This window comes from Euleptes europaea, chromosome 8, assembly GCF_029931775.1.
Source record: "Euleptes europaea isolate rEulEur1 chromosome 8, rEulEur1.hap1, whole genome shotgun sequence".
NCBI classification, from domain to species: domain Eukaryota; kingdom Metazoa; phylum Chordata; class Lepidosauria; order Squamata; family Sphaerodactylidae; genus Euleptes; species Euleptes europaea.
The window spans coordinates 51,962,469-52,250,826 of record NC_079319.1 but is presented as its reverse complement, the minus strand read 5'-3'; the positions used below and the strand labels follow the sequence as shown (position 1 = coordinate 52,250,826).

Below are 288,358 nucleotides of genomic sequence, written 5' to 3'. Positions count from 1 at the left end.
TTATTTGCAGATGGATGTAAAAACAAAAAAAAAGATTGTAAAATGGCATAATTGGGAGTGGGAATCTGCGCAATATCTCATGTGTAAATTTTCAGGATGGGGCAGGCTATAAAACTAAGCAGGTAAATAAAATGTTTCTGGTAAAATGCCTTTCTTTTACCCCAGGTAGTTGAAACTATTACAATTTGGAATTCTCTGTGCAATTTGGTTGCCTGAGCGTTACAGCATATATTGAAGAGAGCATATGGATGGCTAATGATAAGTGACACAGCTTTCTACACACACAGAGAGAGAGAGAGAGAGAGACTTTGCAACCTTTTACATTCTTCCAATATCTATTTGCAAACCCCATTTCAGCATGCAGATAGCTCTGTGTATTGGGAGAAGTTTCACTTAGGCAACTCAAATGACCCAGAAAGAAGTGGGGGGAGTGCTTATTTGAGGGAAGACATTTGGGTAACATATAACAAACAACAATTATGGTGCATTGGTTGCTCAATAAATTGATAATCTGAAAGAATCCCATAAATAATGGAAGCAGCAGAGTGATCTTGGGATCACTGAAAATCATGTTGCCATTTTTTAAAATTCTGATTGTATAGGGTAATGAGGACATAGCACTTAGTTTGGAACAAGATCCCTACTTGCAGTCAGAATTACAGGGGATTTCCGTACGGATTATTGCTAATATCATAATCATAAAAGTGTAACTGCTGACAATACACTATATCAAACTGCAAGGTAGAGAGAACGTTTTACCAGTGTATTGTAATGTTTCAAAAGTTTTTGCTACTTTGTATGCATGCACCAACATATATCTCTCTTACTTGCCTCTGCAGCATAAACCTTCTGTACCAACCTAGATAATTAATTCTGAGCACAGCTCCAACCTGCATCTTCTCTACGCAATACAAAGACTTCTTTAGCACCGCTTCTCAGAGCATTCTTTACCCACAGCTGGGGAAAAACAGTTCAGCACTGAGCTTCAAGTATTGTCTGTAACATTTTAATAAACCTTTAAGTGTCCTTTCATCATAACTTTTTCTGGTTGTTTCGAAGGGCATGCTTCCATGCCAATCTGTTTATTAATGAAATGTTATCACTTGCTCCATCTAGATATGTAATAATGAAGTCTTTGGAACAATAGGATATAGCTGTGTTTGATATGGATACAACCCCTTGGTAAATAATTTTGCCGGAGGCTACAACATTTGATGCTGGGAGTTGGTGGAGGCGTGAATAACTCACCACTCTGCGAAGCTTCAGAGCCGAGCTGAGCCACAGCATGTTGAGCTACCCTTTGATGCAGACTGGTTGAGCAGGTTCCTGATCTACTGAGGAACCGGTTTGACGGGCCTGTTGTGCCAACAAATTCTGGTATGATTCCATGTTCCAGAGAATGCAGAAACCTGCCCAGCCAGTTAAATGAAAGACATATTAGGTTATCCATTGCGCATTGTATATATCTGAGGTGCAGCAGAGCTCTTCTGAGCATTCTCTGGTGTGATCCACAGAGCCTTCCTCATTCTATATGTGCTTGTTGTTTATAGGATTGGGGGTAGATGGAAAAATCAACAATAACTAATCACCACTGCCGATCAAGGGCAGGCTAACCTTTCACACTTAAGACAACAAGGTAAGACTCTGACCTTTCCCTTCATATATGATTTATTTTAAGATCTTATCCCAAAACTTGTATGCTATCATGCATGCAGCTGCCCCCTTTCTGTATTTACTGATGTATTATCACTGCGGTATCCTATCCTACTAGTGACATCATTTGGCAGTTTCTTTGACTAACTGTTCATCAAGCGCATGGCTAGAAATACAGCCCAGTGCGTGAAGCTGGAGTGCCTGATTTTTAGCCTTGAGTTTTAATATTGACTCGCTCTGTGAATTTTGGAGAGTCACTTCATTTTACTAACTCAACTTGTGTGTGTGGAATAGCTGCTAAAGACACTGGCATTCTGACAAAAGAAAAAGCTGTGCATAAGGAAAATTATTATTATTATTTTTGCATTGTAACCCAGGTTTATAAGTAATGTTGCAATATGCACATTATTTAAGAGTAAATTTCATTCACAAGTTTTGATACAGTACGTCCATTCTTAACCTATAAGATGTTAAAAGCTCAATCCATCATTTGCATTAAGTAATAAAGCAGTTGTACTAATGCAGCATCCGAAAGTTGGAAGAATTCAGCAAAACTATAACCCCATCTTAATTATGTGTTAAAAGTTACTCCTTGGGTTATGGATCTTGGTACATTTGCAAGTACAATGTCAACTAAGGATTAGAAAACAAAGCCTGTGGAATCTGGTAACTGATTAACTACTGAAGCTAAGTAGTGTACTGGCTGAGCTGAATAGAAAGGAATGAAGACAGGTTTTGTCATGCCTGTTAGGACAAAATAACTTTTGTTTAAAGCAAATGTGGCTCTTCCTATCCTTTATTTAACTAAATTAAAAATATACATAATATAGTGCTTTCTCTTCCTTATGAAGCTAATTTTAGCAGAATTTTAGACAACACATGATGGAGGTTTTTTTTTTCTAATCATGACTAAATAAAGTATTGGTACCTAGTGAGCTGTGTTTTGAAACTGTTCAAGAACTGAGTATGTTATGTGATATCTTCATATAATCTGAAATACATGTCCTCTTAGTATAGATATCCAGGCTGGAGAAAATGTTTGAAAAATGAGGCAGGTAAACTTTTTTAAAATGTGTAATGTGTCATTATGCAAAAGTAATAAGGTAATTTTACTTTAGTGTTACGCATATTATGTTGGAAGCAAATCCCATTTGAATTCAATATTATTTATTCCCCCCCCAAGTAAGAGATTGCCGTCCTGTTACCTAATTAATTTTCAATTAATTAGTTGAAACATTGGAAAAAGAAAAGCTGCAGACTTTTGGAAGATAGTTCATTAAATTTCTTTGTCACATATACTATGTATGTATAGACATGGAAAGTAACACATGCATGTATGTGCTTAAAAGTTGTAATATTCAGTTCTGTACACGCAAGTGTTCTACTGCTTACAAGAAAAAGCAGTAAGAGGCAAGAATTCCAAGCTAAGATGTCCCTGTTGTTGCACTGGTCTACAGTGCTGCCTAGATGCAAGTCATTCAGCATGCCATGCTATGATTCACAGTGCTCAAAGCACTATATATTTTATTTGTGACTCTGAATGCCGTTAACCTGAACTATATAGCCTTGTCCGTTATCTGCAATCCAAACTCCCTATGTTTAAAATGATGACAAATGGTGCTATCCTAACAAGTTACTCCAATCTAAGCCCATAACTCTGCATAGGATTGCACTGAAAGTAATGGACTTTTGATGCAACGTTTTAACATTCATTAATACATGGCCTGAAAGGACCAGCTTTCTTTGAAATTGACAGTGAACCAGTCCTTTCAGGAGGCAAATTTGGGATATTATTAAAGGGCAGGGAATTTGCATTAGTCTAGTTTATTATATAGTTCACCGCTGAGTTTTTAACATAATAAAACAGGAACAGTGATTTACCAGAGACAGGTACTCCAAACCAGAGACTAAGCAGAGTTACACCCTTCTAAGTTCATTGAAGTCAAGGGGCTTACATGGCTTTAACTCCACTTGGGATTGTACTGTTAATGCTTTTGATTTTAGAGGCTGGCTTAAGCAGTATTTCTGAGCACAGCCCAATGCAAGTGGCAATTGCATAACTCCTCTGGTAGTTACAAAGAACATTTCCTCCTAATATTGTGGAGCAGAGCTATGGTTACCACTGGCTGGTACTCTAATCTCGCACACACTGTTCAACTCCCAATGAGATTTATCCAGTCAGACTACATGCAGGATCACAGAACAAGTGCCTGGCAAAGCTAACCTACAAGAACAAAAAAGCCCATACCCTGCCAGAAATTTTGTTAAGTCTTTAAGGTGCTACTGGACTCCTACTCTTTTGTACTGCTAGTGACAGACTAACACAGCTACCCATCATGATCTACCTACAAAAAAAGTATATTATATGCTCAGAGATTCTGTATTGAATTGTTAGCTAGCCATCCTTTGGGATGAAAGCACTTGACAGGAATGAGCCTGTGGATATTGTGTATTTGGATTTCCAAAAAGCTTTTGACAAAGTCCCCCACCAAAGACTGCTAAGCAAACTTCATAGTCATGGGATAAGAGGACAAGTGCTCTTATGGATTGAGAGCTGGCTGAAAAATAGGAAGCAGAGAGTAGAACTCAATGGTCAGTTCTCCCAATGGCGGGATGTGAGCAGTGGGGTGCCTCAGGGATCTGTGGTGGGACCAGTGCTTTTCAACCTGTTCCTCAATGACCTGGAGTTGGGGTTAAACAGTGAAGTAGCCAAGTTTGCAGATGACACCAAATTATTTAGGGTGGTTAAAACAAAATCGGACTGTGAAGAGCTCCAGAAGGATCTCTGCGTACTGCAAGAATGGGCATTAAAATGGCAAATGAGATTCAATGTGAGCAAGTGTAAAGTGATGCATATTGGGGCAAAAAATCCCAACTTCACATATACACTGATGGGATCTGTGCTGGCAGTGACAGACCAAGAAAGGGATCTTGGGGTGGTAGTGGATAGCTCAATGAAGATGTCAACCCAGTGTGCGGCTGCTGTAAAAAAGGCAAATTCCATGCTGGCCATAATTAGACGAGGAATAGAGAATAAAACTGCTGATATCATACTGCCCTTGTACAAATCTATGGTGAGACCACACTTGGAATACTGTGTACAGTTCTGGTCACCACACCTAAAAAAGGATATTACAGAGCTTGAGAAAGTGCAGAAAAGAGCAACCAAAATGATTAAGGGACTATGCCTATTACTTTGGGGGCGGTGGAACACAGGCAGGATGGTGCTGCTGCAGTCGTCTTGTTTGTGTCTTCCTAAAGGCACCTGGTTGGCCACTGTGTGAACAGACTGCTGGACTTGATGGGCCTTGGTCTGATCCAGCAGGGCCTCTCTTATGTTCTTATGACCCCTTAGGGTTTGAGACAGAAACAGGTACAGATGTATTGTTCATAAGAATGAGGTTTCATTAAGAGCTGCCATTGTCAGGAAGAGGAACTGGGGAATGCAAAATTCTAAACTGATCATATGTATCCTCTGGCAAAGAGCCACTGTTCTGTTCAGCACGTGCCCAAGCACGTGTCTCTTTCACAGTGCATGTCTCATGGGCATCTCTTTCCGCTTAGAAGTGAATCTCCTCCAAAAACAGCAGTGCTTTATAATGGCCATCCATGTAACACAAACCTATGTATGCAACTCATAACAAAATGAAGTTTTTGTGTATGTGTTGTAAAAGTGATTGTTCAGTTTTACGGAATCATTCATTCAAGGGCTTTGCTGCAGCCTTTGTAAACTATGGAAGACCTTTTTAGTTATACTATCTTGGTATTTAAAATAGCAATAGGCCATCCTATAATACATACCACAGTTTTTCAATCTTACTTCAAGTGAGCATTTGTGTGATGCAAAGATGGTCTATACTGGATCTTGTTACTAACATACACTGAGTGGCTCCATTCAAAATTATTTAGAAATTTAAGTAATTTTTCCATTGTTCTCGAAATCATGTTAAAGTGACTATTGAATTTCTTACACAGTAGTATATTTCAGTGCAATTCAATAGTTAGTTTGATGCAGTAATTAGTACTGAAATAAATATATTCAAACTCCATAATGGCTTCAGTTTTTGTAATAATTGTAAGGATTACAAGAAAAGGTATAAGAAGCAGTACCTTAGTATTATTAAGTAGCTAGACAACTGAATCCCCTATTCATTATTCAACACTGTCATACATTACATACTGCCTTAAAATTGGGTCATGAGTTCATAATTCTAGACTACCTTCAAGTGCAATAATGCAATATCCTTTCCCACAGGTTTATTGTCTAGGTGTGGATGTTTACTGCTTCTGGAAAAGTGACATATGCTGCAGTAAGGTTAACTGTCAACACTGAACACATTCAGACCTCTCTTTTCAATAGTTTTCACTATCTCCAATTAGGTAAGTGTAATATTGGTTTGTTGTGGCCAAACTAACATGTGACTTTTTCACATAAGATAATAAGTGATTCCTTAGCACAATGATTCTTAATGAGAGCAATCTACAAATTGGGGAGATTCAGAACTTTGGGTAGGGTTACTTGGTCCAACTCAGGAAATACCTGAAAATTTGGGGTGGTGCTTAGAAAGGATGTAATGTCACTTTGTGATGTCATGTCCTGTGATGTCACTTTCAAGGCAAAGGTTGTGATGTGTATAATAATGTTAATTCCGGGTCTTACACCCCAAGTTGGCCCTTCTTATTATTCACATGAAGTCTTAGCTCCTCACCATCTGTTTTGTTCCCCATAAGATTTCCCGGCATGATTTTTCCACTCCCTTGAGAGCTCTTATCCAGCCCGCAACCCAGCCAAGGCAGCCACCCACCCACTCTCGATCTGGGCTGGAGAGACATGTTACCAACCAGGTGACATTTATGTCATATCCAGCCCATGTAACAACTGAGTTCGACACCCCTGTTGTAGAGTCCCCACTATGTTGTCCACCTTCTGTAAAAAACTTAAGGCCATTCTTTTGAAGGGAGCATTTTGTTGTCAATTTCATAATGTAGACATCAAGCCCTCTTAGAACCTGACAACTGAAAACTTCCAAAATGACTTCACATTAATACATTTGAACTAGAAAGCATTTTTGTGGATTGGTGGTAGTTGTGAATTTGTTTGAAACATTTTAGAAAACAAGAGGCTGAAGTTGGTTCCCAGTTCCCTATTTACATTTCCTAGTTCCTGAATGATATTGAGGACAATTTAAAAGCTCTGCACCCCAATTTATGCACACCTTATCATTTGTGCATAAATTTAAAAAAAAAAACATATGTTAATCTCATGGCTCTTCAATAGACGCGGTAATTCATTAAGATTCATAGATTTGGAAATTCTGGAGAGTTATGGGGCTCTCCCCTTTTAAAGGTCAATTCATAAACACATTTGATTCAAACTGCACCCTTTTCTCCAGCCCGCAGACCTTATGTTTGACACCCCTGCTCTACACCTCTAAGGGGGAGGGTATTACATAGTATTGGAGCTGCACCCAAAAAAGTGTGATCCCTTGCTGTGGCCATATGTGAATGCTGTGGTGGGGACTCATAGATGCCTGAAACTTTTATATTCTGATCTGGAATATAAACACCTTAACAGACACTTTCCCTCTGTTTTAAGAAAAGGACACTCTACCTGTGCTGTTTAGGGTTGCCAGGTCCTCCTTCGCCACTAGTGGGATATTTTGGGGGCGGAGCCTGAGGAGGGCGGGGTTTGGGGAGGGAAGGGACTTCAATGCCATAGAGTCCAATTGCCAAAGCGGCCATTTTCTCTAGCTGAACTGATGTCTATTGGCTGGAGATCAGTTGTAATAGCAGGAGATCTCCAGCTAGTACCTGGTGGTTGGCAACCCTATGGACTAATAAACACATAAACACATGAAGCTGACTTATACTGAATCAGACCCTTGGGCCATCAAAGTCAGTATTGTCTATTCAGACTGGCAGCGGCTCTCCAGGGTCTCGCGTGGAGGTCTTTCACATCACCTACTTGCCTAGTGCCCTGACCTGGATGGCCCAGGCTAGCCTGATCTGGTCAGATCTCAGAAGCTAAGCAGGGTCAGCCCTGGATGGGAGACCACCAAGGAAGTCCAGGGTTGCCGTTCAGAGGAAGGCCCTGGCAAACCACCTGTTAGTCTCTTGCCATGAAAACCCCAAAAGGGGTCGCCATAAGTCGGCTGCGACTTGAAGGCACTTTACACACACACACACTTGCCTAGTCCCTTTAACTGGAGATGCCAGGGATTGAACCTGGGACCTTCTGCATGCCAAGCAGATGCTCTGCCCCTGAGCCACGGCCCCTCCCCAGCTACTGCCTCTAAACCCAGGCTCCCATTAACCTCTGCCAGCAAGAAAGGAAGCTGAAAGGGAAGGGGAAAGCGCAGAAACTAATCTTTTCCCGTAAGAAAGAAAAAAGAAAAGAAATATTCCCACTCTCAGAGGCGGAGTCGTCACAGCCTCCGGCCACCGGGGGCCGCTCTTCGACCAAGCTGTTGTTTCTCCGGGCAGCTTGGGAAAAGCGGGCGGGAGAAAATTAAAAAAAGCACTCTCGCTTTCCCTTTGCCGCCGGATAAAGGGAGCCGGCCGGCCCACGCGGGTCCTCCATCATCAGGTAGCAAACGCGCCCCGCCTTTTCGTGCGTCCCCTCCCCCCACCCCATCCCACCTCACCTCAGGCAGGCTCTGGCGGCAGGGCCGAATCTGTGTCCCCCGGTCTCCCTCCGCCCTCTTCAGCCCCCCGCTTCCCGCAGTGCTCGCCCGCCCGCCAGCCCGCCCTTCTGCGTGGCCTCCGACAACGCCGCCCTTCCCCCCCCCCCACGGGCCCTCGTTCAGCGATAAGGCGAAGGAAAGAGCTGCGCCGGTTTGTTTTTTGGGACTGGCCGTTGTTGCCGTTTCGCGGGAGGCAAGAAGCAGGGAAAGCCCCGCCCATCGCGCCTCAGGAGACGCAGTTGGACTGTTCTTCCTTCCTTCCTTCGCTTGTTTTTTTTTTTAAAAGCCGCCCGTTTCAAACTGTCTGAGGGAGGGTCCTTTGCGTCGGGAGGTGTGTTCGCATCATGGGCCAGTGGTGCGCGGGAGGTGGTGCCTTGGGTTTGCTGCTCTCTGGACGCACGTTTTCCCCCATCCAAATGCTCAAAACTCAACAATAAGCCCCCCCCCCATGCGGAGTTTTGAGAATTTGGGGGGGAAATGTGTATCTGTAGAGAAAATGTGCATCTTGTAGCGGAAACCGGGGTTCGTGGGGTGGGGGTGGGGGAAGAGACCCAGAGATCGTTATCAAGAAAAACAGTTTTATTCCAGCTGGACACCCAGTCGCTCTAGCAAGCAAAATAACTGGGCCCCGATTATACTGGGGCGAGAACTTTTATTACATTTCCATGCTTTGACCGGACGTGTCAACACTACACGCCTATCTGGCTGTTTAACATTGTCTGGAGCCTCAAGAGCTCCAACAGCTTTTTCCCAGTTTCCGCTCTTGTTTGTCGTTCAACATGACTTTCCATGACTTTTCCCCTACTTACACACACACTCTGCTAGCTAGTATCCAGGCAGACATTTTCCCCCTAGTACCTCAACACACACACACACACACAGTTATCCTGACCAGCAACAAGCTAATCCCTTGCTGTCCTAATACATTGTCAATACATTTACAGAAAGGAAAAGAGGTTATTACAAACTTATTAAATCAGACTGCTTCAATGGATCTTCCATATTCAGGGGAAATCTATCTGGCTGTCACAATCTAGAGACTGGCAAATTCAACGCAAAGCCTCCCATGCATGAATGGCCATCTAGGCGCTCTCTGCCCTTTCTCGGGCGGCTCCCAGGTCTTTGCCAGCTGCATTACCAGGCAAGATTCAGCAACTTTCCCTTGCAGGAGGTTTTGTGTACCTAGAAAGGCCCTGTTGAATTTCTGCTTCCTGGGAAGTTATTGGAAGATTCAAGAACGCTGCCAGTTAAAAAGGGCCAGTTAGTTACAAACGCTGTAATACTTTTTAATCACCCTAAAGGAGGGGGTTGAAAAAATGAGTTAAGAGGGAGCTGGCTCTGTTTTTCTCGGGAGTGTAAATCCTTAAACAGGGAAGAAAACTTCTGCTGAAGGTGCGAAGCCCAAGCACACAAATCAATACCCAGAGAGCAGTAGCTACGTAATATAGAAAGGCTCTTAAAGCTTTAGATGTGTGGAGAGTGTGATGGAGCCTTTGAGTATACTGGCATCTGTTGCCTCAGAAAGTTGGTCCAGAATTGAATGGATTGAAATTAAATCTAAATAGTTTTTGGGCTAAACATTATGAAGAACTTCCTAACAGAGTGGTTCCTCAGTGGATCAGTCTTCCTTGGGAGGTGGTGAGCGCTCCTTTGCAGGTTTTTAAGCAGAGGCTGGAGGGCTATCTTACAGCAATGCTGATTCTGTGAATTTAGGCAAATCAATGAAATGGAGGACAGGAAGGGATGAGCCAGTGCTCGGCTCTCGTGGGCCTTTCTTATATATGCCCAGGGTTATGCTGATTGCCATTTTGGGGTCACAAAGGAATTTTCCTGCAGGCCAGATTGACCCAGGGATCCTGGAGGGTTTTTTGCCTTCCTCTGGGCATCGAGCGGGGGTTACTGGGAGGGAGAAGCTGTAAATTTCCTACATTGTGCAGGGGGTCAGACTAGATGGCCCTTGGGATCCCTTCCAGCTCTGTTTCTGTAGAAGTGTGGACTGATCTCTGCCTTAGCCACTGAACAATATACTACCGTGTTTCCCTGAAAATAAGACATACCCATAAAATAAGCCGTAGCAGGATTTCCAAGCATTTGCACAATATAAGCCATACCCCGAAAATAAGACATGGTGATAGGCGTGGCTAGAGAGAGACTAAACTCCCCTGAGCCCCGCCCTCCGTGGGCCGTTGGGCTCAGTCTTCCCCTGTTCCTGCGCTCGGGCCCCGACCTCCCAGGGGGTGATCACTCCCGTTCCCCGTCTTCTCCCCACTCCCCTCTCCCACCGACGGCTCCCCCCACGATCTGCCGCCACTCGCGGTGGACTCCTGCTCCCCCGCTGGAACACGGGGCCGAGCTTTGGCCTCTGTCGGGTCCCCCGGGTTGTCCCCCCACCCCCAGGACCCGTGCCGTCTGCCTCGGGCCGGCCCACTTCCCCCTAGGTGCAAGGTCGGCGCTCTGCCTCCCCCCGTTTCCCCTTCCGGCTCTGCATCTGGCGGGCTCGGCCGCCCTCACCTCCTCTTCCCCCTGGCCTGGTAAGTGCCTCCCCAGGCATTGGGGTTCTCCCGGAGGGTCCCCCGGTGTGGCAGTGTGGCAGTGGGGGCGAGGCGCAGTCCCGAGGGTCCGCCCCAGGTCGCGGACTCGGGACACATACCGTACTGAGGAAAAATAAATATAAGACAGTGTCTTATTTTCGGGGAAACACGGTATATAAAGTAAGTATACTGTATAAAGAAACTATAAAGGTAATTGCATATCATGTACTAGAGACAATGTTTCAGCTGTCTTGAAAATGTATGTGTATCTAAAGCCGTATGTTCTGGCAAGCTGGTGCCAGAAAAAAAATGTAAGTATGTGCAGGGCTACTTAGATTAGGCTCATTTGTTTTGAAAAGAATAACAGCTAGTGGGGGAAAGGATAAGCCCCTCTGTTGTTGACTGCGTCCTCTAAGAGCTACTTTTCGTCAAATAAGCAAAAACGGCATTGGGAGAAAATTGCCCAGAACTTTGTATAATGTGTACATTTGAGCTGTAAATCTTGACAACAGCATGGAAAGAACTACTGTATTTTTCGTTCCATAACACACACTTTTTTCCTTCTCAAAAGTGAGGGGAAATGTCTGTGCGTGTTATGGAGCGAATGTGCGCACAGAGCCGGCTGTGCGCGCTGGAACGACGCGAGCCGGCTCTGTGCGCCCCGTTCCAGCCGCTCAGCCCGCTCTGTGCGCCCCGCCCGCCTTCCAGCTGGGAGGTGGGCAGGGCGCACAGAGCCGGCTCGTGTCATTCCAGCGCGCCCAGCCGGCTCTGTGCGCCCCGGGACGCACAGAGCTGGCTGGGCACGCTGGAACGACGCGAGCTGGCTTTCCCGCCAGGGGCGGGGCGCACAGAGAGGGGTCTGGTGTCGTTCCAGCGCGAGCCGGCTTTCCCCGCCCCGACTGCCAGCTGGGGTGTGTGTGTTATGGTCAGGTTCGTGCTATGGAGAGAAAAATACGGTATGTTATTTCCTCAGTGGCTGTACGTCATACTTCGATAAACTGTAAACCTTGTGAACCTGTCATTGCAGGAATCTAGTCGTCTAGCAAAACAGCCTGATAACTATGTGATATAAATTGAAAAGGGGGTCAAACAGCGAGTAGCACAGACAAGTGCAAGACACGATGAATACTTCTGGAGGTAGCTGTGGGAGTCCCAGCTCTGCAGAACCTGCTGCAGACTGCTTCAAGGAATTGTGGTCCAAACTGAAAGAGTGCCATGATAAAGAAGTGAAAGGTAATACTAGGATTGTTTATCTGTACATATTTCAAGTGACAGAACCATGGATCATTCTTGAATCAGCACTTTTAGAGGCTATACATATTTTTATGCTATAATCCTATAATGGAAGCAGGAGTGCTCAAATGTGGCTGCACCATAGATCTTTGCAAGGGTGTCAGGAGCAGGCCATGAGGATGGTATGCGGTAGTGCGATTGTGCTGCTTCCAGGTGCTATTGTGCTATTCTGTCCAAGGCTAGTCTATGCCCCGTGTTTAGTCTTCATAGATTCCCATACTGTGGGAATCGCCAAGTACTCCTTCCTGCCTCCTGGGGGGGGGGGTTGCCTGGGTAACCGGTTATCTCCTTTTGCTCTTCCATATATGCTGTGTACCTTGCCTTTGATCCCTACTAGTGTCCTTTTGAATATGGCTTCTGAAACCTGTCGATTCTACCCAATAAAACTGCTTTTGTGGATTGGTTGTCTGCTGAAGTCTGTTTAATGGGGCCGCAGGACTAGAGCTTACATTAGGACACTAGTCCTATCCTTACTTGCTGACCTTGGCTGGAGCCCTGGAGGGTTCGCCTGGACACTCGTCTCTTCGGCTTGGGGCGCAGGACGAGCTCCTCGAGGACCCTGACTTTCTGCGCACTGTCTTGGAGAAGGCACAGTGGACTTATGCGGAGTCCACCTGGCTGGTTGGGCTGGTGATTGATCAGTGGCGTCGCCTGGCAGCAGCAACCCCCTGAAGGACTCAGGACGCTGATCTGGGTGCCCACAACAACCTTTTGGGACTGGATACTTTGCTGGAGGAGTCCCGGTTAGCGCAGGAGGACTTTGCTCTGTTAACTTGGTTATTGGCTGAGCTTACACTCTGCGGAACGCAACAGGAGTCGGTGGCCCCAATCCAGGGGCTCGAGTTCTGTTTCCCAATGGCGGGGGCTCGGGAGGGAGACGTTCCGCAAACTGTTCCGGATCCCACCCTATGCCGCTGGGAAGCACAGTGCGCTGCCGCCAGAACAATCCTGGTCCTCGTGGACTTACCGCCAACCACGGCAATGGTGGCCGATGTCGAGAAGGTATTAAAACCTAAGTTCGGTCCTTCCTCTGCGGATCTCGCTCAACAGGTCCAACCGCTGTTGGGCCAACACAAGGAGATCCAAATGCTCTTGGAACAAGCGGCCGAACCAATTGTGACGGCCGCCGCAGTCGCCAAACTCGAGGCAGACCGAGCGCTTGCTGACCAGAGGTGGGCGGAGGAGCAACTGTTGGTGGATGCGGCTGCCGCTCGAGCGCGAGCAACAGCAGGAACTGGAGCGCGGTCGAAAGTTAGCGGGGGACTGGACTGGTCTTTCCCCTCGTTTTCTTCGGGCTCCATGGAACCTGGCCTGCCCGGGAGGTAGTGTGCAGGCAACGACTCACCTTTGCTCCTGATGTGCAAGAATATTCGGAGGAGGTGGACTTGTATGCAGAGGAGGGCGACTGGAATACGAACTACCGAGTCAGCCAAGCCTGACGGACTGGGGGGGCTGAGGAGGAGATCAATGCCTTGAGATTTCAAAAACGAGAGCTGTTGGATCGTATGGCCCGTATGCAGGACCAAATAGACGTGTTGATGAATGAGTACGGTCGCCTACAGCGAGCTCAAGCGGCGCCTGCGCCGGCACCAGTCCCAGGCCAACAACCCCCTGGCAAGCAGCCTCCGCTACAGCCGGCCCCAGGGCAACCTCCTGTGCAACCGCCTCCGGGGCAGCTGGCCCTGGTACAACCGGCTCCCGGGCAGCCGGCCCTGGGACACCCCATCCCTGGACAACCGCCAGCTAGGCCGCCAGTGGGACCGGTCCAGCCTGTGGTCCCGGTCGTGCAGTGGAAGCAACCCCGTTTGCGAATGACATGGCTCCGCGGACGCGTTGCCCTGTTTTCTGCATCAAGTGGACAGTTACATGAGAGAACAAGGGCATACCTTTCCCACGGCAGAACAGCCGAGTGAGATTCGTTTCCTTGCTCTTGGCTGGAAAGGGTGCAGAATGGATGGTCCTCCAGTTTGATACCCGGGCTCGCTCCATACGGTCGCTTAATGAATTCATGCGAGCGTTAAGGAGAAGTTTCGAGGATCCGTTTCAAGGGGAGAAGGCTAAAGCGGCCCTCCTACAACTCCGTCAAGGATCCTCCTCAGTCCGAGAGTTTGCGGATGAGTTCCAAAGACTCGCTAATAAAATAGTAGATTGGACTGAAGCTACCTGGGTGCATTACTTCAGAGCAGCGTTGCATCCTGAGATTCTTTTTTTTTTTATATAAATTTTTTTATTATTTTCATAATAAACACACAAAAAGAAAAAAAACAAAAAACAAAAAATAAAATAAAAATTACATGTACATAAAAATAAAAACAAAAGTTACATAATCAGGACACAATTTATCCATTATTACAATATTCAAATCATTTTATAAAACATGTGCCCCGAATACAAAACCCCTCCGCCCACCAGTGCCCTCCACCATTGGACTTCCGATGAAGTGTTATGGCATATAAAAAGAAAAAGCTATTATTATATCATATTAAAAATCATCTTATACTATAATTCGTTAACTATACTTTTAAAATCCGTTTTTGCCACTTTATCCCAATATGCGGTGGCCTTTGCCCACGTAGATTTAAATTCCTCCATATCTTTATCATATAGAAATGCTGTAATTTTGGCCATCCGCATATACATCCATAATTTTTCTCGCCACTCTTTAATTGAAGGTTTATTTAACTGCTTCCATTTTTTAGCAATTATAATTCTTGCTGCAGCAAAACTATATTGGCATATGACTCTGTCACCTTTATCCAAATCTTTTTTTGGTATTCCCAATAGACAAAAAGCGGGGTCTTTCTTAATTTTTAATTTAATCAAATCATTCGTTTCGTTCAAAACTAATCTCCAAAACCTCCTTATTTTTTTGCAAAACCACCAAACATGCATAAATGTACCTATTTCTGTACCACATTTCCAACATATATTTTCCTCATCTTTCTTCATTTTACTTAATAATACAGGAGTTATATGCCATCTGTAAAACATTTTATACAAATTCTCTTATTTCATTTGAAATTGTAAACTTAAATTCTTTTTTCCATAACTTTTCCCAAATTTCCAAATCTATATTATAACCTAAATCTCTCATCCATTTCAGCATCACTAACTTAATCCTTTCTTGTTCTAAATTTGTCTCTATAAGTAATTTATAAATCCTACCTATCAATCCTTTATTACCCTTAAATAGTATAACCTCAAATTTTGATTTGGTTTGATTAAAACCTAACCTATTATCTTTATTAAAAACATCTCTTAATTTATAATACATAAACCAATCTTTAATCAAAATTTCTTCTTTTGATTTCAGTTCCCATATACCATCTTTATATTTTATTATTTCTCTATAATTATCACAATCCAAATTTAAATGTGCACCTCTTCTCATAAATGCTTCTATAGGGTTAATCCAACCAGGTGTTTTACTTTCAAAAACTTCTTTATATTTATTCCAGATTTGCAGTAAATTTTTCCTAATAATATGAGAATTAAATTCTTTATTTACTTTCTCTTTATCATACCACAAGTAAGCATGCCACCCGAATCTCAATTTAAAACCTTCTAATTCTAATAATTTCGGATTCTCTAAGAGAATCCAGTTTCTAATCCAGGTGAAACATGCTGCTTGATAATACAATTTCAAATCTGGTAATCCAAATCCACCCATATCTTTTTGCTTTTAGGTTATTGTATGCAATTCTATGTCTTTCTTTACTCCAGAGAAAACTCATAATATCTTTTTTCCAAACATCAAATATCTGTACACCCTTAATTATTGGGAGATTTTGAAACAAGAAGAGCATTTTAGGTAATAGCATCATTTTTACTACTGAAATTCTTCCCCATAACGATAATGGCAGTTTTTCCCAACTTATCAAATCCTTTTTTATCTGTTGCCATTGGTTCACATAATTATCTTGAAATAAGTTAAGGTTATTATTTGATAACCATATACCTAAATATTTAACTTTATTTTCAATATTAAACCCCGTCTTTTTTACTAATATTTGTTGTTGTGAAAGAGTCATATTCTTAGTTATAATCTTAGTTTTAATTTTGTTAACTTTAAACCCTGAAAGCTTTCCATAAACCTCCAAAATTTTATTCCATCTGTCAATTTGTTCAATCGGATCAGTCAAAAAACATACTACATCGTCCGCATATGCTTTAAACATATAATGATTTCTACCTATTCGTACACCAACTACATCACTATTTCTAAAATTATGCAATAATAATTCTAATACTAAAATAAACAGTAAAGGGGAAAGAGGACATCCCTGTCTCGTTCCCCTTTGAATTTCTATTTTGGGTGATAATGACCCATTTATAATCAGATTAGCAGATTGTTGTGTATATATACCTTTTATAGCTGTTTTAAAATTCTCACCAAAATCCATAGAATCTAATACCTTAAACATAAACTGCCAATTAACATTATCAAAGGCTTTTTCAGCGTCCAAAAATATCAAAGCTAATGGTGTTGTATCCTGCTCTGCATATTCTAAAAGATCAATTACTACCCTCACATTCTGACTCATCAACCTTCCTGGTAAAAAACCAGCTTGATCCTCATGTATTACTTGATTTAATACTCTTTTTAATCTTGTAGCTAAGACTGTTACAAATAGTTTATAATCAGTATTTAATAATGATATTGGTCTAAAATTTTTAACTTCCGATATATCCGAATTTGCCTTTGGTATTAATACTATATTTGCCTGTTTCCAAGTTTGAGGGATAATCCCTTCTATCAATCCTAGATTCATTACTTCCAACAGATAAGGGGTTAATTGGTCTTTAAATATTTTGTAATAGGATGCATTAAATCCGTCTGGCCCGGGAGATTTGTTTAATTTACTTTTCTTTATTGCCTCTTCCAACTCTTCTTTAGTTATTGGCAAATCCAGAAAATCTTTATTTTCTTGTGTTATTTTCCCCCAGTCTCCTTTAGTAAAATACATCTCCATTTCTACCTCTGAAGGTGTCTTTTTGCTATATAAATTTGTATAAAATTCTACAAATGTTTCAAGTATCTCCTCTTTTATTCTTGTGATTTTACCCTTCCTTTTAATTTGAGTTATTGGTATTTTTTTCTCCTTCTGCTTAAGTTGCCATGCTAACATTTTTCCCGGTTTATTTGCATGTTCAAAAAATCTTTGTTTATTAAACATAAGTTTTCTTTCAATTTCTTCTGCAATTAAAAACTCATATTGCTGTTGCAAATTTCTAATCTTCACCTGTTGTTCATATCTACTTGCTTTATCTTGCAACCTACTTAAATATCTTTCTCCTTGTTTTATTTCATCTAAAATATGTTTTCTCTTATTCTCTCTTTCCCTATACCATCTTGTATTTTGTTGAATTAATAATCCTCTAATTACTGCCTTACCGGCATCCCAAACTATATCTTGGCGAGTACCCTTATCTATATTTTCTTTAAAATAATTCTGTATTTCTATCTTCAATTTAGCAACTATTTTAGAATTTTTTAAAAGTAAATCATTAATTCTCCAGGGTTTATACCCTCTATTTCCCACTTGAATTTTAACTGAGACAGCATTGTGATCGGACAGAACTCTGGGTAAAATTTCTGGGTTTTCTGATTTCTCTGTTAGGCCTTGCGAAAGCCACAACATGTCTATTCTGGAACATGTTAGGTGTCTTTGTGAAAAGAAAGTATAACCTTTTTTATTTCCATGTGCCATCTCCAAACATCAAACATGTTCCATTGATCAATAAGAGTGTCAAAAACCCCTGGTAACTTTCCTTCATTAAGCGCTTTTTTCTTTTTCCCAGATCTATCTACCTTAGGTAATATAACACCATTAAAATCCCCCATCCAAATCATCTTTTCTGTGGCATATTCAGCTAATAAAATTGCTAATTTATCATAAAACATTTTTTGATTTATATTAGGAGCATATATTCCCACAAGCAATATCTTCTGAAATCCAGATGTTATTTCAATCATCAAAACTCTTCCCTCCATATCTTGATAAACAACTCTTGGTTCGAATGAGACAGGTATATACATAGCTATTCCATTAGTCTTTTTAACCCTATTACAAGCCGTGAAGAGTGTACCTAATCTTACATGTTCCAGTCTGAATATATCCTTTGGGAGTATATGCGTTTCCTGTAAACAAATAATGTTAGCATTACTTTTGAGTAGATGGTGAAATATTTTTCTTCTTTTATTAGGAGAATTCAGTCCGTTAATATTCCAAGATAGGACCTGTAACATATCAAAGATCAATTAGTTCCCATAATTTTCCCCATTCAACATAAACAACCATGTCAGTTATTGCCCCCCCTCCCCCAATTCTGCAGTCTTCAGTCGTCAGTTATGGAGTCCTCAGAGGAGTCTATTGGTAAATCTCCACCTCCAGCTGCTTCAGATGCCTTTTCTTCTTCTGTAGATTCTCTAGTTGGAACTTGCTTGGCTGATTTAGTAGGTTTTACCAGGTCTGCCTCATATCTTCTCAGAAACTGCTCCGCCTTATCCACTTCTGTATACTTGAACCTTTTTGCCTTGAAAGTAAAGGAAATACCCTGTGGGAATTCCCATCTGAATTGGATTCCACTAAGTCTTAAACATTGAACAATCTCCATAAAATCTTTCCTTTTCTTCAATAGTCTTGCCGGTATTTCTTTCATCAATCTCAAAGGTTCATCTTCAATTTTTAATGGAGTCTTGTAGTGTGTATTTAGTATCAAATCCCGATGGCTCCTTGAAAATAGTTGAAGCAGGCAATCCCTAGGTACCTTATTTCTGGTTGCATATGCAGAGTTGATTCTATAAGCTGTCACAATCATCCCAGCAGTTACTTCTTCAGTTTCCTGTAAAAAATCAGCCAGCAGGGTTGATAGGTATCCACGTAAATCCTTATTTTCCACTTTTTCTTTCAAACCACGTATGCGCAGCGAAGATTCTTTTATCTTAAGTTCAATCATAGCCATCTGGTCTTGTTGTCTGTCGTCCCTTTCAGATGAGGATGCTATTGCCATCTCAAGAGTGTCCACCTTCTTCTTAGTTTCTTTAATTTCCTGTGTATTTTTCTTAAGCTTGGTTTCCACTCTATCTTGCCTGATAGTCAGGGATGAAATTGTGTCTTGCAAGGTAGCTATTGCAGCAGAATTTTGAGATGTTGTTACTGTATTCTGGGATAACTCCTGCTTCATTTCTATAACATCCTGATGGGTCTTAGTTAAAAGTTCAAAGACAGAAGTCAGTGTTACTTCAGGTTTCACTTTAGGAGGCATCTTGGCACTGACAGATGTTGAAGTAACTGGAGATGTTGTCTGTTTGGCTGGAATTTGAGTTATTGAAGGTCTTCTCGGAGGCAGTGGTACAGCCAACTTTACATCTTTAAGAATGTCTTTAGTATGTTTCTCTTTTTCTCCCATTGGTAGACTGTAAAGGCTGAAGGCTGAAGACAAAACAGCTGGTATTTGTAATCCAAAGGAATAGAGGAGGATGGGGGGGGGAGAAATTTTCTTTTATCTCATTGCAGAAAAATTATTTCAGATGGAAGAATCCATATTAGAGAAAACAATCACCATGACATCTCACTTGATATTATTCCATGTCACTTGATTGTTCTCCAACTCTTGGTTTTTACTTCCAAGTTCTTAGTTTGATGAGAAACTTTTTAAAGTACGTCACACAACTGGCAAAAAGCCAAAAGTCTCAAAGCCAAGCGTAACTGAACTATAGATTGTTCTAAATGAAGTCTTTGAAAAAAAATACTGCCACACACCCCAAATTAATTCTTTAAATGTGAAAATTTATTTTAAAAAAAATTTTAGAAGAAAGTCGGATCCCACCTCGCTTGCTTCTTGCTGCTCCTGAAGATGGCGCCGGCCATTCAGCAGAGCCCCGTCAGAGCGACTGCCGCCGATTTCAAGGCGGCTATCGCTCGAATGACGGGTCCGCCACCGGCACCCGAGTCTGCACCCCCTCTTACACCGAGGGGTGCCGTGCCGGATCTTTTAAGGGGCGATTACATGCCCCGCGGCAACGAGGCGGCAAGAGCGCGGCTTCGCGCTTGCGGCGGGGGGGCCGTCCGACCCGGAAGTTCCATCCTGAGATTCTAAACTGGGCATACATGCAGCGAGACCCAGCCACCTTGGAAGAGTGGATTTTACTGGCGGAGGAAGTGGAAAGCCGCCGCCAGTTCATTTCCCTTGCCCGACGGCAGGCCAGGGAGGGGGGAAGCCAGAAAAACCCTCCCAAGCCTGCCGCTCCTCAGGCCCTGCGGAGGCCGGCTCTACCCCCGCAAGACCAAGAGTTGAGGTTTCAAAGGGGAGCCTGCCTCGTTTGCGGTGCCATGGGTCACTTCGCTGCCACTTGTCCATCACGTCTGGGACTACCGAGTCCCATTCCCCAGCTAAAGGCGACTCCTCGCGGGAGAGGACGCGCTCAGGGGAGGGGTACCGCAGCCGAGCGGGGCATCGCTCCAAGATGAAAAGCGCCCCAAGCTCTGCACGCCGGAGAAGTGACGATGGACCTTTCGCCAGCGGACCCGTCGGGGTCCAGGATTACAGTTACTACTCCTGGGGAGAGTAGCTCCGTGTCTTCTGAGGAAGGAGACCACTGGAACTCCCCAGCCCTTAACTTGGAGTCTCCCCTCGAACAGCCAAAAAACGGACTGGGTCTGCGGTAGAGGGAGCGATACCGCAGACCTCCGCAGGTGTTCCTGCGAAACCCGAGGCTCCTGTCATGGTGAGTGAAGTAGAAGAGACTGTGTATGTAGATGTGATATTACGACATTATAGAAAAGGTCCTCAGTTACAAGTTAAAGCCTTAATAGACTCTGGATGTGCCCACTCGTTAATTAACGAAACCACCTTTAAGGTGCTCCAAGTGAAGTCAGTCCCTTTGCCGGCACCTGTTCAATTTGCTCAAATGGATGGCAGTGATTTCAGGGGGGGCCCAGTCGACCGTCGCACTGACGGAGTGGCAATGGGAATTGGCCACCATTGGGAACAAATCAACTTCACTATTGTGCCCAATGTTCGATATGCTGTGGTGTTAGGAGCAAATTGGCTCAAAGGACACAGCCCCACCATAGACTGGGAAGCTGAGACTTTAACGTTCAATAGCCCGCTATGTGAGTTACACCGATATGAAGTGGCCGTTAAAACCGTAATCAAACCAACTCCTGCCCTGGCCTCGGACACCTCCAGTCCGACCCGATTGCCACCCGACTATCAGGACTTTGCAGACGTATTTAATGTGCAGGAGTGTGATGTGTTACCCCCCCACTGACGGACAGACTGTGCTATTGAGGTGGTGGGGGATGGAAAACTGCCAAAGAGTAAGATCTACCCAATGAGTCCTACGGAACGGACGGTACTCCTTGAATTCTTAGACAAGAATTTGGCTTGCAGTTTCATCTGACCCTCCACCGCGCCCTATTCGGCACCGGCTTTCTTCGTGCGTAAGAAAACAAGAGATTTGCGTTTGTGTATTGACTTTCGAAAACTCAATGCTGTTACTCAAACGAATGCTTATCCCATCCCCTTCATTTCCGATCTCTTGGGACAATTGAAGGAAGGACACATTTTCACCAAATTGGACTTAGTCGAGGCTTATTACAGAGTCAGAATCCGGGAGGGGGGTGAATCTCTGACAGCCTTTTCCAGTTGCTTCGGGATGTTCAAATTTATGGTGATGCCTTTTGGATTAAAAGGGGCCCCAGGGGTCTTCATGCAACTCATTAATGAGATCCTCCATGATCTACTGTTCAAAGGAGTGGTGGTTTACTTAGATGACATTCTCATTTACTCTAAAACCATGGATGAGCATGTTGCCTTGGTTCGAGAGGTGTTGCAACGTCTCAGAGACAATCAGCTGTATGCTAAAGGGTCTAAATGCGAGTTCCATAAGAAGCAATTGACATTCCTAGGATATATTATCTCACACCAGAAACTGACTATGGATCCTGAAAAGGTGCAAGCGGTGCTCAGTTGGAAACCACCCTCTACTCATAAACAGGTCCAAAGATTTCTCGGGTTCGCAAATTTTTACAGGGTGTTCCTTCCACATTTCGCTCAGATTGGACTACCGATCACGAACCTCCTTAAGACTAAGGGAAAAGGGAATACCGCCACCTTACCCAACGCCCGGGTGGAGTGGACCCCCCAGTGTCAAGCCGCCTTCGATAGTCTTAACCAGCTTTTTACATCCGAGCCTGTTTTGCAGCACCCAGACTGCAATCAACCATTCATTGTGCACGTAGACGCTTCCGACATAGCGATGGGGGGTGCACTCCTGCAGCGGGGCGAGGATGGACACCTGCAACCGTGCGCTTATTTTTCTAAAAGGTTCACTCAATCCGTACTCAATTGGGCCATTTGGGAAAAGGAAGCCACCGCGGTAAAGCATGCCCTGACAGTGTGGAGGCAGTTTTTAGAAGGTTCCAAGGTGCCTTTTGAAGTGTGGTCCGATCACAAAAACCTAGAGACCCTAACGGGGGCTTGCAAGCTGTCCACGAAACACGTACGCTGGGCGGACTTCTTTGCCCAATTTCGATTCGTTCTAAAATATGTACCAGGGAAGCAAAACCTTCTGGCTGACGCTTTATCCAGACTTCCCCAATATCCCACCAAGGTTGATCAGCACACAGAGTCGCTCTTCACCCCTGCCCAATGAGGTCTATTGCCCACTTTGGCCGTATAAACCCGTTCTCAGACCCAATCCCCACCGCCGCCGCTTTCGGTGGGAGGGGAAGCCCCACACCCGGCTGAGCTGGCAGTGCCGCCCGCCTCGCTTCCTCCTCCCCCTGAGCGACTGACAGCCACGGTTCCTGAGGTGCGAGGACCCAAGCGCCCCGTTCAGTTGCTTCCTGCACCTGTGTCGGCTCCATCCCCGGTCAAGCTGCCTGCCGGCACAACTCCGGAGGAAGTGCAAGGACTGACTAATTCCTTTAAGGAGACCCTCCTCCGCAGTTATCAAGCGGAACTTTCCTCGCAGGCCCTTCCAGCTACTCTAATTAAACGTGGGGAGTTTTGGTACAAAGATTCTAAATTGTATGTTCCCGAAGTGTTGTGGGGGGAGGTTTTGGGTTTGGTTCATGGCGCCAAAACCGCCGGACATTTCGGTTTTCTCAAGACATTGCATTTGCTACGGAGACAGTTTTGGTGGGCGGGCATGCGGTTAGATGTGGACTCCTTCATCCGCAGCTGCCCCATATGTGCAGCAGCCAAACGATCTCAGGGCAAGCCGCCCGGACTTTTACAACCGTTAGAGACTCCCTCGAAACCATGGGAAGTAATTGCAATGGACTTCATGATGGACCTACCCCCTAGTGGGGGAAAGACAGTGCTTTGGGTGATTACTGATCTGTTTTCGAAACAGGTGCATCTTGTACCCTGTGCAGGTATCCCTTCCGGCCCGAAATTGGCCCACCTCTTTGTGTCACATGTCTTCCATCTCCATTCCTTTCCGCGCAAAATAGTCACGGACAGGGGTTCAAATTTCGTGGCTAAATTTTGGAAGGCTTTTCTCAGATTGGTCAGAGTAGAACAAGGACTGTCTAGTGCCTTCCATCCCCAAACGGATGGTCAAACCAAACGGGTGAATGCAGTGTTGGAATGCTATTTACGCTGTTACGTTAATTACCATCAAGATGATTGGGCAGACCTGTTGCATTTTGCTGAATATGCTTATAATAATGCGGTTCACTAATCCACAGGGTTCAGCCCTTTCCAGGTTGTCCATGGTAAAGAGTTTGGCCCCGCTGGTCATGTTGATGTTTCTGAGGAGGAGGGGGGAGCTGACGTGGCCGGATGGGTACGTTCTATTCAAACAACCTGGCCATGGCTGGTTAAAAATCTGGAGCGAGCCAAACGGCGTTACAAGGCTCAGGCTGACAAACATCGTTCCCCCGGTAAGGAATGCAAAGTGGGGGACCTTGTCTATCTGTCCACCAAGAACCTACGATCCACCCACCCATGCAATAAACTCAGTGCCAAGTATGTGGGTCCGTTCCCCATTTCCCGGATTATTAATCCAGTGGCTGTGGAACTCTCCTTGCCCAAGTCTCTACGAAGAATTCATCCTGTGTTCCATGTCAGTCTTTTAAAACCGTATGTTCCTTCCCAAAAATGGCATCCTGAGCCACAACCCGAAGTGCCTAAAATGGTGGTGTGGGGGGGAGCATTTTGAAGTAGCTAAAATACTGGATTCTCGCATTCGCTACGGTTCCCTTCAGTACCTGGTCTGCTGGAAACATTTTAGTCCTGCCCAGGATGAACGGGTGCGTGCCTGTGATGTCTCCGCCCCTAGTTAGTCCAAGAATTCCATGCCGCCTACCCTCACAAACCTACGGTGGGAGGGTGAAGGGGGGTCTTTAGGGGGGCAGAATGTCAGGAGCAGGCCATGAGGATGGTTTGCGGTAGTTCGATTGTGCTGATTCCAGGTGCTATTGTGCTATTCTGTGCTATTCTGTCCAAGGCCAGTCTATGCCCCGTGTTTAGTCTTCATAGATTCCCATACTGTGGGAATCGCCAAGTACTCCTTCCTGCCCCCTGGAGGGAGGGGTTGCCTGGGTAACTGGTTGTCTCCTTTTCTCTTCCATATATGCTGTGTACCTTGCCTTTGACCCCTACTAGTGTCCTTATGAATATGGCTTCTGAATATGTCCTTATGAATATGGCTTCTGAAACCTGTCGATTCTACCCAATAAAACTGCTTTTGTGGATTGGTTGTCTGCTGAAGTCTGTTTAATGGGGCCGCAGGACTAGAGCTTACAAAGGGCATTATGCTACTGGCTGGCTGTTTTCAACCTCTTTCCTAATAATTAGGGCAGAATTTGTCTTTTTTATCCACTGCCATACACTGAATCAACATTTTAAGAGTCCTTTCTTGCCCAGAATATTAATGCAGTGTAATAGGCCTGGCATGTGTTTACCAAACACATCAAAGTTGTTTTTTATATGCCGATTTTCTGTACCACTTAAGGGAGACTCAAACTGGCTTACAATCACCTTCCCCTCCTCACAACAGACACCCTGTGAGGTAGGTGGGGCTGAGAGAGCTCTAACAGAGCTGTGACTAGCCCAAGGTCACCCAGCTGGCTTCATGTGGAGGAGTGGGGAAACCAACCCAGTTCACCAGATTAGCGTCCCCAGCTCATGTGGAGAATCAAACCCAGTTCTCCAGATTAGAGTCCTCCGCTCCAAACCACCACTCTTAACCATTGCTCCACGCTGGCTCCACTTCTCCAAAGAAGAAGCTTTGCAATGTGTCTTTGGATTGTTCTGCACAGAACTCTGAAGTTCTCTGGAACTTTGAAGAATAAAAACTTGTAGGGACCTTTCAAGACGTATTAAGGCTTCAGTCATAAACATATGTATATTTTGAAGTAAATCCCATTGGAGTCAATGGAACTTCTAAGTAAACATGGTTTGGGTTGGCCATAGGTGTGTCGAAATAGAGTTGCCACAGGCAGATTTTTTCATGCCTAAACTTTTGTTACTATGACCCACAAAACTTGATAAAATTAGCTCACATATGATTACATCAAAGATGTGCCTTAAGGATAGTTAATTTTTGTTAAAGGTGGGGATCCTTTACTAGAATCTCATGTGATATTTAAGACACATCAAACGCCTACTTGCCCGAGCTTTGCTTGTTTCTGAAGTCTATAAATAAGAATTAAAACTGACTGATGAATGTTTAATTTTAGGAGTCAGCAAAATGTATCTTATATAAGGCAGTCATGAAGAAAATGAGGTGTCCAAAATTGTTTTTGGTTTCCCTGTGTATTTTTTTCTGTATCTGTACCCGTCATCCAAATGTTACCAGTGAAAACAATGATTACATGTTAGTAACTTTTTTTCAAAGGGTTTAACAGGATATGGCTGAGAGAAATATGTATAAAAAGTAGAGAACATTCTGGGTTCAGTGCTGACTGTCTTGAATTCAAATTGAAGTATCATTTTTTAGTTTCATAGCAGCACAATTTTTTGTGTCCCTACCTTCCTTAGAAGCCTGCTTGCGTTATAAAAAATACATTGAGAAGGAAAGAGCAAGAGTCCAGTAGCTCCTTAAAGACTTACAACATTTCTGGCAGGGAATCAGCTTTCGTGAGCCACTTCTCCAATCTGAAGTGGCTCACGAAAGCTCATACCCTGCCAGAAATGTTGTTAGTCTTTAAGGTGCCTCAGGACTCTTGCTGTTCTCTACTGCTATTGACAGACTAACACAGCTACCCATCATGATCTATCGACATTGAGAAGGATGAAGAAACAAGTCTGATAATTAAAACAACAGCATAATGTATTAAATACATTCCTGCTAGGAGAGGGTTGGTGCGAAGGAATGTTGTTGATTCTTTCCTGCCACCTTAAACCTTCCTTCTGAATATTTTCCCCTTGTTTCTCCCCTACATAGTGCTATGGCTGGAAAATGATTAGTCTGGGTGAAACAAAAGGCCAAGAGAAAGAGTTGTGGGAGAGAGCAAGGGGGGAATTCAGCAGTTTCTCTTTCCCAACCTCCTGTCCTCTCATTTCAAACTCTGAGCAAGAATGTATGTGGGAAAATATCTGGCTGCTGAAGTAACATGTAGTTCCATCCTTCATGGAGACAATCTTAGAGTGAACAAAGAAAATTTCCTTAACTGTATTGTTTAAACCTGTTGAAAACTGTTTGTACAGTGAACTTGCACAATGTATTAATGGTAATTATTGTCCTTATCTCATCATGTTTTTAATGGCTTTGTCCTCCAGAAAACTATTATCACTCCATTAGAACTAATTTAGGGTAAGGATAAATATATAATCGTTTGATGATTTATGAATAATTCAGATGTACTGGAGGAGAACCACAGAAGAAAGATGAAAGATTCTGTTCCTTTAAAGGTTTTTTTGTAACATCAGCAAACTTGCTTTCCAGAATTATACATAACAAACGATACCACCATTTTCATTTAATTCATGAGAGTTGCTCTACATATTTTTTTTTTTAGGCATTCTGATTAGTGCTTGAATTTAGGAGTTGTTACAACCTTGTAAGCACTGCCTCTTACTGTCAGTTTGCCTAGTGTTACTCGACCAAATACTTTGCCAAAACAGATGACTTCTTTTTACAGGAGCTTCTTTGTTGTGTAGCCTCATTCCTTCTGATGGGTGTGGAGTAGGATTAAAGTGGAGCACTTTATAGGGGTCTTAATTGTGCACGTCTAATTGACTTTTCAAATAGCAAACATTTTTAAAGAAAATTTATTTCTCAGCTGATCTGCATGACTGAGCATAATGCCTCTTCTATTGTTGAGTGCTTGTGAGGGAAGAATCATTCAGTGTCCCCAAAGCTTTCTTTTGAAGTAGTTTTCTTGTGTTTCTGTTTTATCTTGGTTTTCAAAGGCCCCTAACTTTAATCTTTGGGACTGTTGCTTTATAAATCAATGTGTTAATTAAAATGCATTTACTTAAAGATAAGCCAAGGGTCACCACCATATGCTCATGGATGACACTCATGGACCTATTTCAATCTGGCTTCTGGTAAGTCGGGACTGAACCTGACTTGGTCATTCTGGCTGAATACCTTACCAGGATATGAATGGGCAACTTTGACTTGGTTGGTTCTTCCAACTGTCCAGCTTCCAGTACTGAAGACCATGGCATCATGTACCAGAATAATTTGGCTCTTCCCATGTGCATTGTCCTGCAGGGATCTGTTTTATCACCCAACTACTTGAAACCTTGGTATGGAGAGATTTGGAATGCCATCAGTATGCTGATGATATCCCACTCTGTTTCTATTTTCATCTGAACCAAGTGTAGTCATTTCAGCCTTCAATGATTGCTTGGAGCTAGGCTGTATGAGGGTGAAGAAGCAAACTCAAAGCAGAGGTTATTCGTCTTTTGGTCTGGAAAAATGTCCTGGGTGGGGCAGCCAAATAAATATGTTCACATTTAGAAACAGGTATACTGCCACAACCCATAACATTCTCCTGGCTTCCTTGGCCCCTGGAATTTTGTATTCCTTGTCTCCTCTTCCCACCACCAGTATCCCTGTTCCTGCATACAATGGACAACTGTTGAAACCTTTGTGCAATCCCCTTAGGAGTTAAAATTAATCTCAAAGTAGATCTTTTCCTGGTGGTAGCTTCTCACCAGTAGAACTCTTTTTGTTCAAAATGCACCATCAGGTCTGTCTGTCTTCTTTTTACTAAGCTTTTGGTCTATTATTGAAATTGGGAAGTGTTGTGAGTTTGGGGGGGTTGTTTGTTGCAATCTCCGTATTTAATGTTTACATTTTATTATTCTAATTTTATTAATTATTTCATTATTTTTATGTTACTTGTTTTGAGAATGTAAAGAATTAAAAGTGAGCACCAGCTCTTAAACCTGAGAGTTGCTGTAGAAATTTTTTGAGGCATTCTGATTAGTTTTTCTGGAATTCAGGAGTTATTACTTATAGCACAGCCTTGTAAGAACTACCTCTTCATTAGTCTATTATTGAAATTGAGAAGCATTGTAAGTTTACGGGGGGGTGTTGTTTGTTGCAATCTCAGTATTTAACGTTTACATTTTATTCTAGTTTTATGAATTACTTCATTATTTTTATGTTGCTTGTTTTGAGAGTGTAAAGAATTAAAAGTGAGCACCAGCTCTTAAACAAATACAGGTATTATTCAGCACTAGAGATGTGTAAGGGCAAGGATTTATGGGAAGTCTAAATTTTCACATATCCATCCAAAGAAATACTTCATAAGCTTTAATTTGTCAAGGAAAGATAATTTTAAAAGACGCTTTGTTTTCTGTCTTTTTTCCATATAGGATTACAGTTAAAAATTTCTAAACTGAAAAAGGAAAGGTGTTTGTAAGTATCTAGTCATGTGCAGTAATATTTTTATTAGAAAGAAAAAGTTACATTTATTAATGCCATATATCTGCGTGTGTGTATCTCTGTGTTAGTGTTCAGACTCATGTGAGCATAATACTATACATGATAAATAAATAATAGTAGTCCTAAGCAGGTGCTGACTATATCTTCCTCATTACTGAGAAACTACTGAGCATTCCCACCAGTCAGGGAAGAGTAAGGGCGTCCAGATTGGTGGTGGAAAGTGCAGCCGAGTCACACCCGACTTCTGACGACCCTGTAGGGTTTTCAGGACAAGATGTGTTCAAAAGTGGTTTGCCATTGCCTGCTTCAACGTAGTGAACCTGGCCATCCTTGGTGGTCTACCATCCAAGAATGAACCAGGGCCGACCCTGCTTAGCTTCCAAGATCTGATGAGATCAGGTTAACCTGGACTATCCAGGTGAGGGCGTACCAGATTACATGGTTCTTTTCCAGACAGAGCACTAGCATCCTTTTCTAAAAATTAAGCACTGTGCTGTGGGTAATAGCAGGCCTTTACAACCTTTTAACATAAGGATCTTATAACATAAGGCTCTTATATAACATAAGGCTCTTATAATTTGAAGTGGTTTCTTGCTCTAGTTAAACTGCACGGTTAACTATACTTGCTTGGGAATTAGTGCCATTAAACTGAGAGGACTTTACTTTTAAGTAAACATGCATAGGATTGGCCTGCTAATGTTTGCTGGGGGGGAAATGTTCATTTCTGTCGAACAATTTTTTTCTTGCAAATTTCATTTAAACTTTTACGATTGTCTTGTACCGGTTATAATTTATTAGAAACAAGCAAGTGTATATTACAAGTCCATGTTTACAAAGCTTCCATCCTTAGTTAGCTCACAGTGGAAGATAGGTATTATTGATGACATTCTGTTGTGACTTAATACATACCAAGCTAAATGGCTTAATTATTATTTGCTGGAATCATCCTACAAGTACTGTATTGTAGATACAGTAGTCTTCTATAGGAGTTCTTGTTCTCCCTAACTCTTCTTGAATACCTGAGGTTTAATATTTCAGAGCTGATAACCAGCCAGACAATGAGCTCCTTATGCTGCACCCTAGTTCACTGCTGAAGCTAATGGCATTGTAAATGCAGGGTCAGGGACCATTCATTAGGAAGACTATTTTCATAGCCAAAAACGCAGCCAGTTTTATAAAGCAACATCGGGACACTAATAAATCCTTTCTCATTCCTTGTTCTGTTCTTAAAATGTGAGTGCACTTTCAGCATGTTTATAATGTCGTTTACTACCTCTTCCTAGTGTTTAAGATTGCAACCGTATGCACTCTGACATTCCTGCATGTTTACTCAGAAGTAAATTCCATTGAATTCAGTGGGATTTACTCCTAGAAAGCTTTGAATAAGGTTGCAGGCTTAGTTCTTTTCCATGTGGGTTTTTTTGGTCAGTTCTGGCCCCATACTGCTTCAGTTTATCTCCTGATTTCTGCATGCATTTCTGTGTCCTTAGTTTTCACTTCAGTTTTTTTCTCCCCCACCCCCCGGTTTTTTCTGGTTCTTTTGAGACCACTTTTACCCCATGTAATGTTTTTGTCAGTTTTCTTTGTTCCACCCACCTCCAGCCCACTTTTCTATTACTGGACTGTCATCATCATTAAACCACTCCCTCCCCCCTGCCCTGAAGATGACTGATTTCATTTTTTTAAAAAAACAACATCCCTAAAATATTGATCTATCACTGTAGTGTTGTAATGATAGTTTAAGCAGGTTCTCTGAATTCCCACCTTTAGTTGTTGTTTTTTTCAAAAAAGTTAGTCTCTAGTCTATTCCCTTGTGGAGATATAAGGGAAAAGGCATATTTCTGTGAGGCAAGGGGCTAGTGTCTTACTTTTAAAAAAATTAACACTGGGATTTCAGAGAACCTGCTTAATTTGTCATTACAACACTACTGTGGTATATCAATATTTTAGGGCTTTTTTAAAAAAATAAGGGGGAGCTGTGACACCACCAATAGCAACACCGATGGACAGCACCCTCCCTTGAAAATCCTCATTATTTAAGCTACATGCAGAAGAAAATAATCTGACTCCACAACTGTAAAAATGCACAGGAAGGGCAGATGTGCAGAAGAACCCTGCCCAGACCAATTCCAACGCTTGTGGATCAACTCCCAAGAAAATCAGGAGTAACTTGAGCATGAGGAAAAGGTCTCAGAGCCACATAGCTTTGATAGAAAGTTTTGAATGCTATGTATTTTTTTAAGAAATATATATGGAAGTTTCTCTTGTGTGATTGATGGTCACAAGTTATGCAAGACTGTAATTGCATAGGTGAAAGACAGCCCACCACTGTGATATGTCAAGAACTAGATACCCCCCACCCCGGTCACTTGCAGTTCTGAGTAGATAGCAGTAAGGAGACTTATTAGGCATCTGCTGTGCTATTATACAAGCTGATTCAGTTGAGTAAGTCACCAATTGAGCGTTCCTGACTTAATACTAGGGTGACCCCCTTCTGGCCTTGCTCCTGTGCCTCTAAAGGAAACCTGCGATACAGAGATTTGGCAGGTAACCTTCTCCAGCATAGTAGTAAAACTTTAAAATTCTGTTTGTCAGAAATTAAAGACAGCAATCCTGTTTCGTATTATGTAGCAAGTTAATTGTACGAAGCACTACCAGTACAACACCTCTGTAAGGTAACCAATATCATTATTCCATTATTATATGTAATTGGTGAAGGGAAGAACTCATAGCTTGCCTGAGGCCAAGGAATAATGGAAAGGGCACATAGATAAGGAGTACAGAACTCTATCCCCACCCATAAATTACCTTTCTCTGCCCAAGCATTTTTCTGTTTAGCAAGCGCTGATGCTTTTCACTTTAGCTAGGTAAAAAAATGAGGAGATCGTTTATAGCAATGTAAGCAGGGAGCACTGGAAAAACATTAGTTCTGCACCTGTGTCCTTTTTCCTATTAGAATTGGACTTTCCCGCTCTCCATTCTATTTTGTGATTAGAGTAGCTCTGTTTCTTAAATACACAGACCTTCTTCTGTCACATCTAGGCTGGCACTGACCATATTACATTTTTCCCCCTTCCGTTTTGTCCTCCATGCTCTACACAAGCCCTTCTCCTTTTCGGTTCCTTATTTTCTCTCTCTTACTTTTGCCAATGTTCTTGTGTGCCTTCCCATTCAAATTCATTAAGCTGACACTATTCTTATTAAATTCCCCCTGAAAACCCACTTCTAATGTAAAGTCTTGCTTGTCACACATAAGAATACTTTAGAAGCCACCTATTTATTAGTAGAAATAATAATCCATTTCCTGTGACATTAGAATTTTTTAAAAATACAGCTATTTTGTTAACTTTGACTTAACTTAAATTCAGTGTAATGAAAACAGATGTCACATGTAAAATTTCTGTTTGTAAAGAATTTCTTCTTATATTCAGGGATGCAGAGAGGCTTGAAGAGTTTTACACCAAAAACCAACAGCTTAGAGAGCAACAGAAATCTCTGTATGACACTATTACAGTTTTAGAAGATCGGTAAGTGGGAATAACCCTTTTTTGTTTGCAGACTGTAGCCACTATCTGTCTGTCATTTAAAACACTTATCTGCCACCTCTTCAGAGACCCATTCAAGCCAGCTCACAAATAAAACAAGATAAAATAATCTAAATGTTAAAAACCAGCGAGGAGAACTTACTCATGGAACTGGCATCGTTTAATGCCTTCCTGGAAACACCGGACACTGCAATTCCTAATTCTGTTGCTTCCTGGCAAAACAATGCTGGCATAGTGTACGTGTGTCTCTTATGGCTTCGCAAGTGTGGCAGTAGACAATTGTGCAACTAGTCCCAGCAGAGAGCATTTGAGTTGCCTTGTGCTTTTGCTCTCCCAGAGGAAAACCCGGAGGCAAATTTGGATTCGTACCTATCTATTGTGTCTAGTCCCAATAAAGCCTCCTGAAATCTGACCCTCCCATCCTAAGCTTGTGTGGTCCTACACTCTTTTGACATGGTGAGAGGCCATAACCCTCAGTGCTTGGTACTTCTCTCCCGTTTGTGGACTTTCCGGGACATCAGGCTGACTCCTGTGAGCTGGACTAGATGGACTGTTTGCTAGAAGGCCAGACACCCACCAGACACCACGGCCACCCACCATGATCACTGTGCACAGTGTGGTCTCAGTATCCAGCAGATCCTCCATCACCATCCATTTATAGAGGATGCTGTGGGCCAAGGCGGCATGCACACACCTCCAAGCCACCACAGTTGCTGGCCCCTCCCTCACCTGTGCAAGCAGTTGCACTGGCAGCACTCTAGTGGGCAGCCACAGCGGCACCATGCGTTGCTAGGGCACTGCTTGGAGATACTGTGGCACAGAGGCTAGGCACCACCCTAAACACTCCCCCCCCCCCGGATTCTATTGTAAATTGTAAAACTGTATATGACTTTTTGAGTATTCTCATCTGCATTGACTTGTGCAGCTTTTCTTTCAGCGCGGGGATCCAGCGTGGTGTAGTGGTTAAAGAGCGGTGGACTCTAATCTGGAGAACTGGGTTTGATTCCCCACTCTTCCACATGAGTGGCAGACTCTAATCTGGTGATCCAGGTTGGTTTCCCCACTCCAACACATGAAGCCTGCTGGGTAACCTTGGGCTAGTCACAGTTCTCTCAGCCTCACCTACCTCACAAGGTGTCTGTTGTGGGGAGAGGAAGGGAAGGAGATTGTAAGCCTGTTTGATTCTCCTTAAAAGGTAGAGAAAATCGGCATATAAAAACCAACTCTTCTTCTTCAAATGGGTATTAGTAATTTTTACTGGGAAAACTGAGGGTCCCTGAGGTAAAGACATATGTGAGAAGAAACACTGTCCTCCCACAAATGTAGTTTTAGTCAGTAATTGGAATTGGCTGAAATGTTTGACTAGCAAAGCAATTGGATATTAAATAACGGAAGGATAACAAATACTAATATGTTAAGTTTGTTATAAAGTCTTCTATGTTTGCTAGAATGTTTGGATAATTTACTATTTATTAAGCTGATCTAACTACAGATGGCAAATACATCTTTTGATTTCTCTAGTTTAAGAGCTGGATTATGCGATCGTTGTGCAGTAACAGAAGAGCATATGAAGAAGAAACAGCAGGAATTTGAAAATATCCGGCAACAGAATCTCAAACTGATCACTGAACTGAGTGAGTTTTCTCTTCCTCGTCCATAGGTCATGAAATCCTTGTATATGCTTTGTCATGACATTCTGTCGGGTCATTGGTAGCTCCTTAATCCCCTAAACAAATTTAGCCTGTTAAATTTCGAGGTAACTTGTGAATGTTGTTTTCAAAATTTTTAGTGATATAATTCAGTAAGATTTTTTTTCTATACCAATGAGCTGTCATACATTGACACAAATACAGTTAGCATTTGGGTGATGTCGAATTGTTTTCCAAAAACATTTCATTTGGATTGAATCGGAAGATAGGTTCAGTTCACTGAAACTCTGATAAGATTTTGTTGCACTCCAGCAAAGAGGTTCCTAACTTGAGATTTTTCCCCATATACTTTGCTCTCAACAATGAGGCAACAACACCCAAGTCAGTGGCCTTCAGAATGGAATAAAAAGTCCCAAATATTAACTTTTAGTTGGGTTCTTGAGAATGGAGTGCAGCTCAACAACCCCACCAGTAAAGATGGCATCCCACGTTTCACTCCAGTTTCACTGATCAGGAAGGAGTGAGAACCTCTCCTTGCATATATCATATGGGGCAATCCGTGGGAGAAGCACACTTTTTTTTCATGTTTTTTCTTTTATAGCAACTATTTTTATACTTTCTCTGAAAAGATATTCTCACGTGGTGCGCAGATAAATTAGTAAATTGTTTGTTATTGGATTTTATCATTCTGGTATAATTAAGGTACAAATTGCTTTATGAAACAGACCTATTAACTGACTGGAATACTTTCTTTAGATTGAAAACAAAAGATACGGGAATACAGGTTCATTCAAGTTTGATTATCATTTTATCTCTACGCCTGAATGGTGCCTGTGGATTTATGAAATTGTGTAATTTTTAGATTTTCCTAAAGTTTTAACAGATTGCTAAGTATTATTATGTTTGTGGGCTTCCTAGAGGCACCTGGTTGTCCTCTGTGGGAACAGACTGCTGCACTTGATGGGCCTTGGTCTGATCCAGCATGGCTTTTCTTATTCTCTTGTTGTTTTAAATTGAATGTCCTTTTATGATTGCTCTTGTGAAAGATGTGAGCCACCCCGAGCCTGGCCTTGGTCAGGGAGGGGTGGGGTACAAACCAAATAAATCAAATAAAATTTCATGTAAAAATAAAACACAACATTTACATTGTGTTACACATTTCAGTGAATGAAAGAAACAACTTACAAGATGAAAATAAAAAAATTTCTGAACAGCTTCATCAGATGCAGCAAAAGATAGAGTAAGTATTTTTCATATTCAGTGTACATATATAGAAAGTGATGTATATAGTTCTGTGCTGAAAGTGTTTGGTGATGGTACTGATGGTATTCCATAAATCCACTCACCAGGGCAGGGCCGGTGCCAGTCTTTTTTGCCCCCTAGGCAAGGCTACTTATGCACCCCCCGCACATTGCTAACCAATTTTCAAAAACAGATGTCTTGTAAAAAAGATAAAAGCCTGATGCATTCCTATAAAACTTTTAATAAGATGTTATAATTAATTATATTCCATAGCACTATTGTGGTACTTATCTTAAAATAAAGAATATAAATTGTCAGTTGCATTTTTTCAAGAAACTGATCTGTTTAAAACTGTGCCCCTCAGGCCAGTTCTGCGCCCCTCTGAGGTCTGCACCCTAGGCAACTGCCTAGTTCACCTAATGCCCTGCACCAGGGACAAATGTCAATTCCTCCTGGGCATCCCATGTCAAGTTGCATAGGACAGATGAAAGCATCTGTTGTGTGCCACCTGAGACCATGCATCCTCTCTCCCAAGTTGGGGAAGGGATTTTTCATGTTGCACTGGAGAGATTTGAAGCAGGTAGAAGAGCCACATGAGCTGCAGCAGGGGTCTGCAGTGAGACTTTCAGTGTTACAGATTTTCCATGTTCTTTAACATCTGCTCATTGGGGTAGAGAGAGAAATAAGAGGCAAATGCTTACTAGGCAACATTTATAGGTTCTTGATGGCAACTGAAAAATATTGAAACGTGCCCGTTGTTTCCCCTCATTATCCTTTCGTAGTCCCAGTGATTCCATAACTGCTTATTTCTCATGTGCGTCCCCACTACCATGTCTAACTTAGCCACATCCTGTGGTTCCCAACCTACTACCATGTTGGTCTTCATTTTATCAACCACTTCTGCCCAGGATCCCCAGACTTTTCTCATTCGCTCCAGATCCTTCCACCTTACTCGCTTTCCATTTCCAGCTCTGCTGCCATGTTTTCTAAGAACTTTCTCTTAAATCATTCCACATGTCATTATTCTAGCATTGTGCCTCTTTTCAAAATTTTCATTGTTCTTATCAAGTTGCTTTCTTATCCCTTCTTCTTGGCCATTTACTCAGGATTCCCTTTCCCTTCCTTTACTGACCATGTATATAGAGGAATGAACAAACAAATCTTGAGACGCCACATTTATTTTAATACAGGGCCCTTGAACCCCGTGGGATAAAATCTACTTGAATGGGAAAGAACTGCAAATTTCACATTAGTTTTTCCTTTTCTTTTTATAGACAGCAAGGTGAAGATCTGAAAGGGTTTATACCAGGCTCACCAGTTCAAACGCTTTCACTTTCAATGGTTAATCGAATGCGTCGAAAAAGAGAGAATAGGCATATACGATACACAGAACAGAAGTGTACGGAGATAGAACAGAAAGGACGAACTAATGGTAAGCTGTTCAAAAATCATTTTTCCTGAAATGACATGAAATGATTGTTTCAAGTAGGACTGGAAGTAATATTTAGTAGGTAAGCTATAGGCAATTCTAAATGTCCATATTTATATTTTTATATAAAAAGCATTGGCCAAGTTTTATTTCTGCTTGGTTAACAATCTGCATCCTTTTTTATGTTATGGAAACCCGCTCTTTGAGAATCTTCCTTTCCTTGTAGGAAATAGATTTGAAATTTTTGTAATGGTGCTTCCTTATGTGAATATTCTCATACCACCACCTAGTGGACAATGGAGGGATTTCAGCCCTGCCTAATCCACATTTGTAAAGCAAACAATATTAAAATTAACAGGAAGCAATGTGGATTATACATTAAATCTTTCACTCTTTGACTTTGAACAATGGCATTATGGCTGCTTTTCTTTCTCTTAATCTTAAAACAAGATATTGAATATTTCTTTGGAAAAGAGCATAGAAATACAAATGGATTTAAAAGAAAAATATATATTTAAAATAAGCTTTATTAAACTAATGAAGAAAGTTGCATCTAAAGCAACATAAATATTTGCAAATAAGCAACTGAGATATTTAAAAAAGAAAGCTTTTTAACAGTTGAGTAAAATTGGGTTGGATTTCAGAATTAGGGACCATGTGGTGGATCCTACTTTTGTCCACTGAGCAAAATTTGACGCCTTCCTCCAACTGAAGTGGCTCTTCCTTTGGAGGAAGACTTCCTAGGCTGGAGGAAGGTGGATCCACACCAGTATCCAATCCATGCCCCTCTCCTATATAGGACTTAGTGGCCTATGCTCCAGACAGCCGTATGCTCCAGACAGCCATAGCCAGAAAAGCCTGCGTACTGCTGCATGGCAGCCATTATCAACAATGAGAAATATATGCACATTCCCATGTGTAGATCCAGCTATCCCTCCCACCCCTGCCACCCCTCAGCAAAATACAAGTTACTCATTTGGAGCTCAAGGAACCTACCAGCGTGGTGTAGTGGTTAAGAGTGGTGGTTAAGAGCAATAGACTCTAATCTGGAGAACCTGGGTTGATTCCCCACTCCTCCACATGAGCAGCAGACCCTAATCTGGTGAACCGGGTTGGTTTCCCCACTCCTACACACGAAGCCATCTGGGTGACCTTGGACTAGTCACAGCTCTCTTAGAGCTCTCTCAGCCCCACCTACCTCACACAGTGTCTGTCGAGGGGAGGGGAAGGGAAGGTGACTGTAAGCTGGTTTGATTCTTCCTTAAGTGGTAGAGAAAGTTGGCATATAAAACCCAACTCTTCTTCTTCTACCTGGGGGAGGCAAGAGCAGGGGAAAGAAAAGCTAAGCTGCTGTATATAGAAGCTGCATAGTTAACAACAGTGTGGTGCATCCATCTCTGGCTAAGGGCTGGCAAGGAGGAAGGAAGAACACTCCATCACATGCTGATCCTTTTACAGAGATATAATTATGTCCTCAAAGATGGCATCTTCTATTAGCCATGGTGAGTAAAGGGAGCCTCCATATTCAGAGGCAATAAAGCTCTGAAAGCCACTGCTAGGATGCAACATCAGGGCTTGGCCTTTGTGCCCTGTTTGATGGTCCTCCAGGGCAGCTGATTGGTTGCTGTGTGAAACAGGATGCTGGACTAGATGGACCAGTGGTCTGATCCAGCATGGCTCTTTTTATGTACTTCAGTGGTTATTTTCATATCAGTACTTCTCACCCTCCCAAAAAATCCTAGGGCTAAATAAATAACCCTGTCCTAAAGCTTGAGAGCTGTCTCCAGCTTCTAAGTTTGTACTACACAAAATTAAATAAATATTAATGTGCTTCCAACTTACGATATTTTTTTAATTTATTTTTATTACCAACCCTCCCCGTTTGCTCTGTTTGGAGCAGATAACGTAGTATATTGAGGAGGGTAAAATGCCCAGTTAAAGCCTCCCTATTATCAGCAATCACAACAACTGTCTAGTGAGACAAACTGTAGAGAGAATCATGGCTTGTCTAAGGGCAACAGTAAGTTGGAAGCTAAGAGGAGGTTTGAACCAGTGGCTTTCTAGCTCATATAGGGATACTGCACTACACCATTTATCATATGGATCAACTTCCATAGAAGCAAACAGGAATTTGTGTGCATAAGGGCAGTAAATTCCATAGGATCAGAGCATCAGGTATTACAGAAGTACAAATCAAGGATGTAACCTGCATTAAAATATAGTTATAAATGAAGTGCCTGTTTTTCCTTTCTAGAGCTTGGGAAGGTTACATTATTATCAACTCAGAATGATGTTCATTCCGGTGAAGAAATGTTGGTGGCAGATACATGCAATCCACACTGTTCACCAATATCAAGTAAATACAATCTATTTTACCATGATACATTTAATTGATTAATCGTGGAAAGGAGCAGAGTGAATTGTGCCTAGCAGTCATTCTGTGGAGTGATTTCTGGGTGTGACTAGAAGAAAAAGTGATAATCCGTTGTTGAATTGCTTCTAGGATAATCAGAAGGAAACTATATGATTTTTAATGGAGTTTTCAACCTGAAAAATATGTGAAGTTTGTATATTCTTGCCCAGCTGTTTAGCTTTTGTTTTAAAGGAAATTGCCCGTCTCTCAATACTAAATTATAAAAATAGAACGAATGCTTTGAAGTTGTTTTGTACAGGCTAAATAACAAACATATAGGGGATATTTATTACAGTGTACATTGAAAATAACTAGAATCTCAAGTGAACTGAAAGATCTTGCCAATATCAGGATTCCCTGCCCTCTTGAAATCATGTGACTCTTGCCCATTTGACATCAAACTCCCTTCATAAAACTTGGAAACTTGTTATTTGCTAGGATGTTTCAAGAATTCTTACAGGAAGCTTGTAATCTTATAAGGTATCAAAAGGGGTCGCCATAAGTCGGCTGCGACTTGAAGGCACTTTACACACACACGGGCACTTTTATTTTTCATTGTAAACCTTTATTCAGCTACAGTGTGTGTGTCTAAAATGTTACCTGGCCTACACATTTTTTAAATTGGAAGTGAATAATCCAAAATTTGTTCTATGATATTTACCTATATTGTTTTCTATACCAGTTATGGTGCAGAAAATCTGAAGGATCAGTTTGATCAGATATGTTCTATATGTTCGTTTTAGAAGAGTCTATGCATGGAGATGGTGCGTGTAAATTAACCCATTCTTTCACAATTATAAGCAGGAATTCAAAATTAACTACTCCAAAATCATATATTTCAAAAGGAAATAATTCTTCCCAGTTGTCAATTAGATTCCCTTTCAGATTTAATTCAACCTTTAAAGTGAACCAACAAGATTGGCAGAAGTATTGCCATGCATGGGGTGTGACTTACTGACTTCTTTTTCAATCTGTGCAGATGAAAAAGGAACAGGAGACCCTGCCACAACATCGCCTTTTGACTTGGCTGCAGTGGTTGCAGAAACACTTGGACTTGATAATCCTGTAAGTGCAGAGTTTCCCTGTCTTGTCAGAAGGTCCATTCTGGTTCAGGGAGATAAATCCTTTTAGGGAAAGTAGCCTTTCATTTTTGTTTCATCTTACGTTACAGCATAAAAGTAATGCCAGCTGTTAATGACCACATGAAAAGAAGCTGGCTGTGTATAATGCACAATATAATAACTGCTTATATGAATTCTTTTCTCAGAAATTAAATGAGAATGTATATGCTGAAAGTGGAACATTCCAGTTGAGGTTATTCATTATCAGAAATAAATTCTGATTTAAAAAGCCAAACTGTGCCATACCTGCATAAAAATCATGTCTTTGGGGAAAAGAATCAGAACGGGGGTTTTGCTTGGCTTATTGGAGAACAAATTCCTATGAGTCCATGTAAAACTAGTGTACCATTGTCACAAATTTGGTCATAGAGTATAATGTTGAATTCATTAGTGTGATTTTATTAAAGTTGGACCTTTGGTTATAGGTTTAGTAAATAATACGTAGCGAGGATTTGGCTTCCTCAGGCATCAGATAGGAAAGGGCTAGCAAATTATGAGCAATGCTGGAAAACTCTCAATGTTTCTCTCTCTCTTTGTGTTCTAAATTCATCCATAACTTACCACCTACAACTACTTGAACCCTAATTGCTGACAGCCCATTCCTGACCTTCGGTGGCCGGGCCAGCGTGGCCGCCGCGCTGCCACAATGCCGCCAAAGCCATTTCCCAGCCACTGAAAGGCTTTCAAAAGCCTTTTGGAGGCTTTTTAATTTTTATATGGGGCATTTTGCCCCATTGAGAACAGCAAGGCTGTGCCAGCGAAAAACCAGGCACAGCAATGCTGTTCTTCCCACTGGCATACCGGGCCGAAAGGCAGCTCCACCCCCTGGCACGCCCCAGGAATGCCTGGGCGGTGCTGCCATGACAGTGCTGGAAGACTGGCGTCTGGGTCCCCCCTCCGGCGTCTGAGCCAAACAGACAGCGTAAGTAGGACAGCCACTGCTGGTCGTCCCACTTACGCCGGTGCAGCCCCTTTTTGGCCTCCAAAGGACTTTTGAATGGGCTGAAAGGCAGTAGTGACTGTAAGTGGGGGAAAGAATGTTTTTCTGCCTTGGTTTTTTTCTCCCCACACACTGCGTGTTGTTTAAGTACTATTCAAAGCACCAGGAACCCTGAGAAATGTAGTGTCCAAGGGAGCATGATTTGTGGGATCTTAGCTCGCTCTGTTGAACCAGAGTTGTGTATTTTGGGTGTGTAAAAGAAAATTTTAAGTGCCAAACCATGAATAAAATTATTCCTTTCTAATGTGATTTTTTTGTGCCATAGATTCTTCAGAATAAACATGGAGATTCGAGAAAGCAGATGGTTCATGGTTTACCAAGATGCAGTGGCGACACTATGGGGTGAGTCTTGGATCTTTTTTTAATAAATGAAGACTTTGAATAGGAAGATAAATGAACATACGTAGCATAAATTTAATTCAGTTTGGATAGAAATAAATTGCAGGTTGTAGCAGTCACAAATTTTCAGCTCAGATGGTTTCAGTCGGTCAGATATGGTGCAGTTCAAACTTCAGATAATGTAAAACCAAAAAAAAGTATACAGCCTGTAATATTTTTTTAAAGGCTTACAAGTGAAATGTTCCATCTTTAGTCAAAGTGAAATGCTCCCCAAGCCTAAAAAATCTTAAGAAAAGCTCCAGCTTTTTATAACCCAGGGAGCTCCTTTGCTATTGATAGTCCTCTCGTTTGCTGCCTCCCCTCTATGTACATGCACATACCTTTTTATAACAAACTGCAGAAGGTAGGAAAGGAAAAGAACATGTCAGCCTAGATGGTTTGGAAAAGCTGAGGGCTGCCTCTAAGGTTCCAGTTGTCTGTAACAGAGACTTCTGAGCATATTTGGACAAAGAGTTTGTAGTCCAGTGGCATTCACTGTATTTTGTTCCTTCTGATGAATGTCAGGAGTGATAAAAAGAGTTAGCAGTGCAGGCTCAGAAGAAGAGGAGTTGGTTTTTATATGCCGACTTTCTCTACCTCTTAAGGAAGAATCAAACCGGCTTACAATCACCTTCCCCTCCCCACAACAGACACCCTGTGAGGTAGGTGGGGCTGAGAGAGTTCTAAGAGAGCTGTGACTAACTCAAGGTCACCCAGCTTGGCTTCATGTGAAGGAGTGGGGAAATCAACCCAGTTCACCAGATTAGCCTCCGCCACTCATGTGGAGGAGTGGGGAATTAACCCGGTTCTCCAGATTAGAGTCCACCACTCCAAACCATTGCTCTTAACCACTACACCACGCTGTAGATGCAGAGTAAGGAGCTGAGAAACTGGTTTAACTCTTGGGATTAGATTATTCCCCTATTGGTCAGTGAGTCAGTAGAAAATCTTTGAAAACCTGCTCTTCTGCACTTTGTGTCAGCAGGAACAGCTGAGAACCAGCCTTGGGCTTTAGCCTTGCCTGCCACTGTCTCTCTCCCCTACCCCCAATCTGCTACTGATTAAAAAATTATAAATGTTGGGAAGAAATAGGGGAGGTAAGGGAGAAATTGGCACAGCCAGTGTCTTATGCTGAGCCACTACAGATAGAGATGGAATTTTGATATAGGGTTGGAGAAATGTTGGGATCTACTCATAGTGACTTGAGAATGTCAAAGCAGGGAGATTTCATTTCTGAATCTGTCCCCACTTCCAAAATTCTCCTCAATTGTTGTTGATAGGTGCATCCTCAGAGTAGAAACATTAATTAGTCATTTGCTTGATACTATCTTAAGGATCAGTTCTGAACTTGTTACTAGTCACACGTAGGGAAGACAAGAGAAAGTGGCCAGAGATAGGAGTCTGCCATATCTTACTGTAAGAATACATATAAAATTCCTATAGTGTGTGTATAATATATATAAAACTGCATGATGTATTTCATTGTTACTAAAATTAATTACTGTAACACACAAACAAACTCTTCATCAGGACTTATATTTTACATACTATTAAGAAATCAATGTAAGCACAGCAAAAATTATCAAACATGCTAGTGGCATCTGGTAAGGCCTAAGAAATTCATTCCTCGAAGATTCCCTGCATCTGGGTACAACAGAGCTCCTTCCTCATCAGCGCTGAAGTTAAGTGTTATCTCTGGAGGCCCACCTGACTACATTACCCTGACCCTACCTGTGGAATATGCCCAAACCACCTTCTATTGTAGTAGCTGACAGTGCATTCCTTAAGCTGATGATTGCCCAGTATTTAATTCTCCTTTTATATTCACAGATAGTGTGTGTGTGTGTGTGTGTGTGTGTGTGTGTGTGTAAAGTGCCTTCAAGTCGCAGCCGACTTATGGTGACCCCTTTTTGGAGTTTTCATGGCAAGAGACTAACAGAGGTGGTTTGCCAGTGCCTTCCTCTGCACAGCAACCCTGGTATTTCTTGGTGGTCTCCCATCCAAATACTAACCAGGGCTGACCCTGTTTAGCTTCTGAGATCTGACGAGATCAGATTAGCCTGGGCCATCCAGGTCAGGGCTCACAGATAGTACTTTATGCTTAATGTAGCTTCTCTCAGCAGAGTGATCCTTTGACATTTCCAATTTCTTTTGGCGTTCAGGTTTTCAGGTCCATCAGAGAACACTCCTCCGCCTACAGATTGGGATTCTAAGTCACTCTCTCCTGTTTCGGGGGCTTCTGCATCAGCTAACATGAAGAAGAGCCTGGGCCCGAGTGCGAGTCTTTCCCCTTCTGTGTTAGCAACAGGACAGAAGTCAAATCTGAAAGTCAGCTCTTTCAATAATTCTTCTTATTCTACATCTGAGAAAGTGAGGTCAAAATCTGAAGATGTTGCTTTTGTTGCGCCGCTTAACCTTGGAATTGAAATAGCCTCTGTTATCAGTCAGGCTCCAACCAGTCGCCAAGCTGTCCTGAAGCCAAATTCAGATGAGCCAATAACATGTGTCACTAACACACATTCACATAAAGATGAAAATGTCAAGAGTGATTTCATTCTTGCACCACAGAAACCATTAGTAAGCAGAAGCATTAAAAGAAAGAAATCTGAGGAGAAAAGTGGGCATGTAATTGGCTGTGGAAAAGAAAATGCCCTCCCAACCCAAACAGACGTTCCTTCTGCTGCCACGAGAGATAATGCAATTGACAAGCCCCTAGATCTTTCTGATCATTTTGCTTGTTTTCGGTCTCAGGAAAAAAACCACGCATCTGCTGAGCTCTCCAAAGCTAGGCTGAGGCAGGCAACTCTCCATGATGCTTTTCAGCCACCAGGGAAAGATACTTCGTCCTTTAAAAGCATCAGTGGTGACTACATAGCAAGCAAGGATTTGGAAGAGGATCCCTGTGTACAGGAAGCAATCCTGCAATCTCTGAGCAAAGCACCTCCAGAGATTAAACCTCAAGTACTAACAAAAAAAGAAATCCTTACCTTTTATAATGTACAGCCAAATGATGCCCTTGAGTCAGACCTGTCTGAAGACATGACAGTAAGTTAACTGGTCAGGGTGTTTCTCTCTCTCTCCCTCTCTCCCCCCCCCCTGTTGTTTTGGGGGAGGGCTAGCATTTCTTTCTTACGTGAAGACTATACAAGCATACCTTGGAGATACTGTGGGTTTGGTTCCAGACCACCGCAATAAAACGAGTCATGCGCCTTTTTTGGTTTCCCAGTGCATATAAAAGTTATATTCAACTATACTATAGTCTGGTAAGTGTGCTATATCTTTATGTCTATAAAACAATGTTAATAACAATGGGGAAAGTTTAAAATATTGCAAGAATTACTAAAATGTGACATAGGGACACAAAGTGAGCACATGCTGTTGGAAAAACGGCACAGATAGACTTGCTCGAAAGTGCAATATCTGCAAAGTCAATAAATTGAAGCACTACAGAACGAAATATGCATGTACACCATATGATTAAGGATCTTTCCTGTAGCTTATGAATATAGACTAGGAGGCCAAGCAACCCGTAGAAGTGTCTAAAGTGAACTTTAAACAGGTTAGAAATAAAATTTGACAGTCCTGAACTTGTTTAAAGCATAGTTGTGTTTTTAGGTCGCTCATGTCTGTGGACCAACTAGTAAGAAAATAAGGACAGGGCTTGGAGTGGGTGAACCAGCATCGGTGCTGCAGCCAAATCCTTGCCGAGTGACAAAAACTGCACAACAACACAATCAGCAAGGTATCTGTTGAAATCACTGCACTGCGTTATGTTTCCTGTCTTTAGCCTTTGATGCGTTGGTGGTGATGGGAAGTGCTGTCAAGTAACATCTGGCTTATGTCGACCCTGTAGGGTTTTCAAGGCAATAAGTTGTTTGCCATTGCCTGCCTCCTTGTAGCAACCCGGGACTTCCTTTCCTGGTCTCCCATCCAAGTACTCACCGGGGCTAACCCTGCTTCCTTCTTTCTAATTCCCTTTTAAAATTTCCCTGTATGTGACATCCACAATCTATAGTAGCCATTAGTATGTATGTGTGTTTAGAATGTTATGCTTGCTAAGACATAACATTAATTACTTTGACCAACACTTCTTTTTCTCTTGAAGATAAGCCATCCTTGGAAAGCGTGCAGTGGAGTATAGATCCAGGAGCAGACCTTTCCCAGTATAAAATGGACGTGACTCTAATAGACACAAAAGTAAGCAGTGCTCAAGTGTTTTGCTCAGAGGGCAAAATTTTTTTGTTGCTATTCACAAAATGGGCTTATTCAAGATAAAGCAGGTTGCTGCTTCTAAGCTGTATACCTAAATCATAGCTTAGAAAACAGAAGAGAATTTAAACTGGTTGTGCAGATCCATAGACCAATTCAAAGATGTGGTTGCTGACTTGTGAGAGATGACACCAAATTATTTAGGGTGGTTAAAACAAAATCAAACTGTGAAGAGCTCCAGAAGGATCTCTGCATACTGCAAGAATGGGCATTAAAATGGCAAATGAGATTCAATGTGAGCAAGTGTAAAGTGATGCATATTGGGACAAAAAATCCCAACTTCACATATACACTGATGGGATCTGTGCTGGCAGCGACAGATCAAGAAAGGGATCTTGGGGTGGTAGTGGATAGCTCAATGAAGATGTCAACCCAGTGTGCGGCTGCTGTAAAAAAGGCAAATTCCATGCTGGCCATAATTAGACAAGGAATAGAGAATAAAACTGCTGATATCATACTGCCCTTGTACAAATCGATGGTGAGACCACACTTGGAATACTGTGTACAGTTCTGGTCACCACACCTAAAAAAGGATATTACAGAGCTTGAGAAGGTGCAGAAAAGAGCAACCAAAATGATTAAGGGACTAGAGCAACTGTCCTATGGGGAGCGGTTAGGACGCTTAGGGCTGTTTAGCTTGGAAAGAAGGTGGCTAAGGGGAAACATGATAGAGGTCTATAAAATTATGCATGGTTTGGAGAGAGTGGACAGGGAGAAGTTTTTCTCTCTCTCCCATAATACTAGAACACGGGGTCATCTGCTAAAGCTGGAGAGTGAGAGATTCAAAACAGATAAAAGGAAATATTTTTTCACACAACGCATAGTTACATTGTGGAACTCCCTGCCCCAGGATGTAGTGATGGCTGCCAGCTTGGAGGGCTTTAAGAGGGGAGTGGACATATTCATGGAGGAGAGGGGTATTCATGGTTATTAGTTAGAAGGGTCATGCTGCATACCTATTCTCTCTAGTATCAGAGGAGCATGCCTATAATTTTGGGTGCGGTGGAACACAGGCAGGATGGTGCTCCTGCACTTGTCTTGCTTGTGGCTTCCTAAAGGCACCTGGTTGGCCACTGTGTGAACAGACTGCTGGACTTGATGGGCCTTGGTCTGATCCAGCAGAGCCTTTCTTATGTTCTTATGAGAGTTCTTGGGTATCCGTATAAATACTGAACTTTTGTGGGGAACTGGTTGTTTGAAAACACCACCACAAAATCTCTCCACCTGTGGAAAGTTAATGTTGCACTTTCTTGCCTTCTGTCCCAGGTTCAATCCCCGGCACCTCCAGTTAAAGGGACTAGGCAGTAGGTGATGAGAAAGATCCTTACCTCAGACCCTGGAGAGCCACTGCCAGTCTGAGTAGACAATACTGACTTTGATGGACCAGGGGTCTGATTCAGTATAAGGCAGCTTCATGTGTTGATGTGTTCCTCTGCTCTCACAGGAATGTTATATCTCATTGCATTGAAAGAAACTTAAAGATCAATCCTGAACAGATGTACTCAGAATCCTACTCCTGTTAAATTAGGCTTACTCTCAGGAAAATATTCTTAGGATTGTGTGATTGCTGAAGTTGTTTTTTAAAGTCCTGAATTGCTTGCTTGCCTTCCTTAAATGAAAGTTTTGTGTTGGCAAATTTTCCGTCAGTTTATCTGCTTGAAACATATATGTGAGCATCTTGTTTCTTTGTAAAAATTTCAAGGAATAATTTGAAATATGGTCTCGTGGTAGTTTGTCATAGCAGTGTAATATTTCAAACAAATCATAATTTTTCCAAAAAAAACTCAAGCAGTTTTATGGTTAAGGTCAGTTGCAAGCTTTTGCGCAATTGTCATGCTAAAAGAAAACATGGGCCTATTGGAGAGGGGAAATGTTTTTAAATGTTGTAGTATGGACCACAAGCACACAGTATCTTCTACCCTAATGGCTACATTGAAAGCCTATTATGTGTGAATGGACCAGACTAGAGGTCCTGTCTTTCTTTATTATTAAAAAATGCACACTCAAAATGAATAGGAACTGGGTCTGGTTGTTGTTTTTCTAGATTCAGGATTGGGAATTAATTTCCCATTCAGTATATTTTAAAATCCAAAGTGTTTTTAAAGCTAATGACAAAGGTATAATCCAGTTTTTACAGGTTCGTTTGAAGCTGAGATCTGAGAATTCCCATTGTTTATGTGAGTGAAGAAAGCAGCCAAACATAGTATATGAATCATCTGTGAAATGTTGAGGATTCTAATAGAACCCTATAGGTTTCATTGGGTGGATGCAACATGTAACCAACAGTTTTAACATTTTTAAGTGCTGGTACCGGTACATTATGAACATGATAGAAGTTAAGTAGTTGTGTACTGACTGTTCTCTTTTTAAAGTGTGGTTACTATTATTGCTTTGTAACTATTTGCCTACAAGGAAAGTACCCAATCAAGAACTGGAGCGGAAACAGTAGATATGGAACATACGTATGTCAGTGAAAGTATTCTATTGAGATTGAAAAATCAGGAACAGAAAACAACAATCAGTGCACGTAAGTTTTTTTAATTGAACAATAGAAATCCACAACAGTATGTAAAATTTAGTTTCATTGATAACCAATATCTTGCACGTATTCAGTCATATATCACTCTGCTGGTGGATTATCAAGTACTTAACGGGGTGAATGTGTGAACAGTCCACTGGGTTTGAAACTATCAGAACCAAGGGATCACTGAGTAGATATAATGAGAGAACTTAGCAGGGTACAATCAGTTTAGAGAATGAAGCACAAAGGAAATACCCTTGGAGCCTGTTGTTCAGTCAGTGCAAAATGGGTGAAAAGAAACAGCTATACATAAGAATTCATAAGATCCTTTATGAGAAGTAGGAGACCTAGGGAGCCAAAATACCTAAAGGAGGCCCTAAAATGGAATTGGGATATCTTCTGTTCTGGATGGGGTTGCACTCCCCCTAAGGGAGAAAAAGTATAGCTTGGGAGTGCTGCTGGACCCAAACCTCCTGTTGGATAAACAGTGGCAACATTACCTGGTGAGCCAGCTGTGACCCATCTGGGCAGAAAAGACCTTGCCGCTGTGGTGCGTGGTAACATCTGGATTAGATTACGCTACAGGGGCTGCACTTGAAAATTGAACAGAAGTATGTATAGAATGCTTCAGGCAGAATGTTGACTGGAGTTGGTAATAGGGACCATATCACTCCGGTGCTGTTTCATCTATACTAGCTCCCAATTTGCTTCTGGACCCAATTGAAGGTGATGGGATTGACCTTTAAAGCCCTATACAGCTTGGGGTTAGCATACTTTAAAGGCCGCCTACTCTCATATGAACCTACCCAACAACTCTGGTCATTTTCATAGGCCCTAGTTCAGGTGCCCTGGCCATCTGAGGCTAGACAGGGGGCAACCCAAGAAAGGGCCTTCTCAATCGTGGCCCTGAAACTTTGGAACTCCCTTGCCAGGAAGATTCATCTGTTTCCTTCTGTCATTGTCTTCTGCCAGTGTGTAAAGACTTTTTTGTTTTGTTTGGTGTTCCCATACTTACTTTTATTAGCCCTCCTCCCTGTTTGTGTTTATATGTTTTAATTGTTTAAAATATTTTATATACAGTTGATTTTGAACACTGTTTCAATGTTTGTAATATGTTAATGCTCACCATGTAGGGGTCCTGAGTTGGATGGAAAGGTGGCAATACAAGTGTTTTAAATAAGTAAGCAGATAAAATGGATTAGCTTATGAGCTTTGGGATCATGTCCTCACACAAGGAGCAGGCTCACAGTTACAGATGCTTTTGGGCCCAGCATTATTATCTAGGTGACAGCTGTAGCTGGCTTTTGTGTTTTACTTATTTTACCAACTGCGTGCATTTCTAGATAGGAATGATCTGACCCCACTACCTTGCATTCCCTTGTCACTTCTTGATTGGACAGCTATAGTCCATGAGAGGTTATCCCTGGATAGTACTTCAGCTGATCCAGAATAAGACGTCTCATCTTCTATCTAGAGCTAGTCACTGAACTCAAGTAACCCAATCAGAAATCTTTGTCTGGCTAACAGCTAATTCCTGGGCAGAACTCAAGCTGCTCGTCCTAAACTGTGGGGGTCTGTGATACCTTAGGGAGCACTTTTCCCCATATACACCTTCCCAGGAACTAGGATATCAATTATTTGGTTACCATCATTGTCAGCAGCAAAACACCTTCCGCTAGGTATGAGACTTTTCAGTGATGCCACCAACACTTTGGAATGCCCCCATGATCCAGTAAGCCTACTCAATTGGCTTATTGAAAACTTTCCCCTCCAGGCTTTTTATGCCAGTGGTTTAAGTCGCACTACTGTAGCCTTTAATTTTAAGAATTATAGAACTGTATTTGATATTTTATGTTTTGACTTTGTCCTTATATGCTTTATTGCAAGCAGGGGTGATGGCCTCTGGGATAAAAAAAAAAGTAGTGAAATTCTAAATTTAAATCTGTGGCATTTACGTAGCCTAAAGAAAGTTAACTTCTCCATGCCCCCCCCATGCATGCATACTAAATCTGCATATTGTGGTGCTGTTTCCAAACCTACTCTTCATCTTTACCTGATAGTTACTGTTTTATGTCCTTATTAAGGTTAAAGAAACATAATAGTAAAAGTTCTTCTCTTGACCCATGTTGAGCTGTCGACTTTATCACTATCCTGAATTGGTTACAAGAATAATCTGTATATTGGAACTCTTTCTATTAATGGATACATGCTATACAAGAAGATACTGCATGCTAACAGCAAATTGAGGAACAGACACAAGATTGTTCACAGATGAATAAAGCAGATACACTGCTTTATTAGCCTGAATTGTCAAGAATTATGCTAGTAATTCTTGTATGTTTGTTTGTAGAAAATGAAAGAAGAAAGAATGGTGACTTAACAGAAATATTTGATCGGACATCATATGAAGAATACAACTCCTATTTAGAAGATGATAATCGTCCAGAATATGACAATAAAGAGATGTCTCAGGAGCAAGGGGAAGAAAATAAGACAATATCAGCAGTAAAGGAAAACCAACAGAGTACTTATTTTTATTCTGTAACCTAACCTGTATAAATGAGATGAGGGTGCAACTTTATTTTGAATGCACAAAGATGATCTTTAACTTTTGTTTTTACATTTTAATGATGTAATTCAAGGAAAAGTTGATATATCTTGTGTGGATAAATGGATAGATAATGTTATCACAATATCTTATTGTAATTGTAAGCAATATTTCCATTTAAAGTATATTTTATGTATTTTCAGGGCATGAAGACAAAAAAGATAAAACCAAACAGAAGGCTTTTGTTGAGCCTTATTTTAAAAGTGATGAAAGGTAAATACATATTTTTATGTAGCCAGTTTCTGCACTATAAAAAATATTCACTTTTTTTTTCATCTGCAAGTTATTATATAGCAAAACTGGAAGTCTGTTGCTGGGAAAAATTTACAAAGAAAGTAAATAGTACAAAATATATGACTGGAATACTTGTCAGTTTAACAACAGGAAAATATTGTGTAGATGAAACCTGCTTCCAACATAAGGACTGCAAAAGATAAAAAGTAAAGAAATGCTTCTCTTGTAACCATCATTTGATTGACATTTGGGATGCTGATTACTTGCTCAAGCTTTGTTCGTTATAGCTGTTTAATAACCTATTAAGTGACAGGAGATGATGCAGTAGCAGCATTTATACTACCTTTGAACACCTGTTGTGATCAGGTCACCTTGAAGTCTATGCAGTGTGAATGATAATTAACAATGGACTTATACTCTTCTGCCTTATCAGTCCTATAAGATAACAATAAACAATGTTCAGAAGAATGGTAATAGAGCTACTGCCATGATGGTGACCTGATCCAGCTTTTTTCCCTTACGTGTATAATATAGCAATAGTTAAATCAAACTGCTGACGCTTCTGCTAGAATCCCTTTTAATGTTGTAACGTTAAGCAAGTAGAGTTTCAGAGTCTAAAAAATAATAGCAATTTTCAGTCCTTGCAATACCTCTGCTTACTTTTCAGGAAGAACTCTGTATTAGATTTTCCTCATGTTGAGGTTGTTCGTAAGAGAGATGAGAGAAGAAAATTACCTGGCCATACTTGTAAGGAATGTGACATAGTAAGTAAATTACTTGAACAATATACATATTGTTCAATAAATGTATGCAATAGATGATAATAATGAACACAGGGAGAAAGTCCTCTTTTATTGCTTTATGTCTCAAAAATTGGATCTCAAGATTTGTGTTAATTTTCCCAAGCATGTCTTTATTTGCACAGGTTTTTCTAATTGTAATTTTGAACACAGCTGCTCCAAAAAGGTCTACCAACTTTGGGGGGTCGCTGTTTGGGTGGCATGGGGGGGGTCTGTATTAGGAGGGAAGCTTCAGAAGCCTGGTGTGTGTGCGCTGATACAAACTGCATGATCCTTTTGGATCTTGCCCTCTCCAAGATTTCACTATTCTTGCATATTTAAACTGACATTGTATTTCATGGCAATACTTCATTTGGGAATTAACTTATATGAATAATTGTGGAACTCCCTGCCCCAGGATGTAGTATGGCTGCCAACTTGGAAAGCTTTAAGAGGGGAGTGGACATGTTCATGAAGGTTAGGGCAATTCATGGCTACTAGTAAAACTGGATACTAGTCATGGAGCATACCTATTCTCTCAAGGATCAGAGGAACATGCCTATTCTATTAGGTGCTGTGGAACACAGGCAGGATAACATTGCTGCAGTCGTCTTGCTTGTGGGCTTCCTAGAGGCATCTGGTTGGCCACTATATGAACAGACTGCCGGACTTGATGGACCTTGGTCTGATCCAGCATGGTTTTTCTTATGTTCTAATAAGGCATTAGCAAATACTTTCCTAGCTTTCGTAGAAAAGAGCAAGAGTCCAGTAGCACCTTAAGGACTAACAAAAATATTTTCTGGAAGGGTATGAGCTTTCGTGAACCACAGCTCACTAGCTGTGGCTCACGAAAGCTCATACCCTGCCAGAAAATATTTTTGTTAGTCTTTAAGGTGCTACTGGACTCTTGCTCTTTTCTACTACTGCAGACAGACTAACACGGCTACCCACTGTGAATTTCCTAGCTTTAGCATACTTTTTCTTGCCTCTGACTTAATGCACTGCTTCTGATAACCTGATATAAAATGCATCCAATAATCCTATGACAGCAATTTGTTTAGATCAGTCTTCTACCACGCTGTCTTTCAGCGAAGCATTAATACTTACTGTTTAATTTTCCATTTTTAGCCATTTTTGTCTTTTCAAGTTTCTTTATTTAAAATGAGCACATTAATGTATTTCTGCAATGAAACCTTTACAAGGAAAAACTTAATAAAATCTCAGCTAGACTTTTTTTATATTACACATAGCTTAATTTATAGCTCACTGTGGGACTAAATTATCTGTTCCAAAATATGTGAAATTTAGAAGCCTTGAAAGGAAGACAGGGCATAAAGGCAGCTCTGTGTCTTGTATGTGAACAATTTTAATTTCCTGTCTGTGTACAGTACAGGGCTTTTCCTCTCCAGGAACTTGGTTCTTGTTACATTTTGGCAGCTCTGAGGTCAGAAACATTATGAGGCTTTTTTCTAATAAAGAAAAGTTTCAATAAGGACAACACTTTTAAGCATTTATGAAAGTAACTTCTTGTATAAACTTTCCAAGAAGAATGTTTCACAAAAAAATATGGAATGTCAGTAAAGGCATTTTTACCAAAACATTCAGATGAGGCACAGAATACTTCTAAATCAGCGTCAGGCTAGATGGGAAAGTTAAATATTGGAATGAAAATATTTTGATTAACACTTGTGGCTCTGAATGTAGTCTACAAAGCATGAGGAAGCATCTGGGGAAGTCAATAGAAGCGATAAGCTGTATTGCATCATTAAAAATATCTTGCTGTGTCAGGCCAATGTCTATCTAGTTTAGCATCCTGTTTCAAACAGTGGCCACCCAGATGCCTCTGGGAAGCTTGCAAGCAGGGCATAAAACAGCCTTGTGGTCCCACGGGCAAAAAGGCTCCCTGGGAGAAGGTTAAACCAAATAAAACTCATACAACATACTCTTTGGGTAATTAAATGGCCACAGTTTTTTTTATTGATTACAGTAGATGGAGCATTGGCGGAACATGGGGGCAGATCCAGGGATTGGAAAACCACCCTGTTGTCCGATGATCGAAAGCATCGATAATCGGCCCAAACCCCTTGCTTGGGACAGCACCGGAGTATTGCTAAAGTGACTCCTTCCAGGACACAGATCTCTGTGTGAGGCCAATGCTACCTGGGACTGGAGCACCCAAAGCCAGCTCCTGAACTAGGCAACTCTGATGTGCTCCATCCCGGGATCCCCCCTAAACAGGAAGGAAAAACACCTTTTTCCATCTGGATCAGCCCCCATGCCAAACCTCCCACAGCTGTGACGGAAAGAATGGAAACACCGAAATTGAAGGGAAGGGCTGGCGGGTCACTTTGCCATCCTGCCACGAAAAGAGGCGGCGGTTGGGCAACGTCCCTTTAAATAGGCACGGGGAGGGGCTCTGAATGCCGGCGCCCTCCTGACGTCTCTCTCCCACGTCACTCCTGTGGCCACGGGAAAAACGGTGGAGCTCTCGCGAGGGGGCCAGACTGAGATCTCGCCCCTCCCGCAAGACCCAGCTTCCCCCTCAGGAGCCCGCCCGGGAGGCCACAAACACACAACTTGTTGATTCCCGTCGTGTCACTTCTCCTGTTTGACTTCAGCATCTGGTATTGAGAACTATACTGCCTCTATAAAGGTTCCAATTTACTTCTGAAGTTAAGTAGCCATTGGTAGACAGATGCATAGACTACAGGTCTTTTGAAATAACTTAATCCAGCAGTGGCCGTAATCCACTTGTGGTCATAAATTCTGTAAATTAGTTATACATTTTGTGAAAGATTATTTTTATTTGTCTGCCTGAACTCAGTACCCATCAAATTCATTGGTGACCTATTAAAAGAAGGTTTTTATATGCCGACTTTCTCTACCACTTAAGGGAGACTCAAACCAGCTTACAATCACCTTCCCTTCATCTCCCCACAACAGACACCGTGTGAGGTCGGTGAGGCTGAGAGAGCTCTTACAGAGCTGTAACTTGCCCAAGGTCACCCAGCTGGCTTCGTGTATAGGAGTGGGGAAACAAATCCAGTTCACCAGATTAGCCTCCACCACTCATGTGAAGGATTGGGGAATCAAACCGGTTCTCCGGATTAGAGTCCACCGCTCCAAACCACCGCTCTTAACCACTACACCACACTGGCTGTATGATCTCACATTTGATGAATGCCTATATCTTAGGGATGGGCATGTTGGATATTCTTATTGGAGAAGACAATTCTCCTTTCCCTTCATTCTCTTTTGTCAGCTGTTTTCTCTTAATGGCATCATAGTATTACAGAAAAGCACCAACTAAAGGCCAGTTCACACGAACATCTACACAAAGCAGATCATATGAGCTGGCTCCATTGAAAACGGCTTGGGAGGAGTGTGAAAGTTTTGTTTCTGGAGTGTTCTGTATGGAGTCATTTGCTTAGAGCAGGGGTGGGGAACCTTTTTCCTGCCAAGGGCCATTTGCTCATTTATACGGTAACATAATTCGGGGGCCATAACCAGGTGTAGATCTCCCTGCGCGGGAGGTGGGAGAGGCTAGGGTTGCCAGGTCACCAGCCACCACCGGGGAGGCCACGCAGAGAAGGCCTGGAAGGCATCCCCACTCCCCCCTCTCTCCCCCTTCCCAGGTGGGAGGACAGCCAGCAGTGGGCCCCGAGCAAACAAGGCGCCAGGGAGGCGCAGCCCGCAGCCAATCCTCAGGGAAGGAAGGGAGGAAGGAAAGAAAGCAGAGAAATGGAGGGGGAGAAAAGGACAGAAGGAGACAGACAAAGAAAGAGACGAGGGAGAGAGGGGGAGAAAGGAGAAAGAGTGACAGAAAAAGAGGAAGAGAGAACAGCCTCCCCCCCCCACACACACACACACACCCCGCACAATCCGGCCCCAGGCAACCGTGCCTCAGGGTCCCCACCTCCCCCAACACACACGGCCGCACACGCAGCCCCGCATGACCAGGCCCCAGCCTCCACGGCCACCCACCCCGAGTCCACAAAAGGCCCTCCAAGCCCGATCGGCTCTCATGCACATGTTCCGCCGCTGGGAGCCACCGGCCTCTTCCCCCCCCCCCTCGCCGCTTGACAGGCGGCGAGAGGGGCTTACAGTGTGCCGTGGCGTTCCTGCATGCCGCGACTGTAGGGGCAGACTTGGGGGAAGCGTCCCTCCCACTCCTCCCTCCTCTCACTGACCAACAGTCGAGGAGAGGAAATCCAAAGGGCGCTGCGGCCCCAGGAACACCCTCGGGGAGGGCCACGCTGTGCTGCGCCTCCGCGGCTGGGCCCTGGAGCTCCCGAGGGCCACTGAAAATGTCCTCAGGCCGGACGTTCCCCATCCCTGGCTTAGAGGATGACTGTCTTCTCCCATTGGGAGCCTGGCCATTTACTGAGTAGTCATCTGGGGTGATGCTCTGGGTCTATAAAATGATTTAATAGTACGTCTTTCACATTTAACTTTGTTTATGTGCCTACATATATGTCATTGTCAAACCTCTCAGGTGTTCAGTCATTGAGATATCTACAAATGAAAGCAAAATATCTCCCATCAAATGTACCTGTGGCAATCACCATGGCCTAGCTATAACTCAATACCTGCATGTTCCCAGTGCTGTGACACTCTGTATAACTAGAATTGACTTTGGTCGACCACACTCAAAAGGGAATAACTAAAGAAATGAATTCTACTGTATACACCTCTTTCTTAGAGCTCCAGCGTGGTGTAGTGGTTAAGAGCGGTGGTTTGGAGTGGTGGACTCTGATCTGGAGAGCCGGGTTTGATTCCCCGCTACTCCATATGAGCAGCGGAGGCTAATCTGGTGAACTTGGTTGGTTTCCCCACTCCTATACACAAAGCCAGCTGGGTGACCTTGGGCAAGTTTCAGCTCTGTTAGAGCTCTCTCAGCCCCACCGACCTCACAGGGTGTCTGTTGTGGGGAGGGGAAGGGAAGTTGATTGTAAGCTGGTTTGAGTCTCCCATAAGTGGTAGAGAAAGTCAGCATATAAAAACCATCTCTTCTTCTTCTTAGTGTAGCAAACCAGGGTTCAGATCAACTTGTTAATGTTTAAAGAGTTAGGAGTAAAAGAAGGACTATTCCTGTTGCTACAGCAGAAGATCAATGAAATAATCTGTTTCTGTGACTGTTACAGACATAATATTTTCATAACTGTGGCTTGGAGAGTTGGAATGTGGGGGCATGTCACACACTTGCTCCACTCCTAAATGTGAAAATCCACTCCTTTGGTTTTCAGAGCTGACTGAAAGGCACCAGTACATCTGCATGGATGCCAGCGCTAACAATTTTTAGCTTTAAAACTGGCTGTTTTTAAAATTTGAGGCAGTTTGCGGACACTGTATAGATCCAACACTGCCCTGTGATCTCTGGGGAGAGATTCACACATGATAAGAGGGGGAGAAGGTGCATGCAAGTTTTCGATATGCTCCAGATCCTTATCTTGGTTAAGAGATCACAAACAATATAAATGTGCTAACTCTATATGAATTTAATGTATTCAAAGCCATTCTCTTCTTAACTCTTTCAAAATATGTTTGAATGCAGACCCTGGAGCCATGCACAGGATTCATTCTGCACTGAAAAAAATATAACATACAAAGCAGCCATAGGGCAAAGACCTAAATGTTTGTGGGTGCAGGCCAGCACTTGTGGTGGATTTGTGCATTGTTACATGTTCTCGATTGAAGCCATTTTTATTGTATTTAACTGAATTGTACTTTGTATACACTTATTAATATGGAGATTCTGCAATGTCCCATAGTATTATGCAGACTTTCCTGAAGGAGAGAGAGAGAAGAAGTTAGCTGCCTGTTCAAGGCATCGATCTCGCTACATTCCTCCTGACACACCAGAGAACTTCTGGGAGGTTGGATTTCCTTCCACCCAAATGTGTGTCGAAAGAGGTAGGGGCATGTTTTTATTTATTTATTCATTCATTCATTCATTTATTTATTTAAAAGCCTAAAAGTGAAAATAGGGAACTAACAGATCCAGAGCTCTGTTTTGCCTGCTGTTAGTTAAGTTGTTTGACCCTGACTGATGTAGGAATCTGAAATACTAAACTATCTGTTACTAAATGGGGGAAAACCTATTGTTCTAGGAACGGAAAGTGTCATGTGGTTCAAAGATACAACAAAAGCTTCCCTGACTTAACTAATAGGAAATAGAATCAATGTGAGATTTGTGTATTGGCTTGTGTACAAGGGTAAAAAAGCATATGAGTATTCAAGGATCAACCTTTAACTCATTGTGAAAATTGTCCTGATAGTATCTGCCTCTTATTCTGTTTCCAATGGAAGGATTGTAATAAAGCAATATAGTTAACAATCTGCTTATTACATAAAGGCTCCTTATGGTGTCTTAAGCATTAGACTATGTTGATGTGCTAAAAAAAATCTGTTATTTAAAAATAAAGCACAGCATCCTAAAACTTTTATTGTATACAAGCCGTGTAATAAAAAAATTTCCCTCTTGTTTAATTTTTTTTAAGGTTACATAAAAGAAGACCTTGCTCCCTGCCCTCGTCCTAAAAGAAGACAGCCTTACAATGTGACATTTTCTCCGAAAGGCAAAGGGCAAAAAACATAATTGAGGTGTAAAACTAAAAAATACAAGTCTTCTGTGTCAGGCGGTATTTATAACCAGTGGAAAAATTGGATAAAAGTGAGGTTCATGGAGTATTTCTCCCTTCTCAAAAGACAAATAATTCTAGGAAATGAGCTATCATTTGACTATCTGGAGCTACAAATGCAACTATTTAATGTATATAGATATATTGTTTTATATGTATATTTCATTGTGCTTCATCCTGATTTTGCACCTTTCAATTAGGAGAGCCAGTAGCTGTTCCATGGGTACCTGCAGTTCAGCTTCCATGCTGGTTGTACTCAAACTTGGTGTAAGTTGGTGTTTTGGGTCCAGCAAAATTGCAGCTACTCAGTTCTACTTCAGGAGATTTCTGTGAGCCACAGACAGAATCTTAAGAGGGTGCTTCCATTTTGCACTGGATAACTTAAAAAAATTAACCACTTCTATTTTGTAATAAATTGTGTGTGGGGGAATAATAAACATTGATTTTCTTAATGACTTCACAGTGGTTCTTTCCAAAAAAGGTCTCTTGCCTAACATTTCTGAGCATTCATAATTTGTCTGCAAACTGGCACGGATGCTGGCGTAGGGCTACTTATGCTAGCCCCCCTGGACCACAGCCCCCCTGGACCACAGCAGCCTCCCTGTGCTGGCATCCTGGGAGTCGTTCCTGGGGGCGGATCTGCCTTTAGGCAGCTTCCTAACCCCTTTTGCCCCAGGAATGCCCCTCATGCTTTTTAAACTTGACTTCATAGGAATCTAGTTTTGGGGAGGGGCTGTGGCTCAGTGATAGAGCATCTGCTTGGCATGCAGAAGGTCCCAGGTTCAATCCCCGGAATCTCCAGCAGGTGGGAAAGACCTCTGCCTGAGACCCTGGAGAGCCGCTGCCGGTCTGAGTAGACAATACTGACTTTGATGGACCAAGGGTCTGATTCGGTATAAGGCAGCTTCATGTGTGTTCATGTGAGCACAGTAGAACCCTCGTAAAAAATATTCAGAACACTGAAAAAGATATTAAAGGGAAGGAAGCATACAACCTACCCAGCTTTCAGCTTCCTTCTTGACTTCAGGGAGAGTCGGATCAGGCCTCGTGCTTACTGTCACTATTACAAGTTTAACTTCCAAATATTGCATCTTGTTACTGTACCAAAAGCCAGTTTAAAAAGGATGTTGATGAGGCAAAGGCATAGTGCTTTCCCATGAAGCATCAGACCAAATGTTTCCCTGATGCAAACTGTGCTGCTGCCTGTGCAAAGCAGCTACATGCACTTAATCAACATGCCAGAGTCCAGGTTGTGCAGACGTGCTAACTGAGCACATGTTGCTGCAGCACATTTTAAACGAGATGCTTCGTCCATGCAAAGTTGCACCTTTAAATGGGCCCTCACTGTTATCAGATAAAGGATGGTGTTGCTGATAACATGTGTTCAAGAACTTTCCGGTATCCCTGTCCTGGAGGAGGCCAAGGAGTCAGTCATAAAAACTAACCGAAGAATTACTTTACACTTTGTCCTGAACCAGACTGCTAAATTATTTAAATCACTGCCCAAGTAATACGAAGCAGAGTACTGGCACTGGGGATTTCATTAAGGGGTAGAACTATTGTAACTCTGGAAAGAAAGATATCCAGTGGGCTGGCTGGAAGCGAAGCCTGGCCTGAAAGACTTTTTCAAGGTTTATAGGGAATTCACTGGTATTCTTGCCCAGGATGTTATGGGAAAAGGAGTTCTGTGCTAGTGCTAAGTTGTATCTACTTAATCCTCTTTCTGATAAGCAACTAGAGCTACAGTTGCCCCCTTTTTTAGGGGGAAAGGATTCTGTACCTTTAACTACTCCTTGTCAGGCAGAAATTACAGTATGAAACTTTCCATAAGGATAGGGAAAACTCGGTTTTGCGTTATGCAAGTCTTGGCAGCACTGCTAGGGGGAGGGAAAGGTAGAACATTGTGGCGCAGAAGAACTACAATGAACAAAATTATTTTCCTAATTATAGGCACAGAGAAGAGTTTGCAAAACTGAGTATGTCAAGCAACACCGGTCACAGTAGAGATATGGCTGACTGTGACAATTACAGGGACAACCAGTAAATCACCGGAGACTGTTAGCACACTGGGGATGACATCTTATTTGGAAGACTAAAGCCTTCAGGAAATAAAATTCGTACTGGTTTTGCCTGTTATGACATTTTTGAGCGCTTTACTCCGTTGCCAGATGACTGCATTTCATCACTCTCCCCATCAAAGACAGCTGTGCTGGCTGTGAGCTGAGAAATCTAGCAGAAACTGTGATGTCATATTAAAGCTATCTTATTAATTTGGCTGTAACACATGCAGCGTCAGTTCCTTTCGGTGCCATAAATTAGGTAGAACTCTAGTTACACAGTGCCTTTTTTGTCATTGAAGATGAGATATGTGCACAAAACACTGTTAAAAACTATTATCCTCTTTTTACAGCCGGTGTAGGGAGGCTGTTTTGTAATTGCTCATATTTAGTGAAAAAATTGAACGCTTATGAGCTTGGCAGCTCAGCCCTGCAGCCCTCCCATCTTTGCTGCTAACATCTTCTGTTGGACTTCAAGCCTGCTGGGCTGGCCAAGTTGCAGGCATTGTTCAGTACAACAGAGCCAACAAACAGATCACAAGACAAACACGCAGGGTTGCCAATCTCCAGGTAGTAGCTGGAGATCTCTCGCTATTACAACTGATCTCCAGCTAGGGATGCCAGGTCCCCCTTCACCACCGGTGGGAGGTTTTTGGGGTAAAGCCTGAGGAGGGCAGGGTTTGGGGAGGGGAGGGACTTCAATGCCATAGAGTCCAATTGCCAAAGCGGCCATTTTCTCCAGGTGAACTGATCTCTATCAGCTGGAGATCCATTGTAATAGCAGGCGATCTCCAGCTAATACCTGGAGATTGGCAACCCTGTCTCCAGCCAATAGAGATAATTTCCCCCTAGAGAAAATGACCAGTTTGGCAACTGGACTCTATTGGGGCTCTGCCCCAAAAATCTCCAGGTATTTCCCATCCTGGAGCTAGCAACCCTACAAACATGGCATGACCAACCTCATGCTTTCCTTACAATGCAAACGTGCATTGGAAAGAGCTGGTGTTTTATTTATAGGGGAACATTAACTGACTGGAAAAGGGTACTTGACTGTTGCTGTGCTTGTCAATTTTTTACTGCAATTACCCCCTTCCTCTGCCGTTTTCAAACTAAATCATTTGTCCCCCAACTGCTGGGCTCCAAGAACAAAAGTAAGCCCAGCTGGCTGGGTGGGGACCAATCTGGGAGACATTTGCAGGGTAAGGACTAAACACTCCAAGTGTTTTATTGTTTATAGAGTATGCAAAGTACCAGCTGCTGAGAACTGTCATATAAAAATATTTTTATTTTATTAAGATTTTTCACATTTAGTATATGCAGAGTAGCCAGATTTGCTGCACGAGCTCTGATACGAATTTATAGAGACCCATGTGATCAGCTGCCAAGTCGATGATCTGTAGAAAGTGTTCTTCCATATTGTATGTTATGTTATGTTTAAATGTCTTGTCTTGTTGCTGTTAAGTGAGTAAAACCTTTTTCGTTGATCACTGAACTAAACTATTTTATTAGCCAAGTGAAGTTACAGCTTGGGTTTAGCGTGCTCATTTATCATTCCATTTACTTGTACGTTTTTAATGTGGTAACTCCACTGAACACTGAGATGTTAGAATTAAGTTTAGTATGGAATGAAATTTGGGGCATATGTTTATTATCTCCCTCTGCAGTTCAGGGTTAAACCTCATTTTGACTGCTGTACCCATTATCATACAGACCCTGGAAAAGATGTAAAACACACTATAATGTCATAGCTATGAAGGTGAAATACTAAAGGGAAAGTTAGTGTTAATGTTGAAGAAACCAAGGGAGATGCAAAATATATTGTCTGTTGAAAGGTATATCAAAAAACTACTTTGCTTATTATCTCCTTTTTTCTTTTCTTTTTTCCCCCTTATTGGCAGACATCACACTTACTCAAGAAGCTTCCTAGTTTGGGTTTAATGTCAGAAATGAAAGGGTTTTTACACAGAAAACAACACACAGCAAATGTGTTATTCTTCAGTAAATCAAAGCCATGTGGGGTACCTTAAAGATCAACAAATTTTATTCCAGCATAAGCTGTTTTGGACTAGGGCCAACTTCTTCAGATGCATCTGCAGACATGGACTCTAGTTTTTGACAGCATGTGCTGGAATCAAATGTTGTTGGACTTTAATGTTCCAAAAGACTCCTGGTGTTTTTTGGGTTTTTTTTTTTTTTTTTTTTTTTGCTTTTTGCTTCTACAGATTAACACAGCAACCCTTCTAGAACTGTTTTAACTTATTTAGCTATCATTCCAGTACCAAAATAAGCCACAGGCGCTATACCTACTATCATCTTTCTGTATCCTTTGTATTTCTAGTGTGAAGTTTGGTCATTATCATCTGAGCAAAGGGAAGCTCTTCTTTAAATCTGTTTGTTCAGACATTTATTTATAATTTGGTTTTCCCCTTTATTTTGAAGATGGAAACAAGAAAGCAAGCATGCATGTTTAAGAATGAGACAATGGGGAGGATACAGATGGAAGCATGTATGTTTTAATTCCTCCTAATTTCAGCAGAAAACTTGTGTTAATGCTCTCCTACTTAAATCACTAGGCTAAACAGAAGGCAAATTTCAAGATCTCTTACAGTTCTGTAGGCACTTCACAACTTACAGGATGGCTTGGTCCAATGTTGAACTTCACCCAAGTGAAAAATCAACGTGACCTTTCTGAATTACTCTACACATACATTGTGGTTATTCTTCAAAGCAGTACAATGAGCTGTACTCTTGACTAAGCACTATTGAACATAACAGGTGAACCAGGCCCCAGTGATTAGGGATAATCTTCACCCAACCTCTTCTCTGCAGAACAGGCAACATGAGTATTTTTTATGGATCTGCAGGGACGGGTTAAGAAGGAACAATTAGGCAAGAGACATGAATTATCCAGTCTTTGGGAACCATGTCATCCATTTTGTTTGCTTTATAATACAAGGACAGACCTTAATTATGTCTGATGCTTTTAATCTAGCTTGTTTATGGGACCTTGTGACAGTCAGCAGTCCTCCAATAGAGATATGCTTGTAGAAGCCCAGTTCTCATACCAAGAATCTACACCCCCACACACCCCTATATGCACTATTATACATTGCGGAAGGGGGAGGTTTTAAATCTTCCACCAATTTAAAGCCAATAACTGTCTAGAAATTCACAATAAACATTAACAAGCCATCCTCCAAAAGCAAAAATTAGGGCAAAAATAGGAACAATAATGTACCAGAGACAAGTTCATGAAAGTGAAGCATGTCCCTGGTTCAGTGAGATGGCATATTGTAAGCAAGCTGGACTTGCAGCCCATGTGTAGCCAAGGAAGATTTTTCCTTGTTCTATCCTACAATAAATATATTTTTAAAATTAACTTCATTGTTAGCAACAACTTGTATTTAAAAACAGACAGGATGACTCTTACTATACACTGCAGGCTGAATTACATAGGTTTCCCCCCCTCTAGAATGACTTCCTATGAGACCCAGCGTGGTGTAGAGGTTAAGGTGTCAGACTAGGACCTCAGAAACCCAGGTTCAAATCCCCACTCATGCCATGGAAGCTTACTGATTGACCTTGGGCCAGTCAAAAATGCTCAGTCCTGATCCTGGCTAGTATTTATTTTATCATATTCTTATAACCTGCTCTACCCCTGCAAAGCGGGGCTCAGACCTCCAAGGAATACCAGGGTCGTGATGTGGAGGCAGGCAATGGCAAACCACCTCCAAATGTTTCTTGCCTTGAACACCCTATGGGGTCACCATAAGTCAGTTGTGACTTGATGTCAGAGAAAAAAAGAATGACTTCCTGCCAGGCAGCCTGCTCTAGTTTCTGAGTTTATTTCAATGGAGACAATCATAAGCTTGGGTTTTGTTCAAGCACTTTAAACTTGGCTATGATCATGAAAATTATATTGTCTACCGGAGGATTAATTCCACCTCAGAGCACCGTTGCGCAGCCTGCTAAGATGGTTTGACCACCGAGGCTGCAATCCTGTGTACTTGGCAATGTATCCCATTGAACTCAGCAGCACTTAGTGCACAGGATCAGGCTATGCCAGGTATGTTTCACAACAGCCAACAAAACTTGGGGAATGCCTTATATATTCACAGGCTCAAGCCTCTTGCCTGAAGTGCTGGATTTCTCCCTCCCAATGACCACCTATAACCCTAGTCCACAGCAAATCTTTCCTAGTTGTCAGATCTGGAGCTGAAGGAGCAACTCGTCATGCTTCTGGTCATTGACTCTCCCCCAGCTGAGCCAAGAAAACCTAAAACCAAGAATGGCACCTAGAGTGTCTGGGATGTTGGACCCTTGGGGTTTACATTGGATCATCCTGCGAGACTTAATCCCTTTTGTACAAAGGACAATCTGGTTCTGGCCAGACCCCATTTGTCATGGAAGTCATAAGCATTAACAGCTACTTAGTGGGATGGGTTTATCATTTTAGTGATTTTGTTATTTAGTAAGGCTAGACTTTGACATCAGAGATGGAACTTTGCATGGGATTGGTGAAATCAGCTCATCATAGAATGTTCAGATTTCAGTGACCATGAATTTCTGGACATTTGGGATTTTCCCTTGTCTTCAATCTTCAGCCGAAACTGGGGTCCACGGGAGGTTGGATAGGGGTTAAAGACTCCTCCAACATCTTGTTACTGCAAGGAACTCTGCACGTGCTGTGAGGAGCCTAGGTAACATGTACTTCACTGAATTAGATCAACTGTATTGCTTTTTATTTGAAATTCTGTGTACTGTGTTACCATGTACCTTTTCCTAGTATTTTTGTTTTGTGCTTTTCCCACCCCTTTAGAAACCAACCACCCTCCCCGGTCTTTCACAGTAAATCTTTTTATAAAAACTTTTTTGGCTTTGCTGAGTACAATCTATTTCTCTGGGATATTTCTCTTAATTTCTTCCCCACATGCTAGAGCTCATGGATGCTATATAGTTTGTTATAAGGTATTTTCCAGGGTTTAGACTGGTTACTTTGTTATTGGCCTACAACTGCACCAGAAGGATGCCTTATTTGCGGGTCAGCCTAGATGTTCTCAGGAGGTCCCTGAATGGTGGCAGCTGGTTACCAAGGTGCTTTCCAGGGAACCCTTCATCTAAGAGAGTTTCTCAACAAGAAAAGGCACCTTCCCCCTTCCTTCCATAACACTCTTGAACCTCTTCTATCCACACACAATATATTTGTATTGGTATCTGAAGCAAGGGTATATGTTTTTTGCAAAGGATAGGAGACAGTATTATAATCAACAATGCTTACTGTACTTGAACTTTCCAAATAGCTGGAAAATACATGACATCAATCTAAATCAATAGAAACTTCCTTAACTTCTCCAGCTTCTGTTGTTACTAAGCAAGTACTGAGGGCATCTGTTACATAAAGTTGCAGCTTACATGTGATGAGAAGGGTGTAGGCGATGGGATAAAACAAAAATCTACAATGAAGAAGAGTTGGTTTTTATACCCTGCTTTTCTCTACCTTTAAGGAGTCTCAAAGCTGCTTACAATCGCCTTCCCTTCCTCTCCCCACAACAGACACCTTGTGAGGCAGGTGGGGCTGAGAGAGTTCTGAGAGAACTGTGACTGGCCCAAGGTCACCCAGCAGGCTTTATGTGTAGGAGTGGAGAAACCAACCCAGTTCACCAGATCAGAGTCTGCCGCTCATGTGGAAGAGTGGGGAATCAAACCTAGTTCTCCAGATTAGAGTCCACCGCTCTTAACCACTATACCACACTGGCTCTCAGTGGCTATAATTTATAGACAGCGGTATAGACATTTTCACACAGTTTAATGAAGACAATGTGTGCATTTCTGGCACCAAAATCAGAGGCCAGGCAAGATCAGCATATCACCTGCTGTCTCAGGGTGGTTGTTCCTGCTAACTACTGTACACCTAGTTCCTTTTGCTGTTTTCATAGGAGAGATCTCCTGGGCTAAACAAGAGAAAGGATTTCCTATTAGAGCAGTTGAAAAGTTGAAAAACATAACTTGGGGATTTTGATTGTGTAAAACACTTCATTAAGGAACTGGCATTAATAAAGATTTCCAAGTGTTATTCTGCACATATCTTAAAACAGTCTTAACAATCTGCTTCACTAGAACACTGAACAGCAAGAGCCAATATAGAACGAACTTCAACAATCAGAGATGCAAGAAGAGTTGGTTTTTTTATATGCCGGCTTTCTCTGCCACTTAAGGAAGAATCAGACCAGCTTACAATCACCTTCCCTTCCCCTCCCCACAACAGACACCCTGTGAGGTAGGTGGGGCTGAGAGAGCTCTAAGAGAGCTGTGACTAGCCCAAGGTCACCCAGCTGGCTTCATGTGTAGGATTGGAGAAAACAACCCAGTTCACGAGATTAGCATCTGTCGCTCATGTGGATGAGAGGGGAATCAAACCTGGTTCTCCAGATTAGAGTCCACCACTCCAAACCACTACACAACACTGGCAACAACGTCACCCACTGGTGTGGTGGTTAAACAACCATTACATTTGCTATTAACAAGGCTGTTTCTCTGCGCAAGCCACTCAAGTGCCTGCTTGGACTGTCACAGTGAGGAGGGTATTGATAGAATGCAACTTGGCCGCAGCCATCAACTGGGCTCCGTTTGGACATGGCTGCTGGTGCCAGGGGCCAAGATTGCCAGCCTGGCCTGCCACCGAGTGGGAGAGTGGAAGGGGGAACATGGGGGCTGTTGGTAATGGTGTGAACATTAAACCTGGAAGTTCAAGCATGCTCTCTAAGAATTACCAGAAACTCTATTAAAAAGCCACCGAGTTTTCATTGATTCCTGAAGAGTGATTTCTGAAGAGGCCTGATGTCACTTTTGTGTTTTCCTGGAAGTGACATCAGACCTCTATAGGAATGGCCAATTTCTAGAGAGGTGTGATGTAACATCTGGGGTTTTCCCAGAAAGGGTGTCAGGCCGTTGGCCTTACGACCAATTTTTCTCCCGTGGGAAATAAAAGGCAGGGTGGAGGATGCCCTGCCTGGCAACTAGCAACCCTAGCATGGGCCCAGTAGGTGATGAGTATAACTTGTTTGGGGTGAGAAAATACCTGGAACTGACCATGTCTATTAAGGGTGTCTGTCCTTTCTCATGCCTACAGTAGATAGTCCAGGGATAGCTGACTGGCAACTTGTGAGTAATGTCTAAGCCCATTCTGATTATCTCCAGCTGCATCCACTTTTCTTATGCAAGTTGGAATGATGAAGATTCGCATCTGTGCTGGCAGCCTTCCCTTCTGATTTGGAAATGAAAGATTTCCCTAGAGAATTTAACTTCATGACAGAGGCCTCTGAGGCAAAGTTTCATTTCCTAGAGGAAGACGTGCCTGCCAGGTTCTTCATTTTAGCTTCAAGTGTAGCTCAATAACAGTCATTGACACATGCAGTTATAATGGGGGTTCCAGGTGACATGGTCATCAATCTGCGGTACTCCTGCTTTTTCCCGGTAATGTTCCCGTGTTCGTCTTGAAGATGTTTTGGTGTGCTGTGTGGAAAATATTTGTCTTGCTATTTTGCCCTGTTCTCAGAATGATGTGTTTTGGTGTTTCAGAAAATACATCCAGTTGTCGACTTCTGAACTGCTTGCTGTGACTGCTGTTAAATAAACACACATTTTAAACCGATATTTCATTCTGAGTTGCTGCTTTTTCTACTATTCCTCTTTAACCTCTGGTGGGGGTGGGGAGCACTGAGCAAGGCATGTCTTGGTTGCTCAAGGAGGTTTTGGATCTCTTTGACATTGGGGAGATGAGATGAGAAAACTGAGCAGTGAACTGCTGATATGCTGTCATTGTGTAATAGAATTAAATCTGCTCAAACAGAAAAAAGGAGGAAAATATACCTCCACGAACATTGGTGAACAACAAAAAACAAATGAATCAAATTCATGATCAATACACCCTATGTGGATGGGACAATATGGGAAGTTAATTATTTCAGTGGCACAATATCCAGATGTGTGGATCCTCCAGGAAGATCAGGTGATGCTCTGGACATCACAGTATGGTCCCCACAGAGCATGCGCTATTCCGTCCTATACTGCTATGTACTGTCTGCTCCTTTAGGCCTCACGATAGGAAGGAAGAGGTTTCAATCTCACCCAACCTTCAGCCTATCCTGGGAATGCTGGCTTGCTGCTTTATCTCTGTCTGGGCAACTGGCACAGCAGAGAGTGCCCAGTGCTTCCTCTTAATCCTGCAGCTGCTGGGGTTTAAATAGCTCAGGACTGCCTTCCTTGGCTCCTCCCTCCTTTCCAGCTATGGCCATTCATATGGTTTCCCAAGCTCCTCCCCTCATGCTGGCCCATGACAGCACCCTGGAGAGCCATCTCCTGGAGACTCGGGGCTCCTCCTGCCCTGTCCAGCCCTCCATTCAATGATGGGGACATGGCTGCCTCGTCCTGGCACTTGCAGTCTCAGCGCCATTGCTGCTGCTGCCAGCCTGATCTGGACTGCTCATGAGCCCTTCAGGGCACAGAGAGGAATGGGCCCTTCCCCCGACACACAGGTAAGTGGCGTGGTGCCCAGGCCGGAGGTGTAGGTTGTCCTGGCTTCTGGCCCTCCCTTCATCTGAGAACATCACTTCTGCTCAGCACTTCATGTTCAAGCAATAGGAGCTAGCCAGTTGTTACTTCTTTTGCTTAGCCCATTTTTAATTAAATGCAGACTGTAGTCAGTGAAGGTTTTTCAACAGAATTACAGGTGTAAAAAATGCAAAACAGACAAGTTAACCATCTCATGGAAGCAGCCTAGTTCAGCCTTAAGTAAAATTTACATAATGCTCCCTAGCCAGTTCCTTTCACTTTCTTTAAGGTAACACACTACCTGTGTGCACCAGACCTAATCTAGTTCTTCTAGTTGCTTCTGAACATCATACGATAAGACAAAAATGTTCCATTCCACTGAGCCAATTCAAATATACTGTACCGTAGTGATACTATGGTGATAATTACCACTCAAGATCAGTGGAGGCTGCTGTACTTGATAGTTCTCAAGGAGGAGTGTTGGTTTTTTGGTATATATATAACCTGTTCTGTGGCTGCATCATAATGGCTGCAAGCCTAGGAAAATTTCTGGGTGAATGAGAAGGAACCTTCTGCTTTCCTAAAGCTTCTGGTTCGACAGTCTTTATGGCCAGATTGTCGGCGGGAGGAGGAAGAGTGCATTTGCACAAGTTAAAATCCACACTGCCTATCATAATTGTGCATGTATTGTTAGCATTTATATTTTTTAACATTCATGACCACTCTGCCATTCACTAGAACAAATTAGCATACCACTGCTGTCTCATTTCCCAGCCTTCATACTAAGGTATTCATAATGAAGCTATCCTTTGAGTTTAATTCATAACAAAGGTTTAGATGTGTACATCTGTCTTCATTAGTCACCTGAGTTCCAAACTTCAAATTTTAATCCCATCAATGTATCTAATTCTCAACACGGCCCCATCTATGGATACATAAACCCAGAGATTGGAGCCATGGACAGACAAGACAGATGTTTCTACAATCTGAAATCTTTTTTAAAAGTACATTGAAGGCTAATGTATAACAGCACTTTTTTGTGAGTATATTGTATCAAATCTAATTATATTTTAATAGTCATAATCTTTATATATTTATATACTGATTGTATAATATTAATTTTAGGAAGGACTGAAGGAAGATTTCCACTTCTGTGGATCTGAAACGGCCGTATCCATTGATGATTGTGGCTTTATATGGACTTTATACACAAAGATTACAATACTAATACTTACCTGGTACTCTGTTGAGACCTTTGGAATCATTTCTGCTTTATGCAGATTGTACATATTGTATATATTTGTGCTTTGCATGTCATGTATATGGTCCTTGTTTCATCTCAGTAGCTTATAAAATTTGCACTTTGTGTATATATATCATCCTGTACTGTTTTCCTAACCTCGTGGTATTAGTACAGAGGTGCCTTTTTTCTCCCCACTACCTGGAGGTTGGCAACCCTATGGGCAGTAGTTTCAGGATGGACAAAAGGAAATACTTTACTCAATGAGTGATTAAAATGTGGAATTCGCTGCCAGAGGATGAAATGATGGCCACAGGCATAGATATCTTTAAGAGGGTATTAGGAAAGTTAGTGGAGGACAGGTCTATCAGTGGCTAGTGGCTGTGATGACTCAAGGGAACCTCCATGTTCAGAGGCCATCAACCTCTGAATCCCAGTGCCAGGAGGTAACATCAGGGACGGCCTCAGCCTCTACGCTCTGTTGTTGGACCTCCAGAGGAACTGGTCGGCCACTGTGTGAGACAGGATACTGGACTAGATGGACCACTGGCTTGATCCAGCCAGGCTCTTATGTTCTTAATGAGTAGAATTGATTAAGTATCATTAGGTGAGGGATGCTCTTCCATTCAGGAAGCATGAGCAGGCCTCACTTCACTTCCCATTGCCAAATCCCCCCGATGTCTGCATTTTGGGAGTCATCTGTTGCAGGAAATACACATATAATGTAGGGAGTTGCAGTTTCTGTTCGTTCCAATCATTGTGCTTTGCAAGGAAATATGAATCATGTGAGTTTCATCAGCAGGAGTGCTTGGGGCTCACTAACAGAGCTGACTGCTGCTCACTACCTTCACCATTTCCAAGCTCTCTACACTTAAGGGCAAAGGCCCATACCACATGTCTTGGTTGGAGCTGACCAGCATTGGCAGATTACGTGGCAATGGGCCCTGCTTCTGCGAACATTAATGGTTTCCTCCAAATCCTGTTTGTGTGGCAGCCATCATTTTCATCTGGTGAATAAGGACCAGTTGTTTGTCTAGTATCCCTAGTTTCCAAGCACACAAGTATTTCAGTGGGATTTAGAGTGCTTGTGTAACCCTGGTGTCAGAAGTGGGAGTATGTTTCCTTGCAGAAAAATTGTGGACTGGTGTGACTGAGATGGAGTGGAAAACAAGACCTCCATAGAATAACTGCTGTTACTGTTCCAGCAACAAAGCCAAGTGAAAGACAGTCTTGACAGCAAGATGCAGCAGCAGCAAAGGCCAGCTACAAAGCCAGATGATATAAAGTCTTAAAACTGAAGTTAAAGGCCGTTTTGAAGCAAAGTTCCAGCAGCAAAGTCTGCCATTTGAAGTCAAGTCATATCTAGATGCACAGAAAATTGAGACTTTGCAGCAGCACATAGGCTCTCAGCATGGGGGAAAGCTGCATAGAATTAAAAGAATGGAAGGTACAAGAAGTCACAACTGATCTGGAGGCCATGGAATACCCAGTCATGGCTTGCAAATAGGAGATAAAAAATAAGGCCGAGGCTGATGGTGCAAAATAGATAAAAATATTTTTTATTATTCAGTTAAAATTCCATACGTGTTTTGCCCAAAGACTTCCTCAGGGGAATCTGTTAGTCTTGCGGTGATTTTTCAAAGAAGAGAATAAGACCAGTGAGCTTATTTTTTATCTCCTGTGACTGGTGCAGCCCTTTTATTTCTCCTTGCAAACAGGATTCATGAGATGGATGGGCTCTAAAATCAGAATGCTCTTGGCTCAGATGGAGCCAGCTAGGCAGAAAAACAAAACAACAAGCTGCTCAAAGATCCACGCATGCTGGAGAGCCACAGGGGGAAAAGAACTCCAAGGGGTGAGGCAAGAACAAATGGCTTAGTGAGCGACCAACTGCAGCCATCAGACGAGGCTGAGTGCGGAAGCCCTTCTTTGCAGACGTTTCTACTCCATGTTCTTCTTTTGGTGTTTCCTTTTCCTTTTACCCCCTTTCCTTTCCTTTTATCCCTTAGAAGCTCCTTTATCCATTGATCTTAGCAGCATATATCTAATGTTTGAGGGATATAAGGACTGAAACAAATCTTGCCACTGACAATGTACTCTTGGGATCCCTGTCACTTAGTAAAAAAGGCATTATGTCAGACACAGAGGAATTAGATTTATATATTAAAAGGGGAGAGATATAATGTGATCAAAGTTCCTCATAAAAGCAGCATTCCAAGAGGGCATGAGCTAATGAATCGATAGAGCCAGAAGAGCAAGGACAGGTCCTGTCTGGATATGGTATATTCAAAATTCTGCCCTGCATAACCATAGAGGGGTTAGCAGTCAGTCTAGCTAAACAGAAGGCTCTAGAAAGACGAGTTGTCTTTTTGTGTTTACAGTACAGAGCCACAATGAATCAGAATCCGAGCCACAACCATGTGATTCTAAATTACTTCTACTCTACCCGGTTTTTGGACATGAGGTTGTTAGTAGCTCACCAGTGGTGGATTTTGGTGCAACAGCAGTGTTCTGTGAGAACAGGACATCTAAACTGTCACCGCTTCAGAGTGGCAGGCGTGCATCAGAGATAGAATTCTGCTGAGAATCATATACTCAGAATTGGCCCACTGTCTACCCAGAATAAACACACTTCAACGCGTGGAGCAAATTTCAACTGTATCATCAAATCACTGTAAACTACATTGCAGCAGGATGTCTAAATCCAAGTACCAAAGATATCCTTACCAAGGTGATAGACATCTTTCATACTTGGCCATAGACATAAAGATTTTAAGCAGGAATCATTCCAGTAAGAAGTTTGAATGCTTTAAGGCAGAGCCTTTTTAAAAAAAATGTGTGCCTAATGCAAGTGTTTTCTGATAGCTCCTCCCTGGGAAAAAGTAGCAATGTAAGCAGAGAATGGTTTTAGTGGAAACCCTTAGCTGTGTACATAAATATGTGGAAATAAGATATTATGCCATCTAATAGATTTTTAACAATTCTGTGCATGCTCCATACTTTTAAGGTACAGTTCTTACAAACCTCACAAAAATAATGTACGCATTCTAACACACATTCTAGTAGCATATTTTCATTCAGGATTTCATTAACCACTTATGTAAAATTTGGATGATGCAATGTGTTCATCATCGGTGCATTCTTTGAAAGGCAGATTATAAACCACGCAGGTGTAACTTGACAAGATTGCTTCCAGGATACACAGGCTCGATCATCGTGATGACATTTTTGTGCACTGAAGGTAAGATAGTATTTCCATTTAAATATTTTCCTCACTTGAAACATAAAACAAAATTCACCAGCAAGCAGTTATAGACTCCTGTAATAATGGAGACAATTAAGATCCCAGAAGATAGATCATTTTCTAGTGGGCCGCATAGAGCCTGCAGGTTTCTAGGAATGTTGCAAAGACTGCAGGATTTAGTAGACTTCTATAAAAGTACTTCTAATGTTCCTAATGAAAATTGCATACTCAGGACCACATGACACCGATCTGTTGGGCATAAATGTGTTATATCATCCAGATTATACAAATCTCAATGATGGAATTATTGCTTTATAAATGGAAAATGTATCAATTTCAGTTAAAAGGGGTATGTGTGGATCATTGCACTATTTGTATGTTCACAGAAATTGGTGCAACAGAAGGTACTTCCTCACTGGTATTCCACTGATCTAATAGAACAACTGCCCTGATCTGGATGGCCCAGGTTAGCCAGATCTCGTCAGATCTCAGAAGCCAAGTAGGGTCAGCCCTGCTAGTATTTGGATGGGAGACCACCAAGGAAGTCCAGGGTTGCTATGTAGAGGAAGGCAATCACAAACCACTTCGGTTAGTCTCTTGCCATGAAAACCCTATCTATGATGGTCTCCATAAATCAGCTGAGACTTGATGGCACTTTACACACACACAAGAAGAAGAGTTGGTTTTCATATGCCGACTTTCTCTACCTTTAAGGAGCTTCAAAGCCGCTTACAATCACCTTCCCTTCCCCTCCCCACAACAGACACATTGTGAGGTAGGCGGGGCTGAGAGAGCTCTAAGAGAGTTGTGACTAGTCCAAGGTCACCCAGCTGGCTTCATGTGTAGGAGTGGGGAAACCAACCTGGTTCACTAGATTAGCATCCACCACTCATGTGGAGGAGTGAGGAATCAAACCCGGTTCTCCAGATAAGAGTCCACCGCTCCCCAAACCACCGCTCTTAACCACTACACCACGCTGACACAAGATTACGAGTTATGTTTTTCATTCTCTGGAACAATGATGCATGTAGTTGTCATAGATCGAGTCACAGATAACAGAATTGTTTACTATGTTCAGGTAGCATGATCAATGATCGAACAATTAAGATTAACAGCAGATTGCACAGCTTGTCAATGAGAGAATTGTTCCCAGCACACACACACGTTTCATATATTTCTTTGCTGCCTCTCCAGGACAAGGCTAATCGAGTATAATTTAAGGAATGTTTTACAACTATAATTTAATCCTTCAAGGCATTTGCCTGGCAATTTTGAAAGGAAACTACCTACTAATCTAGGAACAGTGACTGATATTGCTTGAGACCATTGTCTTTGATGGGTGATTGTCCATGGAGTGAATGACCTTCAGGGCTCCTAAAACCTGGTGTGTAAGATGTTGTTTTTTTTTGGTAGGGTCATGGTTTGTTTGTTTTTTGCCATCAAGTCACATCTGACTTATGGTTACACCTGGTGGGGTTTTCAAGGCAAGACACATTAAGAGGTGATTTGCCATAGCATGCCTCTTTGTCATGACTTTGTTTCCTTGGAGGTCTCCCATCCAAATACTTGCCAGCCTTGACCCTGCTTAGCTTCTGAAATCTCACGAGATCAGGATAGCCTGGCCTATCCAGGTCAGGACAGGGTCATCATGCTGCATGTAATATTCAGCTGTTCTTTACAAATCCAACGGAAAGATTTTAGGAGAAAGCATATTAAAATTTTAGAAGAAAACTCAATGTTAATCAGTGCAGGAAGCATTCTTTTAAGCTTCTTAGACATTCAAGTAAACAAATAACACTAGCTTGCTAGCTGCCTCAGAGATTTTCTTGATCCCAACAGCAATAAAGTTAGGTAATTTTACACTCTGGAGAATGGTCTTATGGGGACCCCCTTTTAGATGATAATGTATTGTTCAAATATGAAGCTCCAATCTGCTTTTGGACAGTCCTGCTTAGTCTGTGAGCTCAGACCCTGGACTTCTACCCCAAAGTCCAACGGTGGCAGTACCACTGGTTCCTAAAACCAAGAGAATATTAAAGCTACAGCAGATTAAACATGCTGTTGACTGGTGTTTTATTGGCCAGGCTATAGCAACCATTGGAATATTAAATCATAGAAATGTTACAATTTGGCTAGAAATTGCAAAGTGTTCATGTTCATATTCACGAAGCATCACACCTTCATCCTGCCCAGGCTCAGTTTGGAAAAATTAAGGCCATACATTCTTTTGATAGCATCAGGAATGTTGTTGTTATAATGAAAGGCATGGGGTTGTGGTAATGGTGGTGGTAATGGTGGTATGTGGAAAAGATGAATAGACAAATTCCTGCATACGTCTTATGGGAAGTGAGAAATAATACAGACGACTTGAGGCAACGTAAGACCAGTCGCTACAACTCCCAGTTTCTTTTTGTTACCCTCTCATTTATTACATCTGCTCTATAATTTTTACCTCAGATAGCATAGACAGAACCTACCTGGAATACGGAGAAGCTTACTGATCACTTTCAATATAAGCTCATCTTGAAATCTGTACGTGAAGAATAAATTGACTTCGGCATGGTCTTGGAAGACCTCAGAACTGTCTTAAGCAATAAATACAAGATATTACCTTAGAAGAATGTAGTTAATCCACTGAAACATATAGTTAAAAGCTGCCTGCTAGAGTGTGGGAGGCTGCTGAGAAGTAAGCAGGAATGTGTAAAATACACAGTGAGTTACCAAACACTTGACAGCATGCCTGGGGTTCTCAACAGCCTCCTTCATAATGTGAGAATTTGGAATATGGTTAGTTTGCATATGAGATAAGAGAAATAGAGATCTTGTTCTTCTCATATGGTAAGAAGCAAAAAATCTCTCATAAGGAGATGATTAGGCATTGCAATTTGGGCAGCCTATTCCTAAAGCGGGGGGAGATTCACAGTGGCTGGGAGTGGCAGAGCTGCACCGTCTCCTCTGAGGCTTCCCGGCTGCCACGGGTGGGGGGGAGGTATTTAAAAATAAAAAATGGGAAAATAGGGGGAAACGCCCTACTGAAAACCGCAAGGCTGCACCACCCAAAAAGGTGGTGCAACCCCACCACCGCTTAAGGGGGCATTCCCAGGGTGAACTGGGTCAGGAAGCTGCCCAAAGGCAGCTCCGCCCTCAGGAACACCTCCCCTACACCGGCATGGAAGTTCTCTTCTGGGATTTAGTTCCTGGACTGGCTGTGCTGGCGCCGCAGGCCAGCAGAGCTCCATTGCTCCTGGACGCCGGTGTGTTTGCCACTTTATCCCATCTTTGGCAACTTGTTTCATTCCAGGGTTTGCTGTGTGGTTTACCCATCTTTTTTAAAGGCCTGATTTGAGTGTTGTTGTTTTTAACTTAAAATGCAGTTCAAGTTTCAGGTTGTCTTTTATGGATAGTCAAAGCCCTATTGGAGATTCTCAGATCTACCTGCCCTTTTACATTTCGGTCCTTTCTTCTCTTTCCAGTTTAATTAATTACTTCTTGGTTTGCTCTGTATACATAGCTCAACTGCAAATTATCATTATATTATTTTCATTATATAATTTGCTTTATTTTTATGATTGTTATTTTATATTATTACAATTAGAATAACATTAAAATATGAGAAGTGGAAAGCAGTACTTAAACCCTTCCTCTCCCATCTACGCAGGGAAGGACTGAGAACTGATTCATGAGTGTGTGAAGAACCTGCCAACTGTAAAACAACAGGTTTTAATTTAATTTAATTATTTAAATTCGTAATCAATTTTAATTGATAAAGTTTGTAGTTTATCTGGCTATTGCCGCAATAATAAAATCATTCAAACAACAGGATGTAATTAATTAGGCTGAAAAGAAAGAAACAAAAGGAAAGTTACAGGAAGAAGTAAATTCTTTGCTGAATGGGACTTGCTTCGGAATAGCCATATAGTGGGATCTTGCCCATGGTGACCTATATTTATGTGGAATATACCCTATATTAAGTGCCATATGAAACCACCACCTCAGTTCCACTAGCACCTGAAGTGGGAAAAGGTTCTTCAGCAGCAAAATAGAAGTCCTTGAAACAGCCCTCAAAAGTCTACAATCTATACATATCCCAAATACCCCAAATACATAAATAGGGAAATGAATCAGTCAAGAGTTAACGAAACAATCCTAGGATGGTTTCACACTAGTTGTTATTCCAAGATGTCCCCCTCCTTTTTTTTTTCACACTTCAAAACAATAAGAGCCCTTAAATTATATTCCGATTGTCAGCCCTTACTGACAGCAGGAGCAACCTTTCAGAAACAAGAAGAAATTGAGGCAGACTCTTCCTAAATGTTTCCATGGAGCTGTACGAATCTAAATATTGTCGAAGGCTTTCACGGTCAGAGTTCATTGGTTCTTGTAGGTTATCCGGGTTGTGTGACCGTGGTCTTGGTATTTTCTTTCCTGACGTTTTGCCAGCAGCTGTGGCCGGCATCTTCAGAGGAGTAACACTGAAGGACAGGCAGGCATCTTCAGAGACCCTGTCCTTCAGTGTTACTCCTCTGAAGATGCCTGCCACAGCTGCTGGCGAAACGTCAGGAAAGAAAATACCAAGACCACGGTCACACAGCCTGGATAACCTACAACCGTGTTGGCGAACCTATGGCACACGTGCCAAGTCCGGCACGCCGAGCCCTCTCTGTGGGCACGCGTGGGGGCAGCAGGGGCTTTGAAGGGAGCGCGGAGCCGTTCAAAGCCCCCCCTCCCTGCGCCCCCCCCCTTGCCAAGCTGGGAGGAAACCTCAGCATTCAGGTTAATTGCCGTGTTGGCACTTTGTGATAAATAAGTGGGTTTTGGGTTGCAGTTTGGGTACTCGGTCTCTAAAAGGTTCGCCATCACTGACCTACAAGAACCACTGTACGAATCGGATCGGAAGACACCCATGAAGCTCTAGAGTAGACAGAGTGATGATTAACTGGAAGGAAGATCTTCAAACGCGGAGTTCAAGCCAGCCCAGTCAGGGAAATGCTTTCGTGCGGCATGGCCAAGCGACTCAAGCGCTCCTTTGGCATGAAGGGATCAGAGGCCTGGAGGGAATCCCTGAGTTTGACATCCCATCACCTTCTAGGAGCCTGCCTGGTCTTACGTCACCTCCCCCGGGCCATGTGCTGCGTGCAACCGCACCACACAGGCAGGCTCCGCCTTCTTCTCTCCCCCTCCCACCGAACACGCGGAGGGGAGGGGGGGAAAGAAGTGGGGGGGGGGAGAGGTCGAAGGAGTTGATTTCGATAGACCCAGCCGCCGCCTCCTCCTGGCCGGAGCTTTTGTTTTCCTCCCAGCTCTCTTATTTTTTCCACACGTGATTGCCGTGTTGTCGCGCCGAGCGCTCGGGGCCACCTATAAAGGCTCATAACTTTGGCCAAGGAGAGAAGAAGGAGGGGGAAGAAAGGCGGGAGCGAGTGAGGAAGGAAGGAAGGAAGGAAGGAAGGAAGGAAGGAAGGAAGGAAGGAAGGAAGGAAGGAAGGAAGGAAGGAAGGGAGTGCAAAGTCGGGCGCGCTATCCGTGCAGGCGGCCGCGAGGAAAGGGGGGGGGGACATGCCATGCAAGCCCCAAGTGCCCCTCGCGCCGCCGGTGCTGCAGCTGCTCCCTCCCCTCACGGCCGGCTGCTGACCCTCCGCCTGCCCCCGAGCTCCTGCCCCCGGGGCTGTAATCCGTGCCTGCGCCAAGGGCCGGCGGGAGAGAGCGGCAGCGCGAGAGACAATGGCGGCCGCCGCCGCCGCCGCCACCACCAGCAGCGTCGGCGGCAGCCCCAGTAGCGCCCACAGCGGCGGCGCGTTCCAGCAGCAGCTGGAGCCCTGCCTGAGGAAGCCGCCGCCGCCGCCGCCGCCTCCGCGCATGGACCCCCGGCGCAGGCAGGCCGCGCTCTCTTTCCTCACCAACATCTCGCTGGACGGGCGGCCGGCGCTGCAGGACGACGAGGGCGGCGGGGAAGAGCCCGGCGGCGGCGGCGGCGCGGCCAGGGCGGCCTCGGCTTCGGCTGCAGCCTGCGGCGGCGCTCGGACCCGCCGAGGCAGCGCCAGCGCTTTCCCGCCGCCCGCCCCGCTGCAGCACGGCGGCTGCCCCGGCGCCTGTGGCGGCGGCAGCGCCAGGCTCGCGAGCCCCCTGGGGGGAGGGGCCGGCGAGCAGCGGCTGCCGGGCAACGCGGAGGACGAGGACGACGAGGAGGAGGACGAAGATGCCTTTGCTAGCGGGCAGGTGGCCGCCGCCGCCGCCGCCGCCGCCTTCCTGGGCTCGTCCGGGACCCCCGCGGCGAGTGGCGCCAGGGGTCGCCTCAGCTCTTCCTCTCAGGGGATCCTGCCCGTCGCCTTCGCCCGGGCGGGGGCCCCGCAGAACTACGGCTGCCTCGAGCAAGGCCAAGGGGGCGCCTTCGAGCTCCAGAGGTCTCGGTGAGTGGGGGGCAGGGGACCCTGTGGGGAGAGCCTTTAGTGTGTGTGTGTTTTTTAATCCCAGGGGCCTTCAGGGCGGGGTTGGTGGCCCTCTCCCTCCATGTTGTCCTCCCGACCACCCCGTGAGGTAGGTTGGTCTGAGGGGAAAAAACGGGTTTGCCCAAAGGCAGCGAGGGAAGCTTCGTGGGTGGCCGGCAGGGCCGGTGAACCAGGCAGTCGCCTAGGGGGCGCGCCTCAGAGGGGCGCGGCTTTCAACAGATTGGGTTCTTGGGGAAAAATGCAACTGACAATTTATATATTTTTATTTTAAGATAAGCACCACAGCAGTGCCCTGGATGGCCCAGGCTAGCCTGATCTTGTCAGATCTCAGAAGCTAAGCAGGGTCAGCCCTGGTTAGTATTTGGATGGGAGACCACCAAGGAAGACCAGGGTTGCTGTGCAGAGGAAGGCACTGGCAAAGAACCTCTGTTAGTCTCTTGCCATGAAAACCCCAAAAGGGGTCGCCATAAGTCAGCTGCGACTTGACGGCACTTTACACACACCACACTACGGAATATAATTAATTATAACGTCTTATAAAAAAGTGTTGTGCTTTTATTTTTTTCCTACAAGACATGTTTGTGAATATTGGTTCGCAAGTAGTTAGCCTTGCCTAGGGTGCAAAAATGACTGGACCGGCCCTGTCGGCGGGGCTCCTTCCCACTCGGCCGTAAAATCCGTTTAAGGCTTCCAAGGGGATTTAAAAGAGGGATCTCCAGGCTTTTGATCCCTGTGGAGTGGTTCTTCAGTAGTGGGGGGCAGCTGCTCTCCACATGCTTGGAGGCGCTGGCAGCTTATTAATGTTTCATCTGCTCCTGCGCTGAGAGTGGCACTGGAAACTCTTGGCTGAACCTGAGCATCGGCTCCGATTAACCTTTCCCTGTAGAAAGAAGTCCTTAATTTGTAAAGGAAGAGGTGCTCAGGTCCAGCAAGAGTTTCCGACATCACTCTCAGCGCTATAAGCAGATCTAGTCCTAATCCAACATGCATGTGGGTCAACTGGTTTAATTTAGCCCTTTGATTGAAAGGCACTAACCATGTGTTCATGGGCACTTTTCTTCTGTATTATTGCTTTAAGAGGTAGCAGGCCTGGCAGAAGCGCACACTGTAGTCAGCACTGGCTCTCATATTGCTTTGCTCTCTGGGGAAAGGGCCTCAGAGACCACAAACCTCAAGGAACCCATGGGAGTAACCCTTTAACATCCTTTAACGCTCCTGTACTGCCATCCTGGTGATTAAAGGGTTGATCTTTCTGCACCCCATCAATGTGTGCACATAGATTAGTGAAAAAAATAATCTAGTATGCAGATTGATTTTCAGAATTAGGCATAGTTAAATCAGTTGATTTCAGTAGTTTTAGGCACACCTCCCTTTTCAAAGGGTCAGGTTGTACATAATTTAATACAGAAGGGAGAATGCCTTTTCCAGATTGTAGATAAGTATGTGAAACATGGAGCATACAGAATGTATCACTCTGTGTACCACTTGCTGGAGTGTTGATTGTGTGAATTGTGACCCCTCACTAGGCTGGTGACTGTCATTTCTTTATTCTGTGCAGCACTTGCCATGCTATTGGCAATATATAAATGTTGGTTATAGTACTAAATTTGGATGTGATCGTGTGCCTGTTGGCTGGCGCTGCCAGTCTGATTTACTTGGAAATTTGGTTTGCTGAAACTCTGTCCAGGTGAACGCTTTTCCTTTTTTAATTGCAAATAATTGTTCCTATTTTTGAAAAATTAAACTCAGATTTAGATACTTTTATTATGACAAGGGTTGGAGCATCTACACCACCACTGTTTGTCTTCTCTGTTCATGTAAATTGTTGCACTTTATGCTCATGGTATTTAGAAAAGGAATGCATAGACTATCTATCATTAGGACAAGTTTAGTGGCCAGAACTTTGCGCTTGATCTGGAAAATCTAGTTTTTTACTATTTCCTCAGCATAATAGTTTGTGATAACAATATCCTAGCATGAGCTTAAAGATTACTAGGAAATACTCATTTCGCCAGTATTTTCTGTGTACCTGTTTTGAATTGCAAATTGAAGTACCATTACTTCAGAGCACTCTCCACCTGGTGGCTAGCCAAAGCGTGAGCCTGAACACTTTCCCCGGATGTTTTAAGCCTATATTCAATAGAAATGGCTTTAAGATGTGCCTGTTTGAGGATTGATCTGGGGATTTTCTTTTTGGGGAGGCGGGTGGGGAGGATGAATTGTTTGGGATATTTTATATTTCTACTTTAATATACTGATACTGGTCTGAAGCTTGTTAAAAATGAATAAATGAAGCCTAAGGCTATAGGAAGGACTAAGGCCCTAATGATATTTTCATGGGATTCAGTTAATATTGCAGCAATTTGAAACAAGTCACACCAACACTCCATTGCTCTGGGGATTTTATTTTTTCTCACTTCCTTTTCCGCTTTTGATAAACTGTGAAAATTATTTTTTGCTTGGCATGCAGTTTTTAGGGAAACTGTTCCAGAGGGCTAAAGCAAACATAATGAGAAGCGGGTGGGCATCTCTCCAGTAGCTGGGTAGCAGAACTGGCAGACTGAAATATAAAATGCAGGTGTAATTAATCACTGGATATTCTTTGACTAGGATCTATCGTACCTGTTCTTATGAATGGATGCACCACCCCATCAACTATATTCTGCTAAGCTCCAGCATTCATTTCTATTTGATATGTACTTAACAATCCTTCCCTCCACTCCTCCAAACACCATAGCATTTCTTCCCTCCCCTCCTCCAAACACCATAGCATTTAAACCATAATAGAAAGATCTGTTTCTTTACTGTACTCATGCAATAAAGAAAACTCAACGTCTGGAGTAAATCCTTCAGATATGAGTCCCTGCCCAAGGAACTGGAGCAAATGTGGCTGTAGCATAGTCTTTGGCTGTAGACCACTGTGGTATCCTTAGGGTGGTAACTGGAAGCATGTAGGCATGTGTCAAGTAGGCTTGCCAGCTCTGGGTTGGGAAATACCTGGAGATTTTGAGGGCGGGGTTTGGAGAGGGGAGGGACTTCAATGCCATAGAGTTTAATTGCCGAAGCGGCCATTTTCTCCAAGGGAACCGATTTCTATCACCTGGAGATCAGTTGTAATAGCAGGAGATCACCAGCCACCACCTGGAGGTTCAATAAAAAAAATTCACCAGTACTGTACAGTAAGTCAACAAAAATACCAGTATTGGGCTCAGGTATAATGTAAAGAACAATTCAAACACTGTAAGTGAAAATGTAACAAAGTGATTTACTATTTACATGACAATAAACCAACACTATATGTGAACCACGAAGACAACAATGTTCAACAACAATACAGTAAAACATACAAACAAAAAGAACCTTCTTCTGGAAGATGGTTTATTATCTGATAAGATCCCAAGGAGGGAGCAGCCATTGTGGCGTGTTGAGATTTTTGAAGGAGTTCTGAAGTATTGGCTGATGAAGCCACTTTTGTGGTGAAAGCATGATTATTAATCCAGAGAACATTTCCATATTGTTATGCCTTATTTGATGAAGATAAGGCTTTCCAGTATGATTTGATTCATGAAGAAACCTGTGAAAAGAATATAAACAAAGAACAGACATAAGTTAAGAAATAGTGGAAATATCTTCTGAAATGAACTTACCTTAGACTTACCTCTAAAGAAGGTTCTTTTTGTTTGTATGTTTTACGGTATTGTTGAACATTGTTGTCTTCGTGGTTCACATATAGTGTTGGTTTATTGTCATGTAAATAGTAAATCACTTTGTTACATTTTCACTTATAGTGTTTGAATTGTTCTTTAAATTATACCTGAGCCCAATACTGGTATTTTTGTTGACCACCTGGAGGTTGGCAACCGTAGTGTCATGATCAGTGGTTTTTTGGCATAAGGAGGTGCTGTGTAGTAAGGATTCAATCATTGCACTTGAAGAAGAGGGTTCTAGTCTAAATTCCGTTAATCCTTAAAGTGCCACAAAGCTTCTGTTTGTTGCAACAGACGAACACAGATATCCCTCTGCAGCTTTTTGGACTCTGTAATATTCTTGTAGTTTGAATTTACAATGGAGGGAATTGCTGACTGTTTCGGATCTGTGCCATCTGGTATGCGTGAAGTAATACAGTTGCTTTCTGTTACTACATCATACACATTATGTTACACATTTTTGATTTCACAAAGCTTTCTGAAGCTGCTGTGAACCTATAATCAGTCGGAGTTTCCTAGTTTTTTCTGTTTGTGTTAGCAGCTTAGATAATTACATACTAGATTATATTTAACAAGGTTCTCATTAATGTGGTTGGGTTTGGGTTATGCATGTATTCACAAGAAATAAACTGTACAAAAAAAACCCCAAGGAGCTGCTAGCTCCTGAGATGCAGATATATGATTATGTGAATGCAGGGGAAAAATAGGTTCTGACTGTCAATTCAGGGTACTTCTGGATAACTGAAACTGTAAATATTGGGTACTCTATTTCTGATCCTTGCTAGAGCTTAATTTGAACTCTTGTTCAATTTGGATCCTGTTGGCTCAAAACACATTTTCCACTTTGGGGCTCAACGTTGCAGCACGTGATATAATAATGAAGACAGGGGTGCCTTAGACTTTCCCTTCCTGTTGAGTAGCCGCAATTACTTGCACATGTAGGGTCATAGAATCATAGAGATGGAAGAGACCACCAGGGTCATCTAGTCCAACCCCCTGCACAATGCAGGAAATTCTCAACTACCTCCCCCCACAACCCCCAGTGACCCCTAGACCATGCCCAGAATATGTCAAAAAATCTCCAGGATCCCTGGCCTAACTGGCCTGGATGAAAATTGCATCCTGACCCCAAAGTGGCAATCATCATTTCCCTTTGCATGTAAGAGCCAAACACTGATGCAACTCTTCCTGCCCTCCCTCTCATGATCTGCTGAAGTCCACAGAATCAGCATTACTGTCAGATGACCATCTAGCCTCTGCTTAAAAACACCCAAAGAGAGAGAGCAACAGTAAACAACTCCACACCATCCTCTATATGACAGCCCTTCAAGTATTTGAAGATGGTTATCCTATCACCTCTCAGTCGTCTCCTCTCCAGGCTGAACATACGAAGCTCCTTCAGACTTTCCTCATACGACTCGGTCTCCAGACCCCTCACCATCTTCGTTGCCCTCCTCTGGACATGTTCCAGCTTGTCTACATCCTTCTTGAACACACTGAACAAGTACAAAACTGTACACAGTACTGTAGGTGAGATCTAACCAGAGCAGAATAAAGTGATGCCATCAGTTTGTTTGATCTGGACACAATGCTTCTGTTGATACAGCCCAGAATAACATTTGCCTATTTAGCTACCGCATCATATTTCTGACTCATGTTCTGTGTATGGTCTACTAAGACCCCTAGATCCTTTTTGCACATACTACTGCCAAGACAAGTCTCCCCCATCCTATAATTATGCATTTGATTTTTCCCACCTAAATGCAGAACTTCACATTTATCTCCTTTGAAATTCATTTTATTAGTTTTAGCCCAGTTTCCCAGCCTGTCAAGATCATCCTGTATCCTGGCTCTGTCTTCTACCGTATTTGCTGCCCCTCCCAATTTAGTACCATCTGCAAATTTAAGGATTATTAGGAACAGTTTCCAAACCAGACGTTACACCTTTCAGACAGTCTTGAACCAACGAAAATGAATAAAGCCTTTGTATGGATGCTTGATAAACAAGATTTCAAGCGTGCTTTCGCCACACCTGTTGTTGGCTATATTAATGGTTGTTGTTACCTGCCTTGTCTGGCAAAAAGGAAAGTCTATAAATATTTTAAGTAAACACTTGAGCTTTGGAGTTGCACAAACCTAGAGGAATATTACATATCAGCTATTTTCATGTTCATTTGTTTGTTTGCAGTGCAGAGACCATTTCCTTGAATTTTTGGAAGTGTTGGTTGGTTCCTCAGTCATTTAGAAAAGATTTTACACCAGGGAACATTTTGATAAACCAACTCGCATTCCGTGTGTATCATCTGACAAATTGTTTGTTTGTTTTTTACATTCTGGTTTTCAGACTATATTTCTGCTTGCCATCTACTTTTATTTGATCTTATGGATGTTCATATGTCTGAAATGAAAGCATCCAGCTGTGTGCTTCACTTTCCTATCTGTAAAAGCTGTTATCTCATGAATATTGTGAAGGTAACTTAATGATCAGGAGCCCCGTGGCGCAGAGTGGTAAACTGCAGTACTGTAGTCCAAGCTCTGCTCACGACCTGAGTTCGATCCCAACGGAAGTTGGCTTCAGGTAGCTGACTCAAGGCTGACTCAGCCTTCCATCCTTCCAAGGTCAGTAAAATGAGTACCCAGCTTGCTGGGGGTAAAGGGAAGATGACTGGGGAAGGCACTGGCAAACCACCCCATAAAACAAAAAGTCTGCCTAGAAAAAGTTGGGATGTGACATCACCCCATGGGTCAGGGGACCTTTACCTTTTTTAACTTAATGATCAGTCTGACCATTCATTATTTTAAATGCCTTCGAAGACCAGTTCTAAAATACAGTTGAGCAATAAGTCAAATAATAAAAAACAACATACAGCTATAGAGCAAACAGAAGTAGTAAAATCCTTGACCAAAGATCCAGGATAATAAAAATGTCTTAACTAACTAGATCTTAAAGCCGAAAGAATTGCTGCCATACATGTGTGTGTGTGTGTGTACATGTGTTGTATATTCCACAGTGGAGGCACTGTCAACAGAGAAGAGCTTAACCTGCTTACCAAGTTCCTCACTTGGGTGGTGGGTCCCTCGAGCAAAGTCTTGGATGATTATCTCAGATATTGGAAAGGTTAATATGGGAGCAGACACTCTTTCAGATTAGCATCTTCGTGATGTAGAAGTTGATAGGCACAGTGGCTCATGATTTCGAAAGCGTGCTTTTTTCACACACAGAACAGATTGTTATCTGGGTTACTTGCTGCATGTCTGGAATACTTCCATTCCAGTACAGCCATAAAATTTGGCCTGCTATATGGGATGTTTATTAAAATATCTAACATAGCAGGTCAGGGGTGGGTGACTGATGAGTTAGTTTGTTCTGTGGTGAGAATTTAATAGATAAAGAGCCTTGCATCATGGGAACTGGTGCTAGGTGACCTGTTTTACTTTTTCAACCCCATGGTTCCAAATTGTTAACTTTCTGCTATAGTAACATATCTGTCTATCATATTTTATTCTTTCTTACCTCCAAGGTGTTCTGGCTACATTGACCTCCAAGAAGGTCTGGATACATTTTATTCTAGCAAGATTTCTGTGAGGTAGGTTAGGCCAACAGATTGTTACTGGCCCAAATGTTCACATTGAACCCATGGTAGAGAGGTGACCTGAACTTTGGTCATCCCATTCTTATTTTTAAAAAATCCATATAACACCATTTATTAAGTGTATTAAGAATCAAAGAAGTTAAGAATATAAACATACGGGCTCAATATCTATGTTAAAAGTATAAATGTAATCAAATATAGGAAATGTTTGTTTGTTTATTACAATATTCCTTTAAAAAGCATATTTTGGCCCAAATAATAGCCTCACAAATGTATATAAAGGATCATTATTGACCCTGACAAGATGCATTTTGGCCCTGTGGCCTTCCTCAGGGGTCAAATAATATTAATCATACAGAATTACAGTAATACATTCATAATCTCAAAATTAGACCAAGGTGAAATGTAATAACAATAATACTCTGTAACCAAAGACAAAGATATCAATCCAAGGCCTCTTACTTAGTATCTTACGCCCAAGGTATGGTACACGTATTTTTGATGGTAATTCAGTTGTTTACCTTTATCTCCTGGTCAAAAGATGAAGTGATGTCTGGAGCCAATACTCATACTTTATAGATATAGAGCCCATATGTTTATGTCTTAACCTTTTTCACTTTATTTTGGGTTAAGTTATACTATTTATTAAGACCACCCAAAACAACATAACACACTAGGATTGCCTGGTCCCCTTGACAACTGGTGGGGGTGGGGGACTTACCAGCTGCGGAGATGGCCAACGCACCTGTGTAATTTCTGGAAGGGACATCATCACATTGCTGATGTCATGGAAGACTCTCTGGTAATTAGGCTAAACTCTATGGTAGAAGCCATTTTTACCATATTTTGCCCAAATACCAGAGCATCTCCCACAATGTCAGTGGTGTAATGATGTCACTTCCGGAAGCAACGTCCTCTTGTCGATGGCAAACATGCTGAGGCCTCAGTTTACTGCTGGCAAGCCTCTACCAGCTGGTTGAAAGGAATGGGCTTAGACTGGAGTAACTCTCCTTAGAATTGCATTGAAAGTATCTTTAGTGTAATGGCCTCAAAGATGTTATTCCCCCTCCTCCCACATTCAGTTTGGTGAAGAGTTATGGAGAATTTGAAAGCTTGTACAATGTTCTTTGTTTTGACTTGTCTTAGTAAAAGGCGTTACATATTGGGGAAAGTTCTGTGATATTATCATAGTAAAATGTATGTTTCTGGCTAATTTCATGCAGTTTTATTACATACATTTCAGGCTTTCTTTTGTCAGTCTAATTTAATCAAATGAAAATACAATTCTATGTCCACTTAGTCAGGAATCATCTTAAAGATGATAATGTCTCATTCACTGCATATTGTGAAAGCAGTAAAGTTGCCAGTTACGAATTATGAAACATAACAATGGAAATGGAATAGTATGATGGTTCTTTTGTAGCTCCAATCAAATAGGATGTGTGAATCTGCAGTGATTTCTCTAATCGCCACTTGTCCTTGAGAGCAACTGTATTTACATGCTCGCTTGTCTCTTAATGAACACTATAATCAAGTGCAATTGTTAGTTAAGTATGAACTCTTGATCTCCACTTCATTTTGAAGTTGCTGCTACGTCAGGGTTGTCACTGGATAGTGTAAACCAGCTCAATGCCGAAGCAAGCACTGGTGCTTCCAATTTCAAATTGGAATTATGTTTTGAGTAGTTTTGCAGATTAGCAGCCTCTTTTGGGGACCATGCTTTTTGGCTGATCTTCTGTTCTCTAGTTTATCAATATCAGTGCAATGGCGAATCCTAAATTTTAGGCTGAAATGCATATAAATGATACATTAATGAGTAGAAACACCTCTAAAAAGGGACTAGAAGAGTAAACAGCAATTGACAGATGGCTCTCCTGATTGTGTTTTTATGCTCTTCAAGAGCGTCCTGTGCACAACTGAGTAATGCCCGGGCAATTAAACAACACCAAGTTCATAAGGTCCTGAAAAAACACAGAGATCTTATTTATTGATAATTGGCAGAGAAACATCCTCTTCTTTTTCCCTTCGCCTCCTAATCCCAGGCAGAAGATACCAGAGTAAAGTGAGGTTGTAGAAGGTGAGCATATCATGGGCAGGAGTGCAGAAATCTTCCCCTCTAAAGGTTCATGATTAACTCTGTCTCCTGCTTTGGACATTGAGAACAATGTGGGGACAGCAGGTTTTGACATTTGCCTCTCCCTGCATACCTCTGAGCATGGAACCTCTGAGATGTGCTCCACTGTGTAACCCTCTCTCCTTTCATGTTTCTGAGGAAAGGATGACATAGCTCTGCTCCCCTTTCCTGCCTCTTCCCTTGATAATCATGGGGAAGTGGTGGCATTTTGCCTGTGTTTCAGCTTTGTTAAATATGAAACTTCAAACATTTGTTGCATACACAACCCCTGTACGTTTCAGAAACAGTAAACTGGCTTTGCTTTGTTAAGGCTGTATATTTTAATCAGGAAAGTCTGATTCCTATTAGTAGCAAACCTACTGAAGGCCACAGGATTACACAACTAATTTTTATAGAATAGTCTGAAAATAATAAAGAGGGATAGAAACATATGTACTTGCAACAAATAAATAGGAAAAAAGCAAATAGGGATGCCAGCCTCAGGGTGGGACCTGGGGATCCCTCAGAATTACAGCTCATCTCCTGACTACAGAGATCAGTTCCCCTAAATAAAATGACTGCTTGGGAGGGTGGACTCCATGGCATTTAAGTCCCTCCCCTCTAGGAGTATCCCAACCTGGATCTGGCAACCCTACCTCCCCCATCCCCCACCAGTGGCCAGGGGGAACCTGGCAACCCTATAAGCAAAGCATCGATACTCTCAACGACTGTAAAATTAATGTGACTTGTGTTGGCCAAGTGACCTAAAACCATAGTCATTTGACTGAAGTTTGTTCTCCACTGAGGCTTCAGGCGTCTTGAGCAGTGGGTTATTTTCCTTGTTCCATCCGGGGAAGGCAGGACTAAAATCGAACTTCCTGTCTTCCTGGCGGGAAAATAGCCTACAGAAGCCCAGTTTCCTCCTGCCTTCTGGACGGGGGAGCAGGATCTTGGCACAGCTCCGTGCTTCAGTTAGAGTAGGAAGAGTTTAATACCTTTATTGTTGTTAGTCTTTCTTCTTTTCACTATCTCTTCTTTCCAACCTTATTTTCTCCCAATCTAATCTCCCCAACCCCTCCTGGTGTGTTAAAACCTTTTCTTTGTGAGGGACTTTGATTAGACCCGGGACGATCCAAGATGGCGGACGCCATTACGACCCGGGAGGACGATTTATTGTCGGTAGAGGACTACCGACTAGGTTTAGTCCAGGCGACCCACCACGACCCCGAGTACCCCAACGGCCGCAATAGCGAGCCCTTAGGGGAGAGCGCGGTGGAAATTGAGCAGGGGAGCGCGGAGAGAGAGACGCGGCTCCCCTCACCAAAAAAGGCGCGAAAAGCCGCGACTGTTAAGAGCGGCGCGGGGAGAAAGAGGCGCGGCCCTAGAGCGACTGGACACAAATTGAGAGCCGGGAAGAAAGCTCCCGCCTACTCTGCAACCTCCGCGAGCGCAGCTACCAATGCCCTCCCGGCTTCTACACCCGATGTCTCCAGGCCTGGAGTTGGTAACGTACTTCCCCCCCTTCTGAATTGGCGGGACAGCGCGTTTTCTCCCAGCAGGAGGCAGATGACTTAGTGAACTATGCGCTTCAGAGACAGTGGCAAGCTTTCCAAGCTTTCCAACTTAGAATTCCCCCCCCCCTTTCCATGGACGGGGCCCACAGGGACGGGGACCATGGGATCTCCCTCTACCTCGCATTCTCATTCCCAGAGTACCAGGGATGGGGAGCCTGCCCTGAATCAGGCCATGGCTCCAACACTAGTTCAACCCCAGGCTTCTACTTCTTCTCAGTGGCCAACAAAGGCTGCACTGAAATCTAAGACATTGGATACTCAGACTTATCAATTGGATACCTCCACTTCCTTAGATTCAGATCAAGAGAGAGAGGAAGGAGAATTTGACTCAGGGGACGAGTCTTCTCAGTCAGATGATCAACCCACTAGATTGTTTAATGGGGAGGATTATCAGAGTTTGTTATCTAAAGCTATTCTGGCCTTAGAGTTAAATGAAGAGTCTGATTCCTCTGAGGAACCTAAATCCAAGCTAAAACAGGGGGTCAAGGAGTGTTTTCCAAGAAAGAAAGCTGCCAACAATTTGGTTCCTTTTCCTGATCTCTTTGCTAGAGCAGTCAGTGATGAGTGGGACAATCCTTCATCTAGCAAACAAGTGCCTCCTACTATTAAAAAACTGTATGCCTTGGCACCACATGCCATGTCCATGCTTAAAGTGCCCCTTGTAGATGCCCCAGTGGCAGATCTTCAAAATCCTGGTTTGGTTCCAGAAGATGGAGTGGGCACCCTACGTGACCAGCTAGACAGAAAATCTGACTCTCTGGCTAGAAAGGCGCATGAAGCCTCGGCACTTACAATCCAGGCCAATGCAACTATGTCCATCTTCGCTAGGGCATCATATTTGTGGACCAAAAAACTGATTCAGTTAGTTCCTGAGGAAAACCACAGGATTATTGGAGGATTGGAGAGGGTTTTAAGCGCGGTCAGTCTAATGGCCGACGCTTCATTGGATTCAATCTCATTCACAGCTCGATCCATGGCTTCCACCACGGCCTTAAGAAGAGGCCTGTGGCTCAGAGCCTGGCCAGCAGACTTCAGGGCCAAAACTACCCTTATGGCTTACCCCATACAAGGAGACAGATTGTTTGGGGGAAAATTAGACAGAATTCTTGTCGAAACCAAAGACAAAAAACATGTCATGCCCAAACAACTTCGCAAGGAACAGAGGTCATTTAGTTACACCCAGTCCTTTCGTTCCTTTCGACCCTCTTCCAAGTATAGGACTGATTACAAGAGAGGATCCTGGAATACCTCCCGGCCCTTTCGAAGGGGCGGTAGGTTCCAAAGACCTCAAAACAACACCAGAAGCCATGGATACAATGACAAGGGGGACAAGTTCACCAAATCCAATACCCAGTGACGCCCACCTCACAGGGATAGGAGGGAGGCTACAATTGTTTCTGCCCAGATGGTTAGCCTCCAACCCGGACAACTGGGTCTCCAGAATCATTTCAGAAGGGTACCTATTGGAGTTCACCTGCCAACCACGCGACAGATTCATCCTTTCCCCCACATCCCTCAAGAGGGAAAAGCGCACCAGAACACTCAGGGCCATTCAACATCTTCAAAACATCAAGGCCATAGAACAGGTTCCCATCCACGAAATACACCAGGGGGTTTACTCCATATTTTTCACCGTCCCAAAGAAAAATGGGGACTGGAGGGCCATCCTGGACCTCAAGTATGTAAACAAGAGAATGACAAAAAAGCATTTCAGGATGGAAACCTTACGCTCCATTGTGGAGTCACTACGCCCCAATACATTTATGACGGCGGTGGACTTATCCGAGGCCTATCTACATGTGCCCATCCACCCACGACACAAACGTTTCCTCCGATTTGCAATTGGTCCACATCATTTTCAGTTCAGGGCGCTTCCCTTTGGCCTGTCTTCCGCCCCGAGAGTCTTTACGAAGATCCTCGTGACGGTCATGGCAGCTCTCAGACAGGAAGGGATCCAGGTACATCCGTACCTGGACGACATCCTGATCTGCGCTCAATCCAGGGAACAATCCATCCAGCATACTACAACAGTAGTACATGTCCTTCAGGAACATGGCTATATAATCAATTTCAGAAAGAGTTCCCTAACCCCTTCTCGCTCCTTGGTACATCTGGGGGTTCGGATAGATTCTCAGAAAAATTCTCTTTCCTTACCCCCGGAGCGAATTTCCAAAATTATCACGCTAGCATCCTCCGTAATCAGGTCAAAGTCAGTACGTCTAATGAGATTAGCAAAGCTCTTAGGCCTCATGATTTCATGCATTGCAGTGGTACCCTGGGCTCGGTTCCACTCGAGACCTCTTCAGTGGCTCTTAAGACCTTTTCACAAGGACATAGCCAGGAAGAGAGACAGACCCATACGCATGACACAAAAGGCAAAACAAGGATTACGGTGGTGGACACACAAGACAAACCTTCAGAAGGCGAGTCAGTACTTACACGACGAGCCTCTTCAATTATTTACCGATGCCAGTTTGGAGGGTTGGGGAGCCACCCTCAACAGACACATGACTCAGGGTCGCTGGTCCCCAGCCGAGAAAAATCTACACATCAATCTATTAGAGATGAGAGCAATCAGGTTAGCCCTCCTCAAATTCTCGTCAGTCCTTCAGGGTCACCATGTACTCGTGAGGACGGACAACACAACTACGAAGGCGCACATAAACAAACAGGGAGGGACCAGATCATCCTCCCTCCACCTGGAGGCGGTAGCGATCTTCTCCTGGGCACAGATACACCTCAAATCAATACGGGCAGAACATATAAAAGGGGCTCTCAACACCCAGGCGGACTGGCTCAGCCGTCAGATCGTAGACGAGGGAGAGTGGTCTTTAGATCACGATGCCTTTCAACTAATTATTTCCAGATTTGGCACCCCTCAGGTAGATTTGTTCGCCTCAAACGCAAACACAAGGCTGCCCAGGTTTTTCTCAAGATATTTTCATCAAAATGCAGAAGGAACGGACGCTTTGACCAGTCCATGGCCCAAAGGCTTACTGTACGCCTTTCCTCCGTTGCCAATTCTACCCAAGGTACTAAGGAAGGTGTTCCAGGAGAAGGCCAATGTCATACTCATTGCCCCCTTTTGGCCCCGCAGACCGTGGTTTGCGACCCTTCAGCAGTTATCAGTCCAACAGCCATGGCGGATTCCAACTCATTGGGGAACACTGCGTCAGGGTCCTCTAATACACCCAGACCCCGCATGGTTTTGCTTAACCGCTTGGCACTTGAAAGGGGACTCCTGTTAGAAAAGGGTTACTCCCAAGAGGTCGCGGACACCATTATAGAGGCACGACGACCGGCCACACGGCGCATTTATAATGCTTCATGGAAGGCTTACGTACGTTGGACTAGAAGGAAAAAGGTCGATCCCATGAATCCTGGGATACAAAACATCTTAGAATTTTTGCAGGAAGGGGTAAGGATGCAACTATCAGCGTCTACACTAAGGAGACAAATAGCTGCGATTACTACAGTAATACCTACCTTAGAAGGTGTTCCCACATCTAGGCACAAACATATTGTGGCCTTCTTAAAAGGGGTGGCACAGACACAACCTCCAGTTGTCCATCGATTTCCCTCATGGAGTCTTAATTTAGTCTTGAATTCTCTTACCTCTTCCCCTTTTGAGCCTCTCGACTCAGTTCCTTTAAAATTCCTTCGCATTAAGGTTTTGTTTTTGGTGGCCATCACCTCGGCCAGGCGGGTATAGGAAATTAGGGCTTTATCCATCAGAGAAGGCCTCTGTGTATTTCATAAGGATAAAGTGGTCTTGAGACCAGACCCCACGTTCCGTCCCAAGGTAAACTCCCCATTCCATAAATCACAGGAAATCAATTTGCCTTCCTTTTGCCCAAGACCTTCCTGTTCTAGGGAGCGCGCCTGGCATTCCCTGGACCTTAGGAGGGCGATCCGGACCTTTATCCGTAGAACTGCTGAGTTCAGGAAGACTGACTATATGTTTATTGGCATTAATAATACCACCAGGGGCAAACAGATGTCAGTGGCAGCAATTAGTTACACTCTCAAACACTGCATTGTTGAGGCTTACAGGGCTAGTGGGAATCCGATACCGGTTGGCATCACAGCCCACTCATTACGCAGCCCACTCATTACGCAGCGCAGCCACTACGGCCGCCTTTAACAAACAGGCACCATTAGAAGAGATTTGCAAGGCCGCAACATGGTCTACAATCTCTACCTTCATCAAACACTACAAGATCAACTCCTGGTCTTCTGCGCAGGCGTCCTTCGGACGAAGGGTTTTGCAGCAGGTAGTGCAAGAAGGTTCGTAACCCACCCGGTAGGGAGCTCTTGAAGGTCCCACTGCTCAAGACGCCTGAAGCCTCAGTGGAGAACGGAGCCTTGATTACTTACCGTGAAGGCTCCTTCTCTCCTGAGGCGAAAGGCGTCTTGCCCTCCCTAATCATACACTGAGCAATAATATCGAACTTCTCTCTATGAGTTTTTCTAAACAATTACATATAGAAGTATTATATAACTGGAGCGAACTAGAACCTGTAGTTCCCTCTACTGTCTGTTGACATTATGTATGTTGTTCTTGCTGTTACCCGTTGGTAATGTTACCAGTTTTCAGTTGTAGTTCCTGTCTATTGAGCTAGGCAAGCCGGTAACTGGGCTTCTGTAGGCTATTTTCCCGCCAGGAAGACAGGAAGTTCGATTTTAGTCCTGCCTTCCCCGGATGGAACAAGGAAAATAACCCACTGCTCAAGACGCCTTTCGCCTCAGGAGAGAAGGAGCCTTCACGGTAAGTAATCAAGGCTCCGTTTCCTTTCACATGCATTTTTGGATTAATTTAACTTTGTGTTGGTTTTTGTTTGCTAAAACAAATAGAATGGTGGTCTCATTCTACAGTAGATACATACATTGAAGTATAAAAAATATTAACTGAAATAGCTATCGTCATTCTTGCCTACTTCAGAAAACAAAAAAATTTCTAATAATTTCCACAAATGGCCTCTCCCTCTCCCTCTCCCTCTCCCTCTCCCTCTCCCTCTCCCTCTCCCCCCTTAGATTTGTTCCTTAGTAGATTATCTGTCAATAAAATGGATTCATGGTAGGATAAATGGCTAGCCCCAGCATGGTTATAAATAGACCCACCATAACAGAACATTATTAATATTTGTTCATAGGAGTTGGTTTCCTCTGTTAAAAGAGGCTTGCTTTAGTTCAGCTGTAGGCAAAACCTTCCCCTTTCTACTAGGTGAAAGTGGGACCTCCAATGGGACTCTTAGCTATGTGGGATCAACAGTCAGGGCTACTCATACTCATACAGGAGCATTCAGTCCTGGCTAACACAAGTTATTAATCAACTAGTGTACTAGATTGGCAGATAGTTGCAGCTGTAATGTGGCTTGGAGCTGCAAGGATATCTATGCCTTGCTGGACAGGCAGACATTTGAGTACTAAAGCAAGGCCAGAGTATTCCACTATTAATGGTGATGTGCTGGATATGGATTTCAATGGGAAGAGGCTTCTTTTGGAATGAGCAACAAAGAAATTCCTGCTAAGAATTAGGGTTTAAATTGATTCCCTGAGAGTGTTGTTCGAAACAGGCTTGTAAAGAAATCTGCCATCAATGATCATTTGTAACCTACTAAAAGTCTAAAGATTTTTTAAAAATTAGTTTATAAGAGCTTCTTGCGTGGTTGAGTGACTTCTACTATGGGTGTTCAGACATTGGCTGTTTACAAGACTAATTCAAGATAAGACAAAACTGAGCCCCTGCTTTCAAAATGAAGAAGCACACACAGATGGGAAATTTGGCCAATGAGGGATAACTGAAAAACTAAAATTAATAAGTCAAGGGGAATTTTGTTCCCTCCAGTTAGTACAATTTAGGACAAAGTAGCTTGATTTATAAGGAAAACTCTATTTTTCGTAGGCCAGGATTCATTTGACTTATATACAATAAATTACTTAAAAGAAAACAGAAATCAATATTCATATCCTTTTGTCCCTTTCTAACAGAAGTCTTTTGTTTCATGTTGCAACTTGTTCTCACTTATATAGCCTAATTACAACACATGACTGATTTGAAATCACTTTTTCCCTGTTGACATTTCCCAATGTTTTTTCAATAAACTTCCTGAACAACTCTGCAACATGTCTGGGAGCATTTTGGCAGGGCTTGTGGTGTTACTGTGAAAATTTTCTGAAGGCCAGAACAGCACAGCATATTCATGTACTTGGTTGTGTAGAATAAACTGGAACATTTTAGAGTTTACCACAGCTGCCAAAGCACTAATAATCTGTATATCTAATAGTAAAGTTTGGCCCCCATCTGCGGATATCTAAATCTGTGGATTGGGACCACACTGGTTAGGTTGACAGAAGAGGGGAGGGGGTGGGAAAGGATGCATCCTTCCAGCAAGTTTCTTTGGGTCCTCACTTGTAGTTTCTTAATTTTGAAGCTGTATCGATATAATGTACTGATTCTATGTATTGCAATAAACCTTAGAATAATCTCTAGAACATTTTGTAGAAACAGTATGACTCATCCTGACAGGCAGGAAACTTAATTAGGAATTTCAAATATGAACATATTAGTCCTGTATCACTATTGTTAATGTTCATAACTTTTGTTTGGGTAATGTTAGCATGAAATGCTAGAGTTCTTAAATGCAATTGTAACTGCCATAGGGTTGGAGAATTTTTACATTATTACTAATGAGAGAATATTGTAAATTGCTCATGTGAGACAAAAAAGGAAAAACCTTTTAAATCAAGATTTGGGTCATTAAGGGGAAAGGGTGGGTAGAATATATGGTATATTAAGAAATAACAGCCGTAACAGTTTCCAAATGTTCTTTTTTAAAAAATGTAAATATGAAGCAGCAGCTTCTGTTTCATTGCAGCACTTCGTGGTCTCATTGATTTCTGTAGAACTTAGTGTTTGTGGTTACTGAATGACACTTTGCAAGCAAGATTCTTTAAGGGCATGATACTAATAAACAGAGCTGTTATTGTTTAAAAAGCCTTTCTTCATTGCTGCAAAGTTCTCATGCACATGATGCAAGGACCCTTTATTTGTATTTGTGACATTTGTTAATGAACCTCTTGCCCTATGAAATGGGTATTAGAGCATATTCCAAGGTCAATATTAAGTACTTCATTGGATTATGATTCTATCACTAAAATGCCCTTATTTTAATAACAAACAAAAAAACTCCCATCGATTTTGTTGCAAAATTCAGTCATTAAAAAAAAGTTGCTTCAGGGTCCCTCCGGGATTAGGGCCCCTAGAAGTTTAAGCTTCATTAGTTTCATAGTAGATCTGCCACTGATTCCACTGCATTTGAGTCCTGTGCTCCTTCTTTAGAGCTGTGGTAGAAGCACAGCCTTGTACTGGGGTGGATCATACCATTCCAGTGAACAACATTTGGAGCCTTCCCCCAACTTAAGTGGTTCTTCCATCGGAGGAAGAGCTACTCAGGTTGAAGTAAGGCTCCTTAGGAGGAGGAGGCAGGCTTCTTGTAGGATGGGTGTATCCACCCTACTACATCTACTATAAAGGCATTTGGCCCCAGCAGGTGGAGCAGAGCCATAAAGATGTACTAAAAACCCTTTAGCGTGATATTTCCACATCCTTCTAAAGTTACACATGTAGAACATCTACATGGAAGTGCAGATGAAGCGGTGCCTCATGTTGTCTGTACATAGTAAATGAGGACTGGCCATAGAGGCAGGCTAGCTAGATGGTCAAAATGTCTCCTTGCCAACAGTACTGAGGACTAAACTGTATGCCCTGATACCACTTAGTATGGATATGTTTTTTATTATGATGCCATTTTCTAACAAAGCTCTGCAGTTTCATGCAGAGTTGCTCCAGTCAAAGCCCACTTAAATCAATGAGTTTAGCTTGGAGTAACTTGCAAAGTATTGCACTGTTTAAAAACATTTTTTTACATGCTTGGTTCTTCTGTGTGCATTTTGTAAATCTGTTAAGATTGATTTGTATAAAACTGGGCATGGATCATGCAAACATGTTTAATTTTATTCACAAAAGTAGTGGTTTCTTTCACAGTAGCAAATTTTGTCATCTTCCCAATCTCGACACACATTCAACAGTGGGTTTCTAATAATTTGCTAAACTGAGCCCATATATTAAATTCTACATAACATAAACACATACTACAAATATGAGGCTCTTATCTCAATAGATGATATAGACACTGATCATATTTATCCATGTGACATTTAGGCTTCAGTAGATACTATAGATTTGGTCAGGATAATTTAGAGAGAAAACCTCAGTAGGTCAACTAAGAATCCTGCTTTGGTCTATTCAGTGGGTTTATTATTCCCAGGAAGGTGTTTCTGGATTACACTGTTATTCGCAGGGAGTTGGCTCATTTCGTGCTCTCTTGTTGTTGATATTTTGGGCTGAGCTTTATCTGTTGTTTGTTGATTTTTCTGTTTTCATGAAGGTTGTCTGTAATCTCACTTCATTTCACTTTTGTCTCTAATACTGCCATCCTAAACAGAGTTACACCCTTCCAAGCTTGGAAGTCAATGCACGCTGTAAATAACGCAGCTCAAAACAAAAGCTGTCTTTATTGAATTTGGGAACATGGCATGAGTTGCCATCCCTTATAGACATGGAAACTTCTGAGTTGCAGATAGGGCTCCCAACAGGCTTGAAAATGTCCCTTTAATAAAATCTTAATGTGTGGAAATAAGCAGCAAAAGCTATTTGTAGCATGGAGGTAAAATTGCATTCCTTTAAGCCTCTATTAAAGGGGCAAGCATCTTTTTCTTCTTCAGGCAGTTGACAGCCCTAATTTGCAGACAAGGAACGTTGAGGTTGACTTATTTAAAAAAAAAAAAAAACCTCCTTCAGAATACAAATGAAAAAATAATCCTGTCACATGAAGGATTTGGCTTTCTCATACTAATGCAGATGTTTATACTGCCATGTCAGAAGCTGATGCATAGTGGTGGACATAGATGACTGGCTAGTCACAAAGTGGGCATTGCCATGCACAGGATTTTCAAGGATGTTTTTTTAATGTACCATGCTCCTGTTTCCATTTGAATAAGTCATCCATGTCACAGTTTTGTCAGGCAGGTCAATATTAGATGTAAATACATGTATAAAACATAATAAAGATATGAAACTATGAAATTATGTAGTGCCTTATCCAAAATCCTCCAGTTCACTACTTGAATGGGATTTGACCAGTGGGCTCAAAAGATTATGTTGGCTGCTTGGATGGTTTCTATAAAGTGTATGTTTTATTTTGTGGTTGGTCAGAGTGCTAGCCTATTACATAAGGCAGGTTAGCATTACTACAATTATTCTGTCCCTTAAATCAAAGGCCAGACTTGCAAAAAGAACAAGAGTTGGTTTTTATACCCCACTTTTCTCTACCGTAAGGAGTCTCAAAGTGGCTTACAATTGCCTCCCCCCACTCATAACAGACACCTTGTGAGGTAGGTGGGGCTGAGAGGGTTCTGAGAGAACTGTGACTGGCCCAAGGTCACCCAGCTGGCTTCATGTGGAGGAGTGGGAAAACAAACCCAGTTCACCAGATTAGAGTGTGCCGCTCATGTGGAGTAGCAGGGAATCAAACCCGGTTCTCCAGATTAGGGTCCTCTGCTCGTAACCACTACACCATGCTGGCACATGCTGTGAGTAGTAAGATGGTAAAAGCAAGTTGTAAAACATGTTGTAAAAAGAAATGTAAGGCTTAATTTTTCATTTCTTCAGCAGCTCTCTCTGTCCAGTCACACTGACGGGGGAGGCTCATCATCTATTAAAAATATATGGCTAACATTAATGCATGTACATGAACAGCTGCCTCTCCCTGTATGAGCCCATGCACCCACTAGGTTCCTCACAATAGTTCCTCCTTTCTGTCTTTACCTTGCCACGCCCCATGTTACTTCTGTCCATTTCAGGGCTTTTTCAGTTGACTGCCTCTATAATTTGGAATGCCCTTCCTGAGGCAATCCAAAAGTCAACCACTGTTCAGCTCTTGTAAGAACATCCTAATGAAATATAATCAGATGGCAATCAGATATCACAAATTATTACAAAAACCAGTGGCAAAATGTAGGTACATAATCAACCACTGAACAAATTACCAACTTAACCAAAGCGGTGTGTGTGTGTGTGGGAGGGGGTTTCTCTGACAGCCAAAGCTCAGAAACTTTGGAGAAGGCAAACATGTGAGGGTTGGGGGGGGGGGGGCTTCCATAGCCTGGAAAGTGCAACAGGCAATGCCTAACTTCTAGTAATTCACCTATATAATTGAGAGTAGGGAATATAAAGCAGGGCTTTGGGTATCTAATCTTAGCTGCCTATAGCAAACCTCTTTAGGAAAAGCAGTATCAAAATACATTAAATACATCTTAACTGTCAGGCAGGTTTGTAAGGTCCTTTAATCACCCTGGTCTCTGATCATTTATTTATTTTGATATTTATACTAATTATTTTCTCCCCATGGGGAGAAGCAGCTTATAGCAACATTTTCTCCTCTTCCATTTTATCCTCATAATAAGAACCCCGTTAATTAGGTTAGACTGGGTATGTATGACTGGCCCAAGACCACCCAGCAGGATCCCATGGCAGAGTAGGAACTCACACCTGGGTTTTCCAGATCCTAGTGTGACCATTATCACATGTTGGCTTTAGAGGTAATAGCCAACACCTTTATTTCTGTCCAGATCCACATCAGCAGCAAGCACAGGTCTTTTAAAACTGGTAAAATGAATTCCCTATAAATCAAATCAACGAGTAAATTTTGCTGTAGTGTATTGCAGCAGTTGAAGCTGCTAAATAGTCTTCGAAGGCAGCCCCATATAGAGCTCCAACAACAACAACAACAACAAATGTTTCTGTAGTATAGAAGACTGAATTCTGTTTCAATCAGAGACAAAGTTAACAGTGGGGTAAAAATTATTGCATCTTCAACTGAAACCTTTCTTCTAATGGCAAACATGATATTCTAAGGCAGGGGTGGGGAACCTTTTTTCCGCCAAGGGCCATTTGGATATTTATAACATCATTCGCGGGCCATACAAAATTATCAACTTAAAAATTAGAGGTGAAATGAGGACACACTGGCTAAGAACCCCCCCCCCATCCATTCTGGCTCTGCCCCCTTTAACCCCTCCATTGTCACCACTTCTGCCCCCAGCCCTCTTGTAGTACAGAGGGAATACGTTCCTCCACTGCCCAGGTGGGAAAGGGTTAACACAGTTTCTTGAGCGGTCCTAGCAGCTCCATAGCTAATGACTCTTCTGCAAGGGGGAAAAAGGTTCCTTTTCACAGCAAAACAAACTCATATCCTCCTTGAATAGAGGCTATTCCTGTCCGCTGGAGCGGGCGGATCGCCAGCCTTAGATCCTTCTGAGATCTGCCAGGACCCACGAAGGGCCAGACCAAATGACTTCACGGGCCTTAAACGGCCCCCGGGCCTGACGTTCCCCACCCCTGTTCTAAGGGCTTATCAGTTCAGCAGTGAAACAGAGCTAGCCAAGACAGGGTAGAGATATCTGTACATTTGGAGGGCTCCTCAGATATGTCGGGGGAAAATGAGTCTTGCAAATGAAAGGTACACACACACAACTCCTGATGAGAAGTGAAAGTTCTCAAGTTAATTCAAGTGAAAGTTCTCAAGTTAATTCAAATTCAGTTACAAAAATCCATTAACATATTGTGTAATCTAATAAGTTCTATCTTGTCATTTAACAAAAGTATATATCTTTGACTTCCCCTCTCCCTTCCTCTGTCCATTTATTATCATTGTCACTCTCTTTGTATTTATTATCTAATTCTTTATAATAAATCACCTGTGTCTTTATCATATATATCTAGTTGACTATTGTCACTTCTTAATTATCTCAACCAATCTGAATTAGATCAAAACATATCCCTTGATATCACAAGTAAATTCATTCATACAATATATTGGATGGGGGGGTGCTCCTGGCAGGGCCAAGTGAGACGGCATGTGGGCGCCTTCCCTGAAGAAAGGCACGCTGAGAACAGAGCATGCTTCTCGGCAAGTAGCAGCAGCAGTGACAGTTGCAGCAACGGCAGGCTTTAGCTCCCACAAGTGTGCTTGCTGCAGTCACAAAGCGCCCCAGCCGGCCTTTGGTGGGCTCATGCAGGTGTCCTTGTGCCTCCACTCACAGCCAGCCAATGAGGGTGCCTGGCAATCACCTCCTCAGAGTCCAAGGAGTGATGCCAGCAGTAGGCTCCTCCGCTCCGCCCCTAGCTGGGTAGAAGGCAAAAGAAGCCAACCACAAGGCGCGCCTTCGCTGCTCCACCTTTGCCACTGCCACACTCCATTCCAGAGCGCACTGGGACCTGCCGCAGTCAACTCCTACGGCCTGTTCTTCTATGGCTGTGTTTTTTAGCCATTACTCCATTTTTTTCACGTACCCCTAAACGTCCTGGTGCCTACGCCTGGGGGTTCGCGTACCCCAGGTTGGGAATCACTGCTATAGGGCAGTTGAACTGCATTGATTCCCAGGTGATGGTCTTCCTCCATCCTGATTCCTGTACCCTTGATTATGTAACAACATTTTCAAGTTGGAGAGATACTTTGTAGCTCCTTACCTGACAAACATGGTAATTTGAAATATGAATAGCAATTACGTTGACAGTAGAATAAGTGAATAACAAAGTACTCCAAAAATTCTGGATTAGCTATGAATGAGAACACCGCAGTTGTTGACAGTGATGGTATTAACCACACACTGTTATAATTTATATCTGTAATTAACGTCTTGTTTATAGAAACCTGCTAGCAGGAAGCTGTTTGTTCTATCTGAACATTTGAGAATTCTTTGTATAAGAATGAGAAAGAATTGTGTCTCAGTTCAGTACCATTTTTATGCAAAATTCATTTCTGATAATTTGATCCTTCGGTCTGTTCCCTTTCTCTTGAACTGCTTCGATGGATGGTAATGATACCCAAAAGAAAGGGCGCTTAATAACATTGACATTTTCCCATGTGAAGTGCTCCCTCATCTTGCAACCAATAGATGCATAAGAAGAAAACATCAAGCCTGTTGACGTATGACTTCAGAGTCTTTGACATCAGCTTCCGCTTAACTAATTATCATCCGCTTCTCGTACTAGTTTGCATGATTACATCTCTGACACTAACAAGCAGCTGTTGTTCTTTCTATGCTGCTAATTTAAAAGTAGCCTGCTAACCTAATATAGATAATTTGATGCAAAGCTATGCTGTGGTACTAGGCCAGCTGTACCTTGTGCCCTGAACTGCTAATGCTCTATGCAGATTTATAGCTAGGGATGCTGCCAAATTTCACAAGCCCATTATTCTAATTCAAAAAATTCCGTTTTGATTTTGCTTCTCCCTTGTGCTAATCAAATCTATGGAACTTGCTTTTTGTGCCAGTTTCTATTTCCTTGCGCCATATTTTCCCATTGAACTTACATAATCTTAACATTATTTATGAGGCAATTGCATAAAAGTGGCATAAAAGAATTGGGAATATCAGCAATGAAAATAAGCGAAATGGGGAAAAAAGCTTGCAGTAATACAACTGCCACACCAATAAACAAACTATAATTGCAAGGAATTGTTTCCGATTGCTATTTTGAGAAGTCAAGGAAAGTAAAATTGGGGAACAAATAATCTGTTCTTGGAAGGGGGCTTTGGGCAAAGAACATTGATTGCCAAGTGTGACATATATTGAGAAATGAGGGCCATGCATACTGGATGGGGGATACACTTATGGGCAGCAGTGTGTGTGAACAAGATCTTGGGGTCTGGGTGGACCGTTAGTTAAATATAAGCAGCCAGTGTGATGCAGCGACAAAAACAGCTAATGCGATATTGGGGTGCATCAACAGAAGCATAACATCCAAATCGCAAGATTTCATAGTTCCACTGTACACAGCATTGGTCGTACCACACCTGGAGTATTGTGTGCAGTTCTGGAGGCCCCACTTCAAAAGGGATGTGGACAGAATGGAGCGGGTGCAGGGGAGAGCGACGAGGATGATCGGGCCTGGAGACCAAGCCCTATGAGGAAAGGCTGAGGGAGTTGGGAATGTTTAGTCTGGAGAAGAGGAGGTCGAGGGGGGACATGACTGCTCTCTTTAAGTATTTGAAGGGCTGTCACTTTGAGGAGGGCAGGGAGCTGCTCCTGTTGACAGCACAGGATAGGACTCGCATAATGGGTTTAAATTGCAGGTGGAAAGGTACTGGCTGGATATTAGGAATACAACAGCAAGAGTTGTTCAACAGCGGAATCAGCTACCTAGGGAGGTGGTGAGCTCCCCCTCTCCGGCAGTCTTTAAGCAGAGGCTGGACAGTCACTTGTCAGGGATGCTCTAGGATGATTCTGTATCGAGCAGGGGGTTGGACTAGACGGCCCCTTCCAGCTCTATGATTCTATGAGAAGAATGGCCAAGAATGAATGTGGCAAGCACAAGTAAACAGCAGCCAAGCACAGCTTCTCTGTAGTCACACAGCACAGTGAAAGTGCTATGAAAGCAGAAATACATTCTCCACAGCTTTGTCCATAATGGGATACCCTGAATTCTGCTCATTTTACAAGGATTTACTCATGGTAGCCCATTTCTGTATATGTTTCCACCATTTTAGTGGGCATTCTCACTTGTCTTTTGTGTAAATATAAAGACATTTAATTTCTAGGACAGTGGGTGTCTCAAAAAATTTTATGTTATGCAAATTAGGAAAATAGGTTGGCATCTGACCTGAGACAATTATGACAACAAAACTGCCTTCTGGCATAACATCATTTGTGGTTTATGGTTCTGATACTGGCATATCTCAGCTGAAACACGTATTTGCTATTTTCACAACTCATGAGATTAAGTCACTGGATGCAGTTCTAGCTCAGAAGAGATAATGTCATGAGAATTATTAGAAACTGCCAGAGGAGGGGAACAGAGGTTGGATGGCTTTGTGTAATAATAATAATTTATTGCAGTCGTAGACCAGTAAACATCATATTGTACTGCTATTCTACAAACCAGGCTTTGTATATAAGCCATATCTCTCTTAAAAAATAAACAATTGGTAGGTATAAAATTGTATGTGTGTGTGTGTATGTAAAGTGTCGTCAAGTCGCAGCCGACTTATGGAGACCCCTTTTGGGGTTTTCATGGCAAGAGACTAACAGAGGTGGTTTGCCAGTGCCTTCCTCTGCACAGCAACCCTGGTATTCCTTGGTGGTCTCCCATCCAAATACTAACCAGGGCTGACCCTGCTTAGCTTCTGAGATCTGACGAGATCAGGCTAGCCTGGGCCAGCTGATCCTTTATTATGCCAGTTGTAACATTACTGTAAACATTTAGTACAACCACTTAAAAAGAGAAAAAGATCGACATAAACAGCACCTAAACCAACAGAGTTCATGCTTGCTATGCTCCTGGGACCATAGCTAAAAAACTATTGCATAGTTGACTTGGTTATTTGGTCTCTGTTGGACATAATTAAATTAGTATCAGCAACATCCTGATTCTTCAGCACTACTAAGGAATGATTCATCTTGCCCTTTATGCATTCCAGTTACACTCAGATTTTCTGTGGAGCGTACTTCCAATAGTTCTTACATGCAGTCTTTTCTTTGACTCCGGCAAACCTTTAAAGCTGTCACTCCACAAGTGTTCCACTAAAGTTACTAAGCACATTAAAAGTAACTTTGAAATGTGTTCCTGCCAGAAGCAAGAATATTTATCTTTAGCTGTGATTTTCACAAGCCTGTTCCACCCATATTTCAGAAAGAATACAATTAAAACTCCTTTGAAAACATAAACTATTCAGTAAACCCGAATGAGACATTAGCACATGAATAATAGCAGTACATTATAATAAAATAGAAGATGTTATCACTATTTTAAAACTATAAGCAGTTCTAACTTCACATTAGAAAAAAAGTCTCAAGCTCATGTATTCATTTTTCTTGCACAAACATAGCAAAGATGCTTACTCAGCACGTAACTCTTGGATTAGAATTCTTCAAGAGCAGTGCATTGTTTTCTCATCTAAACTAAAATTTGTTCATGCTTTTTTGCGCTTGGAATGTCAAATAGAATTAGTTATGGCAAAAATTTCCAAAGAGAAGTAGCACAACATGATCCAGTTTCACAGAGTTAGAGCCCATGGAACAGCTCCACCCTAGGAATAGCTCTTGTGGAAGCGGAAGTACAAAGTCATCACAAGCGGCCCTTGTTCTAAGTCATCCTGACTGTATTCCATCTTGTGTTTCCATTTGAGCAAGACATAGTGCAAGGTATATTTCAGGAAACCTTCACCCCCCCACACACCCATATTGACCTTCTTTGACCAAATCATATCACACATCCAAATAGAACTGTGATGACTGTACCAGATAGCCTTTTGCCTCTTGATTTTTACATGTAGCAACACTGACTGTTGTGAAAAATCAGTACTTGATCTTACAATAGCTCTTTCAAATGGAACAGCATTTGGTAAAACTTCTCTGTCACATGCCAGGACCCAACCCATAATGCTCTCTTGAAAAGGAATAGTTTTAGGAGATATGAATGCATTTATACCTTATTGTTTTGAATTTTATTGACTTGACATTTCCTTTCATTTTCCCCCAGACACGTTTGTTGAGCTTTTTTAAAATTATGGGATGAATCCTACATCTCAAAGGCTTGCAGATACAGGTTTTGTTGTATTTGCTTTGGTTTGTGGCGGGAAGTGCTGTCCACACCAAACCAGACAACCTTTATTCTGTTGATTTGAGTAAACATAATTCAACAACTCACTTTGGTTCAATTAAATTAAAAAAATTCTGCGCTCCCTTAGGATAGTATCAGAGGGTAGCCATGTTAGTCTACAGTAGAACAGCTAGAATTGAGTCCCGTAGTATCTTAGAAACCAACAAGATTTTCAGGGTCAACGCTTTCAAGAGTCAACGCTCCCTTTGTTAAATTCTAGCTGAGCTCCCTTTGTTTTTCTGTTTTTTACATGAGATTTCAGTATTTAATTTTTTTCTCTACAGACGACGGTTGATTTCCCAGAGGTCTTCATTGGAGACTTTGGAAGACATCGAGGAAAATGCTCCCTTGAGGCGGTAATTGTGCATAGTGACCACATTTTTTTTCTGGAATGCACATATAGCATGTTACTGTTTTTGGTGCATCTGTTCAAGAGAAACTGAATTATGTTTGGAGCCACTGAATCAATCTACAATGACAATATTTTTGTGAACCAAATCTGGTACAGAATGCGTACAATTTTTCATTTACATGAGAATCTTAGAGCTAATTCATCTCACCAGATGAACCAGGTGGTACTTGTACTAGAATCTAAACACTAAAAGTAAAGTCGGAGAGGCAAGTTGTGGATGAGTATTGTGCAGTTTTGTGAGAAGTTGACTCATAGTATACAAGAAAGTTGGGGAGATTGGGGGCAGAGCTGAACAGAGAGGATGCAAGGAGGCCAGCAAAGCAGAATATGGAAATATGGAAAGTGGTGCTTAGGAACTCTGTGTGGAAGTTAAAGCAGAAGGCAAAGGTGCGGCTTGTGTGTCTGTGGCACAATAGAAGTCATAGGTGTGGTGTGATTTAGATAGAGCAGTTTTCTCTTAAAGAAGCTGTATTCTTTGCAGCACATGCTAAATAGTTCATTTTACACTTTTCCCTGTGATAGCCTCCATTCATAAGTTCCTAGTATGGAATATACTGCTTTGGAAAGCTAACTATGGATCTTTACAAATTAATTAGTCATCATCTGGCACCTAGCTAAGGAGTAGACAAAGCTTAAACAAAAACAATCACAAACACAAATCAGTTGACTTCTGAGTTACTTTCTTTACTTCATGAGCACATAAAGCTGCCTTATATTTAGTGAAACCACAGGTCTATTGAGATCAGTATTGTTTACTCTGATTGCCAGTGGCTCTCCAGGGTGTCATGCATAGGTCTTCCACATCACCCACTACAGGGTCCTTTAAAATGGTGATGCTGGGGATTGAACCTAAGACCCTATGTTTTCTAGCTGACTTATAAGCGGCCGGAGTCAGGATACAGCGTCTCTCAGGAACAGGGCTGGGGAAATTCAGAAGCGAAGTCAAACAGTCCGAGATCAGTAGGGAGCTAGAGGAGTTTCCAAAGCCAGTTATCAGTCCCAAGGTCAGGTAAGTTCAGGAACCAATCACAACGGGGTCAGCAGGTTACATGTGTGGCGAACAAGTTGCAACCACGCCCTGCAACTCCCTCCCGGGAGCTTTATAGCTGATGCCTGCCTCTAGGAATCATCCTGCCAACAGTCTTCATCTGAGCTTCCCCCATGTAGCTTATACCTGGCAGCCAATCTCGCACTGCGCCGGCATTCCTGCATCTCTGTGCGCAGTCTTCTGTGGCGCCCTTCCATGGGGGCTGGTGACCCTGGAGAGCTGGGGCCAGGGTCTGGGGCTGCTGCCTCTGGTGTAGGAGGTGCCTCTGGGCTGCCTAGTGGCTGCACTTCTGAGAGCGTCTGGTCTTCCTGCTGGCTTTCTGCTGACAGCCTTGGGCTGGCCACACAGGGCTCCTCTTCCTCCGAGGAGTCCTCACTATCGTGGAGCGCAGGCTGGATCCTGACACTATGCGTGCAAAGCACATGCTGTAAGCCATGGACACATTCCAGTCAGCATAAGAACAGTACAAATAGCAGAGCTCTTTGCAAAATAAAGCAGATCCTTTTGGTATAAAAATATTAGCTAGGGAATGTGTACAAGTCATTGGTTCTGAATCACCACCTGGTCACCTAAAGGCAATTTCTGATTACCAGCAGCAACGAGGTAAAACTGTTACAAACCATCTTCTTCTCTGTTGTGTCTACATCAACAATCTGTTTTTTAATTTTCAAGAGTATACTATGCTACTACTACCACTTCTGCTTCCATTTTCTGTCCTGAGCTCTTTCACTCCCAGGCTGGGACAAGTCCCTTTCTTGAACTTTCTGGAAGCTGCACTTGAATGACTTTGTGATATACATGGCTTTTGATTTGCAGTTTGAACACACTTGTATAAACACATATCCTAATGACCCTCATGCCCGTTCTTTAGCTTGATACCAGATGCTGCAAAGAAAAGTGTGTAATGAAGGCTAATTGGTTTGTAAAGATAATTAGTTAGCTCTCCACAGCAGTATATTCATTAGTGCTAGAGTAACCTGAGAATCTGAAATCTTCTTAAATAAGTAACATGTTCACCAGTTCAGAACAGCACTGGTGTTAGTGTTACCAAGTGATAGAGGCTTCTGAAGGAACCAAATGCAAGCTTATAATATAAAACAGTTTCTCTATTTGTAACTCCATTTGTTCTTATTTTAACCTGTCATTTTTAAAAGAAACTATAAATACCTTATGAAAGGGTTGCAAGATGAACACCTATAAGAATTTTTCAGACTTGGATTCTGCAATAAACAGAAAGTATTACCATAGTTTATTTTGTTCCTCAGTTTCCTACAGAAAAATACAAACTAACACTTCTCAGTATTTTCTCTGCCCTACATTCTCTGGTCTGTGTGTAGTTTATTGCTTGACTTTACCAGCAATGGGATTAATCCAATGAGTTATTAGTTGATTTCTTCCACTGTTAGCATTTTAATTTCACTTAAAATTTCACTTTTAAAATTTCACTTAAATTCAGCATTTCAAAGTTACTTGTCTTAAATAACTTCAGAAGGCCCTTACTGGATACAGATACCATATCCCGACATTTCTTTTATTCTGTGAATATTGTTTAAAAATCTATCTTCAACATACACAAGCAAGCAGGCATTTTAGAACATTAAATAAATATGAGGCAGGGTGGAGAGGTGGATAATGTTGGAGTTGAACCGGGCAGACCTAAATTCAAATCCCCACTCTGGCATGCAAGCTCAGTGGATAACTCAGTGGGATGTCCTTTGGTATATCATAAACACTCATCCTAATCTCCTAGGGTAGTTCTGAAGATGCTTTTGGGCTGCCCAAAAGTAAATGGATGAACAAAAACAAGATAATGTCAATCCTGTTCATCTATCAGTTTATAGCATTGAATTAACATAGCTTGATTTATTATTGTTTATATATGTGCCATGACCTGGATGGCCCAGGCCAGCCCAAACTCATCCTCAGAAGCTAAGTAGGATTGGCCCTAGTTTGTACTTAGATGGGAGACGACCAAGGAAGTCCAGGGTTGCTACACTGAGGCAAGCAATGGCAAACCACCTTTGTTCATCTCTTGCCTTCAAAATCCTACAGGGTTGCCAAGACTTGACTTAATGGCACTTTCCACCACCATATATATAATGCACATTTTAAAATTTGTTTTAATGGTTTAACTGCTGCTTTGAGGGCCCTAATCTGGGTGGAAAGGCAGCATTAAAATGTTTTAAATAAACATTAATAGTTAATTTCTAACTTTTTTGTGTTAAAGGATTGCTACCAGTTTAATAATGTGGCATTTATTAATAAACATGCTGAACACTTCCATTGATGACAAACTTGTGGGTTATTTGTTGACTTTGTTTTTAATATCAGTCTTTGATGAAAAGGCTCTATTACATATAAACCAATGTGTTTTTAATTTCTTATTTGTGTATTATGTTTTAAATGTAAAAGGGAGGGCAGAATCCTAGCAGATAGCTAGCATTAGAAAAGGTAATCCCTGCTGTGATTTTGTTTGCTAGAGTAGACAGAAACTTTAAGCTCTGTACAAGTCAGGCCACAGCAATTTAGCTTATTATTTACTACTGAAATTTCATCGTTAAATTGAATAGCAATAGTTGATTTCTCCTACCTGCTCCCTTTACTGAAAAAAAGACAGAATTTGCAGCACTTTCCCTATTCATAAGATTTTGTTGTTTTTATGGAGTATGCAACAAAGCATTCACGAGAGCATTATGAAATGCCCTGATAAATTATTCATATGAAGCTGTGGTTGCTAAAAGTAGTAAATAACATTTAATATTTCAGATTGTTTATTTTGGTTATTTTTCCAGTGGAGTTCCGTCCTCAGTGGGGTTTCTTTTAATTGTAACCCGTTTTTAAAGTTGTAGCATCTGGTAACAAAAAAAGAATAGGACTCCATGAGGGAAGAAAGATCCTGTGTAGTTCAGTGCTGTTCTTTATGGTCAGTTCCAGTGAAGTGGAAGGCTACTGTCTGTTTTGAGGCCATGTTATACACAGCTTTGTGTATCTTTCCATGTTTTACCCACAGAGCCTCCAAATCTGGTTTGCACATACAGATGAGGTAAGAATGGCAGAACGCTATGGTGGCACAATTTCAGACTGCAGATGGAGGACCCCATCTTTAAAAACTAGCATAGTAGCCAAAGAAAAGAGTGGCGGCAGCTCAGGGGCTGGGGATAAGAAACTGTTTCTGGCAGGCTAGAAGGCAAAGATGGAACTGTAAAGGTTGTGGCTGCAGCTCCGTGTAGGTATGCAGCTGCTGAGTGGTTAGTGGAACCTACTGATGTCATAAGCTCGTGCTGAGTTCTGCTGCATACCTGCAAGGTGCTGCATATGTGACCCTAGAAGCTGCTTTGCTACTTTTCATTGTAGTCACCTTCTCCTCCTTCAGCAGCACACAGTTGTGGCAGCTGGGATATTCCTTGCACCCCACCCTACCCCACAAGCTACTGCTTGGAGAGGAGGTAGAACTGTTGTGCTGTCTTTCTCTTTGTGGGGGAGACTTTTATGCAAAGTGGCATTGAAAACTGGAGTCTCCACCTACAGTCTGAAACGGTGCAATTCATTCTACCCCCTCAGTCTCCTGCATGAGAGGAGGAAAAGGAGGAAGCAGAAATTGTTTTAGAAAAGATCTTGCATTTTGTTAGCAAGAACACTTTTGTCTGTTCTTCAGTGTCTGCTAAACATGACACTTTTTTTCTCAAACTGCACTGATATAGAAAACACTTTTGATAGGGAAATGGATGCATCCTTTTAATAATACAATTTCTTTGTAAGATCTGTTACAGGGTATTCTTTTTTCCTTTCTGGTATGTGTTGTTTCTTGTTTTATGTATTTTATGTCTCCTTGCTTCTTTATTATTTTTATTATTGCTGCTGACTCCCTGAATCAGAAGAGGTGTAGAGTGATAATCTGTCTGGTCTTTCCTGCCTTTGTTGAGATTTTTCAGCTGCTGTAGAAATCCTAAATGTTCCTATTGCTCTGTTTTTCAGATGTCGGACACTGTCAGGCTCACCCAGACCAAAGAACTTTAAGAAGGTTCATTTCATCAAGAACATGCGGCAGAATGATACGAGGAGTGGCAGGTATCTCACAGGAAAAGAACACTCATTTGTTTAGAAGTAGAGGCAGAATGGCAATAAGAGGCTATGCCAGGGGAAATCTTCCAACTGTACCCAGACAGGTTTCATTTCAGTATGCAGAGCATGAGAAACAGTCAGCACCTTTACAACATGTACAGAGGAAAACAGGCCTATGAATGCTGGTGAACCACTTCCACCCCTTCCACATCTGGCAATACATGCAAGAAAATCCTTGTACATACAAGAATAACGATGCCCTAGTCAGAGAATCTCTGACCTTTCACTGTGGTGTAGTGGTTAAGAGCAGTGGACTCTAATCTGGAGAACTGGCTTTGATTCCCCACTTCTCCACATGAGTGGGTTGGTTTCCCCACTCCTATACATGAAGTCTGCTGGGTGACCTTGGGCTAGTCACAGTTCTCTTCAAATTCTCTCAGCCTCACCTACCTCACAAGGTTTCTATTGTTGGGAGAGGAAGGGAAGGAGATTGTAAGCCGGATTGATTCTCCTTAAAAGGTAGAGAAAATCGGCATATAAAAACCAACTCTTCTTCTTCTTCCATTTAGGCTTGAAGCCTGTGATATGTGAGCTTAAGGTGATTATGGCAGTCCATCTTTCATATCCCAACCACACCCTTGGCTTTATTTGCTTCATTTATATCCCACCTTTCTCCCCTATTGGGTCCCAAAGCAGCTTACATTGTTCTCCTCTCCTTCATTTTATCTTGGGACAGCTGTGGGTGGGGGGTTCAATTTCCCGGAGTCCAACCAGAAGATACAAGAGGGGTTTGTAAGCCCATACCGTCACAGGCACCATTAGCATGGAATGGGCTAGGGATATTCTCTATATGATGGCAGCCCATTAAATGATCAAAGCTTGTGCACCTTATGGGGGGTATGTTGGACATTTCATACAGGGATATGGATTCCCATGTCGTCTGTATCATGTAGCACAGATCTGTGTCACTTAATGGTGTACAACAAACTTTAGTTTATGGGCTTGATCATACTGGCTTGTGAAGTAGTTCTCTGTTGGCTTGTCCATCCATGCGTGGCTCCACATGAGCGGTATTTTTCCTTCTGCTTGAACATTCTGTATCCCAACCACTGAATGAAATAAAACAACCAAAATACTGGTTTGAAAGATCTTCCGTCTGGTACTGAATTAAAAAAAATCTGCTAAATAATGAGGGCCTGCTGTATACAAGCAAGTGGAAGGGGGTGAAATGTAAGTGATAATTAAACAGGCTCATTGATCACTACCAGACAGAGTCTTTCTCCTTACTTATAGAAGGAGGAAGCTAAAGAAGCTATCTTGCCACAGTGAATGCAGGTCATTGATAGTAATGGGAAGGGGGTTGAACCTGGAGAAGCATGGTTGGGCTTACCATTTGGCAGCTCATGACTTCCGCCTAACAAGACACATTTACAGCAGTGGCAAATGGCAGGGACTTTCCTTCCCAGTGCCACATTGATGCATATGCTTCATCTGATCTGAACCACCAGAAGGAGCGGGAAAGACGGAGAGAATAATATTTTAGGGAGATGACAAAAACATCAGCTGCAGTACAGAATAGTGGGCACCTTTCCCAGAGCAGGGGTGGGATTTAGGGGAGGAAGCAGCAGCAGTAGCTTGTTAGAAGTTAGAGAGCAGGTTCACACAAGATATGAAGAAAAGTTGCTGATAAACAAGTAAGATTGCCGTGACTGGCAGGGGAGTGGGAATAGCCTTTTTTTTAGTGCTGAGAAAGCTGTAGGAAGAGTGCAGTCAGGCCCAGGAGCTCCTGTAGCCAGCTGGAAGAGGTATAAATGGAGAGGAAAAACTGATGGCACCTTTCCTGACATCTGCCAGGTGTTTTTGAAAGAGGGCAAGGCCAGTTGGGGCTTTTAAGTTTTTGATGTTCGTGGTATAATGCAAACAGTGGCTTTATATAAAGTACTTTACCTATGCAAAGAGTGGAATAATAGTCTAAAAACACAGTGGGACTTGATTCTGACTAAACATGATTGGCTGCATGGCAAAAAGAGCCGGTGTGTATAGTGGTTAGATTGTTAGACTAGGATCTGGTAGACCCACGTTCAAATCCCCACTGGCTTGGGCCAGTCACGCACTCTCAGCCTAACCTACCTCATAGGGTTGTTGTGAGGATAAAAATGGAGGAGAGGAGAATGATGTAAGCTGCTTTGGGTCCCCTTTGGGGAGAAAAGTGGGGTGTAAATTATGTAAATCAAATAGATAATAAAAATTCTTAATGCATGTAACTGGAAGTTCAATAGAAGTCATCAGATCTTCCCCATTTTAATGTATTTTTATAAGGCAGGTAGAAGTTGATAACATGACTATATCAAATCTTGCTCACTTTTCAAATCATTTCACTTCCTGTCAAAACTTGGCCAGGATCACTCTTATTGCAAGGAGCTCTCTTCACCAGGCCCTCCGCACCAACTGTCATTGTTACCAGTAATAGTGCAGGTTAAGAATAGCTGGGCTCATGTAAAGGATAGTCTGAAGCAGAAGCATTTTTCCTTCTGCACAAGCGCTTTAGATATCTGCAATATAAAGAGAGATACTGCTAGATGAGAGTTTCTTAGCCAGCACAATATGTAAGCTTATTTTTTGTGTGTATGTGAGAAATATTTTAAACAATATGTTAATTTTCAAAGGCATCTCATTAAACAGAGTTGCTGCCTGAAATCTTGAAGAGCTGCTGTCAGTTTTATGGTGTAACTTTACTCCTTGATATTCTGTGATTGGCTCTGACTCTCGTGGCAGGCATTTTGTGGTGGCACCAACCGCCCTGTCAGAATTCCAAAGGTGCCCACAGGCTACAAAACGTTTGGACCAAAGGAACATTTATAATATATTAATACCTAACATAGAAGACATCCTGCATAGCCCACAACAGTTTCTGAATTTTAAGTTGAAAGCCTAGCACATCGTGTGTGTGTGTGTGTGTGTGCATGTGTGTGTGTGAAGTGCCGTCAAGTCGCAGCCGACTTATGACGACCCCTTTTGGGGGTTTTCATGGCATGAGACTAACAGAGGTGGTTTGCCAGTGCCTTCCTCTGCACAGCAACCCTGGTATTCCTTGGAGGTCTCCCATCCAAATACTAACTAGGGCCGACCCTGCTTAGCTTCTGAGATCTGATGAAATCAGGCTAGCCTGGGCCATCCAGGTCAGGGCAGCGCATCTTGTACCAACTTCATTATATATTGGGCTGTTAAATTGCATGCTTTGGAAAGACTCATGTCAGATGCTTTCGGAAACTTAATTATTGCTCTGAACTGTAGTAGTCAGTGTGATTTTTGTGTGAAAACACAACAGAGTGAAGCCATCTGTTTGATGCTAGATCTCGTTAGTGTATAAGTAGCCAGCAGGCACCAATTGTGGTTGCATTTATGAACTCTGGCCTAGAGGACCCATTTATTTCTCAACTATCTGTGGCTGAGTGCTCTACTAAATTCAAAGAACAGTGACATTAGCTGCCTGTTCCATTAGTCATTTCCCTTGAGCTGTCTTGTCAGAGATACTTAAAAATAATGAGAGACAAAAATACAATGAAGACTTTAAGGAATCATTAAGTCAGTACACAAAAATGACGAAAGGTTTAATTGTTTTCCTAAAAAGAGGAGTTTTCTCAAGCTAAATAATCGTTTTGCTTGATAAAAGTGGTGCATGTAAAATACTTGTTTTGAAAAATAGCCAGTTTACACTGATTGTCTTTATGTGGATACACTAAATATGAACTTTGGTTTCTTCTGCTTTTATTCAGTTCCATTAGTCAGATTTGTACCAGTTTTCATACTATGCTGCTACTTTTTCCTGTTGCTCAGTCACATCTAGAGAATCTATTTTTAGCAAGGTAATTGTGCATACGCATTGGCCCATATTCAGGGCTCATTGTACTGTCTGCACACTACTGTACACAGAAATCTTCCTCTTCTTGTATAGTGTACCATTGATGTGGTACTCTTTGGCCACGGAGCTTGAAACCAGGTGCTGTTGTGTCGTATGACTACATAATGGCCTGGGTTTACCATTAGATGTTGGGAAAAACAGTGTGTAGTGTGACTCGTGAGTAGGAATCAGTGAATTATGGCATTAAAAAACAGAAATAATTTTATGTCTATAACAGAAGAGGGGGGAAATCAGATTGTGGAAATCAGTACATTATTGAATGCTGTATCCTGTATATTCGTTTTTGTTATGTTTTCTAGAATAGTCCTCATTAGCGGCAGAAGATCCTTTTGTAGCATATTCTCAGTGCTGCCATATCGGGACTGTAGCAACGTTGGGTATGTATATATTTTTTCATACTGCTGAGTTTTGTGAATGTACAATGTGTGACACACACACAGTTCAGTTCCATAGCTGTTATTTTTACAGAAATATAGATCAAAAGTTATTAATCTGCAATAAATTATTTGCATTGGTATGTGCAGATCCCAAAGAATGTAATGAACACTTAGTTTGTCTTCTAGCATTTGAGAACTGCAATCTGCCTTATTGGACTGTGACTTACATGCAGCCAAGTGAAGTGCAGCCCTGCACTGTGGCTAGAAATGAATTACCTTTGCTATAATGAAAGCCCTGTTCTTATTCTCTAATCACAATAGTTTTTTGAGTAGAAGAAAATGCATGATGAAAATTCATATTATCTGGGTTGTCTTAACACACAATTGGATCCAAAGATTCTTTGCATTCAGCCTATCCAAGAGCTAGTATAAAACATGGTTCAGAACAAAAAGCTAGGTACTTACAACATGTGTGGACTTTGTATGGAACCCAAATTTTTTTTATTGTTTTTTGTTCCTTCTTTTTCAAATAATTCTTCTTCACATACTTATCCTATGGCCTACTTCCCTGCTGGAGCACCTGAGATCAATGCTTATGCAGTAGTACCACAACTCAAAAGTAGGACCAGCACAAGTATGTTTTTTGGTGGTGCAACACTCACAGTTCTTCTCTGTCACCAGGTTGGGGTGTATGCATGGGCACTCCCTCTGCACATTCAGTCCATGTAGACCAGTCAGTGATCATGCAGAGGCAGGAGGCGGGGCCAGCATGCTCATGCTGCTCTACCCTCCCTGTGCAGTGAGTGAACATGTGGATGGATCATTTGCATGAATGTTCACTGTAAGATGTGTACAGGCTTATATTAGTATCCTATGCTTTGTCATGGTTTGGTGGTGTGATGGGTGATGGGGAAGAGCTTATATGTTCACACTTCAGGTGTTCAGCAGTTTTAAAAACTAAGACAGTGTTGTCTTCAGCATTGCATTGTGCTGGGGCAGGATGCAGGCCAGGTAGGTTTAGGATGCCCTCTAAGTCCCACTTCACCCCCATTGCACCCCTGACACACCAGCTCTGGATTAGCAGCATGACTTGGCACATCCTCCATTTGCACCAGTGTAGGGTTGGGTCACCATTTTAAGCTGGTCAGAGACTGGCTTAAGATAGTGTAACATCAGAAGATTCCAAGCCTTCAAAAAGAACTGCCTTGAAGGGACAGCCATGCATATAAACTTCTCTAGTGCTGCCACTGGTCTTTTATTAATGGTTGTTTCACTCGTCATCACCTCTACGACAACATCAGGTCTTTGTATTGTTTATGCATGCTGTTTCCGACCATCAGAGGTCACCTCACTCTCCCCCTACGTTTCCCCACATTTTGCCCTTGTTTTCAGATTTGAGATAAAACAGGTCTCTGAAAATGCGGGGAAACCCAGGGGAAGAGCGAGGTGACCTCTGATAGTCAGAGACGGCATGCATAATCAACACAAAGACCCAAAGTTGTCAGAGAGGTGATGGTGAGTGACACAGCCATGCATAAAAGACCACTTTTTCAACACAGGGTAAGAAGAATTGTATCTTGGCTTTATCCTCCCCACATTCGACTCAAGAAAACAGCTTTGTGGAAGGGTATACAATCAGAGAGCCTTTCCTCCATAAGAATGTATTCATAAGCCTCATGCACGAATTCTGTGGCACTTTGGCTGTATTCAGTTCTTTTTGTGTGCAAAATTAAAGATGAACATTACATCCTTGGTTTTTCCATTCTCACATTTCAGGCAAAGCACTGACAAATTACATTAGTACTATATGCAAATCCTATATGGTATGCCACAGCTACATTATCAGACATTGGCATAATTTACTGACAATTTATTGAAATAAATTACTCTTTGTAAAATTATTATCCAGAGACATAATAAATCCAGATAATTGGAAGATGCCAATAACTAAGGTTTTGATAATAACAATTTTCTTGAACAGAGTGCTGAATATGTTTAATAAGAAGTAGTACAATGCAGATGTAAGGAACTATGTTGTTGTCAGAGAGATTTTAATCCTTGACTTTTGCCATCAAAATACCATTGTACAACAGTGTTTTCTTGCATAAATATAATTTAGCAGTGTTGTGCGCCCTCCTGTCCCGTATCAAAGCCTATCCTATCTGGAATGTATCCCATAATAAATATCCTAGGCCAAAAATTAACGTGTTGTATAGCAATTTTTTTTGCACAAGTGTTATTACTGGGAGGCCTTAAAAAAAAAACGTAACAAACATTTTAACGTAGTTTTGATATCAGAAGAAGCCAAACTTTGTATGAGGTTAAAAATAAAAGTTGAACTCAGTATTTTCCTAAATTGCCCAAAGATTATGAAACCAGATGCTTTGTCCTTATTAGTGTTTGATGACAAATGCATTAGCTAACATTCCCATTTTGGTAAGAGAAGGTGAATTGAAGCATGATTTGAGTGAAGGCATGTCTAGGGAAGAAACCATGCTCCAATTATAATAATTACACAAATGTTTCATGGCCTTTGGGTTGGCTTCTACCAGCTTTTCCGCTGGTAAAAGAGGGTGGAGGGCCCTGTTTTTGACCACTGAAAATGCTATGTGGGAGACTGTGGGACCGCATGGACAAAAGGCAAGTGGGATGGAGCTGCAGAGAAGGGAGGAGTCAAGTGAGATTACCGTATTTTTCGCTCCATAAGACGCACTTTTTTCCTCCTCAAAAGTGAGGGGAAATGTCTGTGCCTCTTATGGAGTGAGTGTGTGTGTTTGTATGTGTGTTAACCATAACTGGAGCCGAGTCGCCGAGAGCAGCGGTCTGCAAACTGCGGCTCCCGAGTGCGGCTCTGCCACAAATCCCCCCCCTGCTGCCTGACAAACAACTGATGGGCGGGTGGGAGGTTCAAACTGGATGCGCCGCTGGAGGTTTCCTGCCCTGCCCTCCCCCCCCCCATGGATCACCCAGCCTGCGCGCTGGATGCGCTGCCGGGGAGCCCCTGCCCTCCCCCCCGATCCCCCAGCCTCCGCACTGGACGCGCCACCAGAGGTTTCCTGCCCTGCCCTCCCCCCCATGGATCACCCGGCCTGCGCGCTGGACGCGCCGCTGGGGAGCCCCTGCCCTGCTCTCCCCCCAATCCCCCAGCCTCTGCGAAGACGCACCACCGGAGGTTTCCTGCCCTGCCCTCCCCCCATGGATCACCCGGCCTGTGCGCTGGACGCACCGCCGGGAAGCCCCTGCCCTGCCCTGCCCTCCCCCCTATCCCCCAGCCTCCTCGCTGGACGTGCCGCCAGAGGTTTCCTGCCCTGCCCTCCCCCCCATGGATCACCCAGCCTGCGTGCTGGACACGCCGCCGGAGGTTTCCTTCCCTGCCCTCCCCCCCATGGATCACCTGGCCTGCGCGCTGGACGTGCCGCCGGGGAGCCCCTGCCTTGCCCTCCCCCCATCCCCCAGCCTCCATGCTGGACGCGCCGCCGGAGAGCCCCTGGCCTTTCCTCCCCCCCCCAATCCCCCAGACTCCAAGCTGGACGCGCCGCCAGAGGTTTCCTGCCCTGCCCTCCCCCCCCCCCCATGGATCATCCAGCCTGCGCGCTGGACGTGATTATTATTACCGCCCACAGGAAAGCATTACTCAATGCGATTTTCGCATTGAGCATTGCGGAAGCGCCTCTAGTGGCTATCAGGGAGACAGCTACTAGAGGCTGGATTAACCCTGCAATGTAAACATAGCCGTTTCTCTGAAACTGCTGTTTACAGCTGCAGGGTTAAAACTAGGGGGACCTGGCACCCAGACCACTAGGTGCGTCTTATGGTCAGGTGCGTCTTATGGAGCGAAAAATACGGTAAGCAGAAAAGCCAGTATGGTAAAACCTATTGGAATTGACAGACATGTGTCATATGCAGCGAAAGCTCCATTATTGCATTAGTTAGGCAACTACTGCCTTGCAGGGTAGGCAGTGGCGGTGCCATCCTCAGTGGAATTAAACTATTTTAAACGGTCTTAAGTCATCGAGTTTGAAAGGGTATATCTTTAAGGTTGCACTGTAAAGAGGCTTTTTGTGTGAAAGACATCTTAATTTGAACATGAAATAAGGGGTACTTTCCTGATTAACCCTCATCAGTCTCTCATATGATGTCAGAGCACTGAATTTAAAGATAGCGTTGTGTTATCAGGCTTCTGACACTGTGAGGAGGTTTTGCTTTCTATTTTGTTTTAAAATCTGGTTAATATTTAATTGTCTCTTAAATTATTTACATGTCGAAGAGTTCAGCTGTTGCCATTTGAGGAGTGAATGCCCAGCAGGACTCACACATGAGTTTTCATTATAGATCTGCATCTGCATTTAAGAAATGGAACAAATGTGCTTCTTACTGAGACAATTATGAAAATCCATGCTTGAGTAAGGTGTTTTTTTTGTTTGTTTTTTGTTCTCTAAATTGCAGTACAGATCTGTATATTTTAGAGTTCACCAGTAAATTAAAAAGCTTTTGGTCTGTAAATTTTAACAGAACTGTAAATAGGAAACTTCTAAGAAAAACAAAATAACATAGTCATTTCAAGGAACATAGTCTACATACTGTATTACTTTATAGCCAGCATATTTCAAAAGCTCCCTCAAAATTATAGGATATTTTTGTAGGGTTGATCAGATTGTACATGCATACAACAAACAAGTAAGATTATTTCTAAAATCTTTGTATTTGCAACTTAAGCATGTTGAATTTTCTAAATTGTATTCTACTGACACCATTGAAAATTCCATATAAAGGACAGGGCTGGAACGTTAGTTTCTTCCAACCCAAACTTACAAGTTGTTGTATCACAACCGAGTCATAAGTTCCTGTCAAAGGGTAGCCCCACCATGCTTGCACTGAGACCTGCCCCCTCCATATCACTTCTGAGACCTACCAATAGTATTACTGTCCAAACTTTTACCTTGACTTCCCACCAGTTATGTCAGAGACATTGCTCACATGTCGCCGCTCTTCAGTAGGGTCAGGCTGCCTTTGCTGTTCATGTATCTTTTTGCTCAGTATGTTCTAATTGGAGCCCTGTGGCCCAGAGTGGTAAGCTGCAGTAATGCAGTCAAACTTCTGCTCATGACCTGAGTTTGATCCCAACAGAAGTCGGTTTTAAGTAGCCAACTCAAGGGTGACTCAGCCTTCCATCCTTCCAAGGTTGGTAAAATAAGTAGCTAGTTTGCTGGGGGTAAAGTGTAGACGACTGGAGAAAGCAATGGCAAACCACCCCTTAAACATAGTCTGCCTAGTCAATGTCGTGCTGTGCTGTCACCCCATGGGTCAGTATTGACTCGATGCTTGCACACCTTTACCTTTTTATGTTCAAATTACTGTGAGATATAGAATCAATGTTTTATTGTACCTAATGCTAGCATTTTTTATAAAGTAATAATCAAATACAAGTTTGGAGGACATAAGCTTGTTCTGTATTCAGTTTAGAAATACTCTGAACTAGGGTTGCCAGCTCTGGGTTGGGAAATTCCTGGAGATTTGGCAGCCCAGCCTGGAGAGGGCAGGGTTTGAAGAGGGAAAGGAACTCAGCAGGAATGTGGTACCATAGTGACCATCCTCCAAACCAGTCATTTTCTCCAGGGAATCTGATCTCTGTAGTCTGTAATTCCTGGAGATCTCCAGGCCAAGCCTGGAAGTTAGCTACCCACCTCTAAACATGTGCCTAAAACTGCTTCTCATGATGTGATGTTATACAACTGCAGTGTGGTGAGACAATTACAACCATTTGGTCAGGGAAAATAGCTTGCCGACGGTGATGGTTGGGCCTTGAGTGAAAGCATTTTCTGTGTAGATTTATGTGTATGCAGGGGTTCTTATGTGAAGGTGGTCTTAGAATGATTTGTTTTTTATATATATATATATATATATATATATATATATATAATGTTCAGAGATAACAATATAAAGCTATCAAGTAATTGTTTTCGCTGCCCTAATACACCATGATGTGCTGTTATGGGTATTTGCCTGAGAAATTATACATTACTGACAATAAATGTTTATTTTTCTTGTCAAGTAGTGGTTATTCATGCATTACAGTTCTCCTTTTTATCATGGTGTAAGAAAGAACATACTCATTTGTTGGAGCTTGTGTGTGTGTGTGTTAAGTGCCGTCAAGTCGCTTCCGACTCATGGTGACCCTATGAATGAAAGTTCTCCAAAATGTCCTATCTTTGACAGCCTTGCTCAGGTCTTGCAAATTGAGGGCTGTGGCTTCCTTTATTGAGTCAGTCCATCTCTTGTTAGGTCTTCCTCTTTTCCTGCTGCCCTCATCTTTTCCTAGCATGACTGTCTTTTCCAGTGACTCTTGTCGTCTCATGATGTGACCAAAATACGATAGTCTCAGTTTAGTCATTTTAGCTTCTAGGGTTAGTTCAGGCTTGATTTGATCTATAACCCACTGATTTGCTTTTTTGGCAGTCCACGGTATCCGTAACACTCTCCTCCAACGCCACATTTCAAAGGAATCTATTTTCTTCCTATCAGCTTTCTTCACTGTCCAGCTTTCACACCCATACATAGTAATAGGAAATACGATGGCATGAATTAATCTAGTCTTGGTGGCCAGTGACACATCCTTACACTTCAAAATCTTTTCTAGCTCCTTCATGGCTGCCCTTCCTAGTCTCAATCTCCTTCTGATTTCTTGGCGGCAGTCTCCCTTTTGGTTGATGGTGGAGCCAAGGAATAGAAAGTCTTCAACAATTTCAATTTCCTCATTGTCAGCCTTAAAGTTGTGTAATTCTCCTGTAGTCATTACTTTTGTTTTCTTGACGTTCAGCTGTAGTCCTGCTTTGGCACTTTCTCTTTTAACTTTCAGCAGTAGTCATTTCAAATCTTCACTATTTTCTGCCAGTAATGTAGTGTCACCAGCATATCTCAAATTATTAATGTTCCTCCCTCCAATTTCACTCCACCTTCATCTAAATCTAATCCAGCTTTCCTAATTATATGTTCTGGATATATATTGAAGAGATAGGGAGATAAAATACTTCCTTGTCTAACTCCTTTGTCAATTGGAAACCATTCTGTTTCTCCATATTTTGTTCTAACTGTGGCCTCTTGTCCAGAGTACAGGTTGCGTATCAAAACGAGGCATACCCATTTCCTTTAAAACCAGCCATAGCTTTTTGTGATCCACACAGTCAAAAGCTTTGCTGTAATCTATGAAACACAAGCTGATCTTCTTCTGAAATTGGAGCTTACTTCAGAAAATAATTATGTTCTTCCTGTTGAGGTGATGTTGAATTCCTTTCAAGATATGATAATTAATGAAGGAAAGCTTATTGTATCACTGATTCAAAGAGATGGTTCCTCAAGGGTGAACAAACATCCATTAATTAAAAAATCCTGAGAATTAAAAAATAAAATTGGCACATTTATAACAGCAGTATATGTTTGGAACAAGATTAAAATAAACATTATGCAACATTACTTCCCTGATCCCAATAGAGCAAAGCATTAAGTAAAATATAAATTTAAAATGCTGTAGGCACCAGCTGTTGTGTTAAAATCATGCCCTTTTTGTACCTATTCCACAGAATCAATTCGTGTTATTTTCTAGAAGCCATTTTTGAGGAAAATACATCTGTGGTAAAGCAAGTGCTTTCCAGCTCAGATGTTTTATTGTATTTTCACATGTCACCTTGACCTAGTTTACATTGACAGTGTCATTATTCTACGGTTCATTTAAAATCCAGCAGCATTTTACAAGATTTTGTAAAAAAACACCATGCGGTGTTCTAGGGATGTAAAGTCTGGAAAACCAGAAAAAATCAAGAGGAAAAAGCAGTTAAAAATCCAGTGTAAATACTGGAAATTTTGGGCAGCTCTGGGTGGGTGGGTGGGAAATCTATGAAATATTTTCTTTTGAAGGATGAGGGAAATGCTTATTATAATATTAGATTCTACTCACTCAATGTACAGTATAAAGATTTTTATGTAATCTTCAGTATTAAAGAGTGATAATTGTGTGTTCACTTGTAGAGATATACAATCTATTTTAAAGGATATTTTATTGTTTAAATGTAACTAATATTTAAAAATCTATATACCAATATGCATCTAAAAGAAGTAAATAAATAGTAAATATAGCTGATGATGGGAAGTAGGTAAAAGGTCGGTTGTTGAATGGGTGAGAAGGAAATAATGAGACAGGTAAAGGGGAGTGGATATGGGGGTTGCCAGGGGGAGGGAAAGAGGAAATAGTGTGGGGAGGGGGATACAGGGGAAAGTGAGGTACCATCCCCACCCCACAAGTTCTTGAGGGCTCCCTACCATGCAAGTGGTCCTAGCCCAGTGCCTAGCACCACACAACTGAGACACAGTTTTCCTAGGTAGAGGCTGCCGGGGGGTGGGGGGTGGGACTGAAGAAAGAGGGAAGGAGATAGGGTTGCCAACTCCAGGTTAGGAAATTCTAGAGGTTTGTGGGATGGAGACTGGGGAGGGAAGGCTTTGAGGAGGAGAGTGACTGCTGAATGGTATAATGCCTTAGACTCTACCCTCTAAAGCAGCCATTTCCTGCAGGGGAATTAGGATTGCTAACCTCCATCTGGGGGCTGGATATCACCTAGAATTACAACTCCTCTCCAGATGACAGAGATCAGTTCCCCTGGAGACAGTGGTAGCTTTTGAGGGTGGACTCTATACCATTATACCCTGCTGAGGTAATTTCCCTCCTCGAACCTTGCTCTCCCAAGACTCCACCCCCAAATCTGCAGGAATATCCTGACCTAGAGCTGGCAACCCTAAGGGAAACAGATCTCTGTAGTGGGAGATCCGTTGTGATTCCAAGAGATCTCCAGGCCCCACCTGGATGTTATTAACAAATACAGGCACTTCTGTGTACACAATAGTTGCAACCAAAAAACCACAGAAACATAATTCAATATTGCATAACCATTCTGTATTCATAAAATATACACCATCAAACACCAATCTATTTCCACTACAGTGGAACCAACACACCAACCATGGAGCATACAGTTACTCCATACCCTATGTAACCTTTTGTGTCATATAATTTAGCACAGAGGAAATCTGTCTAGCCCCTGTAAGGCAGAAGAAAATGTAAATGTTCTACCCATGGGGAGAGTGAAGAATTATATATATGTGGTAAATTATATGACACAAAAGAATAATACCAACTGGAGATAAAAGTGTCAGAGGAGGAACTGAAGAAGAACAAAAACAATCGTCTTCCTCTTTTACCTGACATCTGGAGAAGACAATGAACAGATTCAAATTAATATTTTTGTATACTAAATAGAACTTGTAATTACACTATTGTAATACTTACCTATGAATTGCTACTTACCTGTGAATTGTTACATGGGATATGGAGTAACTGTATGCTCCATGGTTGGTGTGTTGGTCCCACCTGGATGTTGGCAACCCTAGAAGGAGAGATGGAAGCAGGCTATGAGGGCTTTCAGGAAAGGGAAGGAGGAAATGGTGGGGGAGGGGAAGATGAGATCCCTCCTGCAAGTCCTTGCAGGTTCCCATTTGTAAGGTATCTATATGACAAATAGTGTAATACAAATGGGGGACCCACAAGAAACTTGCGGGGAGGGTGCATCCCATACCCCTGCCTTTGCTTCCTTCCCTCTCCCCCTTCTCAAATAATCTTCCACTCCCTCTTTCTCCCCCTCCCTTCCCTGACAATGTTACCTCCCTCTCTTTCTCTCCCCTTCCCCTTCTGAGTCAGTCTTTCCCCCTCTATTTTTCCCCTTCCATGACAATTTACCCCCCATTCTTGCCCCTCTAACCTTCTCTATCAATATCCCCCCATCTCTCTTTCTCCCCTTCTCCCTTCCTTAAGTTGACTTCTTCAGCTGCAGCATCAGTGGCAGGGCCCCCGGCATCTGGCAGGGCCCCCAGGAGTCGTCACACTGGTGGCAGGGCCCCTGGAAGCTGCTGTGGCACCTGTACAGGTGAATAATCTGTGCATGTGGAGGTGTTATTGTTTGGGGGGAGTTAACCCCCCCAATATAACTTTTTAAACGTTTTTTCCCTGAAAACCCAGGGGTCCCCCAAGTTTGGAGAAAAATCTTGTTTTTCACAGCGTTGGCCCAATCTACAGATTTAGATATCTGCAGATCCACAGATCTGCTCACACTTGAGAAATAGATATATAGATATGCTATAAATGATGCATTTTGTGTTGTGAAAGCCGTAAAGTAAGTTTAGGTTGATAAGATAGCAAGGCTTCCATCCTACCTAAAATTGCTACAGGTGCAGAGGGGAGGTGGTTTTCTCTGATTGCCCTCCTCCTGTGGTAGCCCAAAACAGAAACCCCAGTATATCAATTTAAATTGATATAGGTTTGAAGGTCATGAAAATTAGAACCGCCGGAAACTTTTATTAGCCTTAACACTCTAAAGGGGGATGCCCCTCCCCTTGGCAGGTGGGCTCTGTCTTCGCGCCGAAACTCCCGCGTGCTCCTGGGCATCCCCTCCCTCCTCAGTTCCTTCTTTGCCGCCGCCAAGAACGGAGCTTTTTGCCTTACCTCAGAATCGATTTTCTCTTCATACTGCTTTCGACTGTAAGTTTCTCTATCGGAGCTGCCGCTTAGGTCTGCCTAGTCAGCCCATTACAGTACTTCATTGACCGGGGTAGAAAAACCTGGGGAAGGTTCTCTCCGCGCCTCGGTCCCCTCGGCCGCGTGCTGAGGGCTGAGATGGCCCCCAAGACCCCATTCAAGCTCTGTCCCAAGTGCTCCACAAAGATACCGCACTCAAACCAACATGAACTGTGCCTAATTTGCTTGGGTGAGGGGCATAATGTATCGAAATGCTCAATCTGCCAAGGCTTCTCCACCCGGGCTCGCAATGCCCATGTCAACCGTCTAAATGCAGAGCTCTGGAAAAAGGCCCTGACGGCCCCCTCCCCGTCAGCCGGTTCCAGGACACCCGGAGGAGTGCAGTCTGTACACTCGGCACCGACCCCTGGATCTGGCTCGGATCCGAGATCGTCAGATCCGACCACTCTGTCGGATCCGACTCATGTCGTGAAAAAACACAAGCACAAGACTAAACATAAGGATAAACGCCCCGGATCTGGCCGCTCCAGCTCTAAGACGGCTACGCCGACTCTGAGATCTCCGGATCCGAGGATGCTTCAACAGGCACCTCTCCCGGTACCGAGGACCCCATCGTTCCATTCGGGCTCTCCTCTTCAAGTTTTCTCGGATGTCGAACTAGACCCTCTGGACGATCCGCTTTCACTCTCGGATCCGACCCCCTCAGTTCCGACCCCTCCGGATCCAAACCCCTTGGATCCGAGGAAGACTCCCCAGCCTGCCACAACTTCCACGGCACAACCTATCATCTCACCGGAGCTAGTAAAGGACTGGATCGAATTCTGTAGATTTCACCAGCTTACCATCCAGGGAAAACCTCTGGTATTGGAAACACCACAGCTCCCTTCGCCCTTTACTCCCCTAACTCAAAGGAGCCCGAGGGCTGATTCAGAACCTGAGGACTCCGAGACCAGAGGCTCAGTGGACAGCTCAGAAGGGGTCTCCTAACCATCCCCTGACGAACTAGTAGGGGACACGGAGGCGGTTTCCCCCTCAGAGGACCTGAAACTGAGGACGGAACAAATGATTAGGATGGCAGAGACCTTAGACATCAATATCTCTACCTCAGACAACAAACCCAAGGATAAGATCCTCAGCCGCCTGTACCCTGATTCTCCAGGGATTGCTGCGTTCCCCGTTCTGGAAGGCCTCAGAGGTTACAAGATCTGTCTGGAGGAAGCAGGCATCTACTCCCCCTTCCTCTAAGAAGATTGAAAACCTATACCATGTAAAACCTGACTCAGCAGAGTTTCTGATGGTGCACCCCCCCCCCATCATCCATAGTCACAGGGGAGATGCAAGCCAGACAAAGACAGGGGCAATACTCTACCCCTTCAGATAAGGAGAGCAGACGTTTAGACCAACTGGGCAGAAGAACCTACACTTCGTCAGCGCTGAGTTTTCGTATAGCTAATTATCAAACGATCATGGGGGGGGTACCAACTCTTCCTGTGGGAAAAGGCCACCCCCCATATTGATCTATTACCTGACGAGTCTAGAGCTGCCCTAAAACTTATTCAAGCGGAAGCCACCCGCTTGTCCAAGCAGGAAATCAATGCAGGAAAGCATGCTGCTGAAATTGCTGCTAGGACCATGGCATCGGCCATCACACTGAGACGCCATTCCTGGTTGCGCACCACTGCTCTCCCGATGGATACGAGGTCCCAGATTGAAGATCTCCCGTTTGAAGGCGATACATTATTCGCATCTAATACCACAGAATTCCTAATGAATATCAAAAAGGACCGCCAGACTGCCAGATCCTTGGGCATCACCCCGACTTTCCAGCCTCAACGAGACAGGTTTCAACACCGTCACCAGAGCTTTGGGTCTTCGTACCAGAGGAATCAACACTACCAAAGATTCCAACCGTATCCTCCTCAAGGAAAGTTCCAACATCCTACCCAACAGAGCCAATGCAAACACAATTTCAAGCAACATCCTGCCCCCGGCCCGCAACAAAAGGACCAGAGGCAACCTACCCAAAGGTTCTGACTACCAACACTAGCCAACCACGGAGAATTCCCCTTCCTGGATAGGTTGGCAAAGTTTACCGAGGCCTGGCGTTCTATTTCTTGACTCTTAGGTCCTCAAAGTTATTGCTGAAGGCAATCGCCTAGAATTTAAAGTTCTACCAGTTTGCTCCCCTGCTAGTTCTGCATGGGACAACCCGTTCCCAGATTTTGCACCTCAGCTAGAAGAACTTCTAAAGGGTGCTGTTCAAAGGGCACCACCACACTGTTCTGGCTTCTTCTCCAGAATATTTGTGGTGGACAAAAAGGATGGCGGCTCTAGGCCCATCATTGACCTTAGAATTCTCAATAAATGTTTAAGAGTTTCAAAGTTCCGGATGGTCTCCCTGACTTCTGTTATGGAGCTTATCACCCCTAATACCTGGTTTGCAGTGTTAGATCTAACAGATGCGTATTTTTACATCTCTATACACCCAGACCATAGAAAATTCTTGATGTTTCATTACACACTGTACTCCCATTTGGACTCGCTACAGCCCCTAGAGTCTTTACAAAATGCATGGCTGTGGTCATGTCGTTCCTCAGAGACCAGGAATGTAGTATTTACCCGTATCTTGACGACTGGCTGCTTATGGCAGACAGCCCTGATAGACTGTCCACCCACCTCGAACTGGTACTGTCAGTATGTGAAAGATTAGGTCTAATGGTCAATCTAAAGAAGTCTAAACTGACCCCCTCCCCACGGGCCCAGTTTATAGGAGCAGTGCTGGACTCCAGTAAGGGGAGAGCATTCTCACCACAGGAAAGAATTGCAGCGATAAAACGCTTACTACAACACTTCACAAGGTGCAAACACCAACCAGTAGTCTCCATTCAGAGGCTTCTAGGCCTCATGGCATCCACCACAGCCGTCACACCCTTTGCCAGATTACAAATGAGAAGTCTCCAAAATTGGTTCATTAGAGCATTTGATGTTTCCCGTCATTCCAAAATGCATAGACTCTCGATCCCGAGAAGGGTGCTGAGATCACTTCAGTGGTGGTTCTCTGTACCCAACCTACTGAAAGGCATGCCTTTTGGCTGCTGGAGTCCTGACTTTACCCTCACTATGGACACCTCCATGGAGGGTTGGGGAGGCCATTGTGGTGATCAGTCAGTCCAGGGAAGGTGGAACACCAGTGAAACATCCTTGCATATTAATATGCTAGAGTTACTGGCAGTACGTTATGCTCTTACCTCCTTTACAGATATCCTGCGAGGCTCCAGAACACTCCTTCAATCCAACAATACCTGCACAGTATTTTACATCAACGAACAGGGGGGCATGGGTTCCATTCCCCTTTGCACAGAGGCACAGAGAGTTTGGCAGGTGGCCCTCTCAAACGACATTCAATTACGAGCCATTCATATAGCAGGAGTGCACAACACCTGGGCAGACTCCCTCAGCAGGTAGTTCCTCACAAATCACGAATGGGAACTACAGTACTACTTCCTACAACCAATAATTCAGCAATGGGGGGTCCCTCAAGTCGACCTGTTCACGACCAGGAGCAACAGGAAAGCGGACATGTTCTGCTCCCTAGCAGGGTATGACCAGACATCCCTAGGAGATGCGTTTCAAATCACCTGGTCAGGCACCCTTTTCTATGCCTTTCCCCCATTCCCTCTTCTGTCCAGAGTGTTGGGGAAGATCCGATCAGACAACACTTCCTGCATTCTGATAGCACCCCGATGGCCACGCCAAAACTGGTTCACAGAACTGGTTCACCTGGCGGGAGGAATTCACAAACCTTTTCCCAGTCACCCGGGACTACTTCGTTGGGGGGACCTAGCCCATCACGATGTAGGCAGGTTACACCTCACAGCCTGGAGAATCCTGCCCAATCGACAGTAGACCTTTCCGCTCCAGTGAGAGACGTGATATTACAGGCCAGAAGACCCTCTACCCGGTATTCGTATGATAGGAAATGGGAGAGGTTTGAAGGATGGTCCAGACCCCAAGGTCTATCCCCGTTTCTATGTCCCCTCTCTAAAGTGTTAGACTACCTCCTAGACTTGACCAAGTTGGGTCTCACGGTGTCTTCTGTACGAGTACACCTCGCTGCGATTTCTGCCTTCCATTACAAGGTTGAGGGATACACTGTGTTTTCGCACCCACTCTCCAAACGCTTCCTAAAGGGACTCAGCAATTTGTTTCCCCCTGTACCCAGGTTAGTCCCTATCCCTGGTTTTTGCCAAGCTTATGCTTTCCCCATTCGAACCCTTGGCCCATGCCCACTTGTCAGTGCTGTTTGCTAAGGTGGCATTCCTAGTTGCAGTCACATCTACCAGGAGGGTAGGGGAGTTAGCAGCTCTCCGAAAAATGACCCTTTCCTCAGGATATATAATGAGAAAGTGGTGTTACATCCCAGCATTAAATTCAGACCTAAGATAATTTCTAGTTTTCATCTGAACCAAAACCTGGTCTTACCAGTTTTTTTCCCACGCCCGGTCTCTCGGGCTGAAAAGACCCTTCACTCATTAGATCTAAAGAGAGCCATACTGTATTACATTGATAGAACAAAACACTTTAGAAAGTCGAATTCACTTTTTATTGGTTACCAAGGCCCCAAGAAGGGTAAACCAGCCTCATCCCAGTCCATAGCAAGATGGGTAGTTTCTGCTATCAGGCTCGCTTATAAGCAAGCAGGTGTAACTAGTCCATTAGAAGTCCGAGCCCATTCCACCAGGGCCCAGGGCTCTTCCACTGCCCTCCACAGAAGAGTCCCGATAGGTGACATCTGCAAGGCAGCGACGTGGGCAAGTGAGGACTCGTTTGTCAGGCACTACGCGCTGGATCTGCAGGCCAGAAGGGATGCAGAAGTGGGCAGAGCGGTCCTCCAGACGTTGTTCTCCTAGATCGACACCCTGAAGGGTAAGCTTGCTAAAATCCCACATGTGGGGCTGCACCGAAGACAGAAAATGAAAACAGAGTTGCACTTACCTGTAACTGCTGTTCATTGAGGTCTTCAGTGCAGACACACATCCCTCCCTCCAACCCCACTGTCGACCTAAACAAAAAACAAAAAACAGTGATATAAGCGTAATAGTGAATTATGATAGAAAGAAAGGACCTACTGGTACCTTACTCTACACTCTCTTGACTTGTATAGGGCCTACAGCCTTACCTGTACTGGGCATGGCTGGCTCTTACACTGTTATTGGCTTTGGTTGGCGGCGGGCGAGGAACTGAGGAGATAGGGGATGCCCCGCCCAGGAGCACGTGGGAGTTTTGGCGCGAAGACCGAGCCCGCCTGCCAAGGGGAGGGGCCTCCCCCTTTAGAGTGTTAAAGCTAATAAAAGTTTCCGGCAGCAGGCCTGCGCGCAGGCGCAGTCCCACATGTGTGTGTGCACCGAAGACCCCAATGAACAGCAGTTACAGGTAAGTGCAACTCTGTTTAGTCCTAACTTCTAAACAGTTAGCCTGTGTTGGGTGGCTGCCTTGTTGCATTCTTCACCTTCCTCTGTGTGTGTGTGTGTGTGTGTGTGTGTGTGTGTGTGTGTGTGTGAAAAAAGAAAAATATTATATTGTACATTAAAATAATGTTATTTTAAGGCTTGCTGGAATGGAAACGATAGTAAATCTTCAGGTTTGTGTTTAACCTTCAGTATTTTTGAGAAGAGGCCCTCTTTATATAATGACATTATTTTCTTTTTCATGTTTGAGGGCAGGGACAGAACAATCAGTGTTGTTGCGTGGTCTAATCCAAAATGTATTAATCCTTGGCTTCTGCTTCTTAGGGAAATGAAAACAGAAGGGGGAAGACAGTGCCATTCTACTGCAGGAGTCTGTTTGAAAGATATAGTTGGCCTGGAAGGTGTGGAATTAGGAGCAAATGGGAAGGTAAGACCCTTATCCTACCAAAAATAAAACCTCCTCAGCCAAATTTAGCATGTTTATGTTAAGCTGGCAGCCCAGGGGAACTTTACTCTTATTATTGTTATGGTCATTGACCAGTAAAATGCATATTTGCATATATAAAACATTCAAGTGGAGAAGAAAACAATTTTCGATAGGGCAACACCAGAAGACTACTTCATGATTATAGTAATACTGTTTTACCACTTGTATAATTCCAATAACAATGGAGTCTATAAATAAATCTATAAAAGCTAAAATAAAAGTAAAATACAGTAAAAATATGAAAATAAAATTTGAGATTTAAATTCATTTAACATTTTTTCATTGTACTTGCGGCGAACTTTACATACAAAAGCACAGAACTTAGCAACATTACCTGTAACCTGTGGATTTTCATCAGAGAGGAGTTTTTCGAGTCGAGTTTTTTCAGAACGACCTGGGATTTTCTTTACTAGAGGGTACAGCCCAGGGGAAAATAGGAAGTCCATTAATATTCTCCAGATCTTTTAAGAAAAAATGGCTTTTAAACAATGAATACAAATTCAGAACACAACTCATAAAATGTGTTTACGTGACCCTTCTGAATAATGCTGCTGCTGTTGTTGTTCTTTCCTAGACTGTTTCTTACACCCAGTTTCTGTTTCCAACCAATGCCTTGGGAGCACGGAGAAACACAATAGATTCCACCTCATCTTTCTCACAGTTTCGCAATGCAAGCCATCGTAGCCTTTCATTGGGAAGGGCGAACAGCACTCAAGGAAGTATCGATGCAGGTAACACTTTAGAGTGTGCACTCACCAACCTTTGGAGTAACTGTTCCTTTGTGCGAGTAGCACAGTGAAGATGCCTTTGTGCACATTCCACAAACCTCCATTCATCTCTTCCCTAGCTAGGGTTGCCAATCTTCAGGTACTAGCTGGAGCTCTCCTGCTATTACAACTGATCTCCAGCCAATAGGGACCAGTTCACCTGGAGAAAATGGCCGCTTTGGCAATTGGACTCTATGGCATTGAAGTCCCTCCTCTCCCCAAACTCCGCCCTCCTCAGGCTCTGCCCCCAAAACCTCCCACCGGTGGCGAAGAGGGACCTAGCCTATGAGATCTAGCTAGACCCAACTGGCTTCCTTACTATCCCTGGTAATATTAGTGTGAGCTGTTGCAACACCCCTGGAATTGTTGCAACTGTACAAACTATGGCGAGCAATGCCGGCCCTTTTTGCATGACCTTTGGACTGTGTAGTAGCTCATTCATACCTGCACCTTGCTCAACAGATCTTGCCCATTTTGTTTTGTCTCCAGTAAAGCCACTTGCTATGTACTTGTTTTTTTAAAAATTACACCAGCTGCCATGTTATTTCTTGGTAGAGTGGCTTTAAAACCCATAAATTACTTTCTGATAAGTCATGTGGGTACCTTGCTGTCCTCTCCCATCGGCATCTTCTAGCTAGTTTGTTAAATTAAATATTTGCTGGGGGCTGTGGCGTTTACTTCAGTACTTGAAGCCACCTCACCCATTGCTAAGCTGCCACTGAATACCACATCACTATTCATACCCAGCCACCCTTTCTATCTCAAATATAGACTTCCAATGCAAAATGCAAAGGAAATGCCGTGTTAATTAAACTGTATTTGTGTCTGCTGTAACTGGGTCTCATATAGTACCATATATGTTTAATTGGTTGCTTTGGTCGTTATAGGCAGCGACCTTGGAGATTATATTGAATACGACCCTAATCTTTTAGATGATCCTCAGTGGCCATGTGGGAAACACAAGCGGGTATTGATATTCCCTTCATATATGGTAAGTGCTATTTGATTGTTGTATAAAAAGATTGAATTTTAGTCATAGGCTATTTATAACTTTGAAGTCATATTTGGTCGATCTTGTGTGTATTGGTGTTGAAAATGACAAATCAGAATTCTGTATTTTAAATTACAGGGTTTGCCTTTTGGAAATGCAAAAGTGTGGGTCTATGGAAGCATGAATATCTCTTTTAGCCTCAGCCTTCCATCTGCAATATGGGGATAATGATACTTATCTGCCTTATAGAGTTGTTGTAAAGATTACAATGTATGTGAACTGTTTTAAACAATGGAAGCGTATAAATGCTAAGTGTTATTAATGCATGGTTGTTTTCTCCTGGTTTCCCCACAGGAAATTAAAACATTTTTTAAAAAATTTTAAAGGTTTAATATTTTATTTTAAACTTAGTTTGATTTCCAAGAGCTCTGGCTTTAGAATAGAAAATCTGAAGTTGTAATCACCATAGATATAGGAAACTAACGTTATAAGAGTTAAACTAAGTTTAAAATAAAATATTCAACTTTCAGTTTTTAAAAAAGTTTAATGTTGCTTTAGTTTTATGAAAGCTTTAGAGATCTTTCATATTCAGAATCAAGGTATTTGGCCCTGCATCATGTGTGTAGTGATAACCAAGGATTCTTAGAGTTTTCCAGAATGGGGTGAAAAGGATATCTTTAACTATGGTGATACTAATGATTTTATAACAGTGATCCTGATTTTCTGCAAGTAAGCTATGTGGAAATTAATAGGACTTTATTCCAAGCAAAAGTGTTTAGGGTCAAAGTGACAGCAGTCTTGCCAATTATTGCCTTATATAATTATATCCCACCTTTCTCCCCAGTGGGGACTCAAAGCAGTTTATGTCATTCTCCTCTCCTTCATTTTATTCTCACAATAACCCTGTGATGTAGGCGACGCAGAGTATATTAGTGGCCCAAGGTCACCCAGCAAACTTCCATGACAGAGTGTGAATTTGAACCTGATTCTTCCAACACTCTACACACAGGATCTTTCTAGCACTGGCTTTCTATTGTAAATATAATTGCATTGAGACAGATTGATACGCCTGGAGACTCTGATTTTCACTATATCTTAGAGAGGCTTCAGATGTACTGTCCTCTAGCTTACTCACTTCTCTTCCTGCATGGCAAGTGTCATGTGTGATGAGAAGACTCATGGAAGACAGTTAACAGCAGCAGCTCCCGTGACCAGGAATTTCCTCATGCCCATCACGCTTCTCACATGGAAGTTCCACTGTGTCTTGTACATCTAATATGGAGGGCTGATTCAAATACCATCTCACTGGTGTGCTTGCTTCCAAGGAGCCAAATCATATAAGACTGTTGCTATAATTGTTTCCCCCCAACTGATAGAATAGAATCATAGAGTTGGAAGGAACCACCAGGGTCATCTAGCCCAACCCACAATGCAGGAAATTCACAACTACCTCCCCACACACACACACAGTGACCCCTACTCCATGCCCAGAAGATGGCCAAGATGCCCTCCCTCTCATGAACGGCCTAAGGTCATAGACTCAGCATTGCTGACAGATGGCCATCAAGCCTCTGCTTAAAAACCTCCAGGGAAGGAGCACTTACCGCATCCTGAGGAAGTCTGTTCCACTGAGGAACTGCTCTGTTAGAAAATTCTTCCTAATGATAAAATATTGTAAATACAATAATAATATAATGCTGTCCTTACTGGGATGGGAGAAATGCTGCTGGGGAATGCGGGAGATAAGGCCACGCTGCCACCATCCGTGTGGCTTTTTGATGTACAAATTAGACAGCGCCCACCTACGCAAGCACTTCATACTTCAAGAGGGCAGACATGTGAATATACGGAAGTGGCTGCTGCCGCTGCCGTAATGTCTAGTCTGACCCTTAAAGACACTGAATACAGTAGCAGATTGGACTGAACGGAATACAGCTTTAATTACCATATTTCACAAGTGGGCAGAGCTGAGAGTGGCCCTTGTGTCAGCATGGAACATTTTGTTCTCTGTGTGTTGAGCTCCGGCTTGTAATTAAACTTTCATTAGTTGGCAGGCTTTTGTCATTAGGGCTTGGCAGCTGCAGTCTTGTAGAAATTATTTTCCCTGATGGGTGTGGACAGAAATCAAGTGAGTGAGTGAAAAGGGCACCAGGGGTGGGCGGGGAGATAACACAAAGAAGGAATAAAATGTACACAGTAGTCAGGACAAATGGCTGTGTAAATCCATTTTTCTCCATTGTGTTCAAAACATAGCAGCAGTGAACCGTCGATTTTGTTCTGGCCTTTTGATTAGGACCTTGATGGCAGACTAGGGGCAAGATAAAACAAATGGGGACTGCAGGATTTGGTATGAGAGGAAAGAAGTACTTGTAAATTGGGCGTAGTTTTGTTGTTTTGTTGGTAATGGGTTAGCTTAAATATTTACATTTGGGTGATCATCTTCAAGAGCACCAAGAACATGCAGTTCCTACCTGCGAGTGGTTTTGGTGGGGAGTTGGCCTAGGGTTGGATGCTACCAACTGTTCAGCTGGTGAAAAAGAGAGGAGGGGTGATATTGCCCAATTTCCTTCCTTGCATCCTTTGTGGCCCATATGTTCACACATTTCACCAGCATCACCTTTTGGGGTGTTCGAGGGGGCCCTTTCTCCCTCTGCTACTCTTATAGGCATTTACAAAGAAAAAGGCAAAACAAGCCCCTCCATCCCTACTCTCCACTGTTTTGGTTGTGTACTTTGTTTCTTTTTTATTGTTATTTATTTATAAAATTTTGGGATACAGAAAAGAGAAAGGGATAAGGGGAAAGGAGTCTGATAGGGGGAAAAAAGTTTGCACTTCCGAGCCAATGTCAGAAATAAAATAATTAAACAGAATCGAGAACAAAGAAACAAAAATGGAAAGATTATATGTTGAACTAGAACAAATCTTAAAATAATATATATCTCTTAAAGTTCTTTTCAAATGGCTAAATCATATCATACTCGTAATAATCTTTCATTTTCTTGCAAGCATCTAATTACGCCTACATTTAAACTAAATGTTCCTTACTCTGATATTTCAAAAGTAATCTTACTTCAGATTTCATCTACTTTTCTAAAAAAATGCTTATTTACAGCATATCTGATAATCTTAAACTGAACAAACCATTACACACAGTAGTTTGTTAAATATAGTTTCTTCTTTTCGTCTGCTATTATGAAACTTTATCCTTTACTGTTTGCATAATAATCATATAAAGGTTGCCATTTCAGTTCAGATTCTTCTACAGGCTTTTGATTCACCAAATGCATTTGGCTGTGCACTTTGTTTTGATGGACCATTCTGTCTGTTTCAGTATTCTCCTCTTTCTGGTTGCTGACCAGTGTCCTAATGTTGTTATCTCTGTGCAAGGCTACTCATCGTATCTGCTTGTGACACAAGAGGTACAGTACGACAGTATACAATCTGGCCTTGATGTTGAACAAAGGAGAAGATACGTGATTGGACTGCACCAGGCAACAGCTTTTGAAAACCTGCATGCTCCTGGGTACTGTTGTAGCCAACAGCATACCAGTGTCAAAGAGCTTCTCTTCAGAGGCTGAAATGTTCTTTAGAAAGTGATGTTTAATTAATCCATTCATTTTGGCACAACTGTATTGAGGAATAGTGCATTGTATGGTGTGTGTGTGTGTGTAAAGTGCTGTCAAGTCACAGCCGACTTATGGCGACCCCTTTTTTTGGGGGGGGGGGGGTTTAGAGACTAACAGAGGTGGTTTGCCAGTGCCTTCCTCTGCACAGCAACCCTGGACTTCCTTGGTGGTCTCCCGTCCAAATACTAACCAGGGCTGACCCTGCTTAGCTTCTGAGATCTGACGAGATCAGGCTAGCCTGGGCCATCCAGGTCAGGGCATTGTATGGTATAGAATTATAAAAAAGGAGTGTAGAATTATTGTGATGCTGACTTTTCAAAACTTACCTGACTAGGCAAGTCAGATTAGTCTGTTCAAATATTTGCAGATTCTCCACCTTTTAACAAATATGCTTTAAAGAATGAGAACATTCATCCTGAGCTGCTCTTGACTTTAAGTTCAATAAACTAACCAGCAAATGCTTGCTTAAGTTCTCCCAACATATTTGTTGTTTCTGAGATTTATTTTTCCTTGTGCCCTCCATGGGTTTATAGGGTCTTATTCCACAAGATCCTGCTGTGCTCTTTCTCTCTCACACTTTTCACTTTGTCCCACCCCAAAAGCAGGTGCCACCAAACGAGTGTCTCTTTCTTTTTTCTGAATTGGGGAAGACCTAATACCACCTAATGCAACCTTATGGGAACCACGAGACCTAACCCAGAGAAGCAGGATTGTCAGTGTTTTGTCAGAGCTCCTTTCCTGCAGTTTAACTTCTGTATTACCACATTTACTTGAAAGGAAGGCAACCCTGAATGTAAGGCGACCTCGCTAAAAATGTTAATATACCCCCCAAGAAAAGGTTTATTGGACATAACTGTAACATGTATGCAATTATAAGAAGACCCCCCCCCCCATTTTTATGGCATGTGTGTGTGTTAAGTGCCATCAAGTCGCTTCTGACTCATGGCGACCCTATGAATCAATGTCCTCCAAAACATCCTATCTTTAACAGCCTTGCTCAGGTCTTGCAAATTATGGGCGGTGGCTTCCTTTATAGAGACAATCCATCTCTTGTTGTGTCTTCCTCTTTTCCTGCTGCCTTCAACTTTTCCCATCATGATTGTCTTTTCCAGTGACTCTTGTCTTCTCACAATGTGACCAAAGTACGACAGCCTCAGTTTAGTCATTTTAGCTTCTAGGGTCATACCAGGGGAAAAACCTAATCTTCCATTGGAGTAAGTACTGTACTAACTATGACAGCACAAAACAATTGTTCCCTGTATTCTTTTAAATATTTGCAGATTAGTACTATCCTTATATTTTTGGTGAGGCAAATCTGCCATTAAGGGTTAATAGTGCTGGGCTGTTATATCAGGTGAGCCCATTCAATTTTCATCTCCAGGCTAAATATAAATAAATTCCTTTAAATTCACAACTGATTTGATGTACCGCTATCAGTCTCTTGAAGTGAGCGGTTAGTTGAACTGTAAATACGTTAAACCGCTGCAATCTGGCTGCGCCAGTGTTCTCCTTCGGTGTTCCTGGCAGAATCTCTGTGCCTTTTAACACCTGCAGCATGAGGCAGAAATACAACAGGTTGCGGCTGCCAGTAAACATTCTTCTCAGATTAGGGCAGATGATCTGTCATGAGTCACAACAAAGCCTTCTGTTGCAGAGAGAAGCAACACACATTTTTAAAAATATATTTTCTGCCACTTCTGTCATGCTTACAAAATGGCAACGATTAGTGGGGATGATAAGCCGTTTCAGAATAATTAACAGCAACCTGTTCGATTTTTATGCATAGCTCCTTAACGATAATGCAGATTCTCAATGCCGTAAACAGAATGCAGTCATACAGAATTGATATATCGCAAATACTTAGAGGCTGGTGGATCGCTTTATTAATGATGGCACTTCTCTGCTTCCATGTGGTGGCACCAAATGTTTCTTTACTCCCGCAGTACAGCAAAGCATAAATTATTTAGGTTGCCTTTTACAGTGGTCTTTTTTTTTTCTGGTGGCAATAAAAGGAATCCCCAAGACTGTGTTTAAAATTCTGTCACAGACCTAGGCACATAAACTATTCATTACACCCGTGGAGCACAGATCCACAGTGGGGAAGCAGCTGTTCAAGAGAACCCGAGCCAAAAGACTCAGCACAGGTTTATTATGTTTCTTGAAAATAGATTTTCTTATGTATAGCTTGCTGCTTGCTTGTGGTGAGTAACAGCTGTCCTTGGTGAACACTTAGAGGGGCAAACAGCAGCTATTCCACACCATCGGGGCATTCTCTTTGAACACATGAAGCTGCCTTATACTGAATCAGACCCTTGGTCTGTCAAAGTCAGTATTGTCTACTCAGACCGGCAGCGGCTCTCCAGGGTCTCAGGCAGAGTGTCTTTCACATCACCTACTTGCTTAGTCCCTTTAACTGGAAATGCTGGTGATTAAACCTGGGACCTTCTGCATGCCAAGCAGATGCTCTACCACTGAGCCACGGCATCTCCCTCTTTGTTTCACCTGTGAGTACATGCAGGAATCACAGTACTGAATGGTAATAATAAAGTGTTATTGTAATTGCTTACATGTACATATTCTGTCTTCTAGTCTTGCAGAGCTAGTAGCAGGAAGGGTTAAGGATATATTTTGAAAATAAGGAAATGGTGATGACAGATAATCAAGTGTCCCAGCTCTAGAAGCTGTACAGACCGTGAAAGAATCATTGTACTGGGGAGGGGTTGTGGCTTAGTGGAAGAGCCTCTGCTTTGCATGCAGAAGCGTCTTCAGTTAAAAAGGACCTGGCAGCTGGTGATGTGAAAGACCTGAGACCCTGGAGAGCTGCTGCCAATCAAAGGAAACAATACTGATCTTGATCGACCAATGGTCTGATTCAGTATAAGGCAGCTTTATGTGCAGTCATACCAAACTGATCTTGTGCACTGAACATCAGATGCACACCAGAACACTCTTATGTTTTGTACTGCGGACGGGTGCAGTGTCTGATTGCGGTGTATTGGCACCTGTGCTGGTACAAAAAGTGCCACAGGGATTTCTGTACAGTCGCATTTCTGCTTGAAGTGTTACAGTGTTTTCCTTGGCCCTTGCTCCCACATCAGACAAGGGGAGAGAAGCATTGGAACATGCAGACACTACTTCTTTTAAAAAGTTTCATAGTTTGAATTGTACATTTTGCCTTTCCAACTTTACAGATTAAAAAAACAGATGGGAGTGAATTTTTGATGCTTGATTCTCTCTCCCCCTCACCAGCTTTCTGGTAACTTTTCCAGCAACCAACAAACTTGTAAGATGATTTAGAATTGCTTTGATTGTCTAGAGAGTCGCCTCAGTAACTGGTCTCAATGGTGAGCCCTGGCAAGAACTCATACTGGCTTAGCACCACAGGGAAGCAGCCTGGTGTTTAGTTGTCTGTTTTCACGGAAGGGTAGGGCAGGTCATTGCTGTGTCTGGCTGAACGTCTGCCAGAATAAATAGCTACCAGTTCCAGTGGACTCGTGCCAGGTTTTTCTCCAAGTCTGAGCACTAACAACATTATTTCATGTCCTCAGAGTAAACAGTCTGCCACTTTAATACATTGGACTTGCTTCAGGGACTTCAAATACTGTGTCAGCCTCTGGGTTACATTTTTACTGTCCATGTTCTAAATATGAATATTGTTCTCAGTTGTGGTTGAGTGATGGGAGGTAAGAGAAAATTAACTTCTCAGAACTTTCTTTGTTAAAAATATATACTTAAGAAGTTTATGAACAATAGCCCTATCTCTTCCCTTTGAATTGTTCCCGAGCCAACCTGTAAGCCAGTGTGGAGGTTCAGTGAAAGAGTCAGCAGACCATGGCTGAACACTTGTTCTATCAGTTATAAGCGTTGCAGTGTCATTCATTAATTCTGCTACCCAAAATTCCAATCTGTATTTTTAATGACAACCAGTGTAAATAATTTCATAGAAGACTGTAACAGGGTTAACAGCTTTGGTTGAAGCAACAGAGAGAGATGGACAAGAGAGGCATTGCCTGAAGACGAAAGAAAGATGACAGTCAATGGCATGTAAGCCTGGACATCTTTGTGCAGGTTTCTAGGTCTTCTACCCTGTCAGGATCTCACCATAGAATATGGTTCATGGTATCTGCTGTTGAAGAACTTTGTACTCTTATTATAGCGCAGAGATTTTCAGCTGTGAGGTTTCTGTTATAAGTGGGGGGAAAAAACAACAACCAACAAACCCATGAAAAACAATAAGAAAGGCTGATTGAGCTTTTGAGGCATAAGAAATTGGGCTTTTCATTTTTGTATAATATTCCTTCCTTCCTCCTCCCCATTGCTGTTTAAAATGATTGAGTACAAAAATGGTGCTAGAAGAATAAGTAGTAAACAATGCTATACTAATTTACTTCAGCAAAGGTATTCTACATATAGAAGCCAAGTGTGTAAAGAACATAAATGTCCCACTCAAACATGGATTTTGGATGTATTTTCTGCATTATATTTTCTCCTCCATTATATCATTCTTGATCTACAGCCCCATTCTGAACAGTGATCTCTCTTATAAGCTTTGAGTAGTAATTACAGATAATCTCCTAATCTAACATTCACACGCATCCATAGACTGTAACAGAAACCCAGCAAAAGAGAAATATAATTCAAGGTTTTCTGAATTGTAGTTTTCTGGGTAATTCTTCACTACTTTAAGAAGTGACTATTTTAAGAATCTGCATCTCTTTCAAAAGAGTACTTCAGAGGCAGAATTTTCTTTGGGATTCTTGGCCTTTTCAAGGTCAGACTTAGTGTCACTTGCAGATTTAGGACGGGGAAGTTGATTTTCAAGAGTGATAATTAGTCAAGACACAACAGGAAGGGAATGAATAAGTATATGTCGAGACGTAGAAAGCATTTGTTCAGTTGGACAGTTCCGAGGGCTAGGATGTGTACTGTGTTTGAAGACAACCTGCAAGAGCACAATGGGTATTTCCAGGGATGTGACTAATCCAGCATATTCTAATGGCAGCCATCAACTTTGTTTTTAAATCCTAGATATATTGGGTATCTAAAATGTATCTAAAATAACTTTCTCCATCATAACAATTCTGTACCATTTGCACTCAAGCAACACTATGAAGTACTTATAACATCAGCCTTATCAGGGCTTCTTTAACTGCTCATCATCCAACATATGTCTCGCTGCTCTCTACATAGAACAAACAGGTCAGTTTCTCCTTAAGAGACTAAATGGACAGATATCCAAAATGACAACTCTGAAAATCCAGTTGAGAACATTTCAGTGTACCAAGGACACTTAGCTTGAAAGCAACTATGCTGCAACAAAAACATTTCAAAGGGAGATTTTGATTAGAATGACATATAAATGTTTAATTTCCCCTAGAAATTTTTGGTTGGATCCTACCAGACTGTTCCACTGGTATTCCTGTAGCACAGGGATTCTCAACGTGGTGCCTCTTGGCACTGTGGTGCCTGCGGAATGTCTTGAGAAAGTGGGTGGGGCTTTTGTTCAGGAAGGCTTCTGAATGGTAATGCAGATTTATTTTTTTAAATGTTGCTTTGGCAGCAGCTATCACCATAACACAAGGATCTTTACTTTGTGACTGAAGGTAAGCTGCGGCTGCTATTTTGTGGCATGCTCCCCCTCCCATAGCAACCATTTTGTGGCCAGAATGCTGTAGTGGTTAAGAGTGGTGGTTTGGAGTGGTGGAGTCTGATCTGGAGAACTGGGTTTGATTCCCCACTCCTCCACATAAGCGGTGGACAGTAATCTGGTGAACCGGGTTGGTTTCCCCATTCTTACACATGAAGCCAGCTGGGTGACCGTGGGCTAGTCACAGCTCTCTTAGAGCTCTCTCAGCCTCACCTACCTCACAGGGTGTCTGTTGTGGGGAGGGGAAGGGAAGGCAATTGTAAGCCAATTTGATTCTTCCTTAAGTGATAGAGAAAATTGACATACAAAAACCAACTCTTCTTCTTCTACCCACCACATTGTGTCAAAATTCCAAAAGTGCCCACAGGCTCAAAAAAGTTGGGAACTGCTGCTCTAGCACAAGGAATGTTCTGCCTGCTGGCAGAAGAACCTCTTGCATCAGCAGAAGTCTTGCACCAGAGAAATATGCCAGTCCTAGAGAAGCATCTTGGTAGGCTCTGACCTGTGGTATTATAATTTGTGACTGCTGTTGTAAGATAAGAACATAATTACCCATTCTTGATTGGAAATATATATCGAAATGTCACAGAGTTTCTGCTGCCCCTTGCGTTGAGTAGCCTTTTGACCCTGTGGGTGTGAGAGACGGGGAGGAAATCTGTCTGCTAACTCACAGTTCATATAGTTTATGAAGTGGGTTCTAGTTCAGTAAAGCTTTCTCTGTTAGGGCACTTCCACACAGCCCAAATAATGCACTTTCAATCCACTTTCACTGCACCTTAATGATTATGTGCAAGTGGATTTTGCCAGTTCACACAGTAAAAACCACCTTCAAAGTGCATTGAAAGTGGATTGAAAGTGCATTATTTGGGCTGTATAAAAGTGCCCTTATAGTTTTTAAGATATCACAAAACTCTTTTTCTTTGGCTACAACAGAATAACATGTTATCCCTAGGAAGTCCTTGGATAGAATAATGACCTGACCATATCATTGGTGGTTATTATCAAGGTGTACAGGATCGTTTTTGTGTTTAAGAACATGCAAAATTTCCCTGCCAAGTAGATTTTTAAAAAATCACTCTTGAAGTTTTTCCTGATCTATTGCAGACAACAGTCATTGACTACGTAAAGCCATCGGACCTTAAGAAGAATATGAATGAAACCTTCAAGGAAAAATTCCCCTACATCAAGATGACTCTCAGTAAAATAAGAAGGTACTAATACCATACAAAACAGCCCTTTAGTAAATGTGGCACATGGACATAAAATATTAACAATAAACTTTCTGAAACAGCGACCTTCAAAAGCATAGAACAAACCAACTGTTTGCTTTGACTAGGAAGCTGAATAAATAAGATAGGAAGCATGTGGGGCACAGATATATTCCTGGCCTGCCGTGTTTTGAAATCATTATCTGAATGCACTAAAAGGCAAAGATATATGGACATAATTATTTTAATAAATGTAAAGTTATTTTGCAGGTGTTGTAATGAAGAATTTGTTACAAAGACCTTTGGCTGACTCTCATTTTGTGCTGTATATCTTACATTTCACAAGTGATATCAAATGTGCAACACGTGATGGGTAGTCATGCCAATACAAATTGTTTTTATGCCCTGAGTAGACAAACCAGAGGATATGGTGGCTTCTCAGCGCACACATGTGTAATGAAAAAGTTCTCTCTGCCCTTCATACGTTGTGGTACATGGATTTTTCTGGGTTTGGGCTTAATCTATTTTTTTTTAAAGAATGAAGTAACTTCTGCTGTTACCAGTCACTTAAAGGACTGCAGTCCCAAAGCTTGCTAACCTGCAAGATCCAACTGTAATAGCAACTGAATTGAGAAACTAAATCTCATCTCTAGCTCATTAGTTACTGTTTGCCAGTATTTAGAAGTTTAGAAGGCACTGTATGCTTGCATGCACCCAGGCTATAACAGGATGCAAGTATCCTTAAAAGAGGGACAGAAGCATTATTCGTTTATTTATATATTCGATTTATGTCCTGCCCCTTCCCGACAACGCCGAGCTCGGTGCGGTTCACAACACATTCAGACAGTTAAAACATAGCAGTTTACAGTGAAAATTCTCAGCCTTTATTAAAATAGTAATGGCGCCACTAATCATAAGTAACTGGGGTTAACCAAAGGGGAGGAATAAAGGAAAGGGAGCAATCTCAATAAAAGAAGGGATAAGAGATAAAAATAAGCATGTCTAAACATAATGAATTAAAGAGACGGGTGGGGTGGGGGGAGGCATGGAGGGGAGGCCAGCCCAGCCAAGATGGAAAGTGTTGCTGTCCTCTACCGTCACCATAGCTTCTGTCCTAGGAAGCCCAAGCCAGCATAGGCTGTCCCTTACACTAGCACAAATTGGAAAGCCAGCAAAAAGGAGCTGTAATGGATAGGGAGCACAAAGAATAGTGCTGCAAGAGCTGTCCTTGCACCAGAACCTTTGCCTGCTCTTAGAGGAGAGCAAGCCCTATTTCTGACTCCTTTTCTTCACTCCACTGTAAAATTTCCACCATAAAATTTCTTGGATATTGGGTCTTGTACAGTTCCTATCCTATGTGATGGTAACTGGAGTTTGAAGGTGCACGTGAAGTTTGTGCACAAAGCCTTTCTTTAAACCAGTGGTTCCCACCGCCTCCTTGGTTCCACAAACTTGACCCCAGTGCCCCCTACCCTATCCAACAACACAGTTGAAGGGGCCCACCTCTAGCGTCCCCCTGCTGCCCCCTTCCCTCTTAGTGCCCCCCTAGGTAATCCCACTACCCCCCAGGGGGTGGTACCACCCACTTTGGGAACCACTGCATTAAATAGAAATTATGTTCAGCAATTAAGCAGACTCTTTAAATCTAGGTACATTGAGAGCAACAGCCTAATAGATCACAGATGAGATGCATCAGTGAATTAGCTGGTGAGCATATCAGGTGCATTTTTTTTTCAGGCATCTCAATAATAGGCATTGTTGTCACAATCTGTGAGTTTCTTTGACAACACACTATTTTTTCCCTCCTTTTCAGCCTGAAGCGTGAGATGCGCAAAGTCGCTCAAGAAGAGTGTGGTTTTGAGGAACCCACAGCGGCCATGGCTTTTGTGTATTTTGAGAAGCTGGCTCTCAAGGGGAAGCTCAACAAGCAGAACAGAAAGCTCTGTGCCGGAGCATGCGTCCTGCTAGCTGCCAAAATTGGCAGCGACCTCAAGAAGCATGAAGTCAAACATTTAATAGATGTAAGTATGTCTAGGCCACCAAGCTTGTCTAGCCCACAGAAATGAACAGAGTTTTTAAGTAAAGTTGAAGGAGGGTGGGCAGGGCAACAATTGAAATGAAAGAATTGTTAACTTACCATGTTTTGCGGCAGCCTCGTTTCAACATGCAACTAATTCTTTGGAGAAATAATTCCAAGTACTGGCACATAAGACTGGTAACCTGCTGCACTAAGATTGTTTCTGTTTTGCTCTGTTTCAGAAGCTGGAAGAGAAGTTCCGGTTGAACAGACGAGAACTGATTGCCTTCGAGTTCCCCGTGTTAGTGGCCTTGGAATTTGCTCTCCATCTACCTGAACATGAAGTGATGCCACATTATAGACGTTTGATCCAGAATTCCTAGCATAGGCTACCCTTTTGGGGAAGGGTTTAAAAATGTTGTCTGAGTGCAGAAGAGCAGCAGTTACTACTGGAAATGCAAAAATGGGACAAAGCTGCCCCAGCACCCTGTTTTCCTCTCATTTTCAGTGCAGCAACCAGATAGTTGGAATAAAGCACTAAATTCCTTAGAACTCTCAGGCTAGATGAACTGTTAACTATTCAGAGCAAGTTGTGAATGAGTTGCGAGTGGACAGCAGATGAAACAGAGTCACACAACTGGGACCAAAAAAGAACTTTTGTGAGTTGCCCATATCATTCTGGTGAGAATTAACAGCAGCCTTCGCATCACGCTTTCTCTCATCTTCCCTTTATGAACCTCATCAGCTTTCCTGCAAGGGTTTTCCGGCTTACAGAAGGATTCCTCAAGCAATGACAGGTTGTAATAGATATCTTCACTGTGTCAGCAATGTGCCAATCTATTTTTATATTTGCTATTGAAAGTGCACTTTTTCCTTGTGGGTAGCTGGATTGTTTGGTTGCAGGTGAGATAGATTGAACCAGCTTGGAACCAGGTGGCTGTTTTGGATCATTGATTTAATATTGTTTACTAAAGATCAGAGGACAATTTTGCTCTCCTTGCTTAAACTTAACTACTGAAAACAGGCACATAGGTTCATTTGAATAACCTGGGATAGGAATTTGTAATCCCGGACGGTGGCTGCTTGTTTGCTTTTCTCTAGCTGCTTTTATTTTGCTAACGATTCCACTGCAAATATTATTACACTACAAATGAGAAACTGGCACCCGTCCTTAGGTCTTCACTCTTGTGTGTGGTCCCGTTCAAGTGTTCACTATGGAAGAGAGATGTTGTTTTGTAAGTGTCTTGTTCTTAAGCCACAAGCGTATTTCTAACCTCTGTGGAGATGGTTAGACTTGCACTCTGTAGTGTTTGTATTCTGTGCTCTATGTTAGAGTGCATTTTGAGCACATTGACTGTGCTGCACGTTAAACAGTGTTTTATAAAACCCAACTTGTACAGCCGAGCAGGGAAATCGGCAGCCAAGGGCCTTGGCAGCAGACACACACCCTCAACGCGGGCAATTTTTTGTTGTTGTTCAGTTGTTGTTGTTTTTTAAATCGAGTTGACAATATAAAATCAAATGGGAGGAGGGCACTGAAATTGCTGTTTTTATATCTCAGATATTTCACAGCTCTGGAGTCTTATAGTACCTTAACTGTGTTAGTAAATCAGAGTGAACTGGAAAAGCTCAAATCCAAACAATCTTCTGTGTATTCTATTTTGAAAACATTGTATATATAAATATATATAAGACTATGAGAAGATAATGACTGCTGGATGTGCTTGTTAATATGCTAGAGGACATGCATCAAAGAATTAAATTACTATTTTTATATATCACTAATGTATATGCCCCACTTTTTCCAGTGCTGATTCATTTGACGCGGTCCGTGCCTGGAACATTGATTTCAATAAAGTCATGTACTTTCCTGTTACAGTGTAATACAAATTGATTGAACAAAGTGTCTGCCAAGAAACTTCACTGCTCTTTTTTTTTTTTTTTTTGGCTGTACCAGTGAAACAATCACTAGTTATCACTTGGGAATAATGTAATAGTATCGAAACAAAAATACAAAGGCAAATCTATTCTCGGGTACCTATGGAATTTTGGAATGAATAGCCTTTTTAGTGCTGTAGCTAGGTTGCCTCTTTACCAGGTCCACACACTAATTTTTCCAGTATCAGACCTTTTATGTTGAAAAGAACCACCAGTTAGTTATTTGTGTACATCTTCCAATATGAATCTGTGAACTGCTTCATGCAATTTGGCATTTAGGAGGCTCTCATAAAGGGGAGAACCACAGTCAAGTGGGTACAGGTACCTGCCTATGAACCAGGGACCTATATCAATTTTGTTCTTTAAAAGGAAATGTTATTACATTTTAGCTTCATGTAATGACAGTACACACTTAAAACATAGTGAATAAAGTAGCCCTTGAAGGAAACAAGAAATAATCATACTGTATAAATTTATCAGTTCCAGTGCACTTTATTCGTGCCCCTCTGGTGTACTCCTGTAGACAATAGTTTGTAGTTTTCTATAGTCAGAAAGCCAGTCTGAATTGGCTTTATAAATTCCATTTTATGATGGTTTTGACTTAGGCTGAAACTCTGTTGGTTTATACTGGGTAGTAAGATCCATTCCGCAAAGTAAATAGGCATAGGATCAGGCTTCACATTACTTTTATGATTGTTTAGGGGAAGGTTTTTTTTTTAATTGCAAAATTCAGAGGAAAGAATAACAGCAACTTTTAGGCCAAAAGGTACCATTCTGCGTTCCTTCCCAGAAATGGCATCACTTCAGTAATATAGAAGAAGAGTTGGTTTTTATATGCCGACTTTCTCTACCACATAAGGGAGAATCAAACTGGCTTGCAATCACCTTCCCTCCCCCTCCCCACAACAGACACCCTGTGAGGTAGGTGAGGCTAAGAGCTCTAAGAGAGCTGAGACTAGCCCAAGGTCACCCAGCTGGCTTTGTATGTAGGAGTGGGGAAACAAATCCAGTTCTCCAGATTAGTGTCCACCACGCATGTGGAAGAGTGGGGAATCAAACCTGGTTCTCCAGATCAGACTCCACCACTCCAAACCACTGCTCTTAACCACTACACTATGCTGGGGAAAGAGGCTTCCTCAGTACCCTTCATTCCTTCAGGGGGCCTTTCACTCATTTCTCTCTTCTATAAAGTACTATTCCTGCTAATTGTAGCATGCTGTGAGGGTATTGGCTTAAAGCAGTGGTGGGCAAACTGCGGCTCATGGGCCGCATGCGACTCTTTGGCCCCTTGAGTGCAGCTCTGCCACAAATGACCTTTTATTTGGTCTCTATCTTCCCCCCCGGTCCGCACCAGCGTTTTCGCGGCAGCCGCATCCAGGTGACATTTCCTGGGGCTTGGCTCTTCCCTCCGGCGCTCGCTCCCCTCCTTGTTCCGCACGCTGCCTCTCGCGCGTGCGCCACCCCCATATTTTTCCCTTGCTGGAGGCGAGGGGTGTGTCCCTTTCTTTCCCCTTGGATGGCAAATCAGCGCCTTCTCTCGCCTTCATTTGCTGTTGCGGAGCAGGCGGCCAAGGGGTGGGGAGAGCAAGCCTGGCCGGGTGTCCAGGTGCGCCGCTGCCATGTTGCTCCTAGCAGCCGTCTTCATGCCCCGTCTTCGAAGAGCTCGGAAATCCTCCTCCTCTGCATGCGCCGCTCTCCTCCCTTCCAGCCTCCCCTCTGTCTTCATTCTTGCTTCTTAAGCATGGAGGCGGAGGGAGGGATTGAATGGACGGCTGGCGAATTGCAACCTGTGTTGATAACAAACCTGGGCCGTTTACACACAGGAGGGTTTGCCTTGGATTTGCCACTCCCTAGATTCACATTTCCCCCATCTGAATTCTCAAAACTCAGCATGGGAGCTGATTTTTAAGTTCTGAGAATTTTGATTGGAAAAATGTGCATTGAGAGAGTGGTAAAACTAAGGCAAAACCTCCCCTGCATAAATGGCCCTGGTGTTTCATTTTTTTAAACACTGTTTGCTCGATCCCGCAGCTGCCCCACCCAGAAAAAGAGATCGGGGGCGAATCGTACACATTCAGAACCCTGCTCACAATCTTTTATCTCGTAGTAGGGCGGAGTTGTAGGTGCAGGGTTGGATTGGGGGGGGAACCCAAGCCACGTATTGTGAAAGAGCCGGAGAAGGACTTGGCTCAGAAGATGTAGGTGTGTTAAACAGCCTCGGCCCGAGTGTTCCTAGTAATGTAAGAGTTTGTTGGGCTACTGAAGATCAAAACATATATAGACAAGTGGGGAATCGTGTGAAGGGGATAAGTATGATATCAAGTTTTATTCAGTGAACCTATAGTTTAATTAAGACTTAAAATTTTAATTAAAGTTTATTAAGTTAAGAAACAGTGTACCTACCTATATAGTTTAAGAAATTTGGCTCTCAAAAGAAATCTCAATCATTGTACTGTTGATATTTGGCTCTGTTGACTAATGAGTTTGCCGACCACTGGCTTAAAGTAACCAATGTACCACTGGGGCAGGAGAAAACCCCAACAAACATTTTCCTGTCTTGAGAATTTGTTGAACGAAATGTACAAGATCTCTTAGTCATATCTGCACTCTGTCTTGGATCAGCAGGCACAAGTGATTCCCATCCATACAGCATAATTTTCCCATCTCCTTCCTTCTGCAACAGCTCAAAATGCCCCCAACATCCTTTTCCAGGGGATCTCCTGTCCCCCAGAAACAGGATTGGGAAGGGGATATTTTGATCTTCAGAGAGTGGGGATAGCAAGAAATTAGGTGGAAATTGTTGCATCTGCAGAAGCTCTAGTTTGGATCCAAGCCTCTATTTTCCTACTATCTATCATGCAGTGCTGCACAAACATGAGACGGGCCTCTTTGCTTTATGAGGTGGTGGTGCAAACTGCACAATTGGTGCTGATATCTGGTAGCCCCAGAATGGAATTTTTCAGGAATAGAAATTGAATAAGTGCAATATTGGTACCTTTGTGTGGTACAAATGCCCATCTGAGCCTTTTCACTTCTTTCATACAAAAGGGTTCCAGAGATGGTAGTCTTTTAATTGTTTGTGATACTGTCCTACCTCTTCCCTAGTCTACAATTTGGAGAAGATTCTTGGAAGTCACTTTGATTGCTAGAAAGTTCATGTTTTGGTTTGCAGAAATGCTTGGCTGCTTCTTTTCTTTGTAGGTTTGTGTAAAAACGACTGAGCATAAGATGAAGCCATGCTGATTTACTGAAAGAGCCATAGCACAAAAACCTAGAACTTTCTGATGAGTCGAGGGCCACTCCCTTTCCTTTCCACCACTACATTAAAGTAGTAACAACTAAGTGGTAAACAATATTTTTAAATACGGTATGTATCTTTTGCCTAAACTGGCCAAGACAGTTGAGTTTTAAATAGTTCAGTTTTGAAACAGGTTTGGATAAAGTTCATTCCACTTTTCTTCATAGTCTTTTGAGATGATACTTGTATTTGTACTGTTCAGATTATTACTTGAAAAGCTGTTCTCCCCACACATAGCCCAGTCCATGTAAAACTGTTGAAATGTTCTGGTGGCAGTGTTGTATACTTTTATTTTTGTGCGTTTTTGTGGGCGGGGTGGGGGCGGTGATGGTTTTGTCAAAGATACTGCATTGGATAGGAGGTAAAAGAATTTCCTTACCCAACTAGATAGGGTAATACACAACCAAGTTATTTGGATGTGAGAGAGTTTATGCTGAGCTATGAGCTCTTTATCATGCCAATACTGCTATGAGTCCCCCCCCATTTGAATTGCAATAGAACTGTACCTGGTGCACATTACCTAGCCTTGAATCTTCAGAGGTCTCTCTTTTTTTATCACTGCTTGTCGAAGCAGCTGCAAAACTGTAAAGCTTCAGTACCACAGCATTTGTTCAAAAGCTAAAAATATCAGTAAGTACTAAATTTAATAAAGCTGATGGCAACAGACAGCTTCCGTGGTCAGCTAAGGCAGCTCTTGTGCATCCCATGTCTACAGATTAGTGACAATAAACTGAAAAGCCAAGCCAGAGCTATTCTAGCACAAACTGCCGTGAACTATCCACAGCCTCTTAAATGCCTATTTGTGGTGATTAAGAGACATTCATGCATGTGTCTGATAAAGTTCTTGCTTTGAAACGATTTAACGATGAAGATTTGACATGTTTCAATGTATTACTAATAATTAAGGCTAACAATAATATATTGTTAATATATATATATATTTAAGTGCATTAACCATCATCCTTTTAACAGAACTGGTGGAGACTGACACTGAAAGAGATATTGAGGTTGTTGTGGAAAGCTCAATGCGTGCAGCAGCAGTGAAAAAGGCAATCTCCAGGCTCGGCATTAGGAAAGGGAATGAAAACAAAGCAGCCAATCTTGCAATGCCCTTGTAAAGAACTATGGTGCAGCCTCATTTGAGATACTGAGTGCTGTAGCTCAAAAAAAAGTATTGCAGAGCTGGAAAAACTACAAAAGAGGGAAACCACGATACTTAAGGGGCTGAAGCATCTTTCCTACGTAGAATCTTCAGTCTAGAAGAAAAGATGGCTAATAGAGCCATGACAGAGCTTTAAAAACAATGGATGTGGTGGGCAAAGTTGACCGCTTTTTCTCCCTCTCCCATAATAGTAAAACTCATGGGTGCCCAATGAAGTGGATGAGCAACAAGTTTAGGACCCTCTAAGCAAATACCACTTTACTCAATAAGTGATCACGAGTGTAGATTCTGTAAGGGAGGGGTAGTAGCTAGATTCATGGACTGGTGCAGCAATGACTACTAGTCATGGTATGAGTAAAGGGAGCCTCCATATCCAGAGGCAGCAAATCTCTTAATACCAATGCTGGGAGGTAGCATCAAGAGAGGCCTTGGCCTTTGTGCCTTGTTTGTTGGCCCTCCTGGGAAACTGGTTGACTGCTGATGTGAAACAGGATTCTGGACTAGATGGACCACTAGTCTGCTCCAGCATGTTTTTCTTTTAAGACTAGAACTCACTACATTTCCAGACCCTAAGCCCGTCACCTCTAAAGCAAGACTTTTCAGTTAAACTGAGAATGTAGTACGTCACGCCAGGGTTCAGACAGTACAGCCCTAATTGAACCAACATCTGTATTTTCTCAGCGCTTCAGTGCTCCTTCAGAACTGTTTCTGGTATTGTGAGGTCCAGTGGAAGGCATTTAGGCTAATTTAACCCCTGTTCACCTCTTCAAAAATATATTAAAGCCCTGGCAGGTAGGAAGCAGAGAACGGCATGAACTGCTGCCTTGCTTTGCTCCCTGCTCTGAGGATTGCACTGTCCAGTGGCATTTACGATTTCTTAATACATTTGCTTCAACAGCTCTTGCTGTTCAAGATTGTATAAATGCTGGTATTATAATCACTGAACATAAGAAAATCAGTCACACAGATAAATGTAAATAAGATTTACTTGTGGCCTTTACATTGATTGCCACTTTGATATGCTAATCTTCTAATTATGCCAAAGGACTTTTCTCTTCCCCATGATTATAAATCAGCTTGTCATACGTCCCTTGGTGCACATCAAATGGTCCTCTGGTGAGGAAAAGGGTGAAGGCCAAGTTAATCAGATTAGACCCTGACATCTGGCAATTAATGTAAAAAGAACTGAATGTGTATTTCCATCTTACAAACGAGTAAATGAAACCTGTGCTTCTTTTTACTGCTCAATTGAATGAAATCGAGCACCCATTTTCACAGGGGGTGGTGGGGGTGGAAAGTGCCGTAAAGTCTTAGCTGACTTATGGCGACCCCGTAGGGTTTTCAAGGCAAGAGACATTTGGACATGGTTTGCCATTGCCAGCCCCTGCTTGGGCTGAGAGAGTTCTGAGAGAACTGCGACTGGCCCAAGGTCACCCAGCAGACTTCATGTGGAAGAGTGGGGGATCGAACCCAGTTCTCCAGATTACAGTCCGCCGCTCTTAACCACTACACCACGATGGCTTTAATAGTGGATACTGTCAATTAGTCCTTGATATCTTTTTTTTAAAAAGAAGACAAAGGTGTCCCACAAGGAACATAGCTTTTCTAATCCTCTGAAGTAATACAGGGTATGCAACTCCTTAAGTGACCATAGCAAGGCTGTAATGAGCAATGCAGTTTTGCAACGTATTTCAGAAGTAATAATTGTTCTTGTGCTTTCACACAGAGGCTTATAAATACCAGTCCTCGACGTGATTACTGTTAAGACCCTGGTATGCAACTGGAATTCCTTATAATCATGTATACATAGGCACAAAAGTTAACCATCTGAACTACTAAGCTTCTCCTTGCCAAAAATGAAGCCTATACTGAGCCGTCTATTGAGGCCCACATCTCTGTTCACCTGCCACAGACAAACAGCTGAGATGGTTTCTAAAGTGATATTGTCAAGTCAGAGTGGTTTTTTTGTCTGTGCGTGTGTGTGACCTTTTCTGACATGCTAGGTTACAAGTAAGTGATGAGAACATGGCTTGCCACCTCATGATTAATATCCGTACTTCAGAAAGAATTCCAGAATCCATATGCTATGAAAAGGCACCATGACTACCAAATTAGCCATTTACACAAATAGTCACCACACCACAGAGGGCCTCACCAGCTCTGTTTGAAAGCATGATCTGGCTGTTACCTGAGCAGAACTTACCCACTGATCCATTTCCTACTGGTCCCACAACATATGAAATAACAAAATCCTATGGGAAGAACAGAAGTTGTGAAATGTCAGCACAGCTAGCCCGCTGGGGACATACGGTACCGGCAGGGTGATATCTCATGTGATCCACAGTCACACATAATGTTGTTTCTTCATAAAAAAATCAGATTCTGTATGATAGTTTAAATGGATACTCAAACATGCAGTGCCTTAAACAAACAAGCAAAAACAAAGAACGGCCAATGGTCCACAATAATGGAGGAAAGGGGCAGAAGTGATGAAGAAACGAGCCTTGGTACTCACCGTGAAGGCTCCTTCTGCTCTGGGGTAAGGAGGTCATCTTATGTTGGGTGTTTCCGTCCTCTGCTACTCTGGGAGGCAGGTCAAAAGAACTTCCTGTCCATTGGAGGGAATGCCCCTCCTTTTCCAGTTCTATAACTTTCTGAGCTAAAAAACTCTTAACGCAAACTTCATAGAGACAAACAGACAGGAGAACTAACCAGTATAACAAGTGTAAAGGTAATAACTTGAGATCGTATCCTTCAAGAGGAGACAATGATAAAAACATTAGTTAGTAAGAGCAGACCAATTAATAAATGACCAGGGGAGTCACTGGCTCAATGGCTTGGATTTCTAGGAGGTGTTGAAGAGCAGCCACTGTTCTTAGCCATTTCTCCTTGTGGAAGAAATTTGGAGAGATTACAAAGCAGTCTGGAGGGGCTCTTTCGAATTCTATCTTGTATCCTATAGAGACTATTTGGTATACCCAGTGGTCTGGGCGGGAGGATTCCCACTGGTGAAGAAACGATGCTAGCCTGCCCCCCACAGGCGGAAACGGGGCATCACTGTTTTGTCTGTTGCGGCCCCTTGTCTCCCCTGTCAGACTGAAAGTTGGTGAAGCGGGCAGGTTTGGAGCCACGTCCTCCTCTACGAAAGGAATTCCGGTAATTCCATTGCTTTTTACGTTGGTCCAGCCTATACCTGGTCTGTGCCCCGTAGGGACGAAAGGAATTCTGTGGGACAAAACCCCTAGACCCTCTGCGAAGGCTCTTAGGGAGTGCCTTCTTATCTTTGGTTTCCACCAAAATCTCATCTAGCTTGTCCCCAAACAATTTATTACCCTGGTAGGGGAATCCCATTAGCATGGACTTAGATCAGTGCTCCACTGGCCAAGGACGTAGCCAAAGGGACCTTCTAGAGGCAATGATGGTAGACATGGCTCTGGCCGCAAAGGACATCGTGTCTAGGGTGGAGTCTGCCAAAAATGAAACTGCTTTGAGGATTCTAGAGGTGCCTTCCAGGGCGTTTCTGTCATCCGCTGGGATAAGTTGGGCTAGTTTCCTAGTCCAAAAAATGGCCACCCTGGAGATCAGGGCTGAGGTGATAGAATTGATAGCCCAGGAAGCCGCTTCATGGGTCTTCTTGCATGCAAAGTCGGCCTTCCTGTCTACTGGGTCCTTTATCATGCTAGACCCCTCTTCAGTGACTAAATCCGAAGAGTGGAGGACAGTAATGGGGCTTTCCACCGATGGGATTTTAAGTATTCCAGCTGCGTTGTTGGCAAGGCTGTAAAACCGTCTGGCTATGGCAGGGGCCTGGCGAAACGCCATGGGCTTGTCCCACTCTGCCTTGATCAAGGTTAAGAAATAATCAGGCACAGGTATAACCCTAGGTGACACATTATGCTTGTGGAAGAACTCCTTTGACCCAAAGGGGTTCTCTTTGGGTTGGGAGTCTGGTTCCCCGACAAGGTCGAGAGCAGCTAGGGTCTTGTTCATGAGGGATTGGAAATCCTCTGGGCTGAAAAGCTTAAGTTGCTGCTCTTCTGTTATAGGCTCCTTCGAGTCAGAAAATTCCCCTTCCTCCTCCTCCTCCTCGTCTGAGGAAGTTGGGGGGGAAATGTTAACTACTGGCTCCTTTGTAGGGGCTTTGCACGCCGCCTTAGTGGGCCAGGGGACCCCCTCCCCAGTAGGTTGGCGAAAGGAAGAGCTACTCCCTTCCCCTGGGTCATCAAGGCGGGACGCGGAGTTAATGCCGCTGACAGAGGGAGCCGGAGAGACCGACTGCATGGCTCCTAAGCCATCTGCAAACGCGTCCTTAATTAGGGCTGCCAGCTCCACTCTTAGCTGTGCCATACCTCCCACCTCTATAGAGGATGCGGGAGCAGCTGCCTCTAAACCCCGAGGGACCGATGTTACTGTACCCTCTGTAGTCAAAGTCGTCATCTGGGACGCCGGAATTGCCATCTGAAGAGACGCAGGCAGGGAGGAGGTGGCAACCGCCGCAGGGTCCAGCTCGCTTCGCTGGGTTCCAACCTCCGCGGCGATGGCAAAAGTGCTGGGAGCGACAGGCACGCAATTTAAAATAGCGCTTTGAGCCGAGGCAGCTTGCGCGGCAATCTTTTTTCCCCGTGCCTGGAGTCGAGTCAGCTAGTTTCCTTTTAAGGGAAGTTGCCCCCGCCTTTTTTGCTCTTTCCCTTAGAGCCGCCAGAGTGGTTGCTAGGGGGCTTGTTGAGACTCTGGGATGAACTAATGAGGAGACCGGGGTCTAAGTCTCTCGGGACCAGAATGCTGTCCGGGCCATCCGCCATTTTGTTTAGGTGGGATATTTTTCCCTCAGTAAATTTCCCTCAGGAATTAAGAGGAGAAAGACAAGGCAGGGACAGCACAATAGAAGATAGTTAGTGTTATAGTGTAGTACAGTATAGAATAGAATTACAAATAGAAGAAAATGAAAGATGGAACTTTCCCTATAGTGTCAGCAGAGAGCTGTAATGAAGCTGCTTCTCCCAAGCGAGGCAGGAAAGAACTGGAAGAGGAGGGGCATTCCCTCCAATGGACAGGAAGTTCTTTTGACCTGCCTCCCAGAGTAGCAGAGGACGGAAACATCCAACATAAGATGACCTCCTTCCCCAGAGAGAGAACAAGCTCGATAGAGAAATTAGGAAGTGTCTGCTGTACATGTAGGTTTATGTTCCATGTGAAGAGAGAAGAAGAGAAGGAAAGAAGAAGAGTTGGTTTTTATATGCCACCTTACTCTACCACTTAAGGAAGAATAAAACCAGCTTACCTTTCCCTCCCCTCAACAGACACCCTGTGAGGTAGGTGGGGCTGAGAGAGCTCTAAGAGACTAGCCCAAGGTCACCCAGCTGGCTTCATGTGTAGGAGTGGGGAAACCAACCTGGTTCTCCAGACGAGTCCACCACTCCAAACCACCTCTCTAACCACTACACCACACTGGCTCTCATAAGGATCAAAATCATGCTGGCCCCAAACATTATGTTTATATGTACTCTGACCTTTCCCATTCCATGCCACACCTACAATGTTTTCCCAAACCACAGTCTGCTCTCGCCAACATGATCATATATTCCCCAGCGTGTGATGAAGGCACAGCCATCATATTCTGAGTGGTGGGATTCTTAAAGGAAGCAGGACGACCACTGAGGGTAAACAGGTAGCTTCATAATCGCAATCCTGGTTTGGGTGAGGTTCTCCACCGTAATACAGTTGGTGTTCCTCTTAACCAAGCCTGAGGAAATTAGATCATTTGCAGTTCTGATTACACATCTTCATTGTTGCCACTTCTCCTCCTGGCTTTTATTCAGATTTCATAGCCATTGGCAATTTATTTCCAAAGGAAGAGTGTGGTTCTTCTTCTTCCTCCATTTGTCCCTGTTCATGAGCCACTCCTTTCAGTGTAAAGAAGCAAGACTTCAGCAAATGCACCAAGAAAAAGACTGTGAAGAGAACAGAGGTTTTATTTTTAAAAGATCCCAGATTACTTTGGACCCCAGACAAAACATTTTTAAAGAATGCAACAATTCCCAGGATTGAACAGACGTGCAAGGTGTTAATAGGCAGTTAACTGAAAAATAGTCTGGTGTCAAACTGGAAGCTACCTGGCATCTTTCTCCATATTTTCCAATTCCAACACGACTGAGCAAAGTTCAGGAGGACCTTTGCTAAGCAAAATCTTGAAGTAGTAGTAGGCAAATGTTTTGGGGGACTGGGTGGATCACTTATTTCCTATCACCAATTTATATAACAGTCTGTCAGACTGGCACGGCACACAAGGGCCAGTGAAGAATGTACTGCAAGGGCCCTTTCCCTGACTCCTGGCTTCTTCGTCCACAATTATAGCCATGACGTTTCCTACTCTGTTCTAATTTCACAAGTGACACGAAGGAGCCCCGGCACGGGATTCCAAAGGTAGCCGAGTTCAGTGGCATTGGCGGTGATTTCGAAAGGGCATCAACTCATACCTCATTCATCCTGGGCCAGGGCAGATCACATCTTCAGGGTTTTTCTAACTTTGCACTTAAGGAAAATCAGGGAGACGCTGGGTCGCCTCCCTTTCCTTTACAACAATTAACTGTTCCGACCTCGCATTTAACGACAAGGCTTAGTTTATGAAATAGCAAAGCGCCTTACAGAGTGTTATGAATAAAACAAACATTTGTAGACTTTATTGGTGAAAAGCCATTTTTACATGGAAAACATGTAAAACTGACAAAGCTGTCTGGGATTTTAATAGAATTACGCTCACTTAGATTCTTAACTTCATTGAGCTGTTTTGTAAACCATGCAAGTTTCATTGTTCCTGAAAAGAGCAGCTTCTTATGTAACACTATTAACAATATCCTGTTTTATAATTATTCTGTTATGCATAGAAATAGCACACAAATACAGACACCATTTATGGAGGGAAGCTGAGGGGAGGAGAATTCCATTCGAAACCTCCTACGCACACTTACTTGAGAGTAATTCCTATCAAACTCAGTGAGACTAACTTTTGCATTGCACTAGGCTTCCAGTAAAAGTTTTAAATTAACAATTAACTTACTTGGAATATTTGTTTTTTGTTTTTTTTAAACCCTCTCGTTCTTTTCTGAGGCAAGAGACACACAAACACACTCTTTCATTTCAGTTAACTTCAGTCACATTTCAGCTCCCATTGTTACATCTACCTGCATTAATTTTCCTCTCATTTCCTGGCCGTTCTGCTATCTGGGAAAGGGAGCAACAGAGATCTGTTTGATACTTCGTTTGTTGTGTCCAGCCCACACATTGCACCGTGTTTGCACTTCCGCTGCATGGCTGTCTTTGTTCTGCCCTGCTGAACTGCAGCAGCTAAACAACTCATTCTCTTTGTGTTCACAACCGGATGGCCTTTGCAGGCACTCAAAACGCAACATATTTAACCTGTGATATATGCTGCTGTGTAGAATGCAATGATGTAATTGTCACATTGTCCCATTTAATATATTTTTGTAGATAATTGACAAATGTCAATACACATATACCCCACTATATGCCTTACCTATTTTACAAACCTTTTATAATTATTTGTGTAGGTTTTTATACCCCACTTTTCTCTACCTTAAGGAGTCTCAAAGTGGCTTACAATCACTTTCCCTTCCTCTCCCCACAACAGACACCTTGTGAGGTAGGTGAGGCTGAGAGAGCTCTAAGAGAACTGTGATTAGCCCAAGGTCACCCAAGCAGACTGCCAGGAATGGGGAATCAAACCTGGTTCTCCAGTTTAGAGTCTGCCACTTTTAACCACTACCGGCTTCAGCCATTATTTACTTCATGGGACCAGTTCAATGATCTTTAGGTGATTTTGGATTCTCTCTTCAAAATTGTGGCCTTGTTTTCTAGGGGCCCCGTGACAAAGTAGATGCATGACCCCAAAGTCCAAACATTTCCCAACCAATTTCACAGCTGCCTGCTGCTGGTGGCATATTGAATCATTAAGTTAATGCAATGTAGTGGTTAGAATTTGGGTCAGGGACACCCAGGGTTCAGATTCCTCCTTCAGCTTCAAAGCCTACCGAGCAATACTGGATCTTGTTTGAACCGACCTCTTTTGGTAACACTCCAACACCCCTTCCATCGTAGACATAAATCACCCTGATGGATATACTCCTTGTGCATCTGACGATGTGAGCTCTGATTCACAAATGCTTATGCTGGAATGAATCCTGTTAGGGCCACTAGATGCCTGTTTTATTCTGGGTAACATTGGGGCGGTCAGTGTCTCTCAGCCTCTTTCTAGGATACCAGAACATAGTGAAGACAGAATGGAGCCATGAACACTACCCTGAGCTCTTTGGAGAAAGACTATGATAAATATGAAATAGATTAAAATTATACTAAATAAATAATCACAGTTTATGCCCAAAACTAAAGTTCATAGCACAAATAAACTTTGCTCTGGACGTCAGCATTGGGAGAGCAATTTGCCAGATGTCTACAAGACATGTGAATTGCCCTTAAAATTAACACACACAAAGAGCCATCATGTCAGTAGGCAAAGTGCTCGGCTGTGATTTTTACAAAGTGCAAACCTAAAACTTCCATCCTACAATTAAAACCCATGTCTATGGAACTGATACATCGGTGACTAATATTTGGAAACTGCTTTGATATTCTCAGTAGTGGAGCGCACTTCAAAAATTCACAAAAATTCTTTCCTCCTCTTCTTTTTTTTTTTAAAAAAGAGCATTATTTTCGGTATGCTGAAATTTCAGGGGGGTTGTTACTGTAATTAGATCTGGGCAGAGTTTTGGCTTTTTGGAATCCAGTATGCAAAAATAATGCCCCCCTTAAAAAAAAAAACCCTGACCCAAAATTAAAATGGTTTTTGGTGCATTCCTGCCCCCACCCCCAGGCAGCAGGAATGGGTAGAGAGGAAGTGCACCCCAGCTCTCAGCTGTGTGGTAGCACAAGTGCCCTTTAAATTTTAAAAGCCTGTTGTTTTCTAAGGGAAGATCTACCCTCATTGAAAATAACAGCCCTTAGTCATTGAACAGCAGAGATCTGGCCTTAGATGCTAGATCTACTGCCCATAGGAAATACCAGGTCCATTACTCCTGTGTGTTGTAGACCTAGCCTCTCTACTGCCCATAAGAAATAATGGCTCCATTATTTCCTACAGGTGGTAGATCTAGCTTTTGGGGCCAGGCCCTTCTTCAGTAACCCCACCCCAGCTGTTTGGCAATGCATGGTCCCTTTAAATTTTAAAGGATTATTGTTTTTAAGAAGAACAGGCCTGGTGCCTTCAGTTTGGAGGCCAGCTCTTTCCACAGAAGATAATGGCCCTTTAAAGTTTAAAAGGGCCACATGCCACAGAACTGACAGCCTGGCATGGCTAATCTCTCTCCCTTCTTCCCTCCTTTCTTGCTGCTGCCTCTCTGAAATATGAAACACTCCTGAAATTCTGGAAGATAAAGTATCATTAATCCTAGAATTTCAGGAGTATTTGGGGTCACTTGGAATCTCAGAGCTGACCTGAAATAGCTAATTTAAGCAAAGGCATCTCCAAATGCACATACCTAATTCTCAGTAAAAACAAAACAAACAATTAATTTCATGTTAAACACAAATTCAAAACTTTCTTTTTTTACCAATCACTATTGGTGGTTAGATAGACCTTTTAATATCCAAAAGAACAAAGGAGCATAATGTGGAAATAAAAAAAAAATCCTTGTGATACATACCAACAGGCTGTTGAAACGTTCACTACCATCTCAAAGATGATTGGGGACAGACCAGCTGTGATAACCTAGAAAAGGTAGCAAAAACAATGACGTCTTGTTACATCAACTTCCTGTTACGTTCATCCTAAATAAACTAAACATCTGTTTGTGCATATGTGTGGGGGAGGCTACAGGGAGATTAACACCTGAAAATTAGGGCTATTCAATTTAACAGGAAGATTAATTAATGCTTAATTACAGAGTACAATGCCTTCTCCTACCAATTAATAGGTGGAGCCGGAGATGAAGCAAAAGCTTGTTATTCTTGCAGGCCACCATTTGAGCCCACACCCTTTGCCAACTTTCCTTTCACTTTCTCTCCAAAACGTGTAGAAATTTAGGAAGAAATTGTTATGGCTTTAATTTTTTTGTTTTAACATTCTCTTTATAACTATGGCAAAGCTGAAATGTAGCTGTTAAGGAAAGTAAAAAAGTTAAAATTCTATACATAATAATCAGCAAAGCTAATCCTAAGAACCCCATTCATAGAAAAAAAGATAGTGCTCAACTGAAATAATTTAGTACATTTTTTTCTACCTGGCTGCTCCACGATACCGATTATTTATTTTTGAAGCCATTCTGCTGCTGCCATTGCTGTGAATAAATATGGACTACCAAATACTTTCTATCCCCAACTTTCATTACTATAGCCAATAGTGAACTGTCTGGATTATATTCTGGACAACAAAAGCCACACATTGGGGCCACTCACAGGCAATGCAGGGGAGTCTATATACTTAGGGAGCTTGTCAGGTATGCAGAAAAATGTTACTTGGTAAATTAACCGATGGGGGGAAAACCTCAAAAACAGTCTGATAAGGAAAGAAAATGATCTAGTAGGGACAGAATGCTGAGACCAGTTTAGCATTACTGAACGGAAAAGCAGAACAGAAAGACAGTTTATAGTTTTATAGGCTTTTTGAGAATACAGTTTATAGGCTTTTTGAGAATAGAAATATACACTGCAATTTTTTTTGGCCATCAAGTCACAGCTGATTTATGGCAACCCTGTAGGGTTTTCAAGGCAAGAGACATTCAGAGGTGCTCTGCCATTGCCTGCCTCCCCGTCACAACCCTGATATTCTTTGGAGGTCCCCCATCCAAATACTAGCCGGGGTCAAAAATCTTTCAGTCATCCAAAGTAACCAGGAAACTGTGGAGTTTCACATCTTCCTTTCAGTAACAAATATCAAAACCCCCAGCAATGCAACTATAAGGCAAATTCATTGAATAATTGCCACACCCTGCTAGTTACATAAGACAAACTTATATAAAAAGTCTGCAATCCCAAACAAACAAAACATAGCCAAAATCAAAGGCAAATTGAGGGAAAGCAATGTGAGAAGAAGAAAAATAGTATGTGCCAATTTGCTGTTTTTTTTTTTTTTTTTTTTTTAAAGCACAAATGAAGGGGAAACATTAGAGCGTTCAACTGTGCAATTTGCTTAGGGACAAAACCACAAGCACAGTACTCTAACTTGGACCGTAATCTTTCCACTTTCTAAATTTAAATATGAATGATTGCATTGTTTTTAATACAAACAAGGCTTTATCTGGATTAATACGATAAGTGTATTTTTATCCTGTGGAATCCTTGACAGAAATGAATGAAGTAAGATCTCAATCTCCCGCTCACACACACACACAGAATCAGGCGGCATTGTGATGCGGGACCTGGACTAGGGGTAATTCTTGCTGAACATCCTCCAGAGAGTCTGTGGTACAAGTCACAGTGCTATCCTGGAAATATGTTTCTGGAGAAAGCCCTACTGAAGAGACCTGAGTAGTTTTCTGATAGACCGCTTATAATTGCTCTCTCAATCAGTCACTCTTCTCTCTGATGGTTATGAAGGGAAACAGAATTAAGAACTCTAAAGAACCACCTGCTCCCATCTGAACTTGCTTAGTCATAGGGTGGCCAAGTGCCAGGTGGTGGCAGGCAAACCCCTGCCAATCCACCTGGCTGCCCACTGACCCGCTGAGGGTCAGCTGTGAGTTTGAGTGGTAAACGGCCCCTTGCGATGCGGCACTTCCGGGTATGCATGCACAATCTTTGCCTCAACTCTGTCCCGAAAAACCTCCCGCCAGAGGAGAGGGGGGAATCTGGCAACCCTACTTAGGCGGCCTGCTTTATGTGCCTTCTGAAGAAAGAGGGTGGCAACCAGAGATGGGGCCTTTTCAGTTGTGACACCTCATATGTAGAATGCTTTTCCTTCATATGTATTTGCCTGGGTGCCTACACTACTGAGTTTTAGAAGCCAGGTGAAGATCTTTCTCAAATATTTCAGAAAAGATATGTTTTGTTGTTCCTTCACCTGTATCCCTACCTTGTTGTATTCATTCAAGACAAATTGCTACCATTTTTTACTGTTTTTAATGTTATGCTGTTCTTATGAATTGTTTTATTCAGATTTCATTGTACTTTGCCTCTTTGTGTTCTGACTGTCCAAAATATCAGAGGGCTTTTCTTTTGGCTAGGCTAAATGCTTTTCCCTGTGCTGTATTGATGAGTAGATTCCGTAGAGTACCCTACTTAGAGAATCTTAGTACATTTACACATTCAGACTTAACAAGAATACAGCAATAAAGACAGCAGCACTATAAGTCAGACAAAGGCTTGAACACAGAGTTTGAGGGGGGAAATCCTAGAATAGCTTTCACAGATTCGGCCTTACAAAAATAATTCCTGAGAGCTAGCCATGTTAGTCTATTGCAGCAATAACGTAGAAGTCCAGAGGCACCTTAAAGTCTAACACAATTTGTCCCAGTTTTCATGAAGTTTTCGTAAACCAGAGCTCACTTCATCAGATGCACTACATGCCAGTAGAGAGACCTCAGTCACCCAGACCTTGGTTTCAGCATTTATTTAATGTAATTGCCATTTCCCTCTTATATGTTACTAGTCTCATATATAGTCTCCTCCAGCAATTTAAACACTCTATTTGTGGATTTTTCTCTTCTTAACTTAGTTAACCTCCACTGTGTTATCAGCCCTCATGGCAATTAAATTTCAGCGCTCATGGAGGCTGAGGAGAGCCTATTCAGCCCTTCTCAGTTCTTGAGAACTTACACAGGGCAAGCCCCAAGTGTGATGATGCAGCAGCTAGGAAGAGACATTTTCCCAGAAGAACCTGGGGACTTTTGGAAATCATAACCACCAGATTCTCTTATGATTTGCAATTAATTATCAACCATTTATGGTGTGTTTAAAGGTACCAAAACTTCTCCACCACAATCCTAAAAGTATTTCCCACAAGGCTTCAGCATTGACTGTGTGGTAGGTGGCATGCAGAATGCAGAGGTAACATTCCAAAGGTTTGCAATGTACATTACATGGATGTGTACAGAGATGGGAGAAGAGGCTAGACAAACACACACACACACACATATACAGAGGCTGCTTCTTATGCTGCAAAAATCCCAAGGGCAGAGATGCTTGACAGTGTAAAAACCCATTAGGTGTACAAAGTGTTCATCCTCAGGGAATTTTAAATTGGTTAGAAGAAAAACTAGTTGCAAGGAACTCCTTTTAGCAGAGCTAGAATATACTGAGAGCAAGCTCTGGGGATGGAAATGTTGGACAGTAAAGGATATTTTGAATTAAAGATACTTTCAAAGGATTTGAAATCATTTCCTTTTTATTTACAGCAGTGTGTGTGTGTGTGTGTGTGTGTGTGTGTGTGTGTGAGAGAGAGAGAGAGAGAGAGAGAGAGAGAGAGAGAGAGAGAGAGAGAGAGAGAGAGAGAGAGAGAGAGAGAGAGAGAGAGAGCGCGCCATGGAAATTGGTGCTAATTTTCCATTTCCAGTTTCATTTCCAATTCAGTACTCCTTTGGGAGAACATAATTCAAAGGCAAACAATTCCCAGGCCAAATAACAAACGACTTTCCTGCTTCTGATCTACAAGCCCCAAGAATAATACAGCCAAAGCCTTGATTCTGCCACTTTGGGAGTGTTTCTGCTGCTTCTCAGGTGATGTAATGGAAAAGAACTGATGAGTTATTTTTTATTATAGCAGAATGGAATGAAAAGAATAACTGCAACATTTAATTTTCCATGAGAAGATAAAATGTTACAAAGCTTTTCAGGAAACATTCATGAAATCAAATGCATAGCAATAAATTTTAAGAGCATTTGATTAAAATATGCTGGAAAAGTACAATTGCAATCTTAAGGTACAGCCCTCTGTTATTGCATCAAAGTTCCTGTGTTTGCAAGAATACTTCAAGACACATGCGGGGGAGGGGGGAACTGGCTAGTGGGAGAAATCTGGAGCAGGTAAACAGCAGGAGGGGACTTTTTAAATCCCCCCACTGTGCCTTTTCCTAGGCAGAAGGGATTTGGCCATGTTCCCAGTAATGGCAGGCAAACTACCGCTATTATCTTCCTCTGCCCGCTGCTGAAAAACTTCCGGCGGGAGAAAAAATGTCGACGCTCTATAATTTTGCTCTGCCAACACAGAGCGGCAGTGCCGCCTTAAAAGCGGCCGCACGTGGCTGGCCTCCACTGTTGGCTTGCTAGTCGCTAGAGGAGGTAGGTTGGTACGTTGCTCCTCCTAACCCGAGTCCGCCTCCCTCCCCGAGTCCCCGGGGTAGTTTTCCCGACCTGGACTGGAGTCTGCTTTGTTTCCAAGTGCATCTCTTCCCCCGCCCCCGTTTTCTTTCCTTCCAGCCTGGGCTGGAAAGAAGCCGCAACTTTCCTTTGTTGGAGTGGGAGGGTAGTTCTCCCGACCTGGAGCCAGCTGTGTTTCCAAGTGCATCTCTCTCTCTCCCCCCCCCCCCGTTTTCTTTCCTCCCAGCCTGGGCTGGAAATGAAGCAGCAGCTGCCCTTAGCTGGTGTGGGGGGGGGGAGAGTTCTCCCGGAGCCGGCTGCTCTTCCAAGGTGCCCATCTTTCCCCCTCATAAGAACATAAGAAAAGATGTGCTGGATCAGACCAAGGTCCATCACGTGCAGCAGCATTATCCTGCCTGTGTTCCAAAGCACCCAAGATAATAGGCATGCTCCTCTGATCCTGGAGAGAATAGGGATGCATCATGACTAGTATCCATTTTGGCTAGTAGTCATGAATACCCCTCTCCTCCATGAACATGTCCACTCCCCTCTTAAAACCTTCCAAGTTGGCAGCCACCGCCACATCCTGGGGAAGGGAGTTCTACAATTTAACTATGTGTTGTATAAAGAAATACTTCCTTTTATCTGTTTTGAGTCTCTCACCCTCCAGCCTGGGGGTGGGGAAGGAGAGTTCTCCCTTTTCTTTCCACCCAGCCTGGGCTGGGCAAGAGGCAGGAGCTTCTCTTTACTCACCCGCAGGAGAGGCAGGCACTGGCCTTGGCTGGCTTGGGAAAAGGGATATATTAAAATGAATGGGAGGATTGCCTATTTGAAACAGTGGGAGAGGCTGCATAGCCCACTGAAGATAATGGGAGCCAGGATTGCCCATTGACTTGCATGCGCTCCTTTGAAATAGGTTACAGCACAAAAAATTGCAAAGACAATGTGACATGGATATTCCATTAAGGTCTCTGGGCCTAGCTACATTACTCTGGGACTGGAATAACAGACCCCAGGACTAGTAGAAGTGTTCTGCGACTGGAATGGCTAGCCCTGGAGTGGAATGACAGCCCCTGAGATTAGGAGAAGGATTCTGCAACAGCAGTGACAGCCCCAGGGGTGGAATGACAGCCCCTGGGACTAGCAGAAGTGTTCTGGGACTGGAATGACAGCCCCCAGAGTGGAATGAACCCAGTCATTCCAGTCCCAGAACACTTCTGCTAGTCCCAGGGGCTGTCATTGCACTATGGGGGCTGTCATTCCAGTCCCAGAGTAATGTAGCTAGGCTCAGAGACCTTACAGGAAAATCCATTCCACATTTTTTTGCTACTCTTTCTCCATGAAGCTAAGGGTGGCTCACTTAGTTAGCCTCAGTGTTATCCTTACAACAATCCTCAGAGATCGCAAGAGACACTGTGTGTGTAGCCAAGGTCATCATTTGCAGTTTTGTGGTAAGAGTGGGATAAATGTATTCTAGCCGGACAAGGGAGCTAAGCTTTATAAGTTCAGCAATAGACAAGGAAGCTGCTGTGAACATGTGTTTTGCCGTCAAGTCACATCTGACTTATGTGACCTCTTGTGGGGTTTTCAAGGCAAGAGACATTCAGAGGTGGTTTGCCACTGCCAGCCTCCGCATCACCACCCTGATATTTCTTTGAGGTCTCCCATCCAAATACTTGCCAGGGTCAAGGCTGAGAGTGTGTTACTGGGCCAAGGTCACCCAGCAAGTTTCCATGGTAGAGCAGGGATTTGAACCTCGGTTTCCCAGATCCTAGTCCGACACCTTAACCACTACATCATGCTGGAGAACAACCAGGGAATTGTTAATTGTTTAAGCTAATTAAAGCACTGGAAGGAGGCCAAGGCTGCCTAGGAAGCCTACAAGTAATGAAAGGAGGGGGAAAGTGGAGGTGTGGTGGTGGAAAGAAATGTAAGACAGGGAATTTAAATGAGGAAAAGAAGTTACCTCACAGGAAGTGGTCCTGAAAGTGACATCACAAAAAGAGGCATGTCATGGTTGTCCTCAAAGTGACATCACAACATGACATCACATCCTTGATAAGCACCGCCCCAAAAATCTCCAGGTATTTCCCAAGTGGGACCTGGCAACCCTATGCTACTAGGTTCCAGACTAAACTACTATAATGCACTGTACATGGGGCTGCCTGCCTTTGAAAACAGCCCAGAAGCTGCAACTGCTCCAAAATGTGGCCGACAGTAGGGATGAACTGCTAGGAACATATTACTCCCATTTTCCTTAACCTATAGCAGCTGCTAGTTAGATTCTAAGTCCATTTTAAAGTGCTAGTTAAGTTCTAAATCAGGGCTCCCCAATGTGGTTCCCGTGGGCACCATAGCACCTGCCAACATCTTTTCTGGCAGCTGTCAAGTATTCATTTATTGTGACTGAAGGCAAGCGGTGGCAGCCATTTTGTGGCTAGCTCCACCTCCTGCAGCAGCCATTTTGTGGCTGCACCCACCACATTTTGTCAGAATTCCAATAGTGGCCGCAGGTTCAAAAAGGTGGAGGACCCTTGTTCTAAACAGTCTGGACTACAGGATCTCAAGAATCATCTTCTTTCACATAGACCACCAGAGGTCTTTCTCCATGCGTTCCCAATGTCCAAGATATGGTGGAGGGCAGATCATAACGATTAGGTTTTAACAATACAGTTTGAGAGTTTGGGTTTCACTGGATTATTATGTTTTTAAGTTGTTGTAACCCTCTCTAAGGATTCTTTTTTTTAACAGGGAAGGGTGAGATATAAACACTTTAAAATAAATAGATATCCCCAATTATAATCCAGCAATGTCTATCCTTAAGGGCAAGGTACTTCTTCCAGCATTTTTATTTTTGTTCCTTTGCTTTCTCACCCAATTATTTACTTCTTATTCTCTTTTGGGGCTGGCTATGGCGTTCATTAATCAACAGTCAGTTATCATTCTTATTGGAAGAGAAGATTAAGTACTTTGGCAAAACTACTGCCAGTTATTTTTTAAATTTGTGTATTGAATTAGAGACAAGTCTGAAGGCCAGATCTGAAATCACACACACGTTTTAAAGTTGACGCACATGTCTGAAAGTTGAAATCTGCCCTTCTTCTAGTAGAGTTTTGGGGTGCTGAGATTATATTTCACTATGCATGTGTGCACAGCTATTGGTGGGTGTGGTTAATACAAATAACACATGCAACACAAACCCTGTGGTCATGGATATCACATAGTAAATGACTCGTCTAAAAGTTAGAATTGTTCCATTGAAATCACAGTCTTTCAAGGATGCGTATGCAACAAATTATTTCTGAAACATATGGAAAACATGCCTGAAGAAGGAATTTAATCCCAAATTTAAACTAATAAAATGCTAAATAAATAATCTTGAATAAATGCCAATTTTATTTGTCCATTAAACAGGAGCTCTGAGTAGCTTACAAATGGGTTCCTGGTGGTGTTCCATCGTAGAAGATCAGACCTGCTTAGTTTCAGCAGTAGCTATATTTTGGGTTTTCAGACCAACCTCTTCTGCCCAAAGGCAGAAAAGGACTCACTTGTTTTAATCACACCCTGCCTTTTCATTGCTCCTTCATAACATGTGGAATAGTCCTCATTACTCAAACACCCTTCCCACACAACCACAAATGAGCAGCACTTATATATTCATTATGTTTCCACCTGTTGAGCATCATGAGATAGAACTGGGTTAAGGATCCGTCTGAACTGGGTTAAGGATCTGCCAGCATGGTGTAGTGGTTAAGAGAAGTGGACTCTAATCTGGAGAACTGGGTTTGATTAACCACATTAAACCTGCTGGGTGATCTTGGGCTAGTCACAGTTCTCTCAGAACTCTCTCAGCCTCACCTACTTCACAAGGTGCCTGTTGTTGGAAGAGGAGGGGAAGGTGATTGTAAGCCGGTTTGAGACTGCTTAAAGGTAGAGAAAATCAGCGCATAAAAACCAACTCTTTTTCTTCTTACAGGCTCATCTGTTCCCAATTCAAAAAGTAATGCTCTCCAAAATGAAAAAGGGAAGCATGGAAGAGGCTTCTTTGAGTTTGTCAAAAGCCAAACTTTTAGTCTACGCTGCCATTGGACTTTCATTTACTTTTGCTGCAACAGACTAATAGTGCAATCTTATGGAGAGTTCCACCCCATCTAAGTCTACTGAAATTAGTGGTCATATAACGGGTCACTCTGCTCAGGGCTGGATTGTACTGTAATACTGCTACCCCTCTGGAATTACTGTCAGTTGAAAAGCTAAAAAACTAATGTAATAATCTGCCAAACCTTCTTTGGAACTTATTTCTACTCATGAACCAATCTTCACTAGAGACCATTTTATAACATTTTTTCTTACCTTCCACATTGTATGATTTCTGCAATGTACACATGCAAGCACACAGAGTTTTTAATTAATTAGGCAAAACATCTGGGTTGAAAAGTCACACTAGATGATGCAATTTTTTGGCAGAATTCATTGAAAAGCAGCTTAACAACCTTGTCTGTAGGAGGTACAAGCTTTCTAGAATCAAAGCTCTGTTTATCAGATGGGACGAAGGGAGCTTTGACTCTCAAAAGCTTATACCCCAAAAATCTTGTTGGTCTCTAAGGTGTTACTGGACTCAATATTGGTAAGATAAATCCCATTAGTTCTTGTTAAGGAAATCGGATCTAGGGAAGCACTAAAGTGTTCTGGTTGTCCGTAGGTTGGTGTAAACAATAGGCTTCACTGGAGAACATTTACCTTGCCACAGGCAGATAAAAGTTTTGGGTACAAAAATTAACTCCACAAATATGAGAAACATTAATGATTAATAATAGTAGGTGCTTGAAACAGTCTCTGGTGTTGTGAAACACACTGACTTCTGCGCCGCACAGATTTTTTTTGGTAGACGTTTTACTACTCTGGTACATTAGAATCTAGTACACATCTCTCATGAAATATATTTTGTACTCTATAGCGAAGAAGCGGGGGCTGAGGAGGACATGCACATTTAGCGGGGCACAAGCTTGGAGATTAAAAAAAGCAATCCAAGTCTGTTCCTTAAATGCAAAGATCAGCTTGGTAAGCATTACATTACCAAGTAGTACATGGACAGTGCAGACAGCAAAGTGTGCAAAACTCACAGAGCATGGCTGTTCTGGGACAAAGAATAATGTCTTAGGAAATAAATAAAGAAACGAAAGAATTTCAATGGACTCTAATGATTATCATACAATATTACTGGATTCCTAGTCTTATTTAAGCCACTGCCTACAGTCACTAAGGAGCCCCGTGGCATAGAGTGGTAAACTGCAGTACTGCAGTCCAAGCTCTGCTCACATCCTGAGTTTGATCCCGATGGAAGTTGGTTTCAGGTAGCCAGCTCAAGGTTGACTCATCCTTTCATCCTTCCGAGGTCGGTAAAATGAATAACCAGCTTGCTGGGGGTAAAGTGTAGATGACTGGGGAAGGCAATGGCAAACCACCCCGTAAACAAAGTCTGCCTAGTAAAGTCAGGATGTGACGTCACCCCATGGGTCAGTAATGACCTGGTGTTTGCACAGGGGACTACATTTACCTTTTACCACTGTCACTAATTTCATTCAGGATAGGATCTGGAGCCTACTCTTGGAACAGTGGCTTTACCAGAAATGAAAGTGCAACCACAGTGTCCAGTGTCAGTCAAGTTCCATCATCTTACATGGAATGAACGCCTGTGCTTTTATTGCCGGGATATACCTCTAGCTTCCTCCCCTCTGTAATGTCTGCAGATACATTTGCTAGATAGTCCGCATTAAAGATTAATAATCTGGAATGACTACTACAGCCTGGTTCTGAACTTCCACATGCAAATTAGAATCACTACTATATGCCATGGAGGAGAGGACACTATCCTTTTACTGCTTTTACCTTCTAATTATAGCCACCCTTGATTGTATCTCTAAAGTGTGGTTGAGGAAAATGGTTCAGATTAGATGATCCTGACAACGAGCTTAGATTTAAACAATATACAGATACTCCTAACCTCACTGAAAGATTGTTCTCATCATCTTACCTTTGCTAAACAGTTCCAAGCTGCATATTGTCCGGATGATGTGCTGTTTTTAAGCTTTATTGTCTGTAAAGTCAGAAGGAATCCCAGAAGACCACTGTGGAGAATGGTAGAGAATCCCATTCAGTTCACATTTTCAGCTCACATACCTCAGAAATAATTACATGCTTTAAGTGATGAGCAGTTAATGAACGCTACTATTTACTTTGTAGGACAAAAGACTGCATGCTGCTGTGGCACATTGGGTTTGGATGTAGGATGTCCAAATTCAAATCCCTACACAGCCATAAACTTACTAGAGGGTCTTGGACAAGTGACTATTTTTACATCCTCAGAGATGTTATGAGGAGAATATAAAATTGCCCAGTGTCTTTGGACAAAGGACAGACTACAAAAGTATTATACTTTGTCAGTTTTGCTGGAAAGGGTTACATCTGCTTCATGAAAACATTTCTTCAAACAGCAAGCAGTTGAACAATTCTTCATAAATATAAAGACAATGAAACGGAATCAACTTAAATATCTTGGAAGAACCCCACTTCTAGAACACCCATTTGGAAACGGACTATATGTTTTAACGAAGAGAGGTTGACCATAGCAGTTGTTGTTTGGGTACTCTGTAGGACAGCGGTCTAGCAATTACAATCCTTCTTAGCTTGAGTGGGTTTCAAAATAAAGACCAAAGGTTAAAAATGGAAACATTTCAAGAAAGACAGCTCCAGCACAACTCCACATGCTTAATGTCTGCTGATGTAATGATCAGATCAGGGAGAAAACAATACTTAACCCACACCCACAGAGAGACCTACATTCATATAATGAATCAGATATGGATCTATGTGCAGTGAGGTCACCAAACTGATTTTTGACCTTTTCATCTTTCAGGGATAGCCTAGCTGATCTCAAATACAGTTGGTCCACAATGATTCGGTTGATTTGGCAGTGCAGCAGCTTCCAGTGCAATCCTAGGCAGAGTTATACCCTTCTAAGTCAATTGAGTTCAAAGGGCTTAAAAGGGTGTAACTCTGGTTGGGATGGCACTATTATTATTTAAAATTCTCAACTGAGTTTTTTCCGCAAACAGTAACATTATGGGCACCAAACTGTTGCTGTTCAAACCAACCAGATAGTTGTTAGACCTTCTTTCTCTTTTTACCCAAAGTGCAAAGTTCTATAAATAATGAAGTGTACAAGGAAATAAATCTACTCCTACAAACAATCCTATAACACTATGGACTAATGATTAATATTCAGTATAAACAACGTAATTTACTAGGATTAAATGACATAATTTACTAGGGGTTTGGTTAGTCTTTTGTTACTTCATTTATACACCTGCTTTTCCCCCCAATTGGGATACAATGCAGTTTATATCATCCTCCTCCATTTTATCCTCACAACAAACAAACCTGTGAGATAGATTAGTCTGAGAGAGTAACTGGCCAAACAATACAATTTAATTCTAGATCCTTGTCACAAATGCTACAATTTCACTGATCTGAGTCATAAAAAAATAAACAGGAATCTTGTGGTACCTTAAAAACTAACGACATTTTATTCCAGCATAAACTTTCACGGACTAGGTTCACTTCTTCAGATACAATGAGGACCCCCAAAAGGTGTTCAGATTTTATGTACCATTAACTGTTAAATGGGCTTTAAAAAGTTGCTGTGAACACATGAAGCAGTCCTATATGGAGTCCCTTTATTGGGCCATCTAAATGAGCACAGTCTTGAGCAAAGAAAGGTCTTTGGTTCTTGTAGATTATCCGGGCTGTGTAACCGTGGTCTTGGTATTTTCTTTCCTGACGTTTCGCCAGCAGCTGCGGCAGGCATCTTCACTCCTCTGAAGATGCTGGCCACAACTGCTGGCGAAACGTCAGGAAAGAAAATACCAAGACCACGGTTACACAGCCCAAAAGCCTTCGACAAAGAAAGGTCTGTCCCAACACCTTTAATTCCTTAAACTGGGGATGACAAGGACTGAATTTCTGGCAAGCAAAGCACATTCTCTACCATTGATCTATAGCTCATTCCACAACAGCTTTTCTTATTACGAAATACATCATCACAGTCAGATAAGGTAAGCTTACCTGGCACAGCAACTGCTGTGAAAGCTATAGAAGTACAGGAATGGAAAATCCAAGGCACTGAAGAGATCACCTGAGAAATACAGGTAGTTCAATGGAAAAACTAGTAAAAATACCCACAGTTAACAATCTATTTGGAAAATCCAATTAACAGGTTGCTGTTGGTTTTAACAAGTTCTTAGTAGTATCTGGACTCTTTAATTTGCTGGTACTTTTACAGTGACCCTTTCCCTCCCTTTTCTTGCCATCCAATTTTATAATCACTTCAAAGTGTGGCTACCGAAGTGTATGTTAGTGAATGTGTTTCTCCTTGAACAAGATGCATGTGCTGTATTTATGGCTGTAAGGAACTAATTCGTTCCCACGGAGTCAGTTAATTCTTTTAGTTCCACACTATGCAACAGTAAACGTTTAAAGGTAGTGGCTGTTTCCCACCATCAATCTGAACTGTGTTACAAAATAAAGCCCCAGAGGAGGGCAGCCACTTCAGGTTTTAGTAAGGGAAAAAAGAGATTTCAGGAGGAATAAAAAGATTTAAATGTCTCCTCTTAGACATGCTTGAGATTACGCTATGGTTATATATTTTAATAGAATTCACTGGGTTAATGTTTAATGTAATAACCAAGATAGGTGCTCCTAAACAACAACCACATGTAGTCAGGACCACGGCTCTTTTGCCCTCCCTACAAGATACCCTTGCTCAGGATGTTTTAAGGTGTCCTGGAGGTCAATGTTCTGTTTCAAGGTGGACCAGGTGGACCAGGCCCCCCAGCTATTCCTTTGGCTGCCACAATTAATATCTCTTTGGCCACCTCCACCATCAAATGAAAGATGCTTCTCTCTGTGCCATGGCTGTGGTGTGAAGAAAGTCCACTGTATCCTCATAACAACTCTGTGAGGTAGATGGAACAGCTTCCCCATTAATTGTAATGCAGGGAAACAATCTACACAAAATGTAACTGTATGTAGGGTAGCTAACTCCACTGAAATAAATAGGGAAAAAATCCATATGCACATTGGAACAAACAATGAAACTATAGATTGGAGGAGATATATGTAGCAGAATCTATTCCAAAATAACTGCACAAAGAAATAAAGCAAAATATCTTATAAAATTAAAAAAGCATTAATTTTTACCTGTTGGGTGGGATGCAAATGCCAATACCACCATACTGGAGACAAAGAAACACATTATACTTTATGATTAGCCTTCATTCCTCAAGCTAGACATCAATGATGTTTATTAAGCAATCTACCAAATGGAAGTTGCAGTAAAATATCTGAGTTTATCTCCATTTGAGCTAAAGAGCCATGAGAAGTTTATGTTCATGCAATTTTATTTGTAGCTTTATTTCAGTCATCGCAAGACAGACAGTACCCACTTAGGATACAACAGTTATCCACTTTGAGAATATCTGATGGATGATTCTTGTGCATCATCTAAGCACTCACGATAATGTGCATACTATTCCTGAACACTGCTGCAAGAAACGCACATCTTCACCTCTGGCAAAATTCCATTTGCTTCTCAGTTTAGACTTCAAAGACTGCAGCTTGATAGCTTTGGAGCATGAAATTACATCATACACTGTTCAGTGTACACTGCTTCTCTATAACTAAACATTAATGCATACAAAAAATGGCTTTAATTGGCATCATTTTATTAATACAAAAAATGTCTTTCAATAGTTTGAATGGTTAATGTGACTATGACCCACCCAATACAATCCTTTCTCTTTGGGTTCTTGGAATTACGAAGAGGACTGTACATATTTTGCATTTTAAAAAGAAATTAAATTTTCTCCAAGGAAAAATGATCTGCATTATGTAGAAATGATGCAAGTGTGGAAAATATGCATATTTTATTCTGCCTCTGTTCGTAATGGAAAGGGGCATGCCTGATGGCTTGAAAACTTGGCACTCTAGTTTCTGAAATTCAGAAAATGCTGTGCATAGAAGCTGCAAGCTCTATCTTTACAGCCGTTAGAAGGAGAAGAAGCGTTGGTTTTTATATGCCAACTTTCTCTACCACTTAAGGCAGAATCAAACCGGCTTACAATCACCTTCCCTTCCCCTCCCCACAACAGACACCCTGTGAGGTAGGTGGGTCTGAGAAAGCTCTTAGTAGAACTGTGACTAGCCCAAGGTCACCCAGCTGGCTTCACGTGTAGGAGTGGGGAAACCAACCTGGTTCACCAGATTAGCGTCCACCACTCATGTGGAGGAGTGGGGAATCAAACCCGGTTCTCCAGATTAGAGTCCACCACTCCAAACCACTGCTCTTAACCACTACACCATGTTGGCTCTCATTAGTTCAGAATAGGGGAAGAAATTTACGAATTTGCTCAGGGCCCGATCAGACAATATGAAAATTATCTGTTCCCCTATGCACAGTGGGGAGCAAGGGCGGACTTGCCCTGCTTGAATGTTCAGAGACAGGGCAAGCATGAGGGCTAGAGGGATAGCAAGGAATGAACCCCTCTCCCCTTATGCTTATAGGGAGCAGAAAGTGATTATGGTGTAATCATGGCTTCCTGGTGCTTGATTATATACCTACACATTAGAGTAAAATTGTTCCATGTTATAATATACCCCATACTTTCTTATAGCATGTACTAATCTGGCTACATTTGAGCTTCTTAATTAAAATACCGAGAGAAAAGATATACCGGTAAGCATTACCTGGATGCATAGTTTATATATTGTTGCTCAGAGTCACTAAAGAGAAACAAAATTAGTTATATATAGTGCAACCCCAAGAATGCTTTCCTGAAGGTAAGCCCTACAGAATAGACCTGAGTAAGATTCTGAGTAGACCTGCTTAGCATTGCTTTTTTAAAGGAGTAAAATCTAATAGCAGCATTTTCTAGAAAGGGCTACTGCCAAGAATTCCTTCTGGTGACAGATTTGATCAACTGCTGTTTATTTTTCATTTTCAACTGGATGCTTCCATTTTTCCTTCTTCCCAGAAGAACAAAGATGCACCTCACTCTGCAGAACTTGAAAAGTACGCTGAGGCCCACCTACCACAAGGGCTGTCCGGAACCAGCTTGGCCTAAACTTCCTGTCACTTCTGTACTGAAGTGAATAGGAATTGAACCATGACACCCCAATTTTAAACAACAGCCCACATTTTTCTTTGTATTTTAAAATGATCATCACACTTTATTTCGCTTGGTATATAGAGCAGAAAAAAGAATATAGTCTATGGCCCCCGTTTGACAGCAAGAACTCTACAGCAAGCAGAAATTTTGCACTACTCCAACACTTTATCCGTATTTTCTATTTTCTACCCATATTTTAACTTTAAAAATGAATTTGGTTACTTCTGTTTGTGTGAGTGTGAAGTGCCATCAAGTCGCAGCTGACTTATGGCGACCCCCTTCTAGCCACTGATTAGCCACAGTTGTGCTTTACTGACTAGCTACTAGGTTGGATCCCCTCACACACACAGGATCCAACCCACACCAGCCTGCCCTTTCCCACAAGTCAGACTAAACGGTATAAGGTCTGTTCATTATCAGAGACAGGCCATCGAGTACTCTATCCTCACCTAGAGACATAGAGCTAAACCACTCTGCCACACTACCAGGCAGAGCTACCCTTTGCTCTCTCTGCTCTTTTGCTGAGGCAGACCCCAAACCTTCACTGCACTCTCCCGGAGGCATATCTGAACTCTCTCCCACTATGCTTCCCTCCAACTGTTCTATCTCTCCTCTGAAAAGTGACTGGATGCTGCAGCAGCACTCCCATAAGCTAAGCTGAGTGGCTGTTCCCCCCCCTTCAGGGATAGGACAGCTTTCTGTCTGGCACAGGGATAAAAACATAGAATGGTTTAAAAGTGCCAAGACCTCCTGAGACTGCCTCGCAACAGCAAGACAGCCACTCTGGATAGGACAGGCAGTCGCAGGCAACATCGTTGACCTGAAAAGGTTGTCAAGATCTCTTGAGGTAGTTTTGCAGCATTTTGATCATCATTTGTCCCATTATGAAACTGAAGGAGGTGAGCAGGGAGGGGGGAGGAGGAGGCAGGACAAGCAGGAAGATGAGAATACAAGTGAGTGGGTGAGGGGGAGAAGAACCACCAGACTGGGAGGGAGGGAGAGAAATGGAGCAAAACAGGAGCCAGAGGGAGAAGCAAATTCCTTTCCCTTATGAGTCCCTGCAGGTGCTCCACATGTAGTTTTAAGATCAAAACTGCTTTTAATTAGTATATTTTGTAATATCATAATCCATATGGAATATTACTGTATCTTCCCATTTTGTAGGGTGTTTTATCTGTATTCTGTTTGGATCTTTGTCTAAAGCATTGTAATTATGCCAATAAAGGTATGTGTACGTGTACGTATTCCCCTTTGCCTCTTGTTCATACTGACCTCTGTCTGCACTCACACCAGGGACAGTGCACATCTAACACAAAGCAAACACTCTTCAGGCGAAAACGCATGGTCGCTTTAGCCTCCTTTATTCCGTTTCAGCCAGGATTCAGCCAGGATCGAAGGCACGTTCGGCGAAACACATGCGTTCTATCCTGGCTGATTCCTGGCTGAAACAGGGAATAAAGGAGGCTAAAGCAACCATGCGTTTTCGCCCTCCATTGCCCATCCTAATCTCATATGTGAAATCTGTCTGGATATAACGAACTCCATCATTCATTTCTTATCTGGCCAAGCTACCTTTAAAAAAATACCTAGGACTGTTCCATTGCTGCCTGGTTATGTGATAAGGAAGAAGCCACCAAATCTTAAGCTGTCATTAATATGATGGGGGCAGAAATCAGACTAATGGATAATCATGCTCTCCAAACTATTGCATTCTCAGGGAACATTTTGAGACCCATGTTTGGTTTGGGTCATCTTAGTCATGACAAACTACTCTATTAGCGCTAATGACCCATAAATAAATTTGCTCTAGCTTCTCTTTGACAAAATTTGTATTTATGCTAAAAAGGCAGGATGGAGCTAAGGCAGGAGAAAATCTGAGCTATAGACAGGAGCTATATAACAACAAACTTGTTTGTGGAAAAAACATTTTATTTGATTATAACTGTTAACACAACTGTGGCTCAGTGAATTTGCATTTATTTATTTTGTAGCTTTCTTTAATTATATGATTGGGTATTTCCCCCCCAATATGCTCTTTTTCTGCAATAGCAGTCCTTTCCCTATATATAAAAATCCCCTAAAATACAAGAGAGAGAAAAAGAGGTCACCTGAGAGAACTAGGTCTTCGCAATTTGTGATACACTTTGTAAGCCCCTGTGAATCAAATGAAATGGAACATGAATTATTCATCATTCTGATCAATAAGTCATATGGTTAAACTAGGGAATAATTCAATGGGTATCCATTTCAATTTTTTACTTTCTCTTGCAAAAGTTTAAAAAACATTCTGCATTATATACAGATACTACTTTTTAAATCAGGGTACGAAATGGCATTTTCCATTTGTAGATCAAAATATCGTTTTCTTGTTTGCAGTCTTCACTGCTCGAATCTCTCTCAGTTTTAGAGCTTTGATCTGTCTGTTTTCCTTTTCCTTTTCATAGTCATTCAATTCAAAGTTGGATCCATTCATATAACTTCACAGAAAACACATAACACAACTTCTGTTCTAAGCAACACAAACAGACTTTGCTTATATAATTTGTTGGCTATTGTATTGTGGGACAAAGCACTGGCAACCGCAACCCAAATCCTACCAAAAGGAAAGGGAGGTGCACAGTAGGCACACACGCCTGGAAGCTTCATTTTCTCAGATGTGATTTATTAGACACTTACCAACACACAGCAAATGGATGACAGCCCAGAAATAGCCATCTGCATCAAACTGCAAAATAAAACACCAATAAACACAAAGGTAAGCTGTTCCTTCATAAGTGGGTTTAAGATCTAGTTGTAGTAGTGAAGACTGTTCTAATGGGGGAAATCCATGATAAAAGTCCGTACATTTAAATAATTTTCAATTTTATTAGCATTTTGATAGTGGGTCTGTTTCTTGAGTTGGTGGTTCAGTACTGGCTTCCAGCCCATGTTTATGTAGAAATAGGTCCCACTCGTTTCAATATGACATGGTGGTGGTAGAAAGTACCATCAAGTAGCAGCCAACTTATGGCAACTCCGTAGAGTATTCAAGGCAAGAGACAAACAGAGGTGGGTTGCCATTGCCTGCCTCTGAGTAGCAACCCTGGACTTCCCTGGTGGTCCCCCATCCAAGTACTAACTACTAACCAGGGCCGACCCTAATAAGCTTCCAAGTTCGGACGAGATCCAGCTGGCTTGGGCCATCCAGGACAGGGCTTCAATAAGGCTTACTCCTCAGTAAATTTTTACCCTGACGTTCCTCCAAGAAGAAAGGGGAATGCCTTTCTCCTCTGCTTCATTTTATCCTCACAATAACCCTGTGAGGTAGAATAGGCTGAGAAAAAGTGACTGGCTGAAGGCCATCCAGTGTTTGTCATGACTGAGGAGATGAACCCGGATTCCCACCCCCAGTCTTAGCCCAGCACACTAACCTCTAAACAACACTAGCTGTAAATGTGTCATAGGGCTGCAATTTAAGAAAACGAGAGGTGAACCAGAAGGTCCCTGATTAAAATTTAACCACAGACTCACCAGCTGGACTTCGGCATGCCACTCCTTCGGCCTCCCCATCCCCCCATTAGCAATGTGAGGATAATAATATCAGCCTACTTTACAGGGCTGTTGCAAGAGTTAACAAGATAATATGAGAAGTGGTTTGCAGAAGGATACACTGCCTAAATGGTGGTATTATCATTCTTCCATACATCAACAAGAAATACAAGAACATGAGACAGATGTCTATGTTTCTGCTTCTGTAGAAACCAATAATCATTTTGCAGCAGCTAAATGGGGAGAGGAATGGTGCTGAGCTGATATATTAAAAAGCCTATTTTGGGTAATGTGGTAGCTGGGTGTAGGATGGCACCAGTGTCACTGAACAGGTTTCACTGTCACTTATCAGCCTTTTCCTTCCATTTAAACTGGAGCAGATCAACATTTACTGGGAGTAAGCCTATTTAACACAATGGGATTTACTTGAATAAACATGGTTAGGATTGGGCTCTGTGCAATACAGGAGAAAAGAGGAGAGGGCCCTCTTGGATGTAAAAATATTCCTCCAGGCAGTTTCAACTATAATAGTCTTCATATAGACATCATTCCAGAGCCATTTTAGCTTGTGACAAGAGTTTTGTGGCACCTTGAAGACTAACAAAAATATTTCTAGCATATCCTTTCATGGACTACAATAGCTCGCTCATAGCATCTGAAGAAATGGGCTCCTATGCATGAAGGCTTATGCTGGAATAAAATTGTTGTTAGTCTTTAAGAGAACACAAGACTCCTGTTTATTTCATACAAACAGTGATTCAGAAACATGGCATTTAAAATGTTAGGTCAAGAACTATTATGTTTTGTTGAGTATTTTCAGGGAATCTCTTTTTAAAGTTAACAATTATTTAATTACTCCATACATGCATGTTTTACAGTTGCCTCTATGGGAAAGCTTTTATGCCGAGAGGCACTGACTTCATTTTAACAGACACAGGGTGAAGTAATTTCCTGGATTTTTTATTCTGTTCACTATGTCCCTTGATTTTTCCTTCTCAATAGGCAACAGTGATCAAGGGAAAAGACTTGTTCCACACAATTTAGTGAACTTTGCCAGGCTACAGTTGCAAGGTTACTTTCAAGACATGACATATGCAAGGTCAGAGTTTGTTCTGAAATAACCCTACCTACCTGTGGGTCACAGAAAGGAAGGCACCCTGCTGCTACCAGAAGGATCAGCACCCTGTGTGGAGGGAAAAACCCTCATGACTGCAGCTCAGAGCCATGTATTCTCAGAGGAGTGATACATTTCCATTTCACATTTTGACAGAGAACAGTCAAGGTCAAAGACATAAGAGGCAGCCACATTGCTGAAATGCTCCCTAGCCAAAGAGCTACACAAAACATGCATTACTGACATCCCCACTTTCTTACAACATTCCCACCTGCTTTTGTTGTTCTCCTTTCTATTCCAACAACTCCACTCCCTTTCAGTGTCAACTGCCACTGTTTATTCCAGAGCTGGGGAACATACTTACTAGAATCCTTTACTGCCAGGATGTGAGAGGAAATTAGGACAGGCAAGCATGCCCAGCACATACACTCATGGTAGGAAGCCGGACTTCCCAGCAGGATTCCTTAACCATACCCATTTGAGAAATGTTGAGAAACTTACCTACAGATTTTTAGCAGAGATATTTGCTGCAAAAAATAAAATAAATTGTAATAAAAATGCTGGAAGGACAAACAGATCTAACTGAAAGGAAACTATTATGCTTACATCTATTAGATTACTTAAAATGTTCCAAACACAGCCTCTATCATTGTGGTACAAGTATAATAATAGGGAACTCACATTGAAATAGCGTGTATGTAAAATGAAGTGTCCTGGACTAAAATTCAAGATATTGAAATGCAATTTTTAAATCCTATACCTTTCCTATTTTGATTCTCTCAGGGAACATCCAGAAAACTTCTCAGGACCAAACTGGACAAAATCCATGATCTCTGAAGTGGTTTTCATTTGTAATGGCAGTCATAGTGTGGAGGAAAAGAACATTTCCAAACTGTAGTATAGATAAAGGGGGATAACACACACACACACACACACACACACACACACACACACACACACACCATTTTCCTAACAAACAACCCCCCAGAGCTGCTATGTGCCCTGTTGTGGGAATCATACAAGCAGCATTAAGCAATCTATACATTTACCTAAGTGGGGCAAACAGCAGCTCCAGGGGGCCATTTGAGGTCAGGAAAGCATCATGAAGGGAGGGTTAAACTTTCCTGAGTACCACAGTTCCAGTACGAGTCAGGGCCCCTGCAGCTGCCACTTTCCAATTATTATCTAATAGACTCTAGGCTAGCCTGATCAGGGTCGGCCCTGGCTAATATTTGGATGGGAGACCTCCAATGAATACCAGGGTCATGACGCGGAGGCAGGCAATGGCAAACCACTTCTGAAAGTCTCTTGCTATGAAAGCCCAACCAGGGGTGACCATAAGTCAGATGTGACTTGACAGCAAAAGAAGGAAAAAAGACTCTAGTTTGACCCTAGGGTTGCCAGGGCCCTCTTGGCAACCGCCAGGAGGTTTTTGGTGCGGAGCCTGAGGAGGGCGGGGTTTGGGGAGGGGAGGGAATTCAATGCCATAGAGTCCAATTGCCAAAGCGGCCATTTTTTTCCAGGTGAACTGATCTCTATTGGCTGGAGATCAATTGTAATAGCAGGAGATCTCTAGCCGTTACCTGGAGGTTGGTAACCCTATTTGAACCTCAGTTAAGTGTTCCTGCATAGATGGCAAGCCCTTTCAAGAAATTTAAGACAGGCCATTCTCAGTGCAAGGAACCAAAATCTTGGTAACCTTCTTTGTGTGCTGGGAGAGTGAGCTACATGCAGTCCTCCTGATACATGCATTCTCCATTTTGTGTGAATTAGCATTGGTACACAGAAATTTAGACAAAGGGTACATGTTCATGCACACCAAAGCTGAAAATATACATGTTGCTCTACTCACACAAAATGATGAACACACTATTGCAAGGATCATCATGTATAGTGTGCTCTCCTAGTAAACAAGGTAGGAATGCCAAAGGGGGAAGAATACATACACATCTGTTTAGTTATTCAAAGAATGTCCATGCTGCCTCTTCAGAGTACAAGGCAGCTTACAAAATAAAACATAGTAAAAAAAAAGTACAATAAAAGTTGTCATCAAAACCCAGTATTAAAAATCAGCCAGAGCATAAAATCGGCATAAAAACACTGAGCAGCTTTTTAAAAGCCTCATAAAACAGTTTTCAGGCTAAAAACAGTTTTCAGGCTATAAAATGTTAAAAAGATGAACCCCCAAATTAAAAGCCTGATAGATATGCGTTTTCAAAATAAGCAAGCCTGAAAATAGCCCAGAAAATGGATTATTTAGTAAGCTACGAAAGCACAGTAGACAGTTTACAAATCCCTTTCAGAGGCTGCTGCTTACATTACATTAAATTAGCTTCGGTGTACCTCTTTCTGCACAAACTTCTCGATTCCACAGGTAATAACTTCTGCAGCATTGTGTAAAGTAAGAAAGATAGGAATTGGCTGCCAGGGAAGAAAATGTGACCAACACGATTAGCGCTGTATACTTCCTAAAGTATGTTGCACTTATTCATCTCTCTGTGCTAATACTAGAAAGCAGGCATTTCTAAACACACCAAAGAGGTGTGCGGTTCCATTTATCTTATGAATAGATGTCACATGGTTGGAGACATTAAATCTGTTGGGTGAAAAGTATGCAATCTGTCACAGAAACACAAGAGCTTAGAGCTATTCCTAGAAGCAGCAATAAAATTGATAAAGCCTAACACTGAAATATATATCACTGGAATTGCAAAACTTATGAAGCTATTTCTCCTCCTGTATTTACCACTGGAATCTTTTTCAATATGATTGTAATTTTAAAAAAAAGTTTTCTGCGCACTCCCCACATATAAATTTAGACTAACGTAAGAGAAATAAAAATACATTTAGCAAGTAAGAAAGCAAATGTTTCCAGCCAATTGTAAAATACACCTTCTATTCATTAGAATGGCCCAATGTTGTTTTAAAGTTGAACCTGTTCTTACAAAACACACTTGAACATAATTAAAAGCTAAAAACAGTCCCCTGTGCAAGCACCAGGTCATTACTGACCCATGGGGTGACGTCACATCCCGACGTTTACCAGGCAGACTATGCTTACAGGGTGGTTTGCCAGTGCCTTCCCCAATCATCTTCCCTTTACCTCCAGCAAGCTGGGTACTCATTTCACCGACCTCGGAAGGATGGAAGACTGAGTCAACCTTGAGCCGCCTACGTGAAACCGTCTTCTGTCGGGATCAAACTCAGGTCGCTTACCGCTCTGCGCCACAGGGCTCCTCACTGAACATAACAGTGCTCCAAACCCCCAAGGCGCACCATTTATCTTTTATCAACATGATAAAACCCCACAATTTTTCCTAGATTCAAGTTCACTAGCATCTCAGAGACTTAACAAGATTTTCGGGTATACACTTTTGACTGTCAAAGCTCCTTTCGTCAGATACCAAATCTGACAAAAGGAGCTTTGACTCTCAAAAGATTATACCCCAAAAATCTTGTTGGTCTCTAAGGTGTTACTGGAGTCGAATCTAACTGTTCTAACGAAAGAGCAACACGGCTACCCTCTGAAACAATTTTTCTTAACATGCGTAAGACAGGCTCCCAACCGTAGGCTGGAGGGGGTATTTGTGCCTGGGTGGAAGGAGGGACAAGGATGATTTGGGGCAACTGGGTCCAGCGCCAGTTGTCAGCTGGTCAGCTCTCAAACAGCTTCCAGCAGCCCACCCCAGGGGCTGTCCCATCATGGAATGGGTGGGGCACACCAACCTACTATGGCCTGCAGGCTTGTCTCTGGCACACAGCTCAGACAGAAAGGAGGAGGCTGAGAAGGTTCTTGGCATTCAGCAACTCCCTCGCAACAAAGAATTATCCTCTCGGGGTTCATTTTCAGTGCAGCTACTCATCCTTCACTATGGCTGCAGTGGGTTGCTGGTCAACAGGGCTAGGAAGGAATTTGACCCAGAGCTAATTGGCTAATAGGCCCTGGGGGTTTTGCCCTTCCCCATAGCAAAGAATATATTTACCGCGTATGCTGGTTTGCACTGTTAAAAAGAGCATAACCATCACAACCAGCTGCTGGTGTTTCAGTATTGGCTGGGGAACAAAGTGCAGGTTGTGCATGATGGGATCCCTGCATGAGCAAAAGGGGAGTCCCTTTAAGGGGCTCTGCGGGGGGAGGGCATGGGACAGTCAACCTTGGGGCTGGCAGCTCCCTCAGGAGGATGGTGATGGTTAGGAATAGAGGTTGCTGCCACTTCCACCCCTAATACCAGCCCTCTGCACTCAGTTACCCCAACAGGCAGACCAGGAAAGATGCTGCCAGCAAACTGGGCTGTCAACTGCACCCACTGTCCCCAGCCGACGCTGCACCAATACTTGAGGAACCTGCAGTCAATAAAGTTGTGATCTGATTCCTCCCAGCACAGTATGCCTGTGTTATTCTCTCCCCCCCCCCATGGGGTGGTCCCCAACAGTGGCAACAATGGAGGGGTTAAAGGGGGCAGGGCCAGAATGCGCGGGGGGGGGGGGTGAGTTCTTAGCCAGTGTGTCCTCATTTCACCCCTGCAGGCAGAGGTAGCAGGAGCCGGCTGTAGAATCCAGCCCCAACCATGCGGAGCCAGAGCAATTCCGGCATGCGGCTGGACAGCTACGCCCGGCTGGTGTAACAGACCATCCTGTGCCACCAGGTGGCGAGTGCACCACTGGTTGAATGCCTGCCTGCTTACCTATGCCAGGAGGGAGGTCATCTGGGGCAGCTGCCTGCTTGGGGCTTGGTAAGCTAATTTTAAGTTGATAATTTTGTATGGCCCATGAATGATGTTATAAATATCCAAACGGCCCTTGGCGGAAAAAAGGTTCCCCACCCCTGAGTTAAAGAGACTAGGCAAGTAGGTGATGCGAAAGACCTCTGCCTGAGACCCTGGAGAGCCGCTAACGGTCAGAGTAGACAATACTGACTTTGATGGACCAAGGGTCTGATTCAGTAGAAGGCAGCTTCATGTGTTCATGTGTTCAAGATGCTGTGCCAATACAGCAAGGGACGCTGACACTACAGCAGCAACAACAAATACACTATATTGGTTAAGTGGCCAGAAAGAGGATGCATTAACTGGCAGAACTCTGGGTGGCTCCCTAGTGCCTTTTATGGATATTACTAGTTTTAATAGGGTTTCAGTTGACAAGCGACATTACAAAACAACTCTGTCCTAGTGACAGCCCAACCCTACATGCCTACTCCCTGACTGATTTAACAGGGTTTATTTTCAAATAAGTGTACACGGACTTACTGCTTTAGTCCACCATAAGATTCTGCTTAGCTTTTTCAGTCCAAGCTATTAGAGCTAAGCAGATTTAAACAGCAGGGATGCCCATATGTCATAGAAGAGAAAGAAAAACAGGACAAAAATTACATCACTGGGTGGGGAAAGTATCTCTTTTTTAAAAAACCACCTTGGTTTAAAACGACCTAACACATAATATCTTAAAACAGAATCATTACCACCTCTGAGCATATTTAATTAAATACTGCTTTTCTATTAAAAGACTGATTTGGAAGTTAAGCACTATGAATGGCACAGCAAGTCAAAGATTGTGTTTAATCTTGTGGGCAATCGGCTGGACCCAGAGGCGGGAAAGTCATCACAGGGGCTAACAATGAGATGCCCTGCTGTATATCACCAGAATCATCCGTAATGCTCATACTAACATAAAAAGGAACACGTTAATAGGCCCTAAACTATTTTGATCCAAAAAGCACAGTAGCTATTTAAGGCTCTTCTGAAACACTTGGGAACTTGCAAGAAACCATGTTAAGCAAGCAGTCGAACAAGGAGCATGGTCAGAAGCTGTCAACCAGTTTTCTGAAATGCAAAGAAGAATTCCTGTCTCCACAACTGGGCAGTTTGCCACTTCTGCTGCTGAGTGAAAAAGTTTTTAAAAAAGCTCGCCTAACAGGGGCCTCTTGAGCTCCAGCACAATGATAGGAAACACTACAAATAATGCTGTCCCAAGAAAGCTGACACCAGAATTTACATTCTTCCTTTTCTGTAGCCAAGTTCACACACACATACATACACCCCCCTTCCCTTCTGCTATTGACTCTTCTTCGAGCCAAGAGAAATGTGTTCTGCTGCCAGCAACGGCTCCAGATTGCCCAGCTCAGCTAACCTTCAGCAGATGTTTATTGTCTTTGATGATATTTTTCAGTGGCTTTGGTCTTTACTAAAGGAAGCTCAACATCTTCGGCCAGCCAGCATAAGCTTTCCAATGCATCCAGGCTAGAGCTAGAAATTCTCCTTTAAATTCCAGCTTTAGATTCTTACAAGGAAAAATGGGGAACTGGATATATGCATCCATGACTATCAAATACATAAAATGTTCCATGGACCTTGTTGCATTTATGTTCAAAACTACCCTGAAAGCTAGGTGATTAATACCCCTGAGGCACTGAGTGTGAGAGCAAGTGACCTGAAAGAGATTACCTAGTGAACTGAGCAGGAATTTGAACCCAGAGCATTCAGTCCACATCATTCTTTGGCTCCCATGTTGACACCCATGCCTAGTTATTTACAGAACAATGTCTTTGTCTTGGATCAAAAATTTAGGCTGCTTTCATGCACATTGGATAGTACACTCTCAATCCACTATAACGACTGTTCGCAACTGGATTTCCCTGTGTGAAACAGGAAAATCTAGTTGTGAACAAATGCTACAGTAAATTAAGAGTTTAGCCCTCGCTCACAATCTCTTTCACCATTATTTACCAGATTTATATCATATACAAGCAGAGAGGAGCTCTGTGGCGCAGAGTGGTAAGCTGCAGTACTGCCGTCCAAGCTCTGCTCATGACCTGAGTTCGATCCCGACGGAAGTCAGTTTCAGGTAGCCGGCTCAAGGCTGACTCAGCCTTCCATCCTCCCGAGCTCGGTAAAATGAGTACCCAGCTTGCTGGGGTAAAGGGAAGATGACTGGGGAAGGCACTGGCAAACCACCCCGTAAACAAAGTCTGCCTAGGAAACGTCGGGATGTGACGTCACCCCATGGGTCAGGAATGACCCGGTGCTTGCACAGGAGACCTTTACCTTTTTTTTTTTTTCAAGCAGAGAAGTAGGTGGTTTCCACATGGGAACAGGCTTGTATGGTTTCACCATTGCTGGTGCAGCTGCCAAAACTGCACAGTGGCAACTGGGATTCCACATGGCCAGTTTCTGCATAGTACTCCTGCCCCTTTCCCCTGACAGTGGCCATCCCCTTCCTCTAGGGATTTTTCAATTTTGTAAAAAAACCCTGAGCTATACTTCCTTTTAATGGTGCCACCTCTACCTTGAAGATGCTTAGAATCTCACAAAAACTCAGCGCCTTACAAAGGTATGATCTTCACCCTAGTATAGTATTTGCAGCAAAACATTTGATTTGTAGGCAGAAAAAAACTTGTTAGATTTGACTTGCATATATCTTACCAATCTGGATAGTGCCCTGGAACCTGAGTAAATAATGCCCACAAAAAGTGCAGAAGCTGGAAGCCATGAGATCACTTCAGTCCTGTAAAAACATCAGTGGGGCATGCAGTCATAATTCTATCATGCTCTGGTTATGCATGAATATCAAAAGCAGCCACGGCTGCTCCACCCATCACATTTCTCCTGTGCTTCTCTCTGCACCATCATTTTGGTCTTGTGTGAGTGCAGAGAACGTTGTGAGATTTGCAAGACGTATATCTCAGAGCTAAAGCAGACATCATGCTGAGAGTTCTGCAAACTGGAGCTCCTAAGCACATTTTTTTAAATAGCAGGTAGGTAGGCCCTGATTCAGACTGAGATTGCAGTATGGAGGAAAGAGAATTAATCCCCCCATGCCATCTGCCAGACTTGAAACGGCAACACTGAACGGCTATGCACCCCACAGACTGCTTGTATGTTTGGCCCAACAAGACAAACAGTGATATTCAGAGCTGTTTCAGGATGGGAAAATGGCATGAGAGAAGGTTACACACCTTCTCCCCCTGCATCACGATACTGATCTTAACCAGAGGCCAGCATGCCTGTTGTTTATAAATCGAAGTTATAAAAACAGAAATGCCAATGTCACATCTGAGCTTACCCTTACTCTCACCAGTACTGTGTTAAAAACAGGATTGCCAGCTCCGGGTTGGGAAATATCTGGAGATTTTTGGGGGGTGGAATCATAGAATCAAAGAGTTGGAAGGTACCACGAGGATCATCTAGTCCAACCTCCTGCACAATGCAGGAAGTTCACAACTATCTACCCCCCACACACTCCCAGTGACCCCTACTCCATGCCCAGAAGATGGCCAAGACGTCCTCCCTCTCATGATCTGCCTAAGGTCATAGAATCAGCATTGGTGACAGATGGCCACCTAGCCTCTGCTTAAAAACCTCCAGGGAAGGAGAGCTTACCACCTCCCGAGGAAGCCTGTTCCACTGAGGAACCTCTCTGTTAGAACATTCTTCCTAATGTCTAGACGGAAACTCTTTTGATTTAATTTCAACCCATTGGTTCTGGTCCGGCCTTCTGAGGCAACAGAAAACAGTCTAGCCTGAGGGCAGGGTCTGGGGAGGGACTTCAGTGGGGTATAATGCCATAGAGTCCACCTTCCAAAGCAGTCATTTTCTCCAGGTGAACTGATCACCTGGAGATCAGTTGTAATAGTGGGAGATCTCCAGCTACCACCTGGAGGTTAGCAACCCTAGTTACAAATATATTTACTATCAGCAATTTTATGGTGGTTTGATTACATAAATTTTTAGGAACTGTGAGTTTTGAATGTTCAGAGATATATCCAATGCCCTAGCTGCTTTACCTCCTCAGGAAGGTTGTCGCTATGATATGCCTATATTGATGTTTTAAAAACAGGAATGAAATTAAGCTGGTATGGGCCAGTATGGCCCTGACCTGGATGGCCCAGGCTAGCCTGATCTCGTCAGATGTCAGAAGCTAAGTAGGATCGACCCTGGCTAGTATTTGGATGGGAGACCTCCAAGGAATACCAGGGTTGTGATGCGGAAGCAGGCAATGTCTCTTTCCTTGAAAACCCTACTGGGGGCACCATAAGTCAGATTTGACTTGACGGCAAAAAAAGGGCCATTCTAGAGCACAAAAATGGCCAAAACGTTACTTCCCATCTTCTGACTTCTGCCCCCTCTTCCCAGAGAAATAGTATCTGCAAGAAATGTACGTTACTTTCACCTCCCCGTAAAATGTAATATTCTGGTCTTTCAAAAAAACGCCGTTTTGGGATTTATATTACTATCATAAGAGAGTATTAGCCATTCCCATAGGATGGAAAAGATGCACACCTGATGACAGACACAAGTTTCATTTCTCATAACCTGCTGACCCTGCTTTTCTATGCAACTGATGAACACTTCAGAAAATAAAAGAACCAAAAAAAAAACAGGAATTTCTTAGACGTCTTGTTTATACTGTAATTAGCCTGTGGATGGTTATTTTTGTATACTGCAATAATACTTTTAAGGGCATTGATCTTAATGGAAACTTGTCTGCATCAAATTGGCAATGACTGTGATTACAGATGACTGCTCATACCCTACCAGAAAATATTTTTGTTAGTCTTTAAGGTGCTACTGGACTCTTGCCCTTTTTGACTACTGCAAACAGACTAACACGGCTACCCACTGTGATTACACTGTTGGTGACCTCAAACAAGTTGCCTGCTTAAGACAAGCAATACCACTTCAGCCGCTGCAACCGCTTAAAATTAAAGTCCTAATGCTTGAGAACAAGATTTCAACATGGAACACAGAGATCACTGACCACAATGTGAAGCTTCAAGAATCTCAGAAATGCATGCCTCTCCAACGCGGTTATACAAAATGCAATAGAAAAGGCCAGCAGAAGTGTTCCCATGATGCAAATACAGAATTCGATCCTGCCAAGAGGGATTTTTTTTTTTGTTGGTAGTCCTGGAAAAGAATGTCTGACACGCCAGGAAATGCTTCAAACGCAGTCAACAGTCTTTGCATGCCAATCCATTCAATGGTCAGGCAAAGAGTCTTCTGTAATGACTGTTCCTCAGTTCCTGTGCAGGGCGGGTTCTGGGACCAAGTCAGCCAAATGATTGCTTGGGGGGGAAGGGACAGCAAGGAGGGTCCTAATGCATTGCAGAGGTTCAGCACGTTCTCCATCACTGGCTGAGTGGGAAGCACTGAGCATGGCTTCTTGGAGCCAGCCAGCAGTGGCACAGAAAGGGATGTACATTCCTTGGGGCAACAAAATACCTTGAACCAGCCCGACTCCTCTGGTATATTCTTTGGCAAACAAGAAAGAAAAATGCTGTATTGCCAGAGAGTAAGGATAAGTGCATCAGTCTGTTTCTGAAAGGCCTGCCTATACGACACACCTCAACTGGGTTACCTGTCATCTCCTCTTCACAACAAATTTTGCAGTTTTCTGTTCTGCAAAGGTGTCAATCAGGAAAAAAAACCTCAGTGTCAACATAAAGCCTTCAGTAAGGTCCCCTAACTACTAAATTGACATTGAACCAATTTAAGGAAGTTGAGCAGGTTATCTGACACCTAATCCTTTTATTCTGAGGAGGAAGAATGAAAATGTTACTAGAACAGAATCTGGGAGGGAATTGTGTTTCTTGGCCTTTGCTCACCAGGTAATCCTGTCAATTTTACTTCTATTGACTCTTTGCCTACTGTATCATCGAAATTATTCTCAATTTTTAAACAGAATAAACTACTCCATTTTTCTTCTGCTTCTGACCATCTGAGGGATCTTTGGGTTCCACTTAGCACTAGAGAGCCATTTGACCAACTTCTGGGTTTATTTTTTCAACTGGAAGCAGCTATTTTCCCCTCTTCATCCCAGAAGACTTGAATGCAACCTGAAACCAGTTAAACCAAAATTACCTAATCTGATGGGCAGAGCAATCCTGAAAGGGTGTTGAAAGCCCTTAGGAACTGGTGGGACCCCCTGCACCGGCGTTAGTGCCTCTTGGGCCGACAGCATGGCTCCACCGTCCCCGTGTGCCCCACAACACCCCTCCTTTTAGGATTGTACTCTAAATCTGCAACACAGGATATATTCCAGTCTGCAGGCTTTTTCTTTATGGTTGAAACTTTTTTTTCCCTTTTTGCATTGAGCATCAATCTTTAAAAAGAGTTCTGTGGAACTTTAAAAATTTCAGTCCATTTCATATTATGTTGGTCAGTCCTAATAAAATATAGCTATTTTTAATAGGATGTGTTTGCAAATACTCTAGCAGAAGAGCTATGTTTTCGAGAAAGGTTACAAGTTAGGACTAACTCCTATGATCATCTTCCCAACCTATCACCACATTCCATTGTGACTTGAGGGTATTCAGAACATCTACAAGCAAAGACACAGAGAGAAATTCTGACAGCCATGAAAAAGCCATCCAAAACTGCATTAATTCTAAAGTTCCTGGAACAAACTCATGAACTACATGCAGTTTTCAATTTGTGTTGCTGTTCTTTCTAGTTAGAATACTTTCCATTACACAGGCCATTTTTCAATAAGTTGTTCCTCATTATAATTGTGGGGGAAAGTTGGAAAAACCATGACGGCACTATGTGCTAATGGTGCAGACACGGGAAAAGAATAAAAATATCAAATGTGTTTTCAAGTTGCATGGTTAATTTACTGGAAAGTGGCAAATGTCAAAATGCCACAATAATTTAAACATGTCTGTGAGTTTATGCTTAACGTCCACTAATTACATGACAAATATATTTAATTGTAATATAATTGTTTTCCAAAAACACACTCATCAGATCTGTACCTTAAAAGGTACATATACATTTGTATGCCAAGTAAGAGGTCTGGTAAGGGCAAGAATCCTAGGAGAAATTTTTTAGCTACTTTGAATAAACTGTAGGAAATTCTCCCTCAAGAAACTCAGTGGTCGTAATCCTATACTACGTCAACATAATAACAACTCTATGTCCCTTATAAGTGCATAATTATTCCACTGCATCTACATCAGAGGGTAGCACTGAATGAAAACTGTTCTTTTCCGTAGTATCTGGCCAATGGGATACCTGATCCTATTGCTTTTTAGCATGTGTGTGCAACCACTGAGAAGCACAGCATACTGGAATACAGTGAGATCAACAAACTGATAACACCCAATTGTATTTTGCTTCTCATCTAATTCAGGCATAGCAATGAGTTCCCTATGCAAATGCTTGGATGTGGTTATGGTTGAAATGATGGCACAGAAATGGAAGCTTAATCCACAATAGGCTGGCCACGGAACAAGGGATATGATGTTGCCTGTGCTAGACAGATTCATACACTGTCTGTGGGAGGGTGTAGTTCCAACAGGTTTGGAAGTGGCATTAATGGGGCCCCTTCCCGAAGGAGGCATCCCTGGATCCAAATGATCTAAATAACTACCATTCAGTTGCTAAAATTCCATTCTTGGGCAAGGTGCTTGAGTGGGTGGTAGCTTCACAGCATCAGGTAGTCTTGGAAGAGACAGATTATTGAGACCCATTTCAATCTGGATGCAAGCCTGGCTTTGGGACAGAAATGGCTTTGGTGGCCCTGAATAATGACCCTCATCAGGAGAGTGATGGGGGAGTGTGTCCCTGTTGATTCCCCCCTAACTCTCAGTAGCTTTTGATACCATCAACCATGATATCCTACTGGAGAAGCTGGCTGGGTTGGGAGTGTGGGGGGGCACCATGCTTTGGTGAATCTGCTCTTACATGACCGACTGATTTGACAAGGTAGTGCTAGGGAACTGATGTTCAGCCCCGTAGGGTTTTATCATATTAGTTTGTTTATTTATGTTATTTATAGTCCACCTTTCTCACTGAGACTCGTGATGGATTACACAGTGTAAATTAATACAATCAACAAAATGGGACATCCAATAAACAGTGCAATAGGATTTGATGCAGAAATCTGAAACCAAGCGGAATTTGAAACAGCTGCAACAAAGCATAAGCATTAACATGACATGTTCTGCCTCTGCTTTATGGATAATCTTTATGCTGTTCAATTACTTGTTTTTAAATAATGCGATGTTGTTTTAATTGTACGCCACCTCAAACAGGACTCTGAAGTGGCAGCATAGAAATATCCTAAATAAATACACCTCCTCAAGGATTAGGTCAACCTCAACATACATAAGAACATAAGAAAGGCCCTGCTGGATCAGACCAAGGCCCATCAAGTCCAGCAGTCTGTTCACACAGTGGCCAACCAGGTGCCTCTAGGAAGCCACATGTGCACACATACCCACACAGTGCAATCCTAAACACAGTTATGTCCTTTTAAGTCCACTGAAGTGAATGGGCTTAGGACTGTACCGACAGTCACTGCTTGATTCTTAGATGGTAGCATAACGTGCCATTTACCAAGTTTGTAGTGAACAAGCTGTAATCCTTCTTGCTAATGGATCCAGCTGCAATCATCAATGGTTTCGTAACCTCCCGTTTCAATTAATGCAACATGTTCTATGCACAGCTCCCTCTGAAGATATTTCCAAAGCTACAGCCAAAACTTTCAGTCCACTTACTGAGGGGGTGGGAAACAGAGAGCAAACTGCTCTTCTTCTAGTTCCACAGCATTGGCTATTTGTTTCCAACTCCAGTTCAAAGCACTTGATCTTTAAAGCCCTAATGGTCTTAGAGCATGTCCTCCTAGATGCTCCTCCCCATTCCCTTAGCTCTACAGGGGATGCTTTGCTTCCTATCATTCGCTCAGGTGAACTCAGCAGGAACTGTCTCCATGTTAAGTTAGTCTTGCTTAGACTGACATCTAGTGAAGTTTCAAAAGAAAACAATGACTACCACAGCCACAGTCCAACACCAATTTATTCTGTATTTATCAAAAAAAACAGTATTAGCGAGCTGTGCTTGTGTAACCACAGAACATAATTTAGGGCTTTGTTTTTGTTATATACCATAACTCTTTGATTTAGCACGGCTGTAGACAAAATTAAATAATTGGGGAGGATTTTTCCTTTACACATTTTAAAATTTTTTTTTGCATATTTCTAAGGCCAGAGAGTATTTTGTTAAGACCAGGGAGCATTCTGCAGTCATTCCATTGGCTTCCCATCAATTACTGGGATCAATTCAAAGTATCGACTATCACATACAAAGCCCTTCATGGCCTTGGTCCCTCATGACCAACTCTCTCCCTATGATCCGCCACAACAACTTTGCTAATCTCAGCATGGCCTTCTGCAAGTGTCAGCCTGCAAATGGGCAAAATCCATAACCACCCATACTCGTGCATTCTTGTTGAGGCCCCCACCTTATGGAATGGCCTGCATGACAAGGTTAGGAAGGCTCCCGCTCGCCTGGCTTTCTGCAAACTATGCTTAATGGAAGTATCAAAGAGGGCTTTTTGGCACAGGTAGTAGGACTATAATGTAATATAATAGTTCAGAAAGGAATAAAGGTAAAGGGAATAGGGACTGTGGCCTATATGGCTGTACTGCTACCTAGTACTCTAAATATTCAAAAACATATGTATTTTCTACAACACTTAACATGTCATGTTTAAATTCTTATGCTTTGTGTCAGTTCTGATTTCAGATTTCTGTATTCCAAATCCTATTTGCACTGTTCATTGGATGTCCCATCTTGTTGATTGCGTTGGACTTACACTATGTAATCCACCTTGAGTCTCAGTAAGAAAAGCGGACTGTAAATAACATAACAATGTGTAAAAAACAATGGACATTTGCCTTGTTAATGTATTCATTTCCAACAAATTTACAGATCTAATTATTATTGTTTACTCCAATTACAACAGGCATACAGAAAACTAGTATTTCATCTTTTTCCTTCCAAAACAAGCTTCATAGATATTGCAGAAACAGTGATGGGTGGTGGAGCCAGATATCAGCGATAAATTAATTCATATCCCACCAGAGAGTAGTCAGTATAACACACCCCACTCAAAATATCTTGTTTTGCAATTCTACTGTACCTTGAACTGCTGCTCATCTCCACCCAGCCCCACTTCCAGGAAATGTGCAGTAGAAGTCCGCCAACTAGTGTCTGCCATCTGCAATTGCAAACAAGATTTTAAAAATAATTTGCCCAAAGTGCTGGGTGTTCTGTGATGAGTTTCCAATAATTTTTTTAAGTAAGCATTTTGAGCCCAGTTCAGACTAGGACCATAGCTCAGGAGTCAAGGTGACAGTTTAAGCCTCGCTACTGCTTTTTTCTCAACCTGGTCCCACAGAGCTGTTATTTGCCTCAGTGGAGTAAATATACAGAATATATCAAAAAGTTCTTCCCATGAACACATGGAGCTGCCTCATACTGAATCAGACCATTGGTCTATCAAGGCCAGTATTGTCTGACTGGCAGCAGCTTTCTAGGGTCTTAGGTAAAGGTTCTTCACATCACCTGCTACCAGATCCTTTAAACTGGAGATGCTAGGGATTGAACCTGGGACCTTCTGCATGCCAAGCAGATGCTCGTCCTCTGAGCCCCATAACGGGCAAGGATTTACATAAGTGGGCTTTTTTGCATTCTCGACTTACTCCTGATTTTCTTGGAAGTCAATTCACACATTAACAGCTGAACTGTGTGGATAGGCAGGCTGTGCAGCATGAGGCCACAAGCCCCTTGTGAAGGGAAAGGATGTGGTATAAACATTTCATAATTTAAATATTTATTACATTATTTAATTATGGTACACAAGATGGAGAGATTTAACTTCTTGAGTCTCTGTGTAGGAGATTTTTTGGTGTGCCGTAAGTTCACAACTGACTTATGGTGACCCCATAGGGTTTTCAAGGCGAGAGACATCCGGAGGTGGTTTGTCATTGCATGCCTCCACGTCACAACCCTGGCATTGCTTGGAGGTTGCCCGTCCAAATACTTACCAGGGCCAGCTCTGCTTAGCTTCTGAGATCTGACAAGATCAGGCTAGCCTGGAGCTATCCAGGTCAGTGTGCGTGGGAAATAAACCTGGAATAATCATAATCGCTCACGCAAACATTTTATCAAGGTGTCCTCAAAGAAAAAATAAGGACAAAGTATGGAACATAATTTATCAGGGACAGATACCAGGAAGTAGAGGCAGTCCCTGGTAAGTAAGGATGTTTGAAGAATGTGATCAATAAACCAAAGCATAATATGAAAAGAATAATATGTGACTTCAGTTTCTGCAATGCTAGCACACAGTTGAATAGCATCCTATGAAGTGGGGAAGCTCCATCCATTTCCGTCTTTTGGCACTGCTAAAATGCCTGAGACGTATCAAAGGATCTTATGTCAACTGTCCTCATTAGGGCCAACTCTGTAATAAAGTGAACTGAAGCAGTTGCCTTAAAAGATAGAGTGGGAGGAAAGTATTCCACCCTGCCCACCACCAACTAGCTGTCTGTCTGCTGTCCTTGCCTGGGCACAAGAATAGATGATCTTCCCTGCCTGGGCACAAGAATAGATGATTTTCCCTGCCTCGGCACAAGAATATATTATCTATCCCTTACTTCCTCAGACTTCTTTAAAGCCAATATTTTTTTAAAAAAAGGAAGAAGAAGAGGAGGAGAGAGGAGGAGTAGTTGGTTTTTATATGCCAACTTTCTCTACCACTTACGGGAGAATCAAACCGGCTTACAATCACCTTCCCTTCCCCTCCCCACCACAGACACCCTGTGAGGTAGGTGAGGCGGAGAGAGCTCTAAGCGAGCTGTGACTAGCCCAAGGTCACCCCAGGTGGCTTCATGTGTAAGAGTGGGGAAACCAACCCAGTTCACCAGATTAACGTCCACCGCTCATGTGGAGGAGTGGGGAATCAAACCCGGTTCCCTAGATCAGAGTCCACCGCTCCAAACTACCACTCTTAACCACTACACCACGCTGGCTCTCGCCAGCGTGCCACTTCCTGAACTTCCTCAAATTTATTTCTGCTTGCAAGAGTTCAGCCACCATTTCTGGTTGCTTGTTGCCAGAAGAACAAAATGCTAGCTGAACTCTCACAAGAGAAAGTAATCTTCAGGAAGCCCTATAGGGCATGTGCAGCCTGTCACACCGTTTTTTAAAAGAGAACAGGGTGGGGCAGCAAAGAGGTGAGGTAGGTTAACTTTTGGGTGAGGCACCCATTAACTTTTGGGTGAGGCACACACCGCTGATCCTCATGTAAGGTCATTTTCACAAGAGACAAAGAAGCCACTTTCTGCTTATCTTGTATATTTAATTCAAAAGTAAATTATGGTTTGGGTGGGAACATACATTCAATGTTCTTTGTTGTTTGAAAGCTGCTGTGAGTAGGTGATACATAAATGATATATGTGCTATTCCCTGAAGGATAGAGCAAAAATGTGACAGACCAGTTATTGGGTGATTCTAAGCAATATTGGGGGTTACCGCACTTTGTATTCCCAGCGATGTATTAAGAGTTTGAAAATGTTGTAAAAAACATCACTTTAAAAGGGTTTTTGGAATCCACGGCTTATAAATGGTTGGAAGACGTCTTCACAGCTAAAGGGGCCAAACAAAGTGCGAACAGTATTTTTTATAACATTTTCAAACTCTTAATACATCGGTGGGAATACAAGTGCGGTAACCCCCTTACTCTTCCCATCTTGGTTCCATTCCACATAGTTTTTGGTTTGGGGTTTTTTTGCTGTCAAGTCGCAGCCACCTTATGGAGATCCTGTAGGGTTTTGAAGGCAAGATACTAACAGAGGTAGTTTGCCATTGCCTGTCTCTGACTAGTGACCCTGGTACTCCTTGGTGGTTTCCCATCCAAATACTAAGCAGGGCCAACTCTGCTTAGTTTCCAAGACTGACAAGATTGGGCTAGCCTGGGAGGGTAATAATACTGAAATGGACGAGACTGAGGGGGGGGGCAAGAGAAACATCCACAGAGTATACTAAATAATATATACAAGAAATGACAAACAAGCACACCAGAAAAAAAAGACAGAATAAAAGAATAACACATTGCAATGGTACTTCTAAGAGTTGGTCTTTAAAAAAATTATCATATGAAGACAGAAAGGTTCCCAACCCTCAATTTACAGTCTTCTTTATGATATCTCCTATCCAATTTAACCAGCCCCATAGTCTGTGAGCTCTCCAGAGGAGGAAAAGCAGACACATTACCTAACATAAATCTGTTTATATTGGTCACTGCATGATATAGTTACACAGTATTTAGGATCATATTGGAGAAAAATGTGTTTTTGAAATTGTACTTACCCTTGAAAAAGGGTAGGGTAGGTGAATTTCAGGACAGACAAGACATACTGGAAAACAAATTCTAAATTAGTGACATTACATAATAACAGTGCTAGCAAAATAAGAAACATTTATAGAAATCATAAGCATGAGTGTTCAGTGTATGTATTCTAGGCACGAAGACATGCTGGTCTAAGTACACACTTGAGGGAAGGTGAAGGCTTTTAATATTATGATTCCTGCAATAACTTTTAAAAACATGTAGAGATGGGGCCCCAAAACAGCTATGTAGCAAATGAATGTAACATTGAAATGGCATTGTGACTACAAAATAAAGGAATGTGGAGAAAATCCAGACAGGCACCAGACAGCCTTCTTTACTGCATGAAAAAGACATCACCTGGCGCAACAGTATCTACCATTCTAGAATTACAAAGACATTTTTCTGGCTGCGTTCCACATAATGTTTTCAAAATATAAACATGGAACGTTAAAAGCATAAAAGTGTCCACAGATCATCCAAACTTGAGGATGCCTGCAGGATCTGTGCATGTAACAAATACGTTTGGATCACAGAGGTCAGTGCTTGGTTAGTTTAGCCCAGATTTCTCTAGATAAAAACTGGCCCAAGGTACCACCCACTTATCACCTTGCCATCATTTACAAGTGACATCAGATATACTCATCTTGCAGTTGGCTTCACAACCTCAGAGTTAGAGCAATCGGCAACTGCTTTCATAACATGTGAAGCTGGGTAGTCAGAGCTTCAATTTTCATACAGTGTAGTCAGTAAAGGATGTAAAAGAATTATGGATACAGTACACTAGGCAACAAAGACAAATGACAAATGACTGCCATGTGTTGATGATTTTACTCCATTGTACATAATGAATGAGGCAGAAATGTTAGAGGGAAAATAAGCCAATAAAGTTTACCATACTTTTATTTTTTGCTGTCAAAACGTATTGCTAACTTCTGGCTATCCCGTAGGGGTTTTAAGGCAAGAGACGTTCAGAGATGGTTGGCCATTGCCTGCCTCTGTGTCACGACCTTGGTATTCCTTGGAGGTCTCCCATCCAAATACTAGCCAGGGCCAACCCTATTTAGCTTCTGAGATCTGACAAGATCAGGCTAGCCTGGGGCTATCCAGGTCAGGGCTACCATATGTTTTACTCTGGGATAAATTTAACAATCAGCAAGCGTTGTTGTCATTTCTGAATGCTCATTTTACAAACCTGAGGTAAGGCTAACATGTACAGATTTCATTTTTAGATGTTAGCAAAATAAAAGAATAAAAAGAATACAATAACTACTATATTGTGTGGGTAAAGGATCATCAAGTCGCAGCTGACTTATGGAGACCCCAGCAAGGGGCTTTCAAGGCAAGTGAGAAGCAGAGGTGTTTTGCCATTGCCTTCCTCTGAAGTCTTCCTTGGTGGTCTCCCCTCCAAGTACGGACCCTGGTTAGCTTCCAAGATCTGACCAGATCAGGCTATTCCAAAGAGCCATCACTCCAATAACAATATTATAAGTATTATGGTCAGACATTTGGAATATTGGATTTTGACTAAGGAGTCCATAATTTGATGCAATACCCTCATTGTGAGATATCATGTATCTTTCAGCCTCTGTTTCCATATCCATAAGACAGGAATATGTTATGCAGTACTCTATATGTAGCCTGGAAAATGTTGGCTGTTGCAACTTTTCTGAATGCCATAAATTGGACCTGCTGAAGTGCTACCTTGTGTTCTTCCTACTCAAAGCATAAGAACCCCATATTGTTTTTTTGAATCCTTGTAACTGTTGTGGCTTCAGCCCAACAGCAACCAACTAGCACCAGTGCAATACTGATCCTGGAGAGCCAACCAGGTGACCTCAGCAATCATTTGGGTGGTGGCTCTCTGCCTCCTTCTGAAAGCATGGCAGTAATCTGCCCACCCTGAAGACACAGCCTGCAAACCTGAAAGTGGAGTTAGGTAAGGAGCAAGGGGTAGAACAACCAGGCTGGCAGCAGTTGTCTTGGCAATAAGCCCCTCTCCAAGTGCCCAAACCAGGGAGAAGGATGGGTCACAGAAGCTAGGTGTCTACTGCAGCTAGAGCAAAGGGCCAGGCTTCCAAGAGCAGCAGCCATGTCTCATGTTGTCACCCACCTAAGCTCTGCAAGTAGGGGCCTCTGAAGATAAATCTCAAAGAGGGGGTGGGTTCATAAAGGGATAGGTGGTTGTGACCCTATCCTCCTCCACTTTGGTGGTAAGGAGTTAACCAAATGGCTTACTCCCAGAGAACACTCTAAAAATTCCATCCTAGGCAGAGTAACACCTTTCAAGTGCAATGACTGCAGTGGACTTAGAAGGGTGTCACTTTGCTTAGGATGGCACTTTAAGGCTTCAGTCCTAAGAACACTGGGAGTAAGCCACATTGAATAAAAGGCCCTCACTGCACTTGAATAAAATGGGCTTACTTCTGAGTAGACAGGTGTATTGCTTCCTAAATGTGCCAGCCAGCTAGCCGCAAAAGATGTACAGGTTTGCTTATTTTGTAACAGGGCTGCAGGAATGGACTTGACCTTATGCAGTAGTTCTGAACTGATTGCTTTTGATGTTCAAAACGGATGCTAAGGAACCATTTGTTCTCAGATTGTTGGATTCCACTGATTTGGTTCCACTGATTTGGTTCCATCTGTTTCTGCATTCCTGTAATCTGATTTTCTAGGGTGCCATAAGATTTCACTGCTCTCTGCTTTGAATGACACCGAGGCTGGAATGGATTAAGATGCCACTTGCCATAGAAATGGAAACAAAATAATTAGTCTTGTGTTAAACAGTTATTAGGATCACATCAAGAAGTATCGAGGGTCAGAGCCAAAGCATTTTTAATTGGTGACATGGAAGGGTTCTTCTGATCTAACTTTATATCTTAAGACTTGATGTTCAGTCCAGTTTAAGGAAAAGATACTTCAAACTGAGGAGAGTTACAATTTGAAGCAAACTGTGGGGTTAATTTGTTTTGCCACTTGAAAGTGTAATGCTTTATTGGATGTATATTCTACTAGAAGCCTATACAAGATCGGATAACGCCACAGCTTCAAAATCAAATGTCATTCCCTAATACATTTGGTCTAAGAAAACGATTATTTGTACTTAAATTAGTTTTGCCCCACTTTCTAGTTCACAGGATTCTCAAGATTTCCAAATAGTGTTCAAAGGTAATAACTTAACAGTACCCTATTCCCATATAAATATTGTATAGCTCTTTCCTTCTTCTCAAAATGACCTTCTGGTTATTGCAAGTCATTGCTTTGATTTCTGCGATCATTCCTACAGCCCCAATAAATGTTTCTACTGTGTTCAGTAGTCTAGTTCAACAACTCCTCACATCTTGGCTTCATGAAACAAAAGACTCTTTTTTGGAAGAGTTTTGGAAGTGATTAGCTGCAGACTTATTTGTTTCTGCCCTTTTAAGTAGACATGTGACCGATTCGGGTTTTCACTCCCAATTACCAAAGACAGGCAGGGCTTGAGGATAGGCTGAACGAAGGAAACGGGGACGTTTTACGTTCCTTTTGAGAAAGGATCGCTCAACTCTCAAAAAGGAACGGGAAATCCATGAACAGCAGCCTGAATCGTCTGGCCGGGAAACGTTAGCGGGTGGAAGATACAAAGCAGCCCCTATCAGTCCTGGTCAACTTTGAAGCCCGGCGAAGCATAAGAGCACATGAAACTAGATGGGGGGAAAATTGGCCCCTTCCGCTAATGCGAATAGCTGGTAGTTCTCTCATCCTCACCTTGTTGGTGAAATAGGAAGTCAAATGGAGCAAACAGAAAGCGAGACCGACTGCAGGTCTCTTTAAAGGCATCGGTCAAAGCACTCCATCAGTCCGAGACCAGAAAGGTTAAGGCACTTTCCTCTTGCAGCTTGCTCAAGAACCGACTACCTACTGCAGCTGCCATGATAGGGACACGTTGCTTTTATGTCTGCTCCAATAAGCACAAGGAAAGGGCCCGAGGAACTGCCTTCTTAAAGGGGCAACGCTCCCTCTAGGGAAGGAGGCAAAAGCCGCGAGAGCCTGTCGGCTTTATTTGGTCTTCTATGATCCCGGGTAGGGAGGTATCCGTCCAGAAAGAGAGGGCGGCTTTTTATCCCTTGTGCGCTTCGAAGGGAACTTTCTCAGGGGACAGAAACTTTACAGATTACGAACCTGCTGGCCTCTATCGGATACGTATTAAAATATGGCATATTTTAATCATTGTTTTGAGCTGTATGGGATGGAGATGACGCAAGTGCCACGTGTCTTTAAAGGGCACTTTCAAACAGCCCAAATAATGCACTTTCAATCCACTTTCAGTGCACCTTAACGATCGTTTGCAAGTGGATTTTGCCAGTTCACACAGTAAAATCCACCTTCAATGTGGATTGAAAGTGGATCGAAAGTGCATTATTCGGGCTGTGCGAAAGTGCTTCTATTTGTACAGTTTCCGTCTCTTTGGTATTTTCTATGATGCACTCACAATCTGAAGAAGTGAGCCGTGGCTCACGAACGCTCATACCCTACTAGAAAATATTTTTGTTAGTCTTTAAGGTGCTACTGGACTCTTGCCCTTTTCTATGATGCACTGTAATTGAGCTCAACACAACTGCTGAGCTGAACAAACAGATATTGTGTCACATCTTTATGTAATAATACGGATCAGACTGATACCACCAATTTTTAAAAGTGCAAATAGTCCATCACGACATATTTTAGTTCCAACAGAGCTCAACGTAGGTATATTCCAACAGAAACAACTATAATTCTGGACGAATACATACCAGTATTGAAGAAGATAGCCCAGGTTAGCTTGATCTCATCAGATCTCACAAGCTCAGCAAGGTCAATCCTGGCAAATATGTGGATGGGAGCCCTCCAAGGAATACCAGGGTTGCGATGCACAGGAAGGAGGTGGCAAACCAGCTCTGAACATCTCTTGCCACGAAAACCCCACCAGGAGTTGCCATGAGTCAGCTGTAACTCGATGCAAAAAAACACACATACAAAAAAAACCTGGTATTTTGTATGGTGCTATGATAGTTGCCGCCCTGACCTGGATGGCCCAGGCTAGCCTTATCTCATCAGATCTCAGAAGCTAAGCAGGGTCAGCCCTGGTTAGTATTTGGATGGGAGACCTCCAAGGAAGTCCAGGGTTGCGGTGCAGAGGAAGGCACTGGCAAACCACCTCTGTTAGTCTCTTGCCATGAAAACCCCAAAAGGGGTTGCCATAAGTCGGCTGCGACTTGATGGCACTTTACATGATAGTTGCCAGGATGCTGGCCAGCCTATATAATGTCCGCAAAATCCATTCAAAGGATTTGTCTTGACCCACATAGCTAGAATTGACTCAAGGTTAATCAATACTTCTAAAATCTCCATTGTGCACAAACATGCAGACGGTGCCAGGTTCAATCCCCGGCATCTCCAGTTAAAGGGACTAGGCAAGTAGGTGATGTGAAAGACCTCAGCCTGAGACCCTGGAGAGCACTGCCGGTCTGAGTAGACAATACTGACTTTGATGTGACCAAGGGTCTGATTCAGTATAAGGCAGCTTCATGTGTGTTCAACATCTGGCTCAGAGATAAATCAATAAAGAGGATAAATTGTATACAAATAGAAAGCACTCAGCAGGTTTTCTTCTTTTTGTAGCTGTCTGGTTACTATAACTTCACATCAAGAGCAGTAATTTCAAAAATACAAAACAAAATGGACAAGTAAACAGTTTATCTGATGGCTTACTCCGGTTTTAAGCTAATTCCATTAATTGTGGCAGATGTGTGGCTGCTAACAACACTTCCACATGGTGGGAAACACATGCTGATGTGGTAGTTAATAAAGGATTTAATTGTTGACTCTGAGATGGTACTGAGGCCGCTGAAAACCAGCATTCCCATAGTTGGCTCCCACTTTATCTCATTAAAATATGTAGACCATGAACTCCCTGATAACATGTTTTGATTTATTTAGAACACTTTTATGCCACCTCCCCGGGAAAGCTCCTTGAAGTGGCTTACAACATGATAAAATAACTGGAAGATAAAATTTGTTAAAAAATAACAAGCTACTACCACATAACTTTTAAAACCAGAATAAAAAACCAATTTAAAGTGTAAGGACAGCATAAAACATTTAACATTTAAAAGAGTCTCATAAAACAGGCGGGAGCAGCCTATAAAATAATTTGAAACATGAACTGCTAGTTGAATGCCTGGGTAAAAAGGAGTTTTACCATTCCTGGCAACTAACGAGAGTCGTTGGTGCCTGATGAGCCTCAAAAGGAAGGACTTTCCACTACTGATGTGCCATCACTGAAAAAACCTTGTCTCTGATCACCACCCACCTCATATCTGCAGGTAAAGGTACAGAGAGCAGGGCTTGTGTGAGGATGATCTTCACTGACAGGCTGGATAATATAGGAAGCAGTCCTTCAAGCACCCAGATCCAAAGCCATTTGGGAACTTACAGGTAAGAACCAACACTTTTGAGTTATGCTGGAACGTAACGGGCAGCCATTTTAGATTTTTCAGCAAAGGTGTAATACTATCCCTGTTTTCCACCCTTGACAAGCCTGCCAGTCCCCCAGTAGGGGTGGGAGATTCTCCCATACCTCTTCTTGTAAAAAAAAAAAAAAAAAAAAGCCATCAGGCCAATGATGTGACATCACACCTTCCTAAGAATCACTGAAAAAGCTATGTTAAAACCATAGTTTTCAGTGATTCCTAGAGAGGTTTACCCATAGAGTTCCTGGCAATTCCTACAGGAGCATGATGTCACTTTCTGGCTTTTCCCAGAAGTGATTTCATGCTGTAACCAATGGCCACTCTCATGCCCCCCCAGTCTCTCACTGGTTGCCAGTTTCTGCATGTGATCAGAGCCAGATCACATGGATCTGGGGTTGCCAACCTCCAGGTACTAGCTGGAGATCTCCTACTATTACAACTGATATCCAGCTTATAGAGATCAGTTCACCTGGAGAAAGTGGCCACTTTGGCAATTGAACTCTTTGGCATTGAAGTCCCTCCCCTCCCGCTCAGGCTCTGCTCTAAAGACCTCCCGCTGATGGTGAAGAGGGACCTAGCAACCCTACACGGATCACGGTGGCTAGATCAGGCTTCTCAAGGAAGCTAGTGTATCAACCAAAGCTGACAAAAGGTACAATGTGCCCTGGAGGAGACCTGAATCTCCAGCTATAGATCAGGATGCAGAAGCACTTTCAAGCTGTAGACCCACTCCTTCCAGGGAAGTGTAACACCCTCCAGGGTAGGCTGAGTAGCTTTGTCATTGGCCAATAATACCTCAGTCTTGTCTGGATTGAGCTTCCATTTATAGGCCCTCATCCATCACATTGTGTCTCCAGGCACCTGTTTAGGATTTCCACAGACCCACCTGACTCAGCTGTTAAGGAAAAATAATTCCTTACACCAGTATTGTATCCCCAAGGGCCACTGATGCAGGTGTGGAAACTTAACGTGATCTAGCAGAATGATGTGTAAATAGGTGTGCCAGCTCCTGGTTGGGAAATACCTGGAGATTTTGGGGGTAGACCCTGTGGAGGGTGGGGTTTGGGGAGGGACTTCAGTGGGATATAATGCCATAAGGTCCACCTTGCAAAGTGGCCACTTTCTGCAGGTGAACTGATCTCTGTTGCCTGGAGATCAATTGTAATACCAGAAGATCTCCAGTTACCGCCTGGAGATTGGCAACCCTATGTGTAAAGTAGTAACATAGCTCTTTTATATGTGAAAAAATCCACTATGCAGAGCAGCCACATTGTTGCTATAGTCAATAAACGTACTGGAGAACACAGCACATTAACACCTGGACCTCCCAAAGCCCACCTCATGATTTTTCTCCCTGAAAGTTAATTGTAAGGTAGGGATCATGAGCAGGAACTCCAGACATAAGATGTCCAATGCAGATACATAAACTGCTTTACTACCATAATGGAATTGTGGCAAGAGGGCCACTTCATGTGGACTATTTTTAAATGTATGATCTGGGGGTATACAATGAGGGAAGGGGATCAACATGTGTTTTCCAGCAGAACCTATACTACCACCATAATTGGGGAGGAAGAAAAGCAAGCATATAATTTTTCTGCTTGACTCTTGTCAGCTCTGAGCCAAACTAGACACAACATTCATGTGGCCACCTCAAGGACCCTGCCACCATTTTAACATCATTTTAAAATGAGCTGAGGCCTGCAGCATGTTTTTGTTTCCCCACCCCTCTGCCTTCTGAAGAGTTGAAACACTGTAGGGAGTGCAGCCATTTCAGCTCTTGATAGGTGCATAGGGGGACGGGACAAGACTGCCTCAGCCTGTCACATTGCATGCCTGGGCCCTTATGACATTTTAAGTCATACGTTCCAAGCATCTTAGTGGTGACCATGAAGATGCCGTCACAACAAGTTTCTCCCTCAGTCTTGTCAACGTTTAATGGCAACAAGGCAACTGGTTTCTTTCTCATAAGTCTGAGCTGTAAGTTCAAAGCAATACTTTCATTAAACTGTAAGGAGCAAAAACGTGGGTATTTTAATGGATTATCAGTGTTATGGGTTTAATTATTCTATTTTAGAATCAGGACGAATTTTTATTGTAGCATTACCTTCACTTGAACTATTTTTATCCCTTGCTGATTCAAATATGGGAATTTTTGTTATTGTTTCCACTGAAGCTCTTTCCTGGAGTTTGTAATTTTTATTTTCAAGAACAGAATTACTTTGTGGCAAACGCTTGTGCCATAAATATAGGGGAGATAAGCAGACAATAAGTTTGGGAAAGACTGTGACCCCCCCCCTTAGTGCTCAGTCTGTCACCCCCTCGCCAAGTCTGTGATAAAGAACCATGTTCCAAACACTGTTTCCTGCCCCAGGGAGAACCCTCCTAACTTAAGAGATCTGTGGCCTTGTATATCCTGCAGGGGGGTTAAAGATGTGGTAGTGATGAAAGAGGAGCTGAGTAAGAGGTCTTTGTTAGGATTTCATAGAATCATAGAGTTGGAAGGGACCACCAGGGTCATCTAGTCCAACCCCCTGCACAATGCAGGAAATTCAGAACTGCCCCACCCCCAGTGACCCCTACTCCATGTCCAGAAGATGGCCAAGATGCCCTCCCTCTCATGAACTGCCTAAGGTCATAGAATCAACATTTACCCTAAAATAAATAAGCAAACCGCCTCTGTAAGCCTCTTGCCTTGAAAACCCTTCGGTGTCGCCACAAGTTGGCTGCGACCTGACAACACCTGACACACAAAAATAAGCCCAGGATTACGGTACGGTCTAAAGTGTAGGGAGGTCATTGAAGCCTAAAGGGTCTCCTCCTGAGTAGAGGGAAGCAGTGTCAGAGAAGGGAATATAATGGTGGCGAAAGCAATTATAAATACATATAACTGTAGCAAGGAAAAAGCTCTGAAGAGCCACAACCATCTTCGCTCCGTCAACCGATACACAACAGCCGAGGAATCATTGAACCGGAAGTGACCGGGACGCACGGCAGGAAGTGTCTTTCGGGAACCAATGAACCGCTGGCGTCGACGATCCGGGGGCGGGAGGAGATGGGGCCGGCCGGGGAGAAGCCGGAAGAAGGGTTATTCCGGCCGGACTTCCTTGTGCCCTTTTGAGGCATTGCTGCTTTCCATTTTCTCGGAATTTCCTCCCTCCCCCGTTTATTTATTACATGGATCCTGTAGGAGTCGCCGCTGTTGCGCCCTCGGTTGAGACGAGCCAGGGCCCCAAGGTGAGCTTGGGTGGCTCTGTTAGGGAAAGGCAGAAGCACCCCCCCTACCCCCCGGGTCTGACCTAGTTAGGCAGCAGAAGGGAATGGGAGAGCCCTGTCGCGAAATGGACTCTGCCATCGCGGACTGTAATCGTCTACCTAAACGGAAACTCCCTGCGGGTAGAAAATTGACACAGCAGGGATACGGATGGGCTAGAACCTCTCTCTAAGTCGCGTTTACTTTAGTTTTGTTTTTAACTTCTGAGAAGGGACGTGGGAGAGCATGCAAAATGGTGTCTTCCCAGAAGGAGGGTGATAAACTCTGTCACTTCAGGCTTCTGTAAACTAGGCCTCAAGATTTGGGACTATTGGTTTTTGCCCTAGAGTTGGCAGTGCGGGTTCTATATTATGAAAGTAGGGGCCTTTTATATTTACACACTATTCCTTTAATATTGCTGTATTATTTTATTTTTTTAGTAGAATGCTAGTGTGATGGTCAAAACCTCATCAGATGAAGTTTAGTCAGACACAGAGATGAAATTTTGCTTTTTGGATTTCTGCCTGTCGCACTACTTAAATCCACAAGAGCTCTTTAAGAGAGACAAAAGATGCCCTCTTTCCTCTATCTATGGACGAACATGGGCTTAAAAGCAAATTGGGGGCTAGGACTGCATATGACCCATTCATACTGTACTGACAAGATCCCTGTAAATTGCAATTAACTTGCCTGGGGGGAAAATGAGCTCCGCTTGTATTCCCTTTTGAACATCTCTTCTTTTGTGAACATGGGAATCACCTTTTCAACAACCTGATATATGCAAAAGTGGTTAAATCATGTTAAAGAGTAAATATTGTATTATTATACACCCACATGTCAAGAAATAGATTAATCAGTATAGAGATATGCTTGAATTGTTTTTTATTTGAGAAGTCAAACATAAAATATTTGTTTCCTGTTGCAGTGCCCATGGGGAGCTCCTAAAAATACCACAATAGCATGTTCCCTTGCTGATGTAATGAGTGAACAACTAGCTAAAGAGCTGCAATTGGAAGAAGAAAACACAGCTTTTCCAGAAGTGGTATCGTAAGTTGATCATCTTTATGTTTAAATGCTTGCTTATAGACTTAGCAGATGAGTTACTCCTTTATTTTCCTACAGATGCAATTCCATACATCCTAATTTTGAAGTCCATCTGTAAATCTTTGGCACTCCTGAGTAAACATGCATTGGAGCAGGCTGGAAGTGTGATTTCAGGCAACTGATGTAGCTATAATTTATAGTCAATATGAGGGCTGGACCAAGCTTTTCTGTGTCTGAGCCAAAGATGGCAGCTATAACCCTGCCTTTCATTTCTTTAAGTTGGGGAGAAGGTAACAAAAGTACCCCATAGAAAGAGCACCTTCTATGGAAGGAAGCTGAACTGTGAAGATGCTTTGTACTAGGCAAAAAGGATGCTGCATGGTAGGAGGAGACAGGAATCATTCTGCTTCATATGAGTTGCACAGCTTGTTGTGTTCCTAGGTGTCTACACAAAATCGTAGAATCAACCTCCCTCTTATGTGACAAGCAGCAGATGGTATGGCCAGGTTGGCAGTCCCTATTCTTACTCTCAGTGCAGGGCCTCCTCAAAATGAAGCAGTTCAGCGTCTTCCCTTGTCAGGGGCTATGCACTTAACTAAGTGAATGAATGATTGGAGCATTTCATTTGTGTCACTTTTCTCCCCAAAGAGATCCAAAGCAGTTTATAGGAAAGTTCATGTTACCAAACAGTGGGCAAAAGTGGCCTATAAAATAAAAGCTAATAGCATCCATAAAACAATTTAAAAAATAATAACCCCCATATACCTAAGATAACATAGTAAGACAGCTCAAGAAAAATCAAACATCATTAAAAGTGTAAGAAAACAAAACATGTGCCCCTTTTTCTGAATGTCCACAAAGAAGATACCCTCCTTACCTAATCCGTCAGTGCGCTCCACAGGGAGGCACAATTTCTAGCAGAGTGTGAATGGTGGAGAAGTAGCAAGAGATATCTGACGGACCATATTTCCATATTCAGATATGTGGTTCTAGGTTGTGAAAGACTTTAAAGGTAAGAACTAGCACTTTAAACTGGGCTCAGAAACAAACTGGCAAGCTGACATAGGTGTTCACACCAGTCATCCCCCATGAACAAAGGGCTACCACAAGTGAATGTACCTCTCCAGAATGCTTTCTTAACTTTCCATTACCTAGAGGAAGATAAAGCAGCTGCTGAAGGTAGACTAGAGCCCATCTTGAATCTGCCACCCCTAAAGGAGGCAAGTGGCTGGAAGAGGTTCTTACGTTTAACAGCAGAATTGGGCCCTCTCCCCTTTAATTTAGGACTGTACTAGGTCTGATCCTTCCACTGAATTAACAGAAGAGTTGCCAAATGTTTCTCTGAGAGCAGACCTTTCTTTTCAGTTTGCTGTGTACTCCTAGCCTGGTGCTGGAGGCAGAAGCCCTGTCTATAATAGTTCTAACATTCCTGCAGCTGCAATAATAATGGCAAGACTAAATTGCTGTTCCCTTGAAATGCTAACACCGTGTTATTCTTGTCCATCATATCCAGGGTTGTTGAAGGACCATTTATTACTGGGGAGAATGTGGACACTTCCAGTGACTTGATGCTGGCACAGATGCTTCAAATGGATTTTGACAGAGAGTACGATGCACAACTTCGCCGTGAAGAGAAAAAGTTCAATGGTGACAGCAAAGGTTAATATCATTGGTCATGGGCGCTTTGCTAGGATCACTCCTCCTGTTGTCTCAGCCTTCAGAGGTATGAGGTGTGGGAAATATACGGTAGTCATACACCTCTTCATATTTTTGTTTCTCAAGTGTCCATATCTTTCGAGAACTATCGGATGGTTCATCCCTTTGAAGACAGTGACAGCTCTGAAGATGAGGTTGACTGGCAGGATACTCGGCATGATCCATACAGAGCAGGTAGAGTCTTGATTAGCACCTTATAAATCCTATTTCTGGTCTAATTATTTCAAGATTCTGAAATTAGGAATTAAGGTCAGTGGCATCTCCATGATTACTAATAAACATGCTGTGAAGCAGTTACTGTTTTTACTATTACATCATAACAGCACAACAAAGTGCTATAGGTAATACCATAAAAGATAAGTTCCTGCCCAAAAGAGCTTAAAGTCTAAATGTAGACCAGGGAAGGGTGGTGAAGGAAAGGCAGCAAACATGAATGTGGAGTACTTGGGATTTGTTTCCATGGGATATGAATGCTACAAAGTCAAGTCAAAGACCTTGCAGAAGATCTAGTTTTGAGTTATGCCTTTAAGGAAGAGCACACACACACACACATACTGGGAGTGAGATAGGAATGAAGGGCAGCTGTCTGTATCTTTTAATGTATGTGTCTGTCAGTTTAAGTATTCTGTAGTTATTTTTAAATACAAAGTGGCTGTGTATTTGGATTTGTCTAATACTACTTTGCTAAGTAAAAGCCCTTGTATTTGATGGAGCTTTGTTGACTGTTAACTTAGAAAATACGTATGCTGCCTCTCCAGAGGCCTGCTCAAGGCAGCTCAAAAACAACACTAAAATAATAAAAACAATAACATGGAGACTATATTAAATCAAGCCATCTTAACAAAGCAGGGCATAAAAACAGACTTTTGTCAAACTTAGCTTTTGTTTGTCTGGGCCTAAAAATGGGGTGAATACTTAATTGATACCATCAATCTGATTACTATTCCAGAATGCTTTCTAAGATTTGGTTAAACAAATTTAATTTTAAGGTCATCTGGTTACTAGCCTTAGAGGTGTTTTTCCCTGTTTCACAAATAAAGATAACAAAACAGTGTATCTATAGATATAACTGTAACAAGGACATGTGTTCAAATTATTCTAGATAAACCCACTACTACTCCCAAAAAAGGTTTTACAGGAAAGGGAAAAGATATTACTACCAAACATGATGAAGTTGTTTGTGGAAGAAAGAATACTGCTCGGATGGAAAATGTAAGTTCTGTGCCAAGTTAGTCAAGACCAATCCATGACTACCTCAGCTCTAGAAGGAGTACTTAAAGTGGCACTGACCCATGCTGTGCTCTGTGTTGTGGTTTTCCACACTTACCTAATAACCAATGCAAATATTTCTCTTTAAAAATCTTCTCCGTGCTTGTTTTAAAACTACTGTCTTGGCTTTTAGGGAGTGGAGCAGAAAGGAAGAACTGCACGGAGCACTTCATCTTCCAGTATTGCTCGCTATCTCACTAGCACAGCTGATCCCAGGGTTTCATCAAGAATTTGCTACAGTTTCACAATTTAGTCGTTCTCCCCCATTATGATTATCAGCAAGAAAATCCACCCAGCTTTGTAGAAGTAGTGTTGGACTTGGAAAATCTGGGTTCAAATTCACAAATCTCACAAGAGTGGCCTTGAGCCAAGTCACAATCCATTCCTCTTAGGTTTGGTGGATAGAAATATGATAAATACAGGATAGAAATATGATAAATCACACCAGTAAGCATATTAGTTCTAGTGTAGGGTCTCTCCTCTCAGCAAGTTATTCAGACAAATTAGTCAGATATTTTTGAAAACATAATCTCAGTATTTGAATTTCAATTGTCTTTGCAGTTTGCCCCTGGGTTTCAGGTCGGTGATGGCATTGGTATGGATCTAAAACTATCCAATCAAGTCTTCAATGCCTTAAAACAGCATGCATACTCTGAGGAACGTCGCAGTGCCAGGCTGCATGAGAAGAAGGAGCATTCTACTGCTGTATGTCTTAGTTACCGTTTTGCACTGAAAAAAAAATGGGGAAAATGCATCATTGTACAGGGCAATGACACTTTGCATGAATTAGTACTGTGCTGATACCTTGAAGTCATTGTCCAAGCTGCCCTGTGACAGATGGATATAGAACATTTTTAATGAACTGGTATACTTGTTTAGCAAGGCTAATTTTTTGTTACCTTATTGACAGCATACATTGTTGCTAAAATTAATGGAATTATGTTATAGAAAATAGTGACTAAATCTGAGGTATTCAGGGGTTTACTGTCTTTAACCTATTTCCGGATGACCTTAGTCAGCCATGCAGGAAATTTGTTAAACTTCCTGAGTAAACGGGGTGCAACAGTAGATCCTGTTCAGCAGTTTATACAGCTAAGATATTGTAAAGGTAAAGGTCCCTTGTGCAAGCACTGGGTCATTCCTGACCTATGGGGTGACGTCACATCCCGAAGTTTCCTAGGCAGACTTTGTTTACGGGGTGGTTTGCCAGTGCCTTCCCCAGTCATCTTCCCTTTACCCCCAGCAAGCTGGGTACTCATTTGACTGACCTCAGAAGGATAGAAGGCTGAGTCAACCTTTAGCCGGCTACCTGAAACCGACTTCTGTCGGGATCGAACTCAGGTCGTGAGCAGAGTTTGGACTGCAGTACTGCAGCTTAACGCTCTGCACCATGTGGTTCTAAGATATTGTATATTTGTTTTAATATCTCTGATTTTGTATGTAGCATTCCTTGAGAGATCTGAGAGCTGAGCGATATTATGTTTCCACTCTGAAACTATATGTGAGAAGTAATCAGTGGATACAATCCAGCAAGGGATTATCTTAAAGCATCTGATTGAATTTGTCTTAATTTGACATTTTTGCATTCATGAAAAATATTGTCAGTTGAAATAAACAGAATAGACAATGTAATGTAATATCTAAATATTCAGAAACATGGTATGGTGTTGATAATAGTAACAGAATTTCACCCCCTTGTGCAGGAGAAAGCAGTAGATCCTAAAACACGCTTACTTTTGTACAAGATGGTCAATTCTGGGATGCTGGAGACCATCACTGGCTGTATAAGCACTGGAAAAGAGTCTGTTGTGTTTCATGCCAATGGAGGAAGGTATGATCTTTTTCATATGGTTGTGGTGTTTAAGTTGCTTGTGAAACTAGGAGCAAATGTAGAGCAGCAGGGAATACGGAATATATTGGTTGCTGTTTCCATTTTACAATTGTCAAAATAGAAGAGCCCACAATTTCCCTGGCTCTCCCCCCCGCCTCAAATGTGTTCTAGATAAATAAGCCTTTGTGATGTTTTGGTCAGAGATTAGGACTGGGGAGACCCACGTTCAAATATAATTCAGCCATGAAGCTTACTGGGTGAGTCTAGGCCAGTTGCTTTCTCTTATCCTAATTTAGTTCACAGGGTTATTTGGGGGGGGGGAATGGGGAAGGGAGAACCTTATATGCCACCCTGACCTCCTTGGAGCGAGGGCAGCATAACAAGTGGTGTGGATAGATGGAAATTAATTAAAACCTTGTTGAGTACACTCTACATCTAAAAATGTACTGAATTCATAGAGCATATTTTAAAAAACCTTCCATTTAAAAATGGGCTATATTGGCATATAATTGAGTCATTACTTTGGAGACAGTGGCTCAGTTCAGGTTTCACATAAAGTTGTAGTTTAATTACATGAACGTGAGCTGATTATTGGAATGCAATCCTACCTGTTTGGTAGTGTAGCTACCTCAAACCAGGATCTGAAGTTGGTTTGTTAAACAGTTACTGTGAACTATGGTTTCTCGTAATGTACAGTCAGGAAATCCTGGCATGGTACTTCACTCTCTCCTATGGTTACAGAGATGTCTAGTAAGAGCTGCTCAGAATCAGAACTGCTCTAACCTTTCGTCACCTCTCATTATTAGCCTTGTCCTTTTCTTAAAGTAACAGGAAGGCTGTCATACTCTATCCTTACACGCAGCAATCAAAGAAAGCTGAACTTACTTCAGTCCCCTAAGCAAGATGGCAGCAGGTGGCAGCCTTGGACCTGGGTGGGATATATGGGAAGTATGTGCCCTCCCCAGTCACCCATGCCACTGCAGGCAGGGTCTGGGAAGTGCATTGTTCTGACTTGCCTTGCTGCTGCCAAAGGTACAAGTCCAGCTCCGACAGAATAATGTGAAGTAACATTGCTGATTGTGGATGAAACGTGGTGGGAACCTGTTGGAGATATGGGTATTCGGTTGCCTTTGTGTATTCTTATGATTTGGTGTGAGGAGAGGGTCAGTCTGAAAAGTAAGGCTGCTGAGGGAGAGGAATGCCTTCTGTTCTAATAGAGTTCAGTTTACCCACTGATGTAGTGCCAACAGCCGTTGATAAATGACTTATTGACGTGGTAGCTCTTTGCTCTTTAGATGGTGTTGCAATAAAGCTGGATTTGTCAAGAAAAGCCAGGATTGAATGATCTGGAGTTTAGAGATCCTAGTTTCACAAAACTAACTACAGTTATATAAGCCATGGATTTGCATTATGTCTGACCAAGCCATTGAATATTTAAATACTGCAGATGAATTAACTTCTCATCTGTGCTGCTTGTATTTTACTGATTGGTTTAAACATTGTATGTTTACATCTGAAATGTTTTTTTAAATTTTTTCTAAAGTTTGGGTGATGATGCCGCACCTGTACCTTCGGAATGTGCCATAAAAGTGTTTAAGACTACCCTTAATGAATTTAAGAATCGTGATAAGTATATCAAGGATGACTATAGGTTTAAAGACCGTTTCAGCAAACTGAATCCACGAAAGATAATCCGCATGTGGGCTGAAAAAGAAATGCACAATTTAACAAGGTATAGCAATGGTTTGGTACAAATATGTTGTAGTACTTTTCAAGGTCCACGGGCCTGCAAGACAGGAATGTTCTGCCAGGCCTATGGTTGTATGGTTGAGGACAGCGATGATAGTACAGCTTAAGCTGGCCTCCCTTCCCACTTCCCCTCCCTTCTCCTTGTCTCTTCCTTTCCCTTTCTTCACCTTCCCTTTCCCTTCCGTTCTCTTTCCCCTTGTGTTTTCCTCTCCTTTGCCTTCTGTCTCCACCTCCTCAAAATGAATAACATCAGTTGGACCTGCTGGCCCTCCTGTTGTTATCTGGGATTATGGCCACCAGTAGAAACATGCTGCCCAAGGGAAAATAGTTGATGGCGCCATCTATATGGAAATGTAGTAAAACTGGTTGTTTTAAAACTGTATTTTACATTTTGTATTTATTATATGCATATGTATTACATTAGCCGCCCTGAGCCAGATTTTCCCAGGGGAGGTTGGGGTATTAAAGAAAAAAGAGAGAGAGAAAGATCAGTCTGGCAGCTCTGTGTAGAACTAGACTTAATTTGACTGTTTATCTTGCGTGAAACCACATTGTCTTTTCTATGTGAAACTTTATTTTGTAGAATTCTTCACTGAATTTGTATGCTGCCATACTAAAAGCAACTGCTATTTTACCTTAAGTATCTGTTTTGGTTACACACTTTTGAATACTTGACTTCAAGACAATAGTTTCTAGTCCACACAGTTATAACAACACAGCCAGTGCAATCAACAGCTATAAATACATTATTTTTAAAAACTTGAATTAACTTCTGTGTTAAAGAAGGTTTTGGAATGAATTTTTGACTTGCTGAAAACCTGTTAAAGTGTTGATGTTTTTCCCCCTCATTTCTACAGAATGAGGAAAGCAGGTATTCCGTGTCCACAAGTGGTAACCCTTAAAAAACATGTCTTGGTCATGTCCTTCATTGGTCAGGATCAAGTCCCAGCTCCGAAACTAAAAGAAGTAAAACTCAATAGTGAAGATATGAAAAAGGCCTACTATCAAGTTCTTCAAGTAAGATCAGTGCTACTTTTGTCTCAAAACTACTGCAGGCTTCCTTTTTATAGTCTGCGGTGTATTCAGAGCAGCATCCTTGTATCCCCAAGAGCAGCATGGGGCAGGAGGGAATCAAGGTGGAAGTCCTTGTGCCTGTGGAAACACTCTGGATCCAAGCCATATGAGTAATGAATAATTCATGTAAATGTAGAGACTGCTTTTAAAATTACTTGGGTTTTTATTTGTACAAGCTGTGAATGGACGTAGCTAATATTAAAAGTAAAATATGACCCATTTAACACAAAGGATCATATTTGGTGGAACTAGTAATTTTCTGCTTGGTGTGTTTTCCTGTAGTGCTGCTGTGCTAGCATTCATAAGGATTGTAGGTTCTTAGTGTGGTACAAAAAATTGTAGTAACTATCTTCAGTAGAAACAGGAATTACCAAGGTGTTTCTAAACATTATCCACAGTTGTGCTGATGCTTCAGATGCACTAGCTAGTATGAATATTTCTCACTGTTTCTGTTGTTCTTCCAAATGGAAGACATTTTGACTCTGAGAAATAGAGACGTTAATACTATCCTTTCTGTTAAGCATGTTGTGCATTTATTGTACATTTTTAGTAATTTCTTAGTTTGTTTGGAGAGTGCTTTGAATAATCACTTCTTGTTTCCGTCTAGATGATGCAGCAGTTATATAAAGAGTGCAGTCTGGTTCACGCTGACCTGAGTGAATACAACATGCTGTGGCATGGCGGACAGGTGAGCACATTCTAAAGGGAGGAGAGTAACTGTCGGTTTACACGTTCACACCCAAATATCGCTAACTTCTAATATTTACCTTAGGTCTGGTTAATTGATGTGAGTCAGTCTGTGGAACCAACCCATCCGCATGGGCTTGAGTTCTTGTTCAGGGACTGCAGGAATGTTTCACAGGTAAGAAATCTAATAGCTGTGATGTTCTGTAATAGAACCTGTATTGTTGCACCATCTGTACTCTGCATATTCAAAAGTTGTTTTCAAATAACAGGTTGTCACTTGCTCCGCATTGCATCTTGGCAATCTAGTTAAAAGGGGAAGGAGGTAGCAAAATGGTCTTTCAGAGGTAAGAGTGAAAATCTAGTTATGTAGTTGTAATTAGTTTTTTTGATACCATGGTGTTTCTCTTAAACACCAACATAGACCCATGGTAATCTAAATAGAAACTAAGTATTTTTGTAACACTTCATAAGTGTACCTTGATCCAAGGTCCTGATTAATCCAAAGACGTGCACAAACAGCCTCCTTCCTGAAGACAAGTAAGTAAGCCTTCTTGCAGACAGTGAGTCTCAGGCAGTGAGACAGGGGAGAAAGTGTCAAAGAGGGCAGCTGTAGGGTGGAAAAGTTGGGTCAAGGTCTTATTGTGTACCCACAATACCTATCTGAAAGAATATGACGAGGCCCTTCCTGTCCATGGTGGTAGAAGATCCCAGGTTTTATTCATGGTATCTCTCATTTAAAGAACTAGTTGGTGTTGGGACAGAACTTTCTTTGTCTGAGACCTGCTGTCAGTGAGACTAAACAGTGGTCTGCCTTGATATAAGACAGCATCATGTGTACATGGAACTATTAACCTGAAAAAAGTGACAGCCAGATTGTAAAAGATGGTTATATCCACATGAATAATGGAAAACAAAATTTATTTGCTTTTAATTCAAGTTCTTCCAGAAGAATGGTGTATCTGAAGCACTCAGTGACCGAGAGCTCTTCAGTGCTGTCTCGGGTTTAAATTTTACAGCTGACAATGAAGCAGACTTTCTAGCTGAGGTAAGGTTTTTTTTTTTGAAAGTATGTGTTTTTTGTCACTTAAAAAAACTTGCAAATTGGTAGACATTAAAACAACATTACACAACCTGAAGTTATATCTGTAACCCAGGCTAGAAGCATACTTAAATTATTCTAGAGCCAGCATGGTGTAGTAGTTAGGAGCGGTGGACTCTAATCTGGAGAAGCAGGTTTGATTCCCCCTCCTCCACATGGAGCCTGCTGGGTTACCTTAGGCTAATCACAGTTCTCTGTAAACTCTCAGCCCCACCTACCTCACAAGGTGTCTGTTGCGGGGAAAGGAAGGGAAGGCGACTGTAAGCCGCTTTGAGACTCCTTAACAGTAGAGAAAAGAAGGGAATAAAAACCAACTCTTCTTCTTACCTTCTCCAGGACTTCAACAGACCCAGATAAAAAGGACTGGGTGCCACCTTCCTATTTCCTGCAGATCTCTCCTTGCTATTTCATGTGTAAATTAAATAGCATTGAAGACAGAAAAACCCCATAGCATAAATGCTATTTTAGAAAGCCAAAAAAAGTTATGGTTTACATAGACATAATCTCTGACACTTTATCCAAGGGTCTCCATTAAAAATTATCTTAGATGTGGTCAGAAGCTTGTGTGTACCCACTTGTTGTTTTCTAGTGTGAGCGTATGTATGTGAAAGAGAGAGGGTACTTAACGTTACAAATGTGCCTTTAAAAGCTTTATCTGCAGTAGTGGTATATAGTGGGTCCCTGCTGCTGTATTTAATTAACTGACCTGCAAGTGAATCTCCGCTAAAACTTTGTTTTTGTTTGGCCATATCCCCAGTGACTTTTATTGGCCCTCCTCCATGGTTGTGGTGTTATGTCTGTTTATATGTCTATATATTGAATTCTTTAAAATATTTTATATATGCTGCTTTCATGTTTTTAATGCTTTGATTCTTGTTACCTTGGGGACCTTATTTGGGTGGAAGGGCAACACAGAAATGTTTTCAATAAAAACTTATGTAGGGCTTATTGTATAGTTTGCATAATTAATCTCTTGCTCAGATGATTATGAACATTGTATGTAGTCTGTGCTGGTAAAGCATTGACTTTCGCCTTGCTGTGTTGCCCATTCTCCCAGTACGAATTTAGAGGTTCAATAAACCCAACACAGACAGTGCCTAAGACTTCTGTGTGTTTCCTGCATTACAGATTGAAGCTTTGGAGAAAATAAATGAAGATCATGTACAGAATCATGGGAAGAAGGTGTCTTCATTTTCAAATGATGAGGATCCACCAACATTTTGCAACAAATAGCATTTTGAATGAACTCGGATGTTTCTTACATCTGTCATTTAGTGCAGTGACTCAACGTCATTTGCCAAAGGCAACGGAAATTATGGTCAACTCGGCATGCCATAAATGAAACTTCAGGGAATATGCGTTGGTGTCAGTTTGTTTTTCAGAAAAGTTCACGTTAAGCTACTGTGACTTACCCAACTGGCCCTGAAAGAATGGAATGTCTTTTCAATCTGGCAAATTTTTCAGGTATACTGTAGGCAATTTGAATGTGTGAATTTTCCAAAATGATGTGGCAATTTGAAATTAAACTCTGAAACTCTACAATTAGTGCTAGATGGTCTTTCCCTCCCATTAAATAGTGGTATACCTGGTTTTTCAAAGTTTGATTTTTTCCTAAAATTTTAAGTGTATATGCTTAAGGGAAGATACTGAATTGACCTGTTTGATTTAGTAATATAGGTTTACTATTTTTCAAAAACTTGAAATGAAAGCATCTTGATATAAAGGACAATTTATAATAATCACTAAAATGGCTAAAATATTTTCCAAAGTTTTAACAAAAAGAATATATAGAGAGAAATATTCAATCGGTATAACTGTTGGTCTATAAAGCTTCAGACCATAATATAATTTAATTATAGTTGATTTTTACAAATATTGAGGTTGACAAGAAGAATTCTGAATTGGCAAGAGCAAAAATATTTGTACTGAACAGTATTTAAAGGGAAGATAGCTTAGACAACAGTAACATCAAAGAAAAAATAAAGTCTAAAATTATGTTTAAAAATGGAGAATGTTCACAAGAACCTCCTTTACAGCCAATCCTAACAGCATAAGGTTGAGGTGATGGCAGATTACTTTTTGTAGAATATATTTAATGAGTGAAATAAAAAGCATCCATTTTATTTAGGAGTACAATATGATGCAATTCATGATTCACTTCACTTAAGGATCATAAACAGACCATGTTGTTGATACTTATATGAAGAATTCAGGAGGCAAATAATAAACATGCATGTGAACTTTATATGAAAACATTAAAGAGCTCCCAAGAACAGTTCTTTTGAGTAGGTTTATGTGCAACTACAGCCTATCAATTCTGGTAGGTATAAGAAAGGGCCATTCATTCCCTGAAACATTTTGAGGATGAATTGACTTAAGTAGTGTGGTGCCACCATTATATTTTCACCTTAACTTTTCAAGTTTCCTCTTTAAGTCTGTCCTTCATGATGCTGTAATGAGATACTGTTGCTGTGTGAGAGTAGCTTGTGAAAATGCTTGTTGCATTTGAAAATGGGATGTGAAATAAACACATGACATCTTATGGCTGTATTTCTTTCTAGTTTTTAAGTGCCTATGCAGATTTAAGTCAAAACTTTGTTCAGGATCATCTAATAGTCACCCAAGGAGCAATTGGTGCTTCTGTCTGACAACAGATTGCATGGTACTGCCAACAATGAGGTTCAATAGGCTGGCAATACAAGCAACACAACACAATATGTTTTCTGCATATGTGAAGGTTTCAGAACAATAATTCCTTTAGTGCAGAAATAATTTTCCTGTACTAAATTTAGTCGAAGGAAGAGTTGGTTTTTATATGCTGACTTTCTCTACCACTTAAGGAAGAATCAGAACAGCTTACAATCACCTTCCCTTCCCCTCCCCACAACAGACACCCTGTGAGGTAGGTGGGCCTGAGAGAGCTCTAAGAGATTAGCCTCCACTGTTCATGTGGAGAGTGGGGAATCAAACTCGGTTCTCCAGATTAGAGTCCACCGCTCTTAACCACAACACCATGCTGGGTAACACTAGGCCAAAGGAAGCATGTAAAGGCAACCGAATGGCACTTTGAGATGTAGTTTTCCAAAGAATGTCCTAACAGGAGCATGTATCTGTGTGAATCTATTTCTGTATTACTGCATGTGCTTTTTAATGATTGCATTTGAAAAAGTGGCTGAAGCAGCACTTGTGACAGTTTCTATCAAGTGACATGCTATTAAAATTTAAACTTTCAAGCAATGTTTTCTTTGAAAGTGTTAAGCAGCCTTGTTAGCAGGTTCTGTTACAGCTTAGAACTGTACTAGATTTGGTTAGTTATGTTTTGATAATAGCTTTTTAGCATAAAAAATATTCCACCTTTGCAAAAGTAGCAAACAGTACAGCTAATACTCATAATGGGGTAGGGCCACTAACGTCCTAGTGGAAGGAAAACATCACCTCAGCTTCCTTGGGAGTTGAGAAAACCGCGAAGGCCAGCGAAACATAAAACAATGGGTTTTCAACCAGTATTGCAAACTAGTATCATTTTAGCCTACAGCTCCAAGTATGTCCGCTTTTGACAGCCATTTGGCTGTGTAAGGGTAAAGAATGCTGAAGGGAAAAAAGTGCCGGCTCAGCTGTCATGCATGTTAAGAGGCATTTACCTTGGATTTGCCGCTCTCTAGATGCACATTTTTCCTATCCGAATTCTCAAAACTCTGCGTGGGGGCTTTTGGTTGAGTTTTGAGAATTCGGATGGGGAAAAATTTGCGTCTAGAAAGCGGCAAATCCCAGGCAAAACCTCCTGTGCATCAATGGCCAAAGACACACCAAAATAAGATGCCATTACAGCTGCAAGATTGGTTTATGAAGCAAAATGGAAACTTTCAGAGATACTGGATAAGATGGACTGGATAAATGTTGGAACTAGCAGAAATGGCTAAACTTACGGCATTAGTAAATCAAAAGGAAAATACAGAATTTGTGGGAGTATGGGAGGCATGGACAATATATTGTCAAAATGAATTTAAATTGGGAAGTATTGAAGGTTATGTTTTGTCCTAATTCAATTGATTAAGGTAGAAATATTAAGATTAATGATTTAGTTTTTAAGAATTGTAATCCGATTTATACATGGAGTACTGAATTCGAAATTAAATGCAAATGTTATCAAAAAAATAGAGGAGGAGAGAGGGGAAGTCAACGTAAATATATGAATTAATTAGTTATATAGAATAGAGAAATATTGTTTATATCATGCAATCATCTTAATGAATGATGGAAACTACTATCATATAAAAAACCGTAAGACGCACCAAAATAACAAAGGGCAGCTGGATTTGCAGCCCGCGACCCTTAGTAGGGTGGGACCCTTGGTAGGGGGTGGGAGGAGATGGGAACCATAAGAAAATTTCAGCCTTCACCTGTTTGCTTGAGGAATTCCTGTCCATTCACTTGCAGAGATTTAAGAAATTACTGAAATGCCTGGTTATATAAAGGCATGTAGTGACTGTTCTAATACGCGAGGATCCTTCCCGCGGTTGCAAATCCTCCTACAAGGCTGCCTAGGGAGCCTGGACTGTTTCACACGAGGAAGCGCGACGTTCAGTCCCGCCCAGTTCAGTTCAGTTGAACGGGACATCTCAAGAGCAAGCCCCTCCCCCTCTGCCCCCGCCCCCTCTCCCCGCTTCGCCGCAGCCTCCTCCATTGATAGAGAGCGGCGTTTCCCTGGTCACGTGTAAGGGGAGTGTCACCAGGAAGCGGTTGTGCGGCGCGGAGGGAGGGAGGAACCCATCCAGACGCGCTCGCCAGCCGGCTGGCTGGGAAGGAGGGAGCGGCTTGGCCCTCCTCCTCCTCCTCCTCCCGCTGCCATGGCGGCGGACCAGGCCTGTTACTTGGCCCTGTGCGCGCGGCCTGTGCAGTTCGAGAAGGCCAGCCCCGTCAACTGCGTCTTCTTCGACGAGGCGAATAAGCAGGTGAGTCGGGCCGCGCGAGGGGGCGGGGCCACCCCACCCCCCTCCCCCGGTCCCCAGGCAACCGGTGAGGGTCACCCGCCCACGGGGGCCTTCCTTCTGGACCTGCACCGTCGCACGCCCGCAAGGCGTTTCGTGGATGGAAACAGGGACGTGCAAATCAGCGGGCCATAGCTCACACCGAGCCTGAACTGACCCTAGAAGCTCAAATGACTCCACTGAGGCTGTCGTGGTTTGGTCGCATTATGAGAAGGCGAGAGTCACTGGAAAAGACAATCGTGCTAGGAAAAGGTGAGGGCAGCAGGAAAAGAGGAACGCCCAACAAGAGATGGATGGGCTCCATAAAGGAAGCCACAGCCCTCAGTTTGCAAGACCTGAGCAAGGCTGTCAAAGATAGGACATTCTGGAGGACATTGATTCGTAGGGTCGCCATGAGTTGGAAGCGGCTTGATGGCACATCACACACACTGTCAGGAGCAGGCCATGAAGACAGTTCATGGTTGTGCTCCCAGGTGTTGTTTTGCAGTTCTCTCCAAGGCCTGTCTGTGCCTCGTGTTTAGACTTCATAGATTCCTTTAGAGTGGGAATTGCCAAGTACTCCTTCCTGCCACTGGGAGGGGGGTTGCCTAGGGTTACTGCTTATCTCCTTTTGCTTTTCCATATATGCCATGTGCCTTGCCTTAGCCACTTACTAGTGTCATTCTGTAACCTGTCGAATCTAATCAATAAAACTGCTTTCGTGGACTTGCTGTCTGCTGGAATCTGTTTATGGGTTTGCCGCAGGACTAGAGCTCTCTCTCTCACACACACACTAGTATCATCAGTATTCTCATTGCAAGAAATGGCCATTTATGCATGGGAGGTTCTTGCCTTGGGTTTGCCGTTCTGTAGATGCACATTTTGAAAACCCATGAAGCTGCTTTATACTCAATCAGAACTTTGGTCCATCAGAGTCAGTATTGTCAACTCAGACCGGCAGCAGCTCTCCAGGGGCTCAGGCAGGGGTCTTTCGCATCACCTATATGCCTAGTCCCTTTAACTGGAGATGCCGGGGATTGAATCAGGGACCTTCTGCATGCCAAGCAGATGCTCTGCCTCTGAGCCACAGCGGCACAGCCCCTCCCTATCCAAATCCTCAGAACTCTACATGAGGGCTTATTGTTGAGTTTTGGGAAATTGGTTGGGGAAAATGTGCATCTAGAGAGCGACAAATCCAATACAAAACCTCCCAAACATAAATGGTCAATGTTTGCTTGAAAACTCTCCCCATCGTTACATATTACTGAAGGCTTCACTTTGCCTGTCCTACAAGCACGCTTAACTAATGTTGACATCGCCTGCCCTGTACTGTTTTTAAAGCCCAGAGCTAAGCCGTTGTTTCTTCTGGTTGAAGACGCATTTAGAAGAAGAAGAAGAGTTGGTTTGTATATTCTGACTTTCTCTAACACTTAATGCATTATGGTGGTCAATCTTTGAGGATTACTACTATTACTACTAATGTGGCATATGTTCACATCAAATTCAGGAGGGAGGAATTGGTGGCGAATGGCCCCATAATGCCCAAGCTGGAAGTAGGATCACAAGCATACATGTGGCTGGTACAGCTGCTTCTGTATAGGGTCACTGGCCCTTAATTAGGAATAAAACTAAATCATCAGTGTTTTAGGGTGTAATAAAATGAGAGTGTCTTAAGCAGATAACAGGTGTGTTAATTTGGAAACTGACTACTTTCCGAGATTCCAAACTGCAACTGAATCCAGATTTTCTTAACTTTTTAACTGTTTAGGTTTTTGCTGTTCGATCTGGTGGAGCTACTGGGGTGGTGGTTAAAGGTTTGGAAGATCGCAATCCCATCTCATTCAGGTACATATATTCTGACTGGCACAGCTTTCAGTATTAATAGCTTGGTGTGTCCTGTTGTCATTTGTGCAGATGCATGTGTGTCATGATCCATGTAAAGGACCGTACATTTATGCTTTTTACCTTACAAGGGAACATATTTTATATAGATAATAAGCGGAACCTTATGAAAATATATGGAGTGTATTAGTTTCATTTATTTTTTTTACTTTCTAAAATCTGGTGAGTCCCCTCTATACTATTTTGGGACCTGTTAATCTGCTTGTCCATCTGCAGCCAGATATTTATTTTTTGGCGCCATTGGGCATTATTGCCCTTTTTATTAGATTATACTGGGCTATTTTAACTGTAGTTTTAAATATTTTTATTCTGTTTTTATCATATGTGGTATTCTGTGAGCTGCCCTGAGCCCGGCCTCTGGCTGGGGAGGGCGGGGTAAAAATATCATAAAATAATAAAATAAAATCTGGAGTATATAACAGAATAAACAGAGCCCGATAACTTAAAATTGAAATTCAGCCAGAACTGCAGTGGTAGAGCATCAAGTGTGTACTGTAGCCCATTTGGCTCACTCTGTGCTGTTACAAATAATGATATTATAAGACTTCTTAATGTACATCCTTTCATGCTGCTCGCTCCCATGAGTCCTGAGTGTTGTACCCAGTTGTTGACATTTGCATGTTGGCCGTCAAATAGGTGGGAGTATGCCAAAGGAAGTGATCTTTCTGTCTTTCCTTCCTCCTTGTTTAGAGCAGCTGGCCACTGATGGATAGCTGGATGGCAGGTGGGCCAGACAGGCTAATGAACAGGGATGTGATTTCTCTTCTGCTAGACATTAGGCAGCCAAACATTTATAAGCAGAGAGGTCATGGAGATGTGTGAATGTGCAGACACACACATTAGGCAACAAGAGTGTACAGACTCACCCTCAAAAGTGTGTGCAGACACACACATTAGGCAACAAGAGTGTACAGACTCACCCTCAAAAGTGTGTGCATGCATGCAGGCACACACACGTTCATGTACCCTTCCGACCTGAAATAAGTGGTCAACATACAAATAAACTTCTTTAGTAATTCTCTGTTTACAGAATGGAAGACAAAGGGGAGGTGAAGTGCATCAAGTTTTCTTTGGGGAATAAGATATTGGCTGTCCAAAGAACACAAAAAAGTGTGGTAAGAAATTTTTTTCTTAAAAATATAAAGATGTAAGGAAAAATATACATGAGCTTAGTGAACCTGATACCTCATTTAGTATTTGAATATAGTTCAATAATATTCTATTTTTACTTCATTCTATTCTTAATTGTTAGCTATATAATTAAATAAAATATTTGACAGACTTTCACGCCTCTCTTTTTTGGGTCAAAACAGCCTCGTTCCATGTAGAGTTAGGCATGCCCAAGCCCATTGAAATCAGTTGGTTTAGGCATGCTGAAATCTGCCAAAGAATTCGCTACAAATATTTACTATAAAAATGTGTTACAAATATTTACTAATAGCTATTACTTAATGCCATTCCAGGATTTTTTGAACTTCATTCCAGACAGTCCTCAACTAGAATATACTCAAGAATGCAAGGTACATTGAATAAATGAAAATTGTTTCAAAATGTATATGAACAGTCAGTATACAAACTTCCAGGTTGCTTGCAGCTATAGTCTTGAAAATATTTAGGTTCTAGCTTTTTCTTCTCTAATTAATTTTCTGGCCTTTAAAAACATTTGACCATTAGCAAGATTTGAACTGCTGTTTTAATGGTGCAAACATGAACATAAAATTTATCAGACATGGAAAATCTTGTTAATCCAGTAGCTTAATACTTGTTTAATGGGCAGCCCATTCCTGAGGGGGAGGGCTGCGCCGGTGGCTGGAGGCAGCACAGTAATACTGCCTCCAAAGGAGGTTTCCCCTCCCACCACTGAAGCCAAAACTTTCCCTTACCTGGAAAACTAGTGGAACTGCTCCATTGGGTTGCACTGGGATATGCTACCTAAAAAGGTGGCGTATCTCCAGGTAAGGGCAAAGGGGGCATCTCCTGACTTAGTGCAGGAACGCCCCCGGGAGGACTGTACCGGCGTCCCTGGGCGGCGCTTCCATGGCAGCGCCAAAAGGATGGCGTGCGTGCCACCCTGGGCTGCGTAAGTGTCATGGGCGCTGGCGCAGGGGGTTCAGATGCCAGCGCAGTCCCTTCCTGGCCTCCTAAGGACTTTCGTCCTTTCAACTCAGGAATGGGCTGTTAAACGAGGACAATTTTTTCACAATTTTTTCTGAGCACCTTTTTTGTTGCTAGTTAGTGATGGGAAGTACCTAGCTTCTTATGAAACTACGGTGTAAATAATCTATATCCCATAATGCATTTTCTCTTTCCGTTTAGTATTCAAGGACCCTGCTCTGAAATATTGGCTCTAATTAAAGGATTTGGTGAATTTACAGTGATCAGTTATATCTTGAAAAAGCTTGTTGACTGTGCTGATCCTCATAATTATTTAAATTAATTATTCTCTTACAGTGCAGTCCTAGGCATTGAAGTCAGTCAGCTTAGAAGGGTGTAAATCTATTGCACTGCAGTTAATTCACCGAAATCCAATTTTGCAATTCATGCACTTGCCTGAATGGAGGAAAACCACTAATGCTGTGCAGCTAATCAGAAGAATTGCACTGCTGCCATGAGTTATAATGGTGGTCATTTTGACAGAAACCCTTTAAGGCAACACTCCCTAGGTAGAAGTCCCATTGAACATAGTGGGACTTGCCTCTGAGTAAACATGCATAAGGTCATGTAGGAAGTTTTTTTCTTTACCATAAACAATGCTGACGAATTCTTGGCATGACTTTCATTTGTGTAGTGACAAAAATGACATAATGCAGATACTTGTTTTTCTAGTGCACAACCCTTTTGGGAGCTAGAGATATACACCTTAATCCTGAAGTTCCATGTGGATGTGGGGACTTATAAATGGAGGGAATATTTTTGTAAATGATTTTTTAAATGGAGATGGAAGCTTCTCTCCAAGTTGAAATGAATCGGGAATCCTAGTTATGTGTACACTATATATACTTATATGAAGCTCTGGGCTGGGACAGAGGTTCCAGATGTGACAGATTGCTAGTACTTTCAGGCATAAACTATGGCACCATAACTTACATGAATTTTTATGCATATTTGTCTATGTTGTTTGCTGTTAAAGACCAAGAATGCCAACATTTTAGGATTCTGTTGGACAAGCTCTGCAGAAATTGTCTTCATAACAGATCAAGGAATAGAATTTTATCAGGTACATAAAATGATTGTCTTTAAAAAACAATTGTTTTGCTGAATTGTTTCGGGTATTTTTACTTATATTGAATTTGATACCAGGATAAAATCTGATTATGTAAAACAGCTAGAGTGTTTAAAAAGCACACTGTTGCAGATTAAAACACCACATATTTGTGTACAAGTATCATACTTGACGATAGTTCTTTTAAATAGGCTCACATACCGTATACCAGGGGTCCTCAAACTTTTTAAGCAGGGGGCCAGTTCACTGTCCCTCAAACACTGTTGGGGGCCGGACTATAGTTTGAAAAAAATATGAACAAATTCCTATTCACACTGCACATATTTTATTTGTAGTGCACAAAAAATAAGAGAAACAATGTAATATTTAAAATGAAGAACCATTTTAATCAACATAAACTTATAATATTTCAATGGGAAGTATGGGCCTGCTTTTGGATAATGAGATGGTCAATATCCGGTTCCATATTTGTCACTGCTAGTCATAGCAAGTGATACAAGTCCATTCTAACTAATAGCCTTGAATACCCCTCTCCTCCATGAATATGTCCACTCCCCTCTTAAAGCCCTCCAAGCTGGCAGCCATCATCACATCCTGGGGCAGGGAGTTCCACCATTTAACTATGTGTTGTGCGAAAAAATACTTCCTTTTATCTGTTTTGAATCTTTGAATGTGGAATCTTTGAATGTGTTTTGAATCTTTGATGTGGAAGACCTCTGCCCAAGACCCTGGACAGCCACCGCCAGCCTGAGTAGGCAGTACTGAGGGGGACCAGGGGCGCCACCCTGAAATCTCTGTAGCCCTATAAAAGAGCAAAAATCCAGCAGTACCTGAGAGACCAACAGAATTTCTGGCAGGGAATGAGCTTTCGTGAGTCACAGCTCCCTTCTTCAGATACCAATCTCTGAAATCTCCGCAGAGGCTTAGCGGAGGAGTTTCGGCTGGGCGTGCTGAGGGTCTTAGGGCTAACCCCTGGCAGCATCTTTGGCTAAAAGGGCAGGGAGGAGGTGACAAGAAAGACCTCTGAGGCCTGAGACCCCAGAGAGCAGCTGCCAGTCTGAGTGGACGAGGCTGACTCTGACGGACCATCCCAGAGAAGGCGGCGTAACGCGACCCTCCGGCTTGCTCTACCCCTGCCCCAGGAGGGCAACCCCCAGGCCCAGCATGGCGGTCAGAGTGGTTATGCAAGGGGTCAGTCCAAGACACCAGCTGCCCCCCCCCCCATCGTGCTTTCCCAGAAAGAAGGCAGGGAGTTCCTGAGGACCTCGAGAAGTCAGTTAACAACAAGCTGCTCATGGCGGCCCCTTTGCCCTGGCACCGATCCTGGAGTAGGAGGAGGGGGCGAGGTCACTCTTTCTGGCACAAGGGGCCTGGGGCAGGACTGGCACAGAAAGGAGTTCCTTCAGATGCCTCCCATGGCATGGCATGGCATGGGACAAGCAGGAAGCGGGCACACAGGCTGCCCTCTGAGGTTCGCATCTGAAGATGGGTGTGAACTCAGACCAAGGGGAGGGGGTGAATTCCACCTCAGGATTCTGGTCAAGTCGGTCTCCCCCTGCAACTTCAGCTCCCTTTTCAGAAACCATATAACCAACCCTGCAAGGCAGTTGTGAAGGCACGCCAGGAAGCATCGTCAAAACACAGTCCGCATGCATGCGCACGAACACAACTCTCCCTCCCTCTCCTCAAAGATCTGAATGCTCCAGCCCACCCCACCCCCTCGCAAAACCGCTCCCCAGGCACGTTGAGGACTGGAAACGGGAGTCTGAAAAGTGTTTCCCCCCCCCAACAGGCCGAGAGGGGGAAAGCTCCGCAGGGCGAGGCCTTTCCTGACCTGAAAAGTGTTTCCCCCCCTGGGGGGGGGGGGGCGCTCGGCGGGCTTCGCGGGGCTCGGCAAGGACGAAGGCCTTGGGCGAGGTGCGCTCCTGGCGCCGGAGCCGGCCGGCCAGCAGTCACTAGAGGCCACCCTGCCGCTGGGGCCCGGCGTCCGGGCCATCGGGCAGAGCAGGTCGCGCTTGCTGGGGAAGGCGTGCAGGCAGGCGGCGGCAGCAGCGGCTCCCTCGCTGCAGGTGCGGCCATGCGCAGGAGCCCCGAGCCCAAGCGTGGCAGCTCCTGGCCCTGCCGCAGGTGGAAGCTGAAGCTCTTGTGCAGCGCACCCCAGCCCGCCCGGCCCTCTGCCGCCGTGCTCGCCCACGCCCAGCAGCAGCCGCCGCTGCCGGCATGCCCCAACCTGGCGCCGCAGCACCTGGCAAGCGCCTGCCTGCATCCCGCCCACCGGGAGTGGCGGCCCAGCAGCCCCGGGGCGGCACAGAGCAGGGGGGCGGCTGGACCTGCATCCTCGCAGCTTGTCTCTTCCCTCTTCCCTCCCGTGTGTAGGGAGCTGGGAGGAAGTACCTTGCGGCTGCACTCTTTTAAAGGGGCCGGGTTCAGGACCCTGACGGGCCGGATCCGGCCCGCGGGCCGTAGTTTGAGGACCCCTGCCGTATACACTAGCGTGTAAGCCGACCCGCCTAATTTCACCCCAAAAATGGGGAAAAATTAGGCACCCGCGTATAAGCTGAGGGTCGGATTATATAACCCCCGGGTTGCCCTCCCGACCGGCCTCCCGGGCCCTCCAGGCCCACCCCGACCCCAGCGCCACCCTAGGGGGGGAGGGGGTAGAGCCCCTGAACCCCCTACTTACCAGGAGAGGCGGCAATCAGCGGCGGTGCCGCCCCCCGGCGCGCAGGAGGCCCAGCAGGCCGCTCCTGGCCCGGGGTAAGGCGCGCTGGAGGCGGCGGTGGCCCCCCCCTCGGCGCGCAGGAGGCTGCGCAGGCCGTTCCTGGCCCGGGGGAAGGCGCGCTGGAGGCGGTGGCGGTGCCCCCCCCAGCGCGCAGGAGGCTGCGCAGGCTGCTCCTGGCCCAGGGGAAGGCGCGCTGGAGGCAGCGGGGGGCCCCCCCCGACGCGCAGGAGGCCCAGCAGGCCGCTCCTGGCCTGGGGGAAGGCGCGCTGGAGGTGGCGGCGGCGGGGGGCCCCCGGCGCGCAGAAGGCCCAGCAGGCCGCTCCTGGCCCGGGGGAAGGCACGCTGGAGGCGGCGGCAATAAGTTCCGCTTCCCTCCACCTACCGTATTGACCCGTGTATAGGCCGAGTTGGGATTTTTCAGCCCTTTTTTTGGGCTGAAAAACTCGGCCTATACGCAAGTATATACGGTAAACATATGCCACAATAAATTTATTAATCTTCAAGGTGTGAAAGAAGTCTTTGTTGTTTTAATTTAAAATGGTTATTGTTGGTATACCTTATTCCAGTTTCTTCCTTAGGTTTTTGCTCTGATTCATTGTGCCTTGTTTTAAACAGGTACTTTGTATATAAGATGGTCTTGGTGGTTTAATTTATCTCCATTTGAGAATCTACCAACCTAGAGCAAATCTTATAATTGGAGGCCTTTTAATGTAAATTATTAACTACAAAGAATGTGCTGTACTTCAACATATATATGTGTAAATCTTTACATTATGTCTTCAGGTATTACCAGAGAAACGAACTTTAAAACTTGTGAAGAGTCAGAATATCAATGTGAACTGGTATATGTACTGCCCTGAGAGTTCCGTTATTCTACTATCGACCACAGTTCTTGGAAATGTTCTGCAGCCATTCTATTTCAAGGTAAGAAAGTAATATTAAAGCATTCAGCATTAGCCTCCTCAGCTGCCCGGGAGACTTTGTAAAGCTATCCTGGTAAGATATAAATCCTAAATTCTGTGTCAATCTTGCCTTTTATTTTCTTCCAAATGCTTACTCCTCCTCCGTGTTAGAATGGGTTCATGTTTTCATTGGCTATTGTGTTCGCTGTGTGTATACCTTGGTCAACAAGTAGTGTAGCCAGACGGCATTTTGATGAGGAAGGGGTGTGTGTGATGATGATGGAACGTGTGACAGTGGTTAGCAGGCTATTTTGGAGGGAGGAGAAAGGGAAAGTCTCTCCCCCATAATGGCTAGTTGTCAGGTCTCATTGCTATGTAGGTTGTTCATCCGTGTGTCTCTTTAGTCTTTGGAGATAATAACAGGAAGAAGTTTTAACCTCTATGAAACATCTAATCAGTCACAACATAAAACTATTTAAACCTCCCGTCTTTCTTCCAAAGGTTGATTTACCGATTGAAGGGCCCAACCATAAATTAATGTGACGAAAGGTGGTATTTGGGTTGGGGAAAGTCTTTGACGTTTCTAGCATTTCAGACTTCCTCCAGCACTGATGGTACTATATTATGTCTAAGGTAGGCTGAAGATGATACAATGAAATAGATGCTACTTTTTGGTCAGTTAAGTAACTAACATTTCATCTAAGTGTAAACTTATTTATGCGAACCATTAAGGTTAATAGAATGTACTTCAAGTTGCATCATTAGGATTGAAAGCTAAGGGTTTTGTTGGGTTGATGTTATTGAGTCTTGTTTGGGAGGAGAAAAACTAGAGTAGCCTTATCCTGGCTGCTAGAAAATCATATGATACACTAAGAAAATCAAAAGAAAAACCATGCATGATTAGATGCAACATCTTACATATGCTCTTTTGTAGGGAGGAGCTATGTCAAAGCTGTCCAAGTTTGAAATTGAATTGCCAGCAGCCCCAAAGGCATCCAAACTCAGCCTTTCAGAGAGAGATATTGCTATGGCTACAATGTACGTATTGCTGCGAACAAGTTTCCCCTTTTCAGTTGACCTTTGTCTTGGGGTTGTGGGACTTGGTGGTGATCTGCTTACAGTTAACTACTCTGAAATCCCATTGCTTTTACAGAACAAAAAGGAAGAAAACCTTCAAAAGTTAGTAGGAAACAAAGCAGCTTTCTGATAAGCCCAATAAGCTGTGTTTTGAATGAAAGAACCCCCTTCCTCAAATGCAGTTGAAACAATTTCCTAAAAGGAAGAGCTTGAGAAAGTCTCACATTCTGTTTGCAAAATTAACTCATAAGGCAACCCACAGAGAACTTAATGCCTCTATATTGAAAAATTACTGGGTATTTCTGCAAGTGAAAGCTCTAAGGCAGAAGTACCTTTCTTACCCACAAGAAAGAGTTGAGCCTCAGTAAATTGTTTTGTTTCTCATGCACTTCTAGCGGGTCTCCTCTCTTTTTATTCCTTGGATTTGTTCTTTTTGTTTTTCCATTAATTTTAGTGCTAGAGAGAGAGAGGCAGATATTTGTCTCCCATTTAAATCAAGTGGAGTCACCGGTAGTCTCCCAGTAGTAAGGGAGATCAGTTTAAAACATTTAGTGCTTTGCGTTTTCTGTATTACTGTAGTCTGAGAAAATAGAAGAAAATAGTCAGTATTCAGTGATTAATTTTTCCAGATTCTTTAGATTGCAAGTGTATAGCTTTACCTTGTGTTTTTATTTGGGATATTTCTGTATAAGCAATAGGGTATAAGAGCAAAGGGGGAGGCCAGGGATTTCAGAAAGAACATTATTGAGAGTGAAGTCCCCAAGGGAGGCAGTTGAATCCCTCTGTGTGAAGCCTCTTTTAACAATCATAAACAGGGAGCTGTAAGTGTATACTGAGGTTGTGGTATATGCAAGTGGTCCTGGATGATCTATATGACCTTTACAGATTAATTTCGGGTACTGTGAGTAGTGGGAGGGAAGGCAGTATGGTATAGCCCATTCTCATCAGATCTCAAAAGCTAAGCAGAGTCAGCTCTGGTTAATATTTGGATGGGAGACCACTGAGGAATGGCAGGGTTGCTATGCAGAGGAAGGCACTGGCAAACCACCTCTGTTAGTCTCTTGCCTTGTAAACCCATAAAGGGTCGCCATAAGTCGGCTTTACACACGCGCACACAGTGAGTAGTGTGATTATGTGAATTCCCTACAGAAGCTGTATAACATAACGTGTGCAGAGCAATACAACATGCTGCTTTTAAGGCCACCCTTACTTTTCTAAAAATCTCTTCAAGCATGCATACAAAATATATTTTGCATTATACTGTCTCTTTAGATATGGGCAGCTTTATGTTCTCTATTTGAGACATCATTCAAGAACATCCAACAGCACAGGAGCTGAAGTAGTCCTTTATCATTTACCAAGGTAAGTTTTTTCCTTCATAATAACTTTGATCTTTAATTGTAAGAATGCTGCAGAATCAGAGTCAGATGGTTGGTGATGATGTTTCCCCTCTTCCCCTAACTCTTATTAATACTATAGGGAAGGCTCATGTAAGAAGCTTCATATACTGAAGCTGTACAGGACGGGCAAGTTTGCACTGAACGTTGTGGATAATTTGGTGGTCGTTCATCATCAGGATACCGAGGTATCGTTTTTGTTCCTGTTTCCTTTCTGTTTCTTCCATTAAAGCACACTGCGTGTTCCTTTGTTTGCTTTTTTCTTAGCTAACCTAAACTATAGGGATTATTTGACGTTTATAAATAATAATATCCCATGCTTGAGAGTAGAGCAGCAATATGGAGCCGTCTACAAACAGTCTTGGGATTTATGCTTCATCAGAGGAGTCCCCAAGGGTGCAGAAAAATATTAGCTCACCATTTTTTCTTTAAAAAAGGACCCCCACCCCTCCTGAAAATGACCAAGAAAGACTGAGCATGCTGATTTTTCTCTGGGAGCCCCAGAACACTAAAGGCAGTTGAGGATTAGTTAATGCGGGGGGGGGGGGCAAACTGGCATACATGATCCACTCTTTGTTTATGGTATCCTAGATGACACCTAGATTTTATCCTAGATCGTATTCCCTATTACTATGTATGGGTGTGAAAGCTGGACAATGAAGAAAGCTGACAGGAAGAAAGTAGACTACTTTGAAATGTGGTGTTGCAGGAGAGTGTTACTGATTCCGTGGACTGCCAAAAAAAATTAGTGGGTAATAGATCAAATCAAGCCTGAACTGACCCTAGAAGCTAAAATGACTAAACTGAGGCTATCATATTTTGGTCACATTATGAAAAGGCAAGAGTCACTAGAAAAGACAGTCATGCTAGGAAAAGTTGAGGGCAGCAGGAAAAGAGGAAGACCCAACAAGAGATGGATTGACTCAATAAAGGAAGCCACAGCCCTCAGTTTGCAAGACCTGAGCAAGGCTGTCAAAGGACTTTTTGGAGGACATCGATTCATAGGGTCGCCATGAGTCGGAAGCGACTTGACGGCACTTAACACACACAGATGACACCAGATGCTGTGATTATACTATAGGATATACATTCCCTGCCCCACTTTTATTTTCCCCTCCCATCTTCAAGCCCTGTATAATAATACGCTTTTAATAGCTCTGACCGTGGCGAAATTAAAGAATTTTGGCGAGGTTATTGGAAAATGCTTTCAGCGTCCCTTATTTAATCATACCATTCCCCCTCCCCCAGACTCTTTAATCTGAGAGGCTACCAGAGCCCCTAACCTTGTTTAGCATTCTGGATTGCAGGATGCAATTAGTATCATGCCCAACCCCAGTTTCATGTCTCATGTGACATGCAAAGGGAAAAGTAAAAACGACCTCACTTTCCAGCTGTACCATTCAGTTTGAAAGGCAGTGGGAGAAAGGCTTTTTTTCTGACTGTCTGTGGTTGCTGCAGTGCTTTTTATAGTCAAGCATTTTCTTTGTGAGGCTCTCCTGGTCTTCTGAAAAGATGTTCCAAGAAAATGGCAGGGAAAGGGAAGTGAAAAGATGGGGAAAGATCTGCAGTGCAAATTTTTATGCTAGATCCAAACCCATTTCAAGAAGTACTGTATAGAAAATGTGTCAGAAAGCAAAAAAAAAAAATGATGCATTAAAAACGGGTGCTTCCATCTGAAATTTGCACGTGAGTTTTTTTCTTGAAGCTGTGGGGGAGTCTGTGCCTCCCTAGAGGAGAGGGAGGGGATGCACAGTTGGTTCCGACTACCCTGTTAAAAGGAGTGGTATGTAAGAGAGCTCTGCATGCGCATTAAGGACTGTTCAATTGGGGAAAAGCAACTGTTGTTGATAGCATTGAAAGTAATGCTGAACCATTCATTGCAAGAGGGCAAAATGGAGTCTTACATTCTTAGCTGAAGACTCTTGACACTTTGAGGTCTATATCGTTGAATGTTAACTAAGAACGGAACTAAGCTTTAAAAAGAATAACATGTTCCTTTATTTACCAGGACTTGGGCATAAGGATAATTCCTTAAAGTTTGCTGGAGAGTGCTATAATTTCTCAGTAAGATCAGCAGTTGCCCCCGAACGAGCGGTTGTGCCTGGTCTAGAGGGGAGGGAGGAGAGCCTGGTGATGTTGTGATCCTTGTCCAGTATCACCGAGTGTAGTTGGTCAGAAGGCGGGACATAATTGGGGATAGACACAGGCCCAGATATATGCAGGCACAAGCACTTGTCTCCAGTCCATTCCTAGGCTGCAAATTGGAGGAAACCCCCTGGAAAATGCTTCAGGGTGGCCTCATTCCTGTATGAGGGTGTTGCCTTTTGGATGAATTTGTCTGTGGCGTACTGACAGTCTGCGTCTGGGCTTTTTAAGTTAAAACCAGAGTATAAAGATATAATGAAGCTGTGTTTGAAGGTTGACAACTAGAAATGAAAAGAATTGCGTGCAAATTAATTTTGAGGTGTATCTCAAAGGGAACTTGTATATTTTCAATTTTAGACGTCTCTCATATTTGATATCAAGCTAAAAGGAGAATTTGATGGCACAGTCACCCTTCATCAGCTTGTACTTCCAGCTCGATCCATACAACCATATCAGATTCCTGTGGCAGGTAGGATTCTTACTTAACTCAGTTGAAAATCCAGCAGGTTCATAAATATTCTGTTTCTGAGCACAGGTATTTATTTTTGCCTGATCTAATGATGAAAATAAAATAGGATATGGATGCTGGAGGATGTATCTTGTTTGGCTGAGTTTCCATTTCACCTGACTATCCATTGAATTGTAATACTAAGTAATGGTTAACTTTCAGAGGCATGTTACTATTTTAAATTGCATTTTCAGTCCTAATCTTTAAAAAAAACCTGCCATGCTAGGTTGAGTCACCCAAGCCGTGTACCTATAAAATGGTGTGTGAGGGGAGAATCAACCAGGGGATGGGTGACTATCAGTGAACAGAAATAATTTGGCAGATGCCCTGGGCTTGATGGCCTTCCAACCCACACATTCCTTCTTTGCTTAGGTGACTGCTTTCATATGTCTCTTGCACTGGAATAGATTTTAGTTCTGTTTTGAGCATGCTGGTGACATGTGTGGTGGAAGGTCATCAGGAAAGGAAGAGTGATCCTTCGGGGGTGGGTTCCACGTTTTCCCTCTTCCTGCCCCTTGTCTGTGTAGAGCTTTGGGCCAGATATATGGAAATATGAAAAGAAATGAAATTATTTTCCCGCATGGCTATTGAACATCTAGGCGAAAGTATATTGCACAACTGAAACAGCTTGCCTATATTGCTACAACAAAGAAGCTTGGTCTTCTGCATACCTGAGTACCTTTCAAGTTTTGTTCTGAGTATTAATGGTTGGCAATAAAACGTATTGGTTGCCCCAGAGGAGAGATTTTTTTTCTCCATTTGTCCCATGCGTGTTCAAATAGAGCATGCTCTTGCTGCATTGCAAACATTGTGGAGTAATCCTAAAAGTCTCAATTCATTGGCCATGACTTTTTTCATGATGTAGCGGTTAGGGTGTTAGACTAGGATCTTGGAAATCCAGGTTCGAATCTTCACTCTGCCATCAACTTGGCTAGGTGATCTTAGCATTCTTAACGCAATATAAGTAAAAGGTTAAAATGTTTTATATACATAAACTAATTAAAGATCTCCTGCTGCAAGTCATTCATGATTAATGGCAACATATGTGATATTTCAGAAGTTGAAACCTTGTAGCATTGCAGCTATCTTCTCATTCAGGTTTATTCTATTTAGATATCGCATTGCATATTGTAGCATTCTTATATTATAGCCTCAGTTATATAAGTAGTCTTAACTACTCTACTGTATAGAAGACATTGTTGCTGTTAAATTTTGTCTGAAAAAATCATTTTCTGGCCTGTGAGCGCTAATGCGGTATCTTTTCCCACCTGCAGGCCCCGCTGCTGTAACCAGCCAGTTTCCAGTTCCCTGTAAACTCTGTATCCTTGGAACAGTTTTAGCTTTATCTCGAAATGCAGCTGTAGATCTTGGCTCTCTTCTGTAACCTCAATCTGTATGATACTCATAGATGTGCTATTTAATAATTATAGGTCACTGCTAAAAGGTTACAGTGGTAAACAGGGCAGTTTGCATTTGGGGGAGCAAAAGTTTATTAAATCACAGAAATCTTTGTAATGCAGCACTAAATGGAGTTTAAATGGTTTAATGATATCTGATGAGGCCTCTAGGGAACAGTGTAACACACCTTTTGAAATAAGAAAACAAGGTGAAATCACTGTTAAATGCACCTGTTCATTTGTTGAAGTTTTGGGACGGGAGCCTTACCATGTATTATTTTAAAGTGTTTGGGGGAATTGCTGAATACCTGATGGAATGTAAAATGACAGGGCTGAACAGTAGCTGTTATCATTTACCTGTTGATTGGAGGCTGCAGTCCAAAGAACTACTTCAGGTGCACGTGCTCAATTAATTTTCTGCCCTTTACATTAGAATGGCAGGCCTTCGAAGGACAAAACCCTTGTACTACTTTTAATTTTTTTTGCCGTCAGGTCACATCTGACTCACGGCAATCCCTATTGTTTTCAAGGCAAGAGACATTCAGAGGTGGTTTGCCGTTGCCTGCCTCCACCTCACGACCCAGGTATTCCTAGGAGGTCTCCCATCCAAATACTTGCCAGGGTCGACTCTTCTTAGCTTCTTTTTATTAGGGCTAATTAAAATGACACAAAACATGGTGTAAGCCAGAACTCTTCATCTGGCTAGATGTTACAAAATGAAAAATAAAACTGAGGGGAGAAAGAGAAGATTTTTCAGGTCGTGATGTTAAGACTTGGTCATGCCAGTATATGAGGTAGATGTGTGCCAACCTGTGGTTTTGAATTGTGACCTCTAACTTGCTAATGAGCTGACCCTTCATTGTTTTATTCTTCTTTGGATATTAGTGTTGTAATGTAACACCAACAGCAGTTCAAAACTATAAGCTGTCCCAGTTTCTACCCAAAATGCTGGCATGACCTGAAAAGTCTCATTTTTCCTCCCCTCAAAAAGAAATTTCTCTAGCCTCATGAAGATTTCTGGTGACCTTGAAAGCACACACCATGTTTTGTGTCATTTTAAATGTCCCTAATAAAAAGAGTATTACATGGGTTTTGGTTTTATTTTGGATTTTGCATGGGCCAATATGGCTGGTTACAACCTTTTTCTACTTTTGGAGGCCCTCAAAGCCTATCAAAAATTGCTTATGAAACTCTGCTCATTTTCAAAAGAAGTTTGTCAGAGATGGTTGTTGCGTGAAACAAATCTAAATCGATCTAGCATTTGAAATTAGTTGTATGGTTCTTTGGATCCAGGCTATGAATTGGATTTAAGCCAGAAGAGGAAAAGGCTGTTGGATGTTAGTTGTGAATTTTGTTTAACCTTTAGATTCCTCATCCTGGATTGTCTTTCAACCCGACATTATAATCAGTGCAAGCGAAGGTGAGTGTGAAGCTGTTGCAAGATTTATTTAGTTAGTTAATTCAGATTACTCTTATAGCACTCTTTCAGAAATAATTCTTTTGTTACTCACTTTGGGAGTAATCATTAAAATAATAGAATTGTGTGTGTGTGTGTGTGTGTGTGTGTGTGTGTGAAGTGCCGTCAAGTCGCAGCCGACTTATGGCGACCCCTTATGGGGTTTTCAAGGCAAGAGACTAACAGAGGTGGTTTGCCAGTGCCTTCCTCTGTATAGTAACCCTGGACTTCCTTGGTGGTCTCCCATCCAAATACTAACCAGGGCTGACCCTGCTTAGCTTCTGAGATCTGACGAGATCAGGCTAGCCTGGGCCATCCAGGTCAGGGCTAGAAGAGTAGACAGCAGTTAAAACTAAGAAATGGATGGGGAGTGGTGGAAAGTGCTGTCAAGTTGCAGCTGAGTTACGGCAACCCTGTAGGGTTTTCAAGGCAAGAGACATTCAGAGGTTGTTTGCCATTACCTGCCTCTGCGTAGTGACCCTGGGCCTCCATGGTAGCTTCCCATCCAAGTAGTAACCAGGGCTGACCCTGCTTAGCTTCTGAGATCTGACGAGATCAGGCTAGTCAGGGCTAAGAAGCAGAGCAACAATTAAAAACTGTAGTGGAATGCATAATATACGGGCTTGCTCCAGGAGCAACATGTGACAGGAATTGGAGGTTTACAGCGATAGTGGGGAATCGGCAAAAATCCTACACCCCTCTATTTGTAGAAATCATCCATAGGATCCAAGCCAATAAAGACATCAATATCAGTCAGCCAAAAAATAATAATCAGTAAAACACCCATAACAGCAGCTGTACCCTCTTTACAAACCCTTGCAGAGCTGTCTTAATACCAATAAAACTAATAGTGATTTTGAATAAGTCAACAGCAAAAACAATACTAGAGGGTGGGGATTAAACAGGCCTGGAGAATGTAAAAATGTTTTCAGCTAAATCTGAAACTTAGTTAACAAGTTAACTCCAGGCAAATTACCATCAGGCAAGACACCTCACTCTAGTTAGAGCACAGAGAGCACAACTTCTGAAGCTCATGGGCCACTACTTTTTCCTTTACTAATGTGTTCCTTTGGTTATTGCTTGTTTTGTAGTGTAAAATACTGAATATTTTTTCACTTGTTTTTAAAACGTATCTTAAGTGAATTATTGGAATATTGAGTGACTGGGGAACTTGTTCAACATTAATGGCCAATAGTCTAATAAAGAGTGCCAGAATATGACAATGGAGGATCTGTCTTCAGCTCTTTGGTTCTGAAATTGCAGCTTGACCTGTTTATGCAAATGTCTTGACAAAGACAATATTGGCTTTAATCATTTAGCAGACTCCCTTGAAGTGATGGTTGTTGGTTTTGCTACAGCAAGTTTCAGTCCCCTCTGAAAAATGATTTATTCTTCTTTTTTTAACTGCAGGTTATCTTTGGAATTTGCTGGTGAAACTTGAACCAATAGTAAATCTCTTACCAGACAAAGGGAAGCTAATGGATTTTCTTCTTCAGAGAAAAGACTGCAAAATGGTCATTCTTTCAGTGTGTTCTCAGAGTAAGCAGTTAATTTCAGTTTGCAGATTCTATTCATGTAGGGAAAAACTTTGAGGAACAATAATGTCATGGCGCCTAAAAATATTGATAAATTTATTGTGGTATAAACTTTCATGAGCCAGCCTGGTTCATCAGATGCAGGGACTGCCTCATGAAAGTTTATGCAACAATAAACTTGTTAGACATTAATGTGTTACAAGACTGTTACTTTAGGTGCAGCACACTAACATGACTACCTCCCCCCTTGGAAATTAGGAATGTATTTCTAAAGGTAGCCATTTTACACGCTATCCTATTCCCCTATAGAGCATGTATATATTAACTAGCCTATCTTTTTGTATTTTATCAGTTTTGAAAAGTAGTACTCTTGATGGCACCTTGGAGGCTAACTGGTTTGTTGAAACAGATTATACGTTGAAAAGCTATCCTAAAAACATACATCCAGAATTTAATAAACAAGTGTTTTCTGTTGCAGTGTTGAGTGAGCCAGACAGAGGATCCCTGGGTGTGATTGCCACTGTGTTTGACAAACTCAATAATGAATATAAGAAATACCTGGAAGCAGAGCAGAGTTATAATATGGCAAGTTATTAACATTGTTTCATGGCTGTGTATTTTATACACTCTGTTTCAGATTAGCAAAGCCTTCTTCAACACATGATAAAACAGCACCACTTTTTTGCACATATATACACACACACACAATTTGCCTCTGTAGCATTAAAAAGCAGTGTAATCAAAGACATTGAATACCTTATCGATACTTTACTGTGAAAAACTGTATAATCAAATTTCATTCCAAATTTAATTGTGTATGGAGTACTTTGGTTTTTGGTAAAAATTAAAAATCTGTGCTCAAGGTTCTGTCTAAATCCTCATTTTGGACTAATAGTCAGATCTCAAAAGGCATAATTTGCATGTGTTCGAATAATTTAATGGGATAATACCAAGTAAAGATCTAGCAGCGTGTAAGATGAACATTATGTAAGTATCCTTTTTCAAATGAATGTTGGTTTATCTTTAATAAATCTCTCTCGGTTCTTTTACAGGCATTAGAAATTGGACAAAGCAGAAACAATCCACCCCCCAAACGACCAGTCCGTACCCAGGCAGTTATTGATCAGTCAGACATATATACGCATGTCCTGTCTGTCTTTACTGAAAAAAAGGTTGGGTAATTCAGAGACTTTGGAATGTTGCTTTAACTTTGTAGGTGGTTCACGTGTAAGTCCCATGTAAAAGAACCAGAAGTAATTTTACAATTCAATCCTATGCAAAGTTACTCCTGTTTAAAGGTATATCATTTCCAGAAATTTTGAAGCCATGGGGGGGAAATAGAAATTTCATGAAAAATTGAAATACCAAACTGATATCCTATCAAACTTAAACTTATTTAACCACTTTAATGTTAAATGTATTGGTTTGGATCTCATCGAATAGATCACATGCACAAAAGGGGTCATTTTTGCCAAAGTATATGTAGGAACTATCAATATACCTAATTCTCAGTGTGGCCCCATCTGTGGATACAAATCCAGAGATTAGGGTCATGGACATACAAGACAGATCTTTCTACAAACTTGCGAAAAGCCCCAGGTTTGCAGAAAAATCTGAAATCTTAAAAAATAATAATTGTGCAGTTAAAACCCTCTAATATGACAGAAGCAGCGCCTGCAGCTTTAAGAAATACATGTCATCAGTGGCCATTGCTAGATAATCACAATACTGCAAGTCTTCAAACCTTAGCTTCTGTTAGTAAAAGGTATTATAAAGGCCTATGGCCATACACTGACTAGTAAAAGGGGGGGGGGGAGGGGAAGGGCCCTATCTAGGGCTGTTTTGGCTTTTGAGGAAGGACTCATCAGGGCCAGGCTTGGCTGCTTCCTGCTGTTCAACTACAGCCACCTCACAAAAGCCAGTGTGGAGTAGTGATTAGAGTTTCAGATTAGTATCTGGGAGACCCAGATTAAAATCCCCATTCTGCTGTGGAGGTTCCCTGGGTCACCTTGGGCCAGTCACACACACTCGACCTAATTTACCTCACAGGGTTGTTGTGAAGATAAAATGGAGGAGAGGAGAATGATGTAAGCTGCTATGGGTCCCCATTATCGAGAAAGTTAGGGTTTAAATGAATTAAATAAATAATATATCTGAAGATGGGAGGCAGTTAAAAGGTAGGAAGGCGAGAAGGAAGCTGGGAAAGTTGAGGATTTGGGGGCTGTTAGGAGGGGAGGGTAAACGGGTGCCGTATGAAAGTCCTTGCAGGTTTCCCACCATGCAACTGGGTCAGACCTGACTGTCACCACACAACTGGGCCAAGCTCAGCTTGCAACTGAGCCTGACCCAGCGACTGGCACTGTCCAACTTGGCCAGGTTTTTCCCAGATAGAGGCTGCCACAGGAGGGAAGGAGGGAGAGGCTGCCACGGGAGGGAAGGAGGGAAAGCCAAAGACGGGGCAGATAAAGGCAGGTTGGCTGGTGGATGGAAAGGAGAGCCGGAAGCTGGAAAAGGGGTGATGCTAGGGGGGGTTTCAGAAAAGGGAAAAAGAAAATTAGGGAGGGCAAATGAGACGCTCCCCACAAGTCCTTGCAGATCCACCACTTGTCAATCTCTAATGCCGTAGATTGCTCTACATGAATTCTTTCATTTTGAGTGAGTAAAACCTTGACTTAAAAGGCATTTCACTCATTGTAAAATAGAGAATATTTCAAAAGATTTTACAGTGCTTCTGAAAATATCCCAGTTTTTTCATTGGAAAAAAACAACAAAACAAACCCACCCACCCCTTAAAACATTTCCCCCCAAATATTCCCATTATTCTCCCCAGGTCTTCGCATCTATAGACCAGTCTAACATTTACAGTGCATTCCTAATGAGAGTTGTATTTAAGTATTTAGAAGGATTGTACTGTGAGGGGTTTAGCCTGGATTAACGCTGCACAGGATTGCACTAGTAGTTCAGGTTAGTAAGTGATACTGTAATAGTGAACAGCAGCTTATTTTTCTCAGCAGACCTGTCTTTAGAAGAGCTAGTAAGTGTTAAGTGTTAATTTCAGACTTCAGGGTAAAAGTTTGAATATTTATATCAGTTACTCTTAAAAAAACATTTCTGATAAACTGGAAATTTAAACCATTTCCCCCTACAGACTCAAGTTTCTTCTTTTTGTCTATAGGAAGCACCTCACAAGTTTACTATAGCTGTCTTAATGGAATATATTCGTTCACTGAACCAATTCCAGATAACTGTTCAGGTAAAAATTTAATATCCGCTTACAAATATGCTTTACTGTTTCCCACACTCAAATGTTATGGGCTTTCTGGATAACAAAAAATGGTAGGAATTAAACTATTCAGGTAGCTGGTTCTTGTAGGCTATCCGGGCTGTGTGACCGTGGTCTTAGTATTTTCTTTCCTGACGTTTCGCCAGCAGCTGTGGCAGGCATCTTCAGAGGAGTAACACTGAAGGACAGTGTCTCTCAATGTTACTCCTCTGAAGGTGCCTGCCATAGCTGCTGGCGAAACGTCAGGAAAGAAAATACCAAGACCACGGTCACACAGCCCGGATAACCTACAAGAACCAATGAACTCTGACCGTGAAAGCCTTCGACAATATTCAGGTAACGTTTCTCCATCTGTAAAAATTGACATGGAGCACCACTAGATTAAATTCCACAGTATTAGAGCAAGTTAAAATGTGTGGTTGATTACTACTATGTGTAGCAGTGCTGTATTGGCTGTTTGAGAAATTATATTTGCTTTGACCCAATTTAGAGTGCTAGTTTTTAACCTGTTTCACAGCCTAGAGTCTTCATACTTATCAAACCACATCTTCTAGTACATTCCTGCATGTGTTCCTCAGACAGCCTTTTCCTTGTGGTGCCCTCTCAGAATTGTTCATCTGACAACTGTGGGGTCATGAGGTTTTTCATTGTTAGGACCAGTCTTTTGGAATGGCTTACCAGAATGGGTGTGGAGGGCACTTTCACTTTCTGCATTCAATGTGTGTAAAATTTAATAGGGTATTTGATGGAGAATAAATTGTTTTGGCTGCCTGGTTTTCCCTTGTGTGTTTAGCGTTATATTGTTTTATGCATTTGCAACTTGCTGTTGCTTTGTTAGCTACCTTTAGGCAGGATATAAATATTTTATATAAATATAATATATATACACATATGTTTTAATATAAATAGCCCAGGCCCCTGCCACATGCACTCCAATGGGTAGTGCTGTGCGCATGGGGTCTTTGTAACACCCATCAGCAGCTTTCCTCCACCCCCTGCCAAGTGGACGCTGTGCTCATCCAGTGATGGTGGCAGGGGGCTGGATCAGGTCTAAAGGTAATGTAGGGCTCAATTAATTATTGCAACCAGATAGCCGTAAATCTAGAAAATTACATTTGGTTTAGATACATTAAATTTGTTGCAAACTTATTATTTTTTTAATGTAGTGTGTGTAGTGGTTAAGAGCTGTGGACTCTAATCCAGAGAACCAGGTTCGATTCCCCACTCCTCCACATGAAGCCTGCTGGGTGACCTTGGGCCAGTCAGCTCTCTCAGAACTCTCCCAGCCCATGCAGAGGAAGGCAATGGCAAACCTCCTCCAAACGTCTCTTGCCTTGAAAACCCTATGTGGTTGCCGAAAGTTGGCTGTGACTTGACAGCGCTTTCCACAAGCAGATGAACAGAAGGCCATTTCCCTCTTGCTCCTAGAATAGTTATTATAAGAGCTATACAAAATCATGTTATTAGAAACTGTTAACCTTTGGAATTTCTGCCAGAAGTAAAATAGTTTATTGACTTCTAACACTAAAACACTGCTACTGGTACCTTTTTAGAGCCGTGACAACATCGAGGTATCAAATGTAATCTGTTTTAGTATCTAATAATTAGGTAGAAGTCTGCCTCTTAATCTAATCATGGAAACATTCTTGCTTTCCTCTTTTGTCTCCTCAGCATTATCTGTATGAGCTGGTTATCAAAACCCTCGTTCAGCACAACCTATTCTATATGCTTCACCAGTTCTTGCAGTACCATGTGCTCAGTGATTCAAAGCCTCTGGTATGTTAACTGTACCGTCTGTAGCTTTTAAATGCTTTGTGCTCATTCAGTACTTCTGTCCTGCCCTGCCTCCAATAGCAGATATGGGGTTATCCTGTTTTTATCCTCACACCAACCACTAGGTAGGTTAGGATATAACTTGGCAGGCACCCCTGTAAGCGACTTACAGCTAAATTTCAAGTCCAGTATTGATTAGTGTATTGCACTGCTTTGTTTACTTTACAAAATATGGTATTGCATGTTGAATTTCTCATTTCAGGCCTGTTTGTTGCTTTCTCTAGAGAGCATTTATCCTCCAGCACACCAGCTCTCCCTGGATATGTTAAAGGTATATACAAGTTTTTGGTGTGCTACTTCAGGTTTATGTCTTGGTTATGGGAATAGGTTGGAATCAGACATGGTTCTAAAAGAGGGTTGAGATGTTACCTTCAAAGAGTGCCAGGTAGGTAAGGGAAAGTTTTTCTTATACGGGAGAGTCAAGACGTCTGGTCTTTTGTTATTTCAGCATCCACTCACCATGTAGTATTTTGTGCTTTCCAGAGACTTTCTACAGCAAATGATGAAATAGTGGAAGTTTTGTTGTCCAAGCATCAGGTACTGGCTGCCTTGAGGTTCATCAGGGGCATCGGAGGACATGACAGCGTTTCTGCCCGCAAGTTCCTTGATGCTGCAAAGCAGACTGAAGATGAGATGCTGTTCTATACCATATTTAGGTTCTTTGAGCAGAGAAATCAACGATTACGCGGAAACCCTAGCTTCAATCCAGGTAAACAGTTTTGAGAAAAACAAATAAGGAAATCCTATAGAATAAAGCTTGTAAAAAAAAAGCAGAATAAAATAACCAGCTGGAACTTGTATATCAGTTAATAAGGATTTAGAGTCAAGGTTCAGAGTTAGTGAGCATTTTGACCACTTCTAATTTGGGTTCCATGGTTTCTGTACTATTAGTAAACAGGTGTGCTTTTTAGTTAACATTGCATAACATACCAGTGTATTACAAAGAACATGGTTTTATAACTTTAACCAAAGAGAATTTAGAGACAAGATTAACACTGCAATCCTATGCAGAGTTCATTGGTTCTTGTGGTTTATCCGGGCTGTGTAACCGTGGTCTTGGTATTTTCTTTCCTGACGTTTCGCCAGCAACTGTGGCAGGCATCTTCAGAGGAGTAACACTGAAGGACAGTGTCTCTCAGTGTCAAGTGTGTAGGAAGAGTAATATATAGTCAGAAAGGGGTTGGGTTGAGCTGAATCATTGTACTGCAAAAAGTATCAAAGGTAATGTGCTAATCATTGTCCTGTAAGTATCAAGATAATGTGCTAATGAGGGTGTGGTATGTTAATATGGAACCATTCTATCCTGAAGTGATCTGTTAATGTGTGAAATCCAAAGCTAATCTGCATGGCTATTGTTGACTGTAGTCTTTGTTAGTCTGGAGGTTTTCAGGACAGGAAGCCAAGCCTTATTCATTCTTAAACTCTCTTCTCTGTGCAGTCTGACAAAATAGTTGGACTGGACAAAAATAGTTGGTAGAATTGTCCAGTCCAACTATGTTGTCAGATTGCACAGAGAAGCCATTGAAATTCATAAACATCAGCACAACTTTAACAGAAAAGAAGAGAGTTTAAGAATGAATAAAGCTTGGCTTCCTGTCCTGAAAACCTCCAGACTAACAAAGGCTACAGTCAACAATAGCCATGCGGATTAGCTTTGGATTTCACACATTAACAGATCACTTCAGGATACAATGGTTCCATGCTAACATACCACACCCTCATTAGCACATTATCTTGATACTTACAGGACAATGATTAGCACATTACCTCTGATACTTTTTGCAGGACAATGATTCAGCTCAACCCAACCCCTTTCTGACTACATATTACTCTTCCTACACACTTGACACTGAGAGACACTGTCCTTCAGTGTTACTCCTCTGAAGATGCCTGCCACAGTTGCTGGCGAAACATCAGGAAAGAAAATACCAAGACCACGGTTACACAGTCCGGATAACCCACAAGAACCAATGAACTCTGACCGTGAAAGCCTTCGACAATACTATGCAGAGTTATTTCATTCTAAATCCACTGTATCACTGGGTTTAGACTTAAATAAACCTGTTTAGGATTGTACTAAAACACTTAATACCAAATTTAGATCAGATAGTTAGATATGAAAGTATTATCTTCATAAGTTTATTAAGACAACTGAACAACTGAGGTATTCTTACAGAAACTGCTATACAATTTTCGTTTAAGCCAGATACCTAAATAAGACTTAAGCTACATACTTAAATTAGTGCTTAACATTCTTAAAAGTTCAAACAAATATAAACCTGGGGAAAAAACCAAAGTAATGCAGTGTTACCAGTACACTTTTAATGTATTTTCTAAAGGCTGTAACAGACACTGCACCTATTGGTCTGATTTGACAGTTAAAGTTGGGAAAGACAACCCTAAGTAAATGCTAGAACAATTTCCATTTGGTACTAATGCAAGACTGAAGGAATTATGAATAATCAAATCCTGGTAGAAGAACATATTTGCTGTGCATCCACACACATAAAAATATTGCACTAAAAGTAAATATTGGAAGATCAGTTCTCGATTACTACTGCTTTATAGGGAGGGTTAGAATAATCCTGCTTCACACAATACTGCTGTAGCACTTGCTCTTATGAGGACTGTAAAAACAGCACTTCCCCAGTTCAGTAATATATAGCCAGCATTTGCTAGGAGTAATAGCAGTATTTCCTACTAATTTTTCATGGAACCACAGTTCTGTGTAGTTGCTTATCATCAATATGTTCAGCTTCCTTCTCCCAAGTAGACTGGGGTGAGGGGAGGTGTGGGTACTCAAATCTGTATTCATACATGTCCATCCCGCCAGTTTTCCTTGGAGGAAAAATCCCAACAGCGTATTCCCAAATCTAAAAATGACCATAAGGAGTTTTCTACACAATTCCCTTTAGTACAGTATCCCAGCATCAGCTTATTGAAAAGTCTAACTTTAGTGGAATAGTTATAGTGCATAGAAATCTCAAGGCAAACTGCTAGGTTGAATTAAATGTAACCTATTTTGTTCATCTGGCTGGAGGAGGCAGGATTGCCCACTGTACTGGTAGAATTATACAAAAACATTTACGCCATTTCATGTATAGACACAGATAGCTTGGGAAACTGAAGTGTCCTCGTTCTACCCATAGTCAGGGGCGGGGTGACTTTCTACCAAGTAATTACTTAGTCTAACAGCAGTTTTACAAGACTTCCAGGTTACATTCCATGAGTACAACAGCTCTTTCCAGTTTACCATACCTTACTGCAGATCAAGTTTAATTGCATCAGTTTTTTCCCTTATAGCAACTACTTCTGCTTCGTGTATGCCAGCTGCCTGATTTAGAAGTGTAAAGTAGCATACAGGCAGAGCCTGTGGTAGTTTAAGCAGCAGCTCCTGAGGTTTAATAGCTTAAAAAAATATTAGAAAGCCTTGTCAGGTTTGATTCTACAGATGCTATTCTTCTCTAGCTGTATAGTAATATTTACTTACAGTATTTGTTCTTGTTTTATAGGAGAACACTGTGAAGAGCACGTCATGTATTTCAAGCAAGTTTTTGGAGACCAAGCTCTAATGAAGCCTACCACTTCCTGAAATACTCAAGCTGTTTCAATACAAAGTGTATAAACTTAATTTATTTCATTTATGTACTTTCGACCTACAAAAATCTCTCTTTTATAATAAAGTATATATATACAGACCCTTTGGCAAATATTAAAAATTACAACATTTTGAGGGATGGCTTATTTTTCTTCTAAAAATAGAGCCCAAAATTGCATTGACTTGCATTGTAAAAAGTGTCAGTGGTTTCAGCAGTCTCTTCTCATACGCATCACTTAATCGTACCAGCACAGCTATTCATCTTCTTGACCAGTGATCTTTCCCTTAACTAGACTCTCCTAACATTAGTAGCTTAGGATCCTGTTAGTGCTTTTAATATGAATATAATACTGAAATGCAAAATGGCATGTAGCTCTTCCTGGTTCCAAACTGTTCAGAACTGCCGATGTTTTGCTCGTAGTGATCCCTCCAGTAGTGTTTCTGGGTGTGAGACAGTAGTCATAGAAATCTGCTGCAGTTTATTTTGATGAGAGGCCCTTCGAGCCATGAATTCCAGGAGCCCACTGACCACTTTGTTTAAAACGGCTAGAAGAACAGGAGCTTCTCCCTTTCTGTACCTTTGTTCCTTTCTTGAACTGCACGTACTTTAGCTTTATTTACTGAAGGCCCTGTGGAGGGGGGAAAGCAAGTTCAAAAAAATTATTTTCCAGTTTGGTATTTCTGCACAAGTCAACTTTGTTCATCTATAGCAAAAAAAAGAGTCCTTACCAATGTAACTAAGTAGGACAGGAAGAAATATTAATCCATGGGTTGCTCCAAGCAGTACCATGGTCAGATACATCCTGAAGTAGAAAATCTGGAAGATTTGAGATTTTGAAAAGGCAAGCACTACTATTCCTCCAAATTTTGTGAGCGTAATACCGCTGAAAACCTGCCAGAGTTAAAATAAAGTGTTTGATTTTGTACAATACACATAACGATGTACTAGAGGTACGTTATATTTTATGTAGATGTTGCTATTGCTCTTTTAAACAAATGTAAGAAATTAATATTTTGTAAAATATTTAGTTTTTATTGAGAGCCAGAGTAGTGTAGTGGTTAAGACTGACAGTTTGAAGTGGTGGACTCTGATCTGGAGAACCAGGTTCGATTCCCCACTCCTCCTCCACATGAGCGGGCGACGCTAATCTGGTGAACCGGGTTTGTTTCCCCACTCCTACACATGAAGCCAGATGGGTGACCCTGGGCTAGTCACAGTTCTATTAAGAGATCTCTCAGCCCCACCCACCTCACAGGGTGTCTGTTGTGGGGAGGGGAAGGGAAGGTGATTGTAAGCCAGTTTGATTCTGCTTGAAGTGGTAGAGAAAGTCAGCATATAAAAACCAACTCTTCTATACTGGTAAGTTACAGATCTATGCAAGGACAGCCAAGTGAGTCAGGCGCACACAGGAGGAAGACAGCTGCACAGAGGAAAAAGAGGCCGTGAGGTATTGAAAAATGTCCCGAGCTGTTTCTACTGCCATGGCAGCAAAAATGACAATGTAATACTTACAGAACTGCCCATGTGGGATAACGCCTCTTCAGCTCGCTCTGCTCTGCTGGGTTTTGTACTGATTGTGAATGCTCTTGTCACATGGCTACAGAACTCAACAGAAATGCCACAGCTCTGGAAGAAAAACAGCAAAGACAACAGTGTATTGTGTCCGCAGCCAGCAGCCCCAGCCCCATCCACAAGCACCCTGGCAGCCAGCAGCAGCAAACCAGGCTGGATGGAAGCCACAGGAAGCAGCAGCCTGCAAAGGAGGAGAATCATCCAGGCAGTCATGGGGGGAACAGAGAAGCCTGTGCCAATCACATGGCCCGTAGAGACACACAGGAGAGAGGGCGGGGCAGAAGGCACAGAGGCCTCGGGGGAGGATCCACTGGCACTGGGCCCTGCCCCACCTGCAAAAGCCCTGCCGGGATTGGAAGAACCTGGGGCTGGCCTGCCTCCAGACCACCCTTTAAAACGCTGTCTAAGGGTAGGAGAATCAGATCTCTCCTGTGGCTTGCAGGAGAGGCAATGGGGCAGCTAGAGATGAAGCTGAACCACCCTCCTCTCACACTTCTGAGGCTCATTTTAGGCCAATGCCAGAAAGGAGGCTGGAGGGCAAGTTAGTCCCACCAACAGAGGAGCCTGACATCAAACACAGAAAATGAAAATCACACTACACTGCTCTATGCACCCTTACTTAGGAACATGATCCATTAAAAAGACAGACTTCAGATAATACATTTAAGATGCTTTATCAAGATTGTGCTTCATAACTGTACTTCTTCAGGGGGGTCATCCTGTATTTAAGCTGGTTATTAAACATATACAATTTTTAATCTGAGCTAAAAAAAAGCGTTAAGAATGAGACATCTGCTCAAATAATCTGCAGCCATTCCAATAGTTTACAGGTTCTAATATGACAGAAGACCAGGACATGACATTATATTGTATTACAGGCAGCAATACTAAATTTTTTGAAAGGCTTCCCCACCCCCCAGGAGTTAGTATACTCTTAGTTATGTGGTATGAAGTATCAGAATGTATTTTTATGTCAGCAAGATAAGAATGCTTTCAGGCATTATACACCCTGTTAGTACCCAAGGAACTGAAGAGCAAAAATTAGATGCAAGGACTTACCATGACAAGGTTGACCAATGAAACTGCATTCAAGCTGATTCCCCAAAGCCACATGACTCCAAACATGTTGACTAGTATCATAGCAATGGTAATGGAAACCACAATGGCAGCCCACACTTCAAAGCCAAGCAGCACCATTGTTACTAGGAATATTGATCCAAGCGAAAAGCCAAGGTTGAAAATGGTATCAGCCACAATAGTCAGGTATTGTTCGTAAAAAACATAGAACACACTGAATAAAATGGAGAAAAAGCACTGTTAATATCTCAGACTAATGGAAGCAATATTTCAGAACCTTGATATCTTTTTCCAAGCAGAGAACTGGTTTAAAGTATTTTCATCCTGCCTTTCCTTGAACTCAAGGCAACTCACAGCATAGTAAATGCCCAATTAAAAACACAACTTTAAAACAAAATTAACACCCAACCATCCACAGGCATTATGCCACCCTATTCACAGATTAAAAGTACAAAGAAGCAGTCTTACAACTTTTACAATAAAAAAGTAAAAGAGCCCTTTATAGTCACAGGAACAAAAAATGGGCAGGCAGAAAAGTCAGGGTGCAAAGGTGTCAATGGAAGCAGGGGTTATTTACCAGATTTTCACTCTACACTGTGTGCCCCCCTCCCCTAGGACTGTTCAAAAGATCTGCCTCTGCAAAATACATCCATTTGCTATTTGAACGGTCAGAAGTCACTATTTTAAGCATTACTTTGCATTAGGACTGCCAAGCCCTTGATGGGAATGAAAGATCCCCTGCCTCCAGCTCCTGTTTTCCACTGCTGCGATCAGCAGGAGAAAATTAATAGTTAAAAATCACTGTTGGGTGACGGTTTTACCATAGAGTTTCTAGAAGTTACTGGAGAGGTATGACATCACCTCTGGGTTTCTCCTGTCATGCCGTTGTCTGATTGCCCCCACCCCCCACTGGTTGCCAGGCCATGCTTAGCAAATCCTACTCTTCATCTTGAATATTTTAGCTGCAAGAGATTTATTGTATTAGCCAGACCCTGAATATTAAATGTTGAGTAAAACTTTTTACAGATTTCTGAACTTAGAATATTTAACATTTGCAGTAATTTATCACTCGACCTCACAGACTTACTGAACACTTGAAGCACCACACTACCCTTATGACTACCACCCTCTAAATGTTCAGGGGGAGAAGAATGGTGGTCGAAGAGACCATCCTGTCTGTAAAGGAATCCACATACCTGTAAGGGAAAACACGGTACTTCTTCTCTTGGATCCCCATCGTTTTAGTAATATTTGCTGCTATTATTTGTACTTTCTGCATTGCATCAATGAAATCTGCTGAGGTTTTTAGTACTGTATGGAAAGTCATAAAATGAGTTGCTCCAACTTCAGAGTTGTTGTGTATTAAGTCAACTGCCGAACTATATGCTGCGTGCCCTCTGTGAAGAAAAGCACAATTAACACACCAATTTGATTAGATATCTAGATTTTCAATCCAAATTGAATCCATCAGCCGATGTAGTGGTAAGAGTATTGCACTAGGATGTGAGAGATCAAGGTTCGAATCTCCACTCTACCATGGAAGTTTGCTGGGTGACCTTGGGCCAATCACACACACTCAGCCTATCTGACCTCACAGGGTTGTTGTAAGGATAAAATGGAGAATGTTGTAAGCAACTTTGGGTCCCCAATGGAGAGAAAAGTTGGGTGTAAAATAGTAAACAAACAGCAAAATATCGTCAATAAATATTTAGGATTTGCATTCCACTTTACATATTATATTCTAAATCTTACAACAGTCCTTCAAGGTAGGCCAACAATAACCAATATTGCAGCCAAGTAGCTGCTCAAGACTGCCGGAAATTTTGTTAGTCTTTATGGGGCTAGTGGACTCTTGCTCTTTCCAAGACTACCTAGTGAGCTTATGGCAGTGGTGAGACCTAAAATAGAAATATCCCAAAACACAATTCATTTTCTTAGACACTATACACCAACTCTACAACAGTGTTCCTATTAGAACATTGTCAGCAGCTGCCACAAATCAAATCCTGGGCTTCACCAAATCCTGAGTACACCGACTACAGACTTCCTTTTGAAGCGGAGTACCTATCTGCTAATCCAAACATATGAGGGAACACAGCATGATGACAACAGAGGAAGAAAGTATCACTTAGTAGATACTGGGCTGTTAAACGTTCTCATAGAGCCCCCAAGAAGAAAGGACAAGAACAGTGCAAACATAACATGGTAGATTCTCTTCACCCCAGATACTCCATTATCTCCCTTAGAAGGCTCCGGACTGCTAACACTGCTATCTTTCCCCTTGCCAATTCCCCCCAACTATAAATGAGCTAATGTAAATTAGCAGAATGGATAAATTGTTTACAGCTGCAACAACGAGGCCCTGAGATCTCTCCAATACAGGAATAAGATTGACATGGCTTTCCAGAAAAGCTTCACAATCCTTCAGACAGTGAGCAAACAGCACTTCATTAGATCCACATTTGCGCCATTCAATTTTTATAGAGGCTGTTTATTCTATGTGCTTCAGAATTTCAATCATAGTAAAAGTTTCTCATAAATCAGAAAATGGATAACATTGAAGTTCATACAGTTTACCTAACCTATATGTTTCCCTTCCATATTCAGAACATATTCATTTTAAGTGCTTAAAAAGTACAGCCATGCTTTGAGACTAAAAAATGGATAATGTTATGCCTGTAATATCTGTCAGAAAGAACGTAGTTTACTTTTAAGAAAATTTTACCATATTTAACTTTTCCAGCATAGCAATACATACCCTTTCCCACATTTTGGATTAGGGTTATCGGACAGGAACATTGGGAGAAATTTCATGAAGTCTTCACCCTGGGGTCTCTGCTTCCCTTCTTGAGTTAGCGGCCGGCAGCGCACACAGGATGGATTAACAACTGCAAAAATGTTGTAGAAAGGATTCAAGAATGGCAGTCTGCTACCATATACACATAAAAAGCTACTTGTTTCAGCTACTGTATTTCAAAACACACACGTCTCAGAAATATACATGTAATGTCTTGCAGAGTAACTACATTCAGAAAAAGAACCAACATCCCAGGATTTCATGCCAAAGGCACTGAAGAACCTACTCAGCAACAAGAACACATTAAAATTGGCTGTACAAGCAGTTTCAGAAGCGATGGTCACACAGATTTAGTCATAACGCTTAACCACTTCCTGTATTAATCTATAGCCCACTGAAACTAGAATCTGTGTTCTAGTTCTATACTGTCCATAGAAAACTGTGCAGAGGAAGTGGCTTTTAAAATGACAAAAGACTTTGCCCCTGCTCCATTTTCTGAAACCACATTTCTTAAGAACAGCCAACAACCTATTTAGTCAGAAAGGCATCATCAGCATTGTGGTATTTCATTCAGATAGCGTGTATCCAATGTCATCCCCATGAATTGGGTATAGACAGGGGTGGAAGAAGAAAAAGAGTTGGTTTTTATATGATGACTTTCTCTACTACTTAAGAATCAAACCGGCTTACAATCACCTTCCCTTCCCCTCCCCACAACAGACACTCTGGGAGGTAGGTGGGGCTGAGAGCTCTAAAAGAACTGACTAGCCCAAGGTCACCCAGCTGGCTTTGTGTGGAGGAGTGGGCAATCAAACCCAGTTCTCCAGATTAGAGTCCACTGCTCCTAACCACTGCTCTTAACCACTACACCATGCTGGTTCTCGGGAAATGGTCCTGAATGAAGTTTCCTATAGAAGTCAAGCATATAGAACAATTTCCCTCTTGGGTTGGAAAAGGAAAAGTTTATTTATTGACAAAAATTATCCTGCCTTTTTAACCTGATCACCATGGTGGCTAACAGATTTAAAACATTCATAACAAAAACATATCTTCAAAAACAGACATTAAATCAGAACAGAAACACTTCCTTTAAAGTACAATAAAATACACATAAAGAAAAATAACCATTAAAACAGAGGACAGGGTGGAGGGATCACTGAGGGAACCTGTCTCAGCAGTTCTCATCGAGGACCGCTTACCGCCCTATACGGAGAGGGAGAGGAGCGGAGCCGAGAATGGCTGACGACCGACCGGTGGGACGGCCCCTCAACCATCCACGCTCTGGGTACCCCAGCCCTCGGTACCAGGGAAGAGGAAGCCCTGCTGCGTGGACAGAACCAGGCACTGACCCTGCAGAACCGGGATCTTCAGGCGCAACTGCGAGCTCTCCAGAGAGACATGACGGCAGTGTTGGGAGCGGTGAGAGACCTCCAAACGCCCATCAGCGCGAGATCAGCACCACCCATCCCACCCAGGCGACCTGCAGCCTGGGACCTGAAGGTGTCTTTTGACGGGTCCTGCGCCCAGCTGCCCCACTTCGTACTCCAGCTTTCCGGCTTCATGAAATATCAAGGAGAGACTTTCCCTTCAGAAGAAGCCCGGGTCCGGTATGTGATCAGCTTGCTGGAGAAGGATGCGGTGGAATGGGCGGTGACGGCGACGGAGACCGAGCCCGGAATCCTGAAATCATTGGATGCATTTATGTCGGCTTTGCAACGCCGTTTTGAAGATCCTCACAGGGGGGAGAAGGCTCCTATGCGACTCTGGCCTTAGGATTGCTCTGTAATTCATCACAGACTACCAAACGTGTGTTTTTTTTCCTGGTTTGCAATGGTTTGAAAGCATGCGTCACTCTTAAATTGTTAAAGCGCTACCTGTTCAGTGTTTGGCTAGAAAATGGCCTGGAAGCTCCAAGAGAGCAGGGCTGACATGTATGTCGAAGAAGAATTTATTTGCGTTATTTATAGTCTGCCTTTCTCACAGGGACTCAAAGTGGATTACACACAGTGAGTCAGTACAATCAACAACCTGGGACATTCAATAACCAGTGCATTAGGATTTTAATTAGAAGTGTGGAATATGGAGACACAATGAAGAACATTCAGCAAAGAAATACTCCCAGAACCAATTCACTTTTAGTTTGCAAATTACAGCGTGTATGACCCAATTAGTTAATTCTGGAGCAGCCATCACCTCAACACCCAGAAAAACAGCTTCAAAATCATTCATTCTAATTGTTAAGTTGCATTTATGGTCTATGCCTCATAACCTACATAATAGCATTATGTCTTTGGTCAACAACTCCATCATACTGAAGTTACATAATGGTGGCTAAAATGGTTGATGTTCTCAGAAGTTGATCTCACTTACATGTGTCAACAGCAGTGTTCTGGCTGCTTGAAACTAAGCTGCACAGAGCTGTTTAATGTGGCCAGGCCTCTACATGAAGCAACTTCCTTTGCAGTTCTTGCAAATGCTATCACATCTAGGAACTCCTCGCTTAATTAGCTCAGTAGGCATGGTGACTAGTGCAGGGAGGATTATCCAGGAATTGTCTGATTTATAGACCTGCCTCCACCGCCAACCTTCAGTGCACATCAGGGCAATGTTTAATTCACAATATAGGTGATCAACGCCGAACTATCAAGATACATGTGACCAGCAGAGTTCTCCTTGGAGGGATGACATGTTGTTGGAGCCATATCCCTGGATTAGAATGTGTGTACCCTGCACGAGAAAAAACTTTTCTGGAAGAACATACAAAGAGAAGCCAACAATACCTGAAGCATTGCAAAACTGTTCTGTGTCGTTATAGACTCTGCAACAGGAAGACTGTGGTTTAACCCAGTCGAAGTAGTCGTCAATCCAAGAGGAAGGAGCATAGCCAATTTTTGTGCTACGAAATGGAGAAAGGAGACATCTTTAGCCAAATACTGGATAGTCCAATTTCAAAAAAAGAACACAACACAATCCAGCTCTTTAGGAAGATTTGCAACTGTTTAACTAAATGAGGTGAAAGGCAGAGTACAGAGTAGAGTAAACCGGAGGTTCTAGAACTCCTTTTTGAATTTAGGGTAAAATTCACAGAGTGCATATTTTACAATGGCCTATTCTTAATTTGACTAAACAGTAATTTACATTTATAAATGTATTGAGCCATGGAAATACCTTATGGTGACATTTCCATGTAAAAGGTCACTATGTTCATACCTTAAGCAGATACTTCCACAGACACAATCTGATTTCCCTTCTGCCCAGGTTAGTAAATAATGCAGGTGCTCAACTTTACGTTTCCAAAGAAGGAATGCACCTGGGAATCCCATGCAAGCCCCATTTAAAAGTGAACAGAAATTGTGCTGCAAGAATATTTCCTCAGCAGGCCCAGAGGTCATACTTCCATCAAGAGTATGCTTCTATTCATGTAGTAAGTTAGTTATTTCTATTGACATTTTATGGGGAAATTGAAATACTTACTAGCTACTAATCTCTGCTGCATCGAATACTTGCTGTACTAGGGAGTTGTTATTGCATCCCATTCCACCACACACCATATTCTGTCCATCCAGTGTAGTATAGTTGTGGCCTTCTTCTAGGACAAAATATACTGGAGGACCTGCATGCAAGTATTTGCTAAGGGAGTTGAAGTAATCCAGCACATATGAGTCCTTATACAAGAGGGAAGAAAGATCTGGGTTAATTCTACAATATTTTAGCCCCTATGCAATATTCATTTCTATTAGATATATAATGTGATGATACTTTTCAGGATATTTGCTGTTGTAATAATTTCCCTTGAAAAATGGAATGGGGTATTGGGAAAGACATAAAAGCCACTTACATCTGGCATAGATAACCTCTGGTCCAGGCCAATCTCTACTTTGTTGACAACTGACACACTGAATGACAGAATACCCACAAATAATGAAATCTGAAAGATAAATGGAAAAAGCAGATGTAATGCACAGAAACAGAAATTTACACCAACCAAGAAAGATGCATCAACTTAATATTGCAGGACAATCTAACTCATATCTTCCAGTACTTCAGATTTTAATGCCCAGTCATGTCAAACTGAATTAGCAGTGTGATAGAAGCAACAATCAACTTTCATACGAAAGCTCAAGTCCCGCAAGGAGTTTACTGAACACTGTTAAGTCATCCAGACTACTTAAATTAACCAGTCTGAAATAAAACTATTAGGGAAGGAAGGGATATAAGATTAACTGCAGATCAATTTAGATGCCTAATTGTATTTAAAAGTATTAAAGCACTATTTATACAGTTTTTTAAAGGTTGAGATTAACTAGAAGTATTTTCACTAATAAAACAGAGCCAAACAAACATGAAGATTTGCATACCACAATGGGTCTCATCCAATCCTTAAGAAGAAATGGAGAATACACGTTTTTGAAGAACAGAAACAAGACACTTTCAGAGTGCTGCACGCTACTGAGTTCCTCACCACCTTTGATACAACATAAAATATCCAACTGATTTTTCTGGAAAATAAAACACCCCAAATGCAAGAGTGAATATGCTGTTGAAAGCAGTAATTGTCTGCATAGAATGACTTACGGGTTGAGTATCACTTATCTGGACTGCTTGGGACCAAAAGCAGACCAAAAGATATTTCGGATCTTTCCATACACTGGAATATTTTGGAATTTCTGCATATACATAATGAGATATCTTGGGGATGGGACCCAAATTCATTTATGTTTTATATACACTTTATACAGATAGCCTGAATGCAAGTTTAAACAATATTTTTTTAAGGCTTTCAGTGTCCACCTACAATGCAGTGTACGTACACTTTTTTTTTTTTTTAGGTGAGAGGCAACATTGAAAGCAGGCAGCATGGATCTGCCTGCATGCTGGCTTGAAGGGTCCGGTTTTCAGATCAGTCCAGATATGGGATGTCCAGATAAGGGATTATTTATTTGTATATTATATTGGACTCACCTCTTGACGCTTAATGTCCAGTCCTAAGAGACTAACAAAGCAGGTAACCTGAAGGAGGAAATCAATGAATACAGCCACTGCAGCAAAGAGTGAGAAAGTACGAACGGCAGGCATAGTAGACAAAGTCCCTAAAAAAAGAGAAACAGAAATGTATCAGATCCTGGCACTGTAAGAGCTGGAAGGTAGAGGGAACAGATAAAGATACATCACCACATGGGAGGGAGAAAAGGAAGCAGAGAACGGAGAAAGGGGCTGCCAGGGGGAGGGAAAAGGTGTACGAAGGGGGAATATGAGGGTGGGAATAAACTAAAAAGCAGGAGTAAAAAGATCAGAAATTCGTACCCAAGAAAAAAGCCACTGTCTCAGAAAATGACGACAGAAACATGCTAGGAGCCACTTCTCCAAGAATTCGTCCTATCTGCTTGTCTAGGGTTTCTCCTTGAAGACGTTCATCTCTCTGCAATTGCAATTTATTTATTAGGGATTTATCTATATACCTTTTCAGATATATCACGCAAATGTTAATTTAAGAGAACTTCAAACTCATTTAAGGCTACTAACAATTCAGAATCTGGAAATCTCACATCTTTTCTTGAAGTGTAATCCATGAATACAAAATGAATGGCAGAATCACATTGATTTGGACAATGATTAGAACAAGCGATAGATTTAGAACTTTTCCGCTTGCCATAAGTTTTGGAAAAATTGCCAAGAGATAACTGAAGTCACCAATTTGTGATTACAGAAAATCTGTTCAATCCTACAGAAAATATCCCTTTCTTAGATGATATGCCTCATCTTGTATTAAAAGGAGATGGAGATAAAGCTAGACCTGTTCTTTCAGTTTTGCTGGAGCCAAGGGCTGTTCGCTTCTTCATCCCTAGAACCGACACCATTACTGGATGTTCTGGAAAGCATAAGTTCCTCAATTCTGAATTTTCTCATTTTCTTCATCTCTCTGTTAGTCTCTACTTTTTAGGTCTGATGCACCATCTTCTTATCTGTTCATTTTTGTGGGCTAACATAATGTGGGATTATTTGCAATGCTGTGACGAAAGGAATCATTAAATGGCTTTTTTCAGCAGTTGGACACACATAAGGTGCACCACCATTTGCCAGATATTACTATTCCCAAGGGATGCCTCGTTACCATTCTTCTCATTGAGGCAGTGGCTGATATCCCAAGATACCACTATATGCCAAGGCTTAAAACCAGAGGCTCACCAATGTGGTGTAATGGTTGAAGTGTTGGACTAGAGTCTGGAAGACCCAGGTGAAAATCCCTGCTCTGTAATGGAAGAGACAACTATCTCTTTCCCCCACTCTGGGTGTCCTTGGGCAGTCACATACTTTCGGCCTAGCCTATCTACACACAGGGTTGTTGAAAGGATAAAGTGGAGGACGGTAGACTGATACTATAAGCTTCTTTGGGACCCCACTGGGAAGAAAAGCAGGATGAACATGTACATATAATAAATAAATGCTTCTTCAGCAAGTCGGATTCTACAAGTAGATAGCAACCAAAGCATTCACTGAGCTTAATAAATAGAAGGTACCTGGCAACTTACAAAAATTGCTTCAATAGGATCATTTTACTATAATGCTCCCATTTTAGCACCCAATTGGTCAAAGGCAGGTTCTCCAACTAAATGGAACACAGCAGAACCGTAACAGGTTAAAGTGTCTGATTTGTCAGGATTCAAGCACAAATCAGAAGAACACAAGAGAAACCATGCTGGATCAGACCAAGGCCCATCAAGTCCAGCAGTCTGTTCACACAGTGGCCAACCAGGTGCCTCTAGGAAGTCCACAAACAAGACAAACAAGAGAAAGAATACAGTACTAAACTGAACACTGATGTTTCCCATTAAAGCTATTCATTGACAAATTTATATTGAAACTCATTATATATTCTAAAAACAACAGAAATACCTGAAAAGTCTGGACAATAATGAATATGTTGTCTACTCCAACAGCCAGTACCAAAAAAGGAATGACTTCAATCACAATCAGTGTTAACGGGACACCAAAGTAGCTGAAGATTCCGAGAGAACATGCAACTGAACTCAGTACAATGAGAATGCCTGAAATGCCTAAGGAAATTTTTGAATCCACCTAACAAAAGAAGAAACAAATCACACCGTTAATTGTACTTAAACCAGAACTTGTATCCAAAAAAGGTTACATTTTGGAAGCTTAATTCCAGGGATCACAAGCAAACTCCGATTGAGTTCATGACAAATCGACATACTCAAATCTGGGGGAAATACTGATTATTCTGAAACATTTTTTGGAAAAGTCTTAACTGTTAAGTGCCATCCCACAACCAATGTAAAGATGCATACCAAGAATCTTCTAGCACTCTTGATGTGTCCCAGAGCTATGGAGATGTATATAAACATGACGACATAACTAATTAGAACAGTGTTGATGTCACCGTTGCTTTCCCGGTTTATTTCATCTTCAATGCTACGTTCAGCCGAGAAGGAAATGGTCAAGTTCGGGTTGTCGTAGTTTTTCACAAAATTGAGGAACCTGAAATAAAAACACAAAGCTTTCTTAGAAAGCCAAAGTTCTTCCACAACTGCTCACACAGGTCAAAAGAACACACTGCTCTCCTATTAATTGTACCACACACTGCATTCTTCTTGGAAACACATGCTGGTTGGGAACCAAGAGACTACTTTTTCATACTGAAAAAGTTATTTTGATACTCGATACTAACTCTTAGACATGATTCACGCTTTAAAAAAACATGACTAGGTCCTCCGCTAGTAACTTAAACCTGACATATATGCACAGGGGGATGAGTGAGAACAGCCGTCATACTGGAAACACTGAAAACTTACATCAGATGACGCATTAGCAGTTCTCTAACAAAGTAATTTCTGTATTATACAAAATGGCTTCCCATGTGCAAAAACAACGCAATAGAAGCACAACTTTTATTTCTCAAACCCACACACCATAGTGGAGTTCAGTTACTAGTTGAGATCATCTTGTGCATGAAAACTGTTCAGCAATACAGAATATATTCCAAGTTAGCCTTATTAGGAAGACTTACGCCTTTTCCCAAGCCAGAGCTTTCATCAGTTTGCCTGTGTCATTGTGATAATTCTTAACAGGAAATGTAATCACAAGGGCGGTGGCATTGTTGTAGTTGTCACCTACACACAGAAAGGAGAAAGATGCTCGTAATTCTGAAGGGATGGCGCAGAAAGGTGCTTCTCTGTATGCATTAAAAGCATATTCTAGGGAAGTTAAAAAGTTAAAATCCCCCCACCCAGTCAGGATTATTATTATTTTCCAATTAGAATTTCTATTTCAGTATGTAAACGTAGACATACATAAAAAATACACTTAACAAAAACAAAAGAAAAGAAAAAAGGGAGAAACCCAAGAAAACAAACATTTTATATATATATCACACACATAAGACTTCCGCTTTCAATTGTATAATAACAAAAGCTAGCTCTCTAGTTACCTTTTATACTCTATATGTTACTTATTGTCTTTATTGTCATCATAGATTATCTACTTTCCGCTATTATTTTTAGATTCTCATTCTTTTAATCTTCAAATCCACATATCATCAAGTCATTTTTTTTTTCTGAAGTCCATCAGGGGATTCCAATTTTCGATGAATTTGCTTAATTATTTTGAAACTTCTCCCACATTTGCTGCACACTGTCTCTCTGAAAGCAACTTCATCAACTCCCACCAAAAGAGAAGTGCTGAGTGCTAATCTCAGCCTACTTAAATGTACAGAAATCCAACTAATTTAGTCCCAGGTGGGCAAATGTCCCCCATGACTTGCCTGCTCTTCCCTCCCCCACGCATTAGACTGCACCATTCCTTAACAACTCAGGCACATAAACTAGAGCAGGGGACTACAAACCTCTTGAGCCTGAGGCCACCTTTGGAATTCTGACACAGACAGGGTGGTGGGCACAGCCACAAAATGGCTCCCACAATAGGTAAATCCAACCACAAAATGTCAAGGTCATGCATAGTGACTCTTCAGCATTTCAGGCAGAAGCTCTCATGGTGTATTTGCTGTATATATTAAAATGGAACAGTCTGTCCTCCCCTTTGATATTTGGGAGTGTTGGTTTAGTCTAATGGGATGGTGTCCCTGCTCCTTATTTCTGTTTATTAGACTTACAGAGTGCATGAGCTCTAGGGTTCCCAACCTCCAGGTGGTGGCTGGAGATCTCCCACTAGTACAACTGATCTCCAGGCAATAGAGATCAGTTCCCCTGGAGAAAATGGCCCTTTGGCAACTGGACTCTATGGCAGTGAAAACCCTCCCCTCTCCAAACCCCGCCCTCCTCCAGGTACTTCCCAACCTGGAGCTGGCAACCCTAATGAGCTCTCTTGTCCTGAAACCAGTAGCTCCTGTCCCTGCTGTGAGAACTCAAGAGCCGGAACCAGAGGGAGTGCCCTATTCCAGATTTGCAAGCAAAAGGGATCATCACATAACATGATGTCTTTTAAAATGAACTTATTGTTTAAGCATATTTTCTTGCCTACACACAGCTTGCCTTCAGTCATGCAGCGAAGATCCTTGTGCTGTGGTGGCAGCTGCCACCAAAGAAACTTTTTTTAAAAAATTGGCACAGCCAATTAGATCCTCAATGATCAATCAGACGCCCTGCTGGGCAAAAACCCCACCTGGTGCTGGCTCACCTTCTAAAAACACTTAGCGGGCACCAGGAAGGGAATCAGCAGGCACCATGCTGGGGAACCCCAAACTGGAGCTTACCTCTTCTAAAACTCCTTTGCCCCCCTAGCCCACCTCAGTACACAGATATTTTAAATGTTGCCACAGCTTCTAATAAAGTACAAGCTATAGACTCCAAATATTCATTGCAGTTTTCCAGAATATTCTCTCTAAAGGAAGCTTTATATGTTTATTGTTGTTACAGCCAAAGGCCAGCACAGAATTACAAAACAAAGCTTTATATGAACATACAAATATTTAAACAAGCAGAATAAGAATACTAGTTCATACTCTATTTTCAGTAAAATAAACTACAACTGTCCATCAAAAGAGATTTTTTCCTCCACATTATTATTTATAATGAGCTATTTAACTGAGCCTCCTCAGTGTAAATTTTCTGCACATCATTATAAACATTGGAAACACTACAATAGCTCCATATAGTGGAACAGCTCTTCTGGCTTCCACTAGGGAGGCAGATTTTTAATAGTCACCACATTATGTTTTTCATCTGGCTTACTATCAAGTCTTGCTAATTCTCGTTGGCCAAGAAATGCAGTTTGTAATTACAAGTTTCTCCCTCCTGCTCACCATGTGATGTCCTCCCACGCAGTAACACAACATGCTAGGCAGGTACTCCTACCAATCTGGGATGCCAGGTGAGTGTTTCACAGCTTATGCTGTAAGGGCTAGAGGCTAAATATTGAAACAGTTGCGTTCTACTGGTCATATTACAGAAACAGGTTTTTCAAGCTTCAAATTCACCTCCCCATCAAAAAGAATTATCAGGATTTCCAAAATCATTTCAGCACATGATGCTTACCATCATATCCTCCCAACACCAGCCATGGAAAGACAGGCCCACCAAATGTCCCCAAACATGGGTCGTGAAGCAGGGTTGTATCATTTAGAGATGCTGGTGCCCTGTGAAATTAATTTAAAATGCTGAAAATTACCCAAGTGGCAGAGCAGTACAAAAAAAAAAGGAATGCACATTACACATAAAATTGTTACACAAAATCAGATTATATCCAACACAAGAAAGCGCTGATAGCGTGCTGTGCAATAACTTATTCCATAACAGCCAGCCCAGAAGCTGCTTTTTGCAATTGGCACATTAACAGCGCATTCCTGAGCACTAAGGGCAAAAGCCCTTAGGAGGCCAGGAAGGCGTGGCGCCGGCATTTGGGCTTCCCGCACCGACGTCCAGGCAACTTAGGGCAGCAGAAGTGGCCCAAAAGCTGGCGGGAAGGCCCGGACGCTGGGTGCTGCCGTGGCACCACCACCCCGGGATACCAATGGGGCCTTCCGCCGGCTTCCCACCTCCGTCAAAGCTCACGCCGGCGTCCTGAGAGGTGTTCCCGGGGCATTCTGGTGTCCCAGGAGGTATTCCCGGGGCATTTTGGTGCCGGGCTGGGGGAGGAGCCGCCTTTAGGTGGCCTCCAAAGCCCTTTCGGACCAGGAACGCCCCTTTTTAATTTTGGCAAAATACGCCACCTTTTAGGTGGCATATCTCCTGTGCAACCCTTCATAGGGTTGCATGGATTTTTAACGCCACGAGGTTTTGTCAGGGCTGGCGCAGGCATTCCTCTTATGACCGGTGCAGGCAATTCCTCTCAGGACTAAACCTGTAAGTTACTCAGTAATTCTGTTTAGGCTTTCAGAACTCCTTGCTCATTAAATATTTCAGAGCACACTCCTCATCAGACTTCTCCTTGACTGTGCCTTGCTTTGTTGTTTAACACCTCAATCCTAAATACACTCTGTGAGTGTGTAAAGTGCCTTCAAGTCGCAGCCGACTTATGGCGACCCCTTTTTTTGGGTTTTCATGGCAAGAGACTAACAGAGGTGGTTTGCCAGTGCCTTCCTCTGCACAGCAACCCTGGTATTCCTTGGTGGTCTCCCATCCAAATACTAACCAGGGCTGACCCTGCTTAGCTTCTGAGGTCTGATGAGATCAGGCTAGCCTGGGCCATCCAGGTCAGGGCAAATACAGTCTACCTAGAAATAACTTCCATTGAGACCAACAGAAGTCTTCCTCCCAAGCAAGTGAATTTAGTAGTAAGCTATAAAAGTCCACAAAAACCTTCCAAGCATAGATATCCTCCTTATGAGTTCAGATTTATTACACTGAAATACAAGCAAACCAAGAGTTGTCAGTCATCCAGGACAGACAGCTAGTGGTAAAAAGAAAGAGAATGTCAGCCTGTCAAGCCAACAAAGGCAGTTTTTAAATCTAGCATTATTATTATTATTGGCATTAACCCAGATAAAACACAAATAGTAATACAAACGTTGAATTTAATCTAGCCTAGTATAAGAAAGAGGGTCACTCTACTTACTGGACACAGTATAAGAAGTGAGAGTGGTAATCTGCAAGGACATAAAAGCCGTCATCATCTTTATGATCAAGGACAATGTGACTATTCTGGAAATAGTTGAGTACACTCAAGATGGTACAGTTGTTGTTGTAGGGGGAAAGAGGTGCCAGGCAAATGTCCTTCAGCATTACAGTGTCATTGTTATAATAAGCGGTTATATTTTCAATAGCATCCTGCAAGTCTAGCACCTGAAAATATGAGAAAGAACCAAAATGGTATTTAGAAGAGAAATATAAGAGAACCTTTCCTCTGCACATTCATTAAACAGTCTTTTCTACAGTATTTTGACAAAAAGCACAAAATGAAATGTGTTATTTAATAAAGAATTTTTTCTCTGTGACAGAGGCTTCACTGTATTAATTAGAAAAAAGCCAAAAGGACAGTAATGTTGAATGCTGCGTCATCAAGTAAACAAAGCTGCATCATCAAGTAAATGCTGCGTCATCAAGTAAACAAATGAATGCTGCGTCATCAAGTAAACAAAGCTTACTGAGCCAATATTTAACTGTCTATATTAGAAGCAAACACTTTTCGATAGACGACAGACAGACAGACAGACATCTAATCAGAACACAGCCCAGGATCAAAAATCCCACACACTGGGGCCAGGTACCCATGTTTTGTACAAACATGGGACAGGCCCCAGGTTTGCACAAAAAAACCAAACCTGGGGGGAGGGGGACCTTTACGCTATGCCACACGATCTCAGCTGCCATTTTGAGAGTTGCTTAGCAACCCCATAAGCACGATAGTCAACGACAGCAGAAGCAGTGGCAAGGTGCCCCTGCTGGGTGCACAAGAGGAGGGGCAGCCACCGTAACAACCAAGGTGATGGAGGGAAGGGAGAAGGTGCGGCAGGAAGGGTGACAAGAGGCATCACTGGGTAAGTTGGGCAGGTGAAAGAGGTTGTCCTGTGAGCAAAAGAGCAGGCAGGTATGGCTGCGACTGGAGAAGCAATGAGGAAGATGCCACTGCTGGATGAACCCAGCAAGGGGAAGCAGCAGCAAGGGGCAGGCAAAGTAAGGGAAATAAGGGGGACAGAAAAAGGGAGGGAAAGGGCTGGAGGGAAAGGGCCAATGGAAGACAGGAGAAGTCACAGAAGGGAATGGGGGAACACAGGAGAAGCAAGATAAAGTTGGATCCTACCCTCCCCAAGTGAGCCTTATGGGACCCCACTCATTGAATTCCATATTATGCATTAACATGCAGCGAGTACATTATGTGCTTCATGATTTCCTGGAGCAATCCTAAGTCAAAGTGGGCACAGTATAACCTAGCACTCCAACAGAACAGCAAGCCTGACCGAGCCACAACAATGATGGCAAACAACAGAGCAGATCCTGGAAGAATGCACAAATCTGACTATCCTTTTTTTGACATGCCTCTGACCTGAAATAATAGAGGGCAGGACTTCAGGCTCTGTGGTTTCTTTATCAGGAATTGCTAACAACGTCTCAAATACAAGGGAAAACGGCATTCAGCTATCCAGCTTTATGTGCCCATCTCCTGCACATGCAGAGGGACAAGTTCTGTATTACCTGATGTAAGATCTCTTTGGTAAGTGGAGGCCCAAAAGGAATATCTGCTCCTGACGGGTATGGCGAGTAGATATCTGGCTTGGTATTTGGAGCTTGAATAATGAGTTGTTCGGTACGGAAGAAAGGTCCAAAGTGAGTGTCAAAATACTCCTTCTCTTTACGAGCTTGACTGTTTGGTGATGACCAGAGATCTATAGGGTTTGTAGTTACTTTTACAAATGCCAGGCCTGAGGAGCACATGGCGATAATAACCAGGGAGAAGACTATAACAGGCCTGGGATTTCGGACACAGAAAGCTCCCCATGACGTGAATGTGACTCTTAATGCATTCTCAAACCTCTCGCCAAGACTTTCACACCAAGAAGGATCGCCTGAAAGAATACACAAGGTAAGTGACATCGCTCTCATTCTACATGTCACTATAAACAACATTTTTTAAAAGTTAAGTGCTTTTGTTGAATCTAATATACTTTTGTTAGATTTAGATATAGATGCAAAAGCATAAAAATCAAGGTGAGAGCCAATATATTGCTATTCTCAACTCCACCCAAAACTGGACATAATCCAATTATTCTGTGCTTCCTGATCTGTACACATATTCCCTTCCCTGCCCCCATGCGAGCACAGCTCATTGGGATGGAGGAGACACAACAAGGCTGAAGATATTCCTGAAGTCCAGGATACATTTAAAAGCCAATCATGTTATATGATTAGGTTAAATTCTGGCTACTGAAAGTGAAAAAACACAAACTGATGTAGAAGCTGGCAATATGGAATAATAGCCATGAAATATGTAACTAGTATATAACTTCAAAACAATAAATAGTAATTTCAGCAATTATGTTATGACTTCCATTGTAAAGAGAGAGAAAAACCAAACAACATTTCGTCAAAACTATCATTACTGTCTATTACCTACCAGTATTCTGATGTGAATTAACAGAATAGGCAATGTTGCTGTCAATAGGTGTATACTCAGAAACGAAGTGTCTCTTCCTGCAAAGGAAAACATACAGCATAACGCTTAGATCATCCTTCCATTTTATTATTTTAGTATTTTGATTTAAAACATGCCAGACACTGCTGTGTACCAAGAAAAACGTCATTAGAGATCATCAGAATCTAATGTTAGAGTTGTAAAAATAAACTCTAGGCCCTGATGAATTGCAGACCAACTTGCTTTCTTCAGATGTAGTTCAGAACACAGCTTTATGAATTAAAGACACACTCTGGTCCTCTAGGTACATTCATGTGTAGTTGCGATGATATAGCAGCATATTTTGGAAACCAAGTCGGCACTGATACCGTGTATTAATTTCAATAATCTTGTACAAGGTTACTACTGTAGATCAGGCAAGTAGGTTTGTACTGATACTTCCTTATAGAAAGCAACATCCAGACCAGACCGTTTCAGTGGCAAAAGTTACGCATGTAGTTACTATAATACCCTGAACCTATACATTTAAAAATACTTTAAGAAGCAGACAATGAGAGTGGGTAGCTAACTGAGGAAACACTATAAATGGAATTACTGAAATTCTCAGTAAGGGTGCATTTTGTAAATGTTCACTAAACAGCTTGAACGCATGTTGTTTAACATTATGTTATATATGTTGTTTAACATTATATTAACAAAAGCACAATGATTTTTTCTGTGTCAAGATTTTGTATGTTATATACAAAAGGATGGCTCTTTACCTGTAACACCAGATCCCAAAAACCACAGCAAAAAATACAAGTAAAAATCCCATATAAGAGATCCACATGATGACATACATAGCATCCAAACCAAGCAACAGCCAAGGTTTGGGAGGTGGAGGGGGCTTTGGTTTGGGACCACAGACAGCAGAACAGTCCTGACAACTGCAGGGTCCTGTGAAGTCATCCACAGACTCGTTGCAGCCTTTGGTAGCATTATTCATAGGAGCCATTCCATAGATGGAAACATCTGAACAAAAGACATTAAACATAAAAACAAAAAGGTTCGATATGCCACTAAGTTTGCACATACAGCCTATGACTTAAAATTGACACAAATAGCTAAAGAGTTTTCAATTTGGCATCTTCGTCTCTTATTATTGGTAAGCCATCAGGAGAATCCCACAGCCCACTGGTACTATTCACTGAAGCACTGAATTTCCTGCACTGTGCAGGGGGTTGGACTAGATGACCCTGGTGGTCCCTTCCAACTCTATGATTCTATGATAATGTAAGATGCCTATTAATCTCAATACTTTAGAACATCCACCCAAAACTGTTCAGAGCTACATAAAACCATTTGCATAACAAGTTGGCCCCTCCTACGCACATAGAGCATAAAGATCTCAATGCTGAACCTCCATGGCCATCGGGGGATGAATTTTAAGCCTCTTTAGCCTGCTATCCCGCATTCCTGCCATTTTGATGTATGTTTTTATTGTACTTCATGCATACTTTAACTTTGTTTTAAATGTTTGAATGACGTGGGGTTTTTTGGTTAGGAGTGTTGGCCAAGTATCTGCAAAACCCAGGTTCGAAACCCCACTCATTCCATGGAAGCTCACTGAGTGACCTTGGACCAGTCACACTCTCTCAGCCCGATCTACCTCACAGTGTTGTTGTGAGGGTAAAATGGAGGAGAGGAAAACAACGTAAGCCACTGGGGTCCCCATTGGGAAGAAAGGCAGGGTACAAATTAGTTAAATAAATTAAATAAAGCATTTGTATTTCCTACCTGAAAAAACTGCCATGATGTTGAATGGAGTCTGACCATTATCCTTGCTAAACATATATTGAATCCAGTTGGTTGCATTGCATTCTTTAACATCTCTCCCACACAACAGTCCTAACGCTTTAACATTGCTTGATGGAGCTTCCACATCTTTACAGGCATTATACATAACTAGAAGCATGGACAAGAAAGAAAACACTGCCAATATCAAAAGACACCAATGGAATGTTGTAAAATTAGCTTCAAGAATAAAGTACCTCTGAGTTTAATACAGAACGCACAGACATTTTGGAAACTGCAGAATTAACCATAATTCTACAAACCCCCTTCCCAGCTCGCCAATGGCAAGTATCCCTCTCATCAATGTTATGAATCATAGAGAGGCGAAGGAGGCCTGTCTCCCTTTGTACAGTTTTGCTGAAAACATAAAATATCACTGTTTTGGCTTTTACAGAAGGCAGAACAAAGGGAGACATGCAGAAAGGAGACTCCTCGCTCAAGGGACATGGATTGGCGAGATTGCCAATCCATGGCTGTGGCCAAGAAACCAAATGAACGACTAGATTGCAACAAAGGCTCTGGTTTTCCAGTCTTTGGTGAGCAAGAACACCGCACAGGAGGAAAGGGGTGCAATAGGACTGTTACTGGAAGCAGCTGCAGTGCAGCTGCTGCCCCAAGCAAGGAAGAACGTATCAGATCAGTTGCCAAACCGAGCAAGGCAACATTACAAGATTCCCAAATCTTGAAGCCATCTGGGTGTAGGAAGGACACACAACTCATATGAGAGGGAAGGGTCTAACTTTCGCCCAAGTAAAGTGATATGAACCCTCCCCAACCACACACACAGGCTAGCTCGCTTCTAACATTTATATGGAAGTTACCACTTCTTGCGGTTACAGCAGCCAGAGTGGTATTAGCTGGGAAATGAAAATTGTATGTAAGTCCCAATATAGAAGAATGGAAGAGCAAATTGGCAGAATATGCCATGATGGCGAAACTAACTAATCTAGTAAATAAAAAACCCAGAGAAGAATTTTTTAAACTGGAGGCTCTATTATGCTTATGAGAGAACAACATAAGTTATGAGGAGTGTGATATTGAAAACATCAAAATTGTTATTACTAAAATGTATTTTTGTTTAAGTTTAATAGAAATAGATAATACAGTATACTTTTGAATGTATTGGGATATAAGGTATATTCACACTCAAGATAGATATAAATACTTTTGTTGATATAACTGAACAGTAGATAAGATCTGTGAAGCACTATTGTAATCCCCCATCCCACCCTACCCTTTTTTATGTCCATTCCTTTATTCTTTTGAAACTAAAAACTTTAATAATAAAAAAGAAGATACTGCTTCTCCAGAGAGCCTGCTCATGCAGCTTAGCAAGTAAAACACAATAAAAATGCAACGCCATACAACTCACTAATAAGCTATTGGAAACCCAGAATTCTAGAACTGCAGCCAGACTGGGGACAAGAAGGCTCAATAGCAACAAGAGAGAAAAACTGGGAGAAGGTTTGGATCCCCTTACCCACACATTCATTAGGTGTAAAAGTCAATAACCATTCACGGAGTCCTTTAGGTGGGAACAGAGCAGAGATGCAAACAAAACGGAACAGCAGGATCCAGCTTGAATGATGGTGCTTTCCTCCAGCATAAGGAGCCTTCCCCAGGTGCAGGGACTCTTCCACCAATGGAAGAGACTTTAAACATATGTAACTGCCTTATACTGAATTAGACAAATGACCTATCAAGATTTTGCATCAGCGCTTGGTTCTATACATCAGAAGGAAGCACCACGAGACCCAACCTAAAATATGTTTCTTCCTGTAACATCTAGTGTTGCCCTAGATTTAAACAAAAATGTGCTGTTCTGTAAAGTAGAAGAACTTTTCTAAAGAATATTCCATTACAGGCTACATTGGGTGTCCTAAGTTAGTCTCATAAATAGGACTACTGGCTGACCCCTTTATCTAGCAAGACAATTACCTCTAACGTTTTCCTAACTCAGACAACCACTTATAGCCTACAGATGTACCACCCAAGCCATTTATACATGTATATGCAGGAAAATAGTAACTTTTATTAACCAAGGGAGTAAACAACAAATATCCAATTGGCTAGCTTACCATTAGCAAATGTTTCCCCGATGTAATACTGCAGATCTGTAATGCTGGTTTTGTTCTCTTGGGTAACAGGTTCAATATACGGTTCTGTTCGTGTAACATTTAGAAACTTGGACTGATGGGGACTGCAGGTTAGCTCACAGAACAGATTTATTAAATTATAAAAACACGATGGACACCTGAAAAGAGATGGGCAACATCAGAATTCATCCAGTATATGGAATAACATGCAGCAAATATGTATCAATATATTTTAATTCTCAACCTGTCCCCATCTGTAGATACTTAAATCTGCCAATGGGGCCAGGTGGAGACAAGGAGGATTTTTTTTTTATGTGGCAAATTTGGGGAACACCCCAGTTTTGCATAAAAATCTGTTAAATTTAATAACATGATGGGGGAATTATAAAACCCCAACAAGTTGTTTGTGCAATTGCAGACAATATAAACGCATTGGCCATGGGGGAGGGAGTGCTAAGTGACCCTGTGCACCCTAATGCAGTTCACACATACCCCTTTTCTCTAAGAATGGTGGGCTGGGAGGAGCAGCAAGACCTACTCCCCCCAATGAGGTAGCAGTGCTGCAGAAAAGAGGAGGAACAGGAGCCACTGCCACCTCAGCCAGCCAGGTGGTAGACCAGGAAGGGAATCCAGGAGCTGCCATGGCCCCTCCCACAGCCAAGCAACAGGGAGAAGGAAAGACGGATGGGTGGGCAGGCACTGTCACTGCCCCTTGAAGTGCCTCAGTGTAACCCACTGCCAGCCTGGCTCATCTACCCACTCACTCCTGGTGGTGGGTGGGAGGGTGCAATGTGGGCTGGTGAGGAAGAAGCCTCTGCCCCACTATTTCTTAACCAGGCAGAAAGGCAACGAGGAGAGGCAAAGAGGAGAGGCAAAGAGCCGGCACTCCCCTCCACTACTGAGGTGGCAGAGCAGTCAGTCAGTCACTTTGCTCAGAAAGGGCAGTTTGGAAACCGGGAGATAATTGGCCACATCATCTTTTTGCAGGGATAAGTACCTTAATTTTTTAAAGAATGCCTATTAAACTGCCTCCAGTTTAAAAGAAAAAAAACCCCTTCATAGCAGGGTTGCCTGGTCTCCTGCTATAACAGTGGCAGCCCCTAAAGAAGAAAAAAATGAGGGGGAAATCGCCATTACATTAATGGCGTGACATCATTTCTGAAGTGACACCATGCTGCCCTATTCAAAGTTTCCTTTGAATCCTAGAGCAGCATGATGGTACCTTAGGTTCAACCTGGAAATGTTATGCCATTGATGTGAAGCGCTCCCCATGTCCCCACTCCCCCAGTCCCTGGTCAGGTGCCAGCCACTGACTGACAACCCTACTCCTTAGGGATTATCGTAGGTAATAACTAACATACCTGGAAAGAAACTGCAAAGGAAGCTCCAAGTTGTCTTTCAAAGTCTGAAGCTGCTGAACATCACAACAAAGGCTAACATTCCCATAGAAAAATCCTGGGCAGAGTTCCTTAACAAAAAAACGATATTTAAAGAAACATTTTAAAATTATGTGTAAAAATAATATCTCTCAGATGTGTTTGTACTCTAGAAGTCCCACTCTTAATTCTGAACACTGCAGTTAGGTAAACATCCCATTGGTTTCAACAAAACATAGTTCAAAATTAGTGTGACAGTGAAAATAATATTTCGCACTTTCTTAAAAGTTTCAATTAATTGAAATAATGGGGACTGTATTTCACAACACTTTAAACTTCAAAGGACTTGAAATCGAGAACTGTGCATACCAACTACAGAGGACTGAGTTCAGTAATCAGAATGCAGTTTACAGCATAGGTAACATATTGTATTATTCACTAGGGATAAGAATTGATATGTAGTCTATCAATGAAAGCAAAGTTTATTTGGACACAATTTAAGAGGGAATGTATGCTTATGTATTCTACCTCAGCCCCCTTCAAGTTGTTATTTTTAGGATTATTTGGTAATATTCTTATCCACAGGAGATTTACCTGTACTAGTTCATAGCCATCCTTCGGTAGAGGCAATGGTGGTCCATCATATTCACAATTGTACCTCTTACCATTAGGAGCTTTTCCACACTCACCATACCAGACACAGGAGTCTGAAAATACCTAAATAACACAAAAAATTAAGTTAGGGACCCAATATGTAAATTAGTTTGCAGTAGTGACATTGGGGATATTTTGAAGTTAAAGAAAGCAAAAACATATTAAAGCTCACAATTTTCACAACTCCCAAGTACTTCCAATTGTGGAAACATTACCAAAGAAGATATTGATAGCAAGAATCCCAGTGCTTTCAGTAATTCAGAAGGAAACAACAGCAGCATAAATATTCAAGGGAGGGGAATGCAGACTCTTACGAAGCAGAGACTTTACAAGACAAGGTTTTACATGCATCATGTGACAAGCGGTCTGGTCACAACACATTTCCAAAGGGCTGATAGGAAACATGCCGACAGCAGCACTTTTCTGTCTCCTCTCTACACAGATGTTTTCTCTTCCAGCAAGCACACTACATTAACTAGAAACCACAACCAGAATGACAAAGCGATAGTTTATAAAGTTTAATAAGCTGATGACGTATCTTTGCAGAGTCTCCAATCCAAACTTTATCTCGTTCACAAATTCACTAGGTGGCAAAGCAGTATTTTCTCAATTCCCCTGTTCACACACATAACTACAATACAAGGGTATTAAGACTAGACTATTTTGCCATTGTAAGTTACTAAACATTAAGTATGTACCATGGTAAAACAACAGTTCACCCCAAACATCTACATAAAAGTTGACAACTTTATTATGTGAATGTGGAATTTGCCCTTTGCAAATGCTCTGAGGCTAAACTAAACCTACCTTTGTAGGCAGTCAACAGACGGCAGAGTAAAGTTTCCCCCCCTAAATTCCAGTCCGCAAAGATAGCAGGATGTCAGTTCAAATGTTGATGGAATTCACCAGAAGAACAAAAGACCTTGCCTGAAAGATCAATGAACTGTACCTGTGCACTGAAAACTACTGAGAATTTTCTAGGAGCTGGCTAGTAATTTTCCTTTAGGTATATTTGGGGGGGGGGGGTTAGTGGGCAGTAGGTTGCCAAGGCTGACAACTGGCCAGAACCCCACCTTGCTACCCCTACTGGCAATGTCATGGCACCACTTCCGGTGTAATCTGGAAGTGACATTACCACGTACAGGCGACAGACACTCTAGCATTCACCCAAACCTCTGTGGTTTAACCACAGAGTTTTGGGTGAATGCTAGATTACTACCCGATACAATCATGTCACTTTGAGGTTGCACTGGAAATGATGAAATGGTGTTGACACAATGTCAATCACCACCACCCCAATTTCTCCCAGAATTTTTCTCCCCTGTTGCTCACCTGAAGGACAGTGGGAAGAAACAGTATGGGGCAGGAAGCCCCCAATGAAGCAGAAGACCTGGGAAGATAAAAAGATTTAGGAATTCTCTTTGAAGCGAGAAGGGTGTCTGACTTCAAGAAGAGGTGAAGTAAGACCATCAGCTACTGGTGTTAGCAAACAAGAATCCTAGATGAGTTGTGGGGAGGGGGGTGGAATTAAGCTGGAGAGTTGAACTCTTCAATGAGGCCTAGCAGCTTGAGACCTGGCCCAACTGAATAAATTCCACATCCTCTGTGGCAGAATGAGGTGCTTGTGGTACCCGTTTCACCCTATATAGGAAACACCTTGAATTATTTTATTTAAATGCTGAGTAGACTGTTGTTGTCACTACTCTCCATAATTCATACAGTTGCAGCATGCAAGTAGTATTTTCTGGCAGGTAATATTTTCATTTCCAAAGTTATCTGGGCTTAGGTTTTGAGCAATATAATACATATAGCTACTTTACTTGGTATAAAACTAAAACCAAAACCTGAGCAACAGTTCTACATAAAATAACCCCAGGGAAAATGCCATTGGCACCAAGATAACCAAGTCCTGGAAGCATATTCAAATCAGATCAAATAGTTTTATTGTATTGACTCGAAGTCATAGCAAACAACAAATTCAGAATCATAAAATCACAGCACAAACAGGAACAAACATAGTTACATTGCCAGCTATAATATAAAATTCACAACCGTAATACCAGATTAATTTCATATCTTCCATAATAATGAATTACACCATAAAATTACTTATAATAAGACTATTCATCAGCAGGACTTCCATCAACAGTTCTTAATTTTATCTTAGTCTTAGCAACTATGGCAATAAATTTCGCCATTTGTGATGTTATCATCCATTTAATTCTATCCAGCAATGGTGTTACAAGTTTATTCAAATCTGATCTCCCTGATAACCATAACAAGATATTTCCATGATATCTTTCCTGATCCACTGTAAACCTTGGGCCCCAAAAGGTCACACAGGCCAATGGAAGCACATTCATTTTAGGACACTATGTTTTAAAACAAAAACTTCAGGCATTTTATGTTTGTAATGACCTTCAGGAATTTATTACTTGTAAATATGCTTGCTTTGCAAGGTCAGATTCTTACAGTCTAAGCTTGACCATGATTTTGTTCTCTTGCAGTAAAAAGGGGCACCCACACAGGCAGAGAATGGAATCCCCAAGGAGAAGGAGCCTACACCTAAATTATGACTTCTTTATTCAAGAAATTTTAGCATTGTCTCCCACACAGGCGATAACAGGCAAGGACGCATTGCAAAGAAAGAAAACTCCATTGGCCTCAAAAACTGTAACCTGGATAAGTTCACAGAATCATAGAGTTGGAAGCGACGACCACGGTCACCTAGTCCAACACCCTGCACAATGCAGGATCAGCCTAGAGCATCCCTGACAAGTGTTTGTCCAGCCTCTGCTTAAAGACTGCCAGTGAGGGGGAGCTCACCACCTCCCTAGGTAGCTGATTCCACTGTCATACGTTTTCCTAATACCCAGGCAATACCTCTCTGCCCGCAATTTAAACCTATTATTGCGTGTCCTATCCTCTGCTGCCAACAGGAACAGCTCCCTGCCCTCCTCCTAGTGACAGCCCTTCAAATACTTAAAAAGAGCAATCATGTCCCCCCTCAACCTCCTCTTCTCCACACTAAACATTCCCAACTCCCTTATTCCCTCATAGGGCTTGGTCTCTAGGCCTGTATGGCCCTTCCTTCCACTGTATTCATTTAAGGGCAGTGCAAAGGGCATTCCACCGGTAACAGATTCCTTATGTCAACATGCTGCTCTCAAGCCAAGATGAATACTGGAATGCAGGCCACCAATGACACTGCTCCTCCTCAATCCACAACCAATGTAAACGTACATTGTATTTGGAATTAAGTCCTGCCACTCTGCCACAGACATCACTGTTTTGAAGGGAAGTATTATCATAATCAATGAGGTTTTCGTGCAGGCTTCCAATCCTACACATACTGAGCAATGGGGTAGGCTGGCTGTTGCAGTTTCGATGGTATTCTTTTCTTCCCTGCCTGCCTGTAGTCACCTTCCTCACAAAAAAACTTGTTTGTAGGCAGATACTGGCAATACCATGTGATTCCCCAGGAAGCCTGACAGCTTGTGGCTGTAAACATGAGTGCTGTTTTCTTAACTACTGTGCTGTTGAGGCTTCTCACAGGAAAAGTGCCGTGAGTTTTTTCTTGAGTGTGTATTGTGCGTGGGAGAAATGATTGAGTTTCATTACATTATCATAGTACCTTTCAGTACCACATGTGTTGATTGGAACAGTAGGTGCATGGGTTTTATGGGGATGTTATACACCAATGACACAACTAGTGGGTGGCAACAAGAGTTGCTAAGGATGCAATAGGAAAGGCTGTCTATTCTGCCACGATATCTCTTGTTTCCATTGGCAATGCTTTGCTTTCAGTCACAGTTCTATATTAAGCTGAAGTATCTACCACCAGTTTAGCAAAATCATACACTTACTCTTCCCACTAACAGTTAGCACCATTTTATTTGTTTGTTTCACTCCATTTATACCCCTCTCTATTTCCCGGCCAGGGCTGGGCTCAGAGCAGCTAACAATTATTAAATAAGCCAATACGTAAACTTCAACCATCGATAAAAATTATAAACACTTACAGTTATTAAAAAGAGTCATTAAAATCCAATTATACCAATTAGCACCATTTATAGAGAACTAAGCCACAGAGAGTCCAGGGGAAATTAGGCTCCCCTCACCATTTGGTATACTTGTGAAATTCAAGTATACTTTTAAACAATGATTACAAATAAAACCAAATTAGATATGGAGGTGCAAGCTGCTACAATAAGGCAGGACCTATGAATATATCTTCAAGAACTGGCAACTAGGGGGGAAAGATCGAATTGTTTTTACTCACTGTGGTAAACAGAAAGGAGAGAAATTGATGCTTAGAAATTATCACCACTCATCTTCCTAGATGTTTCATATTCAGGAAAGATGGTTCAGATAAAGCATATACATAAAACCTAAACTTTTGGTATCCACAGTGATAGGAATTAGATGCCTAAAACACTGTTGGTTATCATGTTAACTTAAATTCCAGTGCTTCTTTAGGGTAATATTATGTTCAGTCATCGTAAAGTAATTTTGTCTGAACACTATGTGAAAAAGAGTGCAACAGACATAACTATACCTGTTGCACTAAGAGCTTCAACTTTCCTAACCCAAATTGTGTAGTAGTAGTACAGACCACTGACTGAAGATCATATTGAATTACATACCACAGGTAGATTATCTTCTTGCCTCCAGTCAACGGCTGTTACCGCACTAGGTATTCCCAGCGATGTATTAAGAGTTTGAAAATGTTATAAAAAACATCGCTTTAAAAGGGTTTTTGGATGCCACGGCTAAAAAATGGTTGGAAGACGTCTTCATAGCTAAAGGGGCCAAACAAAGTGCGAACAGTATTTTTTATAACAGTTTCAAACTCTTAATACATCGGTGGGGATACCTAGTGCGGTAACAGCCTACATATCTTAACTATATTCAGCTAGAAACTGTTGGGGTGGGGACAGTGGCTGAGTGAGTAAATTGAAGCTGTTAAGATCATAAACTACTGTGGAATTTACCAATTAAGTGAGATGTTTAACTGAACTGCTCTTCAGCATTCGTTCTAGAGTCAGAGTGTTCAGTGCTGTACAGAAAAGTGACCTATGTTTCACTTTATTTCAGACAAAGAACAGTGTAGCATTAAATCAAATTCTGTCTACATTTCAGAAACCGGAACAAGCAGACAGAGACATTTTTAGCAGACCACCTGCTCATCACAGGGGCTTTGAGCAGTGAGCCTGTAAGCTACCTATACCTTATGACCTCTGTCTTACAAAGACCATAGATATTCAGATACATTTCACCTGAAATCACCTAGCTGCTTTTTCGACTGCGAGATGACTCTTGTTTCATCTTCGTTGTGAATCACTTTTACAGCAAGTGAGATCTCTTAACACTGTGAACAGTTGACCACACTGTAAGGCCACGTGGCAGAAACCAACAGATGGGTTTAAAGCTGTCGAGTGTGAGTAATCTTACTGCAGAAGAATCATGAAGAGAGGAAGTCCCAGCACTAGTTAAAAGTTACTCTCGTCACCCAGCATTTTATCTTGTACAAAACCAGCAAAAGCGAAACTTCTTAACAGGCACCTGAAGCATCAGACAGGTGTCTCCAGTGTTATTGCCCGACTATTGATAAATGCACCCCCTCCCCTAAAAATAAAAGGAGATAAGATGCAAGGGAAGACATGTTGTTGGTCAGAACCAGCCCCCTCCCTTAAGATCAACACCTATTTTGTAACTCACCCCCAACCCACATTCATGGGGTAGTAGAAAAGGACAAGAGTCCAGCAGCACCTTAAAGACTAACAAGAACATTTTCTGGTAGGGTTTCGTGAGCCACAGCTCACTTCTTCAGATGTGAAGCTCACACCCTGCCAGAAAATATTGTTGTTAGTCTTTAAGGTGCTCCTGGACTCTTGCCCTTTTCTACTACTGCAAACAGACTAACACGGCGACCCACTGGGAATGATCCACAATCACGGGGCGGGTGAGGGGGAAGCGCGACACGGAGGAGCTTTCCCCCCTCTCCACCGTATAGTAAGTAAAGTTTGAATCCGGCAGGCCCATCGTCGGCGGGCGGAGACCTCCCCCTTCAGGCCGGAAAACTTTCCCCCACACCAGGCCAGCCTTGCCCCATTTCCCCCCACACACACACACACTCACCCGCCCGGGCAGCAGCGCTAGCAGCCCGACGAAGGCGAGGCGCAGGCCGCAAAGCCTCCCGCAGCCCGGGCGCTCCAGGCCAGCCCGCCGGGCCATCTTCGCGCAGCCGACGGGCCCTGCTCGTTGCTGGAGGGCGGCGGCGCTCGAGGCGGCCCCGTGGCGACGCAGGAACCGCTCGGCGCGCTCCGGAGCCGGGTTGTAGCGAGAAGATCCCAGGGACGTCAGACAGCCGGCCGACCGACCAACCGACCAACCCGCCCGGCCTCGCCTCACGGCTCCTCCTCCGCTCGGCACAGCAGGCCGCCTTTTCCCGGGGGGTGGCGCTTAACGCCGCCGCCGCCCCTCACGCCACCGGCACGGGCTGGCCCTCTTCGCCGGCCTGGCCGCCTCAGAAGTGCTTCCAAGCGCTCCTGAGGTATGTTGACGCAAGAGGCCCGTGGATCCCTGGTTCTTCTGTTTTAAGGCCCGGCCGACGAAAACGCGTTTGGCAACTGCCAACCGCCCAACGCTAGAGAAACCAAATGTGGCGTCGGGGTGGCAGGAGCCCGCAATGTGTTCGCCGGGGTTTATTTCTTCATAGGACCCTGCGGGTTCGCAACCGCAGCTTCCGGGTTTTCTTTTAGGGAAGTCCTTGAGGATTGTGAGTCTTCGCCGCGCTTCTTTC

At 42.5% G+C, this 288,358-nt stretch overlaps 6 protein-coding genes across 7 annotated transcripts; 4 read left to right on the top strand and 2 right to left on the bottom strand.

The window, feature by feature from the left end:
• Positions 1-11,942: 11,942 nt before the first annotated feature.
• On the top strand, positions 11,943-58,826 carry RBBP8 (RB binding protein 8, endonuclease). Its single transcript, XM_056854124.1, has 18 exons — positions 11,943-12,100; positions 28,955-28,997; positions 32,456-32,551; positions 34,091-34,203; positions 35,383-35,458; positions 36,735-36,892; positions 39,144-39,245; positions 40,282-40,367; positions 41,698-41,765; positions 43,964-44,762; positions 45,417-45,543; positions 45,907-45,998; positions 48,483-48,597; positions 50,942-51,115; positions 51,343-51,412; positions 52,101-52,197; positions 57,984-58,125; positions 58,713-58,826. Exons 1-18 carry the CDS (start codon positions 11,989-11,991, stop codon positions 58,808-58,810), a joined length of 2,568 nt encoding a protein of 855 aa, XP_056710102.1. The 5' UTR covers positions 11,943-11,988; the 3' UTR covers positions 58,811-58,826.
• A 20,974-nt stretch (positions 58,827-79,800) lies between these two features.
• On the top strand, positions 79,801-149,304 carry CABLES1 (Cdk5 and Abl enzyme substrate 1). Its single transcript, XM_056854278.1, has 9 exons — positions 79,801-80,351; positions 108,388-108,459; positions 113,539-113,631; positions 134,293-134,395; positions 135,030-135,186; positions 136,110-136,213; positions 146,591-146,697; positions 148,508-148,715; positions 148,954-149,304. The coding sequence occupies exons 1-9, from the start codon at positions 79,801-79,803 to the stop codon at positions 149,092-149,094; spliced, it is 1,536 nt and encodes a 511-aa protein (XP_056710256.1). The 3' UTR covers positions 149,095-149,304.
• An 11,673-nt stretch (positions 149,305-160,977) lies between these two features.
• On the bottom strand, positions 160,978-207,278 carry TMEM241 (transmembrane protein 241). Of its 2 annotated transcripts, none has more exons than XM_056854592.1 (15): positions 207,196-207,278; positions 203,430-203,476; positions 200,200-200,277; positions 192,699-192,780; positions 187,624-187,701; positions 185,782-185,807; positions 185,298-185,349; positions 183,315-183,363; positions 182,747-182,792; positions 180,217-180,252; positions 178,672-178,706; positions 177,538-177,607; positions 175,448-175,541; positions 164,826-164,890; positions 160,978-161,060 (listed from the first exon to the last, which is right to left on the bottom strand). In XM_056854592.1, exons 1-15 carry the CDS (start codon positions 207,265-207,267, stop codon positions 161,000-161,002), a joined length of 891 nt encoding a protein of 296 aa, XP_056710570.1. In that variant the 5' UTR covers positions 207,268-207,278; the 3' UTR covers positions 160,978-160,999. The 2 variants fall into 2 exon arrangements, with proteins under 2 accessions (XP_056710570.1, XP_056710571.1); XM_056854593.1 differs by having other exon boundaries at positions 160,992-161,012.
• A 5,838-nt stretch (positions 207,279-213,116) lies between these two features.
• RIOK3 (RIO kinase 3) lies at positions 213,117-225,061 on the top strand. Its single transcript, XM_056854931.1, has 13 exons — positions 213,117-213,176; positions 214,118-214,239; positions 215,750-215,895; positions 216,019-216,126; positions 217,055-217,164; positions 217,783-217,926; positions 218,925-219,052; positions 220,596-220,784; positions 221,659-221,818; positions 222,483-222,563; positions 222,648-222,737; positions 223,500-223,607; positions 224,790-225,061. The coding sequence occupies exons 1-13, from the start codon at positions 213,117-213,119 to the stop codon at positions 224,892-224,894; spliced, it is 1,551 nt and encodes a 516-aa protein (XP_056710909.1). The 3' UTR covers positions 224,895-225,061.
• Positions 225,062-228,508: 3,447 nt separating this feature from the next.
• On the top strand, positions 228,509-255,735 carry RMC1 (regulator of MON1-CCZ1). The gene is made up of 20 exons (XM_056854803.1): positions 228,509-228,613; positions 230,397-230,473; positions 231,561-231,645; positions 231,994-232,050; positions 233,661-233,747; positions 237,259-237,399; positions 238,312-238,415; positions 239,727-239,816; positions 239,934-240,039; positions 242,354-242,465; positions 243,779-243,823; positions 245,268-245,321; positions 246,768-246,896; positions 247,371-247,477; positions 247,945-248,064; positions 250,068-250,145; positions 251,847-251,951; positions 252,211-252,279; positions 252,492-252,717; positions 255,521-255,735. Exons 1-20 carry the CDS (start codon positions 228,509-228,511, stop codon positions 255,598-255,600), a joined length of 1,977 nt encoding a protein of 658 aa, XP_056710781.1. The 3' UTR covers positions 255,601-255,735.
• A 286-nt stretch (positions 255,736-256,021) lies between these two features.
• NPC1 (NPC intracellular cholesterol transporter 1) lies at positions 256,022-287,790 on the bottom strand. Its single transcript, XM_056854802.1, has 25 exons — positions 287,695-287,790; positions 281,494-281,616; positions 280,885-280,991; positions 279,506-279,681; positions 277,371-277,538; positions 276,356-276,605; positions 275,577-275,653; positions 274,658-275,028; positions 273,081-273,307; positions 271,562-271,662; positions 269,080-269,182; positions 268,361-268,550; positions 267,948-268,130; positions 266,358-266,472; positions 266,016-266,143; positions 265,412-265,552; positions 264,892-264,981; positions 264,528-264,718; positions 263,834-263,949; positions 261,015-261,144; positions 259,453-259,653; positions 258,239-258,470; positions 257,120-257,233; positions 256,336-256,498; positions 256,022-256,235 (listed from the first exon to the last, which is right to left on the bottom strand). Exons 1-25 carry the CDS (start codon positions 287,788-287,790, stop codon positions 256,153-256,155), a joined length of 3,876 nt encoding a protein of 1,291 aa, XP_056710780.1. The 3' UTR covers positions 256,022-256,152.
• Between the last annotated feature and the right edge of the window lie 568 nt (positions 287,791-288,358).

Excerpts from the sequence above, each read along its gene's own strand:
- RBBP8 (XM_056854124.1), top strand. The coding sequence starts at position 11,989 with ATGAATACTTCTGGAGGTAGCTGTGGGAGTCCCAGCTCTGCAGAACCT. Across the intron at positions 41,766-43,963 it reads TGCAGTGGCGACACTATGGG|GTTTTCAGGTCCATCAGAGA; the intron begins GTGAGTCTTGGA and ends TTTGGCGTTCAG. Across the intron at positions 45,999-48,482 it reads TGACTCTAATAGACACAAAA|GAAAGTACCCAATCAAGAAC; the intron begins GTAAGCAGTGCT and ends TTTGCCTACAAG.
- CABLES1 (XM_056854278.1), top strand. The coding sequence starts at position 79,801 with ATGGACCCCCGGCGCAGGCAGGCCGCGCTCTCTTTCCTCACCAACATC. Across the intron at positions 113,632-134,292 it reads AATGATACGAGGAGTGGCAG|GGAAATGAAAACAGAAGGGG; the intron begins GTATCTCACAGG and ends TCTGCTTCTTAG. Across the intron at positions 136,214-146,590 it reads TGATATTCCCTTCATATATG|ACAACAGTCATTGACTACGT; the intron begins GTAAGTGCTATT and ends GATCTATTGCAG.
- TMEM241 (XM_056854592.1), bottom strand. The coding sequence starts at position 207,267 with ATGCCTTTAAAGAGACCTGCAGTCGGTCTCGCTTTCTGTTTGCTCCAT. Across the intron at positions 164,891-175,447 it reads CTTGGAACTGTTTAGCAAAG|GTTATCACAGCTGGTCTGTC; the intron begins GTAAGATGATGA and ends TACCTTTTCTAG. Across the intron at positions 161,061-164,825 it reads AACGTTTCAACAGCCTGTTG|TCTTTTTCTTGGTGCATTTG; the intron begins GTATGTATCACA and ends TTCTCTTCACAG.
- RIOK3 (XM_056854931.1), top strand. The coding sequence starts at position 213,117 with ATGGATCCTGTAGGAGTCGCCGCTGTTGCGCCCTCGGTTGAGACGAGC. Across the intron at positions 217,927-218,924 it reads AGAAGGAGCATTCTACTGCT|GAGAAAGCAGTAGATCCTAA; the intron begins GTATGTCTTAGT and ends CCCCTTGTGCAG. Across the intron at positions 220,785-221,658 it reads GAAATGCACAATTTAACAAG|AATGAGGAAAGCAGGTATTC; the intron begins GTATAGCAATGG and ends TCATTTCTACAG.
- RMC1 (XM_056854803.1), top strand. The coding sequence starts at position 228,509 with ATGGCGGCGGACCAGGCCTGTTACTTGGCCCTGTGCGCGCGGCCTGTG. Across the intron at positions 239,817-239,933 it reads GTCCTTTATCATTTACCAAG|GGAAGGCTCATGTAAGAAGC; the intron begins GTAAGTTTTTTC and ends TTAATACTATAG. Across the intron at positions 252,280-252,491 it reads TCTCCCTGGATATGTTAAAG|AGACTTTCTACAGCAAATGA; the intron begins GTATATACAAGT and ends TGTGCTTTCCAG.
- NPC1 (XM_056854802.1), bottom strand. The coding sequence starts at position 287,790 with ATGGCCCGGCGGGCTGGCCTGGAGCGCCCGGGCTGCGGGAGGCTTTGC. Across the intron at positions 275,654-276,355 it reads TTTGGGATCTGGTGTTACAG|GAAGAGACACTTCGTTTCTG; the intron begins GTAAAGAGCCAT and ends TTTCCTTTGCAG. Across the intron at positions 273,308-274,657 it reads CCAAAGAGATCTTACATCAG|GTGCTAGACTTGCAGGATGC; the intron begins GTAATACAGAAC and ends TCATATTTTCAG.